Source organism: Lampetra fluviatilis, chromosome 13, assembly GCF_964198595.1.
Source record: "Lampetra fluviatilis chromosome 13, kcLamFluv1.1, whole genome shotgun sequence".
NCBI lineage: Eukaryota > Metazoa > Chordata > Hyperoartia > Petromyzontiformes > Petromyzontidae > Lampetra > Lampetra fluviatilis.
The window spans coordinates 8,970,014-9,258,371 of NC_136287.1; the positions used below are offsets into that span (position 1 = coordinate 8,970,014).

Below are 288,358 nucleotides of genomic sequence, written 5' to 3' on the forward strand. Positions count from 1 at the left end.
CGATGACGATGTCCTGGCGCTGGAAGAAACCCACAGGGTCCGAGTGCTCTGGCTAGAAGATAAACGGATACGCCCTCGATTACGCAAGCCGCCATCTGAAACGTGATCGCAAAAGAAAAAGCAGATGCCATACGAAAGAAAAAAATTGTGTCTTGCATTAAGTTCATGATAATATTATTTCACGAGTAACTGCGTGTGTTCACAATTAAGAAACTATGTATGGACACATTATTTTATTTTTTTATTTTTTTGAAAAACAATTGTCTGCAAATGTCCACGGGCAAGCGTAATGTGAAATACATTGTGTTAAAGTAAGAGCACTGCATGTAACAGTGCTGCACATGTTCAAGCGTGAAAGTTGTTTTTCAAAATAAAACTACAGAAGAAGTTCCAATTCAGCATGAGCTTCCACGCAAAGTGGTTCTTAAGCAGCAAAAAAAGAATGACAGTACCCTCTAGTGGAATCTATAATCATTTACAACCGGTATGTAAACCATTACAAAGCGCCCTTTTTAACGTATAGGTTTGTCGCAGCCGCTTGCAATCCAAGGGTGGTGGTTTGTCCAGTTTGATGGGTGTCTGTGTGCGCAGTTCTTCTCTCGCGAGTTCGCCACGCGCGGCGAATTATCGATGCAAGTCACTGACGTGAGAAGAAATACTCAACACACAGCCCAACCGAGAATACTGCGCTTGGCAATACAACTTCCGTTGTACTCATCGAACCTAGGCATGTTCAGTCAAATACCAAATATTGTATTGAACACCTAGAAATTAACATTCGACTGATGTATGCAACTTGTATCGGTGCTTTTTTTCAATTCTCTATGGAGTGTGGTTTCACCATCGCTGTCTAAATAACCCAACGTTTCTGGTAAATGCTAAGTCTTCCGCTGGTAGTTTACAGCAAAACGTGTGATGAATATGCACAAACAGTTTACGGCATCTGAACAGTCACTTATGTTTGCCCGTGAGCGAGTTGATGGAACAGTAGCTGGGTCAAAAAAATACCTCTCTTGTGTGCTTGGCAAATACAGGCATGTGCTACATGGCAAACACACTGATCATGTCCAATAATGTATCCCGGAAAATGATTTACCTTTGACCGGTCAGTTAGGATTGCTTCACTGATCAATGAACAGGCAACAAACTGAAGGCGCTGCTGGGCATGCAGAAATGATAGCCAATCGTGTTTCAAATGAGTGAAACCCGGCATTGGAAAGTAGTCAGATGGCTTTTTTGTGCTCAGCGCTTGAATCTTAGACGTACCAAGAATTTGACGTAATTGGGGTAGAGTGCTCTCATAGACAACACAATGGTTTTAAGTTTATGAAAATATATATGGATGTGAGTATGTCAGCTCAATGTATGTATTTTAACCGTGCTAATCGGAGGTGCGGAGGAAGGACAAGAAACCAAACACAAAAATGAGATTTAATGAAATGAGTTTTCAATCTTGATTTAAAATTGCATTGTTCCAGTGGCATTGTGAATACATAAATTGGTTTGGAAATGCATGAAAAGATGAAGCCACTGCTGGAAGACGACCTGCCCAAGTCACGACCATGCTTCACGGTCTATGCAGCGCCTCTCACCTGACACAATCTCTTACCTGCATCTCTGGGGTCGATATCCTCTTGAGCCCGATGCCTCTTTGGGCTGCCACTCAGTAGCTATGCTCACCCACCGGCTATCATCCCTTCTGTTGAGTCGTCCTCCTCAAGTCCACTTATTTTTCTTCAAGTTACGTCTTCAACAGATATCTCTTAGTGTTTTAATGACCTCGTTGCGCATAATCATTTGTTTTTCATATTTATCTTCAGTCTTAACTTTGCACCCTTATGTATTAAGTTCTCCCATAATTTTCTGTAGTTAACTTCAATTGGATATTATAATGACAATGTCATCAGCACATCTAAGATATGTTTTTAAATGTATGCAGTTTTACCAATCAAAATATATATGTGAACCTGTTATCACGAGTACAGCCATGCCGTACAAACAATGACATTGCAGATGGATATCATTGACCACCAGCTCATTGCATGCTGTACTCTCAATTGGCATTCATTTACATTCTGTTTTCATTTGATCGTGAAAATGGAAATATAATATTGTATAGTTACGGAATTAGGTGTAGAGAAAAAGGCCGTAACAATAGTGACCATGAAACATTTTTTTTTATTTTGCTGAGATACTGAACCGAACCACCGTGGCATTACTCCACGTTGTAAACTATTGGCGGCGCTGTGGTGATGAGAAGTTAACTACCTCGCCTGGTATGCAGGAGGTCGTGGGTTCAATCCTGTATATTTGGAGTTTGCATGTTCATCCCTTGGCCGCGTGGATTTTTCTCCAGGTCCTGCATTTAAAGTATTTGGCTGCTATACATTTCCACATAAGTCACTTCGTTGAGCTATCATTTGTGGTCAGGACGCTTCTACACAATGAACTATACAGTTCATTGTGACTTTTATGGTAGATAAAATAAAACGTTTCTTTAGTGGTTTAGTTTAGTAGTAAACTTTACAACATATAGTAATAGGTTTGTACCCTTTCATCTGGTACAAAAACTGACACCTTTATACAAGGGGTCATGTTTGCAATAACCACAACACAAGCAGTCAAAATGCAAACAAAAATAAACAACTTCTTGGTTCTTTCGGTAAAGTCACGTAGAAGGGTAATAATAAAATAATATAAATAAAACATAATAAAATACAATTCTCACGACGTTTCGGCCACAACGCAAGCAGCCGTCCTCAGGTGAAGAACAGGTCTGTCGGGAAGACAGCGTCTGAATGAACACCACCAAGCTTGGCAGCATATATTTAAGCTGGGTTAGAGGGCGCCTTGACAAATGAATTTGCATATCAACAGAGGGATTTAGCATATTTATGGAAAATGCAGATATGGGATTAGTCACTACTTGTGCAATGTGTAGGAGGTGGGGGGGTCTCAAAGTCATATTATGCTCTGATAATGATATGCACTACAGGAAAGCCACCCACACCTACTTGAAACCTGATTCCCACCACCACCCGTCTCAAAACACTATACTACAAGAGACCCGACCAATCAACTTCAAGGACAGTGCATATCATTATCATTATCAGAGTTGTTTCTTTTTGTTTGCATTTTGACTGCTTGTGTTGCGGTTATTGCAAACATGACCCCTTGTATAAAGGTGTCAGTTTTTGTATCATTATCATTATCAGAGTTGTTTCTTTTTGTTTGCATTTTGACTGCTTGTGTTGCGGTTATTGCAAACATGACCCCTTGTATAAAGGTGTCAGTTTTTGTACCAGATGAAAGGGTAAAAACCTATTACTATATTTTGCCACTGGTAAAGAAGATGTCTCATAGTGTAAAAGCTTACCCCGAGCTCTCAATACTCTGATAGTGCACTGTTTTTGATTTGTATGCCTTTTGGCGTCATCTGGTCCAACACCAATAGAGACTAGACTCTCAGTAAAAGCTGTCTTGGGTGTGGACCAATCAACTTCAAGGAAAGTGCATATCATTATCAGAGTTCTTTCTTTCTGTTTGCATTTTGACTGCTTGTGTTGTGGTTATTGCAAACATGACCCCTTGTATAAAGGTGTCAGTTTTTGTACCAGATGAAAGGGTAAAAACCTATTAATACATTTTGCTACTGGTAAAGGAGGTCTCATAGTGTTTACAACATATACTAAACTATCCTGTCCTATTATTAGTACCTGTTTAATTAACCATAAACTGCACCTATTAGTATAATTCTGTTTTCTGATTAACTGTACCCCCGGGTCAAGCCACAAAGTATTTTCATATTCCCTCTACCGTAACTATTTTCCAAGATTTTCATGGATTAATGGAATGCCCTGGAAGTGGCAGAGAATACGGCCTATTATCTGTGTTCATCCAGACTTTACCACCTTGATCAAACAAGTCATTGCCACACATAAACGTAACATAATTTACCCCTATCAGCCCCGACATAAAATCGGATGAGAGAGATTTCCACAGAAATGCCATACATTTCACATTTAGTTCATAGGCTGCAGTATCAATTGGTACCACATAAGGGAGTAACATTTAGCAGCACCGATTAATGTGTATGGCTAATGAGAGTGACTTATTAGATAACCCCGCTCATATAATGGGTATCACAACATTCACTGGTCACACAAATAAATTGGAACACACTAAAGTTCGGTCACCTCAGGTGGTACTGACAAGTGAAATATGTGGTCTGGGCTCGTGGACTAATTTCTACTGTTCGTATCTAGTGCATATGTAGTGGTGATAACTACTCGCTGTTCGCAAGCGGTGAGAGAGCAGTTAGTAAACAAGATTTTCCCGCTCAATCAAACGGTCAGGGTCAAATGGGGTGAGGTAGGATGCAAACGCCAGATTGGGAAGGACCAATCGGAGGGGTCCACGAGGTGGCCGGGGATTGGTCAACCCGGCCATGAACAGGTATAAAAGCCAGAGCGCTGGGAGCTCTTGGCCAGTTTTGCTACACGAAGACCCAAGTCGGCTGAAGCCATCTAGGACCCTGGACCAAGCCCTCCAGCCCTTATCAGGGCTAGGGCTCAGTGTAACCAGTGGTCGGGGAGAGATCCCCTAGGTCCAGCCAGAGGACGCTGGGATAGCAGGGAGATTAGATAGCCTGCAAGGTCCGGAGGCTGTGTCTCCTCAGGGTAACGGGTGAGGGGACCATATACCCCCTTTGTGTGATAGGGACTGTGTATTAAGATAATAAACAGTGTGTGCCATGAAGAAGTTTTAGAAGTCCGTCTTTTACAACACTACACATACACAACGATTCACAAATACTGCAGAGGACGCATACGAGGCACTCTGTAAACGAATCGTGCAGCATAGCCTCATTTAGCCACACGGTGGCAGAAACCTCATATGCTTGAAACGAGCTCACACCAGATGACGTGTCAATAAAAATTAACCCGTAAAAACAAAGTTTTTCACTATAAATCCTTTATATGCGTGGCGGCTAGAGTCCTCTCGTCCTCTGGCTTGAGATGGCTGCCACCTATGGGTCAGATGATTGCCTGCCACCATTAAGCAATTGGTAATTAAATATAAAAAAAAAATCCTAAAAAGTGTAAAGTTATGGAAAAAAATTTTCACGAAAATAAATTGTCACGCACAACGAGTCTGCGCAAAATGTCAGCCCGATTGGATCACGGGAAGTGGGTTAAAAAACGACCGGAAGATTTGCACGGTCGTAAGCGCGCAAGCAAGCAAGTGAACTTAATATAAAGGATTTAATAATAAAGCAACATGCACGTGGCTGAACGTGTATTCACAACGAGCCCATTTATACGGAATGTATTAAACGCACTGTTAAGAATTCCCCTAATTAAAGTGCAAATATATTTACTGTGTTAGAATTCACAACACTCTGATATTGTGAAGCTACTGGAACTGTGCACTTTGAAATCTAGATTGAAAACTAATTTGTTTTGAACTGTGTTTTTTGCGTGTGTTTAGTTTATTGTCCTCCCCCCGCATCTCCGATGATCACGGTGGGCTACGTACGGTGCGAAAATAAATTCAAAGTACGGTACATTGGCTTCTTCACGGTGTCCCCCTGTCTCGTTTGGCCTTGGGCTACGCATGCCTCCTGCTGTCCAATTATCAGATGACAGTTATGACCACGCCGCCTGCAAAGAAAACGAGTTACACGAAGCTTCGAAACAACTTGAAGTTCACTCACAATCAGTTGTAATTAAATATGGGATTGCATTTGGAAGGTGTCGTGTATTTGTTTCACTTGACATGTTTTCAATTGAAAGTGCTAACACCGCCACTACCGCATTGAAAGCCATTGTTGGCACAGGTTTTTTTTTAAACCAAGAGCGGTGTGGAGTCGTGCAGTTTCCTTCAGAGTAGACGGCAATAAAATGCAGCAGGTGGAAGGAATTGTGAAAGCTGGGCTCAGTGGCCAAAATGAAAGCTTTTCTTCACACTTGTGAATGCATGCACATGTTAACATTTACAACGTATTGAGCCGCAAGGAAACTGCATACGGAACGCTGACAGCATTGCATGGCCTGGTAACTTTCCATTCAGGTACCGATGGATTGTATAGAAGGCACGCAGTATAATTGCTGCGCGTTATTTCCTTTGCACACGGCACACGGATTCCCTTTGTTTGCAAACTTGGAAACACGTCAATGACTTTTTGATTGATGAAAAAAAGTGTGTCATGCTCTGCAAAAAAATAAAGTAGGGCTGTTAATAGATTTATTTGTGAAAATACTGAGCACATTTGTCTGCATATAGTATCATAACTTTGTTAATCTTATCGATGTCAACGCTGTATTGAAATAACTGTTAACAGCTGCTAGAACATTTAGATAATCAATGTAATTTTTTTAAAACAATACTATTTGGCCAGTTAAATGTGCGTGCTTAATTAATCATGACACGATAATTGTTCGTTCAGATACAGTACACGTTCGTATAAGAATTCCGACATTTAATGTTTGACTTGTTATGATAGAAAGAATAACACGCATGATGTTAAACTGCATCCAACACTGTTGAGAAGGGCAGAGGAAAACAACCTCTACCATCCTTCCCTAGTTATGGCTCAAGGAGTCTAGATGGAGTGTGTTTTTGTAGTAGCATTGGATCGATGGGACAGAAGGCGCTTGAGCCATATACCTACCCTCAGAGAGAGAGTAACGAATGCTTACAACTATATTTTATTGCATTTTAAATATGTCTGACATTAAAATTTCAATCGCTTATCCACGTTGTTTATTTTCTGTTAGGTATACCAATATATCGATTAAATGCTGATAAATAGACCTCACCTGTGGCTGAAGAATTTTCACGACCGAAGTTAGCATCAACATACAGCAACACACGTGTATGTTGATCTTAAATTCCGTCATGAAAAGTTTTGAATTTGATCAATACATAGGCATGAATAAATCATATCGTTGTAAACTCATTGAATTGGTCACAAAAACGTACATGTTACGTTCGCAACATATTTTTTTTTACTCAAAATCATTTTAGATTTTTTTTTTATATACTCACGCCTTGAATATATTTTAATGCTTTAATCTATTATACTACACTTCTAAAATTTCAGACGATGGTACAAACTGCGTAGAAAGTATGCTCATCATACATGTTCGTTAACGATACACCACTGTTTCCAAAGAGATTGTTCTGCATATACAGTGCTATAATTAAGCATACACTGAATGCTTGTACTTAAAGAATAGAATAAATACTTAACGGCTAGACATAAACAAAGACGTCAGCCTTGTGAGAGACCACGGTTATGGGCTGGGTCTAGCACCATATAAACAAGGATGCATTTATGGCAACAAAGCAGCCACTGGTTCCAGGAACGCCCCACAGAGAGAGAGAGAGCCAGCCAGCTGTATATACGGATCGGCAAATTGAATGCATAGCAGTGCGCTTCTTTTGTTCGTCCGGTCTGGGCCATGCCTGCTGAGCAGTGCCCATCGTGCATGCTAATGAGCCCGAGGCAGGGCGAAGCGTCACGGCGAGAATTCTCTCGCGTGGCCTCGAAGCGATCGCATAATCCACACTGAGCAAACATGATGTCAGACTGTAAACAAACTACGCGGAGGATAATGGGAGGCCTCTGAGGACAACAAAAGGACTCTCTCTTGTATGGCATCAGTTGTGTGCATTTGTTAATGTCAGACACTATATGATCACAATACAAAAATGGGCGTATGATTGTTTGCAAACTTGTCACTATTGGGGCAAAGTATGCACTGCTACGGGAAACTCTGGCTGATAAGCGTATTTATTTTGTATTAATACTGACTTGAATCGCTGCATTTTATGGTGGTACTATAGACATTCACCAGTTAAATATACATTACGAACTTTCAGGTGGGAGGGATTTTTTGTTTGTTTTGCATTTATGAACGTGTATTAATAATACATGTCATATCAGTAGTTAAAGTTTATTCAAGGCCGAAAATTATTGATATATTTAGCTAAAATATTATCCCTGCATGTATGTTGAACTTCTTTCGCAATGTACATAGACAACCATGCTAACCGTAGGTGCAGGGGCAGGACAACAACATTAACACATCTGGATTTAAATGTGCATTGCTCCAGTGGCTTTGCACTTGTAAATCTGTATGTAGCCATGCGGTGTCAAATTGCAGTTAAATGCCCTTTGCATTAAGTGCATTGTGTACCTCATTATATAACACATCTGCAGACACGTAGACCATGTGGTTAATGACCATGTCACTAGTTTCCGCAACAACAATATATGTGAATTTTTACTTGCAACACTGTTAACCGTGGCAAATTGTTGCTTTGAAAAATTATCAGCCATGCAGCAAATGCACACGTTGTTCAGTTTGGCCTCTGAAACGAATATCAACGGGAGAGTTTTGCCATTAAACTGACAAGGGTTGAATTAGAGCCAGGGCTAGCGAGTCGTCGGCCTTTCCCATCATGGAGACACACAGTGGAGGGGTTAAGACATCCATGACATGTCAGGGCCATCCATCACAGGCAGTCAGACCCCACGGAGATCTTACTAGTTAGCAGCACAGCTGTTGCCAGGCAGGATTTGCTATGAATATGTGAATTGATCTATGGGTTTGGGTGAAGAAACCTGTTGAAAGGTTCTTTCTTGCGACTTGATGAAAACTGAGGTGCAGTGAATAGCGAGCTCCGAAAGGCATTTTGCGGCATTATTGACACTGTTAAAGGGTTATTTGTCCAAGTTTGCATCGCTGTGGCAAAGCTGCCTAGAAACTGCGGTTCTTTCTTTCACGCGACACTGAGATATAGCTCCGATTAATTACATTTCTCACACCAAGGCTTGCCTTGGCCACAAGCAGTTTGCTTCATTGTTAAAGCACTTTTTATAAAATCCCAAACGATTCCCGTTTAATGAAGTGTTAATTTAAATATAACAATCCTTTATTGTGCTCTAGACGTTTAAAAGGGGCCGTTCTTTTTTGTTTCAAGTAATACTGTAATTAGGAATACTTTATGAAGTTAGCCTTCATGAGGTAAGTGTAATAAAACAATTCATACACGGTATTTCAGCTTTAATTCACAGGAGGATTCATGAATAAGTAAATAGTATGGCTAAAATTTGATTTTCCCAAGAACGACCACTGTCTCCTATTGTGCATGTTGAGCAAAGGCAGCGATGCCAGTCGGTATAAGATGACAACCTGTGGCTGGCTCACTGCACATGTTGTGTTCATGTGGAGTCGACAGAGCTGGGAGTACCACGGGGAGCAGCAGTCAAATGCATAGCGTGAGACAGCTCAATCACCAACTTATATTTATTTTTTCCCGATAAGCGTATTGATTTATTTCCAACGACAATACAATTGCTGAGAATATGTGGGGTTGCAAGTGGATTACAGTGCACTACTAAGTCAAATGTTGTTGTATATGTGTGTGTGTTCTGCTTGTCTTAGAGCTCTGAATAAATGGCCAGAGAAGAGGGTGGGATGATGAAAAGATGAAAAAGAAACACACACAAGGAGCATAGGCAGGCGTTGATACTGCCCTCACGGCGACGTCACGAAGTTAACTCCTCCCCCTTCCAGCACCCTCCCCATACCTCTCACTTCTGTGGACGTATGGGACGTGCTCCGAAGGTCAGGATTTGTATTTATTTGCTGCTTTTTTGTTGTTGTTGTTGCTGCTGCAAAAATGGTTTAAAACCCCCTCCCCCGAGTATATATTTCGTTGGAGTTGTGAAAACTGAGTATTGAGTGCAACAGTCCTTGTAATTGTCAGAACTGCTTTCCGTTTTTAGATATGATTTGGAATGTGCAAGGCTGCGTTTGTATTTGCAAACTGGTGGATCTCAGAAGTTTGGAAGCGCAACGCTAATCAATTACATGACAGCCGAGGTCAGAGGTGATAGAAAATTGCTTTGTCCATGACAAAAATAAACAACTACAAGGTAAGTGAAGACTTTTTGCTGTCAATTTTGATCAGCAGTTATATTTTTTGGAATTCCACTCTGTTCAATTTTGAAATGTCACTTAATAACAACTGTACTTATAGCATTAATGATTGTGCAATGCTAACGTTTTCAAAAATATATTCTATTGAGATGAAAAAACTATGTTTCTTGCCAATAAAATATAAATTTTTATATTAAATGGTGTTTTCTATATATTGAATGCAGTTTTGTTATTCACTCTTAATGCATCATTTGACTATATAATAATTAACATTATGCTTTTTAAAAGATTATGTTCGACATCATATGTTTTTGTTTGATCAATTCCGTGAGTGTATTTGTGTTTATGCTAATATAGAATATGTGTGCCAATGCATAATGTGTTGCAAAACATGCTTTGTATGCCAAATTATTTTTTATACACTATGCATGAATTGAATTATACATACATTTTTTGGGGGGGGTTATTAATTTTATTACACAATAATACTCAATTAAATCAGTTGCGTTATTCATATCAGAAGATCAGAATCAAAATATGTATTCATACCGGAGGAATCTGATGAGCTGTAAAGCTCTTTGTAACAAATGTCCAGTCGAACAAATATTAAAATTGCTATGCGGCTCATATTTTACAAGTACTTTAGTTTGCTACTATTATTATTATTGTAGCACTGCGTTGCCGTCGGGCAAATAAGTTCATGTTGACGTTGCCTCGTACCAAGACTCAATCCTACAACCTGATGCTCCTCCAGTCGGGAGACACGCACTGCTGCTGCTTATTGATAATCCCCGTCTGCTTCTCACAAAGCCTCCAGTTGGCGGGGGGGGGGAGCTGTTGTTAGTAGCTGTAGCTCCCGAAAGCCGTACAGAGCAAGTGTAATAAACCCGTGTGTCTGCAACTGCAAAGAAATGGTCGTGATCATAATCATAGGCAGTTGTTTCTGGCAGCCAAGATGATGTGATCAGTGTTTTTTTTCTCTCTCTCTCTTTTGTTGTGGACGGAAAACCATCCATCCGGCTATGTAATAGGTGCCATGTGTTTTCGTGTAAGCAGGTCAGCTCCTCGGTGGTAATCCAGCAGCTGAATGCTTTTGTAAATGTGCCTTAGTCGATAACGCCATCCGAGACGGAAAAATGGAGTCAAAGCAAAACAAATGTGAGTATGTACCCGATTATATAGAAAAAAATACACAGCAATTCAGTGACATGTTGTGATAATGTAATATTCGCGAAGATAATTGTCGTTTACAGCCCGCTGTTGTGAGTCTTTATTATCGACGTTATCGACTTCCTCGCATGTTATGCAATGTAATTGAATGAATGCTTCCATTCGCCTGTTTGAATGTTAGTTTGCATAAAGTGCCGTAATAGGGCTACATCTTGACATGTGATGCATCAGCAGCAAATGCCACTCTGTTCATACTCTTTGGTTCTTTCGGTAAAGTCACGTAGACAAATAATAATAGATCACGACGTTTCGATCGCCACACAAGCGGTCGTCCTGAGTCGTGAGCTATTATTATTTTTCTACGTGACTTTACCGAAAGAACCAAAGAGTATGGATTCCTGCAGTCACGAAAGCTTCAAATCAAGATTGAGCCAATCTATTGTTAAAAAAATTAAGCACCCTGATTGATAACACAACAAGTATTATCTTGCATAGTTCGGGAATTTCCTCCCCAATGTGGGATAGTCAGTGGGACATGGGTTAAACGATGCAAGCCTCCACCTGTGCCTCATTTATTATACAGGGTGTCCCATAAGTCTGGAATCATAGGAAAAACACAACTCTGTGTTATTGGCTCGCGGTCTGGATGCAGTCTGTTAAATTCAACAGCGACCTCCCTCTGTCTCTGATTCCCTACGAGTAGAATTACCCGGACTCGTTCTTCCTTACTCAGATACATCTTGGGGCTGCAGAAACAAAAAAATATGAATTCGTTCTTTTCCCCTACGATTCCAGACCCATGGGCCACTCCGTAGGGCCAGTATTAACACTACCGCATATTTTGTACTGTAACTATGAAAATGTCAGACATGTATGCTGGAATGTAATAAACAAAGAGAAAACCACCCCTGAATAAAATATTAGGCGGTAATCCAAATTGCTTCCGTGGCAGCTAGAGACAGCCTTCTGAAGCAGCATGTGTATCGTTGCATGCGACGTGGTGTAGGTGAGGCAGCTTGCATTTCAGGAACCTGAGACTGCCTTGTAACTCCCCTTTTTCTCTCTCTCTCTCTCTACCCGCAAGCTTGAATAGTCAACGAGTTATGCAAAATTGATGTCCGTGCATAGTGATGGGCGATAATTAAATGTATAGTCCGAGAAACTAAATTTGGAGGATGCCCCACTTGCAGTGACTTAGTCCTCGCCTTGTGACTCATCCGCAGAGGAGTGGTTTTGTTTTTGAAGGTTTCCAGAGAGTGAAAATAAAATTCAGTGGCAAATACAAAATATTCTCACTTATTGCATCTTCGCATGTGGCTGTATAATATAATGCATCGTTTTATTAGTGGTTATTAAAGGTTATTTTAAATGGCAAAAAAACGTGTTGAAGAGATGTGTATAATATTGTTGAATTAAAAGCAACTCCCTATGGCATCAAATTGATTACCAAATTTAACATACAGCTATAATATTGTGAGTTGTGCTTCAAATGCCACGTGAATGACGAAATAGATACATTAATGCAAAAGTATTAAACGTAAACATCTACTGTGTTACTGAAGGTTTTCAATTATACGAATACTGAATTTCGCTACTATTTGCTTTCCAGGTATGTTTACTGTGTTCTGCTCGTCATTGCTATGCCTTATTCTGTACGCAACCCAAACATCTGGAGCTGCTGAAATAAAGTTGGTGACACAGCCACATTTTGTCGTAACTGAATCGGATGGCTCTATCGTTAAAATAATTATTGAGAAAACCGGATCAGCTGCGCAAGATTTTGCTGCATATATTCTGGTAAGTAAAACACAACGTGCACTCTGATAATTTGTATGGATTGAGTCAATTTCCAATTACTTTGACATGAGGACAGAACACACATGGCAATCAATTTAACGGAGGTAAAAAGAAAGTGAAAAAATTTGATTTGCAATAACAGACACATGTTCGCTTGCTCCTACTGACCTATAGATGAGTGCAATGGATATCTATTATTTAATTATGGTCAGATTTAACTTACAGGACAAAATAAATACCTGTACATATTTGCATTCGTGAGGAACGACCTAAATTTGATTCGTGGCAATGGTTAATTTCAGCGGCAAGTGATATTTGTTCAAATCCTGGGCTATTTCACCTTTTACCAAACCACACTGGTCAGGACAGTGAAGTAAGTATTGGTCAACCAACTCCCGTGACCAATACGGTTGTAGGAAGGTCGTCATCCAGCAGTGCATTGACAAAGTTGTAAACTACTTTATGTAATATATATATCTATATCTCCCTTGGAGTGTAGCAATACATGCAACTAGAGATATGAAATTGCCATTATGCTGTCTTTTTGTGAATGCTTACACAACAACGCGTTGTTTGAATACAATCAATGAATTCATACGCGATGAAAGGATTTTGCTGTACGGCCGCAAACAATGCGCTGTAGTGCTTGTCATTTGTATTTGTCATCGCAGCTGCAAGGGGAGAACACGTGGGACTTCTTTACTCCCTCCGTGGTCGCTTCATTTCCTGCGCTGGGAAACCTCAGCAAGGCTGTGGTGCTCGGAGTCTCTGACGATGACATTCCCGAGGCAGATGAAACGTTCACTTTCTACTTGGCCGCACAAGTAAATCAGCAGCAGCGGCAGCCACACACACACAACAAAAAACCGCACTTAAACAATTGTCGCCGCAACCTTTTTTTGTCCCAAGAAAAAAGAAAAGCCTTTCACGAGGGCATGGAAAAGTCGAGAGCGTAAAAGTTGACACTTTTGTGGTTTTTAGCGGGATGCGTTGTCCAAGTCGATTGTTGACGTTGCTGTGATTCCCAGGGTGACACTGCGGACGTGACGGTGGGGAGTCCGAAGTCAGTGACGGTCACCATCCTCTCAAACGACAATGCCTTTGGAGTCGTCGCCTTTAACACGGTGCGTCGCGGTGTTCTGATTCACCAAATACGCAGCGCATCAAACGCAACGGGGCACACAGACGATTGAAGTGTTTACAATTCGCTGGTAATTTATGGGGGGAATGGCGTGTGTCATGACATTGGCTGTGTATAATTAAGTGACAATTCAGTAGGCTTGTCGCCATGGTATTAGGCAATGTTTCCTGAAGCACAGTGAAGAGAGGCTGAATACTGATAGCACGTATTTGTAATTTTTGGGTCTCAAGCATTTTTAAACCTTCATTTTATTTCCCCTTTAAAAAAAAAAACCACGCAACAGGCCTATAACGTCAGTAAGGTTTGCCACAAGCGTATATATTTGATTTGTGGCCGAGCTTATCTGTTAATTTGTGAGGAATACAAATGGAGGGAAGAATGGGGTGGGGGGAGGGTTTCTTCTTATTTATAGATTTGAAGCTTTCGTGACTGCAAGGATTCATATTCTTAGGTTTTTTTGGTAAAGTCACGTAGGTAAAAAATTAAAATTAATAAAAGTAAAATAAAAACCAAATAAAAATCACGACGTTTCGGAGGCAACACCTGAAGACGGAAGCTTGTGTTGCCTCCGAAACGTCGTGATTTTTATTTGATTTTTATTTTACTTTTATTAATTTTTATTTTTTACCTACGTGACTTTACCGAAAAAACCTAAGAATATTTCTTCTTATTCTTCATGGCTGCTGACGTCGAGGCAGAGCAACAGCTACAATTTCACAATCAGGTGGCCGAGCCAGACCACCGCATCAGGAGCAGCGGAGTGTTTTCGCCGCAATGTCTCCTTCGTGTTTGTGGATCGGACATTGCGTCGTCGAACGTTGCACGGTCTGTTCTGGATGACCACAGCCGCACTCTGTTGCGTAGGGCAGTGTGGTTAGGGTTCCAAAATGTGTGAGAGAGCTTAAGGTTGTATGGGATCATGGGGGGGGGGAGTGGGGGTTTTACTCCGCACCCTGCTGTGGGAGAATTTTGCGTGTAAGCAGGAACACTGGTTAAAATCCCTGATTAAAAAAAGCCTAATTGGATTATGTTTTGTTTCCTTCATCTCCTCCAGTCATCGCCAATCACATACGGCGAGACAAGAGGCCGGAACCAATCGTTGGAGCTTGTGCTAAGAAGAGAAAAGGGAACGTTTGGAACTGTGTCTGTGATGTTTACAGTAAGGGCCACAAAACGATTTTGGTGCCACAAAACGGGTCATGATTTTGAGCATTTTCTAGACTATTTTTCTACGTAATTTAACAATGCAATAATTACGATTTTTCACACATGAGCAATATATTAATTGTCCATGTTTAACACTTTACAACTTAGGTTGAAAGCATTCATGCATCAGCTCTGTCCATCTCTCCTTGTGTTTGTCTGTATGTATGTCCATCTGTCAGTAACCTGGGGTCACAATAACTCACGTAAAGATGATTCAATGTAAACTAAAGGTTTGGATAAAGTTGTATTGCTATTATGGACGTACCGTATTGAATAGCATACAAATTGATCAAGCGGTTACCTTAAATTCGGCAAAATAAACCCAGCGTGAAAATAAAAAAGCCTTATTCGGCCAAGGCAATGATGTCACACGTCATCCACCATATGATGTCATCTTGTACGACCCAGAAAATAACGTTAAAATTAGCATCATAATCATCAACCATGATCATCCTACCGCTGATTTAAGTTTTCCCAAAGCTTGCCACGATTCCCCAGGGTCCTGTGATGTTACATTCCACCCAGCACCTGCACACAAGTTGATTTTAACCGCTCCTTCTCTGCGATGGACGCCCTCTTTTGTGTGCTCCCTCCCTTGGCTGGAACTCCAGAATTATTCTCAACCGACAGCCATCATCCCTGTTTATAGATGCATCTTGTCTCAGTCCACTTAAATCTTGACTTAAAGCTTTCGTGACTGCAGGAATTCATATTCTTTGGGTCTTTCGGTAACGTCACGTAGATAGGTTCAAAGAAAATAACAAAAAACTACGACGTTTCGATCACAACGCAAGCGACTTCTTGTGTTGCGTCTTTCCTCCTGATGGCGATCGCTTGTGTAGTGATCTTTCGATTTAAAGCTTTCGTGACTGCAGGGATTCATCTTCTTGGTTCTTTCGGTATAGTCACGTAGAAGGAAATAATAAAATAATTAAAATAAAACATAATAAAATTAAATAATATAATAATTATTCCCTTCTACGTGACTCACGTAGAAGGGAATAATTATTATATTATTTAATTTTATTATGTTTTATGACTCACGTAGAAGGGAATAATTATATTATTTAATTTTATTATGTTTTATTTTAATTATTTTATTATTTCCTTCTACGTGACTATACCGAAAGAACCAAGAAGATGTGTTGTGATCGAAATGTCGTAGTTTTTTGTTATTTTCTTTGAACCATCCTACGTGACATTACCGAAAGACCCAAAGAATATCAGTCCACTTACTTTTATTAACAGTCCATATTATACTATCTCTAACCTGCCTGTGTTCTTTATTTAATTGTAAATCCAAGTATGAGCCTCTCCCTGCTTTGTAGCATGCTTTTAGCGTACACTTGCCATTATTTGTTCATTTTCCTTTTTTTGTCTTTAATTTCCATGCTTCTGATCCACGTCAAGGCATATAGTACACATTCGTCGCATTCGCGAATTAATCTATGGCTTTGTATAATTCCTCTCCCCTGCTTAATATGAGAATGTTGGAAGAAAGTTCAATAAAGCGGTGTTTTTTTTTACATTGATTATTTTTCAGGTTGGCAATGACACCAATAATGCAGAGGGAGATGTGTACCCAACAAAAGGGAAGATTACGTTTTTACCAGGACAATCTACGGTTGTTTATAACATTTACATATTGGATGACCAGGTGAGCAGTAAGGTCATTGTATTGCATCTTTGAACGGAAAGCAGACCGGATTTTTCGTACGTTGTTAGAAGTCATACACACATGGAGTAAATGGTCATTAACTGAGCACACTTTTTTTCCAACAAAAAATATATTTTTGACTTACTGTGGTTATTTTATTTATGGCTTTTATGCAATATAAATATACATACTGTATCAAGGAGTGAGGTTTATTTTATTACAGTATTAATGTTACACAAAGCCAAAAAGAAATATATACTTTGGAGATATTGAATATAAATAATCCACAATAATTTCCATATGTCCACCACAAATCTCTTGCACAGATCCCTGAAATTGAAGAGGAATTTGATATCAGGCTTGTGGCCTGTGATGGAGGCGCCTCGGTCGATGAGACCAAGAACGTTGTCCGTCTCATCATCAGCAAAAACGACAGCCCTGTGCGTTTTTCGCTCAGTGAGATCTCAGTGCTCGAGTCAGCGGGAGAGATTAGCATCTCCGTTATTCGGGGAACAGATGAAGTTGGTGCTTTTGCAGGCCTAGACGATGGAATTGTGACAATTGACTACCAGATAATTTCTGACGGGCCTTCAGCTGCCATCTTAGATGTGGACTTTTTGGATTTGCAAGCAAACAGGACCGTCACCTTTGCACCTGGGGCGAAAGAAGCAGAGCTGTACTTTCGTATTGTGGATGACACTACCCCGGAGATTAAGGAGACCTTCAGCGTGGTTCTCCAAGAAGACAGAATTGAGGGCGATGCAGTGTTGACCGAACCGCATGTATTGCACGTCACAATTGAAGCGAATGACAAACCATATGGAGTTCTAAGCATTAACAGCAGTATGATTATGCAACCACTCCTTATAAACGAAGATACAACCCCAAGGTAATAATAATGATGATAAAATGATGCAAATATATTTATATAAAACCAACGCACTTAGCGTACATTTGATACGGTAAGAATTTGTGTTTTTTTGTCACGGGAAGGTAAGAAAAAAGAAAGAAGTTGGTAACCTTCCAAAATTCACGGTCATGCCACTACAGCCACCACTGTTGGCATCCACAGATTCGTCACTGTCACATGTAAATGGTATTTTTTCTCTTTTGGCACAGGATGGAGGTTATTTTTGTGGTACGCACAGGCGGCACATATGGTGCGGTGTCTGTTGGGTGGAGAATCACACGGGGTGGTGATGACCCTTCTCCAGTGACCGCTGACCTATCCCCAACTTCTGGAGTGCTGCAGTTCGCTGATGGGGAGAGGGCTGTGGCCGTGAGTCTGCAGGTGGTGCAAGATGTAGAGGCGGAGGAGGCAGAGAAATTCATCTTTGAAATGATCAACGGGAGTGCCCAGGGAGGTGCAGAGCTAACGGACCCATTCCAGGTGCAGAGTAACCCTCCTCCAATGTTAACATTGCTTACCCACATGCTGTCTTGTTTAGTATATATGCAAGTAAACTCCTTGTTGCAAATGAGGTATAGGTGCAGTCCTGAAAAAGTGCTTGCTCATTCCACGTATTGCTGAAGGACCTCCACTCGAGGAAGCTCTCGAACGCCTCTCTCGAGGATATTTGGGTGACTCTTCTACACTTGCCAGATGTCTTGGAAGACACGAGAGGACCAATACTCTATCACACCACATATAAACTGCCGATCAACTAACTGTGGTATACCCATTGAGACTGCTGGTTGCAGCATCATTTACGATTTGCAACAGCACAGTATAATTCTGTATTGAGTTATATACTGCATTATTCTCAGCACCTTTGCAAAGTGTGGCATTAACCAATGGCTGAGAAGGTAATATGCCTGTCTCTGAGTTTAAATTCCCTAGTTTGAACCAAGATACCCCTGACAGTGTGTTCCTAGGACAGTATCAGGCATCTATTCTCAGGCAAGTTGATAGGTACCTTTGTCAAATTGATTAACTCGCCATAACCCACATCATTAAACATTCACATTTTTTGTTCGAGAATTGCACACTCATTATATACATTGCCATGGCTAGTTGCATTTCATCTATCCATTTTGCAATTACCACTCTTTGGAAGAGATATACAGATTTGCAATGACCACAGCAGCAGCTTCACAAAAAACCGTGCCACAAAACCTAAACAGAATTGCATCCCGCTTTGCAGGTGGCGTTTTTCCTGCGAGACAGCGATGACGTCTACGGGGTTGTGGAGCTGCAGCCCGCTTACGAGCACAGCATCGAGGGCTCTGCCGAGGGGAGACGCCTCACCCTGGGCTTGACCCGGCAGGGGGGGACACGCGGCGCAGTCAGGGTTTCTTACACGCTTCGCTACCTGCCCCCGGGAGTCCTGGAGCCCTCCAGGGGCAGGCGCGACGTTTTCAACGCCACGGACGTCAGCGGCGGCGGCGGCGGTGGCGGTGATGGCTTCAGTGGCGGTGCCCTCATGCCGTCCGAAAGCTCTGCTGTGAACTTCACTGCTCTCATCCGCAGCGACGCCTTCCTGCAGAGCGGTGCCCATTTTTACATTAAGGTGAGAAGCAAATTAATTGTTCATGTCATTGATCTATAGTTACACGAATGAAATGTTTACGAATCAGCTATTTCACTCTTGATATGAAATGTAGTTTTATATATATGTTTAATATAAATGTGTTAACTAGCGTAATACTTTATTTTAAACATCTACCAGCTGTGGAGTGCACACAAATCCAAATTAAAACTATGTATTCTTTGTTTTACAGCTTGAGAAAGCAGAGTTAGCTGATGTGGTACCATTGGTACCACCACTGAGTCCGCGAATTGGAAACTACCGGAGTGTTTTTCTGCCTATTCCTCTACATGTTGCCAATGAGGAGATCGGGCTGAACACCAACCAGACTTTGTTTGTCTCAGAGCCAGAGGATGGTGCACCAGTGCAGGTGAAATTAAGTTACTTTATTGAACGTGAATTGAAAGAATTATAAGCATTTTCAAATAACCAAGCAAACATATGCATGATATTTTGACCCATATTTGTTAGGAATCATAAATTATGTTCTGCGTTTAAATACTGGACTGCCAATACATTTGACTACACCTACCAATACGGCCCTCATTATTGCACTTATATAATGTTTTTTTTATGAAGTTGTATGCGATTGGAATTTGGTGAGATGCAAATGTAACATTTTCCCTGTCCCAGATAACCATCCCTTTGCAGAGGGAAGGCTCTGATGAGCATGCAGCTGTCTTCTGGAGTTTAACCCCAGTTGGACCAAGTCAGCAGTATGTTTCACTCTCTGACATCGGCCCCTTTGAGGGTTCGGTGACATTCGCGAGTGGCCAAGGCACATCGGCCATAAACCTGACCATCTGGCCTGACGACATGCCAGAAATGGATGAGATTGTCCGCTTAACCCTGAACAGGTCAGTGGTATTGTATATGCAATAAGAAACATTGATGAACATTATCCATGCTACGTAAATTGTTTGCATATTATAGTTTAATTATATTATATTTTCCCCATAATAATTATCCATGATTGTTGTATAACATCAGTGTTCTTTCTATTTAAAATCCCAATTCGAAATTTAGTATTTGTAAACACATACAGACGATGCTAAAATGTTTACAAACAAGAAAATGGCTATTGAAATTTTTTTACAATTTTTTTTTATTTTAATTGCTATGAACCTTTTTATTATTCTGAAAAGAGGCACAGAATTTAAATGAGCCTATTTTAATTAGTTCAAAATTCCCTGTCGCTACAAGCAAGTCCCGTAAATGGAAGAATACAAAAAACGGAAGAGGGAGGAAGGGAGGCATTGAAAAGGGACATTTGTAAGCAGCTTTTTGAGTTCGTTTCGCCAGGCCCACTCCTTTGACTTGTCACTGGCTAAGTGTGCCTATTGAGAGTGAATAGCGGCTGTGGCTTGGCATCTGTGGTTTCCAGCTGGCCTCAGAATTCAGGAGACCTGTTCCCACAGCCATGCCCAAGGAGCACCCCGTAATCCCACCCCCCTTGAATTTGCTTTCCAGGCCAGGATCTAAGCCATACCCATACCACATCTTTCCTCTTCACACGCTGCATGCCGCTCTCTTTCTTTTTTCAGGGTAGAGACAGAGAGGTTTTTAGTCTATTACGGGTAAGTGGTAAATTCCTCCTCGTTATTCAGTGTGGCAAGACTGCGATGAAGTGGCTTTATAGTTTTCGACAACTCGCTGTAAACTTGTGTTTTGTTGCACATTTAGATGTCCTTTTTTAATTGTGAGCCTTCAGTGGAGCCTTTGTTGTGTCATTTGTGTAATGCTGCATGCACTGCCATGCAGCATAAAATAAATGTTGGACATCGTCGCTTGTAAAATTGTTTAGCAAATCCCATGTTATGGAGAGCAGCAAAATGTGTATAAAGTGTCTGATAACTGTATTTTCAGATGGGTAAAAATTGCGCTCTGTAGTCTTTACTACAATAAATAAATGTATAAATGCATTTTGCTCTCTCCAGATGGCCCTTTACCCTTTTAGCTGGGACCCTGCTGGGATCTGTCAGTTCCTTATTCAAGATAACAGCAGGTCTGGCCCAATGCTGTGCATTTATAACAAAACTGGCATCCCCCAATGCCCCAGATTCCCTGCAATGTTCATCTTCCAGCCATCCTGCCAGGCTATCCTTTTGATGCATATTGATCACAAGCCATAATTAGCATTCCGTAACATAATGCATACGCGCTGACATTAAATTGTACCCTTGTGCCAAGGAAACAAAAAAAATATTCGCTTTGTTTTTTTTCATCATGCGAAGCGTTATGAAAGTATTTGCTGTGTATATTATACTGCAAGTTCGTATGTGATCATTTTCAAGTTCCAGCCCTCATGCCGCGCAAAAGCAAAAAGCATATGGCTTGCCAAAGTGACGAATCATTATTGCTATAGCAATTTGTACACAGCCGCATGCGTGCAGAATTGCATGTCACACCCCAACCCTACCCATTTCTCCTCCTGCCATGCATGGTGGCCATGCAAAGGGATATTGTTCCACACTATGGTTCTGTGTTAAATGGCCTTTTAGTTGACACGAACTTCACTATGGTTCATGCACAATACGTGAGAAATGGGAATAACTTTGAGAAACAAAAGCAAAAAAAACTTAGCAGTGGTACAAGAACATATTTGTGCTTTTTGTACCACCATGGAAAATGAGGTCTGTGACAGCTATACAATTAATCTAGTGATTGCTGTGCTATTGCATGAAATGTGACAAATTTAATGTATTACTTTGTTGTATTAATGCGTGTTTTGATTTGTTTGCTTTACTTTTAACACTAAGGACCTCTTAAATAAATGTTTACCCCATGTTTATGTCTCCTAAACAAAGTTTCCCAACTTAAAACGTATTTACTTATACACAAATTACAGACAATCATCGTAGTTCAAGTTTCATTTCAAATTCCATTTATTAGGTATAGCCCTGTGAGCAACCGCAACAAACAAAATATGAACAGAGAACATCTTAAAGCGACGACGCGCAACAGAAACATCCTGGATAAACCAGCAAATCTTCCAGAAAAAAAAATCGTATTACAACGCTGCGTGCAAAAATCTCAGTGTGATGCAAGTCAAATAATGACAACCATAAGACAATTTAGATTAAAGTTATCAGGCCAACTCCGCACTTCCGCAAGAAACATGGCTTAACCACATGTTTTCGAAATCACCAAAATAAAGCTATGAAATACAATGTAACAACAGTAATCATAGGAACTTTGATTCAAATTATTCTCAGGTTTTTTCGGTAAAGTCACGTAGGTAAAAACATTAAAATTAATGAAAGTAAAATAAAACAAAACAAAATAAAATTCACGACGTTTCGGAGGCAACACAAGTCTCCGTCATCAGGTGGGACCGTCACAGCCGAATTAGCTGCATCAAGTGAAGCAATGATTCAAGATGTAATCCCTTATAAGCAAGTTGAAGGGAGGTGGAGAGGGGGGGGGGAGAGCTTATCAGGCTGTGGTAGCCAATGAATGGAAACGTATCGGGAGGGAGGAGGAGCGGTGATCAAAGACTGCACGCAGTGCTCAACACAATGAATAGAGACGTGTCAAATTTTGATTCAAAGTAGTATGGTCAGTCTTTGAACCCTCGATATTAAATAGTGTTGAATGTTTCGTGTTAAATACTAACACTTTTTGACTCATTCTTTGTCACAGAGCAGAACCAGACAACCAGATACTTAAGTCCGGTTTTACCAGTCGAGAAATAGTCATTCTGCAGAATGATGATCCGGGAGGAACATTTGAGATCTCTCCATTCACTCAAGGACATGTCTTTGTTAAGGTAATGTCACGAGTCATTGCACTTTACAGACATTGTTGGTGTACGTTTGTTGGAAGAGGGACCCATTACAGCATTGCTGATGATACATTTCTTCAACGCTAGTTGCATTGGTTTCTCCTTTAAGCAATGCTATTACAGAAGGGGTGGAGTGTCACAGTCAGCACGCTATGCTCTGAACCTGGCAACCTGAGTTGAATTCCCAGCTGTGGCTAACATCTGTGGCAAAGGATATCTGAACTGGTACTGAGCCGGTTCCAGCGTGGTGGAGTAATGTGAAACAACCCCGTCAGCAACCCACCACGGCAAGGCCTTTATCGAAGAGTGGAATGACAAATAATGATTTTTGTTAAAATTCAAAACTAAAAATGGTTCAAGAAATAAATGCCCTTTCAGCTTCTATCTGTATGTTTGTAATCACACAATACTTATATTTACGTAATATTAATGATTGTAACATTTATCTACCCCCAGGAGAGCCCATCCAGTATTGTTGCTGTGCGTGTTGTCCGGCATGGAGGCAGCCTGCTGCCCTGCCTACTGCGGTACCACGTGGTACCAGAGGGCAGCCTCCAGTTCATGGGCAGCAATGGAATTTTAGATTTTTCTCCAGGCGACACAGAGAAGGAGCTTTCCCTGGTCCCGCAAGCAGACGACATCCCCGAGGTGTGAAATCCTGGAGCAGATGCTGCTCTTATGAAAACTATATATTTGTTCCTATGGTTTATATATGCATACATATCTTCAAAAGATCAATAACATTTGTGTTACTATTATTTACCCAGGTCACTCAGTGTCTATTTTCAGCAGAATCTTTCTCGGGATTTTGATCGATGCGCTATTGAGGGGCACTGTGGTGACGAGATGTTAACTACAAAAAACAGATGTTTCTCAAGCACCATTCTTCGGGCCAACAATCAAGCCAAGATGTTTACTATAACCATACCTCTACCATTTACATTTAATTACGTGATTGTGATGAATGGCTGATTGGCATAGAACACGTGACCGGATTGAGACCCGTGAGAGGGTAGTTTGAAAGCAACTCAGGAAAGTAATCAAACATTGTGCTATAGACACAATTACAGCATTATTTTGTGGTGGTGGGGGGGGCGTGCATTGTTTTAATATATTTTACATTTACATTTTTTACGAACAGCTAGATGAAACATATTTGCTGCAGCTGAGCAGTTTAAATGGAAGTGCGTGTAAGGTGGGAGACAAGGATTCGTTGAACATCACAGTGCTGAAGAACGATGACCCCCACGGTGTGTTCGTCATCCGGAGCTCCCACCTCCAGCAGCGAGTCCTTGAGAGCAACGGGCAGAACAACCACACAGGTATAGCCTCATCAAAATGGCGACCGGCACGCCCCCGATGCATTACGTTAAAACCGTTACATTTGCTTTCGTCGGTATTTGCTAGTGTGCTGTTTTATTCATCAATGGTGTTCAGTTGCACGTGTAATACAATACAGCGTCCCTTCTCTGAGTACTGTAGTGGGTTAGCATCATGGGAAATAGCAGGCATAGTAGGGCATCAGACGAGTCCATGCTGGAGGGACACTCATCTCTTACGATGTCATAGCAACAATTTCCATTTGCTAACTGCATTGACAGCGTGTGTGGTGAGAGGTTTGTAAATGCTATGGCATGCGACATGACGTTCCCCTTTAAGTGCGATAACATTTGTAATCTGTTAGTGATCCTCGTTATCATAATTGTCACCATCGTCATTGCTTTCGAATGCATTAATCAATTGAAGACACTTGATCTGAAACCTCGCAAAAATGCTGGCGTCTTGTGTATGTTGAACTTCTTTTTGGTTCTTTCGGTAAAGTCACGTAGAAGGGAAATAATAAAATAATAAAAATTAAACGTAATAAAATAATTCTCACGACGTTTCGGCCACAACGCAAGCAGCCGTCCTCAGGTGAAGAACAGGTCTGTCGGAAAGACAGCATTCAGACGCTGTCTTTCCGATAGGCCTGTTCTTCACCTGAGGACGGCTGCTTGTGTTGTGGCCGAAACGTCGTGAGAATTATTTTATTATGTATAATTTTTATTATTTTATTATTTCCCTACTACGTTGCTTTACCGAAAGAACCAAGAAGATGAATCCCTGCAGTCACGAAAGCTTCAAATCGAAAAAAATATGTTGAACTTTTTTCGCACTGTACTAAGCCAACAGTGCTGATCGGAGGTTTTGGGGAGTGGATTGACCATGGCTGCTGATCATGGTGATGTTGATGATGTCCTTTTCCTCTGTCCTCACTATCTTGTTGCCACACAGCTCAGTTCTCTGTGGAGAGGCACAGAGGCAGGTTTGGTGCCGCTTCTGTCTCGTGGGTAATCACTCCTGGGGGCACACGGGATATCTCTCCAGTCAAAGGGACTCTGCTCTTCGGTGACCAAGAGGCAGAGCAGAACATCACTGTGCAGTCCCTGCCAGACGAGGTGATGTCATGAGGCAATCGTATGCATTGAACGATGTTAACTTTACTCTGCCTTAGCTGCTTGAACATAACAAAAAAACTGCATGCAAATTTGTTTAATTGTTTTATTTGCTTGCGTAGACATTGCCATAGTCATAAAAAGGCGTGTTGCTTTATTGCATTCCAGATACCAGAAGATTATGAGAACTTTACGATCACGTTAAGTGACACCACCGGAGGAGCCTCCATTGGGAGCCCAGCAGTTGCCATTCTGACTATCGCCAGCAATGACGGTCCAATATATTTTAAAGGTTGTGTGTACACTGCGTTGCAGACCAAGCGTAATGAAAGCATTGATTGCAAGGAGGATGGAGTCCCACTCATTACCTTTGCAAAGGGCTCCAACCTCCAATAAACAACACCGCGCCTGCCATTGATTATTCTCGGCAGCCATGCCACCTTTCATTCACTGCAACTTGGCGTTATTAAACATGCCTGTTTACCCAGGAAAGTAGCCTCATTAAGTCACGTAACTCTTTTTCAGAAGAGTTCTGCTTACTTTTCACGGTAGGGGGTAATGATTGCTATGTGGATTCCCAGTGAGCAACTTTACTGTTAGCATAAGTTTTGTAAGTGTGTATGTTGAACTTCTTTCGCATCATACGTAGCCAACCATGCCTAATCAGAGGTGCGAAATGATAGTACAGGTTTTGTGTAAATTGCAGTGTAAATTGTGTATACATGAAAAACACACTAAAGTGCAGCATGAGGTTAGTTTGTTGTTTGATCAATTAAGAGACCCCCACACATGAATGGACTACAAGTATAATGTTAGAGTTTTAATGTATTGGTATTTGATAAACTTGCATGGTGATCAATATAATCTGGTACAATATTTGAAAACATAGCTGCAGTTGTGCCACCTATTCAGTTAAATATTGGACACCACAATATTGGGCAACATGTTTAAATGGTAAATAACCCGCTAATTGTCCGATTAACTATACACATTTGTTTTTAACAAAAATACAAAAGGAGCACTTCGCGACAAACAATTCTTAAAAAGCACACGTGTGTGTGCACGGATGTTATTCTACTTTCCAGGACAAATTTGGCTTCGTAATTATTGAGTTAGCGATGATATACATTCACATGCAATGATCTAATGAGGCACATATGGCTTGCGACATCATCACCGTGGCCGAAAAGGCTTAATCTACTTCTGAGTTTTGACCAACATTGATCAATTTGGCCAGTTTTGAAACAGAGTAAGCCTCTAACAGCAACACAGGTGTATAGAAGCATCTCATTTTTATTGGATCATTGGCACGGGATTTATCGTCACCGCTAGCTACAGACAAATGGACAGATGCTTTGACCCTATCAACTTTATACGGAAACTGTTCTTGTGTTTAGCTTGTTGTCCTTCCCCCGCACCTCCGATGAGCACAGTTGGCTACGTACTGTGCAACATAAGTTAAAATACATACATTGAGCTAACATACCCACATCAACATATAGTTTTCATCAACTGAAAACCACAGCGTTGTCCATGAGAGCACTATACCCCAATTACATCACGTTATTGGTACGTCTAAGTCCAACGTGAAGAGGCGCACCTTCTCAAGTGACGTGTTTCAATCGCACTGCTTGCATGCACTCACAGAACCCGCAGACCTGCGGGTGTCCGAGGGCTCCGTGGCGGTTATTGCCGTGCGGCGCGACGGCTCCAGGGAGAGCGCGGCCACCGTCAGGTTCAGGACCCAGCCTGGGCTGGCGAGCGCCGAGGATGGCGATTTTGTCCCAGTGGCCGAAGGGCAAGACGTGCTGCACTTTGCTCAAGGGCAGACGGAAGCCTCGATTTACATTTCGACCGTCGACGACGCGCTCCCGGAGATTGAGGAATCGTTCTTCGTTGTCCTCTTCGACCCGGCAGGTACCGTGGACGTAAAAGAGAGTGTCGCTGTTCGTAATTAAATCGTCTTTTGTAAACGTGCGGGTGCCATATGTAGAATGGACAACAACAGGGGCATTTTATGTCGTGCATGAAAATGCATGGAACCGGAAGGTGAGGGAGCCCTTACGGAGAATGGTTTGATGACTTAAAAGAAGGACGTGCACTTCCTGAGCCTATTGGCACAAGACAGAGGAAAGTGGAAACAAATGACGAAATGTGTGGTGGACAACTACAGGCTGTCTGCCTATGGATCGTGATGATGAAATGCATATAAACTACATCGCAACCTCCTTTATTTTATTACTCTCTTTCACGTACATTAATGAAGTCACTTGTCAACGTATTTCTTATTTGCTGATGTAGTGATTTATGTTGGATATATCACACGTGACTTTCTCCTCTCAAACTACCTCCAGGCGATGTTGTTCTTCATGGGTCATCAACAGCCACGCTCATAATTGAAGCCAACGATGATCCTAATGGATTGTTTTCTTTTAACGAACCACACGAGATCAACATTGAGGAAGGCAGCACAGCAATTTTAAGGTGTGTAACCTTACAACTTTTTTTTTGTACCACTGCTGGTGGATGAGGTTCTACTGGAGGGGCGGGGGGGGGCTCTAGTGGGTCCCTCTAGATGTATGCAGCATTGTTTTAAGGTGCCTCTCCTTACAATTAAAGGTATCATATCCTATCCAATTATGCATGTGCACTGTTCGGCATGTCTGATATTCCTGCACAGCAATAAAATACGTCGCATCTGAAATGTCTTTGCAGTATCATCAGGGAAGTTCCTCTAGATGTATGCAGCATTGTTTTAAAGTGCCTCTCCTTACAATTAAAGGTATCATATCCTATCCAATTATGCATGTGCACTGTTCGGCATTTCTGATATTCCTGCACAGCAATAACATACGTCGCATCTGAAATGTCTTTGCAGTATCATCAGGGAACGTGGGTTGTTTGGGCTGGTGGCTGTCTCCTGGCAGCTGTTCAATGGCAACGCAACGCCGCTTGTTGGAGAGGAGTTCAGAGACAGCAGAGGGACTGTGGTGTTTCTCGCTGGCCAGAGGGATCACTCCGTGGTGCTCGCCGCTAACGTGGACAACATCCCCGAGTTTGACGAGACCTACACCTTAAAACTCACCTCTGTCTCAAGTAATGGATGCTCGTTTCTGCGTTCAAAGCATTGAGCCGAAATAGTGTCAGCGGAAGCCCGGTTCATGGCTGCACATTCGTAAAACAGATGTTTTAGTCCCATCAATTTTGATTTGCTAACATTCGAGTCTCCAGACCAACGTTATCTGGTAGCATTTGATTAAACAAGCAAACTCTGGATGGGTCTCACCACCAGTCAAGCTAGTTAAACAAATGATTCTGGGTGAGGACATGTTATTGGCAACAACACTCCCTCTAAACCATGGGGCCCTGTTCAATACAATTGAGCAAATATTGTATACAAACTCAAGACACAGAATTAAGTTCTGCTTACATGGGCTTCATCTTAAAATAGGTGTCATTTTTAAATGTTGAACATTAGATATAAATAAATTAGTTACAATTGTTTAGTTTGGTTCTTAAGTTTGTATTGTTTTGAAATGTAACACAATATATAATTGCATTTTTTCATTGTAAGTTGTGGAAAAGGATATCCTGTATATAAAAAAGACCTTGCAATTCATATATTGGAAAGTATTATTCTGTAAATGCACATGGAGTATGTTATTGTAATAGTTAATTTTTATTTCGCATTAAGGTGGCTTCCCAGGGCCTGGTGGACACTTGGCAAGGTCTGGCATCTTAATTAATGTTACAATCCCCGAAAATGACGACCCACGAGGGATTTTCTCAATCGCCTCAGAGAGTCTTTACCAAGAAATTTCAGAAGACCTGCTATCCCCTGACGATGTCACAAACGTCGCCAGTTTCACTGTAATGAGGAGGCAAGGCTTGCACGGAGACGTGAGGGTGGCGTGGGAGGTTTTGTCTAAGTCTGCTGCGGAGACGTTTCCCACCTCCAAGGACCTGATCCTGCTGGCAACATTTCCAAGCGAGGTTCAGCTCAGGCCCGAGGCGAGGAGGCCCCATACAGGCACTGATGCCTTATACTTTTCTGGCGACGATTATGCATTTGGAATCGTCCCGCCTAGTCACCAGCCCGTCATCACCAACGCAAGCTTCACAATATCTGTGTGGCTCATTCCAGATCCAAACACCAAAGGATACATTGTGGCCAAACATGTCAACAGTTCACTGTTTTACTACAGCCTCAAAATCACGACAGGCATGGACGCTTCTTCTATTCAGTTCAGCTACTGGCACGGGGACGTCACCCGAAATGAGACCGCGGTTTTCAACAAACAAGTGGAAGACGGAGAGTGGCACCACCTCATTGTGGGTTTCGAGGCGGGCGCATGCGACTTTTATTTAGACGGCACTCTCAAACGAGGGGGCAGCAGCAACTTGGCGAATGGCACCACCGCGGATGGCCCCGGCGTGCTGGTGGTCGGCGCAGCGATTGGCGGCTACGAGCCGTACACGGGCCTCATGCAAGACTTGCGCATCTACGGCCGGAAACTCTCGCCGTCCGAAACCCACGAGGTGCATTCTTTGCCGGCCAAGTACGACCTGAGCCCAGTGTCGGGGTACCTGGAGTATTGGGAAGGCGAGGGTAACAAATCCTTCATCGTCGAGGCCCTCAACGACAACCACGCCGAGGGTGAGGAGATCTACACCCTGAGGCTCTTCGACGTCAGAGGCGGGGCCAGGGTGGCTCCTGTTGGGAGCGAAGCCAAAATCGTCATTGAGAAGAGCGACTTTGCCAACGGCCTCTTCGGTTTTGCTGGGCCGTGCATTCCGGAGGTAAGCAACGGCTCTGACGCGCGATGGAATTAAATAAATGCCCCCCTTCGCCATTGGAAATATTCAGGGGGAACAAACAAAAACACCCAAACAACCCGGCAACAGTACGTTTCCACGCCAACGTACATGCTCATTCAATTTTCATTCGTTAGTCACTTTAAACACAAGGGTCACCTATTTTGGATATATGTAGTAAATGTTGCGTTGAAAATACATTCGTATTGGTTAAAAACAATACTGTTATGCATGTAGTTGTTTACTTATTAACTTCACATCCTTATATTTCAAACAAAGTGGTTTGTCATCATACGATTGAGTAAGGGGGCTTATCTTTGATTAGGAGGAACCAGGGATCTATGCTACTGTGTTCGCAATTATCTGTGACCTTTGACCTTAAGTTAAAAATCAAATCTTGACGAAATAAGTGAGTGGCGCGCCGCCCAGTGGACACACCGCGGTATTGCTCCTCGTGTGAAACGTGCCTGGGTGGTGTGGGACGAAGTTTTCACGGACCTTCAGGTCCACTCATGCGATGCAGTGGCATTAAGGATTGTGATATTAGACAAGCTTGTCCATAGGACGTGTTGGTGCCAGATTGTTATTATTTAGCAGTTAAATAAATTAAACTATATATATAGTTTTTTTTTATTTTACCAGGTTTGTTAACCCTTAAAGTGCGTAACTGATTTTCAAAGGAATAGTTGCAAGCGTTTCTGTTTTCAAAAAAACTTACATGAAGTGGTATGATGAGCTTTGGTAATCTATTTTAAACTTTTTTTTTTCCAGGTAAGGCCCATTGAGCTACGTAGCAATTTTTTCAGAAGCGAGTTGGCTACAAATGAAATGGATTATGTGGAAAATTATAGGAGCTAAATATTATAAACGTAAATTTCTAAATGTGGAGGGAAAAACTGGAGAACCCGGATAAAATGATCTTATTGCTCATATTCAGTGGTTCTTAACCTGGGGTGCATGCACCCACCCCCTGGGAATACGAGATGCCCTTTCTGAGAATCCAAGGGGTGCAGGCTGCGGTGAAGGTGAAGAATCACTGCTCTAATTTCTTCACTGTTTCTTGTGTGTTACTCAGGTTTGTAGTGAGGGCTCAAAGCTATCGTGCATTGTGGAGCGGACGCGGGGAGACCTGGATTTCGTTCAAGTCAACTTCATCGTCACACAGACAGACTCACAACGCACCGATATGGAAAATGACTTTGACGTGCACGAGGGAGCCATCACATTTAAACCGATGCAGACGTTTAAGGTGAGCATTTGACGTAATAACCAAGAACGGTTTACAAATGAAATCATAAAATAGACGATTCGTAAACAAAATTTTTTGTAAGCACCGTCGTATGGAGAGAAGCGCATTAGATTGTGTGGGTACATATGTTGGCAGATGGTTATTCAAGCTTTGAAGATCGTGGTCTCTTGGTACTTCTCCATTTCCTTTATCAGGACAGATGTTGCACACTCGCACTGAAGGACGTGGGCAGGTGCTCCAAATCGAGGGCGAACACATTTATTGTGGTCAATCTGTAAAATGCAACAGCACGTGTGTCACACAAAGCAATCCTCAACCGAGTCGCCATTAACCACGTGACTGGTGTACAAGTCCGGTTAATCAATAACCCTGCCAGCCACCCACAGGCCCAACTCAGTTATCGCATGCTGGTGTACACATGTGCATTGATGTACTGCACAGCACATAAGGACTTTTACAGCAATCCTCAACCGAGTCGCCATTAACCACGTGACTGGTGTACAAGTCCGGTTAATCAATAACCCTGCCAGCCACCCACAGGCCCAACTCAGTTATCGCATGCTGGTGTACACATGTGCATTGATGTACTGCACAGCACATAAGGACTTTTACAGCAATCCTCAACCGAGTCGCCATTAACCACGTGACTGGTGTACAAGTCCGGTTAATCAATAACCCTGCCAGCCACCCACAGGCCCAACTCAGTTATCGCATGCTGGTGTACACATGTGCATTGATGTACTACACAGCACATAAGGACTTTTACAAAACCACACTTTTCTCCCTTGCTGCACGTGGAAATAATTTAAAGAGTGGTCCATTCCTAATGTGCCACACAGAGCAATAGACCGGGCTTAAATGACCCTCTTGTCAACTGGAAAATTCCCTTTTCCACGTTTAACAAGAAAGTATAATACAAGCAACTGAATGTGTCTACTCAAGCAGATAGCTAGATAATTGTTATTAAATGCGCTCGTATCGTTACACGTACTCCGGCAGGAGATGACCTTGGAAGTGCTCGATGACGATCGACCGGAGCTGATGGAACACTTTGAGGTGGCGCTGGTGGCGGCGCTCTCTGCAGACGGGAAGGCAGGCAGAAGTCCGAGCAGCGGGGCGAGCGTCGATCGCAGCAAGGACAGGGCGCTGGTGGCAATCCAAGCCAGTGATCACCCACACGGTACGCCAGTCGCGGTGCTGGCCGCAAGTACTCTTCTCAAGTCAAATCAGCTGTGTCCCCATACTGCATGCAAGCATTTGGGGCACACAGGACTCAATTCAGTCGGCAGACCCTGAGCCAGCGGTGGAAATTCCACATTCGTATGGCCGGAAACAGACCCAGCCATCGGATGACCGACGTTAACTTTTCAATAGTGGTGCCCGTGTGATTCTCGCTCAAGGGATGACAATACTCTACAGCGTGCACATTTACTTGTCGATGTGGATTGAAGCTGTTTGCCGAATCAACGTTCATGTTTTGTTTCCTGCGCATTTTAATGAACCGTTATACATTTGAATTGTGATAGTTATTCAATAACGTTGCTGAAAAGGAATGCACTTGACGACAAATTATACAGGATAATGCATTAACAGAACCTCTACTGGTATCTAACGAACCTCTGCATTTTCTTATCAGCAGGCGATTTAATATTGTGCAAGCAATGGATCCATATATTACCGAGGAGTGTGTTAAAACAAGTAATAAGTGTAATGAGATTGATGTGAGACGTGTAGAAGTTATAAAGTGAAATGTTGTTCTCTATAATTCCCCCATTTTATCTGAGTGCGGTATCCATAATTAGATCACCCTGTTTAATCACACAGCTCTTGACATCAACATCAACATAGCACCGCTTTAGGTAACCATATGCAACAGTGTGTGCACCTATCTGTGATCTTAGCGCTTGAAACGTTACAATTGTTTTCTATGAGACAATGGCAGAACGAGTTAAGAGAATGAAGATTTAATGGCAGAAAAGGGCAGTGGACACCACAGTGGCGAGATGTTGACTACCTCGACTGGTATACAGGTCGTCGGTCCGATCTTCACGCCGATGCTTTAAACGCACATTTAGAAAAGTGCACTTATAGTACTCTTTGGTTCTTTCGGTAAAGTCACGTAGATATAAAATAAAATAAATTAAAAACATGAAATAAAATAAAAATGTATTTGATTTTATACCTACGTGACTTTACCGAAAGAACCAAAGAGTATGGATCCCTGCAGTCACGAAAACTTAAAATCTAGATTGCGCTTATAGTATTTGGCTGCTATACATGTCCACGTGATAAGCCACTTCGTTAAGCTGTCATTCATGGCCAGGTCGCTTCTCATAAATAAATGAATAAAACAATTTAGTTTAATTTAGAACGTATGACCATGCATTCGTTCTGCATTCCTGTAGGTCTGCTCCAGTTCTCTCTGGAGTCTGCTCCGAGTGACCACGACCCCGTGATCAAGCCCGTGAAGTCCGCGCCAGTTGTGACCGTTCAGGAGGAGGTGGGCCGTGTCCAGCTGCTGGTCGTGCGGACCCAGGGCTCCCTGGGGGATATTGTCGCTGGTTATCGCACCGTGCCACTTACAGCCACCAGCCCCCGTGACTTTCAGGTGAAGGGAGGCGTCGTCAATGAAACGCGACAGAACAGCTTCTCTTAATGTCTGTAATTGACAGTGGCAAGGCTCTGTCACGTTCACGTTGCCTGCACTGAAATCACCCTGAATGCACCCAATCCTGTTGCATCGTTGAAGCGAAGCAGGTTTGAACCTGGTCAGGACTGCACTACAATAGGAGACTGGCTGGGGATTATTGGTGGGAAGGAGATGGCAGTCGAGAAATAGTTTTTTTTTACTTCATCGGTGTGGAGCTTTTTATTGATTTTACCCCATGTGTAAGGTTTATCTCCCCCCCCCACGAGTACTCCAGTTTTCTCCCACATGTCTCACTCATTGGCCAAGAATCCCATTGCAGGACCCTGCTCAAAAAAAGTCTTCAGCCTCACTGCAGTGTTCCTCGATAAAGATAATTGTTGCTGCAGTGTTGTTTTATATAACACATTAGTTTGCATAATGGTGAGATAAAGAAAAAGATCCCTTGTATAGCCTTCAACAGTCTGTTGGGGCAAGTGCTGTTAGCGAGCACCTATGAAGACCAGCACGGCACACGAGGGGGTGGGTGGCCAAGACCATGCCTGGCCGCCTTTGTCTCCCCAGCGGCAATGTTTAGACACCGCATCAGGTACTCGTTTGAGGCTGAGTCGACCTAGGGGAGGCCGAGGACCAGCTCAAATAATATAATTATCACTGGGGTTGGCTGCGAGCGGGAATCAAACTCGGGTCACTGGATTTGTAGCGCAGCATGCTAACGGCTAGACTCCTTACATTTACTGCAACAAAATTGGTAGCCCTGTGAATAGTTTTGTTGCTGCTATTGGAATATTGAGTTCCCACTACTGGCTCGGGGTTACAAACAAAAGATGAGCACCAATCCGTGATGTGAGACCTTAATTCTGATCATGTTCGCAATGTATAATCAACGTTTGCACTCGCACACATTTATCGGTGACGCTGCATTGACGTTTTGATTTAAAGCTTTCGTGACTGCAGGGATTCACCTTCTTGGTTCTTTCGGTAAAGTCACGTAGAAGGGAAGTAATAAAATAATATTACTTCCCTTCTACGTGACTTTACCGAAAGAACCAAGAAGATGCATTGACGTTGTTGCACCGGCACAGCAGCATAAAAAGTGCCTTTGCCGCGCGTGTGCAGATGACTTCCGGTAGCCTGCATTTCCGCGAAGGAGAGAGATACAAGAACATCAGCGTGGAGGTCAGAGATAATTCAATCCCTGAGCTGCCAAAGTCCTTTCTGGTGCAGCTCTTCACTCACACCACGGGAGGTGAGTCGTGGCGACGGAGCGTTCCCACCGAGCCACTGCTTTCCCATCTGCTTTTTGTTTGTTGACTCGAGTACAAGGACAATGTTAACACAACGTGGGAAGCTTTTCGCGTGGTGATTACATTTTGAGTCGGTTCAAAGGCAAATGTGTAATTCATTATCTACTTATGGTTTATTGGTCTGGAACAGGAATTGTAATGCGTACGGTCATGGTAGCATGTTCATTTGGCTATAAAGATGAAATATTTACTGATAAAATGCAGTGCTTAATGATGACATGTGTAAGGAGCCAAGTATATAACTTTAGTCATGCAATAATGAATACGGGTATGTGATACATACTTTCAAAGCAGGCTTATCTAATCTTAAAATACACTTTTTTTCTTAACTGCAGCGGAATAGCTTGCAGATCCTGACAATGAACACTTTGAAATTTCAGCCACGTGAGAATGTGCGTGACGTATTCCCATTAAACCTTTATGGATGGAGAGACAACCATATCTAAACTGCACCGGGGGGGGGGTTACTTTCAGTGCAGTGATAAATCGCTCTTGAAAATACCCATATATTTTCTCTGCAGATGTTTGCCAATATGGGGGCTGGGGGCACGAACATATGTTTCAGCTCCCCCAACTCTTGATGGATCGCTCTGCGTGAGTCATGCCCCAGCTTGCATGTGCATTTATATTTGTCATCAGTGCTTGTGCAAACTTTCTTGCAGACACGGAAGATCTTCTTGATCTGGCTGTCAGTGGCAGTGGAGATGGAGACTCCGACTCGAGTTTGTTCGTCTTTAACAATTCCTATTCTTGGGGTGAGGAAATACCTTTTACACGATGACCATGGTTGTCACTGCACTTTGAACAATCCAAAGGAACATCGGTAGCTTTTGAAATGTATGTCGCGTATATTTGCAGACGTGAATGTGTCCCTAACATTGCTGCCGTACTGTGCAATTAAAAACAAACAAAAAATGCCCGCTTATGACTTGAAAGCTTATTATAAAATCAGACATCAATAAGCTTCAGCCCTTTGTAATTCCACTGCTGGATGAAGAAGACGTGCCCACACGAGGTCGTTCACGGGTATTTTTTGAACACGCTACAACTCAATGGTTCAAGCTGGTCAAGGGGTAGCGAGGGTGGCAGGACTAGTTCAGATCCGACCATGTCCATCCAGTGCTCGCCACACTGCTTTGGCTTCTGGTTTCCGAACGAATACGTTACAAGGTCGCACTCATTACACACAAAGTGCTTGCCACAAATGAAGCATCATACCTTGCTGATCTCGTCAAGGATCGTAAACCATCATGTGGACTCTGGTAAATCCTCACAGCGGCTTTTGGCTGTCCATTGGACAAAAAAAGTCACTGCATCGCGCTCTTTCAGATGCGCTTCTGCGGCCGTCTGGAATGCTCTTCCTTCCGATATTAGGAAGCCACTGGAGCAACGCACTTTTAAATCTCGATTGAAAACTAATTTCTTTATAATCGCTTTTTGTGTTTAGTTTGTTGTCCTTCCCCTGCACCTCCGATTAGCTCAGTTGGCTACGTACGGTGCGAAAGAAGTTCAACGCACATACATTAAACAGTAATATTATCCAGGGCTGGCAATCAAACTCAGGCCACTGGGTTCACTTGAAGTGCACTAACCAAAGTGTCACCGCTCACTTGTGCTTATTATAGAATTGCATGAAAACTGTTTGTAAGCCAGTGACTTCACTTATAAACGTTTTATTTGGTTGCTTACAGACTTGAGAGAGTTTGCTGATGTTATATATTTACTTGTGAAAGTCTGATATGTTTTTTTAATAAATATAAAAATGGGTACATTTTTTGTTGTTGCAGTTAACATAGCAGTCTGAAGTGAATAAAATGTACTAACTACTAATTCACAATTAAAATAATGTGATTCTCACCTGAAGTAATGTGTGTTGTGTATGTGTCCGTCTATCTGTGTTCAGCTGATCTTGACAGGGGCTCGAGCATAGAGGTTATCATCGATGCCTCTGACAATGCTTACGGAGTGTTTAACTTTGCACCAGAATCATTGTCCGTCTTTGGTAATGAAAATGCTGAACAAAGCCTCGTCACACTTCACGTAAGTACAAGCATTCTTTACTCATGGAAAGAGAACTTTCTTTTCCTTTCCAAAAAAATATCTAATTAAGTACCGAATATTGAAAGTTATTACGAAAATGTCTGCGTAAATATACTTTTCAATTGTTTCATTTTATCTGTTGCAGGTCATTCGGTCTTGTGGAAATCTTGGCAGAGTGACCATTTACTGGAAGGTGGATACCGATTTTGACCACGACCTTGTGACCCAGACGGGCAAAGTTGAATTCGATGTTGGTCAAATGGTGGGAAACGTGTCGCTTTGGATTGCAGACGATGCATTTGCAGAGATGGAGGAGACTTTCACGATAACTCTCGCGAATGTTTCAGCCGGCCGACTGGGAACCGATGCCACGTCTACGTTAACCGTCTTTCCTAACGATGACCCGTATGGCGTATTCATTTTCGCAACGAGCAGCCACTCGGCTATAGTGCAGGAGGAATCGGGAAATGCAACTCTTACGATTGTTCGAACGCAAGGCCTTACTGGCGAGGTATTAGTGGCATTCTCTACCGTTGAAGACGACGAGTATTTGTCCCAAATGCTTCCACACACCTTGCTGGCAAATGAGCAAAGAGATTACCTTGCAACGGTTGGAAGTGTTATTTTTAAAGAAAACCAGAGCGAGGCTTTTCTCTCCGTACCTATTGTGAACGATGATGAGCCAGAAAGGGCTGAAACGTTGCTTGTGAGGTTGTTGAACGTGAGCCTTTTAAAGGGAGACGTCAAAGGTAACGATAATGTTCCTGCAAGTTCTGACACACTACTAATAACTGAATTGTTATTTAAAAAATAATGATTGTTTTACCTCTTTAAAATCGATTTCAAAGCTAGTAACCACAAACTCTGCAGTACCAGTAAAACGGAGTGGGAATAAACCCTGCAGTGTGATATTGTTTAAAGGGTGGCATACAGAAACTCAGTGAAGGGGCATTGCACAGTCAATGTTAGACAACCTTGGAACAAATGTTGACCACAAACCAGAATTAGCGATATTATCTGCTCTTGTCTATCATGCATTCTGATGAAGCCCTCACACCCCATGTGTACGGGTTGGCTACGTACGTTGCGAAATAAGTTCAACACGTACATACAGGAGAGACTGCGACATCTATCACTTAATTATCTGGTAATAAATGCATTATTACCCTCCCCCCCTGCCAGGGACGCAACGATACGACTATGGACCTCACTTATTTCTCCCGACTCACTTTTACTGGAATACCAACGGATGTTTTTAACCCGTATACAATTATATGTAGGCTATAACTATATATATTATTTTAGTTCCACCGTGTATCGGGTTGAGGAAGACAGTCTCACAGTGGAAGTGTTAATCAAATATGTAAAGGTACAATGCTCACAATTGTTATATTCTATTGCTATGATAGCCAGATGCGTTAATCGGGCTTGGTCCATGGCAGACTGCAGGTATTTTTTTTAATCAATAAAAAAAACGTGAATAATTTTTCGGAACATTTTTTTATTTTTCACCTATTCATTTGGGGTCCCCTTGTGGTCGAGTGGGCCCCTATGCATCGCATACGCTGCTGCATACCCCCCCCCCCCACCCCCATAGTTGCGACCTCCTCCCTCCCTGCCCGCAATGCCACGGGGCCGGTGTGCACCATGGCATGGGCCCTCTAAGCTATCGGTGTGTGCTCTACGTTTCACAGTCGTGGATCCTCCACGGCTTGGGCCATTGGCAGACACCGTGGCTCGAATCGTCATCGCTGCCAATGACGATGCCAACGGAGTGCTTCAGCTCTCCGCTGCCAAGGTGCTCGTGTCTGAAGATTTGTCCGGCTCCTTCATCAATGTGACCAGGACAGGGGGTCTGTTTGGAGATGTCACAGTCAAGTTTAAGACGATACCGTTCACTGCACGCATAGGTAAGGACAATGACACAAGGCTGAAGGCAATCGTAAAGGTGTGGCTCTGTAATTGCATGCCCATGCCACTATTGTCGCAAGGACCTCCAGTAGAGGGAGCTCTAGAGGAGCCCTTTTTCGGGTATTTTGCCTACTCTTGCACGCTGGCCAGACCTCTTGAAATAGGTTGGAGTACCAACGCTTTAACCCCACCACACGTGACTTACTCATCGCCAAGCTGTGGTGTCCCCATTTATACTGCTGGGTGGACAGACGCTAAGTCCCGTGCATTCATTCCAAATGGACCAATCGACCACGTGCCGGCATAAATACAGCACAGGTATACAAACGTTACGGATGCAGCGGACCCAGAACCGGCCCTAGACCTTTGGGGGCCTTAAGCAAAATTTGGTTGGAGGCCCCTTTGATGTATGATTTTTTTCACCCGCTAGCTAGCAGTGACTCTAGGGGGCCCTCTGCTGGCCACGGGGCCTTTTGCAATTGCAAGGGTCGCTTAGTGGCTGGGCCGGCTCTGAGCGGACCGTTTCTGTAAGTAGACCGGCGGTAGATGTGTCAACGTGAGCTGCCACCCTTGTGCCCCGTCCGCCAAACTGCAGGGGAAGACTTCACTGTGGGTTCCTCTGACGTTCTTTTCCACGAGGGCGAGACCTATAAGGCAGTCCCGGTCTACATAATCAGTGACATCAGCCCCGAGCTGGAGGAGACCTTCACCGTCCAGCTGATCGATGAGATAACGGGTGGGGCCCGGCTCGGGGCTGTGTCCTCTGCTATCGTGACCATTGAGCCGTCAGACGATCCCTTTGGCTACTTCGGTAAGTGCGTTTCCTTCTGTGCAAACTCGTAGTATGTATAAGATGAAAAAAAAAGATGAAGGTGTGGCCCTGCAATTTCTTGTTTCACGCCGGCTGGTGTTGTCCTATAATGGTAACACCACCGCCAATGCAATGCCATTTTACTTTATAGAACGCATACAAACACATTGCAAGGGATTTAGCTCGTAAACACGAAAATGGATATTATTCTAATTCAGCAAACTTAAATGTTTGTACTCTGTAATTTTTGTTCGTTCGTCACTCCTTATTACCAAGTGCTCAATTTCAATGCAGGAAATACTTAAAGGTCCTGCAGTGCGTACCACACTCTTCCTCCACGTAAATCCTCAGGCAATTGAACAGAAAATGTGGACCGCAGCGCGTATATAACGGTGCTGTGAAATCGCCGCGCGCTTTCGGTTCGACGCTCACTACAGTGCTGCAGGACGTGCTCGCGCTGGTGGAGGAGCCGGTGCTCGGCACGCGGCCGGTGAGCCTCGCTGTCCTCCGAGCCGGCGGTTCCGTGGGAAGCGTGTCGCTCGCGTGGAGGGCCACGCTGGGGGGCGTCGAGGCTTTCGACGACTTGCTGCGGTCGTCCGGCGACGTTCTTTTCCTGCCAGGAGACACGGAGCGCGCAATCCGGATAGACGTCCTCGCCGATGACGTCCCCGAATTACAGGAGGTGAGAGCTGGGAATTCGTGAAGCTGCTTGGGTTTCGAGGAGGTTTTTTGTTGTTATTGTAAAAGAGTTAATATTGCCTAAGAGGGGCATGAATTAAAATACGTAGCAAAACGCTCATTTCGACAACCGTGCGTAACACAGGTCTTACAGGTTGCCAATTGAGGAGCCACGTTGCCTGCAGAGGTCAGTGCAGAAATGTCAGATGTTGCACTGCACTATGCTCCCTGCCTTCGCCTACCTGCACTGACCAGCGTGGTGGAGTATGTGAACTCACCCCCACAGCTTGCATGGCGCGAAAAGACCCCCATCCAGCAATGTATTGGCAAGATGGCTGCAACTGTGCAGTGTTGTTTTGGTTAATGAAGGCTGAATGAAGCACTAATTAATGAAGCACTTTTTTTTCCTATGAAGGTTGGCTTCGTACAATTAGCACAATTGGTTATGTACGGTGCGAAATGAGTTCAACAATACAATGCACACATCAGCGCTCAAAATATATCTGTGGCAATCAGAGCCGGCCCAGCCACTAAGCGACCCTTGCAATTGCAAAGGGCCCTTTGGCCAGTAGAGGGCCCCCTAGAGTCACTGCTAGCTAATGGGTGAAAAAAATCATACATCAAAGGGGCCTCCAACCAAATTTTGCTTAGGGCCCCCAAAGGTCTAGGGCCGGTTCTGGTGGCAATTCGAAGTAAAGTCTTCTTTCGTCCATGCGATGCATTTGATCTGCAGGTCTTTCTGGTGGAACTGTTGAACGCCTCCAACCGTGGTGTGGTTGGGTGGCCGGCACTGGCACAGGTCATCGTGGCAGCCAACGACAACCCCCATGGCACTGTGGAGTTCCTCTGGCCAGAATACGTCGTTCATGAGCCTCAGTCCGACAAAGACACTGTTAACATCACCCTGCACAGGATGTAAGTAGAAATGTTGCCAGGTCAGTCAGTCGCCCCCTTGTCACTCTTTTATCATGACTACCGTGGCTATTGCTCCCATTTTATTTATTTAGCGAGTGCTATTTCACGCGAACTTCCAGAGTCAAAACACCAGATACATTTACAAAATGTATAAATGGATAAATAATTAAATGTTCTTTGAGTCGACGTTAGTTCACAGAGCCACAGAGCCACTTTGCAGCCTTCTCCTCCAGCACGTGCAGAGCAACCAGTCTGCCCGGCACACCCGGAGGCACTGCACATTCATAGACGATGATGCACCATGGTCTCCTGCTCCCCGCATTCACACAGTAGTGGGCTGTCACGTGGCACACCCCATCGATGCTCGGAAGCAGCACCTCACTCCCTGGTCACAGCAGAAGCGGTTTAACTGCACCCATTGGTGTCTTGGGAGGTCACTGCTCCCATGAACTGCACTCATTGATTCCTCCATCCATATTGAGGACTCTAGTCTATCGGACTGACTAGTCTCATCCATACTGTGTTCAGCCACCACACTGCAGGTCAAAACAATTATCTTTATATTTCTTTCCTTGCACGGTTGGATTTTGAAATTCCCTCCCACTGTGTCTTTTCTCGAGTTCTTAGAATCTGGCTCGATTCAAAAAATGTATAACATTTGTTCTATGACAACTTTAACAATTATGTTTGTTGCTGACCATTTAGAATTTTGCCCTTTGGGCTTGTGCTGAGCAAATTTTTTAAATAATGAAGATTTGGAGGTAAAGGCCTTGAGACACTAATTTCTAAAACTGCAGTCCTCACTTCTCCCTGGAAGCAATCGCCCCACATTTACCATTTTCTCTGTTTTCAGTTTCAGTTACTTGACGTTTAAGCTTGCATTGTAAATAAGCTTGAGAATTGGAATCGGAGAGCCCCTATTTTTGACTGTTAGAAGATTTGTTTACGTGTAAACATTATGCGGTGCACATACACTTTATTGCCATATACAATACTGTACTTTTTTGTACACAGTCAAAGCATCCAAGCAAACAATTGCCAAAGCCCTGATTAATCATCGTTATGCTGATTGCTCGGAACTAAGAAACAGAATACTGAGGTAATGACGAGATCTGTTGAGTATAGTTTTGTGCTCGTCAGAGAAGTTACAATATTGATTTACACCTCAACCATTTTTGGATGTGCACACTATAGCGATGTAATATTCGTTCCTTTGTGTGGTGTCATTTTCCAGTGGTGGCCTTTTTGGAAAACTGCGTATTTATGTCCGAACCTACGAAATCGGCATATTGGAATTGGCGCAAGATAGTGGCGCTACCGTCATGGATTTCTTTGAAGAAGCTGTGAATGCGAGTGCGACTGCTCGAATTGCTGTGCCCTTGCCCCTTCACGCAAACAACGAGACCGAGGTTTTGCAGTTTTGTGCGGCCTCGTGTCTACAAGAGCAGGCTTGTCTGGCCTTTCAATACAGAGCCACGCCTTCTGCTGCCGAGTGTTATTGGATGCCAACTTTGAGCGAGACGTTCAACGACTCAACGGGATTCGTAATACGATCCAAGAAGACGTATACGTCGGAAGTGCTTATGAGGAGAATGGCCTTGTCCGGCAGTGATTACGAGGGGTTGACCTGGTCAAGCTTTGTCATGCCTCCAGGGGTTGAGTTTGTCCACATTCCTATCGTTCTGTTTGGAGATGACGTTCCGGAGATGGACGAGGCGTTTGGCCTGTCAATTTCAGGCGTCGAACTTGCGGACGCCAGCGCTGACGACACGATCCTTCCAAACGTTGGCAGAGATAGCTCTTGCAGAGTCATCATAAGACAGAACGATGACCCACACGGGGCATTCATCCTACGCAGCGCCGGACCTCAAGCAGGTCAGGATGCTCGTGAGATAATCGTCGAGGAGAGTCCACAGTCATTTGTGCAGATCGCCGTGAAGCGAGAGGGAGGAAGCATCGGTGATGTCAATGTGACGTGGGCTGTCGAAGGGGGAACAGCTCTGAGGAATGTAGATTTCTTTGCTGATGATGACATGCTTCTCTTTCAAGAAGGTGTGTGGATATATTTATTTATTGCAGTCATGCTTTTACCCACATTGTTAAACATCCTTTTAAATGTATGTATTTTACCCAATTGACGCTCGTTTAGTTTATAAGTGAAACATCTTTTAAACCACTTTAATTAATCAGTTTGTTTTCCTATTTTTATTTATTAAAAAAAAAGTAACTGTGCACAATATGAGAGCATAGTGCTGGTGGTAGCTATTTGGTGTTATGCTCTGTTCAGTGTTCAGTGTTAACTGCTTCAATAATTCGCGTGGGTTTCAACATTATATTCGCCGAGCTTAATAAAGTGCACAGTTTATTATCATTAGCAGCGGGCTACATTGATTCATTTGGAGAAAGAAATCGTGACATTCCTTATGCAATGAGCAAATGCATACATTTAAAATGAGGCTGCATTATAAAAAAAAACATCCCTTGTTCCTTGCCACGTCAGGCGAAACGGAGAAAATCATCGAGCTGCGGGTGGTCGATGACCACTTTGGCGAGGTGAATGAGACCGTTCTGCTGGCACTGACGGCCGTGCAAGGCGGCGGTCGCATTAAGCCAGGGGAAGGAGCGGCCACTGTGGTTATACTGGCCAACGACAATGTGGCTGGCATGGTTGGCTTCCACGTGGCCTCGAGGGCTTTCATTGGCGATGAAGGTTTGTACCAATGTGTGCATGTTGAATCTCTTTCGCGTCGTGCGTTGGCGACCGTGCTAATCGGAGGTGTGGCGGAAGGACAACAAACGTAAACACAAAAAGCTGTTCTAAAGAAATGGGTTTTCAATCTAAATTTTTAAAGTGCATAGCTGCAGTGGCTTCCTTATATCAGTAGGAAGAGCGTTCCGGATGGCTGCAAAAGTGCATCTGAAAGTGCACGATTCGGTGATCGTCTTTCTTCGATGGCTAGCCAAAAGCTGCTGCGAGGGTGACCGGAGTTTGCATGATGGTTTACATTTATTTACCCTGAACGTGACTTGCGAATTTCCTCGTCAATTCTCCCTCTTGTTCTTCTTCTATGCTCCATTTCTGCTTGTCTCTCCCTTTGCAAAACGTGCACATGGCACTGCTTTAACGTTTTTATTAATCGGGGCGCCTCCCAAGTCCTTTCAGCTGACATTTGACACGTTTAGATGTGACCGAAAAAGAAATGAGTTCATGCAAGCCGTGTTGCCGAGGAATTACTCTTTGGTCACGTGATTTGTGGTTACATACATGGGTCCACGCCTTCTAACAATATCTGCTTGGGCTGATAAAAAAACCCCATTATACTCATAATTACTCGGTGGCCTGAATGGCAATGTAGGCAGAAGAGGTTGCATGTGCTTCAGAACATAGGGGAAGAGGGAGGAGGATGGGCCGGGCAGGAGGGCCTCTCAGCAGTTTTTTTGGGTCATTCGGCTACTAAAATACAATTTGAATTATTTGTATTTTTAAATCCTTTATATTAAGTTCACTTGCTTGCTTGCTTGCATGCTTACGACCGTGCAAATCTTTCGGTCGTTTTTTAACCCATTTCCCGTGATTCAATCGAGCTGACATTTTGCACACAGACTCGTTGTGCATGACAATTTATTTTCGTGAAAAAAAATTCCAAAATTTTCCACTTTTTAGGAAAATTTTTTTTTTCATATTTAATTTAAAACACCAATGTGATAAAATGAAACTCTTACTCAAGAAAAACAGAAATGAATAATAAAATAAAACTGATGCCACGCATATAAAGGATTTATAGTGAAAAACTTTGTTGTTACGGGTTAATTTTTACGACGTAAGGTTCACTCAGATTTCTAGCTCTTTTTTTCTGAAACGACCTGGCCACAAATGATAGCTCAACGAAGTGGCTTATCATTGTGGAAATTTATAGCAGCCAAATACTCTAAAAGCACGGTTCTAAATGTGGAGGCAAAAACCGGAAGACCCGGCCACACGACCGCAGGGAGAGTTTGAAAACTTCAAATATACAGGTGTCAGGGCTGGGCTCGAACCCGCGACCTCCTGTATACCAGGCGAGATAGTTAACATCTCGTCACTATAGCCACCCATGGCTATGTTCTCCACCGATATTTTTTTCCATTAACTTGTTCCCACGTGTCTGTAGAAAAGGGAATGCAGCTGACTGAGCGACACATCCTTATACAATAATAAACAGCATATTTAATCGCAGGACAATGAAAGGCGCTTCCTGCATGGCAATTTTAAACTATTCGTTACAGCAAGAGCACCCTCATTGGGTCAAAATTCAGCATAGTCACTTCATGCATATATTCCATTTGGTTCGACTGGACAGCAATGAATATCGCTATAAACCTTAATACTTGTGTGTTGGTTGATGAGACAGATAAAATCATGACTGCCACACATGCATAATAAACCTGGCCAGGTAACTAGAAGACCAATGGCACCCATAGTGGGGTGGTGGGACCCTGGGTAATCTGTTGGTTACGAAAGAGGCAGATAAGACCCACGCGGTCGCGTGGGTCTCATCTGGGAAAGGTGTGGTTACAACCTAGCGTCTTGCTCCGGCTCCCAACTGCCATTTTATTAAAATTACAAGAGTTGTTTTTTTCTGCCAGCTCAAACGTCACCCAAATTACTAAGGTTCGCACAGTCCACTCAGGTAGCGAGATGGCTGTGGTGAAAAGTTGGCGAGTGGGCCCTGCCTCCCACCGACTATGGAACCATAGTTGCATGACAGTATGGCGACTGAAACGAAGAAGATCTAAGAGCAGATGGTGAGATACTGTTGGGGCTGATCGTGGAGGTTGTGTGTCTCCTGCGCAACAGCTGCATCATCATCTAACATAGGTCATAAGAGTGCTGGCGAGGCGTGCTGGAATCGGCGTAAGCCCTGATGACATTTTTATAATTTTGATCTTGGTGGTGTGCCGTGTTACTTGTGTGTTTTCGTGCTGCTAGGCGACGTGTTGCTGCTCCGAGTGGAGAGAAGTGCGCCTGCTGCTGGCGCTGTGATGGTGGACTGGTCCATGACAGGGAAGAGCATCTGGAGAAACTTTCTCCCATACAATGGAACCATCCATTTTGCAGAGGTTCGGACTCACGGAATGTCGGCTCAGTTACTGTTGAAACAAAGTCAATAATAATGATTTTTATAAACACAAAACTCAACAGGTGACAAAAGCTTTAACTCCAATGCATCACATGTGTAAGGGATGCCGAGAGACATATCCTGTGAATTAAAAATAAATAAACAATCAATACTCGCCGAGTGACGACTTGTGAGTTCAAACAATGTGCTCAATTCCCATCGGTGATCTGTCACATTGAGAGCTGCCGTCTTGAGCACCCAACATGATTGGAGGGTTGGTGAAACATTGAAATCTGATTGGCGGAGAGATTAAATTGGAAAAGCCCAGGACACGTGAAATGTTCGTAATGTGTCGGTTGGAGGAGCGTTAGGGGAAACGGAGTTGATTGGCGGAGAGATGGAGAAAGTTCGAGAAGGGGGAGAATGGGATTAAAGGAACTGGTAACGGGAGCCCGTGGCGCCTGAACGAAGTAATTCACAGACGTTTGTAGGTGCTGCGGCTTGCACCTGTTGAAGAGTCATAAAGAACGAGCTACAAAACTTACCCCGACTGGAACTCCTTTACACGTGTATTTAACTATCGTGCATGCTCTTCCAAGATCGACAGTTGTACAATCCCTCAGATATGATATTAAGAAAATATCTGAAAATTTAAATAGCTGGAAGTGAAAAGTCTTGTATGTTATAAAATAAAAACAAGAAAATAACGTTTACAACCTTTCCATTTCTATTAGCAATAGCATGACGTGCACATTTAAAAGTTATCCTTCGTGAGCTTGTGAAATTCTAAAAGCATAGATGAAAGTGTCTTCCAATTTGTTTATTATTCTTAGTCAATTGTAATGCGTTATTTAGATACATATGCATTTATAATACATATGTATTTATAGTACACATATATTCCCCGCTCGTTTTCTCTCCGTGTATCCTCTCATCTGTGTCTGCTCAGGGGGCGCTCGGCGTCAACTTCTCGGTGAAGCTGCTGGAGGACGGAGTCCCGGAGGAGGAGGAGGTGTACGGCGTTCTGCTGTCCAACGTCAGGACACTTGGTCGGTCACGTCCCATCGTCTACACCGCTTGGCCCTGTGCACTTTTCATCCGCCTATGATCGTTGCAGGCCAGGATTTCTCCTTATAGCTCTACCCCAGTTAATGTCACATCTGATGACTAACCTCTGTCACTTCGCGTGCCGTGCCGGCCTTCATAGGCGCTCGCTAACAGCTCTTGCCCCTACAGTCTGTTAAGGCTATAACGGGGGTTCTTTGTCTTTGCGGTGTTTTAGGGATGTGGTGGGGTGGGTCAGCGGCCCTTGACGAGCAGGCGTCGGAGGCCGTGCTCACTGTCTCAGCCAGCAACGAGCCGCACGGAGTCATCGGCTTTGCCCCTCAATCTCGATACGTCTCGACAGCAGAGGGAAACACAACGATCACGCTCTTCCTCGTCAGGGAGTTTGGCTCGGAAGGTATCAGAATCATCTAAATGTTTAATTAGACTGGAGGAGGAATTCTCTCATCGGCGACGAAGCTCTTTGTAACAGGTGTCCAGTCTGGGCACGGGCGCAGCAAGTTACAGCGGCAAACGATACAAAAACAACGATAGGAGTGCAAAATAGAGGAAATGGTATGCAAGTCAAAAATTATAATTAATCAATTTAAGGAATACTATTTATCAACATTGAGCAAGGCAGCAAAAACACCAACAGGCAAAACCTACGATGGGTATTTTTTCTAGATTAGAAGTTTTCGTGACTGCAAGGATCCATATTCGTGGTTCTTTTGGTAAAGTCACATAGGTAAAGAAAATAAAATGAAAATAAAATAAAAGATACAAATAAAAAAATTAAATCACGACGTTCCGGGCACAACACAAGCGTCCGTCATCAGGTGGTGACAACCACAGCAAGAAAATTGCTGAAGTAGGCAAAAGAGCAGATTGTGACAAGGGATTATATAGCTGAGGAAGGGGGGAGGAGCCAAGGGGAATGTGGGGGCGGGGCGTGGGTCAGAGGAGAGTGGCAAACAACACTGATGACTACGATGGGTACACTGCCTTTGCGCGGTGTTTCTGATTTCCCATCAGAATGCTTTTACTTCATATTAATTCGTATCGCTGCGCGACCGCGTGGGTCAGGAATATCGACGCGTACGAAGGGAAGTTCAGAAAAGGTGAGAAATGCGCAAAGAAGCGTGAAAGAGAGGCATGCTCAGAATGGCATTGAACAGACGCAGAAATGAATGCACGGACCAGGGGGACAGACACAAATCGGAGACATCTCGTGTTGATTGTCAATCAAAGGCATAAGTCATATTGATGTGTGCAGGGCACACACACAAAAAAAGAACAAAAAATTGCCTGTCCATGCGACTGGTGATCAGAATCTGTATTAAGACTGCAGGAGGAATCCGATGAGCTATGAAGCTCTTTTTAGCAGGTGTTCAGTATGGGCATGACAACCTCAGAGGTGCGAATGCACCCAAGAGGGGAACCACCATGGAGATGGAGCAATCACATCCGTTCATATGGATTGTTCATCTGCAGGCGCAAGATGCATTATTGTTGCAGCACAGGCGTGTGATGAATGCTCATCCAACAGTGGATTGATCATGAATTATTTAATATAATTGCTCCTACGTTACAGTTTGGATAAACTGTTGCAAGGCAAGATTGAGGATTATTTGATAGAATTATACCGAATTCATGGGTTTTCTTTATTTAATCAACGTGCATTCAGAAATGCCCCTAGCCACAGTACAATCAATGGTGATGAGTCCATGCTTGTATGCAAATAATGTATTACCCAAAACATAAATTATTTAAATGCTTAAATGGACTCTATTGCTGAACCAACAACACACATTTATGATAGATGAGTGTATCAATGCACACATATGTGCGTATCCTTGTCATCATCATCATCATATCGCACCTCACAAATATAAAATAAGTCTCAAAGCACCAACGGAATTGAAAAGCATGACTGAACAGAGCAGTGCACCTAGGTAGCACACAAACATCGAATCACAAAAGTTGAAATAATTATATCAAGCACGTACAATTATTGCACACATCCTGACATGTTTCCATTGAACTCTGAATTTTTTGCAATGGTGTCATCGGGCTGTAACGACTGATGTAATAATTTCGCTGACAGGAGCAGTGAATGTGACGTATATGACTTCTCGGGGTTCCATCAAGCCACTGGAGCCTGGAGAGATGGCTTTGGCAGATCCTAAGCAGGACTACCTGCACACGGCCGGATTCTTTATTCTAGAGGAGGGACAGACATCAACGTCCATCCGTGTCACAGTTCTGGAGGTAAATGCAAAATGTAAGGGTAGGTTAAAATTTCAAGGAATGAAATAAAACATGCAGTTTAATTGTTGAACTTTTCATGTGCCTGCACAATTGATGAGGGGCATTATATTGAGCTTCTCGTTCGTGTAAATACTGTGCACTTTGGCCTTGTATTTTTTTCTAGGACGAAATTCCAGAGGTCAGTGAGGTCTTTTTGGTGAACCTGACATCAGTCCAGTTGCTTGTGTCAACAGCAGCTGGGCCTCCACGTCTGGGTAAGCAGCTGTCATTCCACTCCCGTCACATTCCACACCTGTGCTATGCAGGGAATTTTGACATTTCAAATCGGAAGACTGATTTTTTCCAGTGTGGTGCATTGTTTAATAGGCGATATGTCACTTCACTGTTTTTTGTATGTGCATATTTATTTTTTCATAGTTGCCCAATGTATAACATTTGAGAAATTATTTTCTGACATACTTTCTTTGGTGCTTCCATGTATTGCCTTGCTGTAACCTAATTCTAATTACTTTATTGTTTCCTTTCAATAACTTTTTGACTTTTCTTCATCTTTGATTCTCTTCCTTTGCCATGTTCTTTTCAAACTTCAAATCTGCTGCATTCAATCCCATCAAGAACCTGAAATAATTAGATATAAGCTAAAAGGTAAATATCGGAATTATGGCTCTTTATTCATTTTGATATTAGCTTACTAAGTAATATGTTTCGAATGGACAGCTCATTAACGTACTGTGACGTTGCTGGCACAGACATCTTTGGCTTGGTGGCGCAAGTTGTTATCGAAGCTAATGATGGAGCAGGAGGAATTATATCTTGGAAAACAAACAGGTAACGTGTGTGTATATTAATACTGTTCACATTGATGTCTTTTCTTATTCAGCAATGATTACAATGATACTAATTGCGGTAACTATTACAAATAAAATTGTTCCCGCGAAAAGAATGATGTAGTTTAGCACTGCCTACGTTTTTCACAAATTCACACGAAAGGTTTTTTTTTTATTATTGTATGTATGTACTACTTATTTTGCACCGTACGTAGCCAACCATGCTGAATGTACTTTACCTTTATATTATTAAGTCGCCTTGCCATACGTGTTGCATTTGCAGCAGTGTGGTGCAGGAGGACGTGGGCAAGCTGAGAGTGGTGTTACAAAGGGGGCCGGTGGCCTACGGCAGGGCATCTGTGTTGTGCTACCCACAGAGCCTGGATGCTGAACTTGGACTGGACTATATATTCACTGCTGGGGTGAATATTACTACTTATAGTAACCATACCGATAACTCATATTCTATGGATATTTTGGTAAAGTCATTTAGATATAAAAAAATAAATAAATAAAATGCTTCTGTTGTGATAGAAACGTCGTGATATTTGTATTATTTTATTCACTTTCTTTTTATTATTTTATTGTTATAAACTTTTCTATCTACGTGACTTTACCGAAAGAACCATAGAATATTAATTCCTGCAATCACGAAAGTTTTAAGTCAAAACGCTAACTCATAATGAAGGTGTTTTTTTGGGTTAGATCGCGTAAATTGTGTCGTTCACCCACCACCGCCCGACACAGACAATTAGTAAGGTTTGTCGCGTAAACAGAACGTGCCAATTAATTGCTACTTCAGCACATCGTTGTGTTGGAGAGTAAACCCGCAACATTTACAATTTGAGTACGACGTTTCACTGGTGATTACAATACTATTGTTCAATATAACAGTAACGCTACTGTTTTTGTACCAAATTTTGTACAAAAGTACATGATATATTTCTTGAATGACACCCTGGATCTCACTTGAAAGGAGACTGTCTGTCTCATCGATCTTTCACTTGTCCTAAATTAATGTCGTTGATTGATTGACTGATTAGACTAATGCTGTTGTTTCTTTTTTACTGCCCAGACATTATTTTTTGAGCATGAAGAAGACATTAAAGTTTTAGAGATAGACATTGTGAATGATACTATTCCTGAAGGAATCGAAAGGTTTCAACTGATCATCGCCAACCCTTCTCCAGGTGTAGAGATTGGTCCTCTCAACACAGGTGACTACCAAACATTACCCCACTCGTACAGGATATTGTGACACACGTATGGTTTTCAACAACATGTTTTACATTTAAAAGAAACGTCGTCCTGATTATGATGTTAAAATTGTGTCCACTGATGGTGTCATCTAAAATAAAACCGTGTTGAGGAATATATATTCTTGGTTCTTTCGGTAAAGTCACGTAGAAGGGAAACAATAAAATGATACAAATATAAAATATATTTTATTGTTTACCTTTTACGAGACTTTACCGAAAGAACCAAGAATATGAATCCCTGCAGTCACGAAAGCTTTAAATCAAAACTTGTTGAGGATGATAAGGAGGAAACCACCTCAACGCTCCCTTCCTACTTATACCTGCTGAATCATAGTATAGAGTACGGCGTTGCGAGGTGCTTTGGTTTGTTTGATTTTTGTTGCTGTTATTCATGTAAATTAAGGATGTACTGCGTTGCATGTTACTCGTACGCTCAGCTTCATTTTATCTGCGTCTGCCCGGGTCAACAGCCCAGAAAATATATCCACACCCAGCACACAACACTCCAGTATACTTCACTCTATTACCGGAGCTACCGGTCACGTTCCTACTTCAGTTTCGCCAGCGACCCAGAAAATATTCAGTGAGCAATTGAGCCCCTTGCATGCATGTCATGAATACATTCCTCCATTTCCCTCTTTTCGCAGCCACCGTCACCATATTGGCCAACGACGACGCACACGGCATTTTGGCCTTCGACTCGGATGAGGCGGTGGTGCTGTCGGAGCCGGTACTGTTCTCCGTCGCAAACGGCGTCGCACGGATGCTGATTGTCAGGGAGCCCGAGCTCGGGGTGTTTGGCCGTGTGAGCGTACGGTTCAGGGTGACACAAAGCAATAGCTCTGGCCCCGTGCTGGATCTGACCCCGTCTGAGGGTGTGGTGGTTCTGGAGGACAGGGTCAGATCAAAGGTATAGGACGAGAACACTTCCAACGTGCATGTCGAGTGGATATTGGCTTGTACTTAATGCATTTACGTTGACTTATAACATATTGTGATGGAACAATACTGGTTGTATTCATATTATAAGTGGCTGCGTGTATAAATATTTTAGAGTTATAAATATATAATTGCATCTTTTCTAAATAATTTTAATTAAGGCTGCCTTGCTACAAAATCAATTTCCAGGGCAGTGAAGAGTTAACTCATTGAGTTGCAAGCTGGCATTCCCAATTATCACATCTCGTTTCAATCAATTTCATTTCGACCCCCAATTAATTGGTCTAAAAAAAATGCAACGTTAATTAGGCTTGCGGGACAGAGGTGCGTGCCATTGCCGCTGCGGATGCTGACGTTGAGTTGCTTGTGAGAAGTGCACACAGGCAGACGGGGCTTTTCGTGTGAGATGACACACACGCCGTTATCTTTGCAGCCTCTGGAGATCTCAGCAGTTATAGACGATGAGCCGGAGATGGATGAGATATTCCTGGTCACACTCTCTTCTCCCACCGGAGGAGCGGTTTTGGGAAACAAGACGCAAATGACCATCAGAATCCTAAGGAACGGCTCTCCTTACGGACTCCTGAATATCTTTGCATCTCATACAAGGTGATGTTTATTCATTTATCTTTAATTATATTTCATGATATACTTATGTAAATTAATGCAGCCTTATCGGTAATTGTAAATCACATGGCAATCAAGGGCGTCATTCAAAATTAGCTGCATCGGCCAGAGGTGTGTGCTAGAAAACACACTACTATACATTTGCCTAATTGAGGTACGATTCATAACTACCATACAGTGAAGTAATTCTCTGCTGAATTTTATTAGACTCGGGAGCTTTTATAAATCTCAAAGTTTGTGCATGTTATAATGTTATAATTTTAACTTCTGCTAAATATTTCACCATTGAAATTTTCGTCTTGTATCTCTTGGTTAATCCAAGAAATATTTACATGTGTGTGCTTAATTAGGCTGCATAGTAGATTTAAATGTACTACAGATTTAGTGTTTGTTGTGGTTGATAGTAACGTCTAATTGCTGTCCAGTTTCATTTGTATTTTAGGGATAATTTGTTTCTAAAATAGCATGGGCTGCCTAAACATACCCCATATTAGCATTGTATTACCACCTTAATGCTACATATATATGTAATTAAAACCCAGTGTACGTAATTTACCATTTCTGAAACATACCTTTTTAACTTAAAGCTTTCGTGACTACAGGAATTCATATTATTTGGGTCTTTCGGTAAAGTCACGTAGATAGGTTCAAAGAAAATAACAAAAAACTACGACGTTTCGATCGCAACACAAGCGACCGCTAGTTTTTTGTTATTTTCTTTGAACCTATCTACGTGACTTTACCGAAAGACCCAAAGAATATACCTGTTTAATTCACATCCAGCAGACATTGTGACACTTTAACAGTGTGCTCAAAAAGTTAACAGAAAATAACCAATCCATTAGTATTTTTATAATAATATACAACTCTTTGTCAACCTGGTTACTGGATGAACATCTCCGCAAACCGTCTCATTATTCAACCGTACGTCACCATGTCCTTCAGTGTGGGTTGGTGAATGAGCGGTGCGGCTGGTGGAAGGAATGCTGCAGATATCACTCGTCACTCATGTTAGCTTTGGCTGGGAATCGAACTCATGTAGAACGAGTTCACACTGCAGGTTACCACTACTTCAACTTATATTATAGCAATTGACTTTGACCTATGTGTCTTTGTATTTCATGGCAAAAGGCAGTTCTAGTGATTTAATAAGCGTTTGATAACAGCACACACGGAAACAAAGGTTATGCTTATTTTGTTCCAACAACTTATTGTTGTTGTATAATTATTATTTTAGTAATTACACCGATACTTGGTAGAATAATGAATTACAGTACTTAAATAATCAGATATTCCAACTCTAGAAATGAAGGTATATACTTTATTTATTCAAAGGGTGCCACGATGGTGAGACGTGATCTTCCTCGCCTGGTATGCAGGAGGTCGGGGGTTCGATCCTGACCCTGACCCCAGCTGCTGTATATTTGCATGATCTCGCCGTGATCGCATGGATTTTTTTTCTCCAGGTCCTCCGGTTTTTTCCTCCACATTTATAAACATGCGTTTAGACTCATCTTCTTCTAGATTTGAAGCTTTCGTGACTGCAATGATTCATATTCTTAGGTGTTTTCGGTAAAGTCACGTAGGTAAAACTTTTTTTAATTTTAATGTTTTACCTACGTGACTTTACCGAAAAAACCTAAGAATACTCATCTTCTTGGTTCTTTCGGTAAAGTCACGTAGAAGGGAAATAATAAAATAATAAAAATAAAACATAATAAAATAATTCTCACGACGTTTCGGCCACAACGCAAGCAGCCGTCCTTGCGTTGTGGCCGAAACGTCGTGAGAATTATTTTATTATGTTTTATTTTTATTATTTTATTATTTCCCTTCTACGTGACTTTACCGAAAGAACCAAGAAGATGAATCCCTGCAGTCACGAAAGCTTTAAATCGAAATTTTATGCGTTTAGACTATTTAGATTATTTTGATGCTATAAATGTGCAAGTGATACGACACTTTGTTGAGCTATCATTTGTGGCCAGGTCGCTTTTGAAAAATAAGTTAATACCTGAGTGGGCTTTGTCTGGTAGGATGGAGATGGTTTAGTGTTGTATTTGTACGTGTTTGGGTGATTTGTTTACCTTTCTTGTACTTTGCACTACTGTCATGTTTTTGTATTTAGTTTTTTAACGTTCTTACCCACCCCGACTGGACAAAGGTGAAAAAAGAGCTTCACATCTCATCCGATTCCTCCAGTATAAATGAATATTCTGATTCTGTAATGCGAATGTACGGATACAAAAAAAATGAGGGCAATTTCTCGGAGAGAAAAAACAAGTAGAGTTCACCCACTCAGCTTGCAGCATGGGTAACAACACATTCAGTACGAGGTTAAGTCACGGTGGAGCACAGGTGCGTGTCACGAACTCAACGCGCGTGGCTCTGTCCGCCAGGTCCGCGTCGGTGAGCGTGCGGGAGGGCGACGTGACCGTCTACATGCACGTGACACGGAGCCAGGGTCTGCTGGGCAGGGTGAGCGTGGAGTGGGAAACCCAGCCCGGGACGGCCCAGGGGCAGAGTAAGATTCGGTAGATCCTCTCTTACGCGTGCCACCCACGGCAAACAGTGGTGGATCTTTCGGGATGGGTGCCGGCTGGCGAGTTCGTTTCTCGTTTCCAATACCGTGCAGTAACGGCTAAAATATAAAGTGCAATACGCTTACACAGTTAAAGCCCCCCCACCCCACCCTGCCCCCCACTGTGCTTCTGATTCCACGCACATGTGGAGCATTAGATACGGAGCGTACCGTTTCTGTGCGGGGATCGTAATAGGATTGGAAACCATTCGAGATCCACCACTGAAAAGCACATTCACCACACACCGCATTGTGTCGCTGTGCCTCTGAAAAGATCTCTTGCCAGCAGGTTTTGTTAAGTTGTCTCCAACTGAATTTTTTTTAATTTTTTTAAAAAGCGTCACACCGCTGTTAAAATATGAGTTGCGTGCTTTATTGTGACGGCAGAGACTTAGCAGCGTGGAGGGCTGAAATGGTTGCATTGCGCACGTTGTGTTTCCACAGGGGGTGATAGTAACGCATTAGCCACTCTGCAGATGTTCCCCGAGGCTGCAGGCTGGTGCTCATTTATTCATGACGGCTCCGTCTACGGCGTGCTGCTGCAGTCAGCACGCGTGAGAAACGCGAGCGATTCGAATGGCACAGAGCAGTCCACAATCTATCGCTGGCAAGGCGTGTTTGTGCCTCAGCAGGTAGGCCTCCGTTAATTGTTTTTGTTTTAACACGCCGTGCATAATCTTAAACGAGACAGGTAATGTGGTATTACATCTATGGCCGTGTTTAGTTTGCCGGTCCGCCTGTACGGGAATGTTGTATGGGGGGGGGGTGGAGGGGGGGGTGATGCATCAATCAGGTTAATATTGCAACTGCTTAGTTGGTGAATGATGGGTTGCCGACTTGCTGGTTTGAACATTGCCAAGTTGGCCCACAAGAGGGAGCGCTGGCGTTAGCAAGGCACGCCAGTCGTACTAACCACACAAGCAAACTGTATAGAAACTCAATATTGTAATACTCTACGTTGATAAATATACGGTGTATGAAAAGTGGTTGCTCAAAAGGCAATTATTTCACCGGTCTAGGGTTCAACAACAAAAAAAACGATTTCAATTTTATTAAGCATCTAAATGCAGCCGAATCTCAAGATTGAGTATTATACACACAAATGAGGGACTCCATTAGGGAAGAAGGTGAAATGGAAAGAGGTGGGTTGAGGGCAGGGACACGTGGGAGAGGGGAGAGAACAGGAAACACCCAGGCAATCGAATTGAAACCCATTGTAATATTTACTTTAAATGGCTTCATTTGTCTTGAGAAGCGAGGAGACATTTGTAAGGAACTGGCCCTGTATGTCCACTGCGTGCATGTAAGAATTATCTGCTGCATATATATTTTCTGTATTATTATTATGATTACGCGTGTTTATCCAGCAAAGCCTCACCGAGCCTCGTGACTCTAATTTAAGGAGGTTCCTGCCCAGTTGTTGCAGTCGAGGGCGATGATTTGCTTTGTACTGTAACATTGTATTCCAACTGAGGAGTTTGCGGGTAGTTTAGTTTTTTATTTGCCAAATGTATACGCTTGACGCTGACACACGAGGGCCTACTCTTGCAAATGACAACATGGAATCTGTTAATATCCACCGTGAGGCAGTATTTGAACGTTTAATACACACCTGCAGTATTGCTCAGGGCGGCCGCTGGATTCTAAACCGTGAACCTCTGCAACGACGTTATGTTCTGTCTCCAGCATTTCCCTACAGATGGTGCTTCCAGTTGTGTGACGCTAAGCGTTAACAGCACTCCTCATGTGCTCATCAGCAGCGATAACGGAGGCAGTAATCTCTACGCCTTCCTTCCAGATGGGGGTATACAGCTGGTACGCTTCATTTTGAGTCAATGCCTTCAATTAATAATACACATTCTTTCATGTAACACATATATTACGCGTATATTTTCTGTCAGCTCTTGAATGTGCATGAATGAATTAATTCATTAAGGCCTACTTTCTCTTGAACAGCTTCAAGAATTCCCTGGAGAGAGATTCAAATCAGTCAAACATTTTATTTATGAACATAACAATTATTTAATTTGCCTTGACATATTCAATGAGACTGATGTGATCACACAGGTAAGCATATGTGCCGAGTAAAAAAAAAAGTGTAACCTGTGAAAGAGAAAACAGGATAAATTCCTTAAGGGCTAGGTGTGCATGGTTTAAGACAAGAACGACATCATTTGGGAATAGATTATAATTAATAAACATTGTGACTTGTCATACTCTTTACACACTGTGAGCATTTAATAGCAGTATAAATAGTTGTTGGAAATTATTAACGCTAACAAAAAAATGTGCAGCTTGCTCTTGCCTTGGTTAACTTGCACTTTGTTCTTGCCAGGTTTATGTGTGGAATGGAACCGGGTTTGCGTCTTACCAGAGCCTAAGCACTCCCTGGGCCGGAGACGTGGCTATGTTTTACCTCAAGGGGATTTTAAATCTCCTGGTGTTACATGCACAGGACCCTGGTGACAACGTTGGGCGTTCCCGCTTGTACGCGTGGAGAGAGTCTCGCTTTCAGAGCCCTCCTCAGGAGCTCGCTACAGGAGGAACTGGAATCGTGCACGTCTGCTTCATGAGAAATGAGACGTTCTTATTTGTTTTAAATACAAGCAGCTCAAGTAATTGTTTTTCTTCCCATTTAATGATCACATATTTAAAGCACTATTTTTACATCCAGTGTTAATTAGTAGTTAATAATCATCACCGACGTCATCGTGTTTTTACCTTATTTGTATACCGGGCGGTGGTGGGTTGGTGGTTCACCGCACGAATATAAAACTCCCCTTGGGCATGGAGCTGCCATGCCCTGGCTTTCCAGGACAAGGCAGTACAGCGAAAAAGTTCTGTATGGGATAGAGTGTTTCCCCTTTGCACACGTGGGTTTTCCCCAAGTGCTACGGTTTTCTCCGACATGTAAACACTCATTGGTTGGGCAATAACACCTTTATATATATAGAACTGTAGAGTTTGGATTACTTTAGGCACCGGCTGTCACATGGCTGCATCCCTGTTTATCTGCGGTTCCTTGCACCTCTGAGCCATTCTCTCTATACCAGAGTCAGCGAATACTGTGTGATACGTTACAAGTTTAATTTATTATCCAGTAAATACAAAAAAAATCACTGATGTGTGCAAGTTGTGACATTTTGTGGATTATAGTTTTGCGATATTTAACCACGAATTTTGGGATTAGCAGGTTATTGGAGGATGGAACTATGGAGTTCTACTTTCTTCATTGTGTTTACATTTTGTATGTAAATGTGTTGAATGTATATCACAAGTTATTCAAGAGTTTTTATAGTTGACAGTTTGTTGTTTTACAGTTCCTGTACTTTATTTTTTCCATACCTGCCTGCCATTGCATGTGTTTGCATTTGTAACCCCGATTTCTCTTAAATAATTTCACGATCAATCAATAACCCTTTCTGACCAAAATATACTTGATTATATTATGAATGGTGGTATGACAATATAGATATATCATAATTGTATGTAGAATGTATTTATTTTTTTATTATAACTGTACTTTTGCATAAAAGGCAGCATGCATTATTGGACAATGCTGCACCCATTTGGAATCCAACTTTTTCTTTTTTTCAATTCATGAAAAAATCCTATATGTATTACACGATGTGATTATCATTTTAAACAGCTTCGTGTCATATTTTACCGGATTAAGCATAAATGTTAAGCTATATCTGCGTGGCTTTGTAATTAATGTTTTACAGCGGAATTGGGAAGCATGACTTTGGACATATACCGGTGGAATTTGGAGATGTCCTCCACTGTGCATCAACAGACACTTTTAATTGAAAGCTTAAAGCGCATAAACACCTTCACAGCCTCTGGAGGCAATGGTACAGTTTCTCTTGCATCAATACTCACCGTTCATCAAAGAGTGTTAATGGAACCATGATAATAATGATGATGGATTGTGGCTGCATTATTGCTAAGCTCAAAATTCTCTAAAGCCCTAAGCTGTTGGGGATACCAGCACACAAAACATGTTTAATTTATCGTACCTTTTATTTTCTACTCCAATGAACCATCGCCCCTAAAGTAAGCAGATGGGACTAAATAAATATCGTCGTAAAGCACGTTTGGCTGGATATACATACTTGGGAGATGCATATATATATCAGTAAAACAACCGTGACGTATTTTATTATTCATAATCATGGCCATTACCAGCATCGCCTTTAGTTGTCGTCAATCACCATGCAGTCATGCTCATCAAATTTTTATGTCATATTTTTTTAAATATATAGTTTACCTGATTCTCCCTGGATCAAGAGGCTCATCTCTCTTTGAATGGAGAACAGACACGGGGCTGTTTGAAAAGGCACTGAATCTTCCTGCAGCCAATGACATCTTCCCACTCACCGTGGCTTCTTTAAACGAAAGCAGAACTTTACTTGCGCTTGCCGCAGAAGGTTATTTTGCCATATATGAACTTTCCAGCATACACCATCCGTCAGATTTCATACCTGTGTGAGTATACCTTTTTTCCCTTATGACGTTTTGTTCATCTAAATGTAAAGTCATAGTGCTTATGTTTATGGTTTTACATGCCAATGCGGCCATCCTCTTAGACCGAGTTGAATTAATATTTAAATACTCAGACATATAGAATCTGCACATAGTTGCCTGAACAAGTGTATATAAAATATATTTGAGTAAATCAATAATTTATATTTCATGCCTAAACATATTTTTGTTGGCCTTCAATAACTTTGGGGAAAAATTGTGCGTAAATATATTTTATGACAAGTAAGCATACTCCTGATGAATGGGATGTGGTTTAAAATATAATATAAGAACACAATTTTTTTATGATTATTTCATTTGGTTATTTTTTTTTTGTAGATCTAGCAAGCTGGTGTTTGAGCCCATGGAGAGCAATATGACAATTGCTGTGACTATTCTGGAAGATGACATTCCAGAAGATGATGAAGAATTTAAAATTGTTCTCAAACATCCGGATGGAGGTGCAGAAGTTGGTCCGTATAGCCAAGCCACGATTACCATCCGGTCCAATGACGATGTCCATGGGGTATTTGGATTCACCAAGGTGGGATGATTGACAGCGTGATTGGTGTTGAAGGCTCGTTTCTTTAACCTGTTGAGAAATCTTAGTAGATATTCAATCTGGGACACAATTCATGACGGGTTTCCAGCTCTCATCCAGAGTGATGGACTTTTCACGAGTCATAATTTCACCAGTGGAATTGCAGCTTTTCTCTCTTGGGGGGACATGGCAAGGTGTCATGAAACTGGTGACACATTGATTACTAATCACAGGGTGTTCGACAATGTCCACTATGCCACAATTAAGTGGAAACCTCACGACAAAAATACACCTGCCTGACCCTCTTGGAAAGGAATCAGCTGCAATGGAGTTAAGGAGTTTCCACCATTTGTGGAATTATTCTGAATGCGTGTATGTCAGGCCAATCACATCCTGATTGCTCTGTTACGAGCATGGTTGTGGATTGTTCCCATGATACCATAACACTGTGGGGAAATCTCTTGCCCTGCCCGTTACATATTATTGGCTGGTTCATTTTAGAGTGCACGGTTATACTGCAACCATTCCGCTCTGCTGAAACGTGAAAATAGTCGGTCTTGAATAGCAGAAATTCACCCTGTCCATGAATTGCACCGAAGCAGTTATATAATTTTTCTATTATTGGTATTTACGCACGCTAAATCATGTTTTACTCGTGACGTTCAAAGGATGGCAAAACAGTCTCTTTAATAGATAGCGAAAACACATATATCATTATCACGCGTGGATTGGGTGTTTTCATTACAGGTGACATGATTCCATCCTTTGAGTTTTTAGAAGTGATTTATACATGTCACATTCACTTTTGTAGGAGTCTCTTTATACAGAACTGGAAGAGCTCCCTGTAGACCAAATGGTGAGCTTCATTGTGGAACGTCAGCTTGGGACTCTGGGTCAGGTGTCTGTGCACTGGATTGCCATCGGTGATGTGAATGACATCACACCAAATTCTGGAGTGGTGAGTATCATTAAGAATATTTGATCACAATTTTTATTAACAATTTGTAACTTCATGTGTTTTAAAAATGCATAACTTGTATCGATAGGATTGATTTTCATTGTGTTGATATCTGATGAGACACCGTTAAGATACCTTTAAAACTTTTTTTAAGCATCGCTTCAGGCACACATTTACAGTGGGTTAACTGGTATTGCATCACGATTTTAATGTTTACATACACGTGCAAAAAGTGCCTAAATAATGCGTATTTTCGTTCATTTTCAGGTCTCATTTTTATCTGGCCAAAACATTTCTGTGCTGAGCTTGACTGTGTTCGAGGATGCCATTCCTGAGTTGACGGAGTCCATCTCCATACAACTGAGGAGTGTCACTGTGTCTGGACGGGATGGCCAGACAAGGGCCAGGATTGACGCCTCCAGCGGCAGTGCTTTGCTCAACATCTTGGCTAATGATTCACCCTTCGGTATATTCGGCTGGCATCCTGAGTCATGGTTCGTCACTGTAGAAGAACCCTCAGGTATTTTGGCTTCAGGGCCTCTTTTTAAATCAAAACAACGTGACACAATCTACCATGCAGTGGAATGAGAAGAAGCTACGAGGCTAGTTTATTAAAACTGTAAAAGGAAAAAAAAACGCCACTTTTTGGGATGAGTGGTATGAGACCAGTATATGTATTTCCAAAATTTAATTTTAAGTTCTGTGCTGTTAGAACACTTTTACAGTTTAAAGCAATGCTTTTTTTAAATGAAATCATGTGTTTTATGGGTGTGTGTTCATATATTTGAATTAGGTTTGGAAGCAAAGAAGTATATATGCATTTCCAATGTCAACGATTTAAATCTTTGCATGAGTTTAATAATTTTTTTCGTTAAAGGTATAACGAGCACTTTTAAATATTTCATTTCGTTAATGTCCACACACTTTATTAACTATAACCTGTAGTAACATCTAAGATTAAAATGTTAAATTAATGGACGGTTGAGTTTTAAAACAAAGCATCCTAAAACTAAGTTTAAAATTGGAAAGTGCCTTCATATTGCCTTAATTTGATCTATCCAAATTTCACATCTGCAGTCTTTTTTGTTTTTCTCAAACGAATTTAATTCCAATTATGCTATCCGACAGCACATGATGCGACGAAGAATACTTTTTGAAATCTCGCAGGGCCATACTGCCACTGTGTCAGAGATCCCTTGTGGAAGAAAGCACTTTTGATGTATCCTTTCCATAACAGGGGTCGCATTTCTCAAGCATTCTCTGAGATTTTCACATGACAAACAATTATCTTCGCTCTCAGAGATGAAATTTTGTCAAGTTAATTGTAAACCCAAATTCAACACGATATTTTGTTGGAGTGTTATCATTAGTGACAAGGGTGAGACCATCATATTGCTACACTTGAGAATCCAGTTTAATAAAATGTGGCTACCTGTATTCTAACCCACGGCAATGCCGGCTCAGTGGTTTGAGCTTTGAGGCCTCCAGTATCTTAAAGTTAATTTGTGTTCGGCTGGCTACGTATGGTGTGAAATAAGTTCAACGTACACACATCCATCCATCCATTGATTCTCCACAAACGGCCTGCAACTTATGTTTAACTCCTACTCTGCTTGCTTAACACTGTCGCATTGTGTATGGGTAATTACAGAGCAAATCTAACCACTCTAGATGCTACAGAAAGCCATGGAAATGTCGTTAAAAGCGCAACTGCCCTTTTCCATGACAATGACTATGTGCATGCTCTGGCAAACCTTTACTTCATCTTAATTTTAGAACTTTCGTGACTGCAGGAATTATTATTTGGTTCTTTCGGTTAAGTCACGTCTAAAGATAAAATAATAAATTAAATTAAATAATAGAATACGACGTTTCGATTGCAACACAAGCAATCATCATCAGGTATAATGAAATAGCGACATAAAATCTAACCAGAAAGCTATAGACAGACATATTAGCAGACAGATATCACCAAGATACATAGCGGGAGCAACACAGGTAACAGAGAGGGGTGATCGTCTCTGTGGGGTGGCCTCTAATTAACGGGCGCTGAAAGTGAATGTGCACTCATAAAAAAAATATCTTCAAGGCAAGGACGTCATTGAATCAGAGGAGATCGGGGAGGTGACGATCAATTATATATATAAAGAACCTTATAAAATTATTTTGTTTCCAAATTGCTCTGTAATTATTGATCAGAATCACCCAAGTCCACCTGTATATGTGACAGTGATCATTAGACAAGGACAGCTTTTAACGTTCCGATTTAAAGCACTCCTCAAAAGGCACACTTATTATAACGTTATTTATTTCTGCTACCGCTCTTACTTCCACATGGGTCCTTGATAGTTTCATTGTCAACATTTCAGTAATTGTTATCGACATGCCATGATGTGCAATTAGCTTTTCAGTACAATCTTACTAATGTAGGTCAATGTTTAGATTTGAAATAACTTCTACAATGACCTTCCAGGGGGTGTTTTTTTTTAATTACCAGCAATCAGAGGTCGCTATTTTTAGTATTTTAAAGGGCTATGAAAATAAAAGCCAAGCTACATCATGCCTTTCATTAAATTAACTTGGCTACATCTGACATTGGCACATCCCAAAACGGAGTGCTAATAGCTTTACAATGTAAGCATGTCAGTATCTGTTATACGAGCCATTTAGTAAAATTAATATCCTTTGCTTTCTGTGCAGAAAATGTCAGCCATGTGGAGCTAAAGGTGAGCAGGGAAGGTGGCTCATATGGAGATGTGGCCGTACATTACTTGACAACCGTCGCCAGATCCCAACCAATGGTGCACAGGGCATCTGAGAACATGGATTTTACTGCCACAGTGGCCAGCATCATCTTAAGAGAAAACACAACGGAGGCAATTGTCCAGATAGAAATTCTACCCGTGAGTATGAGCGTGGTAATCTATTTTATGCAAGAGGAAATTGTAAGGTTTCATGGATGGAGGCCTCCATATAGTATGCTTGACCATGCGTGTTGTAATTCAGCCTTTGCATTAAAAAAATGAATAGTTTTCATTTTCTGTTACAGCAGGTTTGTTCAAAATATGCACATCTTGAAATAAATCTGCGTATGTGTGGCAGCATGGTGCTTAACTCATGTGCCCGTGATCTAGCTTAATACAACGGCTATGTAATGACATTTTTTTTTATCATTTGGCCAATAGCCAAGTTGATTTTGATAGCAATTATTTAAAACGTTACAGAAAACTTGAGAATGTTTTCTTTTTACTTACTTACGCCTCAGGATGCAGTTCCAGAGCTGAGGGAGATGTTCTACGTGAACATTTCGTCCGTGGAGCTGTTGGGAAACGCGTCTGGGGACTCCCGGCCGACCGTCAGACGCCTTGGGGCGGAGCTGGCTGGGATTACTGTGCAGGAGAACGACGACCCTCACGGATTCATTCAGTTCAATGTCACCCGGGTAATAGTGTCTTGTCTCCTAAGTCCAACTAATTCCAATTACATCCCTAAATGGATGCTTGAAAGAAAAGTGTCGATAAATACTGGAATTTTAATAGACATGAAACCAGAGAGAAGCATGTACTTGTAGTTAGGTAATATATACATTATATTTCATTTTACATGAAAAATATTTTTCACAACGGTAAATATTTTAAAACGTTCATATTAGACAGATTTAAATTGATTAAGGAGTTGTATATAGTGTATCTAATTTCCATATTCCTATTCTGTTTTGATTAGCCAATGATCTCCTTAGGCTCATTCTACTCTCATATATGTGTGCTTTTTTACATCGGTTGAGTGTTTTGTATGCAATTGGCCTACTGCCACGTTGCGTGTGCGATGCAGGAGATAAGTGGAGTTGTACGTGGCCATGAGCTCCCACCCCCTGACAATGTGCTGCGGCTGCCAGTGATCCGGGTGGCTGGACACTTTGGAGATGTGGGCCTGCATTGGGAGGCTCGTGTGGGAACAGCTAGCCGGGAAGACTTCACTCCAGCAAGTGGAACAGTGGCCTTCACTGATGGCCAGGTATGGTGCCTTCTCTCATAGATTTTTTTCCCAAAAATCTCTTGCACAAGAGCCATACGGTAGGGATCTGTTGCTGGCGTTCGGAATGATCGAAAACTTGAATCCAAGTGTTGAAATTTCAGATTAATTGAATGTTTTGTTTTTAGATTGAACCATTCTCGATGATTGGATTGATGTGAAAATCATCTAAGGAAATGACGACACTAATATTACGTGACTCCTGTGCTTTCCCCACCAAAAGTGGTGTCGTGGCATTGGGTAGCATCACGCTTTACTCGTGTAGGGACAGTACGGGGAGAGAGACAGTGCGTGTGGAGACAGTGCATGGGGGGAGACAGTGCAGGTGCAGGGACAGTGCGTGGCCGAGTGGTCACGAGGTGTAACTACAGAAGGTAACCATCTGGGAAGTTCGGGAAAGTGCGAGCTAATGCGAGAAAGAAGGCGTGACCGAGGGCGGAGTTTGGGGTCCACGCCGGCAATAGAAAGGGGTGATAGGCAAGGTTCGGGGCTGCCGTGGGATCGGGGTCGACTGTCTTCATGCCATCGCTGTCTTCGCGTCGTCGCTACTTGCGTGCCATCCCTGGCCCAAGCGATCTGTGCGTTATCCTTGGCCCAAGCGATCTGTGCGTTATCCCTGTCCAAGTCAAGTTACCTGCGTGGAGCATCCTAAATAATAAATAAAGAAACCTCTACAGTTCAAGTTGTCTGAGCGTCACTACACTAGTACTAGAACACATTAAACTGAAACACAATGCAAATAATCGGATAATCTAAAGAAAAGATCCAACATTGAGATTTTAAAGTTTTTTTTACCTGATACTTGGTTTCAACATTACAGATAAATGATAATGTAAAGGGCCCAATTTACGTGGTTCTGGAAGAACGGTTTCTGTTGGAAATATATAATGATATTTTCTCTCAACTTTACATAAATTAATGATTTCTAAAAATATTTTACATTTAAAACATAGATGTTGTTAATACTGGCCTTAGAATTGAAAGCATGTCGGTAAAATGTTTAAATATGGCTCATTTTGCGTGTAAAAATTTCTGATTTTGTTTGCCATTTAAACAGTTGATGACAAAAGATCATCATGAACCCATGATTTGCTCTATTTTTGTTTATTAAAAGTTTGCCTCCATTTAAAAATATGATACTTTTTGACGGCCAAAAACATTTTTTTACATTTACGTGTGTTTTAGGCTGTCGGTGTCATTGAAGTTTCCATTATTGATGATGATATGTTTGAGCATATGGAGACCTTCAGTATTCATCTGATTCTGGTTACTGGAGGAGCCAAACTCGGAGGAGATATCATTGCCTCTATCAACATCCCAAACAACGATTCTCCTTTTGGCCTCTTTGCTTTTGAACAGACAATAGTAAGTGCTCTTTGGTTATAAAATACTAGATACATGTACATATTTTTTTACGTAAAAAAGTACATACAAATGTTTGTGTGCCATTTCTCTCAATATAATAATAATAACTGGTGTTTCTCATGCATATTCAACCCATGTAAATTTTGGTTCATGTGTGAATATATAAAGTAAAGAAAGAAACAATTACATGACATATTTCTACATTTGATTTCTAAACATATCCTTTACAAACAGAGCAATTCAACGGCCAACCATAAAATTAGGAGCATAATATTAATGCGGTTAATTTAATTTTCAGGGAGTCACTTTGTAACTTCATAACTGGCGGCGTGGCTTTAACAATGCGACGTCTCCCTTTGCTTTCAAAGTGGGTTGCCACCGTTATTCCGCTGACCCCATCAAATGTCCTGTCATTGGTTTGGCTACAGCTGCACGTGCAGGAATCGCGCACATTCGATGACCCCGATGGCCTGTTGGAAGCTGCCATCACCAGGGCCCATGGAACCACTGGGACCATCCAAGTGACGTGGCAGCTGGAGATGGCAGCTCGAGATGACCTTATTCCTCTATCTGGCATTGTCACTTTTCGAGACGTAATTGAAATGCAGACGCCATGCTTTATATATATGAAATGAATTTTTCGTGTAATTTATTTGAGCAAATATGTGAATTTGTGTCATTGTCTGAATTTAGCATGTCAATTATCTATATGATTATCCACTGCCTGTGCGTGTCCGTGCGTCATTCTTTATCAAATCGGCAGTGAGATGTCAGTGTGTTTGAAGACCTTTGTTGCGACTGTGTGTTGAACAGGGTGACAGCCGAAAGACAATCAGCCTCCGCACCTTGCCAGACTCCGTGCTGGAAGGGGAGGAGACATATACTGTACAGCTCGTGTCTGCCGCCACCAACGGCGAAATCTCTGCAACGGGTGGTATGCCGCCATGGGAAAGATTATAATCGTAATAAAATATCACACTTAAATTATAGTACAGCAGGGTGCTGAGCAGAATATCAAAATGTATTTTTTTTTTTTGCTGTCAAAGACACCTTGATTTGGCACCTTACATACGTTTTTTTGTTATTGATCATAATAGAGATGTTTGTTTTAAATCAAATACCATGTAAATGTATGGTTAACTTGAAAACAAAGTATTGGTTATCTCAGTTTAATGATTATATGTGCACTTTGCAACCGTGTAACAGGGTTGCATTAGGTTATTTGGAAAGGCATTGTATGAGGTGTGGGGTGATATTTAATATATCTAATGGCATTTAAACTTAACACATCAGTAGGCGTTGCTCTCATTTTCACCGTAGATGTGTTGCAATGCTACTGGATTTGCTGCAGATGTCATGCTACACCTATGAATGCAGACGATGTTATTGTACATTGCACATTCCTGCTGGATCATACACTTGGCATGATATATTGCCTGCCAAAATGGCAAATACATAAAAGATTCAGCTCATTCAGAAATATTTCTTTGTAGTCCGTACCATGCCAATAATACATATGTATTTGTTTATTTATTTATCGTGAACAATTATCAAAACAATAAAATATAAATTCATGAAAATAATAAAAGTAGAATTTTGCGCAAAACTTTACAAGTGTACGAACGTCGGCTGGAAAATAATAACAAACTGCAAAGGTATGAAATACTGTTTGCCAACAGTACCATTCCCTATGACGATGACGCTAATTGAAGTCAATAGCTTGTTGGTCGTACGTAAAATCAGCAATGATGCCCGCTGTTAATGTGCCCCTTGCAGGCAGAGCTGTGATTGTGATCGCAGCGGACCCAGACGCAGCAGGAGTCATCTTTGTCGCCAGCTTATCCAGACAAGTGTTCATAGGAGAGCCTCATGGGACGTACAATGGAACCGCAGTAGTGAAGTATTGGCCTCTTTTATTCTTGTTACGTCATTTCCCATTACTCTGCAGTGCGATCTCAGTACTGTCATTCGAGTGTCCGCACTCATTGTCCTCATTCGCTTCATTACTCAAAACAGTCAACGGACGTTGACTGTTTGTGCAAAAATCACACTGTGCGCTGTCTTTTGTTTTCAGGACACGGATGAACGGCGATTCAGTGTAACCAATCTTAAGATGTCTATTACAAACCTTTTGTATATTTACTGAAAAATCGACATTTACGATGACTGGGTGGAGTGGTGGTGTAGTGGCTATAGCATTACACTAAGACCTGTGTTGAGAAGTATATTTAACAACCCCTATGATCAACACAGCATGGGTAGGACCTTCATCCAGCAGTGGATTGACAAAGGGATGTTGAATTATGAATTAATATTCCTTAACATCCTGTAATACTACTTGTGTCCCTCTGAAAAAAAGTGCCCTGTTGTATAGTATGAGCAAAGGCAACTAGTTATTTCTGCAAATATGTTTTCTACTATATGAATGTTGTATTGAGAGGTTTTCAATACATGATATATAAAACACAGCCTTTCAAAATAATGCTAGGCTTACTTTGAGGCCGCATTTTCTGCACTAAAACTTACATTGAAGTGAATAGTGAAATACCGACAAATGTGGCATGTGTATAGGTGTGAGTATGAATGTCTGTGATATCCCATTTCGTGGAAATGACTGATATATTTACAGCCCACCGATTAGTATATTCTTAGCCTTCAAGATTCAAAAACTCCATTGGTATCCAAGTTTTGTTGTTGTTTCACTATTACGACAGTGACATATCTATGCTATATTATCCACTTAGGTTTATCAAATTAATGTGACAATCTTCATCTTTTGATCACATGTTTACTTTGAAAATAATATTTTATATAAAAAAAATATACATGCTGGTATGTGTCTATAAGTATATAGTATTGCCTTTGAATTATTTATATTTGTTGAAAGGTATTTAAAAAAAAAACGTTTCACGTTTCAACATATTTTATAACTCAAGTTTAGCTGTTTAACTGTTTTAATCCTAAACTGTAAACACCTTACCGCACAGTTAGGAAAGTGTCAAGTGTGTTGACATTTATTATTGATATTCAACTAAGTGTTCCCAGCACAAAACTTTCTCCAAGTGGGGAAAACACAAAATCACATTCCAATTCACCAGTGATTTTTTAAAATCAATTATTCTCCTTCAACATTCATATATATTTTCCTAAAGTTCGAGGAGGCTCATATTGAGATTAATCTTTTACGTGGGTTATTTAGTTCATGCCACTTTATTACCTTACATAGCCCGGGTAACTACTGTGAAATCGTGTTCATATCATGCTTATGGGTGGTGCATAATAATTGGTGAAAGTTACAAATATACGTAAAGCCAGCGTGCTTCCTGGTCTTATTCGGGTGACGGTACATTTAGCAATCAACAAGCTCAAAACTTTGCCCCGGTCAACACATTATGCAATGCTTTCTTGTCTTCTAGTCTTGAGCGAGGACCTGGCATCTTTGGAGAAGTTTCAGTCACATGGAGGATGGCCCCAGAGGATGACAGTGCCTTCGCAGAGACATCTGGCACAGTTTTATTTGAGAATGAACAGTCGGCCGCGAACATTTTCCTCAAGGTACCGCCACTCACCAGACACTCAGCGCGTCGCCACGTAAATCACGCTTCTCATGCGCGGCTTATTGGAATGCTGCTCATCGTCCACATGTCATTGCAAAAACCCAATCCCAGTTTTAATGATGAGGCTGAGTATGGAGCCACCCCCTTATCAAGCTTTATTCATTAACTTTATAGTATTTCCACTTAATTTTTAATAGCAGATTTGAGCACTTATCAGTAGCGCATGCTAATTTAAAATTATAGCCGGAGAGAGATTATAATACTTTCCCGCGGCGCTGAATAAATGTCAGGAAGGCGAACACGAGGCAAAGGTTAATGTGCAGCCGGTGGGTGGGAGCAGTCCAGATTATGGCAAAAGGCGTGAGCGGAATGGAATATCTGAGCAGCGCCACTTTAACCCTCTCTGGGGCAAGGAGCCCAAAGTATTTTGCTGTTGACTTTTAAAAGTGGTCCAAAAGTTATCGTGTGAAAGCCATCGACCTTGAACTGAACATTGATTATGTTTTTTTTCTCTCGAGTCAATATTATTTTTCACCCATAATCAAATGTGCAGTTGCCCCCCCCACCCACCGAGAGGGTTATTTGTATGGTTTGTTGAATGGTTTATGAAAAGGTAACTTAAAATAAGACCCAACACGGTGACCGTCTTTATAATAAATAAGCCCGAATTTTTACTTGATGTGAAAGCAAAACATGGTTAAAAGAGAAAGTTGCTGCTTAATACTTCATGTTTAATTAACTTGAAACACCGCATTTTCTAACGATGTATGTGTGGATAAGGTATGTTTGTAACCATAATCGTACCTTCGTAATGCGCTTATTGTTAAAATCTCCTGAAATTCCTGGAATGTGTGATTGTGTTTAACATTCAGAATAGTAACAGTTTAATGATAATAATATTGCACACAGAGGGATTACACAATTCTTCATTAAATTCTTCAGTCAGATAGCCAGACATTTTAACATTTGCTAATATTTTACAAAGGGCGACAAATCTTAAGTACTGGAAATGGTGTCAAAATACGTGTGGCTGAGTGAAGCGTGTGGTTTAGTAAATTGCAAGCTGGGAAATCTCCACACCAGTTTAGGAGGGGGCTGCATTTTCAGCTGCAGAATGTAATTGAGTGTCAAGTCTGCCTCCTACCCGGTCGTCACTAAGCAAGAGATTGGGTGGCGTACGGATAAAAGAATGGGTGATGGTGGAGCGAGGGAGGGGTTATGGAGTGCCAGGGGGATGTATTTGGAATGAGGGGCTTAAGGAGTGAGTGAGTGAGGAGGGGTGCTGGAGGGAGTTGTCACTGGATGGGGCCAATCGGGATAGAAGGGGGGCCAGTTGTCTTCTGTGCTTTTCCTCCGTATTTTTGACAAGATATAGAATTATGTTCAAAGCTGAATGACACAACGTATCAATTCTGTAGTGCCGTTCTTCAAACCTATTTCCAGTGGGGGGGTGCCATTTATTTAAATTAACTTGTGTTGGTCACATGTACACATGTATACATCTGTGCAGGCAGGAGACATCAAATGTGGGGCAGGCAATGATCAAGGCCTTCTTAGGGGACTTAAGTAATCTGAAGCCGCTTAAGAAAATGTTTCCGGGGCATTTTCCCATTAGAATTTTAAGGTGGTATATATTTGTGTTGTCCTTTTCACCCTTTTGTCTATTGTTCTTTTTACCTATTCATTTTGGTTTGTAATGTTTAATTGCTGCAACTCTTGTTGTGCGGTAAGTCATTGCTCTTTGAAATTCACTTACTCTGGATTTATCCGCATTTAATGGGTGATTCAATTAATCTCGTCATGATCCAGCATCTTGATTCGATTCAAGGGAGATCGATTGATTTGTTATCTCGGTGTTTTTACCCATCTCATTTGTGTTGTTTCCTCCTGTCTTCTGCGTCGCTCGCCAATTAGCCTAAACGTAAATCGTAAAAAAAAACAACTAAGTCTACATTTTAACTATGCTATAAGAAATAATATGCTCTTTTAAAAAAGTACTCACCAGTCGTCGTAGATCATTGTACGTTGATTGTAGAGAAGCGGTGGGGCCGTAGAGAGTGCGGTAAACAGCAGTTCTGTACTCTATTGTGGTCATGGGACCTTTTTTGCCAGTATCAGAGTATGAAAACTAAGAATAGGTTTTACCCTTTTCTGGCAAATAAAACAGGAGATGTTAAGTCTTCTTGGTTCTTTCGGTAAAGTCACGTAGAAGGGAAGTAATAAAATAATACAAATAAAACATAATAAAATTATTCTCACGACGTTTCGGCCACAACGCAAGTACCCGTCCTCAGGTGAAAACCAGGTCTGTCGAGGGGACAGCGTCTGACGCTGTCGCGTTGTGGCCGAAATGTCGTGAGAATAATTTTATTATGTTTTATTTTTATTATTTTATTACTTCCCTTCTACGTGACTTTACCGAAAGAACCAAGAAGATGAATCCCTGCAGTCACGAAAGCTTTAAAAAGGAGATGTTAAGATGTTCAAACACCAAATAGAAACCTTTTGCAAGGTATCAAGTCTGCGTCAAGCACACGTACTTGTGGTGAACATGCAAACAGAATCATGCTCTGATAATCATATATGCACTGTCTTTTAAACTGATTGGCTTACACTAAACCTGATTCCTTGCAAAATACAGAAATTTGGTGTTTGAACATTTTAACACCTGTTTTATTGCCAGAAAGGGTCAAACCTATTCTTATTTGTTTTCATACTTTCATGCTGGCAAAAAAGTTATCCCATGATATAGCTGCTCACCCCGAGCTATGAATGCTCTGCTAGTGGCATTGTCTTTGTACTGTTCACATTTTGGCGTTCTCTGGTCTGACACTGGGAGACTAGACCATAAAAAAGAAGGCTGTCTCTGGTGTAGGCCAATAAGTTTCAAAGACAATGCCATATATGACTAGAGCATGTTTTGTTTGGATGTTCACCACAAGTGCGTGTGCTTATTGCAGACTTGATTTGTTGCAAACGGTTTCTATTTTGTGTTTGAACATCTTAACATCTCCTGTTTTATTGCCAGAAAGGGTAAAACTTATTCTTATTTTTCAGACTGTATTACAGTCTCCCGCCAGCACTCGGCAGCTTCCCGAAGCACATGGCAGGATGCCGGATGGCTGTCGAACTTTTTTTCCGGATACGTGAAGGAAGATTTGTATTTGCCGTCTATAACAGATGCCGGTTAGTACAGCATTCCGGATGGTAAAAATGCCGGATAACAGAGCTTTTTTTTTTGCTGTACGTTGCATCGTTCTATATTCAGGCATTAGATGATGACATCCCGGAGCTGCAACGGACGTTTCAGCTGAAGCTGGTGATGGCGAGTGGAGGAGCCAGGGTGAATAGCTCGGCCGACAGCGTGGAGATCTTCCTGGCAGGCAGCAACTACCCTCATGGCAAATTCCACTTCTCCCAAGATCTCATTCACATGTCAGAAGCCGCCCCATTGGTGAGAATTCTGCACTCGGTGATATCTTTGCATATTAAAAACCGACTTGCTGCGCATTCGCACTTTGAGTTTAGGTTATCAACTTCGAGTTTATGAAAACAAGAATAAAACATGTTTATCTGGTAAGCCTAAAACTAATTTGGAAACTTTACGAGGATTTTTTTACATGTATTTTAATGATTGGCGGCCATTTGTTATTTTAAATGTTGGAAGAACCGGAGTATCCATGAAAAGTGAAATTTGTGCTAAAAAAAACATATAGACAGGTCAGCATCTCATTGTATGTCTGGCCATCTATTGGATTGCGTATCGTACAGCTACAGAAACTGCACTAGAACTGTGAATATCCACGACCCTGTTATCCACGGCTTCTCATATCCGCGGGACATATAGGGTTCCACGAAACCTCCTATTATCCCTGCCCCCCCCCATTTTTCCAATTATCCACGTTTTTCCTTCTCCCCATCCCAAATTGTTGACCAGATTGCGATGTAACACGTAGGCTTTCGCGACCAATATCATCCATAAGAGTTTTTTTTTGCGATCTAACCCAAAAAAAACCCTATTACAGATTGCGATTATCCAGTATTCTTCACGGCTAGATGGAGTTCATGCACAGATACCATTGCGGATGAGAGGATCTACGCTGTTCCTCCCTTTTGCAGGACAGACGGGGAGTGTTTGTTTTTTGTGTACACAGTATCAGAAGTTTTAGACGAAAAAAATCTAAACCTGCATGTCTTGATGGTTGAATTTTGTATTAAAAAACAACATTGCTAAAGCACCCCACAATTCACACGAAAATAATATCAATGTAAGTGGATTCCCAATCTGTAATGCTGACTTTAATGTACGTACCGTTCGTTAATTACCATAGTTTTTGAAATCCCCATTGAAAGCCTGTTATTATAATCAAGTTACAAATCAAATACTCCGCATTCAGGCTGCATATTTGAATTGTCTAGCTAAATCCCACAGAGAAACTAGAACAGAAAAAAGGGCTCAAATATAGTTGTTAGAAAAGAGATGAGTCAAATTGTGAATGACAGCATAGTCAAAGACGTATGAGAGGATGGTGTAATCTAAATCCAAGAGGGTATCACAATGTTAAGTGTCTCACATGTGAAAGTGCGCCGTCAATTACGCTTGTATGAGAAATACTGTAGGAGCATTTTTGGTATGATTGGAATGAAATGTGTAGTCTCTGCGTTGAGGAATGTTTAACTGGTTACCATGCCAGGCTATCACAAGTAGCATAACAATACTATTCAAGTCTAATCACTCATTGGTGTTATCTTAAAGGATATCTTAAATGTGGAGCTGAGGTTTTGCATGGTTTTGGAGATTGCCCAGAGAGGGAGTGTCTCATTTCCAGTGAAGTGAATTAAAACTAATATTTTGATTGGACATCTGTGAAGAAAGAGCTTCATAGCTAATCGATTCCTCCTCGATAATAAAGTCTTATTCTGATTAATACGAAGGAATATATTTGCTCAAAGCAATGCACAGTCGTATATTTTATGAGAATACTAGTTTAAAATATAAATTAAAGAAATTCTATTTTACATAAACAAGAGTATTGTGTTAGTGTTATATATGGGATTGTAAACTTAGAAACATGCGTTTATATGATTTGGCTGCTATACATTTCCACATGATAAGTTAATTCGTTGAGCTATCATTTATGGCCAGGTCGATTTTGAAAAATAACTAATAGCTCAGTGGGCTTTAAATGGTTAAATAAAAATAGTAATTTTTTTGTTTATCTTTTTGTTTTATTATTTACTTACCTTTTCTATACTTTGCACTCTTTTTTTTTGCATTGTCATTTGTAACTTTCTGACTTGCTCTTACTGGACATATGTGAAAAAAAGCTTCATACATCATCGGATTGCTCCAGGATAGATAAAGATTCTGATTCTGATACCTTCCGAGCCAGATTCTCTAATGAGGAAGGGTGCAATCGTTGTGTTTCCCTCTGCTACGTGTGATATATTCTTACATAGGTGATACCATGGATGGCAGTGTGGTACCCATACATTCTACCCACGCCCTCGACTTGTCAGACTCAAGGAAGGGCATGGGGCTATACTATTAGAGCATAGCCCCCCCTCCACTCCCCCCCTGACTTAAATTTCCTATGCACAACACTGGGATTGGTTAAAATATTGCAATAGAAGTTGTTTTAAGTAAGGTAAAAACGGTGTGTCAGTTATCACGGTTGTGAGTCTCATTTGCAAGGGTGACCTGGGTGACGAAAAATGACCAACAAGCAAAAACAATCAAAACACAGTAATTAGTGATGAAGTAAAGCGATCAGAATAAGAAGAAAACACGCCCACAATGGGCAATAAAACATATTGCAAGTCAACATGAAATCGAAATTAAATATTAAATTCCCTGCAGCGCTAATCGACTCAGGCAGATTAGGGTTGCACGTCCTGGGGGCTTCTTCAGGAACCGATGCTCCAAGCATGCCGGACAGTGCGTGGTACAACCTGAAAAGACATCGGGAGAGCAGAGAAACTCTGCCGTGACAGAGGTGGGATGCTCAGGACTCGGGGACAATTCTGTAAATGACATTTGATGTGGAGTTACAGAAACGTCGTGTTTGTACGGACTACTCTTCACACATTAGTTAATGAGTATCTATGATTGGAATGTTAAAATAAGTCACGTGTAATCTTCGCCGGGGTATCGAACGCGCGCGCTCTGCATCTCCAACAGCGCCGGCAAGGAGACATCAGCTACTGCTCGCTGGTAGATACTGCTATTTTACTGTTGCTGCCATTTTACTATCTAAAGTTACCTAACGATGCACAATATCGCCTCTAACCATGCTTCCAATCCACCGCTTCCACGGCACCATGGAGTCGGCTACCTACGCGTGTAAGGTGGTGGTACCACTCATGGATTTATTTGGTTCGCGGTTTGTCTGAATGGCACGTGTTATATTTTGTAGATAACTCATGTGGATTTAAGTCGCTACTATTAATTACATGATTTGGAAGGTTCTTACGTAAAGAAAAATAATCTCTAAATTGGGCATTGAACATCATTAGACCTCCTATGCCAGTACCAATTCAGCAAGGGACATCAAGCGCCCTACTCTACAGTGGCACTCATGGATCTCGGTTACGTTGAACATCAGGATCTAGTAAATCATTCAGCTGATCAAGACATTACCCGATCTTGATGTGTTTTGACCTTGACCAGGTCACGTTCCGATCCATGCTTGTTCAATGCAATCTTCTGATCCAAACTGAGAATACACACCCAAAAATTAGTATTGTTAAAACCATAGCTATTATATAAAACATAGTATTTGTCTACATAAAGGGAAGGCATAGCGTAGTTGATTAGATAAGAATTTAGTAATTAATTTATTCATAACAGCCGTTAGATTAAAAACATGCCCAGGCAATTTTTAATGAATGGGGAAAATGAGACCTTTATTCAAAAGGCCACATACTTGTATAAGCAAACGCGAACAACATTTAGAACATGCATTAATAAGCTTTAATATAAATCAGTATAGACATCATCTACATTATACCCCAAGCCATCATAATTTAATCATCAAACTCTACCGATTGTGACACTACAAACAACATCTCATCTATTTATTTAGCAGTCGATGCTGCAGTTGCCTCTTTATCAACTTATGCAATTGGGGGTTGCATGCTACTGTGTGGAAAGAAAAATCGTCGGTATACCTTCCAATTCCTGCATCGAAAACGCAACCTTATTGTCACATGATCCAAAGGGATATGCAGATTTAATTAGGAAAACAGCAGTCATGGTGATGTTCTAAAGATAGTCAGATGCATTACATTTTGAACAAACATAAGTATCAACTCACATCTGTGACAAACTGAAAATCAGTTTAACACTTAGGCTTTCGCTACCAATATTATTCATAATAAACGTTTTTGGGTTAGATCGTGTTATTTACAACATTTACAATTTGTGGATTCACTCTTCAACACACCGGTGGGCTAAAGCAGTGAACTATATGTCTTATGTCAACGTGACACTTTTTTACTGATTGGCCATGTCGGGTGGTGGAGGGTCACGACACATTTATAAATAACGCGATCTAACCCAAAAACGTTTATTATAAAAAACTGAAAATCCTTTCCCACCGTAGGTGGTTTTGTTAGCAGAAACTCCTGGTTGCATCACTGGAGGCAATGAAAGAGAATCTGCAAGTCCATTGTCTAAGCTTACCGTGATATCACGATATGGCTAATAACCATGATATCATGATATGGCTAATAACAATGATGACTTAATCACCCAGAATGCACATTCCATCAGATTTATGAAGCTAAGTTGGATTGAGCCTGGACACTTCTTGGATGGGTGACCACCATGCAAGCTAGTTGCTATCGGCTGTGCAGTGATCTGAGGTGTGCGGCAGAGGGCAGTGCCAAAATCACTATGGTAGTTGTACTGCACTACTATGTTCCACACTGACCAGCACAGTGATGTGTGGTCAAATAACCTTCACAACCCCCGTTGTGTTTGGAGGCCCTCATCCAGCAGTGACTCTTCGGCACGTTATGTTACATCGTGGATCATATCATAGCTGTAACCTGTATAAAAATCAACGTGAAAAATAATTAAACAAATGAGTATTTTCGTATTCAAATATACAGATATTAAACTTAACGTTCAGCATAGCATTACCGAAAAAGGTAACATGCACAATGCATGAAAGTCGATTATATGGGGTGGGTGGAATTCAGAGTTGATCAATTGGAGACTTGCCAGTTTTGCTTCTTTTGTTTTGTCCTTTTGGGAATGTCGATGTAGTTGCGGAAGCATGGTGGGCATGCGGCTCCATGCCCACTAGAGTCTGCGGCTTTCATGGAGATGCACAGTGCTTACAAAATCGCTGCATTTTCCTGCAGCCCCGTGCTTTGATCTGCAGAACATTGCTAAACAATTGCTCACTTATATGCCCTCCGTAATCTGGGGTTGATACAGCACTGCCTTTTAGGTTCTTTGTAAGCGCAGCTCCGAGTGGGTTAATCCCGTTTAGGGACTGGGTGGCAGCAACATGAAAGCAATCGGCCTAGTGTGTGCGTATCCTGCTAAGTGAGAGAATTGTTGATGTTAAGCAGAATTCTCCGTGTAAGTACTGAGAACAGCAAATCTCGGGATATAATTATTTGGAGAGTATGCTTCAGTTATGGACTATTCTACTCGGATTGGTATTGAACCATGGCCCTATTGTTTAGTAGGTTTCATGACACCAGATAGAAACTGAAAGTCAGTTGTATCCGATTGCATGTATCTTCTTGAAGGCAAGGGTAATACTTATACATGCAGTTTGCAGAAAGCTGTGGGAATTAAATCAAGTTTCCTCTGCAAGCGATGGTGCATTCTTACTCACGTTTTACAATCATACAGCCCACAGAATAATTATACAGCACGTGCAACTATTACCCACTGGCTGAAGTGCACCAACTACAATGCTCTAGATCACTTCTCCGATGAATACTTTGTCGACATAAATCCGTCAGAAATAAAGTATGTAAGGCTCATGAAATGTAATGGGAATGCTTTTTAAGTGTATTGTTAGATATTTATTGCCACATTTAATTTAGTCAAAGAGTTGGATGTGCTTTTAAAAAATGTTGCCAGTCCTGAGATAGTGGTTGAAATTGATCGGCTTCCCACAAAGTGGTACCAATTTTATCCTCCTCAGAAGGTTAATCATAGGCCCAGCCAAGCACAGCTTAGCATTTAAGCTGAAAACGACTGCAAGTCGAGTGCTCTTACCACACGGCCACTCAACCCGATAATGAATATGTAAATTCAGAACGAATGTTGACTTGCACGCTTTGAGCCATCTCTCTACAGCCTCCGTCGCTTCACTCGGTGCATTTGTGTGAAGGCGAACGCGTCTGTAGTACGTGACGGCGGCAGCCTGGGTTATGTGCGACTGCTGTACCTCACCGTGCCTGGCACGGCCACCGAAGGCCGTGACTATGAGCGGCTGCACGGGGATTTGGTGTTTGAGGAGGGAGAGCGGCTAAAGCTTCTCGGACTGAAGATTCTGAACGATGAGATATCGGAGGGGCCAGAGGACTTCTACCTCAATATCACCCAAGTTCAGCTGATCTCCGATGGGTAATTTGATAGATGCAACTCATAAAATGAAATATTACGGTCCCTGTAACCTTTGTGCCCATCAGTTTGGCAGGATAGCTCTCCAACAATGAATTTGGTTGCAAATTATTACATTTATCACACATTTAACAGTTAAATGATTCGAGTTTCTTTCTGTTATATTTGCCAACCAATCATAAATACGTTTGCTTTCTCAAAAGGATCACAGTAGTATTATTGTAATCCAGTTTTTGTTTGTGTGACATTATTTGTAAGCACACAAACATGTTTTTTCTACATTTGTGAGCTATACTATTTGAAACATTGATGCGGATATTTCAAATGCCATTTCCAGCAAGTTTTTAGCCAGCATTATCTATGTAAGATTTCTGTACAATTTTCACTTGTAATGTAATCAAATCATTGCATTAAACTTAGGTTTAATGCATTAAAATAAAAAGCAATCATTTGAAAATGTGCCTACTGCACTTTTAATGTCCCAATTTGAAAAACGTTTTGGAACGTCAAATTTTTTTGATAAAGATAATAAGAATTCGCTTTTCAATAAATGATGCGGGACTTTTGTTAAGACACCGTTAACATTTTGCACTGTTTAATTAGACTCGTGTTCAGAAATTAATTGAACATTAATCCGTTTTGTTTTACACGTAAAAAAAAAGTACATTTGCAGACATCTAAAAAAAGCAGCGCTAAGCACTATTATAAAAGCATGAGCAAAATACAATTTCGAATTTCATACAGAAGCAGAGCGCACGTTTTTTTTCTCTTTTTTGCAAACTCCGCAAGTGAGTACTGTGAAGCTAATCCCCAGTTTCATGTGACGCGTTTGCATTAAGTTGGCTGGCACACGCAGCAAGTGGCAATTTGTGCTTTGCACGGCGTGTGCAGCGAGAGGGATTCTGCGGAGAGAGAGCGCGGCTCGGGAGACGAGGAGCCGCCTGCTCTGGGTGTTCCCTTCTCCCTGCGGGTGCTGATAGAGAAGGATGATGGCGCTGAAGGGGTCATAGAGTTTGACTCTGCATCTGGCATGTCTGGTGAGGCAGAGTGCCTTCCACTAACACCACCAACCGCGCACTATCAATCACCCGAGTGTTTTTTAAAAACTTTTTTTACGACGTTGATTACTCAAGAAAAAGTCTGACAAGTAAAATATGAAGTGCAATATTAAACGATGTTATGCAAAATTACCAAAATAATGAAGTGCAAATGCAAGTTTCTAAAAAAAACATTTTTACTTGCAGAAGATGTCACATCAATAGGAATAATCGGATTATTTTAACATTTAAAAGTTAAATGTTGTCTCTATCTTAAGTGCAAATATTGACATGTCTGCAAGTCTGATCATGCACTTTGACCTGCAACCTGTCATCGAGCTATGCCTTACAACTTTATTTCAATAGTTTGGATGTTCTCCAGGCCCGCCAGCATCCTTCAACCTACAAAATACAACAAAAATCAATTGTCCAAGTAATCTCATGTAACACTCACTTGAAATTAAGAGGAATTAAGAGATTCCTAGTAAAAAAAAAATGCTACAAAATGCAATCTCAGAAAAGTTTTTACTTTGTCACTCAACTCACTTTGTGTGTGATCATACTTGCGTGTGCGCTCACACATACGTGCGCCTAATCTTCCCGTGTGCTGCAGTTGCGGAGGAGGATGGTGTTTTGCTTGTGCCACTGGCACGACACAAGGGCACGTATGGGTCAGTCATGGTTCTTTACGTGTCAAGGGGTGTCACAGCTCAACCCGGGGGTGTAGATTACCTCCTGCCGGATGGCGCGGCCCTCTTCATGGATGGACAGAATGTCAGCTTCATCAACGTATCCATCACCGATGATGACGAAAGGTGGGCAGCTTCAGCTGAGTGCACCAGCTTGACTTGCTACCAATGCAGCAGCTTGCTTTGAGCTGTGAAGGTGTTTGGTTGAACGAAATACATATAAACCGGTGTTATTTATGGAGAGTATTTATGGATGTGATATAAATATATGTATTATTTTTTTGCTTTTAGTCTTTACTTGTTCTTCTAATTGGCACTATGTTAACAAAGCAATAAACTAACTATTGATTTATTTTTGCAAGTTTGTAAATAAATTCTGCTCCTTTTGATTTTAAGTGAGCAGCATACAACTTGTGCAGACATCGATGAAATATCAAGGACTTTAAAGTATCAGATGGGGCGTGAAATATTCCGTCTGTCACACATTAGCAGCTCAGGATTCGGGAATACAGATCAGGATTTTCTCATGCCTATATTTCTCTTGCCTGGACAGAGAGTTTGAGGAAACCTTTGAAATTCAACTGGTTTCAACAACGGGCGGTGCAGTGCTGGGCTCACGTCTCATCACCACCATCACCATAGCCAAGAGCGATGCTCCCAATGGCCTCATAGGCTTCCTGGGAGGTACGCGGCTGATTGTTCCCAACCCCAATGTTACTCACCAGCTGGTGCTGCCCATCAGGAGGAGTGGAGGCCTTATTGGTGAACAGCAGGTACTGAATGCTTGCGTTTTTTTTTATTTGCGAATATTTCAACTGCACCTGCAAAAGATCAGCAAGTCTGTTTAAACAAAATGCTCTCATGTAACCAAAATAGGTATTTGTGAGAGTAATCGGAGCTTACATCCCACTTGTTTTAAACTGTATATTATTCAAAACTGTGCTGTCCGTGAAAATGAATGGCTCTGAGATTATTTTATATGTTAGTGCATAGCAATAAGGGTCCCTTGCCCAGAATATTCACCCGGTTTATATTTTTGTCCTAAGAAGTTTTAACGATGAAGACGGTGAGTTTGATTTTGTTTGTGCTTGGTGATTAGTGGTTTACTTATTGAGGATTTATGGACAGAATAGTGTTGTGGACAAAATAACGTTAATATATTAATTTCTTCCATTATGCATGCTTTAAATAATGGTATTTGACCATGCCAGTTTTAAAATATCCATCCACTTAAAATATGTACATTTTGTATTGAAACTAAATATTGCCATGCTTCAGCAAATAGCATTATTTTTAATGCAAAATATATCTGGCAGTTTTCCGTGAACATGTTCTCGGACTGGTCTCTTTCTCAATTGGTAAATGGTTTGTTTTCGAATCATATCTGTTTTTTTTTTCTATATTTCATGAATGCCGCTATATAGGTGTGCAGCTAACATCGCCAAGTTCACAAGAAATCCATTTTGAAAATGGCTTGAAAAGGAGGTGTTTATCCCAACATATTACTCAAATTCGAAGTACCTACATTGGCAGTGTGCGGCAGCTGTCTCATTTCAAATGTTTTCCTTCAAGAGGGCTAGGGATGCTCGGCCTGACGTATAAGCAGATTTTTTCCCTGCAGCCCAGCAAACAATGAAGGCTGTGCTTCTGCAATCTCGCCTGGTAAATCCCTGCACACGCCTGATAAGCGCAGGCAAGGCAAACGCTGGAATAAGTACAGCTGTCAGTAGGGAAATGAAGACATCACAAATGTTATAAGCACCACATTCCAAAACTAATAGAAATGTCTGCACTATTTCATTTCATGCATAAGCTCTGCAAACATGGCTGGGTGCAGATTACCCTCCTGAGTGACACCATTACACACTGGACAGGCCGTTTTCAAATAATCTGCCCTTTAAAATTGCCTGGTAGTATTTGTGCATATAAAAGGTCAATCTAATTTAAAGAAGTGGACAGTAACCACAGATTTTCGTGTACTTCATTAAAATCTGATTGTACCGAGGGCCAGAGTCTGTGGGGGGAATTGAAAGTGTTCGAACTTCTTCCATTGCAGCAAATATATTGGGTTTAGCCCCAAGTTAATGCCTGACAATATCCTCAAATAGAAAGGGGAACAAGTAATTTCTTGAACTATGTTGATGACTAGTATTCATTTAAATGCAATATAAAATTGTCGACAAGTGATAAGAGTAATAGAGTGAAATTTTCTATATTTTTTTGTTTTGGTTATTGGTCAGGAACCTTTCTACTTTAAAGATGTTATACATTGTAATACAACTGGGTATAGGTTTGCTCGTACTAGATATAGGCCAAATATATTATATGAATGTGTGAATATGTGTAAGGCGGTATATAACGAGTATCTTTGAAATGCAAAACTGCTAATTCTCATAACTTTTTACTCAGTGAAAACAAATAGGTTTAGTAAAATATGTATTCGTAATAATTGATGGATTAACAAAAAACAAATGAGGAAGACAATAGCGTGGAGTAAAATAATCATAACAAGTCATACATACTTAATTTGGAGCTTTTGTGACTGCAGGAATTACTCTTTGGTTCTTTCGGTAAAGTCACGTATCAAAAGAAAATAATAAATAAAAAAGTATTGAATTTATTATTTTCTAATAGTCATACAGTGCAATGTCGCATATCCGACTTGCTGGGGACTGAGGAGTAGGTGGGCATGCTAAAACATTGGATGTGTGAAGATCTGTATAAAATGACAGTTACAATATACGCAGATATATTGCACTAGATATGGGTGGTTTAACTGGTCAGGGAGACTATGTGATGCCCGGATGTGCGACATTGTATTGTACCTGTAAACGTGTTCTAAACCCAAGCATTTGCAATATTATTTTGTGTTTCATTTGTTGTCCTACCCCCACACCACCGATTAGCACGGTTAGCTGCGTACGCTGGGAACGAAGTTCAACAACATACATGCACGCATACAATATCGCATTAACGGAAATCAATTTTCGTGATGGTGACCGTTTGTCTCATCCCTTCAGGTACACTGGGAAATTTTAGGTCCCAACGGTGAGCAGGCCTTGCCAGAAGAGAACCAAGACCTGCTGCCTCCAGTGCAAGGGCTTGTGGTGTTTGATGATGGGGAGGGTGGAGAAAAATATTTGAGGTTACAAGTCCTGCCGCACGTTGGGGCGGAAGTGACAGAGACCTTTTTCATTCGACTGCACCGAGTGGTAGGAGGAGCCGACCGACAGCCCGAGTCCTGGGAAGTGTCTCTCACCGTACGTAGAAGTGAAATGCAATTTATCACCATCAGGGGTCCATTATCGTCATTTAGCTTGGGTTGGTAGAGCATTGTTTGTAATCCAGCAATTTGTACGTGGGGGGTGGGGGGCGTTGTCGAATCAAACAGACGCTTTGTGTGACGTTACCATCTTCTGGGCTGTGAGCAACTCTTCAAGAAGGCAGTACGATAAGTAGGTTGCTGACATTCCTGTTGAAATGTTTTGGTGGGTTTTTTTTCTCCCGCCCTCCAAAATATGGGCATTCTCTTTTACAAAGATTGACAAGCCAACAAGTTGTCAAATGTGCAGACCTTAGGTTTTTTTTTGCACTTCCTTATCGGCCGCATTCTGCCCCATTGATTCTAAAAGCCGTGCTAAGTTTTAATATTTTGACACCAGAACAGCTTTACCTGTGTTCGTGTATAGTGGGCATATCGGTAGATTTATACACCCGACACAGCTGTGTGTCTGCCCCACAATGAGGGCTTTTTACACACCATTTCAAAAAATGTCAATAAACTCGCGGCTGCTGTGTAGATCCAGCATAGATTTTGGGCTCTACGGCTTGGACTTCATGGTTGACTTAGCGTGACTCCACTTTTGAAAATTCCCCGTGCAATTTATACAACATTAATGCAGTGGGGAAATGATGCTAGTAGTGGCCAAGGCAAATGTACAGCGGAGGTAATGGTTGCATTTTGTGAAATGTTTTTAAAACAAATGTTCCTTAATATACGGTACAAACATTGCAACATCTCTCCATCATACTAGGATTACCAGAGGGGGGGCACAGGTGTGGTCCATGTAAGAGATGCAGGGTTTAAACAATATATCCGTATCTTTTTTGTAACTTTTTTTATATTAATATTTGTCGGTGTTTATTGAATAAGCCATTAAATATGGATTAACATTTTCTGCAGATTCTCAAGCACGGAGACCCTAATGGAGTAGTACAGTTCACTGAGCAGTCTTTAATGCATAAAACAATTGTGGAGCCCACGGTGAAAGAAGGCCCTCTCGCACTTACCTTCCCGATCACCAGAAGCAAGGGAACTATGGGAGACATTGAGGTACGCCATTTTATTGCGACACCACTTCTGGACCGCGCAACTTTCGATTGGAACAGCGTTGCTCATTGCGTATGAAGTGGCTACCTCAACATTGAATATCAGTGTTTTGTTGGCCATTATATGTTGTTTTACATGTGGGACGTTCGGCTATTTGATGCACATAATGGTAATGTTGTCGAGATAGTTTATGTTTGTAAGTTTTGTTTAACTTTTTTTAAAAATTCCGTGCACATTACATTTAACAGTGATGACTGTTTAAAGAAAAATGTTCAGTGCACACAAATTACTGGGAATACCGTCGTAACAAAACAATAGCAATCCCTGTTGTATTGAAGTTTTACGAATAGGACATGGTGCAAGGGGATTACCAGGTTTTAAAAATTATCACTCACTTTGTATTGTCATTATAATCGTGTAAAAATCCAAGTAAAATCTATATTTGCAACAAAATAAGGTAAAATATAAAGGCTTACTTTTGCTGTATAACTGAATAATTCTATTACCCATGGGCTGAAAGTGGATAAAAAAAAAGTTCTTAGAAAATAAATTGCATTCCTGTTGTTTTGTTGAGCTTGCAGTGATACAACTATTAATCATCTTGCTCTACAGCATGCTAATGATCCCCTTTTAGAGAATAACAAATACAAACAGGAATGTATTTTTAATGGTGCCATTGATCAAAGTGGCTTTGCTGAACTTAATTAGCACTGTCTTCGCCGGTACAGCGCTCAGGACACCGTGCGTCATCTGTTAGTGGTCCCAACATTTTCGAGCACCATCGCCACCTCCGGAGAACCACGGCTCCCCCCCGTATAATGAGGCGAATCCAGCGCGAGATCCCGGCTCATCTAAATTCATGCGGGCAGCGCAGCGCGCACCACGCTCCATTATGCGCGTGTCTGGGGTGCGGAGATAGACTCATCGCTCTGGCTTGTCACGCCGGCCGGGCCCGGGGTAATTAAGGGCCGGGGCCGTTGCGGCCCCATTAATCCTCGTGTCGTTGTGCCCCTGTTGTGCGCTTACAGGAGGTTAATGAAGTGATGTATTTGTGCGTGATATCTGAGATGTGTCCTGCGAGTATTTAGGGTGATAAATGTGAAGAATGGTGAAATTTTGTTACGCGATACCTTTGGTCCTAAGTCGGTAATTTTAAAATGACCAAGAGGCAGATAAAGTGTGTGTTTAGCTTATTTATTTCGCCCCGTAGCGTTTTAAGGGTTACTTACTGAAAAGTATGCATGCCAAATATTTGGTGATGAATTTGATACATAAACTGGCATTCCTGGGAGGGAAACATAACAGGCAAGTTTTTCTTTTCAGACACTTGGAACACCCTGTGTCTTGTGGTCATAAAAAGTACCGTGTTTTTATTAAAAGTACTTTTCCATTGCAAGTGAGCACTTGGGCAGGTAGACGAAGACTTAATACCACTGCAGTTATATTTGAGATGTTTGCCTAAAATATTTTTTCGTCCCATTAAAAAGCAATTTTCTAAGCATATATAACGTATTTTCTTTTCTATACTGTTGATATTCAAGAAAATGTAGAGCAAATTTATAATAACACAAGTTACATGAAACATTGCTATCTCTGATGTTTTATTACCGTACTTGTAAACACACTTTTCAAGTATAGTTATATTGTCCAAATTCAGGCAGATATTCTTGGAATGTGATGGTATGTCATACATTTAATCCATCTCAAAACTAACTCTTAAATGCGTTTTTTAAATAAAATTATGCAAAAGAAAATTCCTAATGTTGTTCTTCTGTTACATGTTCTTCTCTGGTGTAACATTTGTTGTTTACCTGTCTCAGAAGTAGCACGCTCTGTCTCGCGAGTTCATCTCTTGACATTTCTGCCTTCCATCCTGGACCCTGCTGGTTGCTGTGTTGTCACGTAATCAAATGTCGTGGTACTTTATGTTAATCGCGTCCGATTTTGAGTGCTGCTTGTGATGTGGACACTTTTCGCGAGATTAGGTAAAGGCTTGCTGTACGATCGAATGACATGAAAACACTATTATCAGTTTGAAAGTACAGAATATTCCTTAAATTTTTCAAAGCCACGTGATAAGCAACATAACATGTTATTAACTGCATGATCCCCGTATACACCTGTTGATTAAAGTAAAAGGAAATGTAGGACCACATTGTTCACTTAATATCAAAAACATACTTTCCATCAATGTACTAAATGAGACATTTCTCAATAAGGAATTGGCCAAACATCCTCAGCAGGATCCTCATTAAACATTCGTGAGACTTAGCTGAGAGTCTTCTGGGAAAAAATAATAAGAATTTAAAATTACGATTTAAAGCTTTCGTGACTGCAGGGATTCATCTTCTTGGTTCTTTCGGTAAAGTCACGTAGAAGGGAAATAATAAAATAATACAAATTCAACATAATAAAATACAATTCTCACGACGTTTCGGCCACAATGCAAGCAGCCGTCCTCAGGTGAAGAACAGGTCTGTCGGAAAGACGCGTGAGAATTGTATTTTATTATGTTAAATTTGTATTATTTTATTATTTCCCTTCTACGTGACTTTACCGAAATAACCAAGAAGAAGAATTTAAAACTCTCATGAATATTTAAATTGGACAAGAGGTGACATATAAAAAATAAGCTAGGAAGACATGCCATGGATAACAGTTGAGGACCTATTTTTATTACTTTTTAAACGACCTTCATGAATATAATTTCATTTGCAGGTTTACTGGGAGGTTCAAAGTGACGCTGGGGTTGAAGAGGATTTTGAAACAAGTCACGGAGTGGTGACAATCCCTGACATGGAGAGAGATGCTGACATCATTCTTTGGCTCCTGCCGGATGATGCGGCAGAGCTTGATGAGACTTTTCGCGTCTCCATCACTCGGGTGGAGGGAGGGGCCGAGATAGAACCTGGCAGGAACAGCACCCTACTCACCGTTCCTGCCAACGGAGATCCACATGGTATTTTTGCACTGCTGCCCAATTTGCAGGCAGTGGTCAGCAGCCAGAATGTGACCCGAGCGATCAAGCTGAACATCAGCAGGCTGGCGGGAGCCCATGATGATGTGGTGGTGTCATACCACGTCCGGGCATCAACAGGCCAGGATATTGGCTTTGGGAGCGTAACTATACAAGATGGGGCCTCCTCTGGCTTAGCATTCATTCCTATTTTAATAGAGGTAATTATTATACCCCTTTATAACACTTAATTATGATGATACTTTTTTTCTGTTAGTCATGTTATGGTGTTTTACGGCATGTTGAAACTTTTACTAAAGAAAATAAGTTTTATGGATGATAAATATTTTATATTGAGGATTCAAATGTACGTGTGTGTGTGTAACAGGAGTTTCTACCTGTCGGCTTCACATTCGTGGCGACCCTCACAAATGTCCTCCTGGAATCTGGCACCTCCCCCCGGCCTCCCAGAGTCCACAGTGATCAAAACTCCGTGATAATTACAGTTACTGCTGAAGCTGCAAATGCCATGGTGAGGACCTGCTTGAGCACATTATTTGTATATATATATTTTTTATTATTAATATTTTTTTACTCTGGTGTCAGGCCCATGCTGAAAAAGGTGTTCAATCCCTGATGTCAACCAACACAACATTGAAAATTTAATAATTATATGTCCAACACCTCTAACTGAGTAACTCCAGAAGTCTTGGTGTGATTGAATAGGTGTGATACATTTAATTTTCAGAGTGTTAAACTGTACCAAGTGTGCAATGAAAGAGTTGCATGCTTTTGGGCGAAAAACCCCCACATATTAAAGTACGAAGATGTATTATTCGTCTGAACATGTCCATAATGTTTCATCGGTTAGTGTTGAACGATCAGCACATACCAAGTTTGAAACAATGCATTAATGTATAATAATAATAATTGTCACACCCAGTACATTACGTAAGGTGATCAAATATGATGTTTGAAAAAATAATATGCCAATGTCTCCAATGTTTTTGATGTGTGTGCCCAGGTGGGTTTTGAGAAGACAGTTGTCAGGGTGAGCAATGTAAGCTCCGGCGAGTGTGAGGCTGTGGTCTCCCGCTACGGCAAATTCGGGGATGTCACTGTGCGCTGGAACAGTGGGTTTCCAAAGGGAAGCAGCGCAAATGCCTTCTCAGCGGGCATAATTCTTCCACCAGCCGGTACGTACAAAATTGTAATGAGGATCAAGCCACCGTTTTGTTTTGTTTTTAAATCAAAATACACGTCAGCTGCTTTTATTTGTTATTATCCCAGGTGAGCCATGTTCATCTAATACTGGCACAATTTCAGCCTTGGCCGTGCACCGCCTTTTACCTTTTACCGTGCCTGGGAGTATTATTAATAAACTTTGCACCCTTGCAAGAAGAGACATTAGGCCAATTATTTCTGTTTGCTTCATTGTGGCAGTAACTGGATCTCGTGATGCTTTGCACAACAGCAGATCATTATGTGTCCGTGTCATGGCCATTTTGAAAGCATAATTTGCCTTTGAAGCTCCAAATTCACCAGCAGGGAGTGGAACAAAGTTTTCTTTTAACAACCTTTCTCTTCATTAATAGCTCCGCTCTGTGCGTAGGTGTTCACATAACAAGAAACTACATATAGCATAGACAGCATTAACAAAATAATATATGTTCATTTATGTATGAGTCATTTTAACCTAATTTGTTATTCATTAAAGAGGGTAACAATTTACTGAACTTTTCATTGGTTGTTTCAAGTGGGTACCATCCTTTATATACGACGTAATGATTAGTATTGGGTGTATAATCACAAAATGTGTGTAATTATAAAAACAATCTGCAATCAATTATAAGCAGAAAAATAAAATAAAAATGTTAATGCATCCAGGTTTTTAAGTTGATTGAATTGTCATTGTGTTTTTCTGCAGGTTTGATTCACTTTGCCCATGGAGAACAACACCATTCTGTAGACCTTAGGCTGATGCCACGTAGCAAGCAGCTTGAATCATTTGCTATTCATATCACACAGGTATACAGCAGTGTAACTGGTGGGGCCAAGATAAGGTAGATGATGTCATTTCCCCTTCTACTTTAACTCAGAGATTTTGATCAACAGAACGATGTGTGGCGAATTAGGGATGTGATCAGCCTTTGGTTGCATTATGTGCTTGTTTGGTTGTATTTAACAGTTCGTGCCTAAAACAATATTCAGTCATAAAATAGTTATGTTTGCTGAATGAATTTGTTTCTTTGCATAAATGTACAAACGTGAAAATATGTGTAGGTAATGCATAATCAGAATGAGGTTTAAGTGGGATTATATTTATATACGTTCAGAAAGGGATACTGATTTTAAACTGGCAGAGATACATTCACCCCAGATAGTGTGGTGGGACATAAACAGCTTTGCAATAGGATTAAGGGATTTTTTTTTTATTCCTAAATCGCAAGCTATGGACACATTTTTGCTGTTCATCACAAATCAGCTAGGTGCAGCTGTGCACAGTGGGTTTAATGCCATGTGCAAGTATAGAGCTGGGGGCAATGTTTTATTTCCAGGAGAGAAGAAAAAAAACATACCATGTGTCTGTAAATAAGTGTATTACTATAAGCACGTAATATAAATAATACTGTGATACTTGTTCACAATTAAAATAGTCTTGCTTTGATGGAAAAATATTTTTCGCTGACTTCACATTTTTCTTCCCCTGATATTTGTCTCTGAAGGCAGAATCAATCATTTGCCAAAATCGAGCCATTTGGAGTCTTCCAGTTTGACCAAGCCGTGCAGCCCCTGAGGATACAAGAAGCCAATGGCTCTGCCGTGCTGAAGATCCAGAGACTGTATGGCTATGAAGGCAATGGAACTCGATTGACATACCAAACCATCAGTGGTTCAGCTACACCAAACTTGGACTTTGTTCCTGTGCTCGAGGGGGAAGTGATATTCCAAAGGGGACAAATTGAGGCCCTGATAGAAATGTCTGTGCTTGATGATGACATACCTGAACCGGACGAGGTGTTTTTCGTTAACCTTACTGGCTTATCTGCTTGGCCTGAGCCTGATGACCCAGAGCATAGTCCACGACTAAACCCGGATGGCAGCTCTGAGGCCATTACCATTGTAGCAAATGATGACCCCCACGGAGTACTCGGTTTGAGTCCCAGTGAAATGCTTGTTGTGGAAGACAAGGTCCACATTGTAAAGTTGATTGTCCGCCGAGTTCGAGGGCTTTTTGGAACAGTTGGCGTGACTGTCAGAGCTGCAGGAAGCCGATTTGTTCATTCTCTATCGGCCTCCGTTGAGTTGCAACATGCTCTGGCCAACAATACGTTACCGCTGGCGACAGAGGGAGAAGACTTTGAGTCATTGGATGTGAACGTGAGCCTGCATGAGGGAGTGCCGGAGGCTTTAGTCACACTCACGATCCTCGATGACGATGTCACGGAGGGCAAGGAGGCTTTCTTTGTATACTTGACTGATCCCATTGGAGGGGCCTCAATAGCAACAAATGACTCTGGACTGAGAGGATATGCTAAAGTAATCATTCTAGGTAATACGACTGTTTCCATTGTGTGTGCATGCATGTGTGTGTGTGTGTGTGTGCATACGTATAAAATGCGTGGTTTAAGTGTTACTGCTATAAGCATATACATTGTGAGGTGTACCTTGCATAAAGGATTTGTATTTGAATTCTATCTGAATATTGCCTTGGCAGATTTACAAATACTCTATCCCAGGCTGATGGGAAGTTTCACTCTAATCATGCTTGTTAGCCTCAGGAACAACTGGTGTAATAGATTAATATGCAAGTGCATAGACATTCATATTATGCCTGACCTATATATTTGTTGTTTGCTCAAATATTACGTAAACATTTTAGGATTCTTATTTCACCATTTGTTAAGCAAATAAAATGTGCACGGGCAATTATTTTAATCTACTATTCAAAACCAGGTGTAGGCTAAAGAATTGAGTCTAACAAAAGGTTGTTTTCTAAATATATCATATAATGTGGTGCTATTTGTGACCAGTAAATGTAATACAAAATATTGCATTGTTATGAATATATTTATTGCGTAATTTCCACATTGCAGCCGTTTTGGCCAAAAATACCACAGCTTATTTCCAAATCTTGGTGAAATATTCAATCCAATCATATTACAGCTGGGAGGAATGCTTTGTCTGGTTTTGTCGATAATTTACCACAAGCTGTTTGTTGCTCGCCCTAGGAAATGATCTGCAGAATGGAATGTTGGGATTTTCTCCACATTTCCTGTTGGGAGTGGTGCTGGATGAAGATTCGGAAGAAGGTCGCTCTGCAGAGCTCATAATTATACGGCAGAAAGAAAGGTTATTGTTATTTTCATACAGTTAGTGGCAAGTATATTGAAGCCTTTCCCGGGCCTCCCTTCGGTTAACTCCGTGCAGGCGTGTCTTGCTTTCCGAGCGCTCTTTCTGCGAAAATTCGCTATAACGAACATTTTGAATGTAGACCAATTTGTTCGCAAAACGAGCAAATGTTTGCGTAACGAGTAGAGACCGAACTATCGAATGTGGCAGGGGGCGAACCGTGGACCGCAGCTGTTTGTTTACCAGTTGTGCTGTGTTGTGTGATTTGCCATGTGGGAGAGGGGGGGGGCTCGTGGTTGCACTGTAATGGGTGGGTGGCCGAGCAATGGGTGGGGGGGGGTGTTAATCACAGACGCTGTGGACAGGCACCTGTAAGCACTGTGGTTCTTCATGTGTGGTCAGTGTTACATTTGATGTTTATTACTTTATTTTAAAATTTTAATTTGTATTTATCGAGTGAAAAGGTTGTTCAGAGTGGAACATTTGGGGCTGAACACATAATTCAGCTTGTAACATGGGACTCAATGGCAAAACGACGATCATGTAACAATTTTTTCGCTTAACGAGCAATTTTCGGGTCCCGTATCTTGCTCGTTAAGCGAGACACGCCTGCATTAAATGAGTGCTTGGTGCCTGGTGCGGCGTATAAACATCAGCACTGGGAAGACAAAAGGTAGCTCGTTGGGCATGGAGCTGGCAATACCACCTCCATGCGCACCACACCTACCTTAATCGGTGCTTGCTGGCATAAATTGCCCCAACCAGTGCACATGGTTATGTCGTCAGGTGTTTGGTCTCTGCGTGTTTGGCCTTTGCGTGTTTGTGCTGTTGAATGATGCTTTCACGTGTTTTGTGTCGACAACAGGGTCTTTGATGATGTACGTGTGGCCTGGAGGGCGACCTTTGACAAGGACACAGTGCAGTTACACAGAGAGGGTGTGAGCCTTGAGAAGGAGCTGGAGGCGGTGACTGGGGAGACGGTGTGTCAAGCGGGACATTTCAGCTGTCCAATTCGTGTGGGCCTCAGGCCTGATAAGGTATCCATTTTAACAGTAATGTTAATGCACTAAGATGCGGGTTAATGACGCTCATGGTGATTAATATACGTAAACAAATATGTCGTCGTTATAAAGAAAATTAAACGTGATTATTAATTTGCGGCGATCAGTAGTGTTGATATATGCGTGGGCTTTTACATACTCTTAAAAAGGTTAAACGTATCGACGTTTGATTATTTTTAAAGCGATGCGATTGTCACAAGACGCTGCGACATTAAACTTTTCGTTGGCAATAGCCGTTGCACCCTGCGGTGCATGCGTAAACCGCAATTAATCCACGGTTGTCTTCAAGGTGCCCGAAATCCAAGCTTGGTTCCTGCTTGAGATCTACTGGGTTGGTGAGGGTGCGGCGATCAACAGCACGAGCCGTTTTGCCAACGTGACCGTGGAGAGCAGTGATCACCCTCATGGCCTCGTCCTCTTCGCCGTGGGCTCCAGGCTGATGGTCACGCACCAGAAGTCCAGCATCGTCACCTTGCGTGTCGTGCGCGAATACGGCATCTCCACGCCCGTCGCCGTGCACTATAGGATTCTGGTACGAGGCTGCCCATTATCATGATGATCATCATCGTCGTCATCATCATTATTGCCATCATCCGTTTGAGAATCCACTGCTAGTTAAGGCCTCCCAACTTGGATTGCCGCACTTCTCATCTTACAGTCAGGCTTGTTCCCAAGCAGACCTTCTTATTCAGGTTATGATTGAAAAAAACACATTTGGAAATTGTCTAAAATCTAATTATATTGGGGTTTTTTGCAAATAAAATGCATCTATTCAATGCCAATTAATTGTGACCAGACTTGAACAAATTACTCGAGATACTGGTATGGCAGCAAGAGTAGTTTATGCAAATGTTGTCGCAAGAGGTAACACTTTTCACTTACTATGCGCGATGAATGCATGAATGATACTTCATCGACTTGGTTGATCATATTTATGTTTACAATTTGTAAAATTTTATCCAAATTTATGTTTTCCCAATGCATCATCAGAATGAGTGTTCATTCAGAACTCTTAGAGGCCAGTGCAGGGCACCCTCCACATTAGAGAATGGCTCATGCAAGGATATATCACAATGTATTCACAGATCCCTTCAACTGACCTCTGATATATACACCAGGGGTGCTGTGCTTACCCACATTCTCTGCCACAGAGAAACAAATTTCAGACTGGCAGTAAAACCAACATTTTTCATTTTCAAGGGTGGAATTTTGTCAAATTAAGTCAAAAAACAAATTGTATGTCACGTGTTTTTTGTGTGCAGTCATCAGTGACGAGGTTGAGACCATTAACTCGCTGCACTTGAGAACTCGGATCATGATTTGCTATCCGGATTGGAACTCGGGGTCTCAGCAGTTCTCAGATATATTTTAACTTGGGCAGGACACATTAAGATTAGGGATAATAGCCGATGGACAATTAAAATGTTCATGTTTTATTTATAAAATATTTGTTTTCCTTATAACCGAATGAATTTAAAATGCTAGTGTCTAAAATTACATGATAGCTTTCATGAATTTAGAAAAATGTAACTGAACTTTATTCGTTCAATGAAAACCTTTTAAGATGTTGTCTTCTCTGGATTGTGTTTTACCTTTTTCCCAATCATGAGTCCGTAGTATAGCCCCTTCTGTTGTCTTTGTGTCATTACAGGGTAGTCGCAATAGCCACTGTGTATGTATGTTGAACTTGATAATTGGTTTTTTACCCTTCTATCTGGCAACAAAACTGACACCTTTTTTTACAAGGAGTCATGTTTGCATAGACCACAATACCTGCAGTCATAATGCAAACAAAAAACATAACTCTGATAATGTATGCACTGTCCTTGAAGTTGTCATCTGGTCCAACCCATGTGAGACTAGGCTCTAAGGAAAGCTGTCTCGGGTGTGGACCAATCAACTTCAAGGACTGCATACATTATCCGACTTATGTTTTTTGTTTGCATTATGACTGCTGGTATTGTGGTCTATGCAAACATGACTCCTTGTAAAAAAGGTGTCAGTTTTGTTGCCAGATAGAAGGGTAAAAAACCAATTATCATATTTTTTACTGGCAAATGAGGTTCCAATGGTGTATATGTTGGACTTCTTTCACACGGAGGTAGCCAACCATGCTAGTTAGAGGTTTGTAATTAAATGTATTAATAAGAGCAAGTGTACAGATAAATATTTATATTCTATCATGACGCATATGGTGCCAGACATTTCACGACATGTCTAGACTTTTAATTATATTCTAAAAATATTTTATTATAATTTTCTTCCCTGTTATATATTTTTTTACTCAAAATGAAAGAAAAAAATCAGTCCAACTTTAAAGTGTTATTGATTCAAATAACACGTTTTCGTCTTTAAATGTCATGAATGTGAAAATCTGATTAACCTAATTTTGTCATACATTTATGCTGCTCAACTTTTTGTTGAAGATAAATACAGGAAAAGTTATGAAAATTAACAAATTAAAATATATACTGCATGCATTGTAATGATTACAGTCCTTTGTCAATCCACCTTAGGATGAAGGCCTCCCCATACTATGATGGTTCGAGGGGTTATTTGACAATACTTCACCACGCTGGTCAGTTAGGTTGTATGTATTTTCAAATTAAAATTCTATAATTGTTTTTTTTTTCTGCAGGAGCTGCGTCGTGCAGAGATGGAGATGGGCGGCGTGATGATTTACCCAGCTATTGCAGACCAAGATTTTGTTCCATCTGAGGGGCATCTGGAATTCCAGCCAGGCCAGCGTGAGGTGTCCCTCGACATCACACTCACGCCCGAGAGTGCATCTCCCAATCCCGTCCCCAAGCGCTTCCAAGTGCTGCTGAGCTCCCCGACAGGGGGCGTGGGCCTGGACGAGAGCTACAACCTGGCCAATGTCACCGTCGTGACGGACGCAGACACCCAGTTCTACTGGAGTCTCCTGGATCCTCTTCAGCAGCCTGTGGAGGAGGCTACCATCAAGCGCATCCTGCAGACTCTGGAAAGCAAAGTGGGGCAGGAGCAAGAGGCCTCACCCGAGCAGCTCAGCGCCTGCCTGCAGGTGCTGCATCAGGTATGGAATCGCCTGGTGAACTGAGCGCAATGGGTTCGTTTACCTGCTTGGATTTTTCAGAGAAAAAAAATCACGTTGTGTAACACAGATGAATGTGAGCTCCGTTAGTTAGAATGGTATATAGGCTGAGGGCTTAGGGGTATCCTATGGGCAGATTAATTGCTGTCTGGTAAAACAGAAAAGACCGTCAGGAAGATGATGGTCATTTAAAATGAATTAAACGTCTGACTGAGAGGTTGATTAATCAGAACTTAATAATTAATTGGAAGGGAAGGACCAGAGGAGTGAGTGGGGGAGTTTTGTGGATAACAGGAATATGTTTTCAGCTCTTTGATGTGATTTCTGACTTATCACACGTAACTTGGTGTGATGTCCTGACATTTCGCACCAAACACTTCCCAGCATGCAATCTCGAACACTTGGAGAAAAAAGTCACACATCAATACAACCCTAAAAGACATAATAAAGATAGCACAATGGTGTTAGCATTGATGGAGACCTTGGAAGAAGAGATCTGAGATGGCTGGCAAGCTGTATGGGAGGGAGGCAGAGGCTTGGAGACAATGTGTGGAAAGATGTGTTGTGAAAGAGCTACGGAGGTAGGGTTGGACACACCTGGATGGCGACTGATGGGAGTCACAGCAAATGTTTTCGAACATCACAAGGCTGTTAAACATTGTTATTGATAAAATGGAGCTCTTCATTGTTGACATTGTTTCGCGGAGGGTCTGCTGAGACGTGAAATTCTACAGCGGCGGTAATGAAAAGAGATCGTAAAGCAATAATACATATCACACCACCCTGAGGGCCATCTTACAGCGACCTGCAACAGCTGAAATGTCGATCGTCGGCATGGAACTAACAAACGTGTATGCTCTCCAATGTGTTTTCGGGTTGTCCTGTGTATTATTCCAATGTGTTTTCGCGTTGTCCTGTGTATTATTCCAATGTGTTTTCGCGTTGTCCTGTGTATTATTCCAATGTATTTTCTGATTGTACTGTGTATTATTCCAATGTGTTTTCGCGTTGTCCTGTGTATTATTCCAATGTATTTTCTGATTGTACTGTGTATTATTCCAATGTGTTTTCGCGTTGTACTGTGTATTATTCCAATGTGTTTTCGCGTTGTCCTGTGTATTATTCCAATGTATTTTCTGATTGTACTGTGTATTATTCCAATGTGTTTTCGCGTTGTCCTGTGTATTATTCCAATGTATTTTCTGATTGTACTGTGTATTATTCCAATGTGTTTTCGCGTTGTCCTGTGTATTATTCCAATGTGTTTTCGCGTTGTCCTGTGTATTATTCCAATGTGTTTTCGTGTTGTCCTGTGTATTATTCCAATGTGTTTTCGCGTTGTCCTGTGTATTATTCCAATGTGTTTTCGCGTTGTCCTGTGTATTATTCCAATGTGTTTTCGCGTTGTCCTGTGTATTATTCCAATGTGTTTTCGCGTTGTCCTGTGTATTATTCCAATGTGTTTTCGCGTTGTCCTGTGTATTATTCCAATGTGTTTTCGTGTTGTCCTGTGTATTATTCCAATGTGTTTTCGCGTTGTCCTGTGTATTATTCCAATGTGTTTTCGCGTTGTCCTGTGTATTATTCCAATGTGTTTTCGCGTTGTCCTGTGTATTATTACCCATGGTGTCTGGAATTTTGCTCCACGTACTGGGAGTTTCTTCCATTAAATTCCTGAAGTAGCTCCCAGCAGATCGAGTCAAACGTTAGACATCTTTGCCGAATGGCATAGGCTAAGACAAACACGGGCTAGAGAGCTTACACATCACGCCTATGCAAATGTGTAAAAAACAAAATAAATATTGTTGAAGGTGCAGTAAGGCAACGAGTGTAAAACATCTGCAATGGCTGCTCTGTTTATTGTCCCCTTCGGTAGATAATTAGTGAAGGAGAGAAGCGAGCTCTCAATGAGTCGATTAATAAGGTGATCTACAACATCTTGTGTCACCTGGTGGACCCAGGCCGGCTCGATACGCGTGGATATACGCTTCTTGGGGAGGTGACGGAACGTTTTGCCTTCTCCCTGCTTACAGGCACCCAATGCGACTCTGCCCCAATCAGGTAAACCATTCATTTGGACAGCATGGTCTCTTAATTCATCCTTTTTTTGTTTCTATTGGAATGTATGTATACCTTAAGTTTAATCCACTATTGAGAAAATGAACGTTATGGGTGTCACAGATGTTTGTTTATAATATTAATATATATATGAACAATTGACGTTCGAATAATAGGTGCGTATTTGTGTTAATTCTGGTTTGGATTTTTGTGCAGGGTGTTATACCAATTAGTCCAGGTGATTACAATGAAGCCACAGAAGCAATCTTTAACTACCATGGATTAACTGTCATGTGAGATGCCCTCTAGAATTGCACAGCCAAATCTACATTTATTGTTTTCTTTGTGATTTAATGCACACTTTAGATTTCCCATGGTGGCATCTATGTAAAATCCCAACAGGGTTATTCAAGAGTAAAATTTACACCATTCTTTGTTAGGCGAGAAGTAGTGCAGTGCTCGGCACACTGGTACGAACCCAGTGAAATGTGTGCAACCCCTGACCATGGCTAACATCAGCGGCGAATTATATCTAAACCGATCTTGGGGCCCTCATTCACCAACGCTCATCGACACAGAATGGGGAGTCTGTGATCCAGCAGTGCATTGACAAATGGCTCTATATAATTAAATACAAATGTATTTTTCTTTTTGTGAAACTAACCATGGGCATTTCCCTTTGCACACAACAGAGGCAAGACCATGCTGGATTCATGTGGACGTCTGATGGTGCTGTCTGCCCGTTGGTACCCTCAACAAATAAATGGACATCACTTTGTGGGCCGAGCCGCAGATTCCTTGGCTCTGCCAGAGCGACTGCTGCCCGTGACTGGCTCTAACCTGCAGGAGTGTTATGATGTTCTCTTCGTTGAGTACCGGAGCCAGCAGTGGTACCAACCAAAAGACCAGCCATCTGTGATGGCAGGCACGGTGAGGGTGGCGTTTGTGTTTGAAGAAAAAAGTATGAAGAATTCCTGTATATTTGTAACGATGTGAAATAAAGTTAATGGTATATTTTGAAGTTAATGGTATATAAAGTATTTCTACGTGACTTTACCGAAAGAGCCAAAGAGTAATTCCTGGAGTTACGAAAGCTCCAAATCAAGTTTGGTATATTTCGTTTTGTAAAGGATGTCTTAATTCACATTTTGGATCCCTGATCATAAAAATACATTGAATTAATGCCATACACATTATGTTGAGCCATATGCTGTTCCAAGCCAACACATTTGCTGTATGTGTCTGTAATGATTTGATAAAATGATGATCTGTAGATCAAATATACACACGGTTCATGTCAAGGGATCATAAACTACTTTTGGCTTGAGGCAACCAGCTGGACTGCTGTTATTGATACTGGTTTGTATTTACGCTGCATTGTGTTCAGCATTTTGTAACGCGGATATGATTTCTGAGCTTTGGTAAAAAAAAAAATGTCATTTCCAATTAAAATATTTTATTGGGATATAATTGACAACCAGGATAAGCAAGGTACATCACTTACTGACTGACCCCACCCAAGGAAGTGCTTTCTAAAAATACATTTGACAGCTGTGGTGGATGAGGGATATCTATCATGAATATGACTGCAATCTTTACGTGGTTGCAGTGAGCAGCACCCTACTCGTTATCCCTGCTGTGGTGATTCTACTTTTTGCAAGCTTTTTTTATGGTTAAAATGCACTCTAATTTCTTGTTAGAGGGGCCAAATGGGGTTTTACGTTTGTTCAGTTCTCACTTATAACCAGTAAGTTACATTGAGCAAGTAAAATGGCCTCTTATGGGCCTTTCATTGAAGTAATTTGGTCTCACTTAGCCATTGGCAATTTTTTGTCTTGTGCAAGGTTGTATGGAGTTTAATTCATAACCTGTGCCACGTACGTGCATTCAGGTATTGTCGGTTGGCGTGAAGGGCATCCCACCAAGGCCACTTACACAGGAAGGAGAAGTCACGTACAGGATACACGCCACAGACAGAAGGGTGGTGCCACATAAGTCTGCTTGTCTTCTCTGGAACCCTGCTGATGAGGGGTACAACAAATGCATGACTTCCACTAAAAAAAAATCCCCAAATATTAACGAGTTTTAATCAGAGCAATGCAATTAAACATCACCGTGGGTATCATTTACCGAGCCAGATGTATACGTGTCAACATAGCTTTATTTGCACAGGAGGTATGCATTCACTACTTGGGATTTGACTTGGTTTGTGTTATATGTATTTCAGGGAAATGTTCCAATTTTTAGGATAAAATTCTGACAAATGTTTTATTGTGGATTTATCTGAAATTATGATGTCACGGTAAATGGCGTCACATGTTACATCACTTTTGGGATTTCCCACCAAAAGTAGTGTCACTTGATATCGAGTGACATTGTTAGCACGAAGTTACGTTAAATTATACGCAATGTCAGTGATCCGAAAATTGTTCTTTAAAAAATGAAAACCTGTAATTTTTTTTATCCAAAACCCATCCTTCACCATATATATAGAAATCTTGTGTGTCATCTGTCCACAGTTGGTTGGTGGACAGCAAATACTGCCGGGTTGTAGAAGACTCTTTCAACTTTGTTGAATGCGCCTGTTCTCACATGTCGACATATGCCGTTTATGGTAAAACGGACAACCTGGCTTCATACAACATAGCGGTCTACATATCCTGTATCATATGCATGACTGGTAAGGCACCGTACATGAATCCCCTCCTGTGTATGGCAAGCACACTTCAATTATTTTTGTTATAACAACAAAAATACCAAATGGGCAAGCAGCTAAACGACAATACATATTAAGATGAAGTAGTAGCTGAAAAATCACAGAATAGATTGTACTCCCTATCTTTAGCATAGCTATGTTTCGTTCCAAAAGTAAGCGAGAGTTATTATTTAACAGCTTTTGTCAGTTGGTCATTTTTCATGTGTAAATGCTTGGGAGTTAATTTTACGGTTTGTTACAAAAATCTGATGAAATAGAGGTCTCAATATGAACTTCGCACATTGTGTGTTTTCTGTGTAAACAAACCTCCCTCCCCCCAAATAAAAGTACCCCATTATTATGAAGTCCAATAGACCTGCGCAGAACGATGGACGCATGTGCTGGTGAAAATAAAAATCACATCTGCTTTAAACAAATAAACAAAGTGGCGAGAATAGTTGAGCATTGAATGCATCAATTATGTCTTCGTGCACTTGCGTGTGGCTATTACTGTGGGTGGGCTGCCTGCCGCGATCCACGGTCGCCCGTTCCATCTCCCGGGCCACAGCAGTCGACAGAACGGTGCAAAGTCTCCGAAATCTCTGCCACCTCCGTTCGCCCGGCAGTAGAAACGGTGTTTGCCGCGGTTCGCCAGATCAGCACGTCGTGCGCGGTGGGATAAAGAGTTGAGATGTTTTCCGTGGAATACTGTTAAATGAGTAAAAATAAAAAATGATTTATTCTCATTCTACACGACACCTGGCCAGTGTGGAAGCGCAGGTAAAATACCCTTTGGCGAGGCTCTCTGTAGTGAAGGCTCCCTCTCGTGAAGGCCCTTTTGTCAGCTGTGGTGTAAGCAAGAAATTGCAGCGCTGTCCCTTGAACCTGTACTTTATACACAATCATGCGAATGCACACGTGGTTTTGACAGCTGGTGTGTGTGTGTACTTGTGATCAGGCCTAGCACTGGCGCTCCTTGCACATCTTCTCTGCTCCCGTCTCTCCATGTTTGCAGCCAAGCTGCTCATGCACATGCTGTTTGCATGCTTTGCCACGCAGGTAATTTGGTGGCTTAATCGCCTGAAACATTGATTTCTTTTGTGTCTGTACAAATGAACGCTATATTCTTGGTGGGTGTAATCCTCCATGAATCGTAACAGTCTTGCAAGTGTTCTGCGAATAACTTTGGCGAGAGCAAATGCACTGGCCCGACTCTGAAATGTATTTTGTTACTTCATGCAGTCTCATTGTCGCTGTTTCATTATTTCAGATGTCTTTTTTTTATCAGTTCTAAATGTTTTCGTTTATGCCTCGGTTTGTCAGAGCTTGGATGACTGCATTAATGTTTCACTGAGTCAAATGCCCTTGTATAGTCTACAAAGGTGAATTGTAATGGTATTTACCATTTATTTGTCTTTTCCAGAAATTGATTGATAGTATGTAGGTGGTCAAAAGTAGGAACCCCTTTTCTAAATGTGGCTTGCTCAAGTGGTTGGTGAGAGTGGTTGCTGAAGAAATTTATTGAAGCTGCCTGTTTTATTGTTGCAACAAAAATGAATCATTCCCATTATTTTGAATCAAAATGCTAAAAACTCCTATCGTGTATTTTCTAAATTAAATATGGCACACTAAGATCTGGACTCCACGTGATTAGATACACATCTCTCCATTGATATTGACATGATTCACTATTTGGAGCAATATTATTTATATAAAACATAAATATATAGTTATCCAAGCGTAGTAGCATAAAAAAATGATACACCATGCTTCACGTCATGAGAAGTGCTTTTCTTTTCACGACGTAGAACATCTCTGCAGAGCTAACATACGGTGGGGCAAATTCTCCTTGGCATGTTTACCTTAATGATGGGTAATTGAAAAGGGCTTTTATGACCAACACGGCGGGGTGCACATGTGACAGGCTGTCATGCTCACCATTGAATGCACTAATGCTACCGATTAACATTTGTGTCCGCCATCAGGTGGTCTTTCTAATCGCCGCCTATGTAAGTGGCCAGGTGTCAGACGAGAGCTGTTTTGCGATGGGACTGATCGTGCACTACTTCTTCTTGGCGCAGTTCACCTGGATACTGGTGCAGGTAAGTGTCAGCCTCGGGTAAAGTCGACACTTCACGGGAATTGCATTGTAATTCATAAGGACTCTGTGCTTCCAATTTCACGTGAAATCTGCTGCTTTGGCACAACGTTTTTAATTATATATCACAATGATTTTAGAAAAAGTAACGTGTACCAACCGTTGCAATTTTTTTACATTTTATCTTATTTTTTGATACAAATTAACAAAAAGGAGTGTGATTAACATCGCATTGCTTCGTCATACTGCAGTGCAATGCATTCAAATGTTTGCAGAGTATTTCAAAATACAAAACGTTAGATTCCTTTCATATTTTAAATGTATAAGTGACTTAGACTTTACTTTATAAAACACATCAAATAATTGTTTTGGGGTATTATTGAGAACTAAATAAGCACTTCATGAGGATTTAATTGATTTTATGCAGGGGCATTGAATTTGAATTTGCCTGGATAATCCAGGGAATAAAAACCTGGATTGTGAATCAGATGTTATATAAAACGATGTTTACAAGTGCTGCTTGCTGAATGTATAGTCTAAATTACAACAAATTGATTTGACTCTTTTCATTTTATCTAGTCCATGAATGCATGAAGATGAAATAAAACCCTTTCAAGAGTTCTTGCACATTTGGAATTAACTACATTTTGTGCAAATCCAGTTGTCATTGTGCTCACTCTACATGTGCTCCATTTACTATGGGCAAATCTAAATAGATACAGATTTCTTCACAGGGGTCTACTACAAATTTAGCTATAAAGACACTGCAAATGCACATTGTTTGCGACTGAGCAGATTTTTTTTGTTACCAACAAACCTCAAAATCAATGTTCAAGTGGAGGTCTTTATGACATCTGCAAAGCTGTATACCACCTGACAATGGCAAAAATGCAAATTTCGGCAGCCTAATTTTTCACAACCATACAAAGTGCCGCTTGCCCTATGCGTTTGGGTGCCATTGGGTTGAATTCATAAACATGCACAAAGCATTCATTTTAATTCACACTGATTGTATTCAATACAGAAACCCCCCCTAAAATGCTCACATTGAAATATTAAACCCATTGTTTCAGGATGTTTATTATTACCCATATTAACTTATTGTTACTTGATATTGTTTCACCTTCCCCGTTCCCCATTGCTTTTAGTCCATCAATCTGTGGCAGGTGCTGGTGCTGAATGACGAACACACGGACCGGCGTTTCCCGCTCTTTGTAATCCTGGGTTGGGGGCTGCCCGTGGCCTTGCTCGTCCTGTTGGTGATTGTCCTCTTGGCTGCACTCGGCTGGGAGTCACGAAACGTTTACGGCGCCATTCATGGTGATCTGTAAGTCCACCCAGCGCAAGCAATGCCTCGAAATTACTACGAGGTCACAATTGAGAAAATTGGTAAATTAAATCATTTTTCAAAAGGATAAAGGGTGTATTATTTGCAGTACTTTATTCAATTCTATCACTGAATTGTGTCTGTTTTTTTTTTTGGGGGGGGGGGGGGATTTAATTATCAGAACTGTCAGCGTACCGTTGAAAAGGACAATTTTTTACGTGTGTATTTCCTTAATGTAATTGACAAAAGAGCATTGCTCTAAATATATTCACCTGCAAAGCAACTGAAAGCCATTAAAATATCTTACGTTTCACAATTTATTACTTAGAAAATAGGACGTGTAATATGAGGATACATGAATAACATTTCTCAAATCAAATGAAAGAGGAACCATAAATGCAAATAAATATTTATCCTTTTTGTACCATGATGAATTATTTTAATTAAAAGGATTTGAGAATGTCTCATTACTTGTGTTATGCCCTATGTTATTAGATAGAAAATCGACTATGAATGTATTTCATAGTAAACAGGATTGTTTACATATAAACCAGGGGTGCTGCCATGGTGTGATGGTTATCACACTGGCCACTGCAATCCTGAGGTCACTGGTTGGGTCTTTCTGGCATGGCAAAAAGTCTGACCAGTGTGGAAGAGTAGGCCCAACATTACCTTCGAGTGGGGCTTTCTAGAGCTCCCTCTTGTGGACTCCCTGCTGCCAGCAGACGCAAAAGCAAGCAATGCAGGGCGACACTTTTACTATTGCCATTTACAAATAACAACCCCTTTGACGGACGTGTTTTGTGTTGTGTCATGGGCTGTGCTTATTGCTCTGTAGCTGCTTTGTCCGTGAGCAGTACGTGGCGCTGGTGTCGGCCGTACTTGGACCGCTCGTGTGCCTGCTGGCTTCAACTGTCACCCTCCTGCATGCCTACCAGCTGGCTGAGCAGTGGCGCAGCTACGATGACGTCTTCAGGGGCAAGCCCAACTCCTCAGGTGGGGCCACGTGCAGGACGAAGTCAACGAGACTTAACGAGCCCTAGTCACACTTTTGGTTGGTTATTAATACGTAGATAAATTGATTATGTGGTGGGTGAATATATAGCTGGAGCACAAACATCCTTATGTCATCAAAATAAATTATGACAATAATGGTTACTTTTGAATGGGCACATACAATGGGTTGCACATGTTAGGAGCCTTTCACATGCATTTGATAAACAAAAATGTTTTTCTTAACCCTATTCAAACCATATTATTGGTCTGGTGACAACTGAAATATTATGACATATTCCACTGTGCACACATTGCTTATCAAGCATTTCTACGTTTGACATTGTACATGTATGTTTCTGTGTGTGTGTTTTCCCAGAGGTCCCACTTATCCTGTACTTGTTTGTGCTAATCACATTGAGCTGGCTCTGGGGAGGACTGCACTTGGCATATCGGAGACTGTGGATGCTTATTCTGTTTGTGATCTGCAATAGTCTGCAGGTAGGTTTTTTTTTTATTCTATATTTTCTGCTCTATTAGACCCTTGTTTATCCACATTTTTTATTCTGATTTGTCAGTTTTTTATTGCAACAAAGTCTGAGAGATAAAAGAGCATGTGCTGCTTTTAATCAATATACAGCAACCATGCAGAAACTGCAATTGTTTGTATTTCCTATTGATATTGAAAGTCATTGGTGGACTCGTGGTGCAATAGCTAGAGCACGGCATATGAACCTGCTAACCCGAGTTCGATTCCACAGTTGGTTTTCCAAACTTATTTTACATCAAGCGTTTCACTGCAAAATGTGTTGCAGTTATCACAATGCAATTTTGGAAATGTGCCACTGCCATTCCAGGGCCTGTACACGCTGGTGGTCTATGCAGTGCTGCGGAATCAGCTGTGCTGGCCAGTGAAAACCAGCTACAATTTAAATGCAAGCAGAGAGGCGTCTGGGAGGGCAACTCACCCCTTACCTGGCAGTACGTATCCTGAGGACATTGGAGACATCAACAAAAGCACCCAGAACCTCATCACTGCCCTAGAGGAGGTAATAACCTGTCCACAACAACCACTCTTCCTTGCACCATAAGTCATTACTTTATTACACTGTAATTTAATAATAATGCCCTTTATCTAGGAAAGCCTGAGATGTTCTTTTTCAGGAAGGCCCTGGAATGGGCTGTATGACCATTTCCATTATATTTAGTATTTGGCAAGTGGATGAAACCAGAGTAAATCTGGAGTAACCCCATGGATGCGAGTGAATAAAACTCAAAAATTCTCACAAATGGATTAAATCCAATTCTGTACTTTCTTAAGATAGTATTGGGCTCCTGCATTGTACATGTAAAATGTAAACAAGGGTTATCAGTGCAGTATATAATTTGTACAATTTGAGGTTACTTCAGATATTGTGTCTCTAGCACTTGGTTCTGACAGCAACTGAAAATAAGATGGATTGAAATGTAGCAACATGGAAATAGAACCTATTAAAAATAAAATAACATTTTGCTTGGAAGCAGTGGGTGATTAGCATTATATATTAGAATGATGGCTTCCTCAGGAAAGCCTCACTGACACTCATGATTGTGTTTCAGGAGGGTCTAGCCAAGTTTTCACAGGAGGGGGTGTGGGGATGATTGCTGTGTATAATCCCAATAGAGTAATTTGCTGGTAATTTTTCAAATTTGGCAAATGCGGACCATGACGCCAGCAGACAATGGCCTACTATTGTGAATGTCATCCACTGCGAAGCAGACGGTGTGTATTTTATGGTTAATACACCTACTGTCACGGGATCCCGTGGTGGCGAGATGTTATCTACCTCGATTGGTATGCAGGAGATCGTGGGTTCAATCGAACCCTGACGTCTGTATGTGTTGTTTGGAGTTTGCGTGTTCTCACCCCGTGGTCGCGTGGATTTCCACCAGTTCCTCCAGTTTGGTTCACCACTTTTAGAAACATGTATTCAGATTATGTGACTACACATTTCATAAACCACTTCGGTGAGTTTTGTGTGGCCAGGTCGCCTATGAAAAAGAGCAAATAGATCACTGAGCTTTTCCAGAATGTGATTCACAATTTTGCCTATGGCTACTGGATTTTCTTTTGCAATTTAGTGAAAAAATTACATTTGTTTATTGTGGTGGAATATACAAATGTATTAATAACCTGGCTTGTTTATTTTAAGTGTGGCTTTAGACAGGAAACAATATCAGCTGAGATTTAATTGTATTTAAATGTGAATACAATAGTTGTAAGACAGTTTCACACGTAGGCTTTCGCGACCAATGTCATCCAGAATACAGGTTTTTTTTGGGTTAGATGATGTAAATATACGTGTCGTTAAAGTCGTCACCACTCTACACAGCCAATTAGTAAGGTTTGTCATGTTAACAGAACATGCCAATTCGTTACTAGTACAGCACACCGGTGTGTTGGAGAGCAAAGCGACAGTACTCAGATTGTAAATGTTGTGCCTTTGTTCTCCAACACACCGATGTGCTGTACTGGTAATGAATTGGCATGTTTTGTTTACATAACAAACTTTACTAGTTGGCTGTGTCAGGTGGTGGCGGGTTTAACGACACATTTATATATTTACGCGGTCTAACCCATAGTTGTAAGACACTGCTTATAGTGGGGTGCCGCGGTGGTGAGATGTTAACTACCTTGCCTGGTATACAGGAGGTCCCCTGTATATTTGGAGTTTGCATGTTCTCCCTGTAATCACGTGGTTTTTATTCCGGGTCCTCCAGTTTTTACCTCCACATTTAAAAACACGCGTTTAGAGTATTTGGCCGTTAGAAATTTCCAAGTAATAGGCCGCTTCGTTGAGCTATCATTTATGGCTACATTGCTTCTGAAAAAGAGCTATATAGCTCAGTGGGCCTTACTTGGTAATGTAAAATAAATTGTTACATAGTTACATTGCACGGAGTTAAACGTCAAGTGGTATTTTATGAAAACATGCGTGAAATCTGTGCACAGCCTTGTGATTCAGTGGTGCTCAGTTGACTGTGCCTTTTGAATTCTGCTCAAGACCCAAGTGGACTGGCCTGGCCACTCCGTACGCCAAGCGAGCCGTGCCCAAAGCCTTCCCAAGCAGAGCCCTCAAAGGGGCCTCCGCTACGACCCCACGTACGCGTACGTCAACAACGGACTGCTTCCAGACGAAGACTCGCAGGACTTTGATGACCTAATTTTTGCACTCAAAGCGGGTGAGTCTACCGAGAGAGCCATTTCAGGGGTGAATGAATTAACCGGCAGGTGTAAGGCTGCGACGTTTGCAGTGACAGTAAAACAAGGGTTCACTCAGCAGCTCCCCACTTACTTATGCAGGGACATTCTGGTAGTGAATATTACACTACAATTACATGAATCGCTTTTCTCTTATGTGAAAAAAAGACTTCAAAGAATGAAATCTGAGAAATTGAATTGAGCGCATTGGCAACCATTAAATGGTAACAGATATGCGTTGTGCATATGTAAATGTTTACATTTGCATAATTATTGTAAGGTCCATGGAAGCTGAGACGTGGCGGTCTCTGCCTGGTCATAGTAAACAGGAGTCAATGGGGACCCTCGGTAACATGAGCACCCAATGTGCCTCTTTTCACCTCTCCCAGGTCTCACCATGCATACATCAAGAGTATTGTGTTGACCTTACATGACCATGAATACATAACTGTTTGGTGTATCGAGCTTATTTCTGAAATGATAATAAAATCCCGGGGCATAAGCATAACATATTTTGCTTTACAAAGAGTAAATATACGGCCACCTGTGACTGATTTATGCTCATTCATTGCACATAGACAATAATATAATGTGATGAAAAATTGTATGATAACATGTCTTCATTATAAAACATATTTTCTAGTAGTGTGTTTATTTTTCATTTATTTACTTTTGTTGGTTATATTTTACGTGGAACATTCAACAATGCACGGATGTTGTACGATATTGTTGTGATACAGTATTTGCATGTTTAAAATAAAATGTATCAAACTATTACGTACATGTAATTTTGTGAAAAAATTTTGACATAATTCTAATGGAAGGATTGTATTCATACCATTAACACTTGAATATTTTGTATTAGAATGATAGATTAAGCAATTATGTTTGATAAGATATTTTTCTCTACAATGTATAACTGAAGTTATGTTCCAAAGAGCTATTGAAAATATGCCAAGAATCATCTAAATAATTTATTGGGAATTCATAATATTTATAACCGGTGTTTATCACATCCCAGTGTAAATCATTTAACGTTTTCAAGAGATTATCCCATTTAATTGATTAACTAGCGATGTAATTTGCTGCAATGTCCTTTGATACATTTATTTTGATGTTCATTTCATTTTTGTTTATTCAGGCGCTGGACTGAGTGTGAGTGAGGATGGCTCCTACAGAGACAGCCATGATGACGGGAGCATAACGAACTCCCAAATCGTGGAACTGAAACGGATTCCAATAGCAGACACCCACTTGTAACGCAGCTTGCGGTTTCGAGACACTCTTTACTGAGAACAATAGCTGAGTAAGTATAACTCATTAGTGTAATTTTATATTTTCTTTTCAAAGTATATCGATAGAAGATAAGATTTTCACCCACAAAACCTGTTTGTCTGTGGAAAGACCAGCTGGTTAATGATGTTGTTTTGCTTTTGACATACACAACATAGATCATTTAATAACAAGTAATTAACAATGCGGTGTTGGTTGTGTGTGCGCAATTTAAATGCAGGAATGAAAGGGGTGGTGTTTTGTTGTTTCTACATTTGATATTATTATGTGCATTAGAATTAGTTTTTTTTACCCAGAACTATGCTCCAAATTAGGCACATTTAAATTAGTATGCCTTTCTAAAGCTAGTAACAGTATTTTATTGTTAATTTTGTTTTGTTCTTTGGTGCAGCGATAAGTGATATATTCGAATAGCAGGACATTTTTGTAGTAAATTTACGTAGGTCCTGTAAAAGTGTATCCATATTTATTCCAATTGGCCTCATTAAACAGCAATAACTGCATGAGTTTCCGAAGCAGTACGACTAAACAAAGTTGCTTTTATATTAATATATGTGAAAATATATGGCACTATGTATGGTATATATTTAAATTAATAAGGTAAGACCACATTTTAATTAATAATACAAACATAGAATGTTCATTGGAAGCATTGTTACCATGCAGTTATCATCCAACATTTATATAAGGTACTACGTAACATGCTGAAATAACCATCTTTTTGCTTGACTGAAAACAGTAGTAAATTAATTTTTTGGATGGGAGGTGGACCAATATACGCGTTACATGACGAAAGACTTATAATGAATTAAAGGAAACTGTACATGTTTACTTAATGTCATTTTGCCAAGGTTATGTTTATTTCCTTCAACATGAAATACACATCTATGAGTGAATTTAGCATTCTTGTAGAATGTTGTTTGCGCTCTTGTAACACCACTTAAGCTTCAGCTGCTGACCTGCCATTATAATGTACTGTAGTAGTCAGTCTTTATTGTACTCACCACTGTCTTCAAGTAACAATAAAGGAACTGTTTATAACTCTGATTATTGAATCGGCGCATCATTATCATTGTGGAATGGATGAGAATATATGTCTGGCACGGCGAAGCAACATTTTCTGAAGCCTTTGTTTGCTACAGTTTGCAGTTCATCAAAAGTTGCTTTACGAATAGTTTTGTGGTTCATAACTAGAGGAATTTCATCTCATGGCAACCGCACTGCGCAAGTCTCTGCTGTTGTTGGTACGTTGTGTACAACTAAACTTACAAACTTGGTTTGCAATACAAAGTGAACCGACTTGGGAAAGAAAATGTTTTAGCTCAGGCATATTGACTTAGGAATAACTTTGTGGTTAGATGTGGTATATTTGTTCGTATTATTTGAGCGTTCATCGAGGTTAATGTATTTTAGAGGTCAACATGACACAAAATAATGACATCCACGGTTTAGTTTAGCGCTGTGGTGGCGAGATGTTAACTCCCTCACCTGTTATGCAGGAGGTCGTGGGTTCGATCCAAACTCTGACGCCTGCTGTATATTTGGTGTTTACATCTTTGTCTGCGCGTGGATTTTTCTCCGGGTCACCCAGTTTTTCTCTCCACATTTGGCTGCTATACATTTCCACGTGTTAAGCCACTTCGTTGAGCTATCATTTGTGGCCAGACTGCTTTTGAAAAAGAGATATATAGCTTAGTGGGCCTTGGTAAAATAGAAATACTTTAGTAGGATGAGTGTTGGTTGTTTCTTGATTAATTTTCTTCGAATTTAAGTGATCTCAATTATTACATTGGATTTAAATGTTCGAGTATGCAACTCCCGGACAAATTATTGGGTTGTCACAAGTTCGTTAATTTCGTGAGCTGTTCATGTTTACTTTAGAAATGGAGATACCTATTAAATATGTAATTCAGTTACATAACCACAGAACACTCAATAGGCATTGCAAATTTGGCAAATAATATTTAAAAGAGAAAAAAAGTGTGAAATGAGGGAGCAACTGCAAAGCCATTGTACATTTAAATATGTGTACAGAACAAACACATCATAAAGGTTTGCCGTGAAATGTCACTTAGCTGTGTTCAGTTTTTAAGTGGCCAGCAAAAGCAAGCGGAAAAGTGTTTTGTTATGCAGTTCCACGCAATAAAAAGCAGTTGCCTGGATCAATAAAAACACCAAGCCTTGCGTTACCAACACGCATTTCTCAGCCCTGAGCAAACAACGCGACGTGGAGAACACTTTTGAAGATTTAAAACAGCAAACCATCCTCCCACGAACTGTTTTCTTTGCTACGAGTAATATTAATAGATGTAGGCTATAAAATAAACCGAAGTCATAATTTCAGAATAACATTTCGGTAAACACCAAAAAAGAAGACAGAAACTTCGAACCGGTGGGGCATTCGGCTGATCTTGGTGAGTTATAAACAACACCCAGGTTGCAGAAACAGTGCACTAATGTTCTCCACACGTTTAGCTTTTAAATGTAGTCTGATACGCATTACATGAAGCGCCCTTGATTGCATTATGCGTTTCATTTCTCTGGACATCTTGTACAAAAGAGTGGAGAAGTGGGTCTTTTTGAAGTGCCTTTCAAGACGTGTGAGCGAATGGAGAATGCTGTTCAGGTGCATATTTTTTTTGTATTGATGCGTTGCATGGCATTTGAAAGCTTTTTTTTCTCTCTCACATTTGTTTTGCACTTAAAGAATTTGTTCACGTTCTTTAACTTCAGCCGCATGATCAATTGAAGAAATGTGTTTGTTGAATACCAAGCAAAAAATAGAGTTTTTTATTTATTTTATTTCACAGAAAATATGACGAAGTTCATTTACAAGTATGGAAAGTTGTATAACTTTAAAATGTTGTATTATTAGTCATGAGAAAACCCCTTGACCAGCTGTGTGTGAGCAGCTTTGAATGAAGGTGTTTTTGTTTTAATATGTATTGAGTCATTTATGGATTCTAAGTTCATGGTGTTGCTGCACCCATACAAACAAAACCTCAGTCCATGGCAAAGTCACGAACTGGATTTTCTAATGCAACATTTTCTGGGAGCAATCATCCACAATATGTTTTGAGTTGCAATAAGTAATCATACCACATACATATTATTGCCACTTAGGGCATTTCAATGTTTTATGTAAAAATGTTTACTGTATTTTCAGTGGGTGAACATTGGACGTGATTTAGGAAAATCGCATTGAATAAAAAGTAGTGCAATGTTGTAAAGTGAAGTGATTTCATAAGACAATTGTCTACTCTGGTCATATATCGAGATCCTAATTATCACAGGTAAAATGATCTTGCACAGTTTTCATGTAATGTCCCATGTTACAGTAGGCGTTATCGAAATATAAAATATCTGTTTTCCTGCAAGGAATCTCAGAAACACTGTTTCCTGGCTGTGATCAGTCCACTTACACATTGGCTACAATGAGCTAGAGGTTCACACGGGCCACTGTTCCGTCTGTCGGTAATTAAAAACTCCACTTGATTATTATTCCATTCGTGTAAAAAAAGAGGCGTTCTTGTTTTATCTACTGTAGAATGACAACATCTTCGTGCTGTTTTTTTCCCCTGACAGTGTTTAACGTCCAAGAGTATGAGGCTAAAGAGCAGTGTGTGTACACAGGGACACAAACAAGCCTTCATTGTCCCTGAAGGCTCGACGAAGGCTGCCAAAGTTTGCACTTAGAGAAAAAAAAAGCCACGGCAATCTGTTGCTAGGATGTGTTCTTGTGTGCCTGAAACTATGCTTAGCCTGTGTCCACGCACTGTATTCGGTGGTACAACAAGCAGTGGCTTAGGTTACAAATGTTCGCGGCCGTCGTGAGATTAGAGGGCCCTGTCAAGTGAGATAGGCTATTGAATATGCTTATAACAATTAGCAATCCGAGATAACCCTCGAGTGTTCCGGTAAGTCATGATTGTGCACTGAAATGTCCCACCGTTAAATTATCCGATGAGGTACAGTGTGGGTTGCTGTCGGTTTTGAATGTTGTCATGAGTGGGCTTGTAATATGTGTTTTGTGGTTATATTTGTGCAGTGCACGGAAATGTACGAACACGTACACACAGCATGCTTAATACATACTCTGAGTGTGACGCCAGGTCATATGTAACTGTTCAAAGTGAAGTTGTAATGCAGAAGGCCACACAACGTAACGTGATTTTAGAGTTCAGAACAGATACTATGGATATTATCAACCCAATTTTTACTTAGTAGTGGTTAGAATACCTAAAGCAATAACATGTATCCCTTTATAATCCTAGATGCTTATTGTTGCGATGCCAACAATTTCACATACACTATCACATGACATATGTAAAATATTAATAAGGAAAGAATTTGTTATCAATGTACGATCATAGATTAATTTTCAGACTTTTTGATGTCAAATATTTTGGCATTTGAACATTTCTTCATATTAAGTAATGTGAAGTAATTTTAATGTTTATTACGACTGCTGAAAATGTACACGTGAAATTCATAGTGATTGTTTTTTTTAAGTTTAGCCCAATTATCTTCGAGAGGGGGCCTCTTGAATGTCCTCTTAGCCAAGGCCCTTCCACAAACAGTAGCATGAAAAGTAATTAAACTGAACTTTTTATTTATTTAAGCAGGTGAGGCCCACTGAGCTATACAGCTCTTTTTCAGAAGCCACCTGGCCACACACAAGTGATAGGTCAACGAAGTGGCTTATCACGTGGACATTTATAACAGCTAAATACTCTAAAAGCGTGTCGATTCTAAATGTGGAGGGAAAGCCGGGGGACCCAGAGAAAAATCCACGTGACCATAGGGAGAGAGACATGCTAACTCCTAATATATAGGCGTCAGGGTCGGGATCGAATTCACGACTTCCTGTATACCAGGTGAGGTAGTTAATATCTCGTCATCGTGGTGCTTCGTAATTGCAGAGATGAAGCTTCTATTTTTATTTTTCAAAATAAAGTTATTTTAATAGCTTTTAAAAAGTCAATATATCTTGGTAGAGGGCCTTAACGACGCAAATTTGGCCCTGTGTTAAAATATATGTATATTGACCAAGAAAACCAATCCATCAGATGTCTGTATTTCAGGGCATGACTTATGATGAAAATGGGAGACACTGTAATAAACGGCATGAAGATGTGGACCTCTGAGGATGGGAGCTCTGCGAAGTCTGGCAAGAGGCTGGAGGGCCAGCGGTTGTTTGCGTGGGGATGCGGCGAGTTTGGACAGCATGGACATGGTCAGGGAGCCAACGTGGAGTCACACCAAGGGTGGCTTCCCCAGTTCAGCACGGAGCATTTGGGAGCCGTGCAGCTGATAGCGTGCGGTGCCACACACACCCTCGTGGTCACAGGTGATTTTCGATTGTGGAAATGTTTTTTTTTACTGACCTGTTTTAAAAATTGTCATATTTGGAGCATCAGTTGTTGGTAATTATTATTTTTCTGGAATTTGTCCATCGCATTTGTACCTTATATGTATTGGATTATTGATTCATTCATACATAAAAAAGGAGGAAAATGAAAATGAATGCATGCATGTATAAGTTGTGTTTTGACATTATACGTACTTATACGGAGGAACAATATCAATAATATAACTAAAGTGTCAAAACCTATTAGATTAGTAAGACAACGTTATAATAACCCATATGACGCAAGCTTCAAGGACTGCCCACGTGCCTGAAGCTGTCATTATTTTCTGCACAAGAGGCCAGAGGCCAGTAGATGGCACTTAAGGCCATTGTTTAATCCCCCCAAAAGTTTTTATTCTGATACTGTATTGCACAAAGTAGCCTCTGAGATATACTTTTATCATTTTCACTTGTCAAACATTCATACCTCATCAATCATTCATTTTATGCTTGGATTAAAAAAAACCCTCAAGAGTATTCTAAATAATGCATGCAACCTCGAAAATATATTTCACTGATGCATTTATATTAAAATACATAGCAATAAAACACTGCACGTGATTCACAGCAGAGATGTATACTTTAAATTAAATTTGAGCTTTTTCATACTTTTGATCAGTAATGTTTAAAGTCATACATTTGGAAAAAACGGAGCGCTGACAATCAAGAAAGACACTTTTGTAATTAGTAGTGCCAGTTTTGTTTTGATGGGGGTGTAATTCATACGCATATTTGAACCTATTAGTGGAGTAGCAGTAGTTATTTTGCCAATGTTGAAGAAGTAGCTGTTGGGTCGATCTATTCCTATTCTAATTTATTTTACCAGGTAAGGCCCACAGAACGATATCGCTCTTTTTCAGAAGCAACCTGTCCACAAATGAAAGCTCAAAGAAGTGGCTTATCACGTGGAAATGTATAGGCAGCCAAATACTCTATGAACTCATTTCGATTCTAAACGTGGGGGGAAAAATCGGAGGAAGCGGAAAAAAATCCACACGACCACGGGAAGAGAGAGAGAGAACATACAAACTCCAAATATACAACAGGCGTTAGGGTCGTGATCGAAGCCACGACCTTCTGTATACCGGGCGAGGTAGTTAACATTTCGCCACCGTGGCGATCTATGCTAGGGTGATGTGGCGAACTGTCATCTGCTCTTGTTGTCCCGTGTGAGGCCCTCTTTATGCGCATGACCTCAGGCTTTGTGGAGGTTCCTGGAGGTGAACTATGGCCGCTCGGTCCCTCTTTGTTGGACCTCCTCACTCCCCCTCCAGTCCACGCTTTTCTCTCTCCCTCTCTCCCTCCCCTCTCCTCCTCCTCACCCCCCTCTCGTGCCTCCTCCCTCTGTGCTCACTCTACCTTTTCATCAAGCGCTCTTGTTTCACGCACCCTATTCCACAGGCGACGACAGAAGTAGAGTCAGGCTGCCCGAGGGGTCCTGACGGACGGCACGGAATCGTTAATGAAAATCTGTCAAACCCGTTACCTACTACCGCGACGTGTGTGCGTTTCTGTAAGCCGTGGATACACGCTACAAACACAAGCACTGGACAACAGATAGGCATTGGGTTTCAGCTTCTGGTTTCACGTTGCTCATAATTACTATGAGCAGGAAAAAAATGCCATTTTGTAGCTAATATTTCATAGTTTCTGTTAATAGGAATAGGAATTTTGATTTGGCTAAACTAAAAAAATCAAGAAATATTGTTTAATCATAAGCCACCTCTGTTTACAAAAATAAAACTATTATGCTGTAGTTCTTAATTATACGGTGTACGATTTCTGTTCAGAAACTATGAATGATTGATGGATACAAATACATAACTTTTTCTACGATAGTTATAACAATACTGTACTAATATATTGGCCAATTGAAGTTTTTCCCACCCAGATTTTGTGAAAATGTTTTACACAATGCACATGTTTGTAATCTTCAAAAAAAATGTACCTGCACCACACTGTAATTATAATTCTTACAGTGTTTGTCACCTTTGCACAATGACATTACAAGCTCATACAATAATACCTGCAGGCTATAGAGCGTTTTTGATCGTTAGATAATCCATTAGTATCGTATGACATTCATTTGAATGAAGTAAGTAATACACGTATAGAAAAATGAACGTTACATATTTTTACAAAACAAAATTCCCCTTTAAACATAATGGTATCAAGCACAAGCAAGATACGTGAATATAAATGCTTACCTGCAATTGTGCTGTGCAAAGAGTTGCCTTATAGGATACATTCCATCATAGAGCACGTGTATTTCCAAAGCTCATTTGCATTTTTAAAAGGTCACAACAAGCCTACTTGGCTGCAGCCTTCTTGTGTCTGAGAAAGACACGAGACTCGGGGGGGGGTGGAGAATGCACACGGGAAAGAATTGTTACCACATTTGTTCACATATGATGCGGGGATTATGGTACTATATTGGTCATTTAAGTGATGCACAGCTGAATCCTAATAGAATACCCAACGCCAATTTATGTTAAATCACTGATAAGAACAAAGGCATTTTGTCTTATTAAATCGATAGTCTGACCCATAATAACAGGTGAGCCACTGGGTCGGTTACTGATAACAGTTATGTAGGCTGGAATATATCCACGTGCTCTTCATTGTGTTTTTTCCTCACTGGGGAGACTCCCAAAATGTATTTCATGATGGTGCGGATAGCGTCCTAGCAGTATCATTGTAGATGTTCTCATGCGAAAACTGCTTTACATAATTCTGCAAAAGAACTACAGTGGTTACACTTTATTGAGTACAAGCAACGAAGTTGGCAAAGTGGATTCAGGCGATTTTCATTCATGATGTTTTAGATTTCGTTTGTAAATCACATTGAATAAGTGTGTGTGTGTTATTTTCAATTGGTGCCTTTATTTCAATTAGATGACAACACATTGAAATGCGGTCGTTGTAAAATACAATCTTTAGAAGAAGGCCTTAAGGTCAGGGAGAGAAGCAGAACAGTGATTTAGCTGTTGCTGGATATTGTGAAACATGTTTTCCTTGAACTGCGAGGAAATCAATTACATTACCATGGATTTAAGCTCAACGTATTTGATAATTCATTGCATTCACCAAGACACTCACATTGCACCCATCTGATGAAAGTGTGTCCTGCAAAGGAGTTAAGATTTGGAGTGAAACCAGAAGTTAACCATTCTATTTAATATATTGTATTTTATTATTTTACCATCTGCTGCTTATATTGAAATCATCTATTAACGGCTGGGTTGTAACCGTTGCTTGAGGTTCAAGGTATGTTTTAAGTCAGAGTAGATATTGGTCAGTAATGTGTCTGTTCTGTTTCTCCTTATACAGGAGGGTTAGCAGTAACATGTGTGGAACAGCTGTGCAGAAATTATGAATAGTCTGAGAATCTTAACATTTTCATCTGTGCCAGTGGAGTCAAAGTAATATATCTCAACTTCCTCAAAAAACTTTCAGTTGTGTACATTTTTTGTTCTTGAACTCATGTTTATTTTATTGGATGCATGCAGACCTGTGTAAAAAAGACACGTACGCACTAAATTGTTAAAACATGAACCACTAGCCTTAACTTTATAAAAGCTTATTTTATAACAGTCTGTGCTGTTGCCAAACAAAAATTGCAGAGTTTATGGTGTTTTGCTCCAATGAAATATTTATCGTGATGAATATGACATTAAATTAACGGTGTCAAAGATGACGATCAACTCTCATTGTTAACAAACAAAAATGTCTCCTTTCTTCCAGAAACAAACAGGATTTTCAGCTGGGGGCATGGTCACAGTGGACAGTAGGTGTTCTGCACATACAAAACAAAGTAACATGCCAACACAGATTAACAAATAAAATGTAATTCCTAAAAAAATACTCGATGTAATATTATGTATGTATTTTCACGTACAAAATTACTGTCAAAATAATTGACTGAACGAGCGTATGTACAACGACGAGATGGATAATTGAAACGAGCTCATGTGTGGCTTAGAGATGCCTTCATTCAGCAGTGAATTGACCAAGATAATATTCAAATTACAGATTTTTTAAATATACATATTCTGTTCATATCAGTTAGATGTCTAATTTTGACATGTTGCTCAAAATATAATTGTTCGCATTTAAAAATATGTTGACACATTTCCAGGTGTTTAATGTTAACCTTAACATTGAAAATAAGCGAAGCATATTAATATTGTCAGCTGGCTAATGGACACATTAATATATAGACTTCTGTAACTTTTCATTTAGATAAGCCCATGGTATATGTGTGAGTGCTGTGTGTACGTAAGTTGAACTTATTTCGCAGCGTAGCCAAGCGTGCTAATTGGAGTCGCGCGAGGTAAGGACAACGAACTCAACACTAAAAAGCAGTTGTAAAGAAATTCAATTTCAACGTATATTTAAAAGTGCATAGCTCCAGTGGCTTCCTAATATCGGAAGGAAGTGCGTTCCAGACGGCCGCAGAAGCGCATCTGAAAGCACACGGTGCAGTTAAACTGCCTTTGTTTGACGGCTCGCCGAAAGCCGCTGCTGCAAGGATGACCAGAGTTCAGCCAGGTTTTGCGGTTCATTTTTCGTGCGCGTGTGGGCTACGATTCACCGCAGGCTGGGCTGCGGTGATAGCAGCATACGCGGTGAGCCTGTGGAGGTGCAACTGGTGACCTCGGGCTGCCGCGGAGACGTGGAGGTGGCCGGGGTCGCGTGCGGGAGTCGCCACTCCTTAGTGTGGACGCGATCGGGCCGCTGTTTCAGCTTCGGAAACAACTTCTACGCGCAGCTGGGCTATGATTTTCAGAAGAGGGACTACAAGGCCAATCAGGTGCACGCTCTGCCCCCCCTTGCTTGCCGCATCTGCATTTATCCTCATTTTTTTTATTCTAAACAGTTTAGAATTACACGTATGAGAAACTCCTCATCATGATCAAGGGCATGCATTAATTGATTGATAACAGTAAAAATAAAGTCATAATGTATTGCCCTTTGCCAATCCACTGTTTGATTAAGGGCTCCCCCATGTTGAGTTGGTAAGTGCGGGTTGGCAAAGTGTGGAGGTGGAGAGGAATACATCAGCAATCTCTCACTGCTGATGTTAGCCATGGCCAAGAATCGAGCTTCAGTACCCAGGGTTTTAGCAGCGCTGTAAAGCCAACACACTATTGAGGTGGTTTTGAAAAAAAAACACATCTCCCGCGTTCCTGTTATGTTTTATTTCAAATAAAAAATATGAATATGACTTTAAACATCCTAGTTTATTAGAGGCAAAAAATCATTTGCTTTACCTTTCTGAGAAGTACAACTCTTGCAGAAAGCGTAAGACAGTACGTAAGATGCATTTTAAAAGTCACCGGTTTCTTAGCGAAACATATTGTCATAACCATGCCGAGGTTTGTATTGGAATTGTAGGTTTTATGAATAAATTTTGGAGGTTGAGTTAAGCCCATTATTCTTTGTTGCCGGTTATAAATCACCTGAATATCACGTCAGTGGTGAAACGAGCGGTGATATTTCACTGCGGGCTGCAGACCGGGGCTGATGGTCAGAGTTTCTGTTTGTAACTGGCAGTCCATTAATCTCTCTTCACGTGTGCGGACGTTGGTGACACATTTGTACACCTCCCCCCTCCCGCTTGACTGGCATGTTCTTTGTAAGCCTACGAGGCGGCGTATATGCACGTGACATGCCATGACTCAAAATCCATAACCTGTTTACACGGGTTTCCTATAGAATAAATCACAGAGCAGTTTTGTAGATTGCTTCGTATAACGGGGCATATGAAGAAATCGTAAAGTTTCATTTTTTTTCTTCCCTTCTTAATAATTGATTATACGCTTGAACGTTTTTCAGTTACAACGAATGTATAACCACCGGATTTTTCCGTAATAGATTGCCTTTGTACTCTTCGGATACCATTGGTCGATATTTGTAAAAGTGTCCCCCGATGGCGTGTGCGTGCATGGTCCCTTTTGATGCATCGCATTTTTTGAAAAAATCCTTTCTTTTTGTTGTGGCTCATTTTGTTATCCCTCATGCCAACCTCCTGCTGCACCACAGTGTGTGCCATATCCGCTCAACATGAGCCTGATGGGCCGCAGGGTGGAGTGGGTCTCATGCGGTGAGCGCCACTCCCTCTTCCTCTTTGAAGATCGCAGGGTCGCCGCGTGTGGGTGAGCGACTCGCAAAATGATACATTACGCCGTGGCGGCGGGGGGAACTTTCGCCAGACACACACACACCGAAAGAAAAGAAAAAACTTCGGCAAAAAAATTTGAGGAATTGTTTTGCCGTCGTCTTGTGACAAGCGGCACAAAAGCGCCCGACTACGGGATTCGAAACGTAATTGAAAATAAGAAACTCATTGTAAACAATCTAATGAATTAAAGTGATTTAGTTTAAGTCACTTATCCAAATGTGTACCCTGAGTGTGGTGTTATGTCAATTATCCCATGCTGAGGCAGTCGAATGTCGGTGAGGGGGCTTGGGAATGTTCTTGCCTAGGTGTGTTTCCAACTTCCATTTGATCCAGAAACTTTATCGAGCACTGACTGTGAAATGTATTATTTTCCTTTGAATCTAATTATTAAATATTAATAGAAATTTATTTCTTTATTTTTCACATATTAAACAAAATACTGTGTTCCTCGTATCTGCTGGACATCTGTGAAAAATTTCTTCATAGCTCTTCGAATTCCTCCAATCTAAATAAAGATTCAGATAATTTTAATAATAAATAAGTATATGTATTTCTCATCTCCCATTTACAGCCCTCAGCCAGTAGTGGAAATCCCACGTTCCTATGACAGGGATGAGTCAATGTATAGGACAACCACTGTTAAACTTTCACACAAAGTGGTCATCATTTTATCAACCCAGAAGTCAGATAGGCTGAGTCAACCGTCATACCAAGATCTGAACTCTCAACCTTCCCACACTGTTACAAATACAATGTGCTACACTTGTGCTGTTTAAATGCATTCACCTTTTAAATTTTCTACGGTCTGGATACATGTGCTTACGTCTTACTTATTGCATACTTCTGTGTTGGCCTAATTGCATACCTGTCCATATTCCCATTTCTTTCCTTGTGGCGTGATACCTGGATATGCCATCATAGGTGCCAGAAGTAGGCAGTTCATGAGAGTGGCAGCATGCATTGAAGCGCCGATTATGACTGACAAAGTGAGGCATTATAGAACTTTTCAAGCTGCTTGCGTGAGGCCAACATATGCGTGACAACACCATGCTCTCTGGAGATAGTGGCTGTTTAGCAACAGAACTGACACAGCATGAATTAATCAGTGCAGCAATGCAGTGTGAAACAATCTGCTTCCCACTTGACAAACGTAAAATATCTCAGTTTTAAAGTGTTTAGCTATTGACATGTCGACAGCGCGGTCCTGTAACGCATCCAACTGCTACCCTGATTGAAATATATGATGTTGCTGATGGTAGACATCTTCATCATAGGACATCCTTTGCCAGTACGATAATATGATAATAGGGTTTTCCCCTTTTTTATGGCAATAAAAAAAACAGGTGTTAAGATGTTAAAACACCAAACAGAAACCTTTTACAAGGAATGATGTCTGCATGAACCACAATGCTTGTTATCAGAATGCAAACAAAAACATACTCTGATAATATATGCGGTAGATATCTACGTATGGCCTTTGTCAACATGTGATCCTGTTGCACATATGCAGCATATACATTGTTTTTTTACTGAAGAATGTAATTAATTCCCCTCCAGTAAATATTGCATTTGAGTAAAAGCATTGTGTGTCCATATATACGTGTGTCGTGTAGCGGTTAGCGGGCCGAGCTCGATTCCTGCTCACGATCAAATAACAGTGGCGACTATTTGAACTGATCCTGGGCCTTCCCTAGGTCGACTCAGCCTCAAATGAGTACCTTGTGCAGTGCGTAAACGTCGTCACTGGGGAGACAAAGGCAACCCAGGAGTGTTACTGGGCATTCACCCCCTCGTGTGACATGTCGGTTTCATAGATGCTCGTTAACAGCATTTTCCCCAACAGTCTGTTAAGGCTATGCGGTCAATGCGCAGGAACATTGGAACAATTGCTCTTAACAATTATTCAAGGTACCATCCCTAATATTTGAAGGTATCTGTGGCAGTGATCCCAACTTTCCACTCCAAAGCATTGCACCTTGTGGCCGGGAGGAGAACAGGGCCCGATAATAATAATGATAAAAAAGAGAATTTAGGCCACATCTTTTGTTCTCTTTACTGCACGAAATAAAAGTATTACCACAGGTTTTTAGTTGGAATGCCTTGGGGCAAAGTGAATTGAATGCTATAATTTTATTCCCTAAAACGGTATCAATGATTTTCCCCAAAAACTGAAAATGATACATCTCTATGCTCAGGCTATTCTAATGAGCATTTTTGTTGGGAGTGTAGGGCTTTTTTTAGGGAACTGTTGGCGTCAAACTGGAAACACATATACACGTTTGCTGAGGAAAAGTGGATTCAAGTGTTGCGTCGGTAGTTGGTGAGAGAAACACTTGAATAAAGATTACCACAGAAGGGTTTAAATTGGGCAAACACTTCTGCAGATGAAATATTTATTTTGGCAAAAAAAAACCTATGCACAGTCACATACAAACACAATGTATGTACAGTGCGTTTGTGAAATCTTACTGCAAACGGATGAAAAAAATATATTCCCATACGGAAAGTTTACAATTGGTAATTAAATAAGCGTGTGAGTAAATCAATAACGAGGTACATTCATGCATTACCCATGAAGATCAGTGGCACACTATTTAGTGCACTACGCTACGAGCCTGGAAACTTAGTTTTTAATGCCTAGCCACAGCAAACATCGTTGGCAGTGATATCTTAAATGGTTCTGCATCACCGCCTTCGGTAAGCTGCACTGACCAGTGTGGTGAAGTATGGTCAAACAACCTGATGAAGCCTTCATCTAGCAATGGATTAACAAAGGGTTGTCAATTTATAATTATTTTATACATTATGACATAGTTATACCTGAATAGCATAAATATTCGTTCTGTTTAAGATCTTTTTTAGCAGGTACTGTCATTCCTCGTTATATGGCCAACTAAATATTCGGACTTTCGCCATAACGTAAGGTAAAATGAGGGAACGAATTCCATATAGGTTACGTTAAATTCGCATTTCTAAGAATTTTAAATCTCTCAACTATCAAAGAAAAATTTGGGACGATTTTCTTTTCAAAACTCGAACACCGCCTGGTCTGTGGTTTATCCTTGCATGAATTTCATGCTGCTCCAGGTTGTTAAAAAAATGAAAATAAAAAAAATTGTTCAGTAGTTTGTAAATGTTCTTAGTTTTTTCGGTAAAGTCACGTAGGTTAAATTTTTAAATTAAAATTAATAAAAGTAAAATAAAAATAGAATAAAATAAAAATCACGACGTTTCGGAGGCAACACAAGCTTCAGTCAAGTACTTGATGCAGCTGTCGTGCTGTGACGGTTCCACCTGAAGACGGAAGCTTGTGTTGCCTCCGAAAATGTGGTGATTTTTATTTTATTTTTAATTTTACTTTTATTAATTTAACATTTTTACCTACGTGACTTTACCGAAAAAACCTAAGAATATGAATCCTTGCAGTCACGAAAGCTTCAAATCTAGAGTTTGTAAATAGTTTTGCGTGGCATACTTTTCACACTGTAATGGTTTCCCCGCACTCTTTGCGGTGCCCAAGGTTGGCTGTTTTGGTTTCTGCTCTTTCTGTTGTTCACGCCACCACCTCACGCGACTATCGTCAATGTTTCTGGTAGGTACTCTAAAGTGTGTTTTTTATTTCGCTACTTATTTTGAGGAGTATTATTCACATTTTATAAAATTATCGATTGCCCATTAAATATGTGTTTAACAAAAGATTTGCTGCATTCTTAAGTGCGATTTTATTTCGTCTTGGGGCCTAGTTTTTTTTCCATAGGAATGCATCTCCAATGATATAATTTAAGTCAATTAGAAAATAGGGTTCGATATATGGAGTTTTCACTTTTCGGACAACTTTTAAGGAACGTATTTCTTTCGTATGTCAAGAGATGGATCATAGTTTAAGAATATTACATGTCCAAAGCTTGTTGCATCTGTCGATCAGTATCTATTGAGGCAATCGTGTTTTTTTTTAGGTTAGAATATTCCCGAGGTATTTCAATGTGCTTCCTGCTCGCTGCCTTTTCAGTTTGCCAGGATACTGCTTGGAGATTTCCCAATTGTAAAAAAAAGAAGCAAAAGCTATTTTGTAAAATAAGCTATTTTATAACAATTTTACAAGCCCCAGTGTGACACTTAATTAAGATGAACCGGAAATAGGTTTCGTAAAACATATTTGACATGTTTTCAGAGGGATATCGTAAATTATTCAAATATGTCTCATTTATTCAGGCTGCCACAGGGCTTGTGTGTGGGAATGCAGAATGCGGTTCGTATGTTTATTTGGCTCACACTTGGAAAAAAAATGTTTACAAATAGTGCAGCGACGCTGCTTTGTCATGTGATGATTTTAGTTGGAAATTGATGCGCTGTTATTAAGGGCTGGAACAGAGCCACAGTCTGGGAGAGATTGCCAAAGCAGCTTTAGTGCAAATAGTTGCTCTGTCACGCTCGGCATGTGGGAGTGTGGGGGGAGAAAAAACCCGATGTGTTAAAGTGAATCCCTTGGTGAGTACCCAACCCAGAGGAGACTCAAGACGGTACATTACGCGGAATAAATTAATGCAATAACGCTACGAATAAAACGATCTTGAACAGATGTGAATGAAATGCATTGCTCACAAGTGTCACGTCAGTAGAGAACCCATTCTTGTAATGTCTACCGATGTATTTTATCAAAGGAACCACAGCCTATTTGTTTTTATGCCATATATTCTCTTCATCATCAAACTAAATCACTCACATTTCCGGCTTTGTAGATGTATGTAATGATTGATGAGATTCTATTTATGACGGTTCTCAGCATAAAAAAATTTGACTTGTTATGACACATTAGTTTGACTAAAATGCGAATAAATTACATTCCAGCCATTCTCAATAAACCATTGGATGAAGGCCTTTCCACGCCCTGTCGGTCGTGAGGGTTTTTTGACCACACTGGTCAGTGCCGGTTGATGAAGGGGATTGAGGTCAGGACCGGTACTGATTTCACCTGCCACTTGTGCTCGTTGAGGCTGGGAACCAATCTCAGGTCGCTAACCACTGTCCTACTGCTCCACTACTTTAACCTTAATGTGGTATGTTTCCACAATTTCTAAATAATTCTGCCTACCGTTGTTCGTGCGGTGGTTTACAGACAGATGACGGCTGTACCAATTTGGTGGTAGTTAATGGCATCTGTTTGGAGGGACACCCCAATATGCGAAGAATAGAATTTTCAGGTGCAATTTTATACCACACCAGCACTTGTACATAACAGTGTTTGGCAGCTAATATTGCTATTGCAGGTCTGGGGAGAATGGGGCCTTTTACGTCCGAGCCACAGAAGAGGATTGAGAATGTTCCAAAAAAAAAAACGTCTGTGCAAAATAAGTGTTGTTTCACAACGGTACCACAGTGCAATGTTAGTATTTTGTACTGGGTTGTGAGACCCGAGCCTCTAAGTCTCTCATCGAGCCAACCTTAACCAAATTGTCCCCCCTTTCTTACTCGCTAATTTCAACGTTCTGAAATGAACTTTAAGTCTACGAAATGCGTTTGTGATACTGCGTTGGTGCACAAAACGCACGAATAACAAAAACTCAACACAACCATTCTCGAGGGGCAATAAAGAGAGCATGAATGTGACATGGCTTATTGTATATATATATTTGTAACTTTTAGGGTTGCGTTATCAATGTGCACATGTATGCAACATTTTAGTGAACAAAGAAACCAGCCTTTAAATATATAGAGTGCGGGGAAACCATTACAGTGCTGTCAACATTTTATTTGGTTTATTTACCTTCATAACTATCATTATAAGCATGCTTGAGCTTCCTGCCCCTTGCAGTAATTACGAGCTGAACATGGATGTATTTATAAAGGTCATAAAAGCACATTGCTAAGAATGACATCAGACTTTGCTTTGTTCCTATTCAAGGCTAGTGCTTTTCGGTTATATCTGCTGATCTGACAAAGAGCCACTTTTTCACACGTATGTCATGTACAATAAATAATACGTATTCCAGAAGTTTGGTAGTTTTTTGTTTATTGTGCTATATATCCTAGACAAATGTGAGGCTCTGACTAATATTTGTGAAAATTCTGCAGGAGGTTCAAGGCTAATTTATTTGCATGGCTGGTGGCTTTTACAACCTTGCAAGGTTAATGTAGAGCTGCACACTTGATCTCCTTGATTTTTCCAATTTATGATGCCTTTCAAATAAGGCCTCTGGTCTCTGACGATTATTGTTGGTCGAGTCAATAGGTGTGAATTGATGTAAACAATGTAAGTAAATAGTGAAATACAGTAGAGGAAAGTATTTATGTCACCTATAATGTGTTTTTTGTGTTTTACATTTGAACAAATGCAGTATGATAAATTGTAATAATATTAGTTCCTTAAATTGTAGATATAATTATGAAACATGAAACAATTTTTAGAGTAAAAGTGTGCATAACATTGTTCATATCTGTGCATAGTAAATATATTTTAAAAGTTACATTTCAAATTACTTTGGCTCACACCTCTTTATATCACATTCAGCTTATAAGCCCGTGGGCTGCATTAATGGAACAGGCTTTTTGGTATTGGCGATATTGCTGCCTCTATTGGCTTCGTGAAAGCCACGCATTTGCATTTGGTACATTGAAGTGTACAGTGACATGAAAGTGTCAGCCTTAGCGTAAAGTGTGTCCTATTGACACTATATCTCCTTTTATGTGACATGCTGGGAGTGTCAATAACATTTTACATTTTTTTTGTTAGCATACGCTGTTTTGATTTTCACGTTTGATATGACGAAGGATTCTTTTTTTCTGATCAATTCATTCCTTGGAGGTGCAATAAGAGCTTTTATGTTGAACCGTTTGAATCCTCCTCTGCTTACATCTGAAATATTCGCAAAGAGAATGTCATTAAAACGACAGACGCTTACTTGTGTTATTCATCGGAAATCTTACATGTAGCATTTATGACAATTAATTCTGGATTCTATGTCCTTGATGACGATGATGACAGTGAAAACATGTTTTTAAAATATATAGATAACTTCAAACAAAAATGAAAGCCTTATACCAAAAATAACCTTAGCTACGTGTATTTGATGTTGGCCGTGTTATATGTATATACTGTATAGGGAAGAAGAAAACAACGTACATTTTCTGAACAATTTGTCTTCAAAGTGGCAACACTTTTGGACAGCTGGGAGTGGGAAGCAGAGACGAGGCGGTGGTGGCACGCGTTATTGAGGATCTGGAGGAGGTCATCCAGGTGGCTTGTGGAGCCAACCACAGCCTGGCAGTCGCACGTAAGTATGGCGCACAACTGTATCTCAAGACAATTCTAGATTTGAAGCTTTCGTGACTGCAAGGAATCATCTTCTTAGGTTTTTTCGGTAAAGTCACGTAGAAAGTAAAATAAAATAAAAAGAAAAATCACGACGTTTCGGAGGCAACACAAGTCTCCGTCATCAGGTGGGACCGTCACAGCCAGATTAGCTGATACAGCTAAAGTCTCCGTCATCAGGTGGGACCGGTCCCACCTGATGACGGAGACTTGTGTTGCCTCCGAAACGTCGTGATTTTTCTTTTTATTTTATCTCAAGACAAGGTACATGTTATTCTTTGGGTCTTTCGGCAAAGTCACGTAGATAGGTTTAAAGAAAATAACAAAAAATAACAAAAAAACTACGACGTTTCGATCGCAACACAAGCGTCGGTCATTTTTTTTCTCCTCCTGATGACGACCGCTTGCGTTGCGATCGAAACGTCGTCGTTTTTTGTTATTTTCTTTGAACCTATCTACGTGACTTTACCGAAAGACCCAAATAATATGAATTCGTGCAGTCACGAAAGCTTTAAGTCAAGATTCATGGTACATGTTCTTTCTGAAAATAAATGCGTGATATTTTATTACAATAATTTGATAGTTTGGTAAAACTTTTGGCTGGGTAGAGCTGTGGCAAAGTGCATTTATTTGCAATTGAAAGAGTTGTGATTTCAAATCCCTGTCTGGATTTCTCATAGAAATTGTGGAAATAACCTGATCACACAAGCCAAAACCAACATTATCCCCCACAGCTTGACTTAGTTGAGTTCATCCCTGTTTGTCTTTACACATGATATAAGATAACATTGGTTTGTTGCAACTCAACATGATTGTCCAAGACAAATTCATAGCCTTCAGCTATGCCAAGTCACCATAAATGTGGTAATTTGTGCCCAACCTAGTTGGAGCTCAGAAACTAAAGAGGGTCAAACCAGAGAATATCAAATGTGGGACTGCATGGGGCTGCAGGTTGTGAAGTCACCATGAGATTTAAGTACGGAAATAGACTCAATCTGCATATTTATTGAATTGATGTGTTTGTGGATTGAAACCATCAGTGCGGAACCTCAGTTGTTATCCCATCATGTGCGCGGGTTTTCTCTGAGTACAGTTCAGTTAATTGCCTTTATTATCAAGTGTCAAACACTCTTTTGTGCTATTGGTCAAAGATCCAATTGCAGGACCAAACTGAAAAATGGTTTTGAGACTCAGTGAGACTTTTCTTGGTAAATAATTGGAATCATAATTTTTACTATCCTTATAACTGGGTTAACGATGGCCACTAACTCCAGTAAATGGAATTCCAATAGTGGGATAAACAGCAAGCGTTCTAGCGGGTGCAAACACCCCTTGATAAACATTATTTGGTCATGAAATAGACTCCATGAATCATAATAACATGTCAGAACCCCGTGTTTAAAGGAGGCCTCAATGCCCTCCATCTAACCGCCCTCGTAATCAATGGCACAGGCTTAATCTAAAAAAGATGGCAAATCTATACATGGCAGTGAGTACTGCTCCTCTAACATCTTCATGAGCCAGACACCAGCACCAAGTGCTGCTGGCCACATGCCGCAATGCAATGAAATGTCCATACTGCTCTATGCTATATGCCTTTTAAATATTTGTAGGGCACATACAATTTATTACGTGCAAGTCTTCTGACGGGCGTATTATTATTGTTAGTTATTACTCACAGAAGTTTAGAACCACGAAGAATGTCACGTGTTTAATGGGAACACGTGTAGCTGTTGCTCATTGTGAGCCATGATCTATCCGCTGCGGAATAGAGGCCTCCACAAGGCGTTCCCATCATACGGTCTGGCGATACAACGACCTATCTAGAATGGGGGTGAAGCCCGAGAGAGGGTGTCATCTGCCTTTATTGTTTCTTAAAGTAATCAGTTTATTTTCCAACTTTATTTCTGGCCACGTGGGGAGTGAGTCACTGACTCTCAACGAGTGAGGAGCAAATCATAATGAAGCCAGCACTCCTGTACCACATGCACGAGTAATCCGCAACAATAATATTGTCAGATTTTTCTTAATCGGCTCAATAGAACACCATAACCTGGTCACGTGCAAGACATTTTTAGCCTTGGATGGTGTTAATAAAAAAAAATAACTTCACCCTTCATTAAATTATTTAATATTGATAGACTTAAGTCACCATATAAATACATTATTTTAAACATATCACTCCTGAAAAAGTTGGCAGCCTTCGTGTACAATATTGTATTTAATTTGGGATGTCTAGAGTTCTTCGAATTCAATTTTTATTATTATCATTAATATTTCTGGACACTGGTGTAATAACCTTATCAAAAGCAATCTCTTGCCCTGTGCCTGGCCACCTGGCCGTGATTTCCTAATAGGTGAAAGCAGAAAATTATGGTGTACGTTAGCCTCTGCCTGGCTAAATGACGTATTACGTGACGGCTGAGTGAGCTGTGATAGCGCTATTCTATTATGACAGCTTCTCTCTGTTGTACATTGTTGGCGGGGAAATGTGCGCGGTGGGGCTGCGTGTAATTACCAGAGGCTGGGCCTGCTGACGGCTCGGGATGATTTCTGACAGGTCCATTACACGGAGGTAACAAGGACAATGTAGCGGACCTGATTCTCTGCCGCCACACCAATGGCTCTAAGGTGTCTCTTGGACATTTGTTCCGGCAGCCATTGGACTGTGAAGGAGACTGATATTTTTAGCTGGGTGGGTAGGATGTGGAGAGTCTTAACTGTGGTGGTGGATGGGTGTGTGTTTGTATGAGTGTGCGCTGTCAGGATGGGGAGCCGGTGGTGCAGCAGTTAACTGGCTGCGCTAAGAATCCAGCGACCCGAGTTCGATTTCAAATCACGGCCAACACCAGTGACAATTATACGAACCGGCTCTGGGCCTCCCCTGGGTCGAGTCAGCCTCAAATGAGTGCTTAGTGCAGTGTGTAAACATAGACATTAGGGAGACAAAGGTGGCCAGCCGTGGTACTGGCTACCCACCCCTTTGTGTGCCGTGCCGTCCTTCATAGGTGCTCGCTAACAGCACTTGCCCCTACAGCCTGTTGAGGCTATATGGGGGATCTTTGTTGCTGTCAGGATGGGGGAGCGAGGTGGAAGTTGTGGGGGGCTAAAATGAGTCAGAGGTGGTCGGTCGGCAACCGTGGCATCTGGTAAGAGCCTTGGTTGAAGCTTTTTTTATTTAGTCTGGCAAAAATAATGGCATACTTAGGGCTGCCATGATGCATCATGTTGTTTAGAACACACACTCACACAAACAAGACAAAGCCACTAAGCAAGCGTTATATAATCCGACTAACGACTGTTTTGAAGAAAACTTCAATGGGTAGTGATTTTTTTTTATGTGAAATTATTTCACATGCCTTTTATACCAGGTTTTACATAGGTAACGTGATAACCATTATAAAGTAGAATGTCTCTACGATTACATAATATTACGTGATACAATCGTTTGCATTGAAACAGTTGTTGTGATTGTGCTATAACCTGAAATAGATCATGAATTGATGTAGAAAAAAAAGTGTGATTTGTAGTTACTACGTCATTCGTGTATGATGGATACGGCTGCAAAATTGAGTTCTAGAGAACCCAGTAGATACAGGAGCTTTCTGAAAGTTGTGATTAATATTTCTGGTCGAGTGGAAGTGCAGTGGTCCTGTGCTACCCTACGAGCCTGGCACCCTGTGTTCGAGTCATGGCCATCGTTACTATCAGTGATATCTGAACATGTTCTCAGACCCTTGTGCTGACTAGCTCGGTGAGGTATGTTCCAAACAACTGCTGTGACTGACATAGCGTGGTGAGGCCCTCATTCCATCCAGCAGTAGATTAACGAAGGCCTGAAAAATCTAAATAAATACATTTATGTTGTCTTTATTTCATGTAAACAAGAAAAATGACAAAGCATTTCATGACAATATCGGTGAATCTCGAGCGCTGTTGCATTCGACAACGTGGTATTTTCCGTTGCAGTGAAATAGCAAGAAACGCATCAGTAGGGGGCAATGTTGGCTTCAGTTTGAAATAGAGTGACCGTAGGACCGCAAGGTGTAGCCTTACCCTTTAAAATGTTTGTTTCTTCCCTTGGAACGTGTGACTATTGCACACCGTGAACAAAGGGAAGCTAGTTTTCCATACTCCCCGCCCACCCCCCCGCACTTTTGAGCCAGTGCCACTGCACAGATGTAGAGCAATTCTTTTTTAATAGACTTTAGACGTAAAAGTTTCCTGTTGTTCAGTGAACAAGTCGACATTTCTGTTGCATGAGGAGGTATGCACAGTCGGTGGTGCTGCTGCACAGCGGAAAGTGCACTGCACTATGAACCCGGCGACATGAGTTACATTCCGAGCCACAGCAAACGTCAATTGTGAACTACGTCAAAAGCCAATTCCGCTCCCCCTTCACCGACCCGCAATAACCAACGCGATGCAATGTGAGCAAATAACCCCCATAACCAATACAGCGTGGAGACGTCAATAGTATATTGACAAAAGACTAAACATTATTATTACTCATTTTATATCAACATTCTATTCCATCAATAAGATTATCGGCATCAGTTTCTGACTTTTGTCGGCATTTGACTAAATCACCCACGCTCTCACAATAAAAGGCCTTAGACAAAATATCTAAATGATCAAAACCATGTATAAAGGTGGAACAGCTACTCTAAGACTGCATGCAGAAAGTAACTAAATACAACTCATATTCTTATTCTTGGTTCTTTCGGTAAAGTCACGTAGAAGGGAAATAATAAAATAATATAAATATAAAACAATACAAATTCTCACGACGTTTCGACTGCAACACAAGCAATCATCATTAGGTGTGAAATCCACAGCAAGAATATTTGAAAATACAACTCATAAGAGAAGTCAGGCAACCATGTGTGTATATCGCCAATTGCATTCACAATATTAGGATATCTTTTAAAAATTGTATTGCAAAAATTAAGGCATTAACAGAAATGGTGATATATTCATTATAACAACCAATATAAATTAAGTGCCGGAGATTATATAATTAATTGACAAATACGACTATAAAAATGGGCTCAAGATGAATATGAGTGAAAAAGGTCACAGAGAGCAAGTTACACACGAGAAAAACATTGGGGGAAGGATGCAAATGGAATGGAAAACCCAATGGCATACTTATACCTATAGCACTCATTGAAGATGGATTTGGTTAAAAATGATTATGTAAAAAGGCAAGCAAAACAGGTTGGGGTCATTTAGCAAACTGAAATTGAAAGTGAAAACTTAGCAGTGTGCCAAAAGAAGAACATTTTCAACGATTCAACATTTTCCTGATATGAAATATGGATCGGAAACTGACAAAGAAAGTGGAGTAAAACGTTAAAGTACACAGAGGAGCGTGGAAGATGTGCATGCTGAGCTTTACGCTGAGAAGACATAACGCAAGTATCACATAACAGCGCACCTATTGGAGACATCGCTTTGACTTTCAAGTTAGCGGTGGGCTTGGACAATGCACATTGCGTGGAAGGGTGAAGGACAAGGCTAATAATGGAATAGCAGCCAAAATTAAGGAACATGCCAGAGAGGACAATCACTGAGGGAGATGGAACCTTGAGATTAGTTCATGTGCACTCATGAGTGAGATGGATAGTGTAATTACAAGAACGTGATGAATGGCAATTATGTGGGGGAGCCTTTCATCCAGCAGTGGATCGACAATTGTTATAGATGACGATGACAGTGAATGTACTGTAGTGTTAAATGTCAAAGCGGGTAATTGAAAACGTAATGTCAGAATATCCACTTCCAATCCGTACATTTATCCTTACATTTACACACACTGGAATCCAGATTGATGTTTCACATGCATGATTTCTATATATATAATATAAATATATAAAAACAGTGTGTAGATATTTCAAGTAAATTTCATGATACATCTGAATTACCCTCTGGTTTGTCACCATTCTCAGTCATAGGGGACTTAAACAGCCATGATTACATGCTTCCGGCAGTCACCACGAGTGCTCCACTTCAAGGCATTTGTTGACCTGCAAGGTCACTTGCCGTGAGGTCACACATTCACACAGGATATCAACCTCCTTTTGGACTCCAACCTTACAAGCCGACAAAGCCTCAACATCATATATTCGGCTGAGACTCATACCATCAATTTCTGGAAATTCACCAATTATGAGGCTGTTGTATCCGAGTTGAAACTCAACACAAGATTGATCAACACACTGACGAGTTTTTTAAACTATCAGTTTTTCACCCACCCTATCATGTAATATAACTGGTAAAAAGTAGGTCATTTGGTGGATGGCCCTTACCCAGCTGAGAAGTGTTTTCTTTCTTTTTCTCAGAAACCTACAGTATTGATTCGGTGCTAACGGTACTATTGAGGAATACAATTCATTTGGACGGGTGTTGCACATTTCTTCTGCCTTGGGAGATTTTCCTCATATCGAGATACTCTTTTGAATTGTCTTCAGCCTCACTGAGTTCAAGCTATAAGCTAGCTTGAGCATACAAGTAAACTACCAAGTGCTTTTTTTTGTATACCTTTCATTGTTTTCAGGCGTCAAGATTTGTAACATCATCAAGGCACCAAGTATGTCAGAACACAGAGGATATACACTATGTTAAAAGACTTAAAGTCGTCTGCTCCTGGCTTATCTTCAGGCTTATAATTTCCACAATTGATAAACTTTGAGAAATGTAGTTCTCCATATTCAAAGAGATAGATCCAAACATTGCATTGTTATATCACTTAAATAAGACCATTGTGACTTATCTGTGTGAACATTATCACATGAATTATTCAAATGACATTTTTTTCAGTGTTAGCATAGAGAATATATGTTGAGCTGGATAAGATGTCTGTGAAATAGTGTTATATAAGTAAAATAAAACCAATTTTAAGTTGAATATCTCTTCCAAGATACCTGGCCAATGTAGAAGAGAAGCCCAAAATACGTTTTAGAGGGGCTGTCTAGAACTCCCTCCAGTGGTGGCCCTTCTGCCCACAGTGGTGCGAGCAAGAAATTGCAGGGCTGCACCTTTATCTTGAAATAATAAAATACTACTAAAACTATTTGTGTTTTACCAGGTAAGGCCTGATGAGCTTTCCAGCTCTCTTTTTTCAGAAGCGACCTGACCAAAAAAAAATCATAGCCCAAAAAAGTGGTTTTTCACGTGGACATTTTATAGCAGCCAAACACTCTGAATGCACGTTTGTAAATGTGGAGGGAAAAACCGTGGATGACTCGGAGAAATGTGAAGGACCCAGAGAAAAATCCACGCGACCACGGGGATAAAGTCATGCAAACTCCAAATATCCAGCAGGCATTAGGATCGGGATCGAATCCACGACATCCTATAGACCAGGCAAGGTAGTTAATATTTCTCCACTTTGGCGCCTATCTCATCCTTTAATCATGGATGAGTTAGGCATTGCTTCTGGACATTTTGGTATCTCACAGCACTGTTTACAATATTATTTCAAGTATATAACCTTTTTAATCCTCTGTTGTGCCAACAGCGAGTGGAAGGCTGTACGCGTGGGGGTATGGACGCGCATGCGGCTGCTTGACTCAGGACCTGCTAAACCCCGAGACCATGATGATGGAGCGCTGTGGCAAAGTGATGGCTGTGGCAGGAGGGGGCGCCCACAGTCTGGCCATGACAGGTCAGTTTCTCCCCCTCTCCATCACGGTGTGGTCGAGTGTCCGGAGTGTGATGATTACACCGGAGCTCATCAATATCACTCATCTTCTTGAAAACATGGATTTTGTTGTTGTTGTAAAATATTGCTCGTGTGACCTAATGTCTCCATTTATTATACCACTTCAAATCTATTTATGAGTTTTAGAGTTGAAAACTCCAGCATGTGATTATCTTTGTTCGTAATCGCTGCATTGATTAATTCATAGTAACACGTTCTACATCAATATTTAAAAGTATTATATTGCTATAAACTCATTAGTATCTGCTGGTAGTAAAATGTATATTTGTAATTTTCAAAAAGTTAGAAATTCCAATTAATTTGTTTCTTTATTCAGGTGATATGCATTCCCGTTATATTTACTGCATTCGCAAAAAAAGAGTCCTAGATATATGTAAAAGAAATACACATTACTTATGTCACGTTGTTTAGTTCAGCGATTGTTGGAGTTTGGAATTTAGTTTTAATTGCCTTTGCATGATGGCTATTTCTTTGGAACGATATCGCATCATTAACTTTGTGATGGGCAGCTGTGCGAAATACACCATTGGGCCTTTTCAAAAAGGCTAATTGGGAAGGGGCCGCACTACAAACCTTTCGCTCATAACTATTAATGTGTTTAATTACTTTACTATTTTTGTTTTATAAGGAGAATTAATAACTGACTATTTACAGTCCTTTGTGTATCCACTGTTGCTCAAAGGCCTCCCTCCCCATGCTGTGCCAGTTATTGGGTTGTTTGACCATATTTAACCACTGCTGGTCCATGGGTTAGTGAAGGTGGGGGCCCAGTACCGGTTTAGATAGCACACACCACTGTATGGAGTCACAGTGGAACATAGAACTCAGTTTAGTGCACGAATCACGATGTCGCCACTGCGCCCCAAAGCAGAAAACCAGTTGTACATTCGTTCTTAATCAAGTGTTCATCGGTCTGCTATAACACGAATATGCATGAGTGCACGTTTTTTGTTGTTGCCATGTTCATGCTGTAGTTCCAACAGTATATTAAAGAGCTCAGTGACTTGTGGGACACATTCCATAGGCTGATAAAAACGTTAGCACCAAGGGCCTAAAAAGCACTGGCCAGTGGTTGAGCTGTTCTGTCACACATAAGTGGACCCAAAAGACTGGATTAACTCTAGCGACGAGAGCAGAACATGGCAATGTATGGATGAGCTCGCAAATGCAAGCTGTGTGCTTTTGCTCCTCTCAGTAATTCTTGATTGACACACCACGTGATAAAAGGGATAGTAGTTTGTTGAAATAGTGGTTTTGGCTAATCATATAAATCCCCCTTGTTAAACGAAATGTGTATAACACAACTTTGTTTTGTTGATTCATTTACGTTTATATGCTGCATTTATCAATGGATAATTGAGTACTCTGTATCATTCTAGATTTGAAGCTTTCGTGACTGCAATGATTCATATTCTTAGGTTTTTTCGGTAAAGTCACGTAGGTAAAAAACATTAAAAAGTAAAATAAAATAAAAATCACGACGTTTCGGAGGCAACACAAGCTTCCGTCTTCAGGTGGTCACAGCCACGACAGCTGTATTTGATACAGCTGTCGTGGCTGTATTTGATACAGCTGTCGTGGCTGTGACGGTACCACCTGAAGACGGAAGCTTGTGTTGCCTCCGAAACGTCGTTATTTTTATTTTATTTTACTTTTTAATGTTTTTTTACCTACGTGACTTTACCGAAAAAACCTAAGAACTCTGTATCATCTTACAACATTGTCAATGCAATGCTCATGAGAAAACGTATTCTAAAAGATATTATTTCAAAACATCTCTTGACTGGCCGACGTAAATGTGAGATCATTGGAGACACCGGGAGGCTTCCAAAACACGATCGAAAAAGGACAAACTACTTTGATGAACTCGGTAAACTTGAAATGACCTGTGTATATTTATGTACGCTGAAATCAGCCATGAAATTGACCTTTACATCACCCGGCTGACTGGCTGGCTCCGATTAAGTTCCTGCAGCTTTAGCAGAGCTAAACGGACTCGAGTGACATGTTCTGGTGCTCTCGCGTCATGTGGTGTTGGTTTGTTTGCTAGTAAATATTTACAGATGTATTTGCAGATAGAGCTGTGAGCTTCTTTGCGCCAAAAGTGGAGATCTTTTTTTTTGATGCCGTCGCTGATTGCTGAATAGAGGGAGGTTTTAAACTATATAAGAAACACAGCAAGCTGGTTAAATGGATGTATACACTCAATTAATCTTTGTGAATCACCACCTATGAAGGCCGGTATGGCCTGGCTAGCTAACAGCACTTCCCCCAACAGTCTGTAAAGGTTATATGGGGGATCTTTGTTTTATATTTTTATATGTGGGGACCAGTGTAGTGGTTCGTGCACACCAGCACTACGAATCCGGTCACAGGAGTTTGATTCCTGCTCACGACCAACATCAATGACGAATATCTGAACTGGTCCTGGGTCTCCCCTAGGTTGACTCAGCCTTAAATGAGCACCTGATGCAGTGTGTAAACATCAGCACTGAAGAGACAAAGGCGGCCAGACGTGGTGTTAGCCACCCATCTCCTCGTGTGCCATGCCGACCTCCATAATAGGTGCTCACTAACATCACTTGCCCCAAAAGTCTGTTAAAGGCTATATGGAGGCTCTTTGTCTTTGTTTTTATATATATTATTCTGTTGAGATGCACTGTAAACAGCAAATACGTCTAGCACCACAGACAAGAACGTATTTGGGTTTTGTGAAAGATTTTTCACCTTCTGCCAAAAAGCCCCTAAATATTGCAGCACCCTCCGCTTGACATTTCAATTTTATTCCTCGTGGCTTTTGACATCTTAATAACCAGGGACGCTTCCTCCCTGTAGCCTGCTGAATCGCGTTTGCACGACTCCAATTCTGGCCCTAGTTATTTCTGTCCACTCCCTTCCTGCAATATATTGAAGCTTTTCACCTTTAACCCTAATCTTCCTTGCATGTCTGCTGTATTTATACGGAATCTTACGAAAGATTTTGCTATACGCTGCATAAGAATAGTTCAAATTTAAAATGGTTTGATCAAATGGGTTGGAACTTAAAATGCATATATTCTCTTAAAACAAGCTTGTAGGATGCAAACATTTTAGTTGTCTTTGTGAAGGTTACTCAAACACCCAATATTTTACGATGCTATTGTTTATGCAGTTTCAGGTAAATTATTCACGCATTTTAATTTTCACCTAAAGCTAATGCAACGCCATAAAGTGTGCCCGTTTCAGTGATGAGTGTTTGATATAGATGATAGCAATATTTAGCATCACAATGTTTCATTTTTTCAGCCAGTCGTTTGGCGTATTGTGCAAATCACACGCACGAGGAGACAGGCGAGCACTTTGCTAAAGAGGTGCGGGTAATTTATAGGATTATGCATTAGCATCTAGTTACGGACGGCGCGTCTCTCTCCACCATTAGCCATGCCTCGTACAGCTGCCGGGATCGGCTGACCCCTCCTGCATCGCTGTCACGGTGGCCCAGAAAGATGATAAATGTTTGCAGGCCTGTAACCAAAGCCTACGGCGAGGGCCTTGGCTTTGCCATGTGGAGTTGAACACCCCAATGTGCCAGGACAATACGCTGCCTGCACATGGCACGGGGCCAGTGGAAGGCAAGCACCCTTTTCATTTGCCAATGGGTGCGTGCCACGCTCTGGACACTTGTCCGTACACGTGGTCTTCTGTAAATTCCACCGTGACCCTTTTTTTTTTTAAAGGCGTGAGCTCTTTTTTCATACAGCAAGATGACAGGATTATTAATGACTGGAGGGTGACCTTTGTGACCATACATATTCATGTTGTGTGAGTGCGTATGGGGTGAGTCACATATTAAAATAGACAGGCAGTGAACAGCATCACATAATTATTAATATTATACTGAATATATAACACCCCTCTTTGATTATTTTCACAAAAAACTGTATATATGCAAATAAATGAATATGTTCTCCGAAAATAAGTAAATAGATAAATAAATTTAACGAGGCTAATAGTTTCTAGAGAAGCCACGGACATGCAATATTCACAATGAAAAAATATTAATTACGAGCAAATCCAGTCGCTGAAAACAGTATTGGAACAATATCTGTTCACCAAAACGTTCAAGTTTACCATACACAGACACATATGTATTACAGACACTATTCAGCATCTATATAAATGCAAATGATAAATTGCAAGATTACAATGTATTAGGATATAGCAGAGTGTATGGAAACAAATATACTCGATAGGTATGAGAGAGCCAGAGAAACGATTTTGAGAATGTGATCCTTTTTCACTTTGCACATCTGTAAAAGCTTCAAGTAAACATTGTTACATTTGTAAATTAACATATATTGTAGTTAGCTTTGCATTGCTTAACAGTAGTTACAATGTCAAGCTTTTGTATTGGCAAGACAAAGCTTAATTCAGATATGTCTGTTTTGCAGACAATGGAAATGTATACTCCTGGGGCTCAGGTCAAGAGGTAAGCACGATTTGGCTATACAAGCACAGTATTCTATGCTTTTAATATGTATATTATCACGTATTCAATTTAAGGCATGAAGGCTGCTATATTGTGGTGCAATATTCAAACATTAGTTAAGTGAATCGGCGTGCTATAACATTTCGAGTTCAGACCATTGAAAGTTACATTGAGTACATTTCATGTTTTGATGTATTTATTTCTTCTCATGAGTGTTATGCACATTTGCTTTGTTCATGGCAATTAATTATTACACATAACAACAAAAAATGGTCCTTGAATGTATTATCAAGAGTTCCGGTGTCCTCTGTTTGTTGAGGGGCATTCAAGCGTGGAAGAGTAGGCCAAATACCCTATAGAGGGGCTCTCTAGGGCTTTCTCGAGTGGAGGCCCTTCCCGCCAGCAGTGGCGTGAGCAAGCAATTGCAAGGTTGCGCCTTTGCCTGTTCTGTCTCACAATGTAGCTGCTCACTTAACTAATAAATGTTGGATAAATTTCGATTAAAAGCTTTCGTGACTGCAGGGATTCATCTTCTTGGTTCTTTCGGTAAAGTCATGTAGAATGGAAATAATAAAATAATAAAATAAAACATTATAAAATAATTCTCACGAGGACGGCTGCTTGCGTTGTGGCCGAAACGTCGTGAGAATTATTTTATTATGTTTTATTTTTATTATTTTATTATTTCCATTCTACGTGACTTTACCGAAAGAACCAAGAAGATAATGTTGGATACTCGGTGTTTAATGTCCAGCCACATTGATACGCCACGTCCCCAGTTCTTCAAGGCCCCGTCCATCTCTTGCGGCTCTAGGGACAGCTGGGGCATGGCCAGCGGGTGCCGTTCTCAGTTGTGCCGCGGCGCCTGGCGTGTCCTCCCCTGGATGGCCGGACCGTGCAAATCACAGCTGGGGATGCCTACAGCGCTGCTGTAACTGGTGATGATCTCCCTCCAACCTCTCGGCCTCCCCCAGCCCCAACTCGTGCCACTCCACACTTCTCTGCGTGGCAGGGGAAGAGGGAGTGCTGGGTTCCAGCCGTGTGTGACTTCTACATAAAATGGAACACTCGATGCATAACTCCATCACAGCTGTGTGTCAGCACTGTGGGCAGCCTCACAGAGTCTCACACAAAGCGGCGTATGCCCTTAATCCAGCAGTGTTTGTGCAGGGGTGAAGAAGGGACAGGTGTAATGTAGTTAGTTATGTTTTCTACTTGTATGGACTTGTATGCACTATACAAATATCCGTCAATAACCTTACACGGTTTCCTGCAACGTGTGTGAATCAGGCGTGGGTCGCATCTTATGAATGTAGCCGATACCCTGAATGGCATAACGTGGGCAATTGTACTGTAAAGATAAGGCACGTCGTTTGCATGATAATATTTTTTAAGGTTTCTTATGAATGGAAGTACATTACATACATTACATAGTCATAGTCAATGTAAAAAACGTATTCAAATAAATAATACATTTACACGTAAGCACAACTGTTGGGATTTGATTACAATCTTAGGGCAGAGTATTTTCAACAGTGACCACTAGACCAACATACTTGTTAGTCAAAAAACTCGGGGTGGTTTCCAAGCGTTGCAGAAGGAGGGGCGGCACAAGGAAAATGGGGAGGCAGTAGAGGGGAGGGAGGCAGGAGTCATCCATGAAGTATTTGCAGTCAGCAAGTACTTTGTTTCCCCCCTTTATGTTCAGTTATAACTTAATTGCCACATTCACGAGATTTAAAGAAAACACAACTCCTGTAGGAATCACTGCCCGGTAGTTCCATATGCAGTGTGAGTTCCACCAATGCAGCCTTACCGTGAAGAAATTAGCCATTTTTTTCCATCACCCGCAAGCTGTGCAGTGATCTTCAGGCCAGCTTGCCCTGTTGTATCAATACGCAACAATCGCTGAAAAACAAGAGCGTTGATGAGGCTTATTTGGTCAAGCTTGGGTAACTCAGTACGCACCACAGTGATGGTTTGCACCTTTAACACATGTTTTATGTGAGGGCAGGGCTGTTTCATTCCCATTCCAATCCTATAGGACTCTATGGGGATTTTAAGTCCCTTTCAAATGATGATAATTGGCATTGCTCCACACTGCTTGTATGCATGTCACATAGCTTTGCACAGGGAGCCACACATAATTGCGATGCAAAGGCACCGAGTTCACACAACAAGCCTTTAAGTGCCAATTTGATGGCGTTTCAATGGTTCCCTTATGCCACCCACTTAAGAACTTTAGCTACAACAGAGTGGCAATAGAAACACACCTTATTTTGCTCCTCTCTTTGCAACTATTCCCATAGAGTATATAGTTATTCCAATAATCTACCTAATGCTTCTAATTTATCTTGGCTTTTTGGATCTTGGGATGCAAGGGATTAATTGCGAAGAATAGTGTTGGGCTGCATACAATTCTTACGTATTTGCACTTTACTTTAATTATTTTAAAGCCATAAAACTCATGCCAGGGCTCATGAATAGTGGTACATAAAATGTATAGTGATAACCTTGTTTTTTATGATTGTAAACTGCTTACATATAATTATAGAGCTGGCAAAAAAAGTTTTAGGAATATATGCAAAAAAATGCAGCAGCCGAATACTATGCTGACATAAGAGTCTGATTTTTATTTCATATCTTTTTAGCAATATAAAAAGTGCAGGAATGCATAGTTTACTATACAATAAATATACAGTGTGCATATATGCATTCTTATCACTCACGCCTAAAGACGTTTAAACCCTTCCAATGTAAATTTCAGCATCCCATATAGTCACCATTTATTGCACACTTCATGTTGGGTCAGCTTATTCTCTGGTGTGTTCTGGAATATCCACTATGTCCATAAAGGTATCATCCCTTATGATAGGATTAGAAATGTCAGTTTGAACTGTGTGGTGGCAATGTTTGCAACATGTCTCTTATGCATGTAACTTTGTGTTTTTTTACTGCAAACCCCGTTTTTTTTACTGAAAAACTTCACCAGTACATGCTTGAATAATTTGAAACAATCACATCCAAGAGGTTGCACAACATGTGGGACTGTCATGTTTTGATACGATGTGCATTGCCAACAGCATGGCAGATATGTGGAAGTTCATAGGGATACAATGTTTACGATAATATCTTCACACTACCCTGTGTGTGTGTCAGTATAGTTTTATAAACCTGGCTCAAATGGCTAATTATAATCATTTTAAATGTTATAACTTCATGGACACCCTTTATCATCAATTAACCATTTAAATTCATTCTTTATATAATGTGTTACATTGTATTACCATGTTATTCAATGAATGCTCAATTTCATCAACCTGGGTTGAAAAATAATGAATCAATCCACGAAAAAAGTAATATATAAATAAATGTCCGTAACAATTGGCCATGCATGACATCGCTAACATCATATGCATGATATATGTTCATTCTCATAATCACTGATGATTTGATAATCGTTCAATAGGCCCTCTGAACCACACTTGAAATTCAAAAAGTGCTAAATTGCCTCCAACAGCAAATTCTCGCAGCAGCAGCAGAATTTAGAATCGGGCTATAAAAGTGTGCTACGCACCTAACCACGAGACCAACGTGACACTTAAACAACTTGGTTTCTAGCCAAAGGCGAGCTGTACATGTGGGGAAGGAGCAGCCACGTGATGGGCGCTGGGAGCCCAGCGGAGCGGCGAGAGTGGGTGGCGCGTCAAGTCGACCTGGCGGGGAGGCCCGTGAGAGCCGTGAGCTGTGGCTCCTGGCACGCAGTGGCACTGACGGCGGAGGGTCCTTCTGGTGAGACGTTTCTCTCAAACGCCTCGCGACTACGGGTTGCATCGAGTGACGTATGTGTGTGTGTGTGGGAGTGGTGGTGTAGCGATTAGCGCGCTGCGTTATGAACCTGGCTGTGACCCGGGTTTGATTCCCGCTCACGGCCAACACTAGTGACGATTATCTGAACCGGTCCTGGGCCTCCCCTAGGTCGACTCAGCCTTACATTAGTACCTGGTGCAGTGTGTACACATCGCCATCAGGGAGACAAAGGCGGTCGGGCGTGGTGCTGGCCACCCACCCCCTCGTGTACCGTTCTGGCCTTCATAGGTGCTCGCTAACAGCACTTGCCCCTACAGTCTGTTAAGGCTATACGGAGGATCTTTATATAGTACGTTCCTGTTTTATGACACAGGTGTGCTTGGCATGGCAAGGTAAGGGGCCTGGTTTGTGGGTGCAGTGCTCGGGAGGGAGCTAAGGTGCTTTTGCTGGAAAATGCGCTTCAGCATACCATCTTCACCACTGATCACGATGATAAGAATATCTCTCAAGCCGAGACCATTGCTGCATCTCAGATTTCCAGGATCTGCCACACAGAACTCGGTCTACAATGTAATGTTAAAGGCAGGGTTTATCTTTGTTGTGGTTAGTACCATTATTTGTTTTTGATCGTGCTATGTATGCTAGATGCAGCATGAAGCAATTCTTTTTGAAATTTGCGTCTGCTGTGCTTTAGACATTGCAGTGTTATCTACAAAGAGAGTTCTTATTGTTTTATGTTATGAGAGAGTCTGCCGATTCCGATAATATATGTTTGAAGTAGGATGGATTCCCAAGACCAATGTGACATTTCAGCAACAGAACAGATGCAATGTCAATGGAAAGCACTGTCAAAGAATACATATTACTCTTGGTTCATCCGGGCATCATTATAATAATGATATTAAATGATATACAGCACATATACTCGTGATAGGATAAACATAATGTTAATGTCATGCAATTATGTGTAATGTTTTCCCTAGAGTGGCTTAATTCCAAGGTGGTTGAATATGAACCAAAACAAGCGCAGGTGAAGCAACGAGAAGGTTTGCCTCTCACTCACAGCCTGGTAAGTATTTGTTTGTGATGGTAAGGTGACACTGCTGGCAAACACCTTACCTTCCTCACCTGGAACAATGTTTTTTCTCCCACATTCAAAGCAAGTGATGGCATGCGTCGTGGTGCTCTTTGTTGTTGGTTTATATTGCAGAAGATTGCATGATCTTGGGCAGCCCTTGTACAGTTGACGTCATGTTACTTTAAAAAAATATGTACACTTTTGCTCCATTTGAAGCAATTTAGTGAATTGTGGGCATTTCCTTAAATGTTTTTTTTCCAACTCCAAATGGCTTCCATATGTCCCAACATATCATGAACTCACACATGAGTTGTATGTTGAAGATGTAAAATGACTAGAACGTTTATATGCAGATATATGTTCATTCTAAAATAATTATTGCTAAACTTAAGTGTTCTCTTCACATTTTTTCTTCTTTGACAGATGCTCAAAGAGCTTGAAAAGAGGACATTAAGAAATTACTCTTCAGATTTTGGCTTTTTCATAGAGAATGATGAGACATCTAAAGACAGTTCAATTAATTATCTTAAAACTGGCATTAATTTGGATTGTACAGATAAAACTGAAACAGAAGAGAACATTAATTCGACTAAAACATTTCAAATTCAAGCGGACACATCAGTGCTGTCGCAGGATTCACGTAAGCACGTGAACCGTTCAAACGCCGTGATCACTGACAACGAAACTGCATTGACGGGCCAACCATCAACCGGAGAGAAAGTTGGAGGTAGGACATATGCAGGGTTGGCCAGCAAAAGATTACCTCAGCAGCTGCTTGCAACCACAAGGACCCTCAAGGGCAACGAGACACCACCAACCACAAGATCCAAGAGTGCAACTCCAGGTGTCCGCCGTGGACTTTCAACAAAGGCTTCAGACATGCAGCCACCCTTGGTAAGAACGCTTACCTACAGAGACAATGCAGCTGCGTTTCATTTGGGTCGGTAAGCTGTCACTGTCTTTACAAATTAATCGGTATTAAACTGCGGTTACTCTTTTCGTATTTAATTTTTATATAGTCTCGTTTTCATTGAGTATATCTAATTCTATCCAATCACAGTGTCATATTATGAAGTGATTTATGACTGTCTAGAGTCACCTTTTTCATCTACATGCTTAATTCAATTTGCATACACACCAAATTGTGATTATGTTGCAAAAATTTTAAGATCTGGCTTTGCATTTCATTCCAGGCGCTGTTGCCTGATAGGGCATGGCGAATTATGTCAACTCGGAGGCAGGGTTATGGAAAATAAAGACTAACTTAGAGTGAGAGGAGACACTTTACACTATGTGCAGATGGAAAACGGACATGTTAATGACGTTGACAAACGGACAGTCTTGAATGACAACACAGTATTCCGAGTTTTTCATTCGTAGACATTGGGTAGCAAACAAACTTTCAAGAAGTAAAATCATTGTATGGATAACATATATGTATGTTGAACTTCTTTCGCACCGTACATATCCAACCATGTTAATCGGAGGTACAGGGAAAGGATAACAAACTAAAACATGATTGAAAAGTATCAAATGAGTCTGAAGATTGTAATCATGGGAAGCCCAGTTACGTCATTAATTGCCAATGCGGAGCCCACATTTGTTGTACTCAATTAACCACTTCTTACTTAACAAGGTGTAAATAAAACCGGTTCCTCTATAAACATGTCACGCAAGTGAATACTGGACAAACACACTTCCTATTTTTGTTTATGTAACTTATTTGAATAAGTAAGCTTGCAAATGTTTTATTATTTTTTTGCATGAACTGTGAAAGCTTTTATGTTTGCCGAAGAATAGCTTGGTTCTAGCCTAGTCAAATGCTAACAATCTGTAGTCAGTATGACTTCACCCAGGAGGTAGCGCGATTAACATAACAATGTCCATTGCTCTAATTGGCCTTCCCATGATGCAGTTATTTAATTACCTTTGATTCATTATTTTACTTTATTCATATGTTGACGTTCAAAGGGTTTGTTGGCTATTCAAAGTTCTGACAATATACTCAACACACGGTATACTACCACCCTGGTGTAACAGCACAATTGGGTTTGCAATCCAGAGGATGCAAATTTTATCTGCCCATGTGGCAGCTGAAACAATCGGGCAAGTTTCTTAAGTTCCTCTGCCTCTGTTCACCGAGCAGTGTCAGAATCACATATTTGCTTATACTGGAAAAATGCAATGAGCTATACAGCTTTTTTTCACAGATGTCCAGTAGGTTACCCTGCATAAATGGATTCCCTGCAGTTAGTCAATCGGCAGCTCGTGTGTGTTGGAGTAAAGGGTGGATACTCCCACTTCTGGCAAGAATCGGCCACGGTTGATAACGTTACCGTGATACAACACACATCATTTGCAGAATTCTAAAAGACGTCTGTTTGTCACGGCACGGTGAAGGCAAAGGAGAGGCTGCCGTGGAAGGGGACGCATTCCCGGGTGAACAGAGGCTCCCACCTCCAGCCGCTCAAACAACCTCCAACGGCTCGTCCATTCTCTGCCTGGGAGTCAGGAGAGAAGACCAAGCGCCTTCCAATCACTCGGCGCCCAATCTACTCCTCCGGGAGCTCCTGGAGGGATGTGGCGACTGCTTCGGATCCAGTTCTCTCTGCCCAGAGTCCTGCACAGGACAACCCAAAGTGCACTGATAATGCATAAGTAAGCAGGCACCGTGCATTTTCTGAATTGTACTTGAATACCGGCCAGTGTGGTGGAGATGCGCAACTCAGAATTGTCGTAATGGGCTAGGTGATGTGAGATGTGAACTTACTGTAGTTGTCTACAATGGAGCATGGCACACCTACATGAGTCGCAGATGTTATTTATAAACGGTTTACATGATGCACATGACTGGAATAGCATCTGTAATCGATGTAATTTATACAATATGCTTATTTTCCTCTGACAAAAAAATAGGCTATGTGTATTTAGCCTACTTTTTACAACAGTTTGTATGGGTGGTGTGTTACACTTGTAAGCATTACAAATGTATTTTTGTTCTATCCCTTTATAATCATAAAAGTATATTAATTGCCTCATGCTATATATTTTTTTCCGTGCAAAACTAATCATGCAATTTCCTTTTTTTTCGTTGAATATATTACGCTGATAATTGAATATAATGGGAATCCATTGTGTTCAATTATTTTTTGTTTGAATTTGGTCCAGTTAATAATATTCATATGCTTTAATAAGATTTGTAACTCAGAGCTGCTAATATTATATTAAAGAGGATTTCCATTTTCATTAAATGTTGTAAATTTAACAGCCTGTGTTAACATGTTTTTTATGTAATGCTCGATTTTGCATTACTTTTAATGGAATAAAAGATAAAATGTTACAGCTAACTTGCTGTTAAACTTAATAGAAATGTGATCCTTTTCAATTATGCAAATAATACATGTGGCTTTTTGTAGGTGGTGTAAATGGTAATTAAACAATTTAATTTACAGCACCCTTTAAAATGTTTGTGTTTTCACAAATGATTAAAATATAAACATTGCAGTTTTGTAAAGACAATCTCTATTCTGAATAATTATCAACAAACGACTCGATTGCATTATTAAAGGATCAGAGAGCTGCTGTGATGATCGTATTCAAATGTTTGAAAACACTTGACATCAACAACATGCGTGTCAATGAAACACATTAACTTGCCACGTCGCACACATTTTCAAGTGCCTTCAGTTGCGCAACGTGATGCACGTGTTCTAACATATATTGCTGTACGTAGAACAATGCGTACATGTGCAGCCCACATCGGCACATTCCCCGATGGCACTGCTCGCAACAACAACTGTGCATTAAGGGTACGCTTACAATTTCCGTCGCCTGCAGGCTTCAATGTTGTGGCCCACATTAGATCAGCAAGAGCAAACAGATTTAAGTGAGCACTAAGGTAAGGGAGTTGATACATAAAGGGTCATTTAACGCCATTTAATGTGAGGGGTGGCAGGAGCTGATGTGCGGGGAGCATATCGGGACCACGCGAGTGTGTGGGTGGGGAGGGTGAAGTCAAGGATGCAGAAAATGCATTTCCCCTTGCCTCTATGGGGGGCCCATCTTGTGCTCTGCCACTGAACTCACGGTACCTGTATGCTGGCTGTTTCCACCGTGCCGTGGCCCACGGATGAGACCTCGAGACATTAAGCCATGACACAAAAAAAAACCTCCCTTTATTTTATTGTCTTTGTACGAAATGTCATTGCTTGCGTGCCGTAACGCACGTCTTGCATGGCAGGGGAAACATGGAGGCGAAAAGCACCTGTGGCTGACAGCCTGACCGTTTATCGATGAAAAAAGAAAATGCAGCGACCAGGGGCTTTGTGTGTGTGTGTGTCTTTGCCTTGTTCTACCCGCATGGAGGCTTGGCAAAAAAAAAGACTGACAAGTGATAATAAGAGAAAAGAATGGAAAACATTTGAAAACAATAAACAGAAACGTGTCTGCCATATTTGTTTTCATTCCACGATCAAAAGCTGCTGCATGGTTGAACAAATCATGTTTACCTTTTCACTTCTCGTGCATTCACATTAATGGCTATCTTTAGCCAAAATGTGTTTTATTCTGTCACACACAGAAATATTAGTAAAATATGATGTATCATATGCAGTACATGTGTGATATTAAAGAGATACTGTAGTGCAACTTGCAAGATTTAACTTTCCTGTCATGAACAGTTGTAAAATGTCAACTGACAACCTGTGTGGTAGAACTAATGTATATTTCTAAATGGAGCACAGCACATCTAATGCCACACACACCAGCACATTTATCTTTATTCGTACAGCAAAGATCAGAGCAAACAATTGTAATTTTAATAATTTACATAACACGACGTGGGTGAAAATATATTCTGGTCGTTCATCTATACGCATAAAACCACACCGAAATCTGTACATTTCCCATACATTTTCATGATGTCCCTCAAATTCGTTTTTTTTTTTATCCCACATAGCAGTATAACAATGAGAGAATACTTTTATTCAACACACACCACCTCCCGTCAGTCTCTCCTACATTATCCCAACCTCCTTTGTATAGTTCACTGTCCCCTCTACGGTATTAATGGGTAAGGTGATGTCATCTTCCCATGGTGAATGAAGAGTATTGTAAACCATACCTTGAAATGAAATCTAGTTTTCTTGCAGTCCATGATTCAACATGTGTAATGCTACTGTCATACGCAGGTGATATATGGGTGTGAGTAGGTCGGGAATGAAATATATTTTCATAACAAACGTGGAACATGTTTGCAATAAGTATACGATTCAATACAACGCTGCACTCCGTTGATGAAGAGATGAATAACCGGTTCAGAGGCATTGTGAGCTTCACAAAGTGCTTGGAAATAAGCACCTAATTAGGCGCACACACATACGTATGTCTACACACATCACACAACGGCAGCCATTCACCGCAAGGTGATGGTGACATCACCACGGCCCTCGTGCAGGGTTTTGTGCACGGGAGCACATGCAAGACACAATGATTTCACATTTAGCCTTACAAACTGTTGGGGTAAGTACTGTTGACGAGCATTTACTAAATGCTCACACACAGTAGACAACAACAAAAGCACACGTGGTTTTCATGAACTAAGACGGTAACGTGCTTTATTTCATTTTTTAATACCATAAACTGCAGTTCTCTTACTACATCTAAACATGGAAATTGCGTGCGTGTGAATATTAAATGCGTCATTGTAGTAATGTTTGTTTGATAAATCGATCCTAGCACTGCCACGCTGTTCATCGTGAGAAACTCCCGTGACCCACGTTGAATGCTGAGATGGGGAGAGAATGGTCAGGCTAGCTGCTGGTGTCGGGAACTGACCGTAATGGGTTCATTTACCTTGTAAGGATGTAAATACGCGTATTGTAACAAAGGCACAGATTCAATGCAAATCTCGGAGGTGGCGAGACCCTGTGGAGATATTCCACCGCCGATCAAGCCACACAACTTGAGGCTGCGCCGTTTGCAACCTGCTTTGACGGAACAACAGCTAGCGAGGAGGCGTCGTGCGGAGAAGTCTTGCGTGTGGTGAACGGAGGAGCGACTGCGTCAAAAGGTCACTCGAGGTTCGCCCGGGAGGTTTACAAGCGGCGGCGGTCGCTGCTGATGTTTCCGTTTCGTCGGCGAGCGACGTTGCTGCTCCTGCGGTGCCAACAGGTCGCCTTGGCTGCGCGTTGTTCGGCAGGAGGCGATGGCAACCCGCTCACAACGTTGGCAACATTGAAGACAGGAGAGAGAGAAAAAGAAAAACCCGGCGGCATTTTGGTTGTCTGCAAATGAAAAGGCGGTGTTACGGCAGAAGCAGTTGGTGGTGGTGGTGGTTGCAGAACGACGATGCGATGGTCACCGGAGAGGAGATGCCGCTTGCTGTGTGGTATCAGCCTGTGTTGGTTTGGGACCTCGTGGGAGGGAATAGCGTGTGGGTGAATGGCTTTGAACGTCACAAAGAGGGGGGGGGGGGTAATCGAACAGGTCTGATGGAAACCCCAATGTGTTTTGCAATATTGTACAGGTTATTTAAAATGCATTAATTGCAGAGCTATAGTCCTGCCAAAAACGTGCCGAGGTTAATTGTCTCGCAAAAGGTGATAATCGCCCGTGCCTGCAGAACTCGGATTTTGCTGCCTCCAACCAGTGTATTCAAAATTCCCTGTTGAATTGGGAGTTGTACGATGACATTGTGTGAACGCCAGCGATGTTACTTTGCGCGCTATCTATCTATACCCACACCACGAACAGGACAAACCCATAACTGTCAAACGATATGGATTGCCCGGATTCTTGTACAGGGAAATTGAGTTTCAGGTCCATACGGCGCACGGCTATTTCAATAGGGGCAAAACAACTTTTGCCTATTTGTTTGTTTCCTTTGTGATGGGACTTTGTTGGATGAACGTTGAGACGTATAAAGGGCACGGGGTGACCAATAAGATCTGAATTGGTCTGTAATAAGGCAGGCATTGATAAGGGGTTGACAGGTATGCAAACTCCGTATATATGTTACACGAGGAATATTGTTTGGGTGTATGTAGCCCGCACGACATTGTGCTTCACGTGTGCAATGTTGCCGATGAAGACGACGACAATGATGGTGGTGGTGGTTTACGTGGGATGTGTGTGCCCTCCTTGCTGGAGGACCGTGCAGATGTATGGACCAAGTTGATATGCATGTCAATCATTACGTGACAGCTGTATCACGGCCCACTGCAGAGGAAGCAGAGCGAACGTGTGCGGAGTGTGGGGTTTCCTGCCGCAGATTTGTTCTGAATCCAAAGCCGTTATCCGTGTCAAAGGTGTATCCGATGAGAGAGGGTCGGGAAATGAGAGACGTGGATTATGAGAACAGCTGGCCAGGAGATTCAGAATTACAGTTGGTGACGTTTTGCAAAGTGCACTGCAGAGGTAACGTGTTGCTTGACTGGGAACCGGTCACGAGAGAACTTGGAACCATCGGGTATGGTGTGAGATGGATTCTGTAGTTTCCTGGCTCACAGTGCAAGAGGACTGTCTGAAGACTGTTTATTCTGTGCTGGATTGGAACTTCTTCGGTTTTAATCAAATCGCATCTCATGCTTAACAAGTCAAGTTGCTGTTATGGAGTGACTCGTGCAGCCAGCTATGGCTGCAAAGTTTGGTCGTACATGTTATGTATATCGTTTATTGTTACATTTGAATCACAGTTCCTATGATCACTGTTACATTGTTTTATAGCTTTATTTTGGTGATTTTGAAAACGTTTTGGTTTAGCCATGTTTGTTTGTTGTAGTACAGAGTTAGCCTGATAACTTTAATCTAAATTGACTTATGGTTGTTATTGTTTGACTTGCATCGCACTGGGATTTTTGCACGCATCGTTGATATACGGTGTTTTTTCTGGAAGACTTTGCTGATTTTTCCTGGATTTTTCTGTTGCGTGTAGTCACTTTAAGATGTTTCTTGTTCATGTTTTTGTTTGTTGCGGTTGCATCCGAGTCAAGAGCCGCATGGCTCACAGGGTTATAAACCTAATAAATGAAACTGAAAACTGAAACTTCCCTGGAAATAGACTTGCTTGCTCGTGCAAATTATGGTCATTTCGATAACCCTTCGGCCAAACTTGCGTATAACACGGCAGTGTATTTTTGTTGAGGAAGTTGTGTAGCAAACTGATCACAATGTGTTCAGTAAATTTTAAGGATTTTCAGAGACATAAACACATTTTGTATCTCCCACAGATGGATGCCGAAGTGTTAATAAGCATTGTGCCAGATAAGAATCATGCAGGCATCTCAAAGACTGGCTATTATTGACTTGTCTGAGCAGTCTGGTAAATACAGGAGGGACCAGCATGGAGACAATGGTTAATTGAAATGAATTAAACACGTGAATATATTACTTAATTACGAATGAATTATTGATATTCAAAGATACCTGTTAGTGGTGGAGGAGGACCTCTGTGCAGACCCTTGGGGTCAGCTTGGTAAGCTCTGTCCCAGGAAGAGAACTATCTTGGGTGAGAGCATGTGGAGAGGTTGCTGGTGTGAGGGATGTGCTGTAGACTGATGAGGGGGGAGCGGTGGTGGAGTGCTTAGCGCGCTTGTCGACGAACCCAGCCACCCGAGTTCGATTCCTGCTCACAGCCAACACCGGTGACGATTATCTGAACCGTCACGGGCCTCCCCTAGGTCAACTCGGTCTCAATTGAGTACCTGGTGTGGCGTGTAAACATTACCCCTGGGGAGACAAAGGTGGTCGGGCGTGGTGCTGGCCACCTACTCGCTCATGTGCCGTGCCGGCCTTCATCGGTGCTCGCTAACAGCACTTGCCCCAACAGTCTGTTAGGGAAACGTGTCCCTCCGTGAAGGCTGTGCTGTCGACTGATGAGAAACTCCTGGGAAGATGGAGTTGGACACACCTGAGCGCTGTTACTATCACTTCATCGCACATCGCAATTGTTCGTAAATACATTTAAAGTTTCTCCATTGTTGTCGACATCTTTTGTGGGTCTGATGAAGTTTAAATGCTACGCTGGAATGTTCAGCCGCTGGTAAATGATGGCACTTTTGGCTGAGCAAAGATGTACGGCCGCCTGAAGATGTCTTGCTTACAAGTTCAGAGCAAAATAAAATGTTTTGGCACTGTCACAATAAGTAGGTTAGAGCTGGATTAAACATATAAATCTTTATATATTTAATTGCAGACGTATAGTCTCAAGTCGAACTACTTTAGCAAGAATTGTTGTGTTTTCACAAAGTGATGAGACTTATTGGCCCGTATATGACAGCAGTGCCCCACAACTGTCTTGAAATTGGGCTTGTGGCTGGTGATTGCTGCTATTAAGATGACAAGAGGTTGCTCTCTCCGTTTCTTCTCCATAAAGGGCAGGAGCTGAATAGGCCAATTGCTTTTGAGGCTCCATCCCGGTTAAAGACTTGTGGCTTCTCTATAGCTGCCTACTGCTTTCGTTAGTTTATTGGAGCATCACCGTCATGTCAAGGATTAATGTGTCCCTATGTTATGAAGGCTTTGAGGTTAAGTCAAGGGCTGCGTACTTTAATTTGCCATGCCTTTAAAATGGAATTGCTGATCTCCCGGGACGATTACTGTCAGAATCAATCTGCACTGGCACGCTGCATGCACATCCCTTGAAGCTACTGGCCATCTTATTTGTAACTTCAGTCCTCGGTGAAATAATAGATTGTGGTTTGAAAATGAGTTAGAGATATATAAATACCATATTTTGTTCAGTTAATTATAGTCGTGGCACTTTAAAGACACACCCTTACATCAAAACCTATTCATGAAGGGAGAGAAAAATAAGCTTTTGTCAACAACTGTCTTCAGTAAAGTACAATACTTGGCTTAATTATAGTTTCATGGGCACGTAATATTATCCGTGTACCCAGTACTTTTCAGCTTGGCAGTATAATGCAACTATTCAGCGGCTGTGAACCTACAAAGTATAGGACATCCCTATTCTAAATACTCAAGAAAAAATGATCTTACAAACACATTTAATGTTCTAAATTATTGTCTGGAAGGTTTTTTTTACGTACTTGGCCTCTTTTTACGTAAAAAAATAATGCTCAGCATACAATACAAAATAAACAAAAAAATACATATAAGCTACCTTGCGACAGCTTAAACTTTAAAAGACAAGTCTTGCTTCATTTTCCAGCAGAGTGAGACATTAGCCATTCGCTGCCCTGTGTGTGTTGACAGATATGACTAACATCTTATACTGGTAGGAACGAAGTGGACCAGACCACCAATAGATTATATCGTCCGTCCGTCCGTCCGTCCGTCCGTCCGTCCGTGTATCAACATCGCCCCCTACTGCAAACACTTGGCAGGACCCTACAAAACCTTTTGACTCAGTGGGGCTTTCCTGGCTTAACAAGTGTAATAATACATTATGTTTATATTCTTTGGTTATTCGTTCCTACCAGCCCACCCCGCAGGGTCCTGTTTGGAATATCAAATTTTGAGAACTTCATGTGGTGCCAGGGATCAACTATTTTGGTTTAAATTATCAAGAATATTTTTTTTAAATACCACTTGGACATGTCAAGGATGGCTTTCATTGTTAAAATATTTATAACACTTTGAGCCGTGCCACAGCAATTTATAAATTCCACCACCGTTGAGACAAATGTTTGACTCTTGATTGATAATGAAGATAATGATTCTAATCTCAAAATGTTTGCATCACCACATGTCCACTTATACATATTAACAAAATATAATGCAATATGCTGAAATTGCATGTGATGCCATTAATTAAATAGAATGTATATCGCAGTGGCAAGAAAGATATACCCTCCACCTTTTGATGTGCCATTGCTTTTATGTCCGTATAAACCACTGTATGACTAGAGATGCATGCCCTCTTGCACTGTACGCCGCACATGCTTTTAGCTCAGCCCACTGAGCGGAATGGCAGTGACATGCTAATGGCACCATCCTGCCGTGCTCTTTGGAGAATTGTGAACTGGGTTGCGGCAGGAGTGACCCAGAGCTGTCCTGCATGCAATACACCAGAGAGCTGGTGCAAACTGAGCTAAGAGAGCGCTCTTGCTTGCAGCCATTTAACCCCATTCATGCAATGCATTTTTTTTTATCCTTGGGAGAAGGGATATTTGAAGGAGGTGGGTAAAAGGTTAAGCTGGAGAAGTTGGGTGTGGGAAAAAAAACTGTGCACAGCTTACACTGCGCACAACTTAAGTTGACCACATTTTAAGAACAATTGCATTTTGGAATCGTTCTTTTACATACCACATTGTAGGCCTGACAATTGACCATAACGTGGACACTTAATATTGAAAAATGTTATGAATTATTTAATCATGCATTCATCATCATCACCATCATCATCAAACAGTGGCCATGATCAATCCACTGCTGGATGAAGGCCTCCCCAAGCTGCCGACATCTCGCACAGTCTTGCGGTGTAACAATCCACCTGGCACCTGTACATGTGTAGCGAGTCATTCAGAGACACTATCTAGGAGGCAACGACGTTTATTCTACACTCTACGCAACACCGTACACACGGGACTAAACACACATATTCTCACTCTTGTTGTTCATAGGACCACAATACACCTATTTCTCTTGCACACGGGATAACTATAATCGGGTCAGAGCAACCAACGTGCTGCCTGACCCACGATGTCGAAGACGGGGACGAAGACGTAGACATAGCGCTTGGTTTCCACTTCACCTGCAGACAGCCCGGATCTGTGATCGGGGCTTCCCTTTTATCTTTCTCGGCGCGGCCTGGCTCCACCCTCGGCTGCGCCCTACGTCCAGAATATTCCCTGCGGTTCACAGGCGACACCGCACCTGTTCCCTGTCTGGCTCCGCCCTTAACCACGCCTCTTTTGGGAACTCTCTAGACGTTCTCGGCTCCTCCCTGCACCACACCATACTATATATATGCACATGTTTTTCTAATTTAATATATATAATGATATAACTGAACATTTACAATATTAATATATATATGGCTTGCATGCATTTTGATGGGTGTTTTTATTTATTTATTGTCTGTTTGCCCTCCAGTTGCATTTCAATTGTGCTCCTGTTGCCATGCGATGAGAGGAAGTAGGAGAAAGGTCTGTCGTAGATGATATCGCAGAGCCGCTTGTGCAAGTTTATGTTTTCATATTTTGGCTTTGGGCTAAGACACTAGAAACACGTTCTGCAATTTTGGAAAATTATAATGCCACAGGGCTTTTGTAGTCTTGCTAAATTTGCATATGCAAATCGCCAGGCACTTGCAGAAATGAAACTATTTACTGTAGAAACACAGGTGGAAGCGCACTGACTACTAATCCAATCAAAATCTTTATTTAAACTGGAGGAATCCGATGAGTTATCAGGCTCTTTTTTCACAGACGTCCAGTAAGCTACCTAGCCACTGTTGCAATGATTACAATCGTATTGAACGCACATTCACTGTACTCTATGTATGTAATGATGCCCGTTGTGCAATATGATGTACAATATTTCAAGCGAAGTTCTTTTTAAGGGGAGCCAATAGGCTCCTTATTGCTATTCCCAAGAAAGATTGTCTGTCTGGCCGTCCATTGCAACAAAACCTCACATGTTCTCATGAAAACTTAAAAACCTTAAACCAATCCCCGTGGAACTTACTACATGGCTCATCAGTAGCAAGGTGTGCATCTGTATAGTTTCATGCAATATTGGCAACGAAACACGACCAAAAAAAGCATTATTACAGTACTTCCAAAAAGTATGTTTAAATCTAATATATATGTTGTGCTGAAAACTAGCATGATTAGCATGCATGCACTGGAACACGCATTTGCGTGAGTTTAAATATGCGTTCAGCATGTGACCGTTTTTTTATTTTTGTGGTTTATGTGGACACATTTCTCCGCACAGTTCAACCCCTCTAACAACCGAGTGGAGGCTCCCCTTATTGACTAATTTGTCATTCGCTTCTTATTTTAACTCTGATTACATGTAAACAACATTCTTCTTGTGATCAATTCATATAAAAGTGAACTCTACATTAAGGCCGATTTGAAAAAATATTATTATCGTAAAATGATTGCTTTTATTGCATTTCATTGAAGCTCGTTGCAGATGTTATGAATTTCCATTGCTTTCAATTACGATTAAAAGTCCAAGAGGGCATTTCTACAACGGTCATTTTAGTCGCAACAGAGACGTATGGCTTTTGAATGTTTGAACATCATAGTCATTGATGCGGACATAACATAGATAGGGATTCTCTTAGAAAAACAGAAAAGAGTCTGGATAAGTAAAGAATAATAGGCTGCATTGACCTCTACTTAAATGACGTATTACGTGACGGCTGAGTGAGCTGTGATAGCGCCATTCTATTATGACAGCTTCTCTCTGTTGTACATTGTTGGCGGGGAAATGTGCGCGGTGGGGCTGCGTGTAATTACCAGAGGCTGGGCCTGCTGACGGCTCAGGATGATTTCTGACAGGTCCATTACACGGAGGTAACAAGGACAATGTAGCGGACCTGATTCTCTGCCGCCACACCAATGGCTCTCAGGTGTCTCCTTGACAGCTCTTCCCAGCTGCCACTGGACTGTGAAAGAGAATGATAATGTGCCCATTTCTATTGCTACACACAACATATGTTGTCGTGGTCTTTGGAGGTGGTTTGATGCATATTTATTATTTTCATTTTGGGAAAATTACCTTAAAATTTTACGTGATGTGGTGACATTACTTTGAATTGGTTGCAAACACCTGCCACTTTATAGGCTTTGTAGTGCATATCACATTAGGGCCCACTTACTGTAAACTGAGCATTAATTGATAGGCATGAATCCTGTTGACATACACCTTTGCGTGTGGCTTCTCTGCAGAGGACATCAAGTGTGTTTTGTAAACACATACAAGTTGCCAAGTGCGTTTTAGGGGGAATGCATTGATTGTTCTCGTCATTTTCAGAAAATGTGGTCTAAAATGCAAACGTTCATTACGTTTTTAGTTGGTATCAGTGGCTTTTATGTGTAGTAAATGGGTGAATAGACTACGTAACAAGTTTATTTAAGAGAAGTTCAACTAAATATTGGCCATTTGGCCTTATTACCAACATTAAAATAAATAAAATAAATTTAACAGAATAACCACTGATAGGATTTCCCCCCTACCCGCTAATGGTCACTTAAACCTTTTAACTGTTAAGTATGCACAGAGGCTCAAATCTACAGCATTATAGTGGTATTTACTACAAGTGAAATGGTCGAGCGGAATTTCCCCAATGCTGCAACAGCACCCTCTTCTCCTAATAACAGTGTGGATCCGGTGCAGTGAAAAAGCTTCCACGTGTGACCTAAGCACTGTGTAATGTGGTGCAGGGGAATCGGTCCATTTTGATAATTTGTCCTTTTACAGCGACGCCATTACGGCCAATCATAATGGTCAATGGCTGTTGCAAATGGGGTCTGACTGTATCATTATTTTTTCATGCAGTCTCGCGCACCGTCAGCAAAAGGTTTTTAACAGTTAATGTGCCATAGGCACTGACATTTAAATTTGTAATTATCATTGTGTTGTTTGTTCAAACCAATTCCGAGCTCTGCATAATCATCTCTGCTTATATTCTGCATTTTTAACTGCTAAGATGTATTTTTTGTGGATCACCTGAATTGCATTTTGCATTCATAAAGCGTCTTACGTAATCATTGGCATAAAACAACCAACGGTAATGTCATCGCGTCCTTTAAAAAATAATATGTAGTTTGATGCCTGGCATTGACTGACACTGGTGAATCTGACTGCTTCTCCTTGAGCAGAAAACTCGCAGCGGGGAACGCAGCAATATGACTGTTGATAATGTGCACACAGCACTGCGATTTAAGACAATGTGCTTCACAATGGTAATTGGATGCTACTGATGCCTCAATGTTGAGACACCTTTGCATACCATTACTTTGCCAACCGAAGCATACCGTCACCGAATTGCTACGTGTAATGTGTGCAGACAACCATTAAGCAAACTTTGAATGTGCTATCATGAAATACTGATGACACGACTCGCAGTCACGACAATTAATAAGTGACGACAGCCGTAACTAACGTGCATTACATCGCGGGGTGTATTTAAATAGCGAATGGCGGGAGGAGAAGCAGGACACATATGTCAGCTGTAGCTCTTAAGTGTACGTTATTTGACCTATACATTAAATTATAGTCGGATGCTATTCAAAAATGTCCACAACGTTTGCACTTGCCTCCCTCTCCCACTTTGCCATACGATAACATTGTGGGTAAAATGTAGTACAGTACCATACCTGTCAACCCCTTATCAGTGCGTGCCTTATAACAGACCAATTCAGACCTTATTGGTCACCCTGTGCCTTTATACATCTCAGCGTTCATCCTACAAAGTCCCATCGCAAGGGAGAAACACAAAGAAATTGACAAAAACTAAATTTTTACTCAATTTCCCTGTACCATCTTTGCTATGTCCATGCTTAAATACAAGTCCTCCAAGGTTTACGTATTTTTCTATTTTTTCTCGTTCTTCATCTCCAGGTTTGATCTTTGCCTGTTCCACTTGTCTTCCAATTTCCATCATTTCAGTTTTCTTCATGTTCATGTTCACTGGAAATGTTCTGCTCTCATGAACTACCTTATCAGGAATTATGTGTAAATCCTCCTTTGACAGTGCTATAAGGTCATTATTATCAAAAAAATATATGGGTATTCACTGTCCTCCCAGTCATTACTGATTGTCTTACTTCCACAGTTGTCCTAAACTGTTCCTTAAACTTCTTGTCCATCACGTTTAGCAACTGGGCCAGACTAATGTGCCGATAATGTACATGCGCTTTTGGCAGCAAACCTGTGTATAATATTAATAGTTTGTATTTGTTTCTAACGGGTCTACCTGGCAGGTTGGTTTTGTCGTCTGACGTGATGTAAAGGTGGCAGCAGTGGGTAACGTTACCAGGGTGAAAGTGTTAAGTGTGTTACGGAGGGTGAGGCCTCATCAACTACCCTTGTCTGGTTGCCCCAACACCTCTAAGACCACCCCTGAGAGTGACAGCAATGCATGTAAGAAAACGGTGCTCTTGTAATAAGATAAAACCTTTAAAGATATTTTGAAAAAATAACAACATTTTTGTTGTAAGAATGTCAACAAAATTACCCGCAATCGGACTTGTGTAGTGTTTCATGTGTAAAAAAAAAAATCTAGGCTTGGACATGGAACACGATTGTGCTATATTGCTATAAGACGTTTGTAAAATTGTTCTTAGAAAAACCAAACGCACGTAAATATTACGTTTTATATGAAATGTTTAAAGAACCATATGTTTACATTTGAAACTTGCATTTTGCGACAACATATGCATACCATTTATACTACAGAATTACTTGAACATTTATGTTTGTAAATGTACCCCATTCTGGTGCAAACAACACTATTAAGAATATATGTTGTTCTGGTTGCATATTCATTTAACACGATGAATACCGTGTTGACCTTAAAAAGGAAGTCCCCCCCATAGAAACGATGCATGGTACAAAAGATCGGTATTATTGAATGTGTTTTATTTTGACGCGAGCATGCGGTAAAGCAACATTTAAATATTTTCAGCAATTCAGAATAAAGCCTTTGTTCAACGTGAAATAATGTGGTAACCCTTATATGACCTCTCCTATGTTTAGTTCAACTGAAGTCAACCTTGAAGCTGACCTTTAATTCACCCTGATTGAACCGCGCTGTAATACCGTCGTGTTACAGTCTCGTTGCCAGATTACTCCCGGGAGAGACACATTTCTGCCCCTTATTTCCCCTACAATTCAATTGCCTAAGGCATTTCATGAAAATAGAATCTGACACGGTATAAAGAAACACTTATCCCTGCATTCTAACTCAAATAAACGCAAGGCCTTTTAATGCTCTATTGTATGTGTAACCCACTTGGCCACAGCATGTATTGCCCTACATTACAATTGCTTACAATGGGTGTGTTTTTTTTCTATTTTAGAAGCAAAAAAAAAACCCTTATGATGCATACTGTAACGTGTAAAAAATATATACCGAGATGTTTGTTCACCTGTATCTATGTATTGAAGTTATCAACGCTTGATATTGTCCAAACGATTAAAAGTTTGCCCTAACTCGAGTACAGCACGTATACAATCCTCTGATATGCATTAAGATTGCGAGGCACTTACTGCAGTTTCAGAAGTGTTGTTGATCATCTCTGTATCTTTGGTGGTGCATTATTCACCAGCAGACATACTCGCATCCCATGCTTGACCTGCCATTGAACCCTTTTATGCACAAAACACGATCACGGTGGCCCCCATCTGTTGTCATCTCTGAGCCACCGGAGTGGGAGCCCTGAAATACCGTAAATCAATGAGCACGTGTGCTTGAACACGCTCATCTTTGCTAAAAAAAATATCTCCAAAAAACTATCCATTAGACAGCCATGCGATTTCTGGAGTGTGCAACCTGCTGTATGACCTTTGAATTTTCTCTTCTCCCTCGAAACAAAACTTTTTCTCTGCTATATTCTACAAAAGGCACTTTGATTTTCGCCACGTTATTCGTATCACAGGCGAGCTGTACCACCCTAACGACAGCACAAGCACCCATTTAATACATGCAATACTGACTTTAGCACACAAAAGCCCTGCAGAAATGTCATATTTATTGTTATACGTGGCCTAATGCAATTGGACAAGTACTTCGCGCTCTAGTTATTGTTCAATTTGTTCATATATGCGATGGTACAGTCTCATCTAGATTCCTAATGGTGTCTCCAGAAGCTAGTTATCAATCTTAAACAGAATCGTTTACTTAAAGTGGCGTGGATTTATACGAGTAGAATTTTGTTTCTACTATATTCAACATCAGAACCAAACATGTTTACTCGCATTTGGATCATAGTTTTACACTTACAAAGTTAAAAGAACTACACATGTTCTTTAGAAAAGTCTGTATAGAGGAGGGCTGGCTGCCTCTTTGAGAATATTGCATTGTCTAGAGTTAGATATGTCTATGTTATCCATCCACGCTTCTGACATCTTAATAACCTGGGAGAGACATTTCATTTTGTCTGCAAAATTTATTTTGGGGAACTGCCATTCCGGCACAAGTTATTACTGTCCACTCTGGAGCCCAGAACAATCTGTTATGACTCCTCCTCTTCGACGTATGCCGCGCAGGTGACAGGGGGGAAATCAGGACACTATTTACGAGTGTGATGTATGTTTATGATTAAAAGTTAAACAATTTAGGGGGGGGGGGAGAAGCTCGTGTGGCATTTGCATAAACCAATATACTCTTTGTTAATAACAGTAGTCGTCATGCGTCAGTCCATGTTTGTGAACATGCTGTTATTGACCATTTAGAAATAAGAAAACAAAGTACGTCTTTATATATAAAATATATCCCACTTGTTGGGGTTTTTTTTTACAGCAGAAGAAAAAAAATCCAATGTATACAACACACATGTAGCCAAGCCAGGCACACCTTGCACGTGGTGTTAACTGCAGAGTGTCCTGTATTGAACGAGAGGCACATAGGCATATAGATCTTCTTGGGATTTACTAAAGGTCTTGCTACATCAGACCCTTCTTATAACAGCTTTGATGTTTAAAGCAGCATGTGTGCAGCTGAGTGTAACACATTTTGCTGTACACTGAGCTCGGGCGAGCTGCTCAATGAGCCCCTCATAGCTGCGAGTCACTAGCATTTAAGTTTACGGTCGTAAAGCAGCCAAGACGCCATCAAACTAGGCGTGTAATGATGCATCGATTCATTGATTGATTGGTTCGTATGCTCCACAGTACGTGCGTCGAATTGCACACATAGGAATGCATGTTTAATTCCGCTTGTGTACTATGCAATGGGTTTATGTAAACACTGCGGGCACGAGAGGCTTAACTCTCAAAGTAGCAACAAAATGATCATTTCGAGAATTATATTTTGAGCTTAAATCGTGAAAATGGATTCGCTCACGATGGGGTAAAACCATAATACAGTAGTTCTGTATTACTTTCCTTGAGCAATGCATCCATGTATTATTTGTAAGACACATTCACATGCCTGTATAGCTTAGATATCGTTAGAGTAAGTCTGTGCGGAGGTGAGCCTCGCTGAAAGTATATCAATGTGAATGATGTCTGGTTACTCTCTTTTTCGCCTTATTGTTGTACCAATTCCTTCTGGCTGTGTACAATGCCTTCGCGAAGAGAACGGTGAATATACCTTTACACAGTAGCAGTAACGTACAAGTAGCTGGCAAAGAATTAAGCTACTATACAATGTGGCATAACAAGTCCTCAATACCCTCTTGGAAGATCTGTTCCGTTTGGGGTTGTGTCAACATGAAACACAATGTTTTATCGAGCACTTTTATTATTCAACTCCATAATTATGAAAGTGGAATTTTTGTTTTTAGAATAATTGTTATTTTAAAAAAACGACACGCGTGAAGAGCAAAGCATGGACTGGAGAACAGTACGCGGGATTGGGCAGGTTACGTCACTCAAAGAGATTTTGACCAGGAGTCAAGAATAATGATGGAGTGGCAGCCAAGGAATGGAATTTCTCCAAAATAGCGTCCGCTATATTTAGAGACGTGCGTTTAGAATATTTGGCTTCTATAAATGTGTGGCCAGGTAGCTTACCTGGTAATATACAAATTCTGTTTTAATGTAGTTTTTTTTAACTGGTTTTCTAGGAGGTGAGGTGACAAAGGGAATTTACCAAATATAAACAATTTGGAGCTGAAATTTTTTTCAGACTCTGTATTGTCGACAGACCTGTTCTTCACCTGAGGACGGCTGCTTGCGTTGTGGCCGAAACGTCGTGATAATTATTTTATTATGTTTTATTTTTATTATTTTATTACTTCCCTTCTACGTGACTTTACCGAAAGAACCAAGAAGATGATTTTGGAGCTGGTCACTTTATTGAGTCACACAAAACAAAGATGTTATTATGCGAAACCGATTACTATGAATGATGAATTGCTGTACATAATTGTCACTGGAGTTTATAAACTTCATTTCGAAATTGAATTATATTGTGTGGGTATTTAAATGTATCCTTTCACTCACATACTAGTTGTTGTATATTCCACTGTACATATCGACACACATTTAAATATATCAATGAACCAAATTCAGTCACGAGAAGGTATGAGGTCTTCAAACGTTTTCACGTTGTTATTATTGTTATTATGTATAACTATTCCACTGTGTGAAGTCAATGCTGAACACACAGAGCACGAATTGAACTGTCATCAAGGTCCATATTCTTTGTTTGTTTCGCTAGAGTCACGTAGATAGGAAAATAATAATACAAATGAAGTGAATAAAAATAATACAAATAAAATTTTAATAATAAAAAAAACACTCATGTAGAGTGTAGCCTGGTTCTTAATCGGAGTGAGTGTACTGGCAGTCTATAATGTACACTGTAGCCTGTTTTTTTGGTTTGGTTAGGCTACAGTCTACATTATAGACTTCCAGTACACTCACCGAGGTTAAGAACCCGGCTACAATCTACATTATAGACTGCCAGTATACTCACCCAGCTTAATAGCCATTGCTACAATCTACATTATAGACTGCTAGTACACTCACCAAACTTAATAACCAGGCTACAGTCTACATTATAGACTGCCAGTACACTCACTCCGATTAAGAACCAGTCTACATTAGTGTTTTTTTTTTAATATTCACTTTATTTTTATTTTCCTATCTACGTGACTTTACCGAAAGAATTAAAGAATATGAATTCCTGCAGTCACGAAAGTTTTAAGTCCAAATGTATAATCAAGGTTTTGGTTTTTCAATGTAAATACCATTTACGTCCAGGGTTGGACTGACCAGTCAGGCTATTGGGCACAGACTGAGGACAAGGGAGCTCTCCAAAAACGTACATATTAATTGAATGTAAGCCCCATCAAGTTACATTCTGTACTTGGTTGGGAGGTATCTTAGATACATGCATACCCCTGTTTTGGACCATAAAACAGCATTGTTGCCTGTCCAAATGGGAGTCAGTCCCTGTGTGTGTTTGCATCTCTCCAGGCAGCTTTGTAAAATTGACAAATCAGTTATATCACAGTTGATTACGCTATTTAGCTGACTCCTAGATGAATGTTTACGATTCTATAAGTAGGCCTTAGACATTTTGTCCGCTGATGTATCGCCCCCAGTTTAATGAAGTAGGCGTAGGCACTTATGAGAGAGCAAAGGAAATCATATATGCATTGTTTGGCTAAAAATCATAGTGACAACCTGCAATCAGTTTGCAATTGAGAATAATGGCACGATCAAAATCAGTTCGTTTTTTCTTTTCACAATACAGTGGATTAAGGTCAGCGAGGACCTGGGAAATGTTTTGTGGTTCTTTTTATTGTTAATGTCAATGTGGGAAAGTGAATAAAAAAATAATGTCATAGCAATTTTTAAATATATGTTATATATCATGGGACCTCCCTTGCCAGTATCAAAATATAAGAATAGGGTTTACTCTTTCTGGCAATAAAACAGGTGTTAAGATTTTTAAAAACAAACTTAAACCTTTTGTAAGGAATAATGTCTGCATTAACCACATAAACTTGTGGTCAACATGCAAACAAAAAAAACATGCTCTGATATTATATGCATTGTCTTTGAAACAGATTGATCCACACCAGAGACACCTTTCATTAGAGCCTTGTCTCAAACAGTGTTAGACCAGAGGACGCCAAAAGGCGAACAGCACAAAAACAAGCACTATCAGGACATTGAGAGCTCGGGTTGAGCAGCTGCATCATGGGACATCCATGATGTTTTATTTCCAGAACGGGTGAAACCTATTCGTTTATATGTCATATAATGAATTTATACATATGATATTATGATTCTAAACTCGCAGCCTCACTGGTCATTTTGAAGAATTAGCATGATTCAGCATCACATTGCAATACACGAATTGACTCCTCTTTGGGTGATTATAGAAGGCTCTAGAAAGAGCAAGACCAGACGAACCTATTGCTATAACATACGCAAATGAAAACACAACAATTCTTATACATGCAATCTGATGCAAATAATTGCAAGCTTAAATAATCGATGTTAATGATAAATCAATGCCTCATTCAATACTCCCCATGATAATGAATTTTGCATATACTGTAAGTCTACATTTTGCACGTGAAAAGATACACCTATGTTCACTTACAAAATATTACATTGCTGTTGTATAACATTGTGAGATGTGGTTAAGATTAATTATTTATTCAGTCATGGATATTTTTGCTTTACAGTAATTCCTTACGGATGGTAACAACTCGTGTATTTACTTATTTGTACGATCATTTATTTGTACGATCATTGCTGTGTTCAGATCATTTCTGTGTTCAGATTTAAGGTGTGGCACATGTCACCACCACATGTAAATATACTCCTGAAAAGGATGTCACAGGCTATTTTTACATCCATTTTTAAACCCAAAACTTCACTTTAATTCTAGATTTGAAGCTTTCGTAGCTGCAAGGATTCATACTCTTAGGTTTTTTCGGTAAAGTCACGTAGGAAAAAAAAAGAATAATAATAATAAAATAAAATAATAATCAATGAAAATAACTAAATTAAATCACGACGTTTCGGAGGCAACACAAGTCTCCGTCTTCAAAAAATATTTCACGTTGATTATTACCTGCAGAGATTACTAGGTGGCTGTGCGAATCGAACTACTCACTGTGCACGGGTCAATGTGTTTAAGCACCAGGCTATCCAACTGCCCCATATGTACTGTACGTCTATTATTTGACTCGTAAGAATGTGCAATGTTTGGTTGTACTGCTTGCTATCTGGAAAAAAAAAATGCTCTGCAAGTGCTGATGGGTTTTTGATATCAGGTAAGCTTGCCGTGTCTAAACCCTCGTCATGGTGGATTTTTTTTTTACAGAGTTCTGCTGCATCTGTCCAAATTTATATTTTTGTCAAGTTTCCCAAACGTGTCGTGGCATACGTGCAAATGAATTAGGTGCTAAGAGCCATTGAACTTGTGGTTGCCCAGATGATGTCTTTATAAATGGCCCATTAGTTCACAGAAATGCATATTTTTGGCAAGCAAGCTGTGCAGTAAAATGAGAAAAGAAGCTGTAAATATACTTATCTAACGGTCCGCCAATAAAAGCACATGTTCCCATGAAATCTCCAGCCGACAAGCTGGCCAGGGCTGACTGGCCATGCATTATTTCAGCTGTTGCCAAATACGCTCGCAGGGTCATGGGGTCACGAAGGCGAATAAAGACCCCACTATGGCTCTCCAGGCAATCACAGTGGGCTCTTATTTAGAAAATAAAACCCGGGTGCCTTTTTTGTCACTTCAGTGCCGTTCATGGGTGGGTGGGGGGGGGAAGCTGCTCTTGGCAGGACAGACATGGACTCAGCCTCATAGTGCTTAAAAGGGGAGCTTGGGTTTTGGGAGCATAGGGGTACGGCGGTGAGAGAGGGAGAGAGTGTGAGTGAGGGGGGAGCAAATCAACGTTTGTGAATTCATGCATGCATTTGAAGACATTGATATAGATGTCCGTTCGGTGTAGTTTTTTTTATTTATGGCTACCATTGGTAGCGTGTTAACCCTGTGACTGTGACCAGAATTCATCAGTTCAACATGTAGGGTTTCAAAATGTACATTTTGCCATTTGCAGTGGAAAAAGTGAAAATAAGGAAAGTCTGATGAATGAGCATCATTTGCTTGAACAGAAGCAGTTTTAGTTGACATAAAACACCTTCCCATTGCGGTTCTTTACCTGCAATAGTGTTAATGTGGTAATATTTGTAATTACAAGACAATATCAAAATATTCATGTCATGGTAGTTTGTCTATATCTTCTAGACAAATGTATATTTTGTTCTATAACACGTACAAACACATGCACGTGCCCATTAAACAACATATCATGCATCTCTCTATGATAGCCATTGAACAATAAGTATGTATGTTAAATTCACTTAATTTTCTTGCAGATTTAGATTTTTACCATAAATATTTGGTCTATTGACCCTCGAAAGCGACCCGTTTCGCACAGTTGTATTTGTCCATTGTTCATTACCATATCGAACTAAGATACAAGGCATAATCCCTTCTGGCAGGCCTAGAAATAAATAGGGGACTTTTCTTACAATACCATAATTTTGTTTAGTAGTCAGTCAAGTGATGCATACAGTGTTTAATCTGTGCAGGAAAATTCAAGGTTGTCTTGCGTCGGGCACCATATTTTGTGACCTATTGGTCGTTTGTTGCTTTCTGCACACATGCGTTCCAAGGCCCCTTAAAGCTGAGCTAAAAGGTTGCATCTTCTCAACTTTACATATTGAGCTGTTGAATGAATAGAACCTTTTTAGATTGAATTTACCAAGGATTATATGGGCTTTCAGAGAAGTCAAGCATGGATTAGTGGTTATGAAAAGGGCATTCTTCGCCTTAATGCTTGAAAGATAGAGAAAGACATCGTTTTCAAGTGCAATGAATCAAGTTACCAGAATTTTACAAATCTATCCATAAGACATATGCAAATAATTTGGTGATGATATGCCCTAATTTGCTAATTTCTTAAACTGTGTTTTCCTTTCAAGAGTGAAACCCTGCTTTTCAGGTGTCTTTGACGGTAGTTGAACGTTCAGGGTGAATTATAGTTATGAATCTAGTGGATAATGCATTCTGGCCATGGCTGTTGGTTAGACTGGTAGTTCAAGTGATGCACTTAAGATGGTACCTCTAGATGTCAGCAAAGCATCAAAAAATAACAAGTAACATATGTACAGTTTTACTGGAAGGAAACTTTTTTTCATGAGCAAGCCATAACAGAAACTTGAACGCCACCCATTAGTAATGCACCATCATATATTGCATTAATCTTGAACTTCAAGAATAATGCATGATTTCATGTTGCAATTGCCCATGCAAAATAATAATTATCCAAATCCATTTTTACCAACCGGTTCTGCTAACGAGGAAAATGTCAAATGACATATTTGTCACGTCACTTAAATTGTTTATTTACGGTGACATTCGTCACAGAAATGTATAGTTATTGGCTGATACATTTCCTTAGCATTGTAAATTTGAATAATGTACTATATATAAGAGCTATATCTTTTTCAAGTTTTGTGAAATGTAATTTACAGAATACAGTATATTTTCCCATAGTCCATTTAACAGTTGCCATATTTTGATCGGTGTTTTACTTTTACCATGATCACAACACTATGAATGCGGTAGACATGCAATTTCATGTGACCATTTAAAAACGTGCAGACCAAAATACAACGTTTCCAAGAATTGTCTGTTTTTTATTTACTGTACATAGATGTCTGAGTAGCTGCTAAACATAAGCGACTTTTTTGGTGTTGGTATTTTAATAGTAAACCGGTCTCACTAATAAATCACTGTGTTGTTATGAATAGGCACCTCATTTCACCAACAAATACAAAGTAATTATATTGCGCAGTAGATGGATTATATTTGCCTAAATATAATCAGCGTGTTAATTGCATGCCGGCTGTTAATTTAAATGAAACACATATTTAAATATCAACAGAGTTTAACGTTATTAAGCCATGTTAGAATCATTATAGTCTGCTAATACGTATATTTTTAAAATATTTTGCAATATTTCACAGATGTAGACATTTTCATATTGAGTGCAATAAGAAAATAATGCAATGCTTGCAAAGCATAGTAAGCAGTTAACAAAAAATATGTGTGTTGTATACGTTACTAATTTTGAAATGTTGGCACTCTTATTTGCAAAAGCCCTTTGATGGTGATAATTGTTTTTTCGATGGAAAGTCAAAATTACCATCTGCAGCCAGTGACTCGAGAGACTGCTGTGATGGGTTTTGTCCATTGCTGGCCTTGCCTGCCGATCATGTTTATGTATGATCCAGGGAGAGCAATCAAAGGGCGCTTGTCAGCTGTGCCGGGAATGGGCGTGTGATGCCTCTCTCTCCCACCAAATAAGAGATCACTGTGTCCTGCAGGCAGATAGAAGGGAATAGGATTTCCCCGTACTCACTGCTAACGGCCATCGGACATGACATGTGTCATACTATGATAAATGGACCACAAGACTGTTTAATTGCTTCCGCAGCACCTTTGAGATCTGCATGCTCTGATTACGGGCAGGTACTGCAGCTACAATCACAGCGCCCATTAACTCAACTTTCACGCAGGAAAAAAGCAAGGAAGCTAATCACGTTTGGTAGTTGGTAATATAAAAGGCAGCAAACTTTCCGAATCGGGTGCTATTTTATTAATACGTCGATTTCTCATAATTCAAATGTAGCATTGAATAAAAAGAGGGATTCATTTGAGTGTCAGCATTAACAAATGCTGCATGTACATAGACCCCATGTGCAGCATCAGTCTAAAGCAGTCGAACTCTGTACGATCGGTGCGAACATAGTCGCAATGGTAGCAGCGGTAGTAATACTGCTGCAAAGGAGCAAAGCTTCTCCATAGTTGCTTTAACTGTCACGTACAGCGAAACTACAGCTCCATTTCAAGGTCCAACGCTGAAGTAATGTATCACATTGACGCACATATACAATGGCATTTGTAATTGGTGTATATTTGTACCTCAAACACACACACACACATATGTGTGTTGTGACATTCCTGGCTTGTCATTCAAAGTTCGAACGGATTTTAATAATTATCTGCCTAATACTGTTCGACAAATATATAAGGCTCTGGTGTCCTTTCTTGCACAACTGGGAAATATACTTACGATATGCGTAATATCATTACTACACACTTTGAAAACATCTAATTGATGAATATAAAATGTGAAGTCATTAGGATTCTCATACAATCTGTCACTAAATCTGGAATTAATGACATGCGTTTGGGGATTCTTCGTGTGAGCAGGTTGAGGTGCTATTTATATCGTGACTTCTGAGCATCTGTGTGCAGGACTGGAACATCAACATGTATTGTTTTGTTAAATTATAAATATTGCTCTTCTGATGCCTTTGCCCACCACCAATGTTTTGCAGGGTGGCTCTCGGTGTCTGACTTTGTCTCATAGCCTTCATAGTTGTTCAGAAGAGGGTGGGAAAGTAATATAACATCTCTGCTGAAGACGATTATTATGTTTTATGGGTTATTCCATACATCTCCTTTGAGAGTACTCCAGATTGAGGTCATTTTATGCTTGATTAGACCCAATAGCAATCTGAAAATCGGGCTGTCAGCCTTTCAGATGTTGGTGCTAGATTCTGAATCCTTTTCCCCAGTCTGTTTCCTGACCTCATTTCTGCTGAAATAAGATTGCCATAGACATTGTGGCTGTGGGTGCATGTGGGCATCTTTAGGATGTGTGTGGCTGTATCAAAGCCATTTTTGAAGAAGGGGGTTGGCATTGTCCCATTACAGGCAGTCATTTTCAATGACAATGGTCTCCATGTTCTTTATAATTATTATAATATAATTTAATGTTATTATGAATGCATAGCATCAAATAAGCATCTGCTTCTTGTATATGTTTTTTTATCTCGTTACTTTGACACTTGATCATGTACTTCAGCCAATACACACGTAATAAATTCTGCATAGTTATTTATTGATGGAAAAGCAATCAATTACAATTGTATCATTTGTATGGCTAAATTTCCTTGTGATAAATAGCAAGTAAAAATCACGGCAGTGACAGGGAAGGAAGCGCTGCTTTATCAACATTTTATCATAGCAAAACATTTAAATACCTTTGTAATATACTTGTACCTAAAATAAAAATAAAGGTTGAGACAGAGGGTTGATTTTTTTCTCACAAAATGTAAATGCGCTGAATTCATTTTTTAAAAATGCGCGCCTTGTGGGTTGGTTTATATATATAAGCTGCCAAATCCTCCAAGCAATTTAACTTCATTTTTGAAATATTGCTGCCCAAGATGTTAAACATGCCCTTTGCCAAACTGCACCCTTTTGTTTCCTGACTGACTTGTCTCGCCAGTGATAGCCTCCCGTGAGTCAAAAGGGCCTGGGCTGGTCGGCTGTCAGACGTTTCCATGGTAGGGCAGCCGGCGGGACAGCAATCTGTCGGCTGAGCTGTCGCTCAATCGCCGTTAGGATTGGCGGCGGAGGATGGGGCCCATGTGGTTTTGCTGGGCGTGCCCTGCGGCTGTCGTGCGGAGAGATGACCAGACGAGTCCCACTGATGCCTCTCTATGGGGGTGCTCCCCTTGATGTCAATACAAAATCAAAACATGTCGAAATTTAACAGTGCTCCAGAATCCCGGTGGTGGAATATGTGGAATTGGAATCGAACTCCACTGAATTCAAAGACGCTTCCGTGCACTCCGTTCCGTGTTGCGTGCGCAACATCGCTTTTGCTTCTCATGGCCACAGCTCATACAGAGAGCTGCTGCCTGGCTCACAATGTAGCCCTTGGCATTGTGTGTATCACTAAACCGCAGCATGTTACGTCAAGTGACACTTTGCAGATTTATTGGGGGGTCTCATGCATGTAGAGAAGACGCGTTTCCTTGATCACATTGCATTTTGCATTTAAGCATTCTCCTACCATTCTTCCGCTGCTTGAAATTAATTTCATCCCATTGTGTGCCCTCATCTATTTATACCAATTCTCTTTCATTGTTATTTGCAGTGACGGTCTGCAGCATCTCGACTTCAGCTAATCTTGTTTGATGATAATGCGCGTGATATTGTGCAATAACAACATGAGGCTTATAAACTTAACAAAACATATATTTCGTCACGTATACACATAAAACAACTGCACCCCCCACCCTACATCCTACAATTCCAAGTAACATTTCTGATAATGTTTAAGAAGTTCAAAGTTAATGGGTTCAGCTCACTGATTATAAATCTTCATGGTTTTTTTTTGCTTATTTAAACTTAACGTAATGCATCACCGGGACCCAAAAAAAATATAACGAAATGCGTCTGTGTTATTTTGTGCGTGTGAATGTCCGTATAGTTTCCTGTGTGTGTGTAACCCGCAACCACCACGAATCAGCATAGCACGTGAGCTGTTATCTGAACCTCTGAAGCCTCGTCGTTCTCGGGTGTGGGACATTGCAGAAAGTGAGAATGAGCCCGCTGCTTTCTCTCAGCTCGCTCCTCAACTCGCCGCGAGCAATGGGGGGGCGGGGTGGTTGCAAATAGGGGTGGACTTATTATACCTTTGCAATGTGCCCCTGGTCAACATGCGTTGGCAGCAGAGGTCTCACTCCAAATCTGTTGAGTGGCATTGTCTTTGCATCTGCTGCGTAACGCTGCGTGGAAGCTTCCTGGCCAGTCGCTTCCCATGAAGCTTCAGATATTCTCAGCCCCAATAAAGCCTTCACAGTGCTTGAAAAATGTGGACCTTTCTACAAGAACACCTGAAACATTCACGTCGTCTGCCTACGATTCATCCTGGGATGTTAATCAGTTTTGATTATGCGAGCTCATGGAGCCTTGAAAGATCTGGGCATAGCTCCATCAGTGAACTTGCATGCCCTGGCATCACATGTCCACGCAGCTTCTGTTTGGACATATAGAGAGGAGATTGGCTGATACGATACAGGAGGACTTGCAATTGAGTTGACTCGTCCCATCAGAATCAAGATTGGTCGTTTGTAGAGGAGGCTCATCATAGATGCCACTTTGTGGTTTGAGGCAGTTGCCCTTCAGCATCATGGAAGGCAGAGGAATGACAACTACAACAATGAGCAGAGTGGCAGGCGGCTAAAACACAGCAAGTTGGCACAGTACAGGTGGTGCATCTGCCAATTTATCTGTGAGTTAACCCATACCACCGTGGTCTGTCCCGAGAACTGTCAGTAAGCCTTTGACACTGAAAGTGCACCTATTCTGGTGAAAGCACTGTGGTGAAGTCACTACCACATAATGGTTAATCTTGGAGTGCCGGTGTATGGATGCATGCGTGCGCGTAGTTGTGTCTTTGTGTGTGGTTCGTGGCTGTGTGCAGATGCATGTGAGTAGTGCTTGCATGCGCTGGTGCATATGTGTGGAGTATGTGTAATGGGGAGTGGTGGTGCAGCGAATAGTGCGCTGTGCTGCAGACCCAGCGACCCGAATTTGATTCCGGCTCATGGAAAACACTGGTGACGATTATCTGAACTGGTCCTGGGTCTACCCTAGGTTGACTCAACCTCAAATAAGTGCCTGTTCGCTATTTAAACATCGCCACTAGGGAGACAAATGCGGTCCGTCGTGGTGCTGGCCACCCACCCCCACGTGTACCGTGCCGGCCTTCGTAGGTGCTAGCGAACAGCACTTGCCCCAAAAGCATGTTAAGTATATAAGGGGGATCTTTGTCGTGGAGTATGTGTGGGTGTGTGCGCGCGCGCGTGGAGTGTGGGTGTTCGCATTCATGCGCACGTGCATGTGTTATGGTGCGCACGTATGTGTGGCATGTGTGTACACGTATGTGCGTGTGTGTGTGTGGTGTATGCGTGTTGTGTCTTTTCTCGTGTGAGTTTGCAATTCCCCGACTTGGCAGCTGCTACTCATGGGAATCCTGTCTCCTGCGCTGCTGTGGAGTGGGTGGTGGGGGGGACTCCCTGGGAATGTGTTGAAATGGCAAAGGTCAGGGGTTGTCTGAGCCTGCGCGCAGAGACGCACAAAGACGATCTTTGTGTGGCTCGCGCTTCTGATAGGGCCCGAGTGAATGGTGCACAAAATGTTTTTTGGGGCCCACGACTCCTGATAAGGGGAATTGCATTTTCAATGGCCTAAGTTATTTGCTCCTTTCAAGACATCATGGGCCCATTTATGAGGCACAATGGGTCATCATTTGGTGCTGTACAGGATTATTCTATCTAAACTTGACACGCAGTCCCACAGGGATCTCTTCAAGGTGCTGGCTGTTTGGCATGATGCCACTGGATGGCGTAAGGAATAAAGGCATTTTAAGTGCAACGGCGTATGAGTATATATTCTCACATCAAATGGAAGCACGCAATGCTTCTTCTCATTCACTTAATGTGTGTCAGATGATCTGTTGTAGTTGCATATTTAAATACCACTACGCAAAAAAAAAATATCATCAAGCTTTTACACTGTGTATTTTATTTCAAATGAAAATATGTAATTTGCGTGCACACGTCGTGTGTGTGTGCGCCCGTGCGTCTGCACATTTAAATACGAGTACATTGGGGCCCCCACCTCTGTATAATAAGATAATGTGCATTATTGCCATAGCAACCAAAAACACGCAGTCCTTGAAATGGCAATTACACCAGCCGTAATTTGTTTCTTTGTATTTTTTTATTCAACTGACTTTAATTTTGGCATATTGGAGAAACACATCTCATATGTTCCAAATTCCACACCAATGGTTCTCTTCACATCAGTGTTTAATGTACTGCTGTGTTTTAATTGTCACATGGCTGAAAACAATAATTCAAACCTAAGTCAGCCGGTTGGCATGTGCTTCTCAATTTCATTTTTGTCTTAAGACCTAAAATATTATTGGAACAATGCTTCTCAGTTCCAAACGAAAATATGTAAATTGTACATGTTATGAACAATATAAATTGCGTGAAGATACAATATTTAAATATGTTCTTGCATGCAAGCATTTCAACAACTTTCTTTTCAACAAAGTAGAATCAGTGGTGGTAAATGTTAATAGTTAATTACCATGCAGGGTTATATTGCATTTTGCTCAATAACATGGGCAAAAGGGTGTATGTTTAATGGGATAATATACGAGCGAATTTTTTTTATATATAAAGGATGGCATTAAATATGGTAATTATACATGGAAGTAATGAATAAGATGTCGGGTGTAATTAATAAAGTGACTTTAAGTAACAAAGCTTGCTGGGTGAATAAGAAACATATAGCGCTCTTCGTGGTCCCATTGAGATGGTGATATCTAGAGCGTTTAGCTACTCGAGATTTTTGCTCTTCCCTCGAGACCTCTTTTCTGCTTACCTGCATCCCAAGAGAATGAGAAAACAAATGATAATGCCCGACTACTGCCTGTGGAAATTAATTGCCACGATCTCATCCTTTCCACGTCGAACATTTGCTCTCAGAAACATTAACATATCTGGGGCCCACAGCCTAACTCGGGCTGACATTATGGGCTTACTGTGATAAGTTTCAGTTACGCCTCATCAACATCTGTATGTCTCCATTTAACCCACTGATGATTTTTCTGAACAGATGTAACCTCATCCTAAAATTGTAATAAAATCAAACAATACGCGTGCGATATGAGTGAAAAAATACAAAGCATTGCTTTAAATCAAAGTATTTAAAAACATATATATGAATGCATGGTTGTTCTGTATGCATGAAAAGTACAGTGCATTGTATTTGCATGAAATCAAGACTAAAGTACACCATTAAAATATAAATGCAAGGAAAATGTGGCCAGTAATAATTCAATGCTCAGTTATTCGGGTAAAGTTTTATGATGACCAATGTTCGATGAACATTCACGATGCTTGCTCACCACGGATTTCCCTTGTAAAATAGCTGGGCAACTGGTTAAACGGGATCACCTATGTCACAAATCAAGTCAACGCAAATAAACTTAAAGATTGCCTGTGGTCCGGTGCAGTTTTCTCTCTCACAGTTTCAGTTCCAGTCATTAAACAATCAATTCATTAACCCTATTGAACACTATTAAAATTAATAATAAAAAACAGTTATATTATTTAATTCGGATACTATAATGTAAATTTGTATTTTATTTGTAATACTAGGTTTAGGTGTTATAACACATGAACAAATTTTGAATACAATATTTATTTTTCTGTTTAAAAAAAAAATGTGCTGTAAGTGTTCTGCAGTTTGTACCATATGTTTTATTCTCGCACACATTTATACTTAAGCGGTATTCTTTTCAAGGTGTGCCTCCTGTTGCTCAACTAGATTAGACAGCCATCTCTCTGCCGATTTGGCTGAATGGGTAATTGTGCATTAGCATAATAATTTGAGTGTCTGCCACCTTTACCCATAAATATGTGATGAATCACAATGTAGTAGGTCTGACACGAGCGATGGTTATTGTTTACACGAGGAAAATGCCTGAAATATTTATGGTTTTCATGCATTTTTTAACAGAATTTTGAATGTTGGATATGTTGAAGGTACAGTATTTAATTTGACATTTTTGCGATGGTATTTACGAGTAATACTTTTGTAGATTCTTCTAATGTTGGTTGTGTTTCAGTCAAAGAGACAAATATACCGTATGGCGTATTTTTTAAATGTATTGGTGTCAATATTAGGATTGCTACAGCATATGCGTAATTAATAGGTAAAACAATATTGTAATTTAGTTTACTTTGTCTATTGTTGAATGAAGGTCTCCCCCACAGATATCACTCAACAAGTGATGTGAGACGTGGCCAGAAATCAAACTAAGGTCACGGGCACAGGAACACAAACCACTGTGTCACCGCTCCACAACCTTCACCACTGTTCTCCTTTAGATAAACCTACCAGTGCAAAGATGGGGGGGGGGGGCTATTCCAGTGATGAAATAAATGCCACTGAATCGGGTACTGGGCCACACTAATGTGCCGATAATGTACATGCACTTTTGGCAAGTAATTTGTGGCTGTGAAAGTCAGCGAACCTGTGTGTGATGTTGTAGTTGGTATTTGTGTCTAACCAGCCCACCTGAGGGATTGGTGTTGTAGTCTGACCTCATGTTAACGGTGGCAGCAGTCGCTAAAGTAAGGCAGGGTGAAAGTGTCAAATGTGTTATGGAGAGTGAGGCCTCATCAACTACCCATTTATGGTTGCCCCACTACCCCCTAAGACCCCCCCACTCCCCTGCCTAAGAGTGATAGTAATGCACATGAGAAAACAGTGCTCTTACGATCAGATATAAGTCGGCAATATTTTTAAGTAATACAAAATAGATCTGAACACATTCACACCAACAGCAGCATTTTTTAAAGTTTATATGCAGCCTTTTTTGTTCAAAGTCTATATGATATGCAGTGCTTAATGTAGACCCACACACAATGTAGCCACTGAGAGTGTGCTATTATTATGGAAAGTAAATGCAAATAAAGCCCAGTGGCACTTTTATAATGATATTAATAATTCAAAGCCTTTTGTCAATCTACTGCTGGATGAAGGCATACCCATGCCATGTCAGTCATGGGGGTTGTTTGACCATACTTCACCATGCTGGTTCGTACTGGTTGATTAACACTAGAATTCCAGGACCAGTTCAGGTATCACTTGCAACTGATGTTACCTGTGGCTGTTAATTGAACTCGCGTCACTGTATATTCACTGAGTTTCAGCACCCTGTTATGTTGCAGACTTGAACTAATCTACACTTAAGCAATTTAACACCTAGGCTTTCGCGACCAATAACGCTTAACCATCTAGGAATAGCAGTGGAAATAAAATGTGATCTTACTAGTCAGCAGAGGTGGGACAAAGTCATTGTTATGCAAGTCCAAGTCGAGTCGCAAGTCATCAAATTCATGACTCGAGTCTGACTCGAGTCCAAGTCACATGACTCGAGTCCACATCTCATAGGTGGGACAAAGTCATTGTTATGCAAGTCCAAGTCGAGTCGCAAGTCATCAAATTCATGACTCGAGTCTGACTCGAGTCCAAGTCACATGACTCGAGTCCACACCTCTGCTAGTCAGTGAAGTTTGAAATACCTTCCAATTTGAACATGGATATGTTTTTACCTGCCACTTACATATCCATTATGAGGAAGCGTAGGACATCTACTTTTTAACTGATTCTGTTCCCATTTATCCCATCCCTGTAAAAAAAAAAGGCTCCTGTTCCTGCAAATTGTGTTGTCATGCACTAGCTGTTAAATGTACCACATCACATATTTTATCTTGTTAGGGTGCCTTTGATTGGTTCCCTGAGCCCGAGGCATTTTTTCCTGTAACGTAGGAATTTGAAGACTGCAGAAAAGACCTTTACTGCCATTACCCGGTTTGTGTCACGACAACATTTTAGAATGCTATGTGAATGTGGTCATTGATGGACACTTTTTTTACTGTTGCCCTTTACACTGCCATTTATTGACATTATTTTAATAAAGAATTCAAACGAACCGCTTAATATTTCGAAAGCATTGAAATGTATTCCATTGGTTTGGAAGAATATGAGAATCCAAGACAACAGATTCGAATAGATTCGAATATAATTACCCAAAGACACCTGCCTGAGTATTGTCTTTTGTCATTAAAGTACTAAAGTGCCAGATTTCAGTAAACAGTCATTACTGCATTGGGCTCAATGTCATTTTGGAATGGCATTTGAAGTGATACTATTTTCAATTATGAATTTGTACAAAACAACTAGAATTACCCAATTATGTACAACAACTAATTGTGTTCAATTTGTGGTGTAATACACACAGAACACCAAGGGAATCGAAAAGTAAAAATATTTAAGCATCTTGAACACTTGCTTTGTTGTAGCATGAACTCAATTAATCTGCAATGAGCTGTCAGGATGTGGCCCAATTGTGCATGTAAGTCTCAGAAATGTTGTATCTGCAGGGAAGATTAAACCAAAAAAAACAATATCCGTTATCCTATACATATGCTCTGAGGATGTGTCTCCTGGGCTGTCTCACAAGGGGTTTAAATCTTTGCTAATTACTCAGGCACACCTATACCGATGTCATAGTGTTGTCACTGGCTTACTTTGTAAGTCATTTCTGCAGTGACATCACTTGAGCACACCTGACCGAAAGTTTAAGAAAATGTTTCTCCCATTTCCCAAGCTCCAAAACTCATGTCAGACAGCCCATGACTATAAAGCATTAGTCTGAAGGCATTTCGCTTTTTTTGGATGATTATTTCGGACACAAATACTAGAGATGCATCATGGTTCAAATGTATTTGGATACAATCGTTCAGGGTCAGTTACTAACCAACCTGATTCTGAACTGATGTGATCGACATTTCAGTGGATGAGATTGCTCAGCTCAATCAGTCAATCCACGTCGATCTGATCTAAATTAATGGATTAGATCATATTTAAAAATTTATGCAATAATGTATTACACAAAACTGTACTAATGTATACATTATTCAAGCTACTATTTTGTTTTCAAATATAAAACGTTATTTTAATGGTAAATAGCATATATTTATCAGTATATATTCCAAGGATGTAATTATTTATTAATTTAAATACATTATTATACTCATGATACACATAATCGCCTGATAAGGTCACCTTTAAATCCATGCTTGATCCACCCATTTATCCAAAATGGTTCCAAATGTTTTTCAGACATTAAATCCAAAACCAATTCCCACCGAATCAGTGGCATACCCAAGAATGAATGCTCATCTCCACCAAAAACCATTCAAATGCGTGTTATTTATTTCCCCAATCACACTGTGGTATATCTCACCTATAAACGTCATTTTTTCTGTCTCTCTGTCTGTGTTTCTGTGTGTCTGTCTGTGTGTGCGTCTGTCTGTCTCTCTCTCTGTGTGTCTGTCTGTGTGTCTGTCTGTGTACAAGACTTGCGAAGGATTTGGCTCGCAAACCGTGGGGTTTATGTTTAAAAAAGAGTATCCAGGTACCACGCCATAAGCCCCGTGGTGAGGCAGCGCTGTTCCATTTTCCCATCCGTCAACTTTAAAGTAGTTAAATAAGAAATGTAGTGCTATTTATTATGTATTTCCTTACGCCGCTCTCCGAGCGCTAAAGCACGCATTTGCGCACGCACGACAAAGCTGACCGTGGGTTGCCCCGAGCAACGCACACGCGTTCGTTGGAATAGGGGGGTGAGGGTAATTTCTCTTTCGCGTTAAAAATGCCAAAAAATTAAAACAACGCTGAGGTAAATTCTTCAAAGTATCATGTCTTCTCCCCCCCCCCACCCCAATGTGTGCACTTACTACTATAGGGTCGGTAGATACTAATATTATCGCGCTTAGATACTGTTATTGTAGAGCTGGCAGGGGGATGGTGAGGGGGGTAGCGGCCCAGCCCCCAGCCTACCAAGGTGCCACCTCGGCCGGCTGGGCAATGTAGGCGAGGCCGGGGGCTCTACACGGGACTAGGCCTCACGACGGCACTTTCAAGTTAGTAGTTTGTGTACTCTCTGGCTCTTTCGGTAAAGTCACGTAGATAGACAGCATTTTACTCACCTGAAGACAGACGCTTGTGATGCGACCGAAAGGTCGTGTGTTTTCTTTTATTATTTTTTCTATCTACGTGACTTTACAGAAAGAACCAGAGAGTATGGATTCCAGCAGTCACGAAAGCTTCAAATCAAGATTAGTAGTTTGTGCTATAGAGTCGATCTATACTTTTATAGAGTCAGCATGTACTACTGTAGTGGTAGCAGGTACCACCACAGTCAGTATGCACTGCTGAAGTCATAGCAGGAACCACCACAGTCAGTATCCACTGCTGTAGTTAAAGCAGATACCACCACAGTCAATATGCGCTGCTGTAGTGAAAGCAGGTTCCACCATAGTCGGTATGCACTGCAGTAGTGATAGTATATACTGCTTTCGAGTTGGTAGATACTACTATAGAGTTAGTTAATACTAAAACTGTCAGTATAAACCACTACAGTCAGTAAATACTGCTATAGTCAGTAGATACTATCAAACAGTAGATACTACTACGGTCAGTAGCTACTGCGATAGTCAGTAGATACTACTATAGAGTCAGTAGATGCTGCTATAGAGTTAGTAGCTACTACTATAGAGTCGGCAGATACTACTATAGAGTTAGTAGTGACTACTATAGAGTCAGTAGATACTACTGTAGGGCCAGTAGATACTACTATGGTCAGTAGTTACTACAGTCAATAAATACTACTATACAGTCAGTCGCTCCTACTGGCTCAGTAAATACTACTGTGCAGTCAGTAGATACAACTACAGAGTCAATAGATGCTACTTACTCTGTTGGATATAGGTATATATACCTACGTGGGGATAAGAATATTTTTTGAGGGGGGGGGGTCAACAATTTTCGGAAACCTTTTAGATCAACTGTTTACCCCCCACTTTCTATAACTTTTTTGACTTCTGCAAGCCTCTTATAATTTTGGTAGTGGAGAAATGGACAAACGGCCCACCGGGCTTTCACAATAGCTTAGTATCTGTGTATGTATATGTAATGTTTTTAAGAGAAGTTTTGAAATAATATTTTTCGCCCGGGCAACGCCGGGTACTTCCCGCTAGTGCACTATATTTTCTTCAACTTGTACCTCGATGATTTGGATGTGGGGGTTGGGCTTGAGTGGGAGCGAGGCTGGGTGGCTCAGACGATTGTCTGGCCTCTTTACATGTGAATTCAATAACATGTGTTTACATTCTCTGTATATTCAAACAATTGTGAAGATTCGTAAAAAAAACCCTATAATTAATCGCTCTCACACTCATGTAAATGTAAAAAAGTGCATTTGTTATTAATAACTGATATAATGCTAATTTAAATCGTGCTCTCAGTTTGTATCGTTGAGATATTACACATTTCATGATTTTATGGATTTAAATGTACAATATCTATAGAAAATATATATGTATATGCAAAAGAAGACAAGGTAGCATACGCAAGAACTAGATGAACTAGAGACATTGAGTCTGTCAGGCCTTTATAAGCCTTCATCAATGCAAAATACAAAACACATTAATAAGCATATCGGGAAACAAACCATATGCATGTAATAAAATGAAAATAAGTAATTGGCACATTAGCTGAACAGGTATATGGAATATACGGTAGGTGCAAATTCGGTATTAAAAGGCTGTGCAGTGTTTTTAACCTTCAGTGAAATTAATTAGCCCATTTGGGTGGGCAGTGAGCTGGCAGAATGATGTATGGCCAGTGTCCTAATTGTCCTGGATCATTATCTGGGAGCCTGGGAGGCTTAGTCAGTTGGGTGCCCCGCAGATCAAGTGTTTGTCCATGTGCTTGGTTGGCTGAGCTGCCAATTGGCACCTATTGAACATGAAAGGACTCTGCTCTAAAACGTAGTTTGAAATTTGCCAAAAACATGTTTTGGGTTTTTTTTTATATAAATGCGTAGACAATAAATGAAAAGGTACTATGTTGTTCATTTAAACTTGTGATTTATAATTGCTATTGTGTGCTGCATTGAACATGATGCTGAAAATGATGCGCACATACTGTAAGCGATTGGTGGCAAAATAATTTTGAGAATGAGATAAAGGTTAATCTCATGCTAGTTTCCTATATATAGACGGTCTTTGCAATTCCTGTCTCAAATAAAATAAATAAAATAGATGTATTAATACTAAGCATTGCATTATTGAATATGCAAGTTTATACACCATATCTCAGGCAAGATTTTTTTTTACGTATATAAAATAACAAATGAGCCTTTATTACAATTCTTTCCACATACTGCACATGCATCGAAGAATGTCTACAGGATTTTAATACAATATGTAATAATGTGTAACAGTTGAAATAAAACTGCGGCAGGGGTGAATCTGTAAAGTGTAGATAGCCGTGGTGACTTCGCACCCCGATTGTCATAACAAGGTCTGCAAGTAAGTTCACACTCACAATCTGATCATTGTTAATGTGCTGATGTGCAGTCTGCCCCTGCTCTTTGAAAGGGCTCCCCGCTGCCAGGCAGTGGAATATCAGCACAGAATTACAGGCAGTGGGCTGTTTTGGATTTATACAAATGTACGGTTTGATTTTTTTTCACCTGCAACTTTTCAGTGAACAGCACATGGCTGTATGATAATTCACTGTGTCAGAGATGTAACTTTAAAGCGTGTCTATTCCAGTTGAAAAGCTGTTGATTACTGCGGTATTACTGTTGTGGTTTTACCTGAGGATGATTTGATAACGCACGATCAAGCTTAATCTGCCATTAGGTTTCATTTAGCATAAGTGGGGTGAAATAAAATACCGCAATGATTTGAATCATCATCAGATGTTATATAACCACTGCTGAATGGAGGCCATCCCTCATGGTCCTACGATGCCACAATCCACGAAAGTACAATAATTGCCTTTCCCACCCCCCCATAAAATGCCCTTTTTAAATTATCCATAAACTAACGCGATGAAATGGTAACAGCACCTGATATCTTAAAGTTTAGCATCCTTCGCTATAGGTATATTGAGTGCTCTATGGTTTACTCGTGAGATCAATTGAAATAACATTTTCTCTTAATTCCCTGGCTGTGCATTGATCTTTCATCCACATGGATCACAAAGTAGGTCTCTTGGCCTGGGCAGAATCATGGTTTGTGGGGCCGCCTGCCGAGACTGCTCTGTTGAGTTACATTGAACTGCTGGGTATAAAAGGCCATACTTGTCACAGTTGGAAGTGTTCAGATTGGAAACCTGCTGCTCATTGCCTGCTGGTTTCAGCTGCACTGCTGCCTTTTGTGTTGCTCCGCCCGCAGTGGGCTATTTTGTTATTCCCACCAGCACACCGCGCAGTGCACCTCTCATCAGAACAACCTAAGCAGCATAGACGTGTTGGCAAAGGTTATCTTTTTCTAGCAAAAGTTTCAAGGGTAAAACGAATGCTACATTTTTTACATTAGATGGAATACGTTTGTTGGAAGAGATAGAAACTATAGGAGTTTAAATTCTGTATTCCTTTATATGTTGGATGTAACGTTGTTGTTTTTTTGAAACGGGCTTGTAAAACTATATTCAACTATCTGTGCCGCATTATATCGCTGTGATATAACAATAATGAAAATATGACAATAGTTGTTTATGTTAGATATGTATGTGCAGTACTGCATTTTGGTCAGTATTATAAATGGCTTGCATAATGCAATTATATGTCTCATTCATGTAACTCACGGTGCAACCAAATAATTATTGGTGAACAGTCGTTTAAGAAGCAACTGTAACACAAAATATAAATCTAAACTCAATCCCAGCTTCAATTGGTAACATATCGGCTTACAGTCAAACATTTGATTTGTGCAGTATGAGTAGTGGTTACTACTGAGTGAGCTTCTGTGTCTGTATATAGTGTATGGCCTTGGGTCCTCGAGGGTTATTGGGGGTTAAATGATAGGTTGACAAACCCATCTGTGTTAAAACTATCATGTTGTAAACTGAAAACGACCCATTGATTGTGGGGGCGGTAAATGTGCTCCGCAGACAGATGAGGGCAGAACCCTTATCTCCCTCGGAACCTGTGACGTTTGAAGTCTACTCTTCAAGACTCTATATAAAACGGACGTTGTAGAACTCTATGCAACACGGGTTTGCTTGCAGTGCGGTTGATTGAAAAAAAAAACATATGAAACGCGTGTGTAATACCGGCCACCTCTGCCTTGCACAATTAATGCAAAATGTCATCGCTTATATCCAGACTAGACTATGGCCTTCACCTGCCTTCAGGGATTGCTTGGATCTGGGATCGAGTTGCAGCTTGTCAGTTCCGAGGCATTCACATGACATCCGACCAAAGCGATTGCATGGGGCTTAAGGCGTGTGATGTACTGTACAAAACGGCGCAGAGAAAACAATTAAATATCACTTAACATTTATTATTTCTTTCACGTTGTCAAAAATGATTGATGGCACAATCAGCGTGACAATAAATTTAGAAACTTGGGCTAAAATATGAGGCAACATTAAACGAAAACACGTATTAATGTTCTGCATAAGGCACACAAAGAGGGGTTCTTTGCCATGTAAAGCATGTCTGCAGAGCCATAAATGAATAAAACAAATTAAAACAGTGATGCAGTACTTTACTTTGATTTGAAATGGGTTCGACAATCCATCAGCGTGCATGTTGCGCCAAGTTTCTTAAAATTCTAATATGTGCCTTCCAAAGTGGGCCGAGATCACTGGAGGACAGGAAGTGCCCTTTAGACTTTGATGGGTCTGCAGGATAACGCAATCGATCATCCCTGCCATTTAGTCCATATTTGCCGAGGTCGGGTCAAGGTCAGAGAAAGTTTATTGTAGTCATTTGTCATTTTGCACCCCTGAAAGATCTCTGTGAAGCCATAGCTGGTCTGGAATGCGTGACCTTATTATGATCTGTGAACTCTCCTGTTTGAACTTACCCCAACACCTGCGTAAAGGATTTGAACCATATTGTTTTTTCCCCGTTTTTTTCTTCCCCCCTCTGTCATGTGGAGGACAAGAAACGCGCATCGTTCGCGTTTGCACGCTCCTTTTTTCTCTCTCTCTCTCTCTCGCTGTGTCGGTCAAACAATGCCAATTTAACCAGTCACCCTCGCTCAATTTAACTTCTTTGTTAACATACAATCCAAGTTGTGTGTGTGTGAACACTTTTAAACAACCTGTAAATGCTTACTGGATGAAAAGCATGATGTGCTTATTGTTATCATGATCATCTTGCCCATTGATTGTCATTAAGGGAGTTGCTCGCCATTGTCTGGAGCTATTGTATGCTTGCTGAATTGATGCCCACAAGCTACCTGTTATTAGTAATCTGCTGAATTCACAGTACAGTATATGAACCTTATTTGTAAAGTTAACCCATGAGACGTATCCACGCTGTTCATCTATGGACTTTCCTCCATGGAGAATGTGCATTTGTAGTTCCAGTCCTTGTTGTTGCGTCAAGTCTAAGCAGAGTCCTCGTTTATACGTTTTGTTCTTGGAAAGTATTATTTTGAGGGGTTTCTTTCAATGCCTCACAAATACACTGCATGTTTCCTTTCAAATCATCTCATTAATTTGACATCCTCACAAAACCGCTTGTTTGTACCACCCATCTTTATATACGCACCTTCACATCGGCTGCCTTTCGCCTTCACTTAAAGACCCTTAACCGAGCTCTTCCTATCATAAACCAATGCTCACATGATCATTGGATGAAGAACGGTACGTTTATTTTCCCGTGCAAGCGTGATTGTTCCCGATCAAGTAACATTCTCACTCTTAGGCCTCTTCAGTTACTTTCACCGCTCTCCGTCAGGTTATTTGCTTGGTTACGCATACAACCATTCCTAAAACGATGCAATTGAGCACCCTCGCGTGTGCACGCACACCAGCAAGCGGCTACAAAAAGACGATCATTCGTGCCAAGGTATTTTTAAATCCTTTATATTAAGTTCGTGTGCTTGCTTGCTTGCTTGCGTGCTTGCTTGCTTGCTTAGGACCGTGCAAATCTTTCGGTCGTTTTTTAACCCACTTCCCGTGATCCAATCGAGCTGACATTTTCCACACAGACTCGTTGTGCCAGACAATTATTGTTCGTGAAAAAAAATTCCCAAAATTTTACACTTTTTAGGCAAAAAAAAATTATTCTACATATATTCAAATAGAACGCATTCATGGCTTTGGCTGAACGTCAGAGTGTAAGAGCCCAGAGCGTAACTCCTCCACAGGCCGTGGCGGAGTAGCGCAGTTGGTAGCGCCCTCGCTTCCCATGCCAAAGGTCGCGGGATCGATCCCCGCGTCCTCCACAGGCGAATATATTTTTAAATCCTTTATATTAAGTTCGCTTGCTTGCTTAGGACCGTGCAAATCTTTCGCTCGTTTTTTAACCCACTTCCCGTGATCCAATCGAGCTGACATTTTCCACACAGACTCGTTGTGTGTGACAATTAATTTTCGTGAAAAAAAATCCAAAATTTTACACTGTTTAGGGAAAACAAATTAAATATTTAATTACCAATTGCTTAATGGTGGCAGACAATCATCTGACGCATAGGTGGCAGCCATCTCAAGCCAGAGGACGAGAGGACTCTAGCCGCCACGCATATAAAGGATTTATAGTGAAAAACTTTGTTTTTACGGGTTTACTTGTTTGACATAGCGTATCATATCTGCGGTGGCAGCCTTTAGCAGAACATTTAGGAACTCTGAATATTGGCACAATACGTACAGTATGTTGATAAATGCGGACATTTTAATTGGCTTGATAATTGGATACTGAATAATTTATCAGTTTAATATTCATATTAACATTGTTATAGAAACCGAGTTATTTGTATCACTCTTTAAGGTAGCAGGCTCGTGGTTGTTATTCGGCGTGCAGTGTCATGGCTGCAGGATAAAGCATTATATGGAGTACTTTATCTGAAAGTGTAGTAAATCCTGGAATATGTTGTGTTCTAATACGGTGTACAGTATTGCTAGCCATAACCAATTTTTCGCAGTTTCTTGCATTATTTGATCAATTGCCTACATTTCGCTAAAGTCCTTAGATAACACCGTTTTGTTTTATAGCTACATTTCCTCATGTTTGTCATATTGATTTGCTGTACACACCTCCACAACCATGCGTCTTTTTAAGTAGAAGGGTATCCTTGAAGATACCTTTGTCGTCTGCCATAAGTTCCCATAAAACTACAAGTGCCAATTAGGAAACAGACCATACATAGCTGCCGCTACTGCTGCAGCTGTCAGTAACTTTTTTTGTGAAAGCAAAGGAGAGCCCATTGTATGAGCGAAGAGTGAGTCGTCACGGAGACGAGTACGGTTGGGTTGGTCGGATGGCTTATATTCGTATGGTATAGAATAAAATATCCCCGCGCAAAATGGCACACTCCACAGCTAATTTCCAACATGTGGTTACATAAGTGTTGCTGCAGGGTAAACAGAATTTACCACTGCTTATGGAGTTTCCCATTTCTCCTGCAGGGATTTGACCTCATCCTTCAATCAGCCCACTAGAGCCACTTTGTAACCACGCTGTCTACCGTTTGTTGGCACGACCTTTATATAATTCGAGAATAAACCATATCAAGACTCTCTTTGAATTTCTGAAAATTGTCAGCAATATTATGTATTCACTAACTTCGAGTGCATAATTGCAGGGTCATTAAAATTTGTGAACTTGGAGGAAACGCTATGGGCAGGAAAATAAAACAAACATGAAATAAGACATTTGGATCTGGTATGTGAAAGGATGATACAGTGTTGTCATTGACAAAGAACATTAGTCACCTGATATATTTCCCAGTGTTATTTTGCGATTGGATGGTTTGAATGCTGCAAACATGCCTAAATAGCACTCAATTTAATAACATATCAATTAAAATTATAATGCTTTATGGATAATTAGAATCATGTGACTTGCATTATCGGAATTAATCATGTCTTTCAAATACTTTGTATTTAAATTAATTCTAGAAAGAGAGATAGCTATTAGACAACTGCACATTTGATATTGACCATTACACGTCATGGACATTTTTATTCTGTGTCTCCAGCCATTATTATGAACAATATAAAAGGCTATTAGATTGATTTGTTTGCTAAATGGCTTTACACTGCCTCATGTCTGGAAACAGTATATCAGTGTCATAAAAATGGACCGCTTTTACCTCGACTCAGACAGCCATAAATACTGGTTATAGCTACGATTTGTCAGGGTCTGTGTATTGCACAAGTATGCAAATCTGTTCTTTTGACCCAACGGCTTGTGCCTGAACTGGTATTCGGGCTGCTATACATCACCAGGTTATTAAAAGTGTCGCATAGCGAGCCTGCAGCGAGCACTATCCGTCATGAGTAGCACCCAGGGCAGTTGTAAGTGCAGAGTAAGTGATGTACTCTCTCAGTCCAGATTAGCCCAAACGCTCTTGAAGCAAATGTTGTGATTGGTAAATAGGGATTTTTAAAAAAAATATTGTATTCTTCGTAGTGCTTTCTCAGTGCAAATTAATATGAATTAGTGGACACAAAATGAAACAGGCATTTCCCAATGTTAAGAAGAGTACGTTTTTACAAATATGATTCCATCAATAAATGAGATGTGCATCGAATGCAGCATAGCCATACTAAGATGCCGCCGTGTTTCATAAGTTTGTAGAAAAGAGAAATAAATTAACTACAGCATGAAAACAGAATGTTCAAATTCTTAGGTTTTTTCGGTAAAGTCACATAGGTAAAACAGGTGGGACCGTCACACCTGATGACAGAGACTTGTGTTGCCTCCGAAACGTCGTGATTTTTATTTTATTTTACTTTCATTAATTTTAATGTTTTACCTACGTGACTTTACCGAAAAAACCTAAGAATATGAATCCTTGCAGTCACGAAAGCTTCAAATCTAGAAAGAATGTTCAAATGTTGGCAACCGTATATCAATTATTCTAGTTATTTTACTTTTAGGTATTATTAACAGTCAAGTACCCGCGGCACAAACTGAAATATGACATTTGCAAAGATGCGCACTGCTTTTATAGGTAGAAGCATCAAGGACTGTTAAGATAATTAATGTGGCAAAAACTACATTTACTTAACCTCGTAGCTATAAACAAAACTTTACAAAAAAGCAACAACCGGGATGCCCTTTCGTTCATTGTTTCCTGGGTTCTAGACTGCGAGGGTGGGGGTGTTCGTGATGAATGTTTCTCGGTCAGGCTGTGGCATGCACAATTTATACTGCAGTGCGCCCCCTGTTTGAGTAATTAATTTCCAGGAAAATTCGGGCAAGAAAAACATAAGGGACCATCAGCGCCGCATGAACCCATTCCCATCTGGCTTGTGACTGTAGACTCGCCTCAAGTAAAATCAAACCTTGCTTGCTGGAAGCCCCCTGGATATAAGAAATAAATAAAGCAAACGGTTGCTTTCGGGGAGATGAGCTGCTGAAATGCGCGCGTGTGCGTGCATAGATGTTAGGAACTCACCCAGATGCTGCACCCCACAGGGATTACATTGACCTTTTAGTGACAAGGCCATGCCCATAACGGTTAGTCTTAATGTTAGGGTTAGAGGCGTTAAAGGGTAAGGGTTGAGTTTAAAAATAAAGTTATCGCTTAAAGTTTGGTTAGGATTATTGACTTTTCTTTAGCCACAACATTCAATATTAAGAGGGTCAACAGGCTGAATGATGATAATGCAAACATATTGCGTTCCTTCACAAACTATGTTGAAATATTGTGGCTAGTTTTATACTCGTTTCAAACGTCATCCATAAATGGCCCTATGCAGTTGGTGCTCTATAAACTATAAAAGGTAAATTTTAGACTAAATATATTTCTATATTGTTTTCAATTAATTTTACTTTTATATTATTATTTTTGTAACTCGGTTGAAAATATGTTTTAATGAATGCTACTAATAAAGCTACCTCTATGCATTCTACGAAAGGATTTCTAGAAGGTCATATTAGTTAGATGGTTCTGCATCATTTACTAATTGCTCGTGTTTATATAGCTGCAGCTATGTCCACTATACATGATCATTATGTGAAATGCAATATCTACAAATGTTTCATTTTCTCCTGTGACATCGCAAACTCATATTTTCACAACAGTAATAAATTTCAGCCATTATCAATCCACCAATGGATTAAAGCCTAATCCACGCTATGTCGGTCATTGAGTTTTTACAATGTTCCATGGTTATGATGATAAATTAATGATCATTTTTCAGTCTATTATAGTTCAATGCTATGAACATCGTGTAAACGTACATCATGAACGCTCATAGAGTCGGTCATATGAACGATGAACAACGCGTAACATTCCAAAATTACATGGTGTCATGATCGTTTCATCTCCCGGTGAAGCAGTTGAAACAATCGGCAAGTCTTCTTGTATCCCCACCCCCCTTCCCCCACCCCACCTGTACCCCCCACCCAGCACTCGCAATGGGTGCAACAGCAACACGTAGAGATCTGCCGCTCGTGTGTGGCGGGGAAATGTGTCGATGCTCCAAAGAGTTGCGGGCCCGGGTGGAACAATGGGCCAATGCAACCTCTCGATGGGGGCTATCCAGAGCTCCCTCTAGCCGGAGGCCATTTCACAAAGCGGTGGCATGGGCAAGACGTTTGCAGGGCCACCTCCGTTGTCGTTCACGATCGTCGCGGCGGTCCCTGGACGGCTGCTTGCGTCAGCAAGGCAGAGGTCGCAACCTGGTACCCGATACCCGTACCCTACCCGATACCGTTTGCGACCCTGGTGCGGCCGGGTACGGGTAAGGAATCAAAACCCGTTTACGACCTCTGCAGCAAGGGTCGCTATAATTAAATGTGCAACTCCGGCGTGCAACGTCGAGGGTCTCCTCCTCCACACGGGCAACGCAACGTGAATGGGGAGACCCTGTGGAATGAGGCGAGGTTACGGAGAAGCGTGATGCTCCTCGTCAACACTCCCGAGGGCTGCACATAGCGGCGCTGCATTGGTCAGCGTATCTAAATTTAAGGCGACGGTGGTCAGTGGGTAGGCACTTTGTCGTTTAGTAAACTAGGCTGGACACTACTGGGGCTCTTAAGAAAAGCTTTCCTTAAGTCAAAAGTTGATGGCGGCTGTAGTCGGATCGCAACTCGCGGTAGGAAGAGAGAATGGGAAACTAGATTTAGGCTGGAAAAATCCGATGAGCTATGAAGGTCTTTTTCACAGATGTCCAGTGGGGGGGTTAATGAATCAATGTACATTATGTATGTGCATTATGCTCATAATGTAGGAGGCTGTGAGAGGGGGGTCAATAGGTACGTTGCTTGATAGCACATCAAGTTTTTGATGGGCTATGGAAGATACTTTATTTTTTAAAGAAAAGAGATATAAGTGTAGCGAATGGAGTATTTAATGCAGGACTAACATTTGCATTACTGCATGGATCCGCACATCAGATTAGCATGGTTGGTTACGTACGGTGTGAAAGAAGTTCACTATGCATACACGCAGAGGGATTGACCATTACGAAGCGGCTCAAAATAATTTGGCTTTTGAGCACAGGTGTCTGAGATGGATGATAGAAATGTAATGTCAAGACAGGATTAGCAATGCACAAGTTTAGAATTACAACGTGGCAGGTAAGTGTTGTTGATTTGATTTGAAAAACAGATTAACTTGGGTGAATATATTCGCAGGATGGGGGTGAGTCATTTACCGTGACAGGCATTGTTGAGGTGGTCTGCAGGAATCGTGGTGGCGAGATGTTAACTACCTCGCCTGATATGCAGGACGCGTGGGTTCAATTCCAACCCTGTCGCCTGTATATTTGGAATTTGCATGTTCTCCCCGTGGTCGTGTGGATATTTCTCCACGTCCAGTTTATCTCTCCACATTGAGAAACACGCGTTTAGAGTATTTGTCCACTATATATTTCCACGTGATACGCCACTTCGTTAAGCTATCATTTGTGATAGCCAGGTTGCTTCGGATAAAGAGCTACAAATCTCAGTGGGCCTTAGCTGTTAAAATAAAAAATAGTTTAGTTATTGTTTAGAATCTGGCGACCAAAGGGAAGACCTAAGAGCAGACAGCGGGCGCTCTTTGGGTGGATCTTGGAGGTGGCGTTGTCTACTTCGCAACAGCTGTGGCAACTGGCAGAAGATGTAAAACATTGGCGAGGAGCAATCTCGTCAAACAACTTTGGCCGTAACGACACCGTGATCAACGAAACTAAGCAAAAGCGCGGAAGGGGACTCCAGATTTACGAGAAAAACTAGGGTTACACCAAATCAAACTCGTATCCTCATAAAAAAAAACCAGAAAATCTCCGAATTCTAATAACTCTTAAAATAATTACATTTGTAATTAGTCTATTAGTTGAATTACTTGGCACGACTGTGATATCATTACGTTTTGGTTCTTGGCCATCATACAGAGTTGGTAGTCACGCAATGCACCCAAAAATAATGTCTGCCTCGGGCGCCCAGTGGAAATGCACCACCAATGCTGCTGCTGCTGTTTGTGAAACTCCTGGTTATGCAGTTGGCATGAAAAATGCAATGAATACTGGGAATTCCATAACAGTGATATTTCACCCTGTCAATACGAGGTTGGCTTTTACTATTTTTCGGACCAAACAAAGATAGGGTTGGCAGCTCTGAAACAATTGCTGCTATCACACCACTGTTCCTGACTTCTTCTTGCGTTTGCTATCAAAGGTCTATATCCAAGTCACTCAACCTCTTGAACGCCCCTTGATCTCATTCACACGGCCTTCTCATTCCATTTTCTAGCCACTGTAAGGGACAGCCTTCAAAAATGTGAGTCCTGTAGCAGTAGGAGTTGACAGTCCTCAAACGTATACTGACAATAGTGTTTATATCAATTTGGCATCAATGAAAAAACACTAGGTTTGCAACAATAATTACAGTAAACACCACTTTATAGCACAGTGCTTGTAATACATGATTATCAAGCATATACATTTCATATTGTATTGATAAGATCTACACCATGCACTCTTAACACTCACAAGACAATTTGAATTCATCAAGTGCAAGAAGACTCGAGTAGTGTGAGAGTATGGACATAGAAACTATGATGGATGGGAAAACAGCAATTGTAAGCAGGGATATGTAAAGTTTTAAGTCTGGAAGAGAACACGGAAATGGAAGTAGCAATATAGGTGGGCACGGGAAGACAGTTCCATACAAACAAGGATAGCAGTGTAAGAAGAGCAATCTATCATTGAGTGGAGGCTGACTGAGGGTTTTGACTGAAGGCCTGCCTGATCAGTACGCATGGAAAAAAAGAGTAGGGCAAGATGAGAGGAGATCCAGGTCCAAGTAAGCTTTTGAATAAAATGAGGACGATCTTGGAGGTTATTCAAATATGGGAACATTCAAAGTAAAAAAAAAAGCTATTGACTGCTGAGGCCATCTTGATTTGCAAACCACGCTGAAATTCCGGCTATGTTTTGTGGTTGAAGCAAGCAAAATGATTTTTTTAAGTTGGGGAAATGTTGTAGAATGTTAAATGCTGTTGTGTTTGAACATTTTTATTCACTATAAAATTGCAGAAACAATTTTAATTGTAAAGTAATATTCGATAACTTTTTAAAGGTATACATATAATACAATGCATGCATGGATATCACACATTGTTAATACATATATGCACTTTTAAATAATGTTAAAAAATATATTTCTTTAAAACTGCTTGTTGTGTTTATTTTGTTTCTCTTGCCCCGCACCTCCGATCAGCATGGTTGGCTACGTACGGTGCGAAAAAAGTTCAACATACACATATACGTACGACAAAAAAGTCAAGTTGGTGCATCTTTGTGCACACTCATGAACCGATATTTTTGTTTTCCGACAACCAAAGTACGACGACCCAAAGATTTCCATTTCCACCATTTAGTAATCCGTTATGGGTAACGCGAACGTTTGTCAAAGGTTGTACGTCGAAGGTTATAATGATGTAAAACTTGCATAAACATCATTGTACGGCAAATCCCAAAATAGTTTGTACTATTAAGATCATGTCATGAACCCCACATTTTTGCCAATGGTCAATCATATTAAATGGGCTTCCTGAGATCATATGACCGAGATAAGTGTCCACCATTGTTGTTAGTGTAGTGAAGTACCTAAACCCGATTAATTATTAAATGATTTTTTTAAGTTGATATTATTGCACGCTGTAAACTGAGAGGCATGTTCAGTGCTCTAGGATGCCCTTGAAATATGAAAATAAGTAACAACAAAAAATGGCAATAACAAAAATAATACAAACTGCACTGCAGTTGTGATTTTTAAGAATTATTTAAGAGTTCAACAAGAAAATATAATTAACTTGATAAAGGAAATTAAAGATGATACAAAAATAATCTGTATCATAGTGAACATGAGCAGTTCAAGCAGGTCATTTATTATGTAACACAATTAAGCAAGGCCATTTATAACAGCGGGTATTCTATGGAGGTCATTCAGATGCAATAGGATTGTAAATTGGAGGCAGATGGGTCTATATGTCGCGTCATAAAAATTTCAGTACAATTAGGTAAATACTGGCTGTAGAAACCATAAACCTCGCTAAGAAGTCCCTTGGCCTTTGCCCAGTTAAAGCAGATGAAAGGAGACATTCTACCTTAGGACTGGTTAAGGCCTACATCCTCATTGGCATCCCACACGTTTTTTGTTGTTCTCATACAGACCTACAGTAGGTCAGTATGGTCTGGTCTTGGCCATCTTAATCTCTCACAATTGATGATAAAATATACTGGGGGGTGGGGGGGTGGGGGGGTGGGGGGTGTCGTTTCAGCTTGGAATCGGATCGATCTGATTTATTCAGCAAAAATCGAAATTGGTTCGGCAAATCTGACCTTACTGAGGTTGGATCCGGACGTGACCCAATCAACATTGGGTCAAGTCTGGATTGGCTGATCAGCAGCTTTATTTATTTATTAAGCATTTAAATGGCTGCATGAGTATTATAATCCGTATCCTGTTGGATTTGAGATTCAATTGGCAAATTCATTCTCTTGCCATATTATTGCATGAAGCTAATGGTGTAAGTCTGCAGTCCGGTGATTTGGAGGCAAGTGTTGGTGGATTACTCCCAAACCCATTGGGCTCTGAGGTAGCCAGGAGCTGTCAGTATATTGGTGCATTTTTGAACACGTCTGTGTGAAACTGTTGAGTTATACCCTCATATGCATGGGTTTACTCCAGGTACTCAAACACTCGTGAATGTGATTTGTAAAACATCCGAATGCAGGACCCTTTAAAAAAGTATTGAGACTCAGTGAGACTTTCCTGGATATGTACGTGACTTTTTTGTTATACATAAATGACAACAAATAATCTAAACACAGTTGTCTTAAGTCCTAAACAATTTGAGGTATTCATTATTCCACAGTAATTAAAATCTGATTGCAATCGATCATAATTGAATGAAAGGACCGATCAGGATCATCTTCATGGAAACGTGACTCAGATCGGATTGGTTCGGGATCAGATTATGTTCTGAATTTTAACTGTGCAATTCAGTAAAATTAGACCCAAAATGTGCACATATATATCCCACAATGTTGAAGCAATGTTTATAAATAATTGTTTATGCAAGTGCTCTGAAGCATTTGTGTCCTGAAAGTGGCAAGTATGGGGTTTGCAAGAAAATGTTGTGAATTAGTGAATACCAACATGGTTAGCAGTACTTCATCCCAAAGTAAATTATGCCTTTACAGATTATCAGCATCTGTTAATTTGTAAATGGCAATGTGATCCGTAGGGAGGCACGATAACTGGTGTTTGATAACGCCTATGCGAGAGTGTTTGCGTCGCTGCTGATGCGAGCTGTTAGGGTTAAAAGCCACATGCACCGTACGTAGATCGGCACGTTGCAAGTGCAGCAGATTACTAATCGACTTGTTGCAGCTGTTGCATGGGATCACAGTCGCCCAGATTGATAGCAATTAGCACGTTATGTGAAAGCAACATTTTTTCCTTATGTTGGAAATGCAAGTGGGATTTGTAAGCATACACAAAGTATTTTTAGTGATGTGCATAAAGCAGAGGCCTTGAATTGAGGATAATGAACCACGGCGCAATCTCTGAGGACATGTCATAGTTTTTTTTTCTCCAACTCCAATGAAAAGGTCACTGTGCACTGTTACTTCACTCCGTGTGACAAAGTGAAATGTGTTAACTGGCTCATCGGTTGGTGTGTTTGACACAAAAATGCTTATATATTCTGCCTAATCAATGTTGCTGTAGCAACATAGATGCCAGATGGGAAATGGTCAATATTGGTGTTGAACAACGAGGCAGTAGTAAATGTGCACCACTGCGTTATTTTGCGTCTAAAAAACATCACATTTTACTAATCTAGCTTTTAGCGAGAGCCTATTTGAACTGACGTATATGTAAATGATTCATGCATTTGCATTCCTGATGGTGAGAGGGGCTCGCCTTTTATTTTCTTTACACGTAGATATTTGTTTACGCATATTTGTACAGGAAATATTTCAGTATATGTCATGGTTCGGTTCAATTTTGTATTTGCCAAAGGGCATTTAGCCAATGCATTGCAAAATAATTTGGGGTCACATGTTTTCTAGACATACCAAGTACATTGTAAATGAAATATGTGGTTGAGAGCTGCATATGACCATGAAAGATGTCAAATGTCATTTGTCGTGACAAAAACTCTTGCCAGAAGGGTTTTTGTTTTTACAAATTGCAGTACATTTTCTCGCATGATATAATTGAGAATAATGGTTTATAAAATAACAATAAGCTAATTATTTAAAAGCTCAATTTTTATCGAGATCCATCGGTGCTTTGTGTATTTCTGCATGTTAAAGTGCCTTCGTATTTAAATCGCTTACATTATTGGAAAAGCTGGCCTTGGAGAGACAAATTTGTAACATTGACAGTAAATGGAAAATGTCTTTAAGAATGTGCAAAAAAATTTAACATGGTGTATATTATATATATAAAAAAAAAACTCAAAAACAATTGTTAGGATTCAATTAGAAAATCTACTACGGCAAAATAATCAAACAATTTACAAGAAGTTTAGCGTACGTGTCAGACACGCGAAAAAAAACAACTATATACAGTACAACTTTTAAATAAAACAAGCTATTTAAATCTCACCGATTAGGTCCATCATTCTTCTGTTCATTTTCTGAAGAAATTCCCAACACGCGGAATGAACCACCGAACATCATGCTAAACAACACGGGGTGCAATTATAAAACTCGTCGGAGAACTAAAATTAGTAATACTCTGTGGAACATCAACAGTGGATGTCCTTGTGAATTTACCGGTTCCTCCTTGAGGAATTTGGAACTTCCACAGAGGATGTGAACAAAAGATTTAGCAGTCTTTTGAAATACGTGGTCAACCAGGTTAGTGTCTAACTGTGTTGTTGGCCAACTGGTTTGCATCACATTATGTTTCTAAGGTTTGTTGAGTTCACGTCTCCCATCTTCCTGCTGTTTTTGCCTCCGTGCAGTTTGGCGTTCTCTATGTGCTATGTGCGTGATGTCCCTCTGTGTGTGCCCTTGGTATGTGTTTTACCCCAATTCCACCTGATAATGAGCGCTTGTGTTGCGTTCGAAACGTCGTGATTTATTTTAATCTAATTTTATTTCCACATACGTGACTTTACCGACAAAACCAATGAGTATAGTAATTTCTGCAGTCACGAAAGCTTCAATTCTAGATTCACTTCCACAAACTTGCTCAGTCAGGGTCACCATGAGAGATGGCCACATTCCTGAGCTCATCTCAACAGGGACACAATTGAATGTCAACTATTATTGACCCAACATGGAAAGGTAAAAGTTAGGCGCTCTTTGAAAGAGAGATACATCCCATCCTCTTGATGCTATGAGTAGTTATGTTCAGACGGGGAATTATTTTCTTCTTAAGTTTACTGCACACTAAACATTCCTGTGAACGAGCCTGGTTTAAACAATCTGATCACACACATACCTAGAATATGCGTTTTAAGCAATATAACATGCTACAATGGTGTAATGGTCTGCACAATGGGCTTGTAATTCCAGAGGTTGCCAATTGAATTCGATCAACCGGCATTCCCTCTTTAGTTTGGTCGCTTGCCCTGGTTCTGTTTTTGTTTTGTGCTTTTCATGCACTGTGCATTGGGATCCTAGGATGGAATGCGCATTATAATTTGTATTATTATTAAACAATGGGCATTTTTTTAAAAATCCACCCCACCTCTGTCCACCGAGCAGTAAAAATGGGTACAGTTAATCTATAGGTCGTGTCTGGTGGGTTTAAGTGTTGGTACTCTGACCTACTCCAAGACGTTTGGCCGGTGTGGAAGAGTAGGCCAAGTTCCCTCTAGAAGGTGACCACTGTGCACAAAGTGAACAGGTTGTGGAAAGATGTGATTAACCATGCAAAAAAGATTTAACTACACTTATTTGGACCATCTTATTTGACAGACAACTATTGCAGGTTATTGATAGACAGCCAGGCTTGTTTAACCATGTTTAGTTGTTTCTTTTTTCACACTATTGTTATGTAGGCCAGGCTTAGTCACAAACCGTACCTATCCATAACAAAGGCTCAGCCTCTTAAGCCTCACCTTACCATATTAATAAAAAGTGTGCCGTACTTGGCCCTTCCCCCTCTCCAACCATTATATATACGGAGTGGTAGCTCTTGTAATATCTCATTTACTTGATACAGCTGTCGTGGCTGTGACGGTTCCACCTGATGACGGAAGCTTGTGTTGCCTCCGAAACGTCGTGATTTTTATTTTACTTTTATTAATTTTAAAGTTTTACCTATGTGACTTTACCGAAAAAAACCTAAGAATATGAATCCTTGCAGTCACGAAAGCTTCAAATCTAGAATTGTGAAAGGCTGTCTGTGGCACTATAAAGTAGACAGCAGAAAGCAGTCCTGTGAAATACATTGTTGTGCTGTACTTCTATGCTCCTCAACTGCACCAACGCAGACAGAACAACATGGCTACGTATGTAGAAATAGCCTCCATGGGCAGGCCCTCATTTTGCAGTGACTTGACAATTCAACTGTAAATGTACACATTACTTACAATAACAAACATGTTGTAAAAAGAGTAAACACTGGAAAATATAAGCTGGACATACATTTTCCTGAACATTTAACAAAATTATTCTATGGTTACTGCATCCCCTGTGAAGTGTATTTGCAAGTCTTCTTGGTTCTTTCGGTAAAGTCACGTAGAAGGGAAGTAATAAAATAATTAAAATAAAACATAATAAAATAAAATAATTCTCACGACGTTTCGGCTACAACGCAAGCAGCCGTCTTCAGGTGAAGAATGAGACACTACCAAGCTAGGAGCTTATATATAAGCTGGGTTGGAGGTGGAAGAGCGCCTTAACAAAAAGAGGCGCTCTGTTAAGGCGCTCTTCCACCTCCAACCCAGCTTATATATAAGCTCCTAGCTTGGTAGTGTCTCATTCTTCACCTGAAGACGGCTGCTTGCGTTGTAGCCGAAACGTCGTGAGAATTATTTTATTTTATTATGTTTTATTTTTATTATTTTATTACTTCCCTTCTACGTGACTTTACCGAAAGAACCAAGAAGATGAATCCCTGCAGTCACGAAAGCTTTAAATCGAAATGTATTTGCAAGTTTGGTATTTGGCATGTCAATAAACTAATCTCACAATTCGCTTGAAATAGCTTTCCAGAAACCATCAGTTTCATCTCATGACATTATGTCAACATTTACATTACGTTCTATATAAAATACCTATGACATTCATACTCGAGAACCTATGACATTCAAATTGTATGGTACAATTTTTTTGCCATCAAATTTGTTTCATAGACTCAAAATGTTATAGCGATTGAGCCATCTTTCTTTGTTCTTCACGTAATAAATGACTGGATTGCAGGCAAACAAAGGCAATCCATTCCACTGCTTATCTTCAGGGCATATAGTTGGAATGAACTAGACATAACAAACACAAGTTGAGACGACAGATTTTGTGATCGCTTTCCAGTCCACGATTTATCCGTATCCACCACTACTTATGACCCCCCCGCCACCTCCAGGCATTTTATTGACAGCAGTGTGCCATGTAATTAAACATTATCTACATCAGTTGCCACAGGTGATATGGTAAACAAGGATTGCCTCGGGTGATCGTGACATAAATTGTTTATCAGCAACACCGAGAACAGTCAAGGTTATTTTAGGGAGAGGAAAAAAAACACCCCTCAAAATTATAAATCAACGCAAAGGAAAAACACCGCAGCTTAATATTGTTATGCATCAGAGGCTGTGAGAAAAGTATAAACAATTAATACATGCAGCTCAAAGGGCATTGTAATGCAATGTTGTCTGGACACCCAATGGTTATGTCCTGACCCACCAACCACCCCCATGCTGCAGCAGCTGGCTCCTATTACTGAACATGCATGACCAAATTACATACACATTTGTTTGGCTTTTGTGCACTCAGCTGCCAAACTTCGGTCACCAAGCCGTTTGGGGGCTTTGAAGTTTTTTTGTGTGTGTGTAAAAAACAGCTCTCGATTTATCACTTCGGCTGTTTCTTATTAGAGCAATCACCCCTTATTATCCATACACTGCCTTCATCCTCTTTGTTTGCTACGGTAAATCATTCTCTTTGGCTATGTTTGCTGACGTCATACCATTCTTGGGAATTTTCCGAATGTCTGACGAAGATGTGGCTTTTGTTGAAAAAAAAAATTGAATTGGGTGCACACTCCAGGAGATTACGGAAAGCCAGTTCGCTTCACGCATTGTAAATCACGTTTTAAAAACTATTTCCACAAATGGCATTTTTTCGAAGAGGACAAAGATGGCCTTACTAATGAGCATTTCGAATTTTAAAGGTGTACTTACATTATTTAATACAGTATTAATAAGTAGTACGGTTATTGAACATTAACCTCAATTTGGCGCGAGACATTCTTCAATGAGTATTCATAAAAGAGCTAATTGGTTGGAAATTAGTCATCAATCAAGCAGAGCTCATGACTGGAACTTAAATTAAGTCACACTAATAATTATTTGTTATATTGTGCGGCTTAAGTTTTCTCCGCCTGTCCGTTTGTTAGCCCCGTGGTGAATGTGACACTGCCGAGTAAATAGCGCAAAGTTGTTAAGCTCAACGAAGACCTGCCCAGCCACACGCAAAGTACGGTACTTTTACTGTGCCGGTATTTTATTCTTCACAACGATGATACACCACCAGCTGCCTTTTCCTTGTGTGTCCCACACTCTCTCTCCTCGCCCTCCATCATCCGCAATTGGTTGTGACCTTGTATCACATGATCAGTAAGCTTGGGACAATCCTCTGAGGTTAATGAACATAACAATAACCTTGGACAAACTGGGCTGCAGGGAGTGTTTATGTACACACACGTGTGGAGCTTATGACATCAGAAACTGGTGACTGCCGTAGTGAGCTACACCACGATGTGTTTGCTTTCTCCAAATTGTAATCTTACCTATACATTTAAAATGTTAACCCAATGGGATGTAATTTCATACATAAGTATTACATCTCCAATTTAGATTTGCTTATTTGCATAATTCCCTCCAGTTTGTGAACATTTTAAACGCAGTACTTAGAAACCTTGTAAACTGTGAGCCCCTGTCGATTCCTCAATCAGCACAAATCGAAGTCTGGTATTGATTAGCATTATAAGGCACTGGCTCGTGCATTTTAATCAAGCTTGGAACGAGTTGTGTATCTCGGCTGATAGAGCCATCGGTTCGACTGCAATCTCCTGGTTCTAAAATTGAGCAGGAAGGTGAACGCAAGGGCCGAATGGATCCTGCTGGCTGAACATGAAGACACAACGGCTTGTCGGGCAGTGTGATTACGAAATGCATGTAACGATAACATTACGCGTGTGTGTGTATATATATAACACGTTAAATATGCCTGAAATGTAAGTATGTGCATCTCATACACGGTGCATGTATGAGGATCGGCTAGCTGATTGGAGAGATGATGACTGGTGAGACTCAGGAAAGGCTGTTGAGAGGATGATGATGACGGTTTTTGAAAAATTCTAGATTTGAAGCTTTCGTGACTGCAAGGATTCATATTCTTAGGTTTTTTCGGTAAAGTCACGTAGGTAAAAAATAAAAATTAATTAAAGTAAAATAAAAATACAATAAAAATCACGACGTTTCGGAGGCAACACAAGCTTCCGTCTTCAGGTGGAACCGTCACAGCACGATAGCACAGTTAAACCTCGTGGTACTGTACTTTTAACGCATTCCTTAAAAAAGTTGACAACCCCTGACAAGTTTTGCATTATAAATATCCACATTTCAACCGTTGGCAGCATATCTTTGTTAGCAAGCGCCTATTAGAGCCGGAGTGGGGAATGGCATATGAGTTGGTAAATAATGTGATCAGAACCACAAATGGTCACCTTCTTCCTAGCACTATATCAGCTATCTACTTATTGTCTACTGAGTTGACCTAGGGTCGGTTCAGATCCCAGTTGGCACTGGTTTTGTTCGTGCATCATATTGGGTAGGGCAGTTTAAAACGTAATGTATAGTATATGTATTTATAAACTATAACTAATTTTTCTAAAATAAAACAAGAACGCTTAAAAGTTGTTGCTCCGAATGAAACAGGTTCATAACACGTTCAGTGCAGTTTTCTATAAAAACTAGATTTATGGTAAACACTGTAAATATAGAACACCATTCAAAAGCCATTTAAACATGGCTAAACACGTAAAGTATTCCTTTACTTAAGGGTAACCCTTTACTTTAATAATATTTAAACCGGTGCGTGCTCTGGATTGCGCAATGTTGTGTAGATTTAAAAGAAGATGCTCAAATTTCAAAGCATTATTTGTTGCTCCTTGGAGAGGGGAAAATATGTTCAGCAATAGTTTTTTTCGGTTTACAGAAATGTTTTGTGTAAGTTTTACAAAACAGCATAAACAGCACATTGGCTAGATATGTTTTTTGTTGTTCATACGATCTGTTTGTAGACTCCATGGAGCCATGCTTTGCTTAATGGCCGTGTAATGAAGTTTTAGGAAATGTGGCAGTGTTTACATAATGTGTTCTGAGCATTGTTTGTATTACCGCGTTGTGCACGTTTTAATCACCAGACACTCTTATTGATTTAATAGCTTTCATCACGTTGTTGCAATTACAACATTTGCACAGAGCAAGTTAGGTTTTACTTAAAAGTGGGCATGTATATGCATTCTTGTAATGCTTTGTATATGCATTAGACTCAATACATTATAAGGAAACACCAATATTGCATTGCAGCACACAAATTAGCACATTTCCATTAAGAAATAAAGTGTGTTCAACAAATGTAACCATACTTCAAAACATACAATTACTTTTAGAAAGTAGACTTCGTGCCATTCCTCTAATGTAAATTTAGTATCCATAAGAGGTTTTTTTTGGGTTAGATCACGTAAATATATAAATGTGTCTATAAACCCGCGACCACCCGACATAGCCAATTAGTAAGGTTTGTTACTTAAATAGAACATGCCAATTAGTTACTAGTTCAGCACACCGGCGTATTGGAGAGTAAACCTTGGATTTATATGTTGACTCAATCTAACCCAAAAAACTCCTCTTGTGGATAATATTTGTCACGAAAGCCTACGTTGTAAATTTTGTTTAAATTTAGAAATTAATATCACTATTAGCAGTCGTTAGATGTCTTAATTCAAGTATGCAGTGCACGGTGATCTTTCCTGTAAAGTGTGTTGAGTACTCCTCGCAATACAAAGTCATTTTGACCACAATGCTGTACATTTTCATTAATTTTACAGTTCAAAAAGTGTCCCCGTATCAGACTGTCACATCCAGTTTCGCTGGCCATTTTGTATTCCAATTTCCAATTAAAGATGATGAAAAGTGAGTTAGTAACACCTGCTATGAATTGCTGTAATTGTTTCAAATTTGACTCTAAACCCTTTAAAAAAAATTGCAAACTGCCTGCTGTTAAACTATAATTTGCTAAGCACACTTTCCTGCCATTTCGTGGCCGACATACCTCCAGCGCAGGTAAGGTGATATTTCCACTTTGTTCAGCAAGGATTAAATGCCACATTCCAAGGAAACTACAGTTGAAAGCTGCCCGAAGGGGGTTACCCTGGCATTTGTGCAGTCAGCTTGTGCAGCGAGAATTTGGCAGTGCATATCATGGCTTCAAATTATTCTTTCACTTCACTTAAACACTCTGGAGGGTCTAATAAATATCTGACCATGTTTCAGACAATTAATCCTACTCTGAAATCTACTCTGTGGTTGGAGGGGCGAAAAAATTGCGTGTTGAAAGATCCGTTAGGGTTGTGATCTGCCCCATGCAGGTTTTGCATCTTTGGGGAATTAACCCTTTGGTAATTTCCATTACAATTACACATTATTAGCAACCATGTTTTAAAAACGATCTGACCATGAAGGAACGGGCCAAGATTGTTTTCTTGTGGTAATATACAGGTAGAGTTCTACCCTCATGGCATCCTTCAATTTTTTTCAGTTGTAGGTTATTGTTACCTCAGAAGCATTACCTGTAATTCATAATAAGATTAGGTAGGCTATGATCATTAATACATTTTAAAAAATGGAAGGGGAGGTCAAAAAGCTTTGGAGAGAACAATATAACATTGTAGAATACATACATCACTGCTAATAGTGTATACATGCACTTTCAATATTACTGTACTCTCCGGATTATTGGACACACTTTTTCCCTCATTGTATTTGAGAGTAAACGTTGGGGGATGCAGCTCATCAACTGGTAGTCACGTGCGTGCATGTGTGGGTGACCAGATGTGTGCGCATTTATTGACACCGGGCACAAGTTTTGAGCTAATAACTATGATTTAAAATATCGTAATAAAAAAAAAATACTTGCACCACAGTTTTTTTTCTTACAGTAGAAAACATAGTTTCAAAAGCTATCAATGTTCCCCCATTCCGATTTGTTTACAATTCGAAACATTCTTTATTTGTGTATAGCAGACATTGTGTGCATATATCTAAAATTGGCAGTACATTTTTACGCCGTGTATAGAGTATACTGTTTGTTAATCTGCATTTACAATTCTCCTAAAATTATGCAGGACAGAAGAGTACAACAACAAAATATGAAAGAAAATCCTAAAACAATGTGTGTCACTCTTCATGATTTTAGTTGGAAAGGAAAATTATCATACATCTTTAAAAACATCATAGTGGTCTTTAAAGGAACCAGACACAGGATGGTGCTGTTTGGCACCAGATGTATTATTTGTATTGGATGACAAAAACATCACAATTAACATCTGTTGGAAATGCACAAATGTTTTTTTTGCTACTGAAGCTGACAGTCTTACTCCAGGTGGCCTAAGTAAATTGTTCTCATAATTCACACGAAATGTTTGTTTAGCAGTATTTTTGCACAATAATGCAGTCATATTTAGATTAGGGTCTCTTCAAAGAAAGAATTGTACCAAAATAGCGACTAATTTTTTTGTAAGTAGATTTTTTCGTCTAAACTTTTTTTTCTAAACTACAACTAAAAATTTGAAGAGTAAATATTTTGAAGGAGTGTGAATTCATCGATCGAAATGATCGAAGGCTTTGTAAGCTTCAGCATCATCAGTTATATATTTCAAAACATTATACAATATTTTAATTGGTCACGGGACAGATAATGAAGCACTATTTTGAAATTACATGGAGAACAAAAACAATTTCATGCGCGAATGTAGATACATTGTATTTCTAAAAACGAATAATGATAAACAGGAAGGGCCAAACAAATGCTATAAATACAATCATGTTATCATTCATGTAGCCTGAGGGGTGTTTGCAAGTGAATTGACTTATTTTTCACATAACACTATCAGGAGATCTGAAGTAAGCCAGATAAACCCTTCTCAATAAAGTTTATCGACTAACCACTGTGACCTGGTGCCACATGGCCCTTATAGTAGGCCTGAAGCCTTGTAATGCTGGAATGTGCTTTTTATCTGAGAACTGCAGGCTGTCTGCCTGGGATTACTTCCTCACAACACGCAGTGCACATGGCCTCTCCCCTTCATCGCCCCCGAGCCAAGAGGGCTGTTGGTCAGCACCACCAGAGGAGGAAAATGCCATCAGTATCCACAATGGACAAGAGAGCTTAGCCTTTCTACCATCCTTTTTTTAGACACACTTCCAATGTGCTTTCAGTTTTCCATCGATGTTTCATATCGCATTCGTTTAGTTTTTTGTTCCCCAAAATGACATTGTATATATGTACTGAATTAACTTTTATTCTCGTAAATAGATACCACAAAGACTTTGCTATCGTGCATATTTTTAATCTAGAGATACTATTCTTAAAAAAAATTATTATTAGTATTTGCCACCCTAGGTGGTACCAATAAGCCATGTTTTGTGCCAATGGCTCGAAGACCATCACCATCCAAATCCTCAAACATAGCCATGCTGATGCCAAGACACCAACAATGAAGGGTGTCACTCAGTGCCGGATTAAGCTAGTGCGGGGCCTGTAGCATATGTTATAAAGGGGCCATAAATAAAAAAACACGTAAATATATAAAAAGGTTTAACTTGTATAGTAAAATAATTGTAATTTTTTAATTTACTATACAGCCAGATAATACGACAAATCGTTAACCTTAAACACCCAGTCGTTCGTAAAAGTTGAAGGTGGTATAGTACTATAGTGAATAGAGCAAGTGCAGAATCACTGAACTAGAATTGATAGCTTGAAAGCATTTAGTGCGAGGCCCTTTTGTTACTAGGATAATCCAGCACTGGTGTCACTGGCATTGCACCTCTTCAAACTTCCTTGATTCACCATCTCACCTTTTCGTGTATATCCAGAACTGCTGGATTGTGTTGCCATTTTACTCTTGTTAATGGCCATGCTCAGTAGTATACTGCACCACTAATTTGAGGAGCACTATTTCATGCGGAGAGGAATGTTCTATTCATAGCAAGTGGTTAATTGGGCCAGCACCCTGTGGCTTGCTCTTGTGAATAGTGTGGTGCAATTGGTAATTGAGGAGGGGAAAACATTTTATGTCCCCTCTAAGGTGCTGAATAATAGTGGGCTTTGAGAGACTACATCAGCTATATGGTAATTACGCCTGGCTTTGACTTTGAATTAGTTTTTAGACTATGAGGTGAGTCTCCTTGCTCGTACCATAATATAATGTGCTCATGCAATACTCTTCTTGCACATGTTATGCAGATATGTGTGTACGTTTGAATCCATGTGTATAATTGCACCATTAAACTGATATAGGATACATACAATGAAACACAGCAATTATCTCATTAATATTGAAAACTGTCAACTCTCCCACAATCCAAAAATGCACGACAATTAATTTGTGCTTCGCAATAAGCTGATGGCACTCAATGATATAGGGTAGGAGGGCATGCGTTCCCTTAGGGTCCCTCCATGGATACACCATCATTTTAAATATTTTATGTATGAAGGGTTATGTATTTGGAATCTCAATGATTGTTTACTTTTTTATGTTGTTTGTGATGAAATTGTTATTGTGCCATGCACAAAAGTGTCATACAAATGAAGCTGTATCTTGCGATGCTTTGAGTTCACAGGTGAGGAAACACCACTGGAGTATAATGTGTTTTGAAATTCTACAATGCATTTGCATGACCCATACATTATTAAATAGCAGACATGTGGGTACCATATTGTAGCACATTGTTTTAAAGACCCAAAGCAGTTATTTCACCGTTGATAGATGCCTGAATATATTCCATAGTGATCTTTACTTGTCTCAGTGGGCTATCTATACAAATCTTTCAGTGGAAGAGTTTTTTTGGTTGAAGATTGGGAAGTATTTGTGACCCCTTTTGCCAAATTCCACAACCCAAAATTTACAGAGCACTTACCAATCACAGAACAAAATGATTGAAAACAAATTTACTGGGATCCGAGTCGATGTTTTATATGTGTGGTCAAGAAATTTTTTCGTATAGAATATTTTGGGGAATCATAAAAAATTCATGCTACCATTTTACTAAAATCACCTCTATTCGTGCCACATTTTGATTGCTTTAAAAAAATCACGAAGGAAAAAAAGAACAGCTGCGTGAACCAATGAGATATTGGGTTTTAATTATAAGTTAATATCTTTATAATGCATTTTCCTACAGATTCCCTTTTTCAAATCTGTTTGACGGCAGGAATGTTTGCTTATCAGAAATTGGGTTGCCTTCCCTGACATTGTTATTTGAGCTGTATTTGTGATCCATCGACATCATTTCACCTGAATGTCCTTTAACTACTCATCACACGACGAAATGTTTGAACTTCCGTCATGTGGAAAGACTCCACAAAATGAAGACGGCTTGAAGGTCTGTGCTACAGCTGAGCTTTTTGATCCCATCAAGCAAGTTTAAATAAAAGTCTTCACAGAGCTTTGTTCTTTTTCTCAAAATTTCAGATGGCATTTATTAAGATTTCACTTCCTGACCTTGGGACCACCTGCTCTTTAAAGTGGCCCGTGTATAAAAAAAAAATACATAAAATATGTAGAGGATGTCAAAGACCTATGAATAAAACATTTTCTGAAAATCAGAATTCTATCAGCTATACGATAAGAAGCTGACAGAGGTAATGTTTATGTTTTGTAAGCTTAATTGTCTAGCCTATAATCAAACCAGAATCCTTGGTGAAATTGACTTTCTGGAGATTATGATCTTAAATGACGGTGAAGCATTTTTAAAAATATTTAAAGAATATTCTTTATTGCAAAAATGTTAATCATCTTCATTTAGACTCAATTATATGTTTATACATTTTTTTATGCTTACTGTGTGCATACTTGTGTACAGCAATGATATAAAAGTATTCATTAGATGCAATCACCTTTGTACCACTACCATATTCATCATTGTAGAAAATAAAAACGAAGTCCATTTACATGATGACCTATATAAATAAATAACTTAGCTGTTTTATTTCATTTCCATTAGTAATTTACTATTAATCATTTGCCTGCACGTTTGCTAAAATATCATCCAAATGTTTTTCTCCCGGAAAATATTGTATATAGAATTACCGTGCAATGCATGAAATGCGTACTTTTTTAAAAGTCAAATTTGGCAATGTATCATCTTTTCTTCATGGTAATGTATCGTCTTCTCTTCGTACAAGGACATAAGCTGAGAAAATGAAACTACGAGTGCATCTAGACACATGATAGCCACTCGAATAGCCGTGTTGATGACGTCTCTAAGTATTGACACAGCTGATAAACTCCTCTGTGCTATTTCCTCAATTTACTTCCAGGTTTATATTTTTTTTGGCACACTGTTTTCCAGAAGAAGCCCATGAGGTTTTTTAGTCCCAAAATAATAAAATCACTTCCTTTATGTTATACTTTCAAAGTGGCATCTGCCAGCACAGGATGTAATTATTAACAAGAATGCACCAATTTGACAATCTGCATCGCATGAAGGCTGTTATTTATTTTTTATTGCTATGGAGTCTTACATTTGAATATGGAGAGCGTAACAAGTTTTTGCACCAACAGTGTCCTGAGTTGGATCCCAGCCACAGCTGACATCAGTGGTGCTTGATATCTGAATCAAGCCCGGGTTCCCCCCTTATTCACCAACTCATAGCGATCAGCAAGGTGAAGTATGGTCAAACAAGGCCTATAGCTAACACAGCAGTCAGTTTAACACGTAGGCTTTCGCGACCAATATTATTCATAATCACCGTTTTTGGGTTTAGATCGCGTTATTTATAAATGTGTCGTAACCCTTCACCACCCGACACGGCCAATCAGTAAAAAAGTGTCACGTTGACAAAAGGCAAATAGTTCACTGTTTTAGCCCAGAATTCTGGCGAATTGCCCGATGATGCTGGATGCAATTACCAGCGAAACGTCGTATTCAAATTTTAAATGTTGTGGTTTCACGCTTCAACACACCGGTGGGCTAAAGCAGTGAACTATTTGTCTTTTGTCAACGTGACACTTTTTTACTGATTGGCCGTGTTGGGTGGTGGAGGGTTACGACACATTTATAAATAACGCGATCTAAACCCAAAAACGGTGATTAAAACACAGCAGTGTTCGATTGACAAAGGAAATGTACATTTTTCGATTTAAAGCTTTCGTGACTGCAGGGATTCATCTTCTTGGTTCTTTCGGTAAAGTCACGTAGAAGGGAAATAATAAAATAATAAAAATAAAACATAATAAAATAATTTTCACGACGTTTCGGCCACAACGCAAGCAGCCGTCCTCAGGTGAAGAACAGGTCTGTCGGGAAGACAGAGTCTGAATGGCTGTCTTCCCGACAGACCTGTTCGTCGCCTGAGGACGGCTGCTTGCGTTGTGGCTGAAACGTCGTGAGAATGATTTTATTATGTTTTATTTTTATTATTTTATTATTTCCCTTCTACGTGACTTTACCGAGAGAACCAAGATGACTGTACATTATTATGTTGTTATAAATAGTGATGACTTTATATGTATTATGGTGGAAGTAAGCATGTAATTGTAAAAGTGCTGTGTTTAACATTCACTTTACAGTAATATAATATATACGTTACAACAATACTCCATGGAATTAGCTTTTTTTAAGTCAGTGGCATAAGTTGTTCGGTTTTGACATGTTCAACGAAAACTGGCAGCAATGAAAACAGCTATGTCTAACATCAGTGGCAGGTAATATCCAAAGAAAGTCGTGAGGCCCCTCTTTCGCCAACCTGCACTGACCAACATGGTGGAGTTTTTTTTATTCTTAGGTTTTTTCGGTAAAGTCACTTAAATTTTAATGTTTTACCTACGTGACTTTACCAAAGAAACCTAAGAATATGAATCCTTGCAGTCACGAAAGCTTCAAATCTAGAATGGTGGAGATTGGTCAGAAAGTTCATAACCTAAATGGCTTGGGGAGACCTTAATGTAAAGAAGTCTACAAATTAAATAGATTTCATAACGAACACATTGGCACAAGTCACGATGTAGTTAAACATATTGCAAATTTATTTTGCACAGTACTTCGAAGTCTCAAACAAGATGTCTGAGGTTTTACTTTAGGCTTAACTTTGTGTACAAACAACTCCACTTTGTTACTTAAGCACTTTACATCCTTTGTGTGACTAATGATTTTGGAGATTTTTCCTGATTATGTGGTGAGGAACATACAATTTTGTTTGATATTTGTGAAGAAATAAACAAGACAACCAGCGGTATCAACACCTCCCTACATTGGACGGCATCAGTATGGACTATAGCATTAGTCTGTGCAAGGCCAGGAGGCATTTGGGGATCATGAAAGTACTTTGAACTACAAACTACCTGATGCAGGAGAGGTCAAAGAACACTACATTCAACAACAACAATGTTCAGGGCAGTAGTCAACCACTTGAATTCTCTATAGGCTCGAGCAAAGGAGATAAATGCAGCAGGAGAATCAATGCAATTGATTTTACTCGATGGGGGCCAAAAAGACAATCTCCTATAGTCTGGGTAACAAAAACAATGGATTTCAGATACCATATGAATTAATTTAAAATACCTGCCTGTATTGTGATGATTTATTGTGTACATATAGATATACTTTGGAAACAATGTAATGACTGAACGTTAGTGTGGTTGCGTTGCCCTCGTGCATCGTTTCACAGGTCATTGTCAGTCAGAGCGTAAATACATATGCATGGATCACCAATATGAAAAGTGGAAATTGTACATCGCAGCTCAAAGTGTCATACTTCTTCATGAGAAGTACGACAATTTCAAAGATATTGAAATTGTCGTGCCTACAACCAAGAACAAATGTCAATTGGTAGAATTCCATTTATGGTTGAAAATATTTGTCAATAAGAAAATAACATAATGTGTTAAATATGAACTGCTTTGTTATTTCATCATCTCCATGAGTCATGGTCTATCCACTGCAGGATGAAACCTCCACTAAGTCACTTGTATGAAGGTATGTTGAACTTCTTTCGCACCGTACGTAGCCAACCATGCTAATCGGAGTCGCTAACTGGAGGTGCCTGCCACTGACCTTCCAGCGACGTGTGTTCACCAAGCTCACGCACTTTTGTCAACAGTCAATAAAGATGTCTCTAACTTGCATATGTTCTCTCATTTATTTGTTCTTCTTTCTGCCTGAGTAATTATCAGCATGTGCCCCCCGCCCCCCATGCTCCTTTGCACAGTTGTTGTTGTTGTTGTGTTTAATGTCTATGTTTCTGATAGATATGTCACAGCAGGTAATATATATTTTTCAAAATCATTCTTCTTTAAGCACGTTGCTATGTTGCTTTTGATGATTAAGTTTGCTTTTCTAAAAGTACTTCAACCTGATCTTGTCTGCCTCTCGATTTCATGTTTTTCATCCCGGTTCATCATTAATAAATGCCCAGGAATACGTACACTAATTGTGTTTGCAGCTATATCTCTCCAAGAAATATCTTCAGTTGGTTAACACACTTGTTGTGCAGAAATTTCGTATGATCTGACTTTACCGGTGATACAATATCACAATGTGTTACTGAATTGCAATATCAATACGACATTACCAAAGTTAACAATTCATCCCATGTGTGATAACCATTATTTGTGTTATTTTTTAATAGGATAAAACGTGATGGGAAAGGTGTAAACTACATTTAAAAAAAGGACTTGATGCTGAGACTTTTTGTGAACGGGAAACCATGAAAAGTAAATTCTCACATAAACAGAACAATTCTATCGTTGAAAAGGCTGTTTCAAATGTGATTCTGAGTCACTTTTATACAAAAAAATATATATGTAAGTGAGTTTTATCTTTTTTTCTACACATTACAGCGTATTTGCTTCAGTTTCCATTTGTTCTTGAATGTTACCAATGACAAGTGATAAACTCTTGCCATTTTACCCCCAAGCTCAAATGAAACTGAATATATATGTAACGATAGCACAATTTTAACATTGAAATATGCACAGCTGTAATCCGCCTTCTATCATCCATTTAGTTCAGTTACATTCAGCGCAGACAAGAAAGATGTGTCTTTCTGCTGGAACTCATTCGTCTCGTTTAAATCTGTCAATAATGACAATACCTTGAACACACAGGGCAATCTATATTTAACAATCTACGTCATTTACTTTAAACGCTTTGAAATGCCGTTGAAAAAAAATCTCTTCAAGGTGTTAAGAAGATGCTGGCTGTAGTTTGCACCGACATGCTATGCACATGTGACTAAGGCGCTGCTGCTGCTGCTGTTTATGGTACTTGTCAGGTGACGTGTGCCTCTAGAGGTTGGCTCTCTAAAACGACCAAACTTTAAGGGCAATCAATACGGGCTAATTGGACTATAATAGACTTGCTCTTTTCACCATGCAACTAACATGGTAAGCAAGGCATTAAGTTGTGATTGAGTTGTGTTTGTTGACGGTTTGAAAAAGCAAGTAATTACTTACTGCCATCAATACGCTATCATTGTGTGAAATGACTTGGAATTCCATTTGTATTATGGCATGTGGGCTGAAATAACTAGGTGAGAAAAAGCATTTAGTGCACGCTGCAGTCTGACACGACAAGGCAACCTGAATTTATATTTGGACAGAATTCCAATGATGGCATTTAGTTGAATGTCACTATCATTGTTTATTTTTCACTCCAGCTTATGTGCCCTTTACATGGGCGTCAATATGCATTCATATTATTAGCACAGCAAAATGCATTGGATCTACCAGTAAATAGCAGCATATGGGTTATGCCATTTATAATCTGTAACTATAAAAAAATATATATATTGTAACCACTGTTTTGTGCATAAAGTCAGGGCCACATCCAGTGTCCACATTGTGCGACGCATGGTTTGGGGGGTAAGGAACTATGTAATGTTATGAGGTGGCTGTGATTGTTGTCGGCTGTCTGAACAAGTTGTCTCGTAGGATAGAAAATTTAGTTTGGAGATAGGGAGGTAGACACAGCTCTCAGTTCCCTAAAGCTTGACTGTCCTAACGCACAGGTATATATGTCACATATAGAATGCATAAAAATATAATATGTTACATTGAATGGAGTAATAAGTACAGTATTGTCTCAAAAGGGATCCACAATTTTAATTCTCATCAAATGACGTCGCGTGTATAAGTGCATCTTTTAATCAAAAAACGCTTGGGTACATGTAAAGATAAATGGTTTTACAGGGTACTAATCTACATAATTTATAGATCCATAACTGTATTAGATACGGGCTTATAATCCATTCATCGGTATAAATGGATTATGAAGCAAGTCATCATAAACAATGCTTTTAGTTGGTAGCTTTAAAAAAAAAAAGGTCTTACAATCACGTTATGACAATCGCACATAAAGTAAAACATAAAGTCATAAATTATAGGGAATGGTAAAAAGTTGGCCTGAAGCTGTTTGAGGTTTTTTTTTTTCTCCAGCCCAATTGCGAATGTTGTTAGTGGACCGCTTTTATTGATGGCTCTTAGGCACATGGGAGTTAGTGGCTAGCCTACACGACATGCCACATTTAGCCTCTGGGAATGGCAACTGTTAAAGCGCCAAGCCTTGCACTCATATCAGTTTTTTTTGGCATATCTTACTTGGGCCAAATGTGCTATAAACCAGTTTATAACACTTTCAAGGAAATTATTGCCCTCTTGCATGTTTGCAGAACATATTTTTGGACCATTAAAAGGCACAGTTGTTGTAGGACATTAAGTTTTACTGCACTCGTCGTGAACACAAATGGCAAGTTCATGATCATTTTCGAAATGAAAAGGGGGTAAAAAAAAAGAGGAGAGAAAAATAAACTTTCACGGTTATTAACCAGAGGCGCAAGTTCGTTATATTTACCCTTTGAGTGAAACCTTTACCTTGCAATGGCTGCAATATTGTATTTTAAAAATAGACGCAACTGATACACAGGGGAAATTCATTAGAGGGAATGTGGATGTCGCAGGTCAGAAGTAAAGTAATTACTGTAAAATGTCAGACTACAATGAAGTGGAGGAAAGCGGCTGGCAGACGGCAGATTGTCCTTGACCATGAAGCAATTACTTTCATCCCCCTGCCCATTAGCAAGCCAAAGGATTGCACCAATGCCTTCACTTTGTCTGCTAAAGGTCATCATAGCTCATTTGATGTGCACAGTTATCAGTTTATGATGCTATTACGGAAGAGGAAAGGAAATTTTTTATTGGGTTACTGACATTCCGGTAATAATTCTGCGCCTCTTGACATCTTTATACGTGATAAAGAGAATTCTATCTGCGCAAGCAGGTGCAGTAAATAACGCCACTACAAAAGATGCAAGCCTCGCACTCGCTGATCACTTCAAAATGGGTGGCTTTGACGAAGCCCATGCGTCCATTGAGGTTTTGTCGTCAGGGCAGATGGAATGGCACCTGGGTTCAAAGACAAAAAAAAAGATCTAAGCATGCAGTATATCTATATCGAGTGCACGGCTTTGTGTTTTACTACATTAACTCTTCAGCACATATGTTTAACGTAAAACTATGTATTTACATTTGCATACTTTCTGAGCTAAACAACTTGTATTTTACAGTACGTGTTAATTTCGAATTGAAGTGATAGTAATCTGGCGATTTGGGAAGGGAGTCCAGACAGTTTGTGTGAGATGGTGAAGTAGAAATTGGATGCACGTTCGTACCTTTACCTTGGGCAGAGGCATTACGTTCATCTCCGGTATTTGGATATGATTTCACGTACAGTTCAGTGTCATGAAAAAAAACGGTGTAAAACATGTATTGCCAACAACACATTGTTTTAATAATGGTTATTTTTTTACATCTGCCTGCCAGCTTTGCCTTCTTCTGGATTGCCACAGGCTGCTAAGGATAACTCCAGCTGTCATCTTAACTTAAACTTAAAAGCTTGTCTTTTCCCCATGAGCCTTGCACTCATACCGAAACCAAGTACAGAACTCGGCTCTGATGCAAGGTCAAGTGTTCTATTATATTACCATTGCAGTGTTGCAGTAATTTTCCATTCTAATGAAATTTAAAAGGAAATTTGATATGTCTGGATGTTATGGAGGAAAAGTATAAAGAGCACCTGTTACAGAAATGCTCTCCTGGGAAATATTTAAATGTCTGGGATCATACCACAATCCTGGTCTAATGTTTAATATATTGTATGGTAAAGTAGTTGACATATGATAATGGATATTTCAAACTAATGAGTTTCACGATGCTCAAATATTACTTAACTTCTGCACTCGAATGAGGGAGGGCTTTGTAGATTTGGTGTATAGATTGTACGTATGTAGAACTTCTTTCGCGCCGTACGTCGTCAATCGTGCTAATCGGAAGTGCGGGTTGGGAAGGATAACAAACTAAACACAAAAAAGCAGTTCTACAGAAATCAGTTTTCAATCTAGAAGTAAAAGTGCATCGGTCCAGTGGCTGCCTAATGTCGGCAGGGAAGAGCGTTCCAGACGGCCAAAGAAGCGTATCTAAGAGCGCGTGATGCAGCGACCGTCTTTGTTCGACGGCTAGCCAACAAGCCACTGCGAGGATAATCGGAGTTCACAGTCATGTACTATGCATTGCATTCTAATCCATATAGCGATGGATATCCCAACGTGGCTTAACGCTTGTTTGGCAAAGTAGAACGAATGAGCAGTATCATCATATCTATGCACCTCACCTGACAACACTGCACGTGTCTCATGGAATAAGTTCCAGAGCCCCCCTCCCCAACACTTTGGACCTCTTCTCCCACCCCTCGCTTTTTTTTGGGGGGGGGGGGGGGCAAGGGGTGGAGGCAAGGAAATACTTTCTTGAGCTCAGCCCATGAAATTAATACTCCTGAGAATATGTAAAATTGTTTCTTGCTCAGGAATGCCTCATCTTGTTTGCCATCTTTAAGCCTTTATCTTTTCAAAGTTTGTTGTTATGTTATATTTTTACATGGGAAGAAACCAAAAGTTTCTTGAGAAATTTCCCTGTAGATTAAAGACGAAATGCTGAAATATACAGGATACTCTAACAAACGGTGTAGAACAAGCTGTTGAAAAACTTGCAAAGTTTGAGCATGAATAGTTCAATCTATCTGTGAATACACCATATTATGAGATTAACACAAGGTCAGGTAGCTCACATGGCAACTGAAATGCAGTTGCACATATGGGAATAGCGTAATGTTTGTATAAGTCGGTAGTACTTTCATGCAGAAAGTAGGCATTGCGTTCTACTTTGTGGAAACAAACTCAGGAAGGTTAAGCAGATGATAACCATTTAAAGGCTAAAGGTTCAGGAGGTGAAAAGCTGTGATGAATGAGCGAATTACTGGCTGAAATAAGCTATAAATCAAATGCAACAGCCAAGGTTATGCCACACTTTGAATGTGACCAACATTTAACATCAACATCCGTGCATAGAGAAACATGTTTTTGGGAAACAACTCGTTTACTGTTAAGCAGAAAATGCAAAACGTACAATATTCATTGTGCATCCACGATATGCAATGAAACAATTAAAGCAACTATTTAAATAACGATACACTTTTAATACAAACATATTAAATATATGGGTATTAAAATAAATTAAAATTATATTTGTCCACGTAAAGGGGCTTGTTTCGATTTGCATTCCCGTGTGGATGTGTTTACATGTTTGTCTCTGGGTGAAATGAGAAATCACACCTCAAGTCTCACCACATTTGTCCTATTTTCTCCTGTGTTGGGCTGCCACAAATCACTGCTAACTAAACTTCAACAAAACAATATCATAACGTTGCCACGATAGAGCTTGAGTTATCTAACATGTAATAAACAAAGGCTGCAAATGTATTATATGAGTGATACTTAATGCAGATAATATTTCCAAACATCAAATAACAATGACAGTGTTACACTAAATAACGTTAAACTGTTACAATTTCCATTTAGCTTTCTTTTTTTCATGTACCAGATCTGTCAAAGTTTGCCTGCTGTGTATATACAATAGTTATTGTATATTATTGTATAGTGATTATTGTGATTTTTTTTTTTACTCAAATGCAACCTGTAATTCAATTCCATTCATGCTTAATTGCATTAATTTGTTTTCATAACGCAAATTGGATATAACGCGATGCATGTATTAGGGAACACATTTTATTATAACACGGATGCGAATTGGATATAACGCGGTTGAGTGAACAGCACTCTGTCGTGCGCTTAGGAGTAAGCGGTTGTACGGTTGCCTCTGCGTAGCATCGCACAAGCCTGCGGGATGCTGCTGGATGCTTCTAGATGCTATCCACGCGCCCCAGTCTTTGGTCAGCCTGCATACGTATCTCACGCGTTATCACGGACTATGCTTTACCGTATATTACATATCGTTTATTATAACGCGACTTTTCAATAGCGCGGTGTGCTTCGGGAATACAACTACCGCTTTGTGGGAGAACAGACTGTGCATCATGTCCCATCGTCAATATGTATTGCATTATGTCACAATAAATGTGGATAATTTACCATGTATTTCATAGAGGGAAAATGTCTATAGTTAACAAAGTGTTAAATTTTATGTTCAACAATGGTGGTATATGTAGAAGTTTAATACAAATTATTGAATTTTATGTTTTGACATAAGCTAATGCATGTGACCGATCTTAACCATGCGTGAGCATTGCATGATAAAAAGTTCCCTTTTGATCGAGGACATTTGCAAAACCTTTACACCATCACATTACATTTAATTTGTTACCTTTCACTCAGAACATGTTCCACGTTGCCGGAGTCAAGTGAGTTAAAGATGTCACAATAAACACGTTTGGAGAGTAGCAAAAATGACATCGGTCATTGGGAAATCACAAACGGTAGCTCTGAGGAAGCACGACGAAACCATAACACACGATAGACTCATGGACGTAGAAGCAAAGGAGACAGTTTATTCTGATTTCTGCAGCAAGAACATTAACATTCCGTTGGTGAACAGTCGCTTCTCAGATGAGCAGGATGACATTCCACACGTTACACGCGAGGATGTAACCACTGGTCATCACAGTGTGAGTGAGGAAGAATCTCTCAGACCAGATGAACAAACTGTGGACATAATCAAAGTAGAGGAACCATCTGTTGAAACAAAATCAACGGAACTATCGACTAAATATTTACACGGAATCAAATACCTTAACCACTGAATGATGTTGCAATCGTTGTCCTTTAAAACAAAAAAGGGAGACGATATTTACTTGAAGAATCAGACCAATCAGCCTCCTATTTCACTTACATAATTTTCTTACAAAAATCTTGGGGAACAGAATTATATAAATTTTAGAGGCCAACCAACTAGGAGAATATGTAGGATTTAGCAATGGCTTTTAAACCATTGAACTTCATAAATATCATGCTGAACAAGACAAAACAATACCATTATGCATTTTTTTTTATCAATGATAAAAAAAAAAACTTTTATCCAATGTTTTCATAAATATATATACGGACATTACCAAGACCATTTACAAAGAAGGATCTGCTATGTACACCAGATGCATAAAATGGACAATTAAGGAAAGTGAATGGGCTTGGGGAGAACACATCAACAGATGGGGTGCCGATGGACAAAACTGGTCCTGGATGCAGCCGATTACCAAGGAGGTGGCTGCAATGAGATCAGTTCTTGTACAAGAGTGAGATGGATCGTACGTAGCAATATTGCACCATGGGGGTGAGGGGGGGGGGTGTGGAGGCGTTTAATGATCAGTGGCTATCCCGATGATATCGATATAATTGCCTCTCTCGCGGGAATGTGGAATTTCCATCAGACGCAGGGCTGGGAACAGAAGATGAGCATCGCCTAATGTTCATTTGAAGGGGAAAGCATTGACTTTGAGCATAATTATACGCGCGTGGACCACACGAATGCGATACTTGTAAAATTAAACTAACACCTGATAGCTTGATGTTTTTAAAAAAATATAATATCGTGAATTGAATCATTTTACAATTTGAGCTATCCACTGTGACTCTAGATAAAGAGATTACATTTTAGCACCATTGATTTTGACTCAACACAAGCTGTCACATGCTGCTGGAAGCACAGCATTCTTTGAATGGGAAGTGACGAAAAGTGACTTCGTAGTTCTCCTGTCACGCAGTCGAGTATCGTGACATTTCATGCATCACCAGAAAGTTTTTTTTTTGTTAAAACGACAAACCAGATTCCTCGGTTGGAGGGTGACGAGTGTGATCTGGGGTCATGGTAAATATAGAAACTTGCCGAAATATGCATGTGTGGGTGCGTGTGTGCGTGTGTATAGTGGTTAGCGCTTCGCCGCACTACGAACCCGGCGACCCGAGTTCGATTCCCGCTCACGGCCAATACCAGTGACGATTATCTGAACCGGTCCTGGGCCTCGCCTAAGTCGACTCGGCCTCAAATGAGTACCTGGTGCAGTGTGCAAACATTGCCACTGGAGAGGCAAAGGCGGCCTGGCGTGATGCTGGCCACTCATCGTCTCGTGTGTCATGCCAGCCTTCATAAATGCTCACTAACAGCACTTGCCCCTACAGTCTGTTAAGGCTATATGGGTGGAGGGATCATAGTCTTTGGTTGATGATAAATAACGCTTCGGGTATTGACTGAGCTGGCCATAACCAAAGAGTAGCACATCTTATAATCAGTTGAACCATGCATTGTCTAACACGATAGCCAGTTTATGACAATCATAAGAGTTTTAAATGTGGTGTGTGGCAAGCTTCTAAAAAAATGAATGCATTCGCAAGGTACCAGAAAATAAGCCATTTTATGGCTGTGTGTTTTTTTTATTCGTGGCTTATATGAATGAAATGCTGATGTCGATTATGCTTACCTGCCGTAATTAATTAAACTGGTTCGGCAGTATGTTACTTATAATCCAAGGAATGTGTTTAGCCTGTGGTTATGTACTTTGTGTATCGCTTATTGGAAATCATTTGAGCTTAAGTGTTTCCTACAAGGCTGCCAGCAATCAGTTTTCCTCATTTAAGACGGATTTATTTCATGCAAAACTACAGAATATATATCTGTGTTCCTTTACTTCCACATGGGGCTGGGAAGTATACAGTTTACGTGTCGCCTAATTAAATCCAGGCACGTAAATTACTCTCTGCGAATTATTTACACCGCACAAGTCATGAAAATAAAACATACGTGGTGGGGTGAATTGCCCAATGTTTTGACTCAGATGTTCCTGTTCTTCTTATTGTTATGTGTGATATAATGACTCGTGAAAATATTTTCACGAAAAATGTACAAAACCTATCGTTCAATGGTACACCATTGAATTCGTATTTTATGTCACTGGTAATAAAAAAAATGGGATTTTGATATCATCTTCGCTCTTTGTTAATATTCATAATATTGCGTAAAATATTCAAATGATCATTCAGCTCATTAGCATGAAAGTGTACGGTACATTGTTTAATTTTAAATTCCAATTTACTTAAGCATTGGGCTGCTCTCTACCGTTGCGGCCCCTGCTTTGTCTAGGTGTAAAATAACCTTGAATAAATTTCTTGGTCTATGCCAGACCTCACGTTATTAGTTCACAGAATTATTACGTTGATGAATCGTAAGAGATGGCGACGACTTTGGGAGGCCTTCACCCAGCAGTGGATTGACCATGGCCGATGTTGACGATGATGATCGGTGATGATGATGCCAAGGACTCATACACTGTCTCATGCCTTAAAGTCGAACATTCAACGTAGTCGCATTTGTTCACAGCAACTGTGACTTCTCAAACATCAATGCACAAGTTCAAGTTTATTTGTTGAACCAAGTGAGAACTCAAGAAATCAGGATGGTCTCATTTGCAAGAGCTCGGTATGTCGCCACTTGCATCGCTACAATAGCACATCAGTGATGTGAAGCCATCAACAAAATGCCGATGTATGAAAGTTTCAAGTTCATTCTATAATCTGTGTGTAGGTTTTGAACTTGTTTAGCCTGACGACATTAAAACAATAATCAAATATTCAATCTGCTTCATGAAGTGCCATTTTAATTGGCAAAAAGGTAACATTTAATAATGATGTGCATTGTCATCAAAACTTGTAAAAGTGAAACAGTAATAAGCCTAATTGCCTGAATGATTTAACTTGGTGTGTGACAGTGATCATTAGTCAAGCTTTGAGTGGCCACACTTAATACATTTGGCTAACAACACATAAATCTTCCCATTATGGCAAAAGCTTGCCTTGATATGCTGAACATGTCTACAGCAGGGCAGGATTTAGGAGAATAATGGTACTGATTAACATACTGTAACAGACAAATTGCATGTCGGTTTAAAGAGATTTGTGGCCTATTCCATCCCTGGGTTTGATTTACCCAGAATGGCAAAAGCCACTGCCAATAAAACCAATTGCAAATCATGCAAGCTATGAAGCTATGAACATGGAGAGTAAAATGGTAGAGGGCCTTCAAAGAATGTTCATCTCAGAAATAATTCTAAAAGCCCTTTTTAATTCCATTAAAGTGTGGCAAAGCATGCACATATATGCAGGTGAACTGCAAAGATTATACACATTTATACTGTTACAGAAGTAATGCCTTGAAAATAAATGTCTGCCTGTGCAAGAAATTAATTGGGTAAACTAGATCCTATCTAGGTCATTCATTTCACTGTGGGGTTCTGAATAGCCAATTCATATACTCCCTCCGCTGACTGCTAAATTAAGTGCTGAACATGTGCTGATGCGATAAGCCCTGGTTATGCTGAATTAGCGTTTCCATCATTATAATTGTATGATTTGGCATTTACTATTCAGGTAAAAGGTCTAATATATTACAAAAAGGGTGCATGACCCATAATTGCGCTGGGCAAATTGGGCTGTGCTGTGATGTCACTTTTGTTTGGCTGGAAGTAATGATTATGGAGTCCTACCCTCCCTGGAGGTTCCAAAGATGGATCCCTGCTTTGCCCTGCTTTGGAAGTGCGTTTTAGAAAAGTAATCTGTTCACCTGCTCTATCTGTATTGGTCGGAAATGCAATCATTTCAGTGTTTAAAGCCGATTCACAGCTGTGCTGCACAATAATATAAGTTTTGAGAGCCCTTAGAAATATACAGCTTGCGTTACTGTACGTGGCATCCTACGTCCTAATGCCGCCATTATTAGGGCAGGGCACCGAGACTCAGATGCAGCTTCGTGGGAATGTCCTGCTCATGGGTTAATTGTACTTTTAATTGTACTTTTAATTGTACTTTGGACGAACAAGAAAGATGAGCACCATGGACAAGTCACTGGCTAAAACAATGAACAGGTGGTGCGCGTAAATAATTATATTGAGAAGCAATGCCGGTGCAATCTGATGCCCTGATCCAGGTTCACACCCCTATCGTGACACATTGTTCATTTACCTAATTCAGTTGAACTTTAAGGCCACCTGCTATTGACTAGCTGCCACTGCTGTTCCTCTGCCCAATGCGACTGCAGACCATATGACAGCGTTTGGCTATGCAGTGAAATATGCATCAGCGCCAGGTGCTTTTATTGGTACCTTAACTGATATTCTATTTTAATTCATGAATGCTCTTCCGTACATACTTTATTATCAAAGGTAATGTGAGGTCACTGGATTTATTTAACAACTGTCATATAAACCAGGTACATGTTGCTAAAGAGTTGCCGTTTAGTCCATTGACCATTGCTCTTGAAAGTCATTTTAAATACATTAAACACGCTTGAATTAATGACACCAATTTTGAACAAAAACACTAGAAGCATTTAAAGAACATTAATATAGATATTTAGTGGACACTGCCATCCTTCAATGTACGAGTCACAACAGTAGGTAACATTTATGTTTTAATTGATTTAGACTTTTAAATAAATGGAAATAGACACGTGGGGGGTTACTTACCCCAAGGCAAGACACACCCATAATGTTAAATTATGGCATACCCCTACAATCACGAAGCCTTTATAAAGTGAAACAAAAATAGATACGAGCTATCCCAAGAAATAATTTCATTGAAGAAATTGCTACATTTTATACACGCAGGAACAAAAACGATGGTGGGGGAATGAAATACATTTTGGTATGGTTACAGGAGATGAATAACGATACAACAACGGCAGCCTCTTTCATAGGGCTTGGTCGGACATCAGCGAGGCGCAGACCAACCACCCCAGCTATCAGAGGGAATCTGCCCGGTTATTAATGAGGGTCCTCTCTAGCTGTGACACCCCAGCGTAGGAAACGGGAAAGATCAATAGGCTGCTCCTGCCAGCTCCCCTGGTCGGGCGTGAAATGTAATTAGTTTTTCCAGGTGAGGAACACGTTGTCAGGATGATTTATGGTGGGGATACTAACTGTCCCGCATTATTACCTGCAAACGGCGCGGGGCAAGCCCACGTTGCTTTGGGCGGGGGGGGGGCCGCGTGGGGCACGTGCATTGTCAGCGTGAAGGTCAAGGAGATTTGAGGCATTTTGTTGGATTGTTGAACGCGTCTGCGTGGCCGTGATTTTTTTTTTGGTGGGGGGGGGTAGCACTTAAGCGTAAGTGCACGTGAAACCTGACCACAGAGTGGAAAGCTAATGAGTGAAATCTGCGCGAGCTCGAAAAGCTCTGGGGCTCCGGCGTGAGATACAATCTCGGAGCCGCTAACGGGGGTGGGGGGGGGCTTTAAGTTGCATCTCCAGGATTTTGTGTTAATTGACTCTGGCCGCTGGCCGTCATGGTTTAATCGAGGCGTCATTTGTCCTGCCACTCCGTTACTGTACACACTGTAGGTGTGGTTTCTGCCAGTGTTAGGAACGCACTCGAGCACTAAAGGTTGGTTTTGCCAAGGGCTGTAAACCCGGCTGTGATGTGATGTGTCCTGATGTATCTTGCCTGACTTCAGGGCATAGCGATTCAACCCAGGAACCATGAGATAATTCTCTGTACTGTTTCCCAGTCGTGGTTTTATTTTACTCGTTCGAAATCAGAAGGTTTTTTTTCTGTCTTTATGTTTAGCAAAGTAATGCATGATTAGATTTGAAGTTTTCGTGACTGCAGGGATCCATACTCTTTGATTCTTTCGGTAAAGTCACGTAGGTAGAAAATTAAATAAATTAAATGACGACGTTTCGGGCGCTACACAAGCGTCCTTCATCAGGTGGGACAACCACAGCAAGAAACAATTGCTGAAGTGGGCAAAAGGGGTGATTGTATTCCCCCAAAAGCTTTGGGGTTCCGGCGTGAGATGCAATCCTCCCTGGCTCCGCCCCCCCTCTCTTACCTATTTAGCATTTTGATACAATCACCCCTTTTGCCCACTTCAGCAATTGTTTCTTGCTGTGGTTGTCCCACCTGATGAAGGACTCTTGTGTAGCGCCCGAAACGTCGTGATTTAATTTATTTTATTTTATACCTACGTGACTTTACCGAAAGAACCAAAGAGTAATACATTATTATTTGCACGTGATCATGGTTTTTCTTTTATGGTACACATTCAAGTACAACGATGATGGGGAGAAAAGGGTAATTTTGTTGTTGTTGCATTTGTGTTAAATGTCTTACATTTGCCAAATACGATCATGATGAGCGATATTGAGAATCAAAGGTGCGAACAAATCACCGTTAAATATGTATTATAATAATTACATTTATATATCACGAATGCAGTGAAGATGATATTGTTAAACACTTCCATAGGAGCACAAAGCATTTTTTTACCTCGCAAATAAGACTACGCAGTTGTCTGCTTAATTGAGCATGTGTAGGTGCTTCTCTCCTTTTAACAGCCCTGAGTCAGTGGTGGCAATTCCACATTCTTATGACGAGGGCGACTCCCTCTGTGACAACCACTGTTGACGTGTCCTCACAATGTGGTACGTATTTTATCAACCCTGGAGGCATGATTTTAAGTCGACCTCTGCTCTCTCCACCAGTCGCATGCCCCAGAACTGTACTTATGAGAAGTTATCAACATTTATATTTATTAATATAAATTTGCCTAAACAAACATCCGATGCGATTACAATGTTACAGGAGTGTATAACGCTAAGTAGATGAATTTAAAAGTTGACTCACAAAAATGCGGTCTTTAATACAATACTCTCGTAGGGCATACATTTAAGCTTGGTTGGGGGTTGTGTGTGTGTGTGCTTTTAATTGATGAGCTGAAAATCATCAGTCTTGAAGGAAAGCTTTGCGACATTCTCCACTACCACGAGAGTATAACAACGATTGATTTGTGGCCATTTATTACAACTAAAGTGACGACAGTGCAAGTATTATGAGTGAATACCATTTTTTTCAGTTAACCTAGTACGTAAATTGACTTTGCATAACGTGTGACAATTCTGGATAAGAGTTTATGGTGTTTTTGTTTTAAATGTGATTTAACAAAGTTGCAGACTGTGCCGTAAAGGAACTAATATCATTCTATAAACGTTGATATGCTGCGTACTTATCTTGACGATTATCATTGCTTCATGATAACATCTTGGCTCTTTCGAGTCAACCCCACCTAAACCTCATCAACTTCCACCAATTCTTTTTCGAGCATTATTGCAAGGTGAGTAGGTGACACATTTACCTAATTCCACAAATGCATTTTAATGAGCTTTTGCACTTTTATAGTGCGACTGGTTCGAATTTCGTTTCCACCACAATTTACTAATTAACTTGACCTTACTAATCCTCTTATTAAACATTCTGGACCCAACAGTAAACCGAGTGAAATAAACGTTTAAGCTATTTCCACGAGAACTACCCATTGAGCTTCTTTGACGGAGAAAAATGCTGACGAGGCATTTTGGTGTAAGAGTTATCGTTCACATCACACTCCCTCGACTCTGTGCAAGTTACAGCTGTGTGCCAGGCTTCGTGACATCATTCTAGCAGCTGTAATGAGCAGGTGGTTGAACCATGAAGCACGAAATTTACACAAATGCTACATCAGATACGATGGTGATGGGTTTTTTTTCGTGCTCATCCAATGCCTGCATGGCTATGTGGATTCGGTGGGACAGAGTGTCTCTCCTCAAACAAGCAATGGGGCAGCGCACACCTCTATTGGTGGCTTTCAGGCATATTCTTAGGTTTTTTCGGTAAAGTCACGTAGGTAAAAACATTAAAAAGTAAAATAAAATAAAAATCACGACGTTTCGGAGGTAACACAAGCTTCCGTCTTCAGGTGGTACCGTCACAGCCACGACAGCTGTATCAAGTAAATGAGAGATTGCAGGAGTCACCACTGCGTGTATATAATGGTTGGAGAAGGTGGTGGCTTTCAGGCAGTGAGTTTAATACTCTCAAGGCACGAGGTCAGTTTCTCCTTTGGACATCCACTCTTTGCCGAGCACAACACGGTGCTAATTTTATCCACTCTGGAGGCATGATGTGCAGAATTGACGCCCTGTCAGTCAAGCAGCGCCTCCTAGGCAAATATGCACACTAAAATTAACTAGATGAATGTATAATGCATTTTTTTTAACTTTTAAATTGATTGCATGGTGACTTAGATACATCAGGTTTCATGGATGGCTGCTCTTACCTTGCTTTAACTTGCCAAAATACACTAACTTTCTCTATTCCTTTCAAGGGCAGTTTGCTTTCAGAGAGAGAGAGAAAAAAAACATCTCCTAAAAACCTATTTGCCGGATCGCCCAAGCAGCACCAGATTAGGAGATTAAAGGCGAAGCTGCCGCTTGCCTTTGGTAGATTTCTAACACTTTTTTTGGAACTGCAATTAAATTATTACTTGGGGTGAAGGGTGCACCAATCTGCTAAAACATCCCCTTCATCTCCTCACAGCCTTGAGGGGAATAGCGCGTTATTCATATTAATATCTCCCAGATGAAAAAGCAGTCTCCCTGTGCCTCTGCCTCTGTCTTATAGCATGCATGTCATGTGTGTGTCTTTTTTTAAATAGAATTGCCATTTGCACACCACTAGACCATCACTAGGTGGCATGTTTTCCATGTGATACCTCACTTATAGTATTTAACATATTAAGAGTGGGTTTTGAATATCACGTTCAAAGGGTTCCCATGCGTCGGACTTAACTTGACTGCATTTTCAGCATGGTGACTAAGCCGAACAAACCATGTGATGTCCAGTTATTTAAAAATGAAAACTTTTTGAAACTATATTTCCAAACAATTGTGCATTGTTTTTTTATACATCGGATGTCTGATCTAAAAGAAAACGAGCGGTGTTGCATTTACAGAGAAAATTTTGACAATAACAAGCTGACAGGCTTAAGGTATTCCAGATACGGTCAGGATTGTATGAAAATTGGAGGAGTCTGTCAATTTTAACACATGTGACCATTACAAGGAGCCAACCAAGGGAGCTATCTGAACAAAAACTCCTGGTCAACATCAGCTTAATGTTGTTGGGAATTGCAGCAATTGTGTATATCCCAGAAGGCATGCCCTTTATATGGTGTGTTATGGATAAATGGCAAATTTTGATGTGTGCCCTTTTTCACGTGATATTCAGAAAACAGATGCTGTAAGATTCCTGTCTAGAAAGTTTACATTTTCTCCAACACATCACTGCTACAATGATTAAACATGGCAGCACTGTGTCTGTTTGTCTAACTTTTTCATATGGGGATTAGACCTAATTAAGTAGCATGAAATAAAATATTAAATAAAATTATCATTGCATTTTTTTACTTACTTAATTATTGCTTGCCCATTAACAGTTTTATAATAGCAGTTTTTTTTAATACTCAATGTTTCAAAATGTTTACCGTCTTTGCAATGAAATTTAACTGTCCGTGCATAAAATATGATGTTCTTTAATTCACATTATTAAAAACACAAACTTTTTTATGGTCGCTTTAGAATGCAGGATATGGATGGTAGTAGCAGCAGGATTTAGGTTTAATTAGGTTTTAAATAGCCATTGGTTTTATTGCAGCAATTAAATTTACATACTGTACTCCTTGGCACAATAATAGCGGCGAGTGCAAATCAATAAGACTGAAGAGTTAGCTGTTAGCGGTTAGTGCACTTGCCTTTAATCTTGGAGCCAAGACCTGCTGATAGCTACAGGAGCCGTCACAAATATCGTGCATGTTTTGCCGTTACATGCACCATGGCTTCTCCTGTGCCCCGCGGTGGGTCTGGGCCTTGACGTGAAGCTTGTGCCTCTGTTTGATATTTTAACCCCCCAAAGACAAATGAACCCCAAACATCAGTGGTAATGTTGGGTGATTGAAGGTGGTTTTCAGAGGTGTCTTGCAGCCAAGAGAAAGAGAGAGAGAGAGAAAAGCGCAACCAGGCAGAGTTCTCTGCCATTACTCACTTGTGGAAACATGAACAGTGATTTTGCCCTGTCAGTATTGATAACGTATTGGGGTAAAGATGTCAAAATCAATTGTATCCAATCTATATGGTGGCAAACAACAAATTACCTGCCTGTTCAGAGCCGGCTCGATTAATTTGCCCTCTTTATCGGTATTGATGTTTCAATTTCTGAGGGCTGCAAACAGCAGCACAACAAAGTGTTGAGGAGGTTGTGGCCTCTTGGCAGCTTGATTTGTCTTTGCCCTCTCCTGCCTACTCTGCTGTATTGTTTTACGAATACAGCACTGAATAAAAGACTCACGAGATGCTCGATGGGAAATGGCTTGTTCCGATAAAAAAAAGTGGTCGTTCTGAATAAATTATACATATCTGGGCTTTGCAGACTCACGAACAACTAAAGTTTGTTTTTACTCACGTGTGGATATTTTTTTTAAGACGTTGAATAGAGTATTACCATTTCCTTATATGCAAGTATCATAAGTTCACGCCTACGTCTGTTCATATCTCTTGTAGGCTTGTGTTTCGGTTTCCATTACGTAATCCTAACCATCATATAATTTAAATACAACAATCAATATGATAACTGCGTTCTTTGTCATGTAAAGTACCGAGTATTGAATATTTTAATAAATTATTTCAATCAATATACATTTTAATCAATGTAAATGTCAAAATTTGTCGCATCAATTCAATGGGGTGGCGGGGGGGGGATCATGTATAGTATGCCGCATGAAAATGCAGTAATGATGGCACTTATTGGTTGTCAAAGGAAACAGATATCAGAAATCATATCTAGCCCATAAAAGCAGCAATTGTCCCGTTGCCATAGACGTCTAATAAATATCCTTTGTCCGTGATTGCCTCATATTTACCTGGACGGCTTACACTGTACATTTTGACAATACAGTGCTGACAAAGTGACGAGATTTCTCGTCTGATGTGAACATTGTATAGATGTGGGTGGTGGTGGGGGGACAGAGAGATAAGATCAAGAGTCATCCGCCCTCGTCACATGGAGAGATCACTGCTGAGAGAGCAGTAAAGTGCTTATCCAGCTAACTGCAGGCACTCTCGCCATTAGGTCATGAAAGCTCTTGAACTGCAGCACTCCGATCCAATCAATAACTGAGTAATCAGAGTATTAAAGCCATCATTTATTCTGACAAGGGCTGCTTTTCTGGGCATGGCCGTTACGCCGGGTTAAGGTCCCCTAGTGCCCAACGAAATACACGAACAGAGCAGAAAACATTCTGTAAGCCTTTCCTCCGGTGACGGAACAAAACCCGTCTGAATTCTGTGGATTCGGAGAATTTAGAATCCGGAGTTCCGTGATGCTTATTTTTTTTCTTTCCAGGGCACGCACGTCTCGCCTCCATCTTTGCTCTGGCTGATGATGTGCCATCTGCACAAAGTTCAATCGCTCGGGGTCAGACTGGGTCAGAGGTCATAGGCTGTCTGCCATTGCTGCTCTCTGTGGACCTGTGCTCTGTGCGTAGGAGAGATGAGAAATTACTGCAATCAAAGCTCGGTGCCCTTGACTTGACCTGAATCATACAAAACAAGCTGTGCCTCTCAAAGCAGAATGTGGCATGGTCTGATGAATGCTGCTGTTGCCACGGGCCATATCGGCCACTGACATGATGTGTTTTGAAGTCTCTGCCTGACTTCAGGCACAGAAATTCAGTGGAGAGATACCGAGATAAATCAGAGCGCATGTATTCTGCTTGCATTCTTGCCTGTTTAAATGTTATCACAAAATTTACTATTGATTCACGAAATATTAAGGCATTTAACGTTGTGTTTTTCATATTGCAAATGACACAAATAAGTCATTGCAAATACACATGTCACAATATTTAACATTTAATACAAGAATCGTGATATGTTAGGATTCGTGAAGAATGTAGCTGTGGAAAAACATCAATATTTGTGTCCCTTGTATATCACACGCACAGAAAAAAGCAAATTACCAATTTGTTACTTTAAGATGGAATTATATAGCACAGTTTTTATTCCAGAAATGATAAAAAAAAATACCAGGAAGGAGAAATTGCTCTAATTGGATTATAGATTATCATGTTAACTTAAAGATAAACTGGTAAATTTATCATGAAATTTACCTAAGCCTATGATTACAGATCACTAATTAGTCATTTTGTTGAATAATGCACAACATGTTAACGTTAAGGAAACCCAATTCTATCAGTATGTTATGGAAATGCATTAAACGATCTAATATAGGCATTTTGCTTAAACATCATATGAATTAATAATATAACAAAAATAGGTATACCGTTGTGCCATGTAACGGTTTTTCCCAAGCACTGCAATTCACACGTAATTACAATAAATTGGCTTGAATAATTTACACCGATAACTGAATGCCCACCTACAGTGTTGTTCAGGGGATTAAACAACATAATACTAACATGATTATTTCAGGGGGCTTGAGCTTTGGATCTAGAAATTGAAATTGTGCATAGTTTGCTGAATTTGTTTCAGTTACATTGGCTATTATTGGTCATTTTCGAAGGTATTTATGTCAGGAAATAAGGGCAAGAAGTATCTTGCTAGAAGGCACTTTCCAGGTTTTGATGGCACTTAGCAAGCACAGGAAAGAGGATTAACCCGACCCTATCCCCCACTTCGGCATCGGAGCACACTACTATTATTTAATCGCGAATGCAGTGTGAATCGCAATTGTTATGAATCCCACCTCATAGCATTTGGTGGTAATATGCATTCCTTCTACTGTATTTGTATGACTGGACAGCGACTACATGCATGTCATGGCATTGTGTTTCTCTAGTTCTTACAACCAAATACATCCTCTTGACTTATTTTATGCATACATTGTTATGTTTTGGTTTTGGTACGTGGAACCTACGTTTGTTTTAATATGCCCAACATTGGAGCATGATAAACAAGTGTCTTACATGTGGTATTTATCTATATAGCGTTATTTAATTACTGTAATTTATTTGTTTATTCAAAACACAGCTTCTGACCTAAACACTACTGTCTGAATATTAAAATGCACTATCAGTAGTACCATTGCAGTGGTAGTTTCCCCTTAATGAGATATTTGCATATTTGAATTCCTTTGGTGAAACTTTCATCCCCAGCAAATTAACACTACAGAACGAGATTGCAAATGTGGTTCATGTGTGTGCTACTTCCACACAATCCGCAAGCAACACAATGTGAGCCAATGTTGTGGAGTGACGTAAAAAAAAACACCCCATGCCATTGTATTCCTGGAATTATTCATACTTCTTGTATTTCTCACGCTATTCAATTTCAAAATAGTCCACGTAAACACAATTTTATACGTTTTTTAAAAGACATATGAGTGAATTGAATTGGAGAGGGGGCATCATAGAATTCTAGAAGATGTGCTTCTTAAATATTGTGATAGATTCATCTTACCGTGAGAAAAGTTGCCTAGTTGGTGAGCATGCATTTCATATTTAACCATGAGGTGCCACGTATAGAATGCATTGCTTTATTGGCCCTCCAGCTTCAACCGTTGCAGCCTTATAGACAACAGTGGCTTCAATCTTATTAAGACGAAACACTTTTTGCGATGTGAAACGTGGAATAAAATGTTATTTTGCTGTGTAAGGTTAACACGAAGCAATACTAGTATAACCACCGCTAAATTTATATATATATGGGTGCACCAGGGCTGGAGTGGTTAGTGCACTGCTATAAAAACCAGCCTGAGTTCATTTCCCCAGCCATGGTTAACCTCAGTGGTGAGTGAATTGTAAACCAGTCTCGATATAGGATGAAAGTGAGACGCATATTACCTGAATCATTACCATTGAGCTATGCAGCGCCTTTTCAAGGGCCACACGGCTGGCAGACAGCAGCAGCAGCAAAGTGTTCATCGAACAATGGATTAATACAGGGCCGTATATTATTAATATAATTAGCGTTAATTTCAGACAGAGTGGTAATTCTTTATTGCAATATTCTTGTCGGCCATGACAGTGGATTGAACTCAGGTTTCTGGTTTCATAGCATACTCTGCTCACAACTGCTCAACCGCTCCACCCCAGTTTATGCATATTTTAACAAATAATAATTTAAAAAAATACGTGTGATTGAATACAATGAAATATTATTTATTTCCGGCCTTACATATATATAATTAACGTTTTTGTGTTTACCTTTTTACGTCCAACTTGTGGTTGTGAATTTAATAAACCATGACTGTGATCGTTTTGTGTAACTTTGTAATAGCTTCATGATATATTCCATGAATGTTCACATCTGGTTACACAGAGGCTTGTGTTTGGAGGAGAAATCGAGATTCGACGAGAGAAATATAAACCATTGCTTGCCTGAGGACTGCATCACAAACAGTTAAAATCAAGCAAAGCAATTCTTCTGACTGGGAAAAAGGGTCATGTACAGGTTAGCTCCTCACGCGGTGGTTCTAAGCTGGGTGGTTTATTGGCTCTAAGTAATAACAAATGGATGGCACCAGATTATGTGGTGTAGAGTTGCTTTTCTCTGCCATTCATTGGAAGAATGTTTCACCTAGAATTTACAACAGTTTATTGACTGTTCACTTTTTTCTCCTTCTTGGGAGAAACCGACCCCGTGCTTGCACAGAAACAGATGGGTTTTATTACGCGCATGCCTAAATTATCAGCGCACTTGTTTTTCTTTTGTGGTCAGTCCAACTGACCCACTGATTAAATTACCGTTGTGGTTTTGAAGTTTTAGAACAGCTGACAGTCTCCCATTTCTGAAGCTGCTATCTGTGCCGGCTGCATGCATCCCTAAATATGCTCCCTGACATTTGACTGTGAGACTATGTGCAGCCACCGACGACGCACTGATCAGACCGAATGTCAATGTTGCTCAGGTGACCTGCGTGCAGCATTTGCAGCCTGATGGCTGTACTATGATTGTTAGGTGCAATTTTATATCTATTTCTAAATGTAAATTATTAAAATGTCAGGAGTGGCGATGCATGTCTGTGAGGCAGCACTTTGAAAGGGACGTTGGTGGATCATCTTCTCTTAGGCTCCCAACCTGCTGAGCTGTGAGATGGCCAAGAGATGGAAATTCAACAAATGGGTTTGTGACTCATCTGTCTTGATCGTTGAAAGAAAAAAAAATCTATTCATATGCGTGGCTTGTATCCAAACAATGTTGTTTTTTACTTCCGCACGTAAAACACTCATCGAGTAGCTATCCAAAAATATCCCAATGAAGGATCATCCTGAGAAGGAGTCTTGAGACTCATAGAGCATTTTCTGGGCACATAAAAGACGTTAAAATATAGATATATAACATATATATTGATTTTAAATTGTAGGCAGCAGGGGAAGCACCTACGTTAAAATATATGCGTTCATAATCTATGCCAGTTATTCACAAACCATTTTCCAAATAAAAAATTCCCGTCCAATAGATTGATGCAAAAAGAGCATCCCAAAATGTGTCGTAAAAAAATGGCATAATGTCAGAGGATCGGCACTCTGAATCTTGGTAATTTGCGACGCAGCTTATTAAGTTACCAGATGAATGCTGCAGTTTACCGCATCTGGCATTTGCTCAAAGATGAGCATTAATTTTGTATACAGCAAGGCCCTTTCCAGACAGCATGTGTGCAAGCCATCCATAGTGCGTCTTATCTCCAAGCAATTACCCTCCTGGCCCAGGCTCACCCCTGGAGGTGTTGGCAGTGAACTCTGAGATTGGGGCTGACCTCCAGATCGATCCCACTGCACACAAGCCCTGCTCTAATTCTTATTAATCTAATGCTGTCAAAGCTTTCTAAAGCTAATCAATAGCCACGCTTGAATTTTTTAATCTATGGGAAAATTATTAGCATACATTGGCTTCCCTCAATCATTACACTGTTTGCATAGTGTTTTAAAATGCATTATGCTGCTTCACTCAACAGGGGTGTATGATACGAATGCCTTGCGTAAGATGTTGATTATTTTTTGTTAATATCTTATTAAATGTGGTATTCAATTGCCTATAACAATTACAGTTTTGTCAAGCTGACCTATGTTCAATATATTGGTGCACTGCAAGAAAATACTGGTAGTTCTACGTCGATGAATATCGAAGCTGAAACTCAGAATTCACCAACATGAAACCGCGTTGTGTGAGATACTGAAGGTCACGAAAACATCTCGGACAAATAAAATTAGCATTGCCCCATTGCTCAAACACTTTATGTGGATGTGTGTGTTTGTGCCCTTGTCTAAATGATATGCGAAGTAAATTAAAGCTTTGCTTCTTCAGAGATCACACACAGGTTGAATAAATAAATATAATAGATTTTTGTTCTGTACGGTATATGGAAAAAAGACAATGTATGACTCAATTGGTCTTGTTTGGTTTTAATATATTAATTCTGAGGGAGGGTGTGAAGCAATTGAATATTGAATAATTTTCTTCAATGGGAAATCCAAGCTTATTATTAATTCCATAAATATAAATACTACTTAGTATAATGCGTGTGTTTTGTTTAATGTGTCAATGAAGGTATACATGAACAGTACAAGCTAATACACTACGTCTTGTGTGTGCTTTTTATTTTATTTATATTATGATAGGGTCAATGATAACATCTTTTACTTACGTAAAAAAATGAACCTGCAATTCCTGGTGATATTGGCAATGGTCCCATGTCACAAATCAGTTTTATTGCGGAATTCTCAGACACTCTTTAGCATTTTTCATGAATAGTGAGGGAAAACATGCTTAAAAGCATACATTTTGAGATGCACACTTTCAGGTTTGTTTAATTAGGAGGCTTGATTCATTTCAAGGCAGTTCCTTTGGTAGCAGCCTTATCTTTGTGCAAAATATTGAAGGTGCTTTACTTTTTAATAAGTGCGCGTTTTAAATAACCAAGCAGGATTCACGTTGGCTCAGACCATCATGCCAGTGTTGTACACCTGCAGAGCAAGGGAGGATAAAACAGAACCATGCTGTATGTTATAATTGGAGTGCCGATTTCAGACATTCATTGCCATGCATGCGTGCATATCTGCATGCTTCTATGTGTATACATAAGAAATATTTGTACAGTACTGCATATTATCGTGGAATCAATTATTCCGCCACGGCCTATAGTAAAACATGCATTATCACAATCATATTTTGTTTAATTCTTCGTCCTCATGATTACACAAATGTTAGATGCTGTTAAACAGTGCTGTTTAATTAAGCAAAGGCACGCAATTTTTTTTAAACAAGATTCAGTATAGCCGCATAGGATTAATGAAAGATTTTGAGAAGTGTAGGCAATGTGAAATCAGACGTGGCATCTTCTGCCTTGTACGATTTTTATCTGGCCTGGTTTCTCCATGGCTCCTATTTGAATGATTTCTTTACCCTTGGGTTGGTGAGAGGCTGGATGAAAATCTGAAACAGCTGAGCCTCACTGCCACCCTCTTTGAAGATACTCATTTTCTTTTGTTCGCTCGTTTCTCAGTCCGCTTGTCCTGGTGAGGGTCACGGCGGCAGCGTGTTGAGTCGTGGCGGTCCAGACCTCCCCTTTCCCTGGCGACGGACTCTCGCTCTTCCTGGGGATTTTTTTCCAGGCGTTCCCAGGACAGCCGAGCAACATAGTCACGCCAGCGTATATCCTGGGCCGGCCCCGGGGTCTTCGCCCAGTGGGACATGCCCGGTAGAGACACCCATTTTGACCTTTTTTTTTGTCATTTTAACATTGCCTCATTCTTTGATATTTACTCGACTCATCTGTTTTTTGTTACTTCTTTTTTTTGTGACCACCGTACACAGAAGGAGTGGTCGCTTTCATTTTGCTGTGTGCTGCACCCCCCGATGCGATGAATGCCGAAATCCAACTTATGGAATTTTCCTCCAAAGACAGATAATAGTGTCTTTGGTTAATTTTATTATTCCAGAACACCATGACAATGTCAATAATAAGTATTGTATAAACATCCCATTAACTATACCTTGTCAGTCAGAGTAACTAATTTAAAACTGATAACAACATAAGTTTGTGACTTAAAACGTGCAGTTTTTAAATTAGTATACTTTCTCAAAAGGCAAGTAAAGAATAATATTGACAACTATTTCAAGAATGTATTATATGGGTGTAAACCCTACTTGGGTGAGAGATCATTACCGTGCAAGTAAATTATATATGATGCAAAAACAATGCCACATTAATCCTTTCTGGATTGGGTAATAATTATTTGTGATTATCTGAGCGTTATGTTTTGCAATGAATTGACGTGTTCCATTATCGATGCATTTGTCTGTTAACAAATTACCAATGTAAAACATCTAATGGTTTTAGCAGTCAATATTATGTGATTCAAAATAAAAAAACCATTTTGGGTTAGGACGTAAATTATCTCTCTAAATGTGTGTCGTCAAGACCCTCCAACACCCAACACAGCCAAATAATTCGATTCTCAAGTTGCACACAAGTGTTCAACGTGCCAGTTGTTATTGTTTCAGCTCACCAGTAAGTCGAAGAAAAATTATCGCCTCCAAATGTTGGTATTTATTTACATTTATTCCTAAATTTGGTTGTGAGAATTAAATACAGTAAATCTATGGCCCCTTCTAGATATTATTTGCATGTTAAAGTAATTCATTGCATTTGTCATGGATGTATATTTGTCAACAATTTTTTCCCTAGGCGAATGACGGCAAAATGTTCCAGGTGAAATGTTATTTATTTAATTGGTGCCACGTTTGATGGACAAGTGAGACCTGCTTGTCTCTGTTGGCCCTAAGCAACTGGTGGATTTTTCTAATTATTGTGGTGGTGATGATTTTTTCCTTTGGCTTTTAGTGTTTCTGAATTTAACTCAAGACAATCTCTCTTTTTATATTCTTTGGGTTTTTCGGTAAAGCCACGTAGATAGAAAAATAATTAATCACCTGATGACAATTGCTTGTATTGCGATCGAAACGTCGTGATATTCTTATGTTTTTATTATTTTCTATCTTACGTGGCTTTACCAAAATACACAAAGAATTTGAATTCCTACAGTCACGAAAGCTTTAAGTCAACCTCTCTTTTACCTGTTACAATAAACACTTCATTAAAAAATTCGCCATTATGGTGCTTAAAGGGCGTACAGTAAACTACTTACAGAGAAAGTCAGTATAGACATATAAGCGATCAGTGGTGCAGTGGTTAGCAGACTGTACTATGAAGCTGACAACCTGAGCGCAATTTCTGACAACGGCTAACATCCGTAGCAAGTGATATCTGAACCAGTCCTGCCCCCTCCCCTTCACTAATCCCCGCTGACCAGTGTGGTGAAGTAAGGGTAAACAACCCCCATTGCTAACAAAGCGCTGTAATTTATTTATCATGTGTATAACCAAAACGCAGCACGTATCGATTTTGATTTATTTAAACAACATCACGTTTTATTTTTGTGCAACGCATATGAGACAACAGGTTTGACATTTTGTCCTCTCAAATAGCGTACTGCGATGTTCTCAACACAATTAAGAATAACAACACAAACATCTTAATGTGGCAGGAGAGCCTTTCACGTTATCACCATATATACAGAAGTTATATTTCACTGCGTGATGAACTGCCATTGCAGTTTGTTTATTGTTACTTTGTTGTTTGATTCGCAACAATGTTTCATTATAAACATGCTTAAAATTGAGTATTACAGTACGGCATTGTGAAAAAGAAAAAATTATATTGATAATAGAACAAGAAATGTTGTTGCCTACTGCGATGCAATGCAGTTGCTTTTCACTGCCAATAACCTGCGCGGGGAGTTGGTTTTAAACCTCGCGAGAATCTGGCATTCGAGTCCCATTGCAGGTCTGCGAGAGTGTGCGTCTTTGCGTGTTGGGGAGCGGTGGCGCAGTGGTTAGCACGCTGCGTCATAAAACCGGCGACCCGAGTTCGATTCCCGCTCACGACCAATATCAGTGACGAATATCTGAACCGTTCCTGGCCTTCTGCTTAAGGTCGACTCGGCCTCAAATGAGTAACTGGTCCGATGTGTGAACATCACTGCTAGGGAGACGAAGGCGGTCGGGCGTGGTGATGGCCACCCAACCCCTCGTGTGCTGTGCTTGCCTTCATAGGTGCTCACTAACAACATTTGTTCCAACAGTCTCTTAAAGCTATACCGGAGGGCTTTGTTTGGTTGCGTGTGGGTGAGAAACCCCTTGAGAGGGCCAGGTTATGTAGCACATGGCAATGGGCGTACGTGTTAAAATGTGCACTTCTAAGATTCCTAAGAAGTGTCGCTACATTAAAGGGGTTTCTTTCCAAATCAAGTTAGAGTAATTGAGGTTGTTAAACACTTTTAATGGAGCTAAAGTTACTTGAAACCATAATTATGGTCGGAGTTGGAGTGATTTTGAGGGTCCTCTCTAAAGTAGCCATAATCTAACCATTAAAAGGAAATGCCCTCTAATTATAGAAATTGTAAAAGTAGATATTTGACATTCCATTATGTTTGTATTGATAATTATGAACTGATTCGAGTAATACAAATGACCTTTATGGCAATATAGAGCTCTTGATTTCTTAAAACTGTTTTAAAATGATCAAAACTATGAAAGTGTTGTTTTCATTCGACCTTGGTTCCAACAATTTATCTATACTTTTGAGGACAATATTTGGATGTAATTTTCTTTTGAAACGTGGTAAAAAAAAAGAATATTTTTATGACACTTTATGTTTAATATTTTGAAAAGAAACGTCTGTTGCACAAGTAATGCTGCTGATGATAATTAAAAATACATATAATTTACGACCCTTTGTCAGTCCACTGTTGGATGAAAGCCTCCCCTGAGAGTGTCAGTCATGAAACTTGTTGTTTTGCCATGCTTCACCTCGCTTGGCGGTGTGGGTTGGTGAGAGAGCCACCTTAAACCGCGTCAAATGTCACCAACGAATGCTAGCCATGGAACTCAGGTTTCCGGGTTCAGCGCACGGCAGTGGTTAACACTGTAGGCTGATATAAAACATCTATATATTTTTTAATTGCTGAAAATAAAATAGACGTTAGTTAAAATGTCATCTGTGAATCTTTAATGACGCCCTATTTCAAGAGTTGTGGAGGCTGTATAAAAGGGAGAAACTATTCGAGACAAAAAAATGCAAATTACATACTCAGACAAATGTAAGGCTGCATCATTTCGAAGGAAAATGTATTTGTTCTATAATGCCATTAAAAATTACGAATACATTTAATCGAATCAATTTACATTGCATGCACACGGTCCACCTTTAAAAGATTGATAACAAAGAAATGTGATCATATTTAATAGACTGAATGATGATTGTGATTGTTAAATGTCCTCGGGGAGCTGAATTTGCAACAAACCCATTTTATGAGTGTGCTAAAAGGGTTTTTGCCATCTAACCTGCATTATAAATGTAATGCAGTAATGCGTCCCCAGTGTTTTTTCTTTCTTGGCGAGGGCTTTGAGCTGCCTACTCGAGTTGTTTGCTGAAATGTGGTGGAATTCAAGGTTACACCTGGACGCTCAAGGTCAGTGCCAAGTTTAATTTGATTTTGTGTCTTAAATTAATCTGATCTTTGATCTTATTGGATTTGCTTCTTCTCGCTCGGAGCTAAAATCAATTACTGTACATCAGCTCTGATAATGTCACCCCCTCTTTGGCCATGCACCAGGCAGTGTGGTGGTGGTGGTGGTGGGGGGGAGCCACAGATAATGTGGTTATTGCTCCTGTCATCTGTGTTTGTGTCTGCCGATAGCGAGCACTGCGGAGGGTCACACCTTTGGAATTAACCCCCTTGCCATTGCTTGGTTATGACATCTGCCTTCTTGGGCACTCTACCATGTTTTTTTATTTTGTAATTGTAAAATGATATGTAAATAATATTTTTGTATTCTCATTTTACCCGTTGGTTTCCGTATGTTTTAGGTTCAGTATTTCAAATAATGGACTTTGTAATAGTTAATGTTTAATTTCCAATACTAACATTAATAATTCCTCATTATCCACTCACCTTAGTGTAATTTGAGTACCTAAGTTTAAACTGAATAAAAAAATGTATTGTAAAAACACATTCAAAGCCAAATATGAAGTTTCTCAATGTAAACTCTTCTTTTTTCACTGGCACTGCTTCCCCCAGCCTAGGCCAGAACGTGGCAGTAGAGAAGTGTTTTCAAAGTTTCCACTGTCCTGACCGCCACCCATTTATGCCTCTCCCACTAAATTCCCTACCCCTACCCCCCCCCCCCCCACTTTTACAAACACGCTGACCAACCAACCTCGTGACTTCTTCACCCTCTGGACTCTGTTTTCCCCTCATCAGCTGGTTAACAAGCCCTGGTCATCTGACCCTGCCTTGTAAGAACTTCACGAGGACGTAGAGGGCACAGGTGGCAAAACAGAAATCCATGTGAAAGGTCAGAGGCTCACAGCAGTACTTTTTTTTTTACTGCCAGCGGCTTCTCTGACAGGCGACTCTCAGGTTTTACAGCCTGCTTAAAATCCCACGTGTGCCATAACCTCCCCTGCATAGCACGGCATTGTTAGCGGCAGATACGATGGTTGTAGCGCAGCCTTGAACTTGTAAGGTTTCAAACGGCCACTAATGCAAAAACAAGTCACCGAGAAAAGAGAATAATGTTCTATTTAAATTCTAAATTGCGTTTGTGTTCTAAAGCAGCTGTGAAATGGTCACGTGTATTTTCAATGGAGCACAATCTACCTTAATAAAACACCAATTTTATGTTTCCTAAGCGAACCAAATATAAAAAGAAGAATACAAATTATTATTAATTATTATTAGATATGAAGGGGAAAAAGGCAAAGGAAAAATAAACGGTGCTTTGAGTCTAGATTTTTTTTTTTACACGCTCTTGGTTCACTGAACGTGAGCACAACTGAGTCAGCCAATGGTCCCCAATTAGATACTTGATGCCGAACCAAGAGGGGATGTCACTTTGAATTTGTGTGACCCATGTTTTACCTCCAGGCTTTCGTTTGCCTGCACTTAACACTGCACCCATGATGGTTGCCCTGGTAAAAAAAATACAAACTAGACACTAAAACGCCATTTAACTTTGGCACCTACGGGGTTCTTTTATTTATTATTTCATATAAGAAGGTTTTTGTTGCATATTTGAACATGAATGGAATTTGCTTGTCGTCTCACAAAAACAACCGCCACTGTGCTCTGCAAAGTGATCAACTCTATTTTATTGCCATGGATATTGGCCCAATGTTGATGAATTACCAATTCACAAACTGTTGAAGCACCAAGGGACATCATCAAAAATGGAGATGTGGTCGTATTTTAGCCATTTAAAAAAAATGCGTACTACTCTTCATGATAAGACATTAATACATATGTATAAACAATATAAATAAATGAGCATTAATTGGATATACTTATAGTGTATATGGTATGGAATGAAATGTATGAGGGTTGGTCAAATAATTTGGGTGTTAATTGCATGTGTGCAATTACATATAAACGTTTATCATCCTCGTCTAGTTTTGACACCACCTTCTATAGAATGTCATATGTAGTGGATTTTTTTTTAATTAATCTGTTGTTTGGAAGTGTTCTTCAAAACGAAAAAGAAAAAAACCAGTAAATCAAGACTACTTTCACAATGCCATTTTTATTGTAATTTAACATATGAGAGGACAATCATTCAATAAACAACCAGTTAAAATAATGACACGGGGCTTTACTTAACACTGAGAGGAAAGATCTTGACATTTCAGTTTGATTTGTAAAACATCGAGATTTTGCTTTACGTCGATTACAGTAAAAATACGTATTATTATTAATTCAACTGAGATTTTCTGTGTTAGTTCTCTGCAGAAACTTAAAACTTGGTCATGTAATAGCCAAGTAATACGTTAATTTGTGCTCTGAGTGTGATGTTTAACATCTGTAATGTGTAATGCTTCATATTTGATACACGTCCCTTGAGCACAAAATGATGATTAGCGCCATTGTGGAGAATATAAGTAACACAATAACTAAGCAGACAACACATCTCCTTCATGTATCTGTCTCTCCACATTAAAAAAATATATTTTTGTTACACAACCAAAAAACCCGAGGGCGTTGTGTGAGTGCAATATTTCAGCAGCATGAATTAGATACAAGCAAATATTTGACCCGTTTCTACATTCAATGTCTCATCCGCAGTCAGGCTTCCTTGAATCAATTCTGCTGAATGGCGAGATGTTATAGGCCTTCCTTTGTTTATCACGTGAAATATCCATCCCGTAACAGTGATTGGTCTCATACTACTTCACTTGGAGGATAATGCTCTGTCTCATCTGAGGTCACAGGACTTGTCATCTGATGAATGAGGTCAAAAAGAGTTTAGTTCTACCACTTTCTGAAAAAAACGCAACAAAGTTATAACTTCAGGTTACCCGTCATGTATCTTCTTGGTTCTTTCGGTAAAGTTACGTAGAAGGGAAATAATAAAATAATAAAAATATAAATAAAGCATAATAAATTATATTATTATAGTATTTTATTATGTTTTTTTAAGGAAAAAAAAAAAAATGAAACATAATAAAATATATTATTATAGTATTTAATTATGTTTTTTGTAAATTATTATTTTATTATTTCCCTTCTACGTGACTTTACCGAAAGAACCAAGAAGATGAATCCCTGCAGTCACAAAAGCTTTAAATCGAAATTTACCCGTCATGTACTTAGGTCACCACTCATGTACTCGTTCAGAATGTGTTTCTTACATTTTTATTGGAGGACGTATTCCTAAACTTAAGATTGAAATTCCTAGATTTTTTTGTTAGATAACGTCCAACATTACTTAGTATTATGCATGTGTAATTGTTGTGAACTGATTGTGTTGATCAAATAAAATCTGCATTTATGTAACGATTGTTGTTTTCAGTGATAGCTTAATGAATGTAATACTTAGTCCTGATTTTCGTAATAATACAGTCATATGTTGTGACTGACCTGAACTATCCGGGACTTTATCACATCATGATGGCACATTGCAGAGGAATGTAATTTTATTTTTTACCTACGTGACTTTACCGAAAAAACCTAAGAATATGAATCCTTGCAGTCACGAAAGCTTCAAATCTAGAATGAATGTAAAGCCATTGTTTGAGAAAAAATATAAAAATCAGATAAGCGTTTAACATTATTTAAGACTGAAATAATACGAAGCATTTTGGGATTTTTTCACTAAAAATGTTGAAATCTGAGAATAGGTTAATATAAAAAAAATAATATCTACATTTTTTTTGCGATCTTGTAAGTCACATTCAGTTCTACCTATAGCACTTGTTTAATGGTATTTAAAATATGATTAAAGAAAGTGAAAACAGCATTGTCATGGTAAATTGTCCCGCAATACAGGAATTACGCTTCCTTTAGATGTAGTTTTCATCTCCAAAAATGTGTTAAAACTACAACTGAACACAGTTTAAGACAAATGGGACCATTGATGTCATGACATTCCTGTTCAGGGACACGTGTTGAGAATATTTTTTTTGTTACAGTGAATGTATTCATTTTACATCACCAACGGGACATTGTGCGACTTTGTAATGATCCGTGTTTTAAAACTGGAAAAATAAGGAGTGCAAAAACCAACGTATTTTAAGTTTAGCATCTGATCACTCTTTGGGAATTTGTCAACTAGTTGCGTGGAATTTGTTCCCTGCTTGACCTCCTTATGATCCTTCCCACCTGTCAGTGCCAGAAGGACCCATGAAGTAAGGCTTCAATAAATCCTGGCCTGCCACAGGTGACAAGAGAGTTGTACACCCAAAGAAGCCCCCTTTTATCACCAGCGCAAGAAATTCTGAAGATTCCCACTGCGGCTAAAAAGTTTATTCTTAGATAAAAAAAAGAGATGAATACGTCTTCCTCCCCCACCCTCCGCCTCCAGTTGGCCCCCTGAATGTCTAGGCCAGAGCAATCGTCTAGGGAAAATGAATAAATAACAGCAATAAAGCACTCAATTCCGCTTGTTTTTCTTTCAGGAGGGAGTTGACCGCGGGGTGACCCTTGCACCAGATATGGGCTAAGGTTCATCTGCAGGTCAATGAAAGCGCCAAAAGAAAGTGGTTGCCTTGCAAGATATTCACACACACGCACCACTGCAGTGTTCTACTTAAACTTGGTGTGCTCTATTTGGGTGGCGTGAGGTCTCAAAAAAGTTGAATTGTGCAATGTGCATCATTATATTTCGTGAGCATTTTTTATTTATTCTGATAGCACGTGCATATCTATATAAAAAAACAGAGAAGATCTGGGCAATTGTTTTCAACACAAATACAAACAAATATATACTATATATACTAAACACTGCATTGTTACTTCTCATTATTCTTGGCAGTTATTTGAATGCTGCTTTACGTTCATATTAAACATATCATGTTGGCAATGCGACACCATGGATATATGGAGAAAGATACAATTCCCATTGCTGACACTTATACATTGTAGATATCAAAATATTGTGGCCTTTTTCTTAATGTATTGGAATTGTGCTGTCAGTGGCACGTCACGAGATGAAAACTCCAGTCAAAAAAACCTCACGACAGTGAACCCATGGGAGAGATTTAGAGATTAGGCAAAAAATTTGAAAACATCCTTCAAGGATCAGTTTTATCATTTACACAATAGGGGGAGCACTTTCCCATAGCCTCTGCTATGAAGTATTTGTTCCGTGACAGTCAAATCAATCTGGTTTTTATTCTCAGAGATGGATTTTTACCAAATAACGTACAGGACCAAATTTAATATGATGGGGTTTTTTCGTGCAGTCATCAGTGACCAGCCTGAGACCATCAACTTACCACACATGAGAGCCCAGTTTAATCACTGGCGACGTCTCTATTTAAAACCCAGAATCACAGTGCTTCTAGCATTGCTCCTCTTACCTCTGAGTTAACCCAGCTATGTCAAATACATATTGACATTAGTGCACACAGGCAAAATCCACGTGCAGAAGCAAATTACTGAAGTCAGTATATACTATATGTTTATAAGTTGTTTTTTGTACTGACGGTTTCATCCTATACTTAGTCAGGCTCTGAAATGGTCACGATCCCAAAATTCCTCAGACGTCATCAAATACATGCATCACAAGACTGCTTCTACACGAGCCAACTGGTAGTTTATCTGAGATAAAGGAAACATTGACCTTCAGTGAAGTTTATATTTTCATGTGACCCCCACTGAGACAAAACACACTTCTTGTTTTACACAAAAATGCTCTGCTAATTCATGGGACCTCCTTTGCCAGTACCAAAATATGAGAATAGGTTTTTCCCTTTTTCCTGGCAACGAACAGGTGTTAAGATGTTAAAACATCAAACTGAAACCTTTTACAAGCAATCATGTCTGCATTAACCACAAAACTTGTGGTCAGAATGCAAATAAAAAACATGCTCTGATAATATATGTATTAAATCTTGATTTAAAGCTTTCGTGACTACATGGATTCATATTCTTGGTTCTTTCGGTAAAGTCACGTAGAAGGGAAATAATAAAATAATATAAATATGTATTGTCTTTTAAACAGATTGGTCCACACCAGAGACGGCTTTCTTTTGAGCCGAGTCTCAGGATGTCCTCTGGTCGAACACCGTTTTGAGACTCGGCTCAAAAGAAAGCTGTCTCTGGTGTGGACCAATCAGAGTATTTTTTTTGTTTGCATTTTGACCACAAGTATTGTGGTTAATGCAGACATGATTCCTTGTCAAAGGTTTCAGTTTGGTGTTTTAATATCTTAACACCTGTTCGTTGCCAGGAAAAAGGGGAAAACCTATTCTCATGCTCTGCTAATTGTTTTTTTTTTGTGCCACATCTCAATCAAGTGATCAGCATCTTTATGCTTTTTGTTATATATATATATATTTTGAATGCAATTAATTTGACAGCACATTAAGTCTGGACTAAAGACATGAAAGTTGAATGATGTCATGCAAGCTCCTGCTGATACTGCATCACGCCCAGGTGGGAGCAAATAATTTGAAGGCCACCCGAGGTGCAACCTTTTTCAGGCTCTTTGATGGAGTGGAGCCCCACCATGACATTAGTGATATCTTTATGATGAGTGTATTCCATCGATACGATCCTGAAGCTTTTTATTTTTATTTTGCACTGCACAATATTTGAAAATGAATGCAATAAAAGAAGGTTGCGGTGATTTAACATCTGTAAATTGGCCAGTGTTAGGGAGCCTGCCAACAAAAGTAATTCCCTCTGAAGTCTGATATCTCCACTCTCTGGAGCTCCAGCTTCAATAGCATGGGAATCTCCAAGGGACCCACCTTCGATTTCCCCCCCTCCCCCCGCCCATTTGAAGGTGGTTTAAAACCAGTTAAATAAATAGTAACAGCGAGTACTGGGAAAATTGTCATAAGTGGCAGGTATGACTTCATTATAAAGCAATTGAACAAAATGTTGGTAATTGCAACGTTCAATGACCAAGTAGCAATGGGGCCTTTTCATCTTAAACTTGGGTGACGGTAACTGTATGAAAATGTCACGGTTCAGGAAAGAGTCAGGGCGCCACATAGAATGTGGTGGTGCTAACGTGTTTGTGTCTTACCCTTGCTTGTGCCCTACACTATCGATATTCCCCGTAGACCTTGGTCTCACTGGTCTCTCACGTGGGTGTGAAGGCTTTACTTTACATTATCATTGGCCTTCTCTAGCAACGGACTGGAAATGAATGTAAATATCAATACGTATTGAGATAAATTTTGATGACGTTAATTTCAATGTTTGCCTAATCTTTGTTCAGGGACATTGCATTTTTAACACCTTAAGGGATCTGTTCCTGCACAGTCATAGCTGACACATCCCCCTATTAATACTGGAATCACTTAATTTATTCTTGAGCAATACATTCATAATAACCAATTATCCACAACAGGGTAAATAATAATTATGATATACCAGATTGTGGATTAAAATTAAAATTATTGACCATATTTATGGAAGGTGATAATTTGTTTTGCAAGTGGGGGATATAGCATGTGGGGATTTTGGAAAACTAATTGGCATTTTGTAAAAACATTATAATTGTTTGTATTTTACAAATCATGACGCTATGTCATTTTCATAACTATCTTCTGTTTTGTGATGCGTAATAGGAAGCATGCAACAAAGTCTAATCGTACTATATTAAACACATATACTTTAATTTATTTTTAAAAATATGAACAACAAATGGATGTACAGTAACTACACGCATTACGAGAGTGCAAATGGTTGTTGAAAAAGGTTTACTTCAACGCAACGGAGTACATACAGCATATGAATACGGCTCTATCTCACCATGCTGCACATCTAGCAGGCCATTGCAGGTGGCGAGATGTCAGCAACCTCGCCTGGTATACAGGAGGTCGTGGGTTCAATCCCAACCCTGTCGCTTGCATATTTGGAATTTGCGCGTTCTCCCCATGGTCACGTGGATTTTTCTCCTGGTCCTCCGGTTTTCTCCTCCACATTTAGAAGCATGCGCTTAGAGTATTTGGCTGCTGTAAATTTCCACATGATAAGCCACTACGTTTAGCTATCATTCGTAGCCAGGTCGCTTCTCAAAAAAAGCTATAGAGCTCAGTGGATCTTACCTGGTAAAATAAAAAAAATGTGTTCATAGTTTACATGCACATAACCAGGACACCAATGAACACGCAGAGACGTGTACATTGAATATTTTGATTTGGAGACCTTAGGTTATAAGCATGAAGTCATGAGCATGGACCTGGCGGCGTGGATGACCCAGGGAGGCAGTTCCAACCTTCAGTAGCAGCAGCAGCAGCAGCAAAATAAGCAGCAGGAGGTTGACATGGGGTTTTGAGAGAAGGTCTTGGTTACTGGAGCGTAGAGCACATGAAGGGTAGAAAGAGTCAGATGAGACGAGAGAGGTAGCCAGGGACGAGTCCATGGAGAGTATTTTAGACAGTGAGGACAATCACTATGGGAACCTCATTTGCCAGTAAAAATATGATAATTGGTTCTTTACCCTTCTATCTGGCAACAAAAAGGTGTCAGTTTTGTTGCCAGATAGAAGGGTAAAGAACCAATTATCAGTGAGGACAATCATTAAGTTGACTTGAGCCCTCTGATATTGACTATTCATGTGTACACTTATTGCAATGCTATGCGAGTTGATTGCTATTGCTAGCACACCAACAAACTGCCCAATATCATAATTCATTACATAAAACGTAACATACGCTCATCCTTCCAAAATGCTTTAGACAAATTGACGAGAGACTGCACAACACACGTTTTCAATTATATTCGCTAACTGCGCATTCATTGGCACGGGACAACGAAAAAAGTAAATATCTCATTGTATTCAGATTGCCTAAATAGTAGCTCTCTGATCTGATTTCTCTCCACCCTTTCTCCTAATTTCTCTGCTCCAGCAAATACTACATCACTCACCCCCTCCCCCCCAATTCATCTCCACATGATGGGGGGGGGGTCAACTCTTCTTCACCTCTCCCGATGTCTGGAACAACATTCCTTTTTGCTGTCTAAATCCAGACTAATGACATACGGTATTTTATATTTTTTTACGTACGATTTGTTATATTAAAACTGTTCTCACGCAGTCTCTGCCTGCCTGCTGCTTAGATAATATTCGTGTAAAAAAACATATAAACCCTCTGTTAATTCGCTGCTAGATGAAGGCATCCCCATGACATTGTTTTTCGTGGGTGTTGGTGAACTATACTTTACCATTCGGTTAAGTCACGTCTAAAGATAAAATAAATTAAATAATAGCATATTACGACGTTTCGATTGCAACACAAGCAATCATCATCAGGCTATAAAAGAAATAGCAACAAAAATCTAACTAGAAAACTATAGACAGACATACAAGCAGACAGACATCACAAGGACACACAGAGAGAGAACACATATCGGCACAAAGAGAGAGGTCGTTTCTGTGACGGGGCCTTAAATATAGAGAGGGGCCCCGTCACAGAAACGACCTCTCTCTTTGTGCCGATACGTGTTCTCTCTCTGTGTGTCCTTGTGATGTCTGTCTGCTTGTATGTCTGTCTATAGTTTTCTAGTTAGGTTTTTGTTGCTATTTCTTTTATGCCTGATGATGATTGCTTGTGTTGCAATCGAAACGTCGTAATATGCTATTATTTAATTTATTATTTTATCTTTAGACGTGACTTTACCGAAAGAACCAAATAATAATTCCTGCAGTCACGAAAGCTCCAAAATTAAGATTATACTTTACCACACTGTGTATTCCTGTGTTGATGTGTGTTCCCTTTGTGAATTCATTTCGAAACTTAGTTCCTCCCTCGGGAGCTTAGGGGTGCTTCAAAAAAATGTGAACACTTCGGAGAATTAGCAATAATACCACGAGAAATATGCCTTCGGGTTCTGGAGGGCACCTGGAGAAGATTCCAGGCACGTGTTGACAACGATGGCGAACAAGTGGAGACTCTTTGACGTTTTGAAGCTATTAACGTTACATTTGTTATCATGTTACAGTGTATTATCTGTTATTTTTTCCATTAAAAACAATAGTCCCATGTAAGTGTTAACGTTGTTTTGAAGCACCCTGTATTTCACCACGCTTCATGCTTGTCTGTGCAGTTCAATGATGGTAGGGAGCATAGGTGTGGTAACATAGAGGTACAATACAACAATGGATTTTGCTTCATTGCTCTGCTGCCCACCACAGTTCCACAGCTAAATAATACCTCTCATGCATCGTGTGTCACACATCCAAGCAAAGACCAGGTTTTTAAACATGTTTAGCTTAAGAGATCTGAGAAGGCCATAGACTTGCACTGCTTAAATTGGCATAATTAAACACCACCCTTTCGGAATCGTGTATGTCTAAAAAAACATTTTATTTTGGCTGTACATGAGATAATATTGTATTCTTTGTACAGTTCATTTATTTAATACGTATATAACATAAAGCACATGATATTTCTGTTTAACAGACAGTCTACATTGGTGTAACACTCCAGCCATATTAATTGCAGCGATAAAACAAACCCTTCATCATACTGTACGCATGCTGTTTCTCATTTTTAAACCATAAACTGTTGAAAAAAAAAGAGTCAAGATTATGAATTGTTTTTGATGGTACAACCCCCATTAAGCATCCCAGAGAATGTTGAACAAAGCGATCTTTTCTATGAAATATCATGTAGGACTTGGCACTGTGGTCTGCGAGCTTATAAATCAATTCAGGGATGATTGGGACCATCTAGAGGCAGAGACTGCTTTTATCCTGACTGAGGAGGGGCACAGGGTCTTTAAATTACTCTCCTGCCATGACACGAACCACAGGGATGGGAATTTGGGGCACTGCAAAGGAGAGACCAAGAGGGAATTTTCACAAAAAACTTCAGCATTAATTTAAATCCAAAGTTTAATATATTCAACATAGAATTTTTTAACTACGAGAAATGCTGATCGTTGACTGTTATTTTTTTGTCGTCGTGGACGTTTTTCATGATAAATAAATGAGCAGGACATATTTATATGTGCTGAACATATGAGGAATTAATTTTTTTAACAAATAATAATGTAAAACTCATTTGAAAATGTACTTACTGGAAATCGAGAATTATTTTAACAGGCGAAGGCTTCTCTTTTAGATTGTTATCATTAAGTGATAACATGTGTGTGGAATAATTAATTTAATTGGCCTTCGGTAGCTCGCTTGGTGGGAAGGACAGGGAGGGCCAAACTGCCAACCTCGGGTTTGTGGTGAGTTGGACAAGGTGAGGGTTCAGCTCCCCGTGTGGGTGGCCCAGCACCCTGAGGGATCAATCTCTGGGCCCTGCCATCAAGGAGGGTGATGTCGCGTTTTACAAAGTGCTTTGAAGTTGATACATTTGTGTTACATACCGAGGTTACCTCCCACTTTCTCCCGCAAAACGATATGTACAAATGTCTAATGGAGAACTTCACGGCCGTTGATACGTTACGTGAATGCAGTGACTGTCTTGTTTGTTAATTTTTTTTTATTGTAAAAGTGTCGGCGTGTGAATTCAAAGTTCTCAGCGAGTATCTGTCCTGCTCTTTGAGCCAGCGACCTGGATATAATTCCCAGTCATGTACAACATTTCGATTTAAAGCTTTCGTGACTGCAGGGATTCATCTTCTTGGTTCTTTCGGTAAAGTCACGTAGAATGGAAATAAAAAATAGATATTTTTATTATTTTATTATTTCCATTCTACGTGACTTTACCGAAAGAACAAAGAAGATGTACAACATTGTAGGCATGTGGCATCAACACCTATCCTATGCTTCTGCTCATTTAGCTCAACGTTCAATATAGACCTGGAGGTGTCTGCATGCAGTATATACTGACCTCAGTAGGCGCTTACTTGACAGCATTTGCCTCTTTTGGTCTGCACGGCTAATTAAGAGGAAATCATTGTGTGTATGTTTGTCAAGCTGCGTGTTTTTCTGTACCCACAATATCAAAGGTAGCATCCTAGGCGGGCGGTGGCGGCTATGCACGCCTCTAATCCAGCACTGTGGAGGCGAGGGTTGGGTGGATTGCACAAGTATTGGGTGGATTGCACAATACTTGTATTGTGCAACACTCCCTTCCCGCGGGTGTCGAGGAGGTGCCATTCCCTGGCTCACCAGGAGAAGGTGGTACAGCCCGTGGACTAGTCGACATCTGTGTCCACCTGTATGGGAATTGAGTGTTGCCCCCTCGCATGTGTCGGTTTTTCCTGGGTGCTCCAGTGTCCCCCCCCCCCCCCCCTTGTATAAACACTCATCGTGAATTTACTGAAACATTTACTCTATGATATCTCTTTTACCAGTGGCAAAATATAGTAGTAGGTTTTTACCCTTTGTACCAGTTTAAAAGGGTAAACACCTACTACTGCTTTGTGAAACATCTTTAAAATAAAAGCCCAATATTTCAGGACCCTCATGAAAAAGAGTCCAACTACCTGGTGTGGGTTTCCTGGAAGAAAAATAAAATACAAATCATTATTTATATTAGATTTTAATTATTAATCTAACGTAATTTTCAATCACCCAGTTAATTTAATTACCTTAACACATGCATAAGTAGCTTAACCAATTTGATGTATTAAATGATGTATGAAAACGTTGCGCGTTCAAACGTGGCACGCAAATTTTGCGTTCTATATTTTCACAACATGCAAGGAAACATTGCAGTCAAGGACAGCGGTGACATGAAGTTTAAAATTTATTGTGGGTCTGGCCAAGATCATGCACATTGATAAAATAAACTTTCACAATATATCATCCAATGAAGAAGAACGCTGCTGTAGTTAGTTTTTTCTACTTTGGCCATAATCCGGCAATGCTGTTTCTTGTATTCCGAAGTACATTCAGATGCATAGCCATGCATGAGGCAGCTTAGCAAGTTTTTATCATTTTCTTTTGCACAACAGCAACAGGGGCACGTCAGATGGCCACATCCTACAGTACAACTGACTGCAAAACTAATGTGAAGCACACGGGTGTCATTATGCGATATAGTGGCTTGATAGCCACATTACTGCGGGTGCATTTGTGGCTTTTTTTTCATTGAAGTGCCATGCCTCATAACCCTCAAGATAAAAAAATCGCACGAAATGTCTTGCCGCCTCTGATTTTCATGGTGATGTTGGCGCTCTAATGTTTGAACATGTAATAGAGAGTACAGTGCCATTGATATTCCTAATACATATTAATAGATGTTGACAACAACTAAAACCATATTTGTTTTTTTCTAAATGTGCGATATTGTTAAGAAGTAATCATTGTGCTTGATGTGAGTGCTTTTAAGGCTGACTTGCTTTGATCATACACACACTGCTTTCAACCAACAAGCGTTATTCCTGAAAAATTGGCAATTAAAGGTTGTTTACAGTACATTGTAAAATAATTTACTGGAAAATGCTTGAATGATGTCAACCCCTTTTAAATGTATTCACTGTTCCGTCTCAAGTTAACAACTAATGTCATCAGTTTGTTCAGAAGTATAAAAATGTAAGGGTTTTTTGTATGGGGGGGGGGGGGGTTAGGAGTTTAAAAATGTAATCAAAGTAAACATAATAACCTAGTGTTATGGAATCTATAATTACGTGCAAAATGTAGGTTCATTTTTTGTACAAAATAATGATTGATGATTGAACTTTGTTTTTGCTTAAGGATTATATGAATATGCAATCCTGTCTTAAGTTTCCAGTGCAAGAATCCACAGCATACCCACTGTTACATGCATTAAAGATATGTATTTTAAATAAATGTTTATAATACCATACGTTTGATCGTTGATCACGAGGTCATTATAAATCACAAACAAAACACAGAACCCCAGACACTGTGCCATACCAGAGTAATGTTGCATTATGAGTCACCGCATCAGTTAATGCTTTGCAGCTGGCCGAATTTTCCTTCTGGCAATTTCATTTATCTGTTGTTCCTTAAACTTTTATAATAGCTAGCTTTCAATTAATATTAATTGTCCCGGGCACGCTATCTTATTAAAGGCAATGAAGAAAGTCGGTAACTTACTGTCTAAAATGAACGTGTCATATAAACCGGAGGTGATGCACACCTTTGCTCCTTCTCTAATCATGGCTGAAAACAGCAAGCTGTATTTTATTTGTTATTGTTCAAGAACCACAGTGTCATGAACGTGTAACATTTCGGGGAGATGGAGAGAGGGTGACCCGCCGGAAGCACTTGGGCTCACGGCCCGACTATCGTGGGGATGGCGATCGGGAGTAGCATACTTGCAGGGCAGCGAGGGCGCAGTCTTAACAAAAAAAACGTACCGTAAAAAATTAACCCGTAAAAACAAAGTTTTTCACTATGCGTGGCATCGGTTTTATTTTATTATTCATTTCTGTTTTTCTTGAGTAAGAGTTTCATTTTTATCATATTGGTATATTAAATTAAAAATGAAATTTTTTTTTCCTAAAGAGTGGAACATTTTGGAAAAAAATTTTCACGAAAATAAATTGTCACGCACAACGAGTCTGTGTGCAAAATGTCAGCTCGATTGGATCACGGGAAGTGGGTTAAAAAACAACCGAAAGATTTGCACGGTCGTAAGCGCGCAAGCAAGCAAGTAAGTGAACTTAATATAAAGGATTTAAAAAGCTAACCCTCATGAGACATCCACCCACACCGACACCCTTGTGGCCAATCTGAACAGCAGCACTGGTTCCGATCAACAACTGTTTAAACCGATTGTGGCCAAAGATATTTGCACCGATAATCCCATCAATAACAACTCATTTGGTGATGCTGCATTGGCAGGGGTGCACAAACACAATGAACAAAAAAAAACCTCAACATACTCGACAATAACACTGCCTAAAAAATGAAATATATTTATAATTGGAGATGTTTTGTAAATATGCTATGAAGATGGGACATTGCCCAAAACGTCACCTATTTTATACTTTCAGTACGTTTCATGTTAAGGCAATGTTATTAACGAAAGTGTTGACTTCTACAAGGAACATAGATGTAACATGTGGAAGCCAACCTCTTGTCTACACTCAAGAGTGCAATATTAATTTTCGTTATCTGTGATGCTATAACTATTAATCTCGCCCCCCCTCCACCCCACCCCCCAAAAAAAACGGAATTCATTTCAGCAGACAATAACCTCAACCCTGAATAAATATTTTACTGCACGGAACTTTACGGCTGAGTTTTCAAGCGCTACGAAAAAAAACATTCTCAACACTCGCCTCATGCTTCATGTCGCTTGTTATAGTCAGCACAACGAAATGCAAATGTTTGAAATGATTTTCGGAACAAATGACCTTGCCTGTACAAGCGAAAAAAGTATATTTCTTTTGCAACTAACAATGCAATCATAAATGCGTGTTTTCATAGCATTTGTCTAAAAAGGGCATGTTTTTAGTTTATCTCTTTAAATTGTATCAGGGCCCACTTACATCAATTTCCTTGTCACAGAGGGCTGTACCAACTATACACGATCAATGGGCTCCTCCACCAACAAGCTCAAAACCACACCCCCCTTGATTGTCAATGCTTTCCATGTCACCTCATTGCTGCAATCCAAAGAATACGGTGTGAGCTTTTAACAATGTGGTTTCAACCTCATTAATTTGATACGCTGCAGGATTAATAGTAATTATCAAATGAACAGTGTTTGCTTCCTCTGAAATCTTTTGGTTTTATATGAAATTAGATAAGCATATCGTTTGCCATTGTATGTGCATGATGTAATTCCAACATAAGTGATGCCATGTAAGTTGGCAACTTTTCTTTAGATTTTAATATGTAAAAATTATTTATATTTTGATTTAAAGCTTTCGTGACTGCAGGGATTCACATTCTTGGTTCTTTCGGTTAAGTCACGTAGAAGAGAAATAAATAAATAATAATAAATATTTGTTTAATATTTTAAATTATGAAAAATATTTAAAAAAATTATTGTTTTATAATTTTTGTTATTTTATTACTTCCCTTCTACTTGACTTTACGAAAGGACCAATAATATTATTTATATTATTTTTTTTATTGCACCATTCAATCGAATCTAACATTGATATGAATTCATTCACAGCCTTGTGATAGCGATCTATTTCAGGATGAAGGCCTCACAATGCCATGTTGGTGATGTGAGCTTTTGGCCGTACTTCTGATGTTAACCATGGCCAAGAATTAAACTCGGGTAGTGAGGTTCATAGCGCAGTCTAATAACCATTGCACTGTTTACTTTCGTGGTATATTGTTCATGCAATTGCAAACACTGAGGGCTATGCACCGATTTGGAATGGATAAAATAAATAGAAACGCACCATGTTAATAGCCGCTGTTGTGAACTGAGAGGATAAACCAAGATTTAACACTTTAGTTACAGTCACAATATCTTCTGTCTTCATGCCATTTCGTAATAGTATCCATAATTTCCCCAGCTAATGCAGGACATTCCAATTGTAAGCTTTTGGCAACATTTCATAAAATGTGTAGATTTTGGGGCTTTACCCCTTCTGTTAAAAATATATTTTTTAAAACCCATGCAAAGCCCCCATCTGTGTAATGAAGAAATGCGCCACTCCCTGTACCCCCCTCCCACGTCCTCTCAAGTCAAGACCGAGTAAAAGGGATAGAGCGCTTGCATTCCTTTGAGGTGATATAACCTCATTTAATCCCCGCTGAAACTTTACCCAAATGCCGGTCATGGCTGTTCGTCTCGGCTCCACGTAATAAAAAGCCCAGCTGTTGCAGTTTCCAACTTTACATATTTTATGAGCAGATTTGGAATTACATTGGGAATTATTTTCTATTTTTTTTTATACTTTTACAAATACTTAACTTTATTTTCCCATTTCAAATTTTTCCATTTCATCCTCATCATCAGCCAGGATCAATCCACTGCTGGATTGAAGGCCTCTCAAAGTCGTCACCTTCTCTTTTAATAATTCACCTAGCACCTGCACACAGACTGATTTTATCACTCCATCTCCTTAGTGTGTGTCCTCTCAGGAGCGTTCCATTAATTTAATCCAATGTGTGCATTTTTAATGAAAATACTGACTTTCGTATTATAATACACTCAGACATGAAAGCTATACAAGAACATTCCTCTAGTGCACTATTAGGGCACAGTAGTATGAATTTGAATATACTGGTATTACCTTTTTATAGTGTATCATTCAATGTCAGCAGCTGTATAAATATCCCATTGGCAACACCAATATCAATCCAGAGGACTAATTTAACCAAATACAACGTCTTTTTTAGGAAAAAAAATATAACGAATAAAATTAACGTGTACATTAAATACATTTTCCCCCAAAATAGAATTTGTTTACCTGAAGTTATGTAAGGAGTTCTTAGAACAAAAAATATTTGCATATTAAAAACCAATGTCTCCCCCTAACAACAAGCAAAGCCCCTGCTTAGATGTGTCTTTCTGCATTGTGTGGCAAGATCCATGAGAAATGTAAGAAACTTTAAAATCTGCCTTATTAGTGCATACACATTTAATTTGAAACAAACCAAATCCCATTTGTGCAGTAGATGCCTGCAAACTTCCCAGACTTCCCACATTATTCGTTAAACAGACATGTGTCATAGCAGTTGATTATGTGCTTTTTATTGTGTTTTAAAAATGGATCTATCAAAAATAGACATGCTTTTTAAACCTTTCGGTTATCAGACATGCACGCGGCACACAGTTCTGGCCGTTTAATAAATATGAAAAAAAAATGTGATGTTAAGGTACGATGGCCATTTGTCTAAAGGAGAAGCCACCTCATACATTTCCTGGCTGATATAGAAGGGTACACAACATTGCCCTCCCCACACTGCTCCAAGCCCATTAATCTTAGTCCATTTTAATTGTTGGCCAAGGACCAGGTTCACACATAGAACATCACTATTCGGGGTGTTAAAGCTCTAGAATTAATTTAAGCGATTCCATTTTAGATTTATACCTTGAAGCAATTCTAGCACCCCTAATTCTGAAACTTAAAAGCTGGATTTATACACATATACAAAACGAAACTATGCTATCTTGATTTGAAGCTTTCGTGACTGCACGAATCCATACTCTTTGGTTCTTTCGGTAAAGTCACGTAGGTAGAAAAACAAAAAAAAATCGCTCGTTCAGCAGTTCCACTGCTGGATTATGTTTTCCACCTGAGGATGACCGCTTGTGTTGCGATCGAAATGTCGTGATATATAATTTTTTGTTTTCCTTTTCTACCTACGTGACTTTACCGAAAGAACCAAAGAGTATGAAACTATGATAATATTATAATAATGGAATTTCGTAATTGGTTTGTTTATTTCTAAGAATTGTTTTTTAGAATTGTGCCCTAAACACATCTAATAATAGCTACATCATGCTTTCAGTTAATTACCCCAAATTGTGACAAAATGATAATCCTTGTTTTTCATTTCTTTAGAACAATTTTTTGTGTTTAGTTTGTTGTCCTTCCAACGCACTTCCCATTAGCACAGTTGGCTACGTACGATGCAAAAGAACTTCAACATACATACCTGTGATTATTTTCTAAACTTGCGCTGCCAATAAATTACGCATGCAGCATTCATCTCGGCGACAATGAGCAATTAGACGTGTTTTTGAGAATGGGGTTTTAGAAACGCGCACACAATTCCACATCCAGTCACCTCTCACTCGATTGTGCGATTATTGTCTTAAGATGGGGATTCGACGTTAGCCTAAAATTAGTTTGGTTTAACTTCATTAAATGTCATTTTTACGAAACCCCCTCTTAGCAATACTATCCTGACATGAACGTACTCTGGCTTGCAAAATTATACCAATTTTCATGCATTTGAAATAGTTTTTTTTTCAAAGGGTAAATATTCGTTTGTGTAGTTCAGCCTGCATTACATGTACAATAACAGTTTTATCAGCAAGCACGTGATGTAGTGCTGAATAAATAACGTGCAGTTAAATACAAAACAAATGCAATGCTGCAGATTAATTCATTTGTAATCATGTACTGACCCTTGGTTCGTCCTCTCCTAAAGCCCCCCCTCTCATGCCATCTCAGGATTGGGTGTTGTTTAACTATACTTCACTACGCTGGTTACTACAGGTTAGTGATGTCGCTCGCTACGAGGAATAAAACTCAGGTTGCCAGGTTCATAGCCAAGTGTACCACTGCACCACCGCTCCACCCGTATATATACAGCACGCATACATTGAGTATACTTACTCTGAAATGACCTACAAAAAATATATTGCACCTCCATTGATTATAATCATTAGACACAAAGTTAAATAAGCCATTGCAGTGAATGTAATTTACATACTAACCTCAGTGCCGGATTATCCTAGTAGCAAAAGTAGCATATGCTACGGACCCCGCACTTTCAAGGGCCCCGCGCTAAATGCTTTCAAGCTATCAATTCCGGTTCAGTGATTCTGCACTTGCTCTATTACTATAGTACTATACCACTTTTATGAACGACTGGGTGTTTTAAGTTAGCGAGTTGTCGTATTATCTGGCTGTATAGCAAATGAAATACTACAATTACTTTACTATGCAAGTAAAAAAATTGTGTTTTAATATTTCTGTTTTTTTAGTTAGAGCCCCTTCATAACAAATGCTACAAGGCCCCGCACTAGCTTAATCCGGCACTGACTAACCTTGCGTTACAGTTCTGTATATAGTAACTGTGACTCCGGGCACAAGTTACCATAGTCACTATCGCCCTGGTGTGGAACGGCACAACATTTACACGTGCCTTTATTTGGTTTGTGTTTACACAATAGGTTTACACTTTTTCGCACGTGTTGGTGTCTTGGTATCTTATTTTGCACAAACACAGCTCATGCCTTTGGGTGACGAGACATGCGCATGGGGGTCTCTGCAATGATGACAGATAACTCCCATCTGGAATCTTGCCCTCTGGTTGTGAATGCTCTAACGGGGATGAAAGGCGCTGTTTATTAATACACGTCAAGTGCAGATTAAATACAGCGATAAAATGCAGCGACTGCAACACTCTCCAAACACATGATGGTTGAAGATGAAACTTAAACAAATCACTGCTCGCTTGTCTTTTATGTTATAAGTGATGGTAGACTAATGTTAAAATGCTCTATCATTGTATTTTTACAAAGGCAATTTGTTATTGATAGCATGAATTCATAACAATCATACCAACAACTAGTGGAACCTTACAAGTTATTGCTCTAAAAAAAAACCAAGGCAATGCTCGTAATCCAAACGTATACAAGACAAAACACATGTTCAGAATTCAATTTACTTTCATGATTAATGCCATGTTTACGTGGATCTTAAATCTAATTAGGTCAGTGCTGGTATCAATGTTTTTGTCATTTCACGTAATTCTTTTCACATGTTTAATCCTATTGTATATTATTGTTGAAATCATACCCAGCTTTACATACAGCTGTGGCCTAGGTCTCATGTGACACTGCATGAGGCAAGTTGTCTGTCAATTTTTCCTACAATACTTTGGCATGTGTAAATGTTGCATTCCTAACCACAACGTCAGACTTTAGAATGTGCATAAGCACACATAAGCCCCCTATTATGTTCTTTTGGAAGTGGATTTCATTTGAAATCAAATTGTGTTTTTTTTCATGTAGCATATGCAAAGGAAACAATATAGCAGCAGTTTTCAGGGTTTTTCAGATGTGTTTGGAATTACAGCTCACATTATTGCGTTACGTGCTATGTTGGTTGCTAATGATGTATATGTTTTAAAGCAACATTATAGAATCACGTGGTATGCTGGTTGCTAGTGATGCTGTATATGTTTCAATGCTTGCAGTTAATAAATTGTTTAGGCAATTTATGTGTAACAGTTTAACAAAAATGTGCCTAGCATTACACTTGTCATGTGTAGTCGCCATAATTAATTTTTAACCTATTTGTCACACCGAAGACTTATTTATTGCCTACGCATCATCGCACGTTGTTTATTTAGCACACACACACAAAAAAACCCTAACCACACCGTCACAAACTGTTGGGTGTTTAATATGCAGCCACGCACTATTCTCTTGAGCATCGCTTGCGATGGGATCTTTTTTTTTAAAGTAAGCTTTCATCGCTGATTTCAGGCGTCAAAGTTTGTATCCATTTAAAAAAGAAAAAGGACGAGTGGGGTGGGGTTATTGGAGAATGCCAAATGGACCAGACTGATGTTTATACTATGGCTGCTGAAAGCCCCTTTTGTCCCTTTCACGCCCCCACCGTCCGAGCCTTCACCCCAGGGCCCGCCCAGCTCGGCGGCTAACACACTGTATGGACTACAAGCTAAGGCAATCACATGTGGAATGTGCGGAAATTCCATCAATTGCGTTGACTGCACTGCTGCCGATTAATCCGCTTTCTCTTTCGGTAGAAAGCTCATTTATATTGACACTTATCAGTACTTCTAGATTTGAAGCTTTCGTGACTGCAAGGATTCATATTCTTAGGTTTTTTCGGTAAAGTCACGTAGGTAAAACATATTAATAAAAAGTGTGCCGTACTTGGCCCTTCCCCCCTCTCCAACCATTATATATACGGAGTGGTAGCTCTTGTAATCTCTCATTTACTTGATACAGCTGTCGTGGCTGTGACGGTTCCACCTGAAGACGGAAGCTTGTGTTGCCTCCGAAACGTCGTGATTTTTATTTTATTTTACTTTTATTAATTTTAATGTTTTACTTACGTGACTTTACCGAAAAAACCTAAGAATACTTATCAGTACCGTGCTAGTGAAGCTGTTTAAAAGCCCATTTGTGGATGTGCTCGCATATCAGCATTCATTGTGGGTTCAATATGAGTAAGTTTGCACATTGTACATGCGTTAACTTAACACGTTAGATTTTATAAATCATGGACGCGCATTAATAATGTCATATTTTTTCCCCTAAATCTTTCTTGGTAGTGTTTGTAAACGTCGTTAACATTATCAATGCGTTGTGTGGCAAGCAGTGTCCATTTTTCATGCAATTGTTTATTTGAGCTGAGTGCATTATAACAGTCGTCACAATAATATGAAAACCTATATCCAATGAACGGATTGCTTGAGGGATCAATCCATCCCTAATGTATCAACAAGGAAATTTCATACTCTTTGGGTCTTTCGGTAAAGTCACGTGGATAGAACAATAATAGATGACGACGTTTTGCGATCTTCAGGTGAAGACGATTGCCTGTGTTGCGATCGAAACGCCGTGATCTATTATTTTTCTATCAACGTGACTTTACCGAAAGACCCAAAGAGTATGAATTCCTGCAGTCACGAAAGCTTTAAATCAAGGACATTTCAATTAGTGCAAAACCATGCCCTGAAATAATGTATTGGCGTTGCTTGTTAGCCAATTGTGCAAGACAATTTAACGTGTAAAATGTCAAATGTGAATGTATGCCTGACAATAAAGCACTTTATAGGTGCAGTGCTTCTATGCTCCCACATTTATGCACCCCCATATTCACCAACCCGCACTGGCCAGCTTGGTTAAGTATGGTCAAATAACCCCACAACCTGCATGGCAGCAGATTTAACAAAAAGGGCTGTATATGTATTGTGCAATTAAGTGTTGCATATACATTTGTAGTGACATAAATGGAGTCACTGTGGTGTTTAGCGCCAGCTGCTGTCACAAGAGTGGAACTGTACGTCTTGAGCCTCTCCCTGGCACCAGAGCGGGTATGGCATGGTTTTGGTGACGGTCTGAGAGAGGGCAAGTAAGGACGTGACAGTCTGGGTGAGCTCGAGAGGGCACGTGACAGGGACAGGCTAGTGAGGGGGCCCAAGAGGGGGCTCGAGGGACACGTGATGCTCGGTCGAGAACCTTTTGGCAAGTGCCAGAAGGGGGCGTGGCCGAAGGCGGAGCCAGACCACGCTCGGGAGCATAAAAGGGAAGTCCTGAGAGCGATCGGGGCTGTCTTTTGGAATCAACCCGCCGGGCTACGTCTCCTCAATCTTCGGTCTTCGGTCGTCACGTTCGGCATCGTGGGTCAGGCAGTACATTACTGGCCTGACCTGGTTATGTAGTTACCCTTGTTGGGGTCTAGTTAACTATCGTTGTGCATTATGTAGTTACCCTGTTGGGGTCTAGTTAACTGTCGTTGTGCGTTATGGAGTTACCCTGTTGGGGTCTAGTTAACTGTCGTTGTGCGTTATGGAGTTACCCTGTTGGGGTTGTGGAATAAACGTGTTGCCTACAAGTTCAAGTGTGTGTCTCCGTTAAATACACTACACATTTGACACGACAATATATCATGAACATATATTTTATTGTAATACATGAGCTGTGTCCCTTTTATTTTGATTATATCCTTGTCTGTTAAAGGTGTACCATAAAAAAAATGTTATACAAGCAAAATAACCATGACAAGGTCATGGAAGTTAAAATCCAAGTCCTGTTTATGTTCAAGTGCAAATATATTTGTAATTAATTGTGTTGCTATTTTGTAATTGTGAGAGAACTAATTAAATTACACATAAAATGCACATACATGTACCTGCCACCCCAGATAGGTTATGCATTCTGGTATTTACATTAGTCTTGGCTTCATTGAACCACCCGCCCATATTTACATATGCAGCCATGGAACAAAGATTTAACTTGAATGGAAAATCTGCATGGGGCAGATGAACGGAGGTCATGTTTCGGCAATAATGAGAAGCAGAATATGAGCATTTTTGTTGGGAACCAGGAGCTGTGCCTTTCCAGCAATCGAGTTTTAAGTGAATCTACATGAAACCATTGACAGCGGTGGCCTGTGGCTCCTGCCAGGATCTCTCAAATTTATGACACATGAGCCCACGGTGAATCTGGCTTGATTGCAACCATTTGTCAGGTGGGTGCCCCCCAAGAGATGAAGGGTCTGCGGGGTTTGAGCGGGAAGGTGGTACATAGGCCTGACCCCGTCACGAGTCTGGCATCTGACCTCGGCGCAGATGGGTGCCCCAATGGGTGGGCGAGGTCACGCAGCTGACATTCCATAACACCGAGAGGTGGTCTGGGCATCAGCATGGCCACTACAGACTGCGCTGTCACTTTCGTCAATTTGCAGGACCCCCCCACATCTCACCCAATTTTTCCAAGCTTCAAAGCTGACACAGTGCAGTTACAGTTGATGACAAAAGGGAATTCATGGTAAAGCGAAGTTATGGATGAAAAAACACTATCTACATTGCGTAGACAGTGGTGTAACGGCATGTCTTGTACTCCAGCCCTGCAATTGCTTGCTCGCGCCACTGCTGGCAGAAGGGTCTCGGCTAAAGGGAGCTCTGCAGAGCCCCACTGGAGTAGTGGATCCCAACCTGTGGTCCACGTGGCTGCGAAAAGTTGCTTCGTGGAACTCTTGCAGATACATTCACTTTTTTCTTTGCACGAAACACCATATTGTTGAGCGCGGTCCGTGGTCCAGAAAGGTAGGAAAACTCTGCTCTAGAGGATAATTTGGCCTACTCTTCCACCCTGGCCCGACATTTTGGAAGAGATCAAAAGTACTCACGCTTTACCCCACCACAAATGGCCTGATGATCGACGGACTGTGAGCGATACCCATTTGTACTGTTGAGTGGACAGAGCGGTGGATTTAAGAAACCTGCACGTTGTTTCAATTGCTGCCCTGGGAGATAGAACTGGCGACCTCTGGGTTGCACCTCCAATGAGCTCACCGTTACTGCTACTCTGTATCATCAGCTAATGCCCGCATATATATATCATGGGAGATTTTCACTCCTTTCCCAGCTTCTTAAACAATTATCTTCATCATCTAAATCTTTTCCCCTCTCACCCCATCATCGCTAATCATGTCTCGTACTCGCCAGCTCCTCCCCTCACTCGTAAAACAGGGCCAACAGGGTATTTCTGGATATGTTGGTGCATTGTTTCATGCCGCCCTCCAACATTATTGGCCTGACCTAATACATAATTGTCAAAAGATTGACGGACAAACATGCTAGCGTGCACGCAAACAAAATATATAATTATATTTTTGATTGCATGAAGCATTTATTATTTTGCTTTGGAAATGAAAAGCACTAACAGGTGGTAATAGTTCTTTGTGGCACTCCATTAATTTCTTTCAAATTGTGACCCAAAAAAAAATACTTACTCTGACTGCAAAAATGTAATTTTAAAAGGCAGCACAATCTTTGGAACGGAAATTATTCTGAACACACCCAGCGGTCATTTAATACACCTGGTGGTGGTGGTGCCGTTTTGTGGCCTTTGCCGTTTTTATGCCATTCGGTGCGTTTTTAATTAATGAGCCATGACCATTACAAAGCAACATCTGAGCTTGAATGAGAAGTAATGAGAACCTTGAGCTTTTTGAATGTAGCTTGAGGGTCTGCAATTTACTATAATGAGGAGACTCATTTTGTGGCTTTTTAGATGGCCTTTAAAATATGGCAACCAAAATGAAAGTTCCGCTGTAATGAAACGTAATTTTCTCTTATCTCGGTAATTTTAGTTTTTAAGTTTCAGTACACAAAAAATTATCAGTGTTAAAAACGAAAATAAGTTGTCATTTTAAAATGTGATGAAACTGAGCAAATGGTATTTAAAATGAATAAAAACACAAGTTGATATCACAATTACAGATTGATCTCCTGCCACCGGGGCGCTTGCAAAAGACATAAGAGTAAAAAAAAACATCAACCATTTATTTGTATTCAAAGGCGTTGTTACAAAGTCCCTACATGATTAATTTAATGTTTCTCAGATCCATTTAAGTAAAACTATTTGCACCTGCACATCATGTCGCCTTTTATTCCTTTGGTTGGTCTTCCAGCACCACTCTTAGAAGCCTCCTTTATGGACGTATATGTCACCAATCTAACAAAAGCATTCTTTATGAATTTTTCCAACAAAGTAAGTGGCGTCTGCTGTACAGTACTCTGGACTTTTCTGAAGCTCGTTGTGCAGTACATTATAGAGTATAACCATTTCACTTAATGATGTTTGGGTCAGATTGCATTAGTACAATCTGTGTCGTAGACCCTCATCCACCCGACACAACCGACTAATAGAGTTGTCACTTGAACAAACGTGCCAATGTATTACTGCTTCAGCACACCAGTATGTTGGAGAGCAACCCACAGCATGCAACATTTGGGTACAGATGTTTCGCTGCTAGTTATAACCAGCATCATCAGGCAGTTACCAGGATTGTGAAAATGTCCTCACGCCAACTATTTAAGGCCAAAAGTCTTTGCCCTCAAATAGGTGGTGTAATTTCATCAATGCGCACCCTGACCCAACATTAATTACGAATCATATTGGTTGCAAAAGCCCCATGTGTTCAATCATTAACATTATCCATATGCTGCAATCAAGCTGTTTACATATTTTGACAAATGTCATAAAAATGGAATATTGTACTCAACGTCATTTGATACGCTCGCCGCTCTTGGTAAAAAAAACAATTACACTCAATTTCCTTTCCATCTTTGTACATTTAATCACCTGCAATTTTACCGAACCCTGATACTCATCTCATCACACCAATAAGATTGAGCAAATGGGCATCTTGAGCTCAACAAAAGAATGCCAATTATGATGGGTTTATTTTCAATCATGCTAAGGTAAGAAAATGATCTTTGCATTTCTATCATGACCTCGACTCTCAATCTACCTTGCATTCATCAGACAAGACCAATAGTAAAGCCATTCCCTTGAATTATCACTCTCTTATTCTATTCTGATCCATCATAGAGCTCATTCTTTGTTACTCTTTGCCTTTGTCACATTGACTAAAACTAATTAATTGTAAAACATAGTTATTTGCTAATCGCAGCCTTTACATATATATACACACAATTGTCCCTATCATAATCTGCAAGCTGTATATTATTCATATAAATGGAAAAGTTCAAGGTAAATGTGCAGCCCTGCTCTCCTTGTTCACTCCACTGCTTGTGGAAGGGTATCTGCTAGAGGCTGCTCTAGAGACCTCCTCAGGAGGGCATTTGGCCTACTCTTCTACACTGGCCGGACATCTTGGAAAAGGGGGGAGTCCCCACGCTTTACCTATGATGTAACGGTCAGAACACAGGACATGGAACATCAGTTTGATCTCACAGTTGAATCATCAATGAGAATGTTTCTTAAATACCCCCACCTCTGTCCAGACAGCAGTACAAACGGGTAACACCATCGTGAGACTCATAGGTAGGTCCCGTGTGATGGATAAAGGGTTAATCTAATACATTAGAAAAAAATATGTATCGTCCACTGGTATATATCAACGTGTGTGTGTGTGTGTGCATGTCTTTGTATGCATACATTCGTACGTATGTGTTTATGCACACGTACGTGCTGTTGTTTTAATTTATTGGGAAACCTAAATCAACGTCACTGTGGAGCCCAGCTGCCTGGCCAAGGCCAATGAGATTTCATTGCAATGTTCTTTTGTTTGCCTGAGTCCTTCATGAAAACAAAATTACTCAGCCTGTGGGAAGCCTAAAATGTAAACAGTTCTCTGTATAAATCATGAGCTTAACCAGGTACAGAACAGATTAATATAAAATCGCCTGTTAAATCCCAAGTCGCAGTTGAGAATTGGGATTAAGTACAATGTTCATTATGCACACCATTGCAAAATTCAGTAAATGCTCCTTGAAGACACTTCCAAACTGGGCTCTGTGTATCTCCTCCAGCTTTAAGATCACTTGTTTTGACACGCAGCTGTTTAAGAATGTTTTTTTGTTATAATACTGCTTGCCATAATTATATATAAAATATGGAAGACAATCTGCGATGAGACATTTAATTGAACTATCGATGTAAAAGTGTGTTACTTTGAGAACGTAGGATTTGCGGTGATCTTGCTCCGTCCACGTAAGTTCGTTCATGCAGCCCTGGAGATTAACAACTTCCAAGGGTGTAGGTCGCTTCTGGTATAATGATTTAAACAAACAAAAACACTGTCCCACGGCTTCTAAAATACCCTTCTATATAATAGGGCATCTGGACAGGTTAACGTGAGCACACATAGACGTCCGCACAATAAATCTTTCAGCAGATTCTTCCAATGCAAGATGCGACAATTGACGTCTTCCATCAGAGGCCACGGGGCCACATCCATCCTGAGCAGACGCCATGCATGATTAGCACGGTTGGATACGTATGGTGCGAAAGAAGTTCAACATACATGTTGGTGGTGCCCTCCATCTTGTCAGCACACGCAGGAGGCTGGAGCAGCACTCTGCTCCCTACTTCACCTGAAAACCTTTACCTGGGAACGACCAAAATCTGCCTGGAGATCAATGGAGACTTGTTTGGAGAAGTTATTGTGGGTTTGGAGCTGGCAGTAAACAAATCACCTTTTAAATTGTTGTGGGCATGTATGTGTGTGTGTGTATGTTGAAATTCTTTGGCACCACTATGCATAGCCAACCGTGCGAATCGGAGGTGCAGGAGGGCACCACCGCATGATGTGCGATAACCTGGACCGCCAATATCTTGTCTGCACGCCGGAATACCTGGGAATGCTTGAAGGACCTCGCCTCACCAGTGTCTGGCAATGCCCAAAAATCCCTGCAGAGTGTCACCTCGTCCGAGTCTGGTTACACTTGGAGATGCTTGAAGAGTGTCCTCTTGTCAGTTTGCTGTGATGCCCGAAGCTTCCTGTGAGTGCTGGCTGCAGTGTCAGTGGCTGGTGATACCTGGAGCATACTGGGATAATGCACCATGTAAATGCCAGGGAGTTAGCTGGGAAATGTTCCCGTTGTCCGTCTACGAAAAAAATCCCGCAACCCTCCAACCTCGTCAACACTGCCTTGATCACAAAACCGGGTTCTGCAACCCCATCAGTGCTGCTTTGATGCTAAGATCCATAAACTAAAAAAAAATTAAACTATTTTATTTTTATTTTACCAGGAAAGGTGCATTGAGGTTTATAGCTATTTTTCAGAAGTGGTCACAAATGATAGCTCAACAAAGTGGCTTATCATGTGGAAATGCAGAGTGGCCAAATACTCTAAATATGCAGGAATAAACCGGGGAGAACGTGCATCAACAACCTCCTGTATAACAGGCGAGCACTCCTCCATGGTCTATGGTCTCGCTTCCTCATTAAATGTCTATTTCAATTTGACACTATGTCACGATGAAGTTTAGACATTGGTTGAATCCACAATGGATCTGAATTATTTTCATTGCAGGCAAATGTATTTCAATATTATTGTACGGTTTGGCTTAAATGTTAAACGTGTGAAGCTACTCGCGGTTTCTACTATTGAAAGCATTATCTCGGCAACATGAAAAAAATATTCTCACGATTAACTTAATTAATATTCACAAAAATAATGGAAGTTCTTTCACCATGAACATTATAGCTTGGCTGAGACTGAATGTGCTGGAACAGCTCTGTATACAAAGGACAAATCACCACTTCAGCAGAGAGGAGAATGGCCTTGCAGTTCATTGGTTTTAAAATATATTAATATTTTTTCAATACATTATACCGTGAGCATAAACTATATTCTGATTATGGCCATACATGTAAAAAATGTGTTGCACTGAGGTTTGTTTGGACAAAGAGGTAGTGCTTGTACAATGTAAGATAAATAAATAAACTGTTTAACACGCGAAACGTCGTACTCAGGTTGTAAATGTTGTGGCTTGGCTCTCCAACACACCGGTGTGCTGTCCTAGCAACGAATTGGCATGTTCTGTTTACGTGACAAACCTTACTAATTGGCTGTGTCGGGTGGTGGCGGGTTTAATGCCACATTTTTTATTTGTATGCAATCTAACACAAAAAAAAACTGTTTTATGGAAAATAAAAACAAGTTATATGTCTTTACGTGTTTTACTTTTATATTTTATTCAACTTATTGTGCTTTCTTAAAGTACAGATGCAGAGAGGACTGCATAAATGTACTTAAGTGAGAGCGATAGTCGTGTCAGATATGTGTTTATGATTACGTCACGTTATCTGTCATAAAAATACTGCACTCAAAATGACATCCTTAACCGCGCTGTAAGCAACACAAATCCGGAGCACAAATAGATTCAGTGAACTGTGTTATCCTTCATACTGCAGTATAAAATCACGAAACAAAGGTGCAAAAAAAGGCGTTAAAAATTAGGTTGTAATTCCCTCTAAAACTCCATGATGACCTTTCGGCGTTATTAACAAAGCTTGGCCACCTGCCCAGCAGCTTTCTGAGTTTAGGGGGTGGTGCGTATTTGCCAGTTTTGACCTGGGGCTGCGCAAGATGAATGGCAGAGCCTCCGCAAGTGTGTATTGTTATATTTGCCATGCTAATTGGAGCCACAGTGGCGGGGACCTGCAGAGGGCTAGGTTATATTAGAAAGTCACGGTCATTATCCTGCCCTTTGTACATACTTGGCTCATACATAGGCAGCCTCTTTGAAAAATGACATGCCCCCTCACATTAGGATAATTTTTAAGCCCAACAGTAATGTACAGTAATGTGTTTGATTTCAGCATTTGCTTTTGGCAAGAGCATTTTGAGTGTGTGCGCTTTTTTTGTGCTATAATGAATATTGTAGTGAGTAGATAATTCTGCTATAATTGTAAAACTATACAAAAGGATTATACGTGATTAATGTGTACGATGGTAATAACTTACAACTATGCTATTACAGAGACAGGTTAGAATTTTGGATGGAATTGCAAGATAATATTATAGATGATGTATAGATCATAATGAGTCTCTTATAATTAACCATTACTAAACATTCATCTCTCTACGCCAGCATGTGTCTTTGCGTGTAATTAGGTACTGCATTTTTCCTTGTTTCACCCCAGCTGGTTGCAATTGAGACCCTCGATACTGCTGTGAACTCTGCACATTTGCTTTGCATTTGTGGCTTGTGTCTGCGACCGAGTCAATGCAAAAAAAAATGACTGATGTTTGCGTAACTTGAGATAATAGTTTATGATCTGTAATATTATGCTGAAACGGCATAGTTGATTCATTTTAGCGTTTTCTTTTTCGAGCCATCTGGGTTGCAGATATACTTTTTGTCAGCATTGATGAATTGCTGACATTACCATCCACTTTGCGCAGTTTTACTTAAAATACAAAACAACTGGCAGATAACGCGTAGCAGCACCACTGACACTTGGATTTTATTGTGAGGTGGGTTTGTTTAAAATTGTGTTATTCACGGAATTTTATGCTTTTTGTTTAGATGTTGCGCAAATATTTCAAGAATTAGCGGCTTGCATTGCATCATGGTGGTGTTTATTTTCTAAACCCCATTAAAAGCATCCAACAGCTGCCAAAAAGGCTTATGCATTGCTTCAATACAATTTAGCTTTTTCCCTTTCTCAATGGAAAACATAACTTGTTTATGCTAGAGAATTACACATTGTGGTTTTTTTCCTAAACCAGTTCATTTAACAAAACATTTTTTTGTTAAAGGATAAAATCACTGATCTCATCGGTCTTTGAAAACATCTGTTTTGTGTTTAGACCTTCAATTGTGTGGATTAAAAAAAATGGAATGGAATAAATGTGTCCTAAATATTGTATAGTTTAGATGTTGTGAAAATATAAACTAATGTTTGATTGTTTTGTTTGAGAAAGTTACATTAAAAAAAGAACATAAACACATGTTTATGCTATTTGACTAGTTGGATAGTTATGTTTTGTTAAGTAGTTTTGATAATTTTCTATGTATTTTATTAAATTTGCCAGCGTTTCCAATCTATGCACTCAACGGCTTGTACTAATTGTATTTGTATGTCATTATCATGCCTTCATTTGTTTCAAGTGTCAAAGGTACACACGCAATTCAGCCATTCCTATAAACAATATTGGACTTTCACTTTTTTCGTTCAAGTGCTGTTTCCTATTAGGTAACCATGAACATATTGCTTTGAGAAACTGGCCACTGCTAATTATTGCCCGTTCATGAAGCAGGGTGTAATTAGCCAGATTCCCCTAAGGTCCACGCATTGAAATGAAAAATAAAACCTGGCCGTGACCTGGTTTTGAACCCAGGAATATGATGAAGCATTCAGTGACCTCAATTCTACCAACTCTGCCCCAGATGTATTTAAAGGAAATGTGACTTTAAAAAGCGGCAAGACCAATTTCAAAAATTTAATTGCATTTCAAAACATCACACATATTAAACAATGTTTATATTCCCACATTTCTGTTACAATTGAATTTTTGAATAAAATTCACCCTTTTTGCACAAAGCAACAATTAAGTAAACTCTATAGGAAATGGAAATTAAAATGTACATATTTGTTGTACATTGAAGTTTTTATATATAATTTCATACGGTTCAGTTTTTCAGTATATTCTTCAATTTCAACAAACTGTGAATTGCATTTCAATTTAAAATCAACTTTAATACAATATACACGTTCTGCTAATCCTAATAAATAAGCAGTATATTCTTCTCATTGCAGAGGGGTTCTCAGTTTAGTTCAATGTCAGCATCAGCCATGATCAATTCACTGCTGGATGAAGGCCACCCCAAGTCGTCACAACCTCTCATGATCCTGCGATGTGACAGTCCTCTCGGCACCTGCGCGTGGACTGATTCTGTTGCTCCATCTTCCTTTGTGGGCATCTTCTCAGATATTACTCCGTAATTATCGTTTCCCAACGTCTATTGCCCCTTCTTTATTAGCAATGTTAAGAATCACTAAATGTTGGATGTGCATGATTTTAACACTATACACACCGGACTTTTATTCTCTCTTAATCCCGCGGACACTTGTCATCTGAACACTCGTTTCCACGCACAAATGAGCTTTCATTTCAACGGAAATATTTCGTCGAGTTTGATGTTGTTATCGCTGACCACAATTACCCAATCATCAAACATTAATATCACAGAGTCCAACTGAAGTCAATGACACGTACAATGTGGTTTATTGAACTGCATTAGACAGCGAGTGTCCCTTGTCAGTGATTTTTGCATTGATAGTTTGCCAAGTTGTCATTTAAAAAAAAATGTTGGCTGTTGGCAGCACTTTAAATCGAATTTGATACCAACTCACGGCTAAGTGAATAAATGTAATGAAATACTAAGATGATTTATTGAAAGCACGTAATTATGTTTGTCGGAAAATGCGTGTTTGATTTGACACATGCATTCCACTAAGACGTGACATTGAACGTCCTGAGTAGACAATTGATAAAATCTGCAAGTATTTTCAATTCAAAAAGTGTGCTCCATATTCATACAAAAGGCTATACGAGTACAACAAATTGATTATTGATTCCGTGCGAATATGTAGGTATTATCCGCTCATTCTTTTGGGGGTTTCTCAATGTACTTCAGTTTTTTCCTGCATGCAAAATACTCTGAGAAACAATAATGGGAGTCACTGAAGTGTTCTTTGTTGTTTGGAACACTGCTTTTTCCACATCATCTCTATTTCATCATCATCAGCATAAGCGCCTTCAGTGGAAAGCTGTAAATACCACTACCAGCAGGATCATCATTATCATCATACACATAATCTTCAGCATTATGCTCATCACCACCACCGTCATCTTCAGCATCATTGTAATCATTGTCATCGCCATTTTTGTCTTCAAATTCATATGATTTTTTCTTGTGCATACTTGTCTCCATTCTGCCACTGTCCACCCCACGTAGAAGGAAATAAATCCTCTAAGGTCTGTGCGAACATCCCACGAAAATGCAAGAAACGGAGGTCACAGACAATTGCATGAATTTGGCCAGAATGGATTCCCACTCTACCCCTCCGTGATTTCATGTGCCAGTCAACCCTTTCCCATTTGGATGACGTACGTGCACGTGTACATCATCAATTTTTTTTCCCATTCCGTTCTGATTACGTGTATGTCATCGAAATAAAACCAGAAGAAAAAAAATACTTTATCAGTACCGAGGCTTTGTGGTCCTGACGCCACCGCTCTCTGCAGTGAGTACAATGTATTTAAATACAGTGGCGCTTTGCCTCTCTAAATAACATGAACGCTGAACCTCTTGCGCGTTCTGATATACAGCAGTCAACAGGACCCATCCTGCAATTTTCAATCGTCTCAGAACGGGAGCGGATTAAGCCCCCACATGTCAGCAGGAAGGTTTCCACAATTGGGCAGAAACGGTTTGCCATCAGTCGTTCTTTCCTAACCCCGCCCTGGTCCTGCCCACTATTGGTACAATTTGGCTCAATGGAATGAGTAGCGGTGGAATGGGTGTGTTTTTGTACAAAATCATCCCCACAGGAATTTCTAAACGGAGTTATTGGGACAATTTTATGCAAACAAAACGCCATCATTCTCCCAAAGAGTGGAGGAATTATGGCCAAAATAGCTTCATGAATTGGATCCGAAATGGCCCATAGTTTCCTGTATGTGGAAGCGATATAATACATTTCCAGATATGCCTGACTGCCACATTTCTCATTTTCAAATTGAGCAGTTATTCCTCAACATCTGTGCAGAAATTAAGCCTATCCTTGGTATGTGACCTTGTGAAGTCAGTATTTTTTGTATTTATTTTTCAGTCTGCCTGCCTGTCATCATACTTGAAAGTGAATGTATTAGCAGAAGACCTTTGTATGTAAGTAAGCTTTGGACATTGCCTAAATGTGGTGGCATTGCGTGACATTGTTCATCCGAAGAAGTTATCAAAGCTAAAAGGTAGAGTCCACGAACGGACATGCCATGCAATTGGTTGTAGGCAAACGCTTCACCCCAATGGTGGTGTGAGCCGGAGGCGTGGAATAGAGGAGGAACCAGGCAGAGAGAGAAACCAGAAAGCACGATTGCTGTATCAAGATGATTGCTGTATCAAGATGATACAGCGAGCATGCTGTGACGGTTCCACCTGAAGACGGAAGCTTGTGTTGCCTCCAAAACGTCGTGATTTTTATTTTATTTTTATTTTACTTTTATTAATTTTAATTTTATTTTTTTACCTACGTGACTTTACCGAAAACCTAAGAATATATAAAGAAAGAGCCCGGGAAGCGAGAACGGGGTCCGTGTACTCTCCCCCTTACATCTGGAGTGCTCACACTGCACCTTACCAGCCGCCACCTGCTCATCATATAAATGCGGATAATTTGTAAAAAAATAAAAAATTACGTGATTACATTCCAATTTTTGAGCCAATGTATACACCAACTATTCAAGCCACGTTGGCGATTGATAATCTGTAGAGTATGGTAGAGAGCGGTAACCTTCAAGATTGCGAGCCCACGCACTCCAGAAACTACGTCCACATTTCCCACGAGAACTTTTCCCCGTGATTATTTTAGGAAAAGCAAATCTGCGAACTGAAATAACATGCACAGTTTGGGTGAACGTTCCTTCAACATATTCTCGTGGATGCGGCTGGGTTTCTAATTTTGTAAACAAACATTTATAGCACGTATTCAATGTAAGGTATGTTTGTATAATTAAAAGTGATGCTATGCCTTTTTGTATGCTGAACGTTTGCACTGTACGTAGTCAACCGAGCTAATCGGAGTGTTAGAGTATGTTGAACTTCTTTCGCACCATACATATCCAACCGAGCTAATCGGAGTGTTAGAGTATGTTGAACTTCTTTCGCATCTTACCTAGGCAACCGTGCGAATCGGAGACGCTTCACTGAATATTATTTAATGTCCCTCAATTTGCCTAATTTATACGAGTGATTTTCCCTCAACACAAGCGACACAACAAAAGTAATTATTGAAATTGCTTCATCAAAATTATTCTTTGCAAGTGGGGATGTTTTATGTTCATTCTTTGCGGATGCTTAAGCCGCTTGTGGCTTGTGTTAATACAGAGCAAAATGGACAGGCGAATTATTTGTTATCACCACCTCTACCGCATACGTAAAAAAAACTATGTTAAATTGGGTGATCATCATCGGTCATGATCAATCCACTGCTGAATGAAGGCCTTGTCTTTCCACCCAGCAATGTTATTTACTTATATTACATACACAACGTTCATGTATTGTACGTCATTCTCCGCAGTATCCTTGAAAGTTTTAACAAGAAAAAAAAAACCCTTAACTCTACAAAAGTACAATCAAACCATTCCTTATGCAGGAGAGAGGTTCGGGTGGCTTGGGGTTACATCAACAACGGCGGCTGAAATACCTGATCCTCTGTGTGGCAATCCATTAGATCCCCTCGTCTGTTTACTGGTGACCGATGTTGCCCCGCCGAACAGTTTTCCACATGTTGCTGTATTTTGGAACGTGTCTAAACTATTTAGAAAGGGCTCCGTGATGGTTATTTGCTCTGAAATGCACTACGTAAATAATGTAATGAAGGAATATGAACGTTGCAAGAGAGTTAGTATTCAATGTACAATCTGCATGGGCAGAATTGGGGCATTGCATCTTCAACCAAATAAAATGTTGCGGAAGTCTTTGGCGTGGGATGAATTTGCCATCAATTTTGGTGGAGTAACGATTCCCTTGGTTATTTTTAGTCCCATTTTTTACTGTCTCGTGTACATTGCTTATAATTTATTCTGCCCCAAAATAGTCTTTGCTTCTCTTTGAGCCTAAATATATCTTGCCAAAAATGTTCTCCCCGTAGTCGAGTGGATTTTTCTCCGGCTCCTCCGGTTTTTTCCTCCACATTTAGAATCAACGTCACGCGTTTTGAGTATTTGGCTGGTCTAGATTTCCACGCGATAAGCCTCTAAGTGAGCGATCATTTGTGGCCAGGTCGCTTCTGAAAAAGAGCTTTAGAGCTCAGTGAGCCTGACCTGGTAAAAATACAAATAAATATTTTAGTTTGTTTTAGTTGAGTAACATGTGCATATGTACATATACAGTACGTGTACAGCCGATGTTGTAAATCTACTGCTGGATGAGGGCCTCCATGTCCCTCGTGAACCGGTGAGGTCTATTTGACCAGACTTCACCCTGCTGGTCAATGCAAGTTGGTGAGGGAGTGTAGATCAATGGATTTATCTAAACTGCCCTCTACTGCCCATAATGCCCATTACACCTATATCATACACATGGTGGTCACCCATCCGAGCGCTACCCAGGCTCATCTCTGCTTAGGTTCATGAATCACATTATCACACTGATAATGTGATGTACGAGTGTAAGAATCAATGTTAAACTGATGTTACATGCAAATAGCTAAAACTATTAGCAATCACACTGTACTGTTGGAATGAGATATTCATATGAAATCAATGGAACTTTGGAACTTTGCAATGGGTAGTCGATACAAAGACAGAAAGCACTCATAACAACGCGATATAAATCTGCACCGATCGATTCAAACACTGATCAACATGAACAATACAGTAATTATCAATAACCATGGCCAATCCACTGTTGGATGAAGGCCTCCCCAAGCCACCGCTGCCATCTCCAGCGATGTGACAATCCATAAGCGCTCGCAAAAAACCGTGAAGCATAAACCGTATTTATTTTAAATGTAATATCACCTCCACTCAAGTTCAAGTTCATTTATTAGCCATTCGGCTCTTGAATCAGGTGCAACCGCAACAAACAAAAAACAAAAACATGAACAAAAAACATCTTAAAGTGAATATGTGACTGAGTGCAAACAGAAAATCCAAGAAAAGACAGCAAAATATTGCAGAAAAAAACACCGTACACCAACGCAGTGTGCAAAAATCCCAGTGGGATGCAAGTCAAACAACCAACAACAACCACAAGACAACTTAGATTAAGGCCATCAGTCTAACTCTGTACTACAACAAACAAACATGGCTAAACCAATACACTTTTCGAAATCACCAAAATAAAGCCAGGGGGGGTATCAAAACATCGTTCATTAAAATAAAACGTGAAGACAATACAGTGATTTTTTAGTAAAAGCCATGAGGAAATAGTGAGCACTCTTTGGTTCTTTCGGTAAAGTCACGTAGAAATAAAAATAAATTAATTAATAGCATACGCCGTTTCGATTGCAAAACAAGCAATCACCATCAGATACAAATGAAAGAGAAAACAAACCTAGCACAACTTTCATTTGTACCTGATGATGATTGCTTGTGTTGCAATCGAAACGTCGTATGCTATTATTTAATTTATTTTTATTTCTACGTGACTTTTACCGAAAGAACCAAAGAGTTATTCCTGCAGTCACGAAAGCTCCAAATCAAGTTTGAAATAATTCTAGATTTGAAGCTTTCGTGACTGCAAGGATTCATATTCTTGGGGTTTTTTTGGTAAAGTCACGTAGGTAAAAAAATAAAAAAGTAATAAAAGTAAAATAAAATAATGACTTTACCGAAAAAACCCAAGAAGTTTGAAATAGTGAGCCTTGCACTGCCTCCGAAACGACGCCGAGGCTCCTAGCGTGCCGGGCAAGGCTTGATAAGGCACGAGCCTCACCCAGCGTCGAGTGCAAGAGCCGAGGCTGGGTGAGTAGATCCTGCTTTGAAGACTGCGGTGTATAAAAATTTAACCCGTAAAAACTACGTTTTTCACTATAAATCCTTTATATGCGTGGCATCGGTTTTATTTTATTATTCATTTCTGTTTTCCTTGAGTAAGAGTTTCATTTTTATCACATTGGTATATTAATTAAATATTTAAAAAAAATTCCTAAAGAGTGGAAAATTTTGGAAAAAAAATTTCACGAAAATAAATTGTCACGCACAACGAGTCTGTGTGCAAAATGTCAGCTCGAATGGATCACGGGAAGTGGGTTAAAAAACGACCGAAATATTTGCACGGTCGTAAGCACGCAAGCAAGCAAGCGAACTTAATATAAAGGATTTAAAAAAACCCTAGTCGTATGACAGATCAGCTGGGACCGCAGGTGCATTGGTCCAAGACCATGCAAAGCTTTATCGTGCAGAATGGCTAGCTTCTACTGGATGCGAAAGTTTACAGGAAGCCAGTGCAGACTCGTGATTTTAATGACGGAACTGTAGATGTCCTCTAAGATGCGTGTTTACAATTCTATTTTGTTTATTTGATGACATTCATCTCGAAGAATTGTGTGGCTAGGCTAAAGTGAGCCATTAGTGAGCAACGTTCGTCAATTGGCTACAAAAGAAGGATAACTGAAGATGTGATCAGGGGAGTTTCCTTTGCTCCCGTGACTCTCTTCCCAAAGATAAAGATATCCTGTATAGCCCTAACAGACTGTCGGGGCAAGTGCTGTTAGCGAGCACCAATGAAGGCTGGCACGGCACACGAGAGGGTGGGGTGGCCAAACACCACACCCGGCCGCCTTTGTCTCCCCAGTGGCGATGTTTACACATCACACTAGGTACTCATTTGAGGCCGAGTCGACCTAGGGGAGGCCCAGATAATCGTCACTGGTGTTGGCCGTGAGCGAGAATCGAACCCGGGTCGCCAGGTTTGGAGCGCAGCGTGCTAACCGCTACACCACCGCTCCCCACTCACTCACACTCTCACACTCACTTCTGTAAACATCGTTCCCCACGCGGTCACACTGGGCTATGTGCCCGGAACACTATGGGGACCCTTAACACAGGGCTCTGACAAGTGCAATTCTACTCGTGAAAGCAATAAAACGGTGCTAATGTTTACTATGCTTGATCATTAAAAAAAAGTTTTTTTTCTTCCCCCAAGTCATCTGTTGGTGATCATAATGTAAAATTCTCATGAATTTATTTTAAATACCCCTGGAAAAAATATACCAGAGAATAAATACGGCGCAGCAGATGTGTTTGAATTTAAGGACTTGAGAGTGCGGGTTTTGTGTGTACAACATGAGCTTGCTTAAGCAGACAGTCTAGGCTATGCAAATTCTTTTGTCAAGACGCCCTTTCCCCCCCCCTTCCAACCCAGCTTATATATATGCTCCAAGCACGTGTGCTATTTCATTCAGACGCTGTCGCCTCGACAGACCTGGTTTCACCTGAGGACAGCTGCTTGCGTTGTGGCTGAAACGTCGTGAGAATTATTTTATTATGTTTTATTTTTATTATTTTATTACTTCCCTTCTACGTGACTTTACCGAAAGAACCAAGAAGATGAATCCCTGCAGTCACGAAAGCTTGAAATCGAAATCTATGGTCAATAATTTAATATATAACGTGATCGTATGTCTGTGCATACCATTCTAAACTGCTTAATTTCATTTTAGTTTGTGTAACATCATTGTCTGGTATCAGCACATTAAAAGTATTCCACTGGAATGATATTCCTACCATTCATATATTTGTGCACGTTTGTAAATGTACATTGTTTGGTGTTTTTTATTATTATTACAGCAGCCAGCGAACAACCAGCAGTTTAAGATTCTGCTAGTTGTGTAATCTTTAGTGTACGTATCTCGTGGGGCAAACACAAATAATAATTGAGGCTTAGCCTTGTGGCCAAAGGCCCACAGGTTTGGTGCCAACATTCGGATAAGTCATGACCTCGAAGCAAGCGGCCTGCGTGCCCCGGGGTTCTCCTGGGACTAGGGAAGCACCTTGACACAAAGCCTGGCAGCTTGGCTTCGTGTGTGCTATCTCCGTTGTGCAATACATGATGATGATCATCATCAGCATCATCATCATCATCAGTCACGGTAAATTTAGCTCATTTTAGATTGACATCTATAATGGTCCCGCACCTCCGATTAGCACGCTTGGCTACGTACGGTGCGAAATAAGTTCAACGTACATGCATTCTGAACTAGGTATCATTAGCCAAACTCGTTTGAACTTGCTGGAATTGATATAGCATCAGCAGTTTAATAATTTCGTGCAATTTAACACATTTTTCTGCTCATTATTTAAAATACATCATCAATACACATGTCAATAGATGCAATTCTTCAACACGGATAAGTGATGAGTCCTTCCCTATCAAGTTTATTTTGGATCATCGTTTTTAAACAAGTGTGGACGCACACCTGAATGCACAATAGCTGTGTGCACATGTTGCCCTATATGGCCAGTGCAGTTTCAGGGTCTCCGGCCAAAAGACCTGGATCATGTTACCGGCAGTTGACCGGAATCCATCATTGAGTCTGAGCCAGTGTTGAAATAGACTTAAAACAGGGTTATTATTCCTAAGAGTTTACACTGCTTGTGATCAGTCTGCATTTGTGATGGACTAGACTCAAAAGTGTGCGCGTTAACAAGTGTTCAGACTTGCTTACAAATGTGGAGAATATTTCGATTTAAAGCTTTCGTGACTGCAGGGATTCATCTTCTTGGTTCTTTCGGTAAAGTCACGTAGAAGGGAAGTAATAAAATAATAAAAATAAAACCTAATAAAATAATTCTCACGACGTTTCGGCCACAACGCAAGCAGCCGTCCTCAGGTGAAGACCAGGTCTGTCGGGACGGCTGCTTGCGTTGTGGCCGAAACATCGTGAGAATTATTTTATTATGTTTTATTTTTATTATTTTATTACTTCCCTTCTACGTGACTTTACCGAAAGAACCAAGAAGGTGGATAATATTATTTAAATCACAATCTTCCAGAACACCTATTTATATAAAACCATGTTTCGTTGTTGTGCTTAATATACATTATTGCATATTCTGTCCATGCACACATGTACAGTCATATTCACTTCGTCGAACACCAATGCACAATATAATTATTGCCAATTAAACAAAGTTTAAAGATGGCAAAAGTAAAAACGAACTCAGAAAAATTGTTCAGCTCACGAGCCTTCCTATGAACATTCTACAGCAGTATATTTTCTCCCTGTCACGGACAACAAAAGATACAGCTCTGGGAAACCCGAGTCTGCCGCAGGATACTGACCTCAGATGTTGAAAAGCATGAAATATAGGTAATATGATCCCTGCATGAGGTCACGTGTGGGGCTTAGCTGCAGATGCTGCATTAGTTATGGATACATGATGGAAAAGCTTACGGCCTGTTTTAAGCACTGAAATATTGCTGCCTACCCTTCTTGTGCCTGAGGACGTGAGACACTGGGCAGCAGCATAAATCACAGACAATCATTGGATCTGTTGCGTCTCGCCGACCTAAGTGGTAACCTACAGCAACCATTATATCCGCCTTCTTCAATCCAGGTACATATGCATGTAGATATATGCACGTGCAAGGATGTTGGAGCAATTCCTCTCGATTAACTTTCCCAAAGATCGTTTCCGCTGCCTAATTGATAAACCTCGCTGGAATTATTCTGCTCCATTTTGCCACTTTCGCTCAGCGTTCATGATGTTGCCACTTCCGCGTTTCATTCCTGATACAGCGCATTTCCCTCGTGTT

The 288,358-nt window shown here is 40.3% G+C and overlaps 2 protein-coding genes across 8 annotated transcripts; both read left to right on the forward strand.

Annotated features, from left to right (window-relative positions):
* The first annotated feature begins 9,729 nt into the window (after positions 1–9,729).
* On the forward strand, positions 9,730–113,504 carry ADGRV1 (adhesion G protein-coupled receptor V1). Of its 6 annotated transcripts, none has more exons than XM_078862268.1 (91): positions 9,730–9,949; positions 11,010–11,111; positions 12,733–12,920; positions 13,592–13,744; positions 13,949–14,044; positions 15,116–15,220; positions 16,811–16,924; positions 17,251–17,813; positions 18,044–18,314; positions 19,069–19,434; positions 19,646–19,822; positions 20,086–20,309; positions 23,095–23,221; positions 23,693–23,884; positions 24,378–24,558; positions 25,511–25,674; positions 25,840–25,963; positions 27,319–27,588; positions 28,026–28,155; positions 28,550–28,767; positions 29,366–30,471; positions 31,562–31,735; positions 32,735–32,915; positions 34,141–34,343; positions 35,502–35,631; positions 36,352–36,444; positions 37,593–37,729; positions 37,875–38,478; positions 39,424–39,639; positions 40,236–40,451; positions 40,889–41,133; positions 41,863–42,044; positions 43,279–44,096; positions 44,545–44,754; positions 47,014–47,144; positions 48,093–48,192; positions 48,426–48,605; positions 50,295–50,458; positions 50,622–50,712; positions 51,074–51,103; positions 51,208–51,286; positions 51,569–51,707; positions 52,361–52,502; positions 53,192–53,454; positions 53,917–54,092; positions 56,510–56,634; positions 57,136–57,323; positions 58,378–58,506; positions 58,648–58,758; positions 59,027–59,306; positions 60,417–60,545; positions 60,957–61,179; positions 61,555–61,759; positions 62,568–62,714; positions 62,982–63,234; positions 65,415–65,617; positions 65,980–66,156; positions 66,546–66,728; positions 67,932–68,111; positions 68,540–68,704; positions 68,925–69,045; positions 69,888–70,011; positions 71,528–71,666; positions 74,937–75,122; positions 81,028–81,263; positions 82,152–82,297; positions 83,007–83,112; positions 83,540–83,759; positions 86,007–86,246; positions 87,170–87,319; positions 90,035–90,493; positions 90,661–90,804; positions 91,297–91,468; positions 92,200–92,335; positions 92,999–93,825; positions 94,505–94,625; positions 95,491–95,662; positions 95,976–96,218; positions 98,325–98,741; positions 100,636–100,820; positions 101,510–101,747; positions 102,709–102,848; positions 103,337–103,497; positions 104,471–104,571; positions 105,498–105,614; positions 106,759–106,937; positions 107,776–107,933; positions 108,310–108,431; positions 108,788–108,979; positions 110,975–111,152; positions 112,313–113,504. In XM_078862268.1, the coding sequence occupies exons 2-91, from the start codon at positions 11,090–11,092 to the stop codon at positions 112,429–112,431; spliced, it is 18,642 nt and encodes a 6,213-aa protein (XP_078718394.1). In that variant the 5' UTR covers positions 9,730–9,949; positions 11,010–11,089; the 3' UTR covers positions 112,432–113,504. The 6 variants fall into 6 exon arrangements, with proteins under 6 accessions (XP_078718394.1, XP_078718391.1, XP_078718390.1 ...); XM_078862265.1 differs by having other exon boundaries at positions 9,731–9,949; positions 10,985–11,111; positions 82,911–83,112; XM_078862264.1 differs by having other exon boundaries at positions 9,731–9,949; positions 82,911–83,112.
* A 2,722-nt stretch (positions 113,505–116,226) lies between these two features.
* LOC144935331 (putative E3 ubiquitin-protein ligase HERC1) lies at positions 116,227–151,794 on the forward strand. Of its 2 annotated transcripts, none has more exons than XM_078861896.1 (13): positions 116,227–116,381; positions 117,534–117,814; positions 121,619–121,661; positions 122,474–122,687; positions 123,920–124,032; positions 131,205–131,329; positions 138,890–139,036; positions 143,524–143,561; positions 144,376–144,499; positions 147,183–147,353; positions 148,355–148,440; positions 148,873–149,343; positions 150,850–151,794. In XM_078861896.1, the coding sequence occupies exons 2-13, from the start codon at positions 117,559–117,561 to the stop codon at positions 151,105–151,107; spliced, it is 2,046 nt and encodes a 681-aa protein (XP_078718022.1). In that variant the 5' UTR covers positions 116,227–116,381; positions 117,534–117,558; the 3' UTR covers positions 151,108–151,794. The 2 variants fall into 2 exon arrangements, with proteins under 2 accessions (XP_078718022.1, XP_078718020.1); XM_078861894.1 differs by having other exon boundaries at positions 117,549–117,814.
* Positions 151,795–288,358: the final 136,564 nt, after the last annotated feature.

Excerpts from the sequence above, each read along its gene's own strand:
- LOC144935331 (XM_078861896.1), top strand. The coding sequence starts at position 117,559 with ATGATGAAAATGGGAGACACTGTAATAAACGGCATGAAGATGTGGACC. Across the intron at positions 122,688-123,919 it reads GGGACTACAAGGCCAATCAG|TGTGTGCCATATCCGCTCAA; the intron begins GTGCACGCTCTG and ends GCTGCACCACAG. Across the intron at positions 143,562-144,375 it reads CCTGGGGCTCAGGTCAAGAG|GGACAGCTGGGGCATGGCCA; the intron begins GTAAGCACGATT and ends TTGCGGCTCTAG.
- ADGRV1 (XM_078862265.1), top strand. The coding sequence starts at position 11,090 with ATGGAGTCAAAGCAAAACAAAT. Across the intron at positions 19,435-19,645 it reads GTGCCCATTTTTACATTAAG|CTTGAGAAAGCAGAGTTAGC; the intron begins GTGAGAAGCAAA and ends TTTGTTTTACAG. Across the intron at positions 40,452-40,888 it reads CGATCCCTTTGGCTACTTCG|TGCTGCAGGACGTGCTCGCG; the intron begins GTAAGTGCGTTT and ends CGCTCACTACAG.